Raw genomic sequence first — 255,878 nt, forward strand, 5'->3', positions numbered from 1 at the left:
TCTACAAATACTGTACAGGTGGAAGGAAGAATGGATTCAATTAAATACTAAGTTAAGCTGGAAGCTAATGACACATAGTTTGTGAAGGAATTGAAGCTTTAAAAAGGCTGGATATTTTAGCAACACAACAGTTTGAACCATGAATTGACCATGAAGCACATACGGGAAAGAACAATAAAATTTTGGAATGGACTTCACATTCCTGAGACATGAATATTACTGAAATCTGTGGGAGATCTCAAACACGCAGTGTGTGCACCGAGGCAGAAGCTACCTACCAGTTCAAAATCTTCAATGTCAATTCTAAAGCTAGTTGTTGTATCTGTTGTCACTAATTTGATTTTCTTTACAGTTAATCTTAGTCCCATTTTTCATTGTACTCCTTGACTTTCATTACTAGAGTTTGCCTATCATTTATTCATTTATTTATTTAATAAATTTGCATGGCTGCCCATCTCATATACATGACTCTGGACAGCTAACAATTAAAACAAAATAAAAACAAGATATAACAGCCAAACTTAAATACAACCATAGAAATAGTTGCCAAGAACATTAATAACATTCCATATTCAACCACAAAATGGGCTCATCGATACATCCAGGGCCTGAGGCTAGATGGCAGAACCAAGTTTTTAATGCCTTGCAAAAGGCCAGCAGGGTTAGGGCAAGTCTAATTTCAGGGAAATTATATTCTAGAGGGTGGGCGTCATGGCACAATAGGCTCTTTTCCTGGTCCCACCAGATGGCATTCTTTAGTGTCCAGGACCCAGAGCATGCCTCCCCTGCTAGATATAACAGGACGGGTAGATGCCACTGGAGAGAGACAGTCCTGTAAGTAACCTGGCCCCAAGCCATGAAGGGCTTTAATGGTAGCAATCAGCACCTTGAATTGGACCCAAAAGCATACCGGTAGCCAATGCAGCTCACAGAGCAGAGGTGTCACATGTGTCGAATGACCAGCATCCATAACTGCCTGCACTTCTGCACTTGGCACCAGCTGAAGCTTCTGAATATTCCTCAAGGGCAGCCCCATGTAGAGCATATTGCAGTAATCCAATCAGGGGGTGACTAAGGCATGAGTGATTGTGAGCAAGGCCTCCTGGTCCAGGAACAGTGCCTCTGGTGCACAACATGAAGCTGTACAAAGGCCCTCCTAGCCACACTGCCACCTGCTTTTTGAGTAGGAGCTGTGAGTACAGGAGGACCTCCAGATTGCACATGGGCTCTGTCCGGGGCAGTATAATCCCATCCAGAACAAGAGATGAAAGGTCCCCAGAACCAGGGGATCATAAAACCACTTGATCTTACTAGGATTGATTTGAAGCCTGTTGTTCCCCATCCAGTTCCCCCGCAACCTCCAGACACCGAGACAGGACCTCCACAGTATCACTTGGATGGCCCAGGGTAGAGATACATAACTGGATATCATCTGCATACTGATGGTAACCTTACCCAGCAGTTTCATGTAGACCTTAAACAGGAGAGGAGACAGCCTTGAGCCCTGTGGCACCCCATAAAGCACTGTGGTTCTCCTCCTTCCTCCAGGGCTGGTTCTCCTTCCCTATCAACACCAACTGGAACCAGCCCTGGAGGAAGGAGGAGAACCAGCACAACAGAGTGCTGCCAACCCCCAAAACTGGTCTAAAAGAATACCATGATTGTACTCTATGGTATTTGCTTTTTTACCCATCACAGTAGGGTCATCAGCACAGGTTATTGGTATTTATTCCTCTAATTTTAAAACCATGCTTGTCTTCTATTCCGACTTCCTTTAATATATATTAAATATATAGGTTGAATAAATAAGGAGAAAGTATACAGCCATGTCTCATTTCCTTGCTGACTTGGAGCCAGTCTAGATCATCATGTTCTATCTGGACTGTGGCTTCCTGTCCTGCATATACATTTTGCATGAGGACACTTGAGATATTTTGAGATTCTCATTTTCCTAAGGACATTCCACAAATTGACATGGTCAGCACATCTGAAAGCTTATCTATAATCAATGAAACTTAGTGATCTCTTTTTGGTATTCTTAGGCTTTCTCAATTATCCAGTGTGTATCAGTAATAATGTATCTTGTTCCTCAGGTACATTATTATACATTATACTTTTCTAAAATCAGCTTGAACACCTGTTATTTCCCTTTCCATGTAGGGGTATAATCTGCATTGGAAGATCCTAAGCATTATTTTGCTAGCATGTGAAATTAAGGATACTGTGCAATAATTTGTACAATTTGTTAAATTCCTTTTCTTTGATATTGATATGTAAGCCGGCCTCTTCCAATTTATTGGTCATTATGTCATCCAGATTTGTTGGCATAATTTGGTTGAATCTTTGCTGCTTGTTCTTCCGTTGCTTCCCATATTTCTGTAGACATTCCATTAATTCCTATAGTCTTCTGACTTGGTAATGACTGGAGTGATTATCAACTTTATCTTCTAGTAATAAGGTATCTTGGATGTTGATATCCCTATTGTAAAGAATTTCATTATTTTCCTTCCATCTCTGTTTGATCTTTGAATCAATTACTATCTGTCCACTGGCATTCTTTAGAATAGCATTTCAAGGTAGGAACCCCCATCTAAATTTCAGTATCTTTTGGAAAAGATATTGTCTTGTTTTTTAGTATCTGTTTCCATTTTCAGTGTCTTCACAGATGGTATGATAATCCTTGCATCTTCTAACAGCTCTCTGAAAGTCTTTTAAGTTTTGTCCTGAGATCTTTGTGTTTCTTGGCTTTGGCTTCTCTTTGTTTCTTAGCAATTTCCACCATCTATTGTGACATCCAGTTTGCTTTCTTCTATTTCTTGGTCTTTGGCAGTCTCTTTTCACATTAATCCTTAACAGGTTCTTTGATTTTGTTCCACAGCTCATCTGGTTCCTTATCATTGAGGTTCAGGACTTAATAGTGATTCCTGATGCTCTCTTTGAAACTGGTAGGTATATGCTCAAGATAATACAGGGAAACTGGTTGACTTTGTTCTTCTGATTTTGCTTGACTTGGACCTTGCCTGTGAGCAATTCATGATCTGTTCCACAATCAGCCCTTGGCCACATCTTTGCTGTTATAACTGAGCTGTTCCACATCCTTGTACCAATAATATAATTAATTTGATTTCTGTGTGCTGCATCTGGTGATGTCTATTTATATAGATGTCATTTTGGTTGTTTGAAGAATGTGTTAGCAATGAAAAAAAAATATTGGATTGGAAGAAAAGAGATAAGTTGATCTCCTGCTTAATTTTCATTCCCTAAGCCATAGAGTTCAACAGTATTTTCTTCATTATTTCAGCACTGGCCTTCCAGTCTCCAAGCACAAGCAGTACATCTTGTTTGCATGTTCTGTTGACTTCAGCTTGAGTTTGACCATAAAAGTAGTCCATTTATTCTTTCTCTGCATCAGTGATTGGGGCAAAAACCTGAATAACTGTCATATTAAAGGTTTGTTGGCAAAATTACTATTATTATCCTTATCTATATGCTACTAAACCTCTCATTATGTTCATCTGTTTGTCTGTTTATACCCTTAACTTAGCCTAAATGGTGCATTATACAGCAACAATTTTTCAATCAAGGTACCTAAAATCCACTAACATAAAGAATGCATAAAAAATCTGGAACCCATTATTCCTATGGAATTGAAATTTCCACAATGTTCACACCAGTTTTATTCACAAAGTTGTGGTCGTTGCAGCATCCATGCAGTCATGTGATCTTGATTTCCGACCCTCCCTACCAGCTTCTCACAAGCAAAGTCAATGGAGAAGCTGGCAGGAAGTCAGAAATCGCTCCCACTCCCACCACTTTTTTGCCCACCTGGGGTCATTCCGTTTATCTGTTTAGGTAGGTATTGACTTGTTATTGAAGTTCGTTTGCCACTACAATTATTTTCTATTTATGATATATACTCTTCTTAGATGATCATGGGACCGTCCCGCATTGGGGTAAAAATAATATGGTCAGCCTAAAATTTAATGTTCATTCTGGTCATATCAAACTGTACTACTTTTCTCTCAAAGGATGACCCAACAGGTCACAGGGTTGTCTAGTTATTATTATTTAGATTTAATCTGACCACCCACTCCAATGGACTCTGGGAAGCTTACAAGTCATTATTATTATAATTAAATATAATATAATATAATTAAAACAATTAAAAACAAACAAAATGAAACAAGACAGCCCAGACTAAAACTAAGCATTAAAACAAAGCATGACAGCTTCCCTGCACAAGCACATTAACCCCAGTCATTGATAGCATTGTACCTAAGTATAGCCTTTGTTATATCCTTCCTGATTATGAAATACTGTTCTTTTTGTGTGTTTTTTCTGTCCTGAGTAGTAAACAGGATTACCTTCTGACCGAGTCCAATTCCAATCCATATCAATTTGCTAATGCCCAAGATGTGAAGGTGTAGTTGATTCATTTCATATTTCACTGTATTGAGCTTTCCCTGTGTTCATGCTTCTTACATTCCATGTCCCCATGTAATTCTATCTTTGCAGCTTCAGATTTATTTTTCTGCATGGTAACATCAGCAACTAGACATCCAAAGGGCTTTAATCTAGCTGCATCAGAAATTCCATTAGTACCCTGAAAGATTTTCAGCTCTTCCTTTGGAGTATGCCACATGCTATGCAGTCTGAGGGGCCCATCATCTGGCCCTGTATTGACAATCACTTTATATTGTCTATCCATGTGATTTTCTTGATCCATTTGGTTTTCTTGATAAAATAGAGGAGTTTACCATAGCCTTCTCCTGTGCAGTATGAAATGATGCTTTTTGTCATTGTTACTTTAATAAGTGATCAGCCTCCAACACCTTCTTATATCATGTTGAGTGACATAGTTGCCTGCTTGCTTTCATTGGACAGATGGGATGACATTCACACATTTGGTGTCTCTTGGTGTATATTCACAGTGTGCTCCATTCATGCCTCCCAGGCACACACACACGGACACACACACACCACGCCACAAATGAAACATCCTAGTAGGACTTGGGAGAGATTCCCAACTATAAAATGTTAAACGTGAAAGCCTATTGAGCTTTTTAAAACAAGATGTATTGCCCTCTTAATGTTGCTAGAGGGCAGCACACTCTTTCAATAAATACAGTGATGTACAGGCTGCTTGCCAGATGTTGTGCAGGAGGCCAGTGCACTCCAAACCCACTGTTATGACACATCATGGAATGCTGAGACAATATGTCAGTTTGTAGGATCGTAACCTCAATGTAGCCTTCATAAATAATTGAAGTCAGAGAGATTGTTAAGTTATTCTAAGGGGGGCGCTAAAAAGTATAATGAGATATAATTGTCCACTGTATGCTACAGAAAAAGGAGAGGGAAAAAAAAACACTTTTTCCTAAAACTTTTCCTGGACATAATTTGGATCAATTTTGTATGAACCACAACTGCTCGACATAATTACATTTCACTGATGTCATTTGTTTGCAATTTTGGGTACATCACTAGCAGTAATAAATCCTGGGAGGCAATCATTTGGCTTCAAATAGCATTTATTAGGATTCAGTTGGGAAAATAGTTGCTTGCGTATATATAAATATTGTCCAATCAGTAAGTTAAAAGGGCTTTTGTATCTTTTTTTTTTTTTTACATTTTTCCAACCACCACAAGCTCATGGAAGTTGGGACCCTTAGCGGTGTTTTAATAGCTACTGAATTGCTTGAATTCAACAGGCATCCTTTACTACAGAAGCCTTCTTCGGAGCCCAAGCTGCACATCAACAATGGGGCCATTGACTCCCATAAAGGGTAGTGGGGTATGTAAGAATGCCTCCTGTGGATAATCTTTTAAAATTGTATTTCTTGTCTGAAAAAACGCAGAAAAATTGGGATTTCCCCCCCCTTCTCCTGTAGAGACAGGAGACAGTCTGTTGCTGCAGTATTCACAGCTGCAGACCTGCAAGAGCCCACTCAGCCGATGACTCATCGACTGCAACAGCTCATAACGTAGACCTTCATTTATCCGTCCTCATTTCTGATTACAGCAAGGCCAAATTTCAGGTTTTGTACTGAAAAATGTACCAATGCTTCCCTGGTAGTCTTCTGAAAGATGACCACTAGGCTACTTTCCCCCTCTGACAGCTTGTGTTGGTCAAAAGGCATTTTACAAAATGCCCCCGAAGGAAAAACAAAACCCCTTCTTTCTTGAAAGATACTGTACTGCAGCAAAGGTTTACTGGAGATTCCCCCACCCGTTCTCTCTTTATACCTTCAGAATCCTAACTTCCATTTTTCCTCAAACCAGGCCCAAATGAAATTTACATTACGATCACTTAATTTTTTTTTTAATCTCTTCACAATGAAACATGTGGATGGGGGACTTTAACTGCCCCCACATAGAGTAAATGAAGGTTGATAAACTAAAGCCAACGTTTAAAGGTTCTACTATTCAAAGAGATTGAATGTACGTCATAACAGAATTGATCTGTTTGTACTCTAGTATACCTATATAGAGTGCACACGTAATTGATACGTCATTTATTAGATGACTGGAACCTGCAGTCATCCACATCTGCTGAGCAACATCTGCCAGTAGCCCCAGGCTATGTGGCAAATAGTAAGAGATTCACTATTGAATTTGTACGTCAACAACACCTCTAAGGCCACAGATTCCTCATCCCTGCCTAATCCTTATCATTAGGGTTATTCCCTGCACTTTGCCTCCTTAGTTGTTTTCCATATGTCTGTAAATTCCTTGAGGCAACACGCATATGAATGTTCATACAAGAGGATACAGTTTTCAGAGGAAGGCCAATTATACCTTCTCTGCCTACCATTCCTGTAGTACTGCCTGACAGTCCCTGATATACTTGTAAGAAGTACCCAATGCATTTAGCCTTGCATCAGTTTTTTAAGCTGCTTAAGGCATAATAATGCAAAACATGTTTTTTTTTCCTCAGAAGTTATTCTATAGCTGTGCTTAGAATCCAGCCAGTTTTAAGCCGCCTTGTTAAGAATGTTGACATAACTTTCAGTATTTAATAGCTGCAGGACAAGCAAAAAACCCCCCACCAGACGTGATATTTTAGAGATGTAGTGATTGGGAGAACTGCAAACAATGTTGATTATCTACAAACAATGCAGTTATGAAGGTTATAGTATCAGTTTAGAAAAAGAGAGTTTTAAAAATGGGAATAGTTACCCATCTAATGAATGTTTTAAGGACAGCCAAAAAGTATTGTAAAGTGTCCTATTAATTTTTTTTTTAATTACATAAAACTTAATGGTGTTCTTCCATGTATGGTTTCTTCCAATATATTTTCTCCAAAATCTGATAAGCTATTGCCATTTTATTTTTATTTGTATGTTTTAATGGTACCCATATACTCCAACTTTCTTCCAGGAAATTAAGGCAATATACGTAGCCCTCTGAACAAAGCAGCGGCAATGCTATGAGGTAGTGTGGTGAGAGAGACAGTGGTTGGCCCAAAGTCTCCCAGTATACTTCCATGGCTGGGTCTTGCCATACCTTAGCCACTGTGCTACACAGACTATGTTATGCTATGAGGTAACTTCTTCCAATCTGCCGCCTTCTGTAGATTTTGGACTACAGTTTTCAAGCATCAGACACAACCTGTGCAGTGGTTTGAAGTACTGAACATTCCAGCCCAAAACATCTTCAAGGCATTGCAGAGAATAAGATTGGAAGGCTGGATTTATATGCTGTGTTATACCAGCATTCCCCAACCTAGCATTTCAGAATTCCCCACTAACATGGAGAATGCCATGGTAACCCATAATATGAGAGGGGAATATTGTTAATTGAGACAATGTATGGGTTAAAAACGCCAATGCTGAATAATTCAGTAATACTGATATTTCATCAAGAAAAGAAAACTGCATCTTTATGAGTATATACAGTACGTAGGTAAGATCAGAATTGCCTAGACTTGACTAGTTTCCAAATGTCTATTTAATAAATAATGTGGCTTCTCACACTGCCACAAAAGTATAAAAAAAGTAAAGATGCAACTGTAAAACAAAATTAAAAAACAGCAGGATATTGTCTAAAGTGCATCTTTATTCATGTTTTTCCTGAAAGACTTGGATGCATCAAAGTAAATAACTGCAACACTTGGAACAGCTATTTTGTTAGAACTATTTATCCTATTTCCAAAGCTGGTCAAACAAATACACTAATAACAAAAATATACTAAAGGACTCAATACTTTGGCCTGGATGCAAAGCCAACATATACTTTGTTTCTTATGTACAGTATCATGCCAACCCAGCCCTTTTGGCTTGTAAACCATGTTTAATGTCTTCTGCAAATTCAGTTATTACAACCATGGTTCACTAAACCAAGGTTTAACATGCCACATGAACCCCATCTTTGCGATGGTGCATGAAGGGGAAGTCTGGCTATTTTCGTTCCATATTTCCATACAAAATTCTATTAGCAGTAGAATTAGCAGTAGCTTCCCGCTACTATAATATATTCCAGTGTAACCTGCTGGATCATACTAGCTTAAAGCTGTTAGATCTGGGCTGCAAAAATCTGGATGACCCATTACATGACAGGAAAGAGATTCAGAAACCTCTAAGCCTTTGCTCCTATATTGTGGTCATCCAGATTTGTGCAATCCAGATCCAGGCTACAGTAGCTAAAAGACTTTACTTTTCACCTGCAAATCCTAAAGATGCTTTGGAATTCTTAATGAGGTGCCCAAAGGCATTAGGATGGAGAGAGGTCAACGAGTTGGAATTTCTTGTAGATAAATTGAACTGCAGTAAGGTTAGACATCAGCCAGTCTCAACAGAGACCCAAGATTGGCTTTGAGCATATTCCTTAATGAACTAAACTTACATCTTTGGAGTTATCACTGTCTGGGAAGGCATGGGTACCACTGGTGGGCAAGAATCAGTTTTTTCAGGTAAAGCTGGTATACCAGCCACTGTGCTATTAGTGTTATGCTGAACATTGAACTTGTTGCCCAATTCTCGTTCAGTTTAATAGGAAATTGATTCTTTCTTTTTCTACCAAACAAGAGGATCATTTTGGTGAATTCTCATGGGGCATGCAGAATTCTCGCACTATCATATTTGCAAGGCAACAGGAAGACCCTGTCTTTTATTATATGATTATCTACCAATAGCTTTTAGCTTCTTACACTTCAATTAAATTTAAGATCTAATGAAACTCCTTCCAGGGGGCTTTTTCATATTAGGAAATACCAATAGCCAGGCAAGTTCCAGAGTAATTCAGCAATGTATAACAGAAAAGAAAAAAAATACAAAATACTCTCCACACTTTCAACAAAAAATAAGATAAAAATGAACATTAAAAAATACTCTGAAGTGCTCTGAGAGTGAGACAGAAAAACAAAACCCTATTCTTTAACGAATAATAAATTATCTGTAAGCTCTAGTAACAACAGTCAGGGAACGCTGTGAGAAAAAAAGGGCCTAAGATTAAATATCAAGAAAACCAGACTAATTACAGCAACCAGCCTTCAAACTGACAAGACATAGAAGTGCCTTTTAGAATCAGCTAACAGCAGTAAAGGAACTGGAGGTCAAGAAATATGCCACTGACTAGCACTTGGTAGGTAAGTAGTGAAGGCCATAGAAAAGATATTCAGATGCTGTGGCATGTCTCTGCCCACAAAGATCAGAATCTACAGGCAATGGTTTTCCCTATGATACTTCTTCTATTTTGCTTTTCCAAAGTCCAATTTTCACATCCATAGAGTGTTATGGATGTGAAAGTAGGACTTCAAAGAAGCAAGATAGAAAAAATATGAATGCTTTTGAGCTTTGGTGTTGGAAAAGATCTTGAGAATGCCATGGTTGGCCAAAAAAGCAAACAAATGGATCATAGAACAAATCAACCCAGAGTTCTTACTCAAGACACAAATGACTAGGCTTATACTGTCATATTTTGAACACATAATGCAAAGACCCAGTTCACTTGAAAAGTCTATAATGTTGGGAAAAGGGGAAGGAAAAAGAAGAGGATGACCAGCAGCAAGCTGGCTGGACGTAATTACAATCCCAACGGCTGCACCATTGGAAGTCCTGAAGTTGAAAAAGGTTGAAAATGTCATCTTGGAGAAGGTCTATCTATTGGTAGCTAACATTCAAAACTGATTTGATGGCGCATAAACAATTCCATAATAGAAAATTTGTGGAAACCAGAATCCAGACTTTGGCATGGTATTTAGCCTTATCCAGAATAGTTAGAGACAGAGCCAGTTTGGTGTAGTGGTTAAGGCATCAGGCTAGAAACTGGGAGACTGTGAGCTCTAGTTCTGCCTTAGGCACAAAACAGCTGAGTGACCCTGGGCCAGTCCCTCTCTCTCAGCCCTAGGAAGGAGGCAATGGCAAACCACTTCTGAAATCTTGCCCAAAAAAACCTGCAGTCACCAGGAATCAACACTGACTTGAAGGGACAAAAAACAAATTAAAAAAATAGTAGGCCACATTTTGGTTACTTCCAAACTGTACTACTATAATGCACTTCTGTGTGCATTCAGAAATTTATATTGTTTCCAAATACAGGTGTTAAATGTTGGTGGAGAGAATGTTTGAACACATCACTTTTACCATTTGCACTGGTTAGTAGTGTGTTTCCTGACTCATTAACCTTTAAATATTGAAATTTGGGGGGACAGATTGCCTAAAAGCCATCATTCTCCAATATGGTCACCCTGGGAAATTTTGCTCATATGTTGGTTCTGGCAAGATTAGTTTGGCAGGCACTACACCTGGTCATCTTAGTGGTGGCCACAAAGTTTAGGAACTTGCCTTTATTAATCATATTTAGTCTGTATAATTTCAGACTTAAAATCATTTCAGGTGCCTTTTTCTAACAGATCTATTATACAACTGGAATTAGGCAGTTCAGAGGTGTTTCGCTTATTGATTGGAATGCTAAATTAGTATTTTTCATCCATACTGCTAAAGGGCCATCTCATAGAAATAAATGTCCATTTGAGGTATAAAAGAAATTTATTTCTATCAAGGACTTGTATGTTGGTCAACCGCTGGATTTATGTGTTAAAAAATGAGGACCCAGTCATTTTTCTTTTTAAATTCCTAAGCAATCCTTGAAAAAGATGTGCAACTTGAAACCTTCTCAAGTCTTTCATAGTCCGATTTGCATGTCTGCTGCCTCCTGCCACATTCGACTAGACTGTAACTAAATGCAGCCCCATGACTTGGACCCAAGCCAATCCACTTTCTCTCTCCTGACCCCCCTTCTGCTTTATTTACAATTTTGCCAAATGAAATATTCTTGCAAACAAGAAAACTGACACATTATTTCATGATTTAGAAAGTTTGTTTTGTTTTGTTTACACCTCTTTGGGGAGAATATTCTGGAAAGGCAGCCCATAAATACAGATCTATAAAGTACTTCCTGGGGGCGATATAAGTTAGAAATTCATATAGCTAAATCCAAAAGCCTAGGACATTGTTGGAAGACACATTGGTTGCATGCATTCTCCTTCACTAGTGTAGTACAGTACTACCTAATGCTTTTCAGAATTAGGCTAGCGTGCATGTAAGATGTTTTGGATTTCTGCCCCCATAATCCCATAACATTGGACATGTTGAACAAGAACATGGGAGTTGTAGTTGAATAAATATAAAGGGCACAGGTTTGCCTCCTGGTTTCCCATTTTTTTGGCTAAAATCAGGTACATTGTGCAGATCACAGTACTGTTGTTTTAATTCAATTAGTGACTTGTTTGCCACAGGGGTTAGCCCCAGACTCGCTTCGTCACCTGATGTAGGAATGCCACTAGATGGCACTTTGGTACAATTCAAGATCTAGTATGGATCCTGTCTTGGTCAATTAAATGGACTTCTAGCGCAGCTGTTGTTGAAGTGATATTGTTAATCTTCCCAAGAAAAAAGTTCTTGATATGCTTGCTTCCAAACTGTAAGCATTGGAGTCATGTTTCTCATGAGATTTCATAATGGTTTAAGTAAACAGATTTAACTACAGGAAAAGAAGGCACCAATCAGCAAGAGGACACCACTAGGGGTTGATTCATATATTGCAGCAGCTTCCATTTATGTTAGAGGCCACTGAAAATTACTTCCATGTGATCTGTGCAATAATTTAAAATTGCTTTCCATGTAATTCACCCTATTTGGTTTGTAGCCTCCATGCTTGTGCCAGAATTGTACAAAATATATGTGGAACTGGGCCATAAGGAAATCCACCCCCTGAATGACCACTGATAAACTGTGGGTGATCCAGTAGTAGGAACAGTTGCTTCATTTTTGTAGAGTCACCTGTTCAACTTCAGTTTACACTTAAAACACAACCTCTTCCCTAAAACCAGTCAGTGATTTCTAAGTAACTAATGAGTGCAGAATCTTTCCTGAACCTACTCAGATTGAAATTTACCACTATTTCAGTGAAATCAGAACTTCTCCATCTCACTGTCTAAAAATAAGAGATCAGAACTTCTCCACCCTCTGAAAATGGAGGCAGCTTCAGATGGTTTAGCGAAAAACAGGTCTTTGTTTTCTTCACCATGGCATTCTATGGCAAGTTTGTATGCATTTCATATGTGCAAGTATTCTTCAAAAGTTACAAAAAAGATGTGAAAAACAAAAAAGAGTCTTGTTACACATTCAGGAATAGATCCTGGTCCCCAAACTGGTACTCATGGGCACCACTATGCCAATGACATGTTTAGCATTGTCTGGCCCCTTGCCCTATCCAACTTTACTTATTTTTCATTTCATTAAAAACAACAAAACAGTGGGATGGTAGCAAGTTACAAAACATAGCATCAGCCCTAGGTCTAATCTTTATTTTCCAAAATGCCCCTGGTTCTACTTAGCCCTCAAAGGCATTTTTTAAAAAATAGCAATGGGAGTATCTGTACCCAGTATGTTGTGGTTTTACTCATCCATCTGGGAAAACAAAGCAACACAAAGATAAGATGCAATGATACAGAGCATTGGAGGAGGGGGGAGCAAGTTTACCTTTTAGTAAATTGATTTTTTATTGGCTAAACTCATTATAGCAGCCATCAGATGGGTCCACACAATACTCTAGGAAACTGTGTGAGGTTAACTACTCAAAAATGGATGGTTTGAAGGTTACAGGGAAAATCAGGATTTCTTCACGGATTACAAATGAGGAGGGCTTTACTCATAGTTCCACAACAAATTATTCTTATTTCTACCCTATGTTTTTAATATTCTGCCTCAATTCCTTCTCAAAGCAATATTCCATGCATCTGGTTAAATGGGCTATTATCCTAAATGTTTATGTCATAGTTCCCTAATTTTCTCAGGTCAATGGGCACATTCAGAATTTTGAAAAACTGTCATAGTTAACCCACAGTTTATTCAATTAACCCAATTTTCTGGGATTGCCAGATATACTGAACCATGAGCTAATAAACTAAAATGTGGTTGAGTAGCCTGTGGTTCATTATTTTGTGCAAACTCAGCCATTAGCTAATTAGGTAACTTTAGGACAATCACTGTGTTTCAGCCCAAACAATCTCACACCTATCTTGCTTTATGGAAGAACGATTATCTTGAGTTCCTAGAGGAAATGTGTGACATGCGTCTAATAAATATAATGAAATATGTTGATGTGCGTTATGAGTTGAAGATTATATTAGGCTTCATAATGGCTGTGATATGAAATTATATATTTTTGTTTCATGCTGGAAATGGCAACCCACTCCAGTATCCTTGCCAAGAAAACCCCATGGACAATGTCAAAAGGCTAAAAGATATGACACTGGAAGATGAGCCCCTCAGGTCGGAAGGTGTCCAATATGCTACTGGGGAAGAGTGGAGGGCAATTCCAATTAGCTCCAGAAAGAGTGAAGTGGCTGGGCCAAAGCCGAAAGGACGCTCAGCTGTGGATCTATCTGGAAGCGGAAGGAAGGTCTGATGCTGTAAAGAACAATATTGTATAGGTACCTGGAATGTAAGATCTATGAATCAAGGCAAGCTGGATGTGGTCAAACATGAGATGACAAGATTGAGCATCGACATCTTGGGAATCAGCGAATTAAAATGGACAGGAATGGGTGAATTTAATTCAGGTGACCATTATATCTACTACTGTGGGCAAGAAACCCTTAGAAGAAATGCAGTAGCCCTCATAGTCAATAAGACAGTGGGAAAGGCAGTAATGGGGTACAACCTCAAAAACGACAGCATGATCTCAGTGTGAATCCAAGGCAAACCATTTAACATCACAGTAACCAAGTCTGTGCCCCAACCACTGTTACCAAAGAAGCTGAACTTGACCAATTCTATGAAGACCTACAACACCTTCTAGAACTAGCACCAAATAAAGATGTCCTTTTCATCATAGGGGATTGGAATGCTAAAGTAGGAAGTCAAGAAATAATCAGAATAACAGGCAAGTTTGGCCTTGGAGTACAAAATGAAGCAGGGAAAAGGCTAATAGAGTTTTGTCAAGAGAACAAGCTGGTCATAGCAAACACTCTTTTCCAACAACACAAGAGATGACTCTACACATGGACATTACCAGATGGTCAATACTGAAACCAGATTGATTATGTACTTTGCAGCCAAAGATGGAGAAGCTCTATGCAATTAGTAAAAACAAGACCAGGAGCTGACTGTGGCTCAGATCATGAGCTTCTTATTGCAAAATTTAGGCTTAAACTGAAGAACATAGGGAAAACCGCTAGACCATTCAGGTATGACTTAAATCATATTCTTTGTGAGTACACAGTGAAGGTGATGAATAGATTTAGTGGATTAGATTTGGTAGACAGAGTGCCTGAACAATTATGGATGGAGGTTTGTAACATTGTACAGGAGGCAGCAACTAAAACCATCCCAAAGAAAAAGAAACGCAAGAAACCAAAGTGGATGTCTGATGAGGTTTTACAAATAACTGTGGAAAGAAGGAACTCGAAAAGCAAGGGTGAAAGGGAAAGATATAACTGAATGCAGATTTCCAGAGAATAGCAAGGAGAGATAAGAAGGCCTTCTTAAATCAACAATGCAAAGAAATCGAGGAAAACAATAGAATGGAGAAGACTAGAGATCTCTTCAAGAAAATTGGAGATATCAAAGGAACGTTTAGCGCAAAGATGGGCATGATAAAGGACAAAAAAGGCAGGGACCTAACAGAAGCAGAAGAGATTAAGAAGAGGTGACAAGAATACACAGAAGAACTATACAAGAAAGATCTTAATGTCCCTGATGTCCACACTGGTGTGGTCACTGACCTTGGGCCGGACATCCTAGACAGCAAAGTCAAGTGGGCCTTAGAAAGCATTACTAACAACAAAACTAGCAGAGATGACAGTATTCCAGCTGAGCTATTTAAAATACTAAAAGACGATGCTGTTAAAGTGCTGCACTCAATATGCCAGCAAGTTTGGAAAATGCAACAGTGGCCATGGGATTGGAAAAGGTCAGTTTACATTCCAATTCCAAAGAAGGGCAATGCCAAAGAATGCTCAAACTATCGCACAATTGCGCTCATTTCACATGCTAGCAAGGTCATGCTCAAAATCCTACAAGCTAGGCTTCATCAGTATGTGAACTGAGAACTACCAGATGTACAAGCTGGGTTTCGAAGAGGCAGAGGAACTAGAGATCAAATTGCCAACATTCGCTGGATCATGGAGAAAGCATGAGAGTTCCAGAAAAACATCTACTTCTGCTTCATTGACTATGCAAAAGCCTTTGATTGTGTGGATCACAACAAACTGTAGCAAATTCTTGAGATGGGGGTACCGGACCACCTTACCTGTCTCCTGAGAAATCTGTATGTGGGCCAAGAAGCAACAGTTAGAACCAGTCATGGAACAACCAATTGGTTCAAAATAGGGAAAGGAGTACGACAAGGCTATATATTGTCACCCTGCTTATTTAACGTATAAGCAGAGTACATCATGAGAAATGCCGGGCTGGAAGAATCACAAGCTGGAATTAAGATTGCAGGGAGACATATCAACAACCTCAGAGATGCAGATGATACCACCTTAATGGCAGAAAGTGAAGAAGAACTAAAGAGCCTCTTGATGAGGGTGAAAGAGGAGAGTGCAAAAGCTGGCTTGAAACTCAACGTTAAAAAAACTAAGATCATGGCATCTGGACCCATCAATTCCTGGCAAGTAGATGGGGTAGAAATGGAAGCTGTAACAGACTTTATTTATTTGGGCTCCAAGATCACCGCAGACAGAGAATACAACCATGAAATTAAAAGATGCTTGATCCTCGGGAGGAAAGCTATGGCAAACCTAGACATCATATTAAAAAGCAGAGACATCACCTTGCTGACAAAGATCCTCATAATCAAAGCTATGGTTTTTCCAGTGGCTATGTATGGCTGTGAGAGCTGGACCATAAAGAAGGCTGAGCGCCAAAAAATTGATGCCTTTGAACTGTGGTGCTGGAGAAGACTCTTAAGAGTCTCTTGGACTGCTAGGAGGTCAAACCAGTCAATCCTAAAGGAAATCAATCCTGACTGCTCATTGGAAGGATTGATACTGAAGCTCAAGCTCAGTTACTTTGGCCACCTAATGTGAAGAGAGGACTCTTTGGAAAAGACCCTGATGCTGGGAAAGATTGAAGGCAAAAGGAGAAGGGGACGGCAGAGGATGAGAGGTTAGATAGCATTACTGAAGCAATGAACATGAAATTGAGCTAACTCCAGGAGGTAGTGAAGGACAGGAAAGCCTGGCGCGATATGGTTCATGGGGTCACGAAGAGTCGGACACGAGTTAACAACTGAACAACAACAATCCAAATACTACTTCTAAGTACTAATACTTCCAAATATGTATAACTTCTGAATGTTTAGGCATATTTACTTGGAAGTTACACAGTTTGCAAATCTAATTTCAACAATAGTCACCAAAAGTTTTATGTATTACATTATCAAACTATCAAACTGAATACATGTAATTAAGGGTGTCGTTTTACCACCAAGTAAATCCTTTTGCCTCAACAAGTTGCAGTGCCTGGTTAATGTCATCTGGGGTCAGAAGGGAAGCAAGGTCAGGCCTGGGTAGTACTTGAATGGGAGACCTCCAGGGACTACCAGGATGTTAAGTTAGACTGAAGAAGAAAATAATGACAAAACCCTTCTCTACTGTTGCTAAGAAAACTGCATGGACTTGTCCATGAAGTCAGTAGGACTTTCTTTCCCCTAGATCCCTTCTGACATAACAGCTATCCTTATCTTCACACAGCATACTGAGATACAAACTTATTTTAGTCTAGCACATTGAGTGAACTCATCCTATATAGCTAGTTTGCTTCAGTGTATCATAAAAACCTAGGGTAAACAAACCATCCATTTGTATGATCACCCCAGGCAGGGCAGGGGCAGAAGTACAGGTAGTCCTTGAGTTACAGTGGTAATTGGGACCAGAATTTCTTTCCCTAAGTGATGCAGTCATAAAGCATGATGTCACGTGACTGCATCGCTTAGCGACAGCAATCCCAGCAATCCCCGTTGCCATCATTAACCAAATCCCACCAGTTGTTAGGCGAGGATCCACCCTGATCCAAGCCACTCCTAGTTGGTCCCTCCCAGCTCCAAGCCTTGGTAAGATAAAGGACTGCCTTGTCTTCAACCCCCCCATCCGCCTATCTCCTCCCTGTCTCTGCCCTTTTGGCCACCTTGCACTCCACTGCGTCTGCTGGCTTTGCCACTCTGCAATTTGCTAGCCCTGCTGGCCTTACCACCCTGTGCTCACTGGCCCTGCTGCCCTGCCAGGCCAGTGGGAGCACAGGGGGGCAGGGCTGGCAAGCTCAGCGGAGCACAGGCCAGTGGGGGCGGCTGGTGCTTTGTGCTGGGATGCTGGGGTGGCTGGATCAGGTGTGGGGCTTGAGGTGGCACTCAGTGATGGCGGCGCTGGGGCTGAAGTAGAGGTCTGAGGGCAGTGGTGGCCAGCTGAGACTGATGAAGTTCCTGGGCCTCTACTTCAGCCCCAGCACTGCTGCCACTACTGAGGAGAGAATGAACAGTCATAACTCAAGGATTACCTGTAATTGTATCCTAGTAGTGTTGGGCCAAAGGAAGTATGGCAGGGACACTGGATAGGCTGTTCCTGGGGAAAGGAGGCCTCTAATCTTGTGGGGATCTCAACTTCTGATTCATTTGCTCCATCCTGGGGATCAGGTAGCTGGAGTATTGATGTCCTTAGCCTCAAAGTACTGATGGTTAATGCTAAATCTGTCTGCTACAAGACTACCTTCAGCTATAACTTGGTTTGGATGAAGTAGCAGACCTGACATGTATTTCTGAAACCTGGATGGACAAGAGCAACAGTCACCTTATCAGAGATCTGCCCTGTCAGGTTTTGGGTCCTTCAGGATTGGAAAGAAGGAAATAGTTCTGATCATTAGATTCACCTTATGCTGTTCTTAAGACAGCAGGGTGTGAGTACCTGTTCATTAGGTTGGGCTATAGAGACCAACTTGGAATTCCATTGGTGTACCAATCACCCTGTTGCCCAGCAGGACCCCTTCTTGAGCTGCTAGGGCTTGTCTTCAGGCTGATGGTGGAGAACCCTCACCTTTTGATGTTGGGAGACTTCAACTTGCCTGCCCTGGAGGCTGGCTCCAGTAAGGCTTGAAAGGTCATATCCTCCATGGCAACCACTGGCTTGTTTTAAGTAATCTTGGGTTAGGTTGTCATCTGTCACCTCTCCTTGGACCCCTGTCTGTCCTGGCTGCTGCAGAGAGCAGGCAGAAAAGCAGCAGGTTAGATCTGGGAAATTACCAATACCTCCTTGTGGGAGGGGAAGTAACCAGTAGTCTTGAAGGAGGCTGTAGTATACCCACTTCTGAAGAGACCATCGCTGGATCTAGGGGTTTTGGATAACTATCGTTTGGCCTCCAACTTCCATATTTTAGGGAAGGTTGTCAAGACAATGGTGGCAGACAAACTTCACAGCACCCTAGAAGAAGTAGGTTATTTGGACCTTTTTCAGGCAAGGTTCAGACCCAGGTGTAGGACAGAGGAAGCATTAGTCACTCCCATGGATAGCCTGTGTTGAGATGTGGATTGGGGTAGTGCATCCCTCGTCATCCTTTTGGACCTCTCAGTGGCTTTTGATGCCATCAAACAGTACTTTACTGGACCATGTATGGGTTTGAGGAACGGAGGCACTGTTTGCAGTGGTTCTGCTCTTTCCTCTATGGGTGATTTTAGGCAATTGTGATGGGCTATGAAAGATTAGCCCAATGGATATGTGGGGTGCCACAGGGGTTGATCCTCTTTCCCTTGTTCTTTAACATCCATATGAAACTGCTGAGTAAGATCATCCAGCGGCTTGGGGTGCTGATAATATCCAACTTTAGCATAATGAAGATGCTACTGATGTTCTGTCAGTGCTTGGAGGTTGTAAAGGTCTAGATGGGAGAGAAGAGACTGAAGCTGAACCCAAGTAAGACAGAATTCATGTTTGTATATAGGGGTTCTCTGTCAATACCAGTGTTATTGCTGGATGGCCAAGCATTACTATAAAGGAACAGCTTTGCAATTAGGCTTATGGCTCCTATTGGAAAAGCAGTGGAGGCCAAGGCTGAAAGGACTTTGCCCAATTTTGGCTAGTGTGCCAGTTGCATCCTTCCTGGTGTAAGAAGACCTAGCTACAGTAACTCATGCTCTCATTACCTCCTGACTGGACTACCGCAGTGTGCTTTACATGGCCTCAAAGACTTCAGAAACTGCAACTAGTCCAGAATACAGTAGTTCGTCTATTTACTGGCTTCTGATATTGGGAGCACATAATACTGATTTTGTGGACCCTTCACTGGTTGCCAGTTGGTTCCCGGATATAGTTTAAGGTGCTAGTGTTGACCTAAAAACCCTCCATGATGTGGCACCTGGGCACTTGCAGGCCTGCCTGCTCCAGTCAGAATCAGCCCAGCCTACTAGAAGCAGTCACGTCTTATAGTCTCCCTCTTTCAGGAAGCCAGAGGGGCTAGGCTGAAAGGTGCTGCTTTTCTGAAGCAGCACCAATGCTCTTGAATAGTCTTACAGAGATCGGACTCTGTTGGCTTTTAGGAAACTACTGAAAATGGAATTTTCCAGAGGGCATTATGCCACCTTTTATTATTATTTACTTGTTTGTTTTCATTGGGGGTGTTCTGATGTCATTATTTGTTTAAACCATACTGTGGATGTTTTAACTGTTGTTACATTTTATGCACCCAGAGTTGTCAAAATGTGTCAGAGTATAAGTTTAATAAATAAAATTTATTTTGGTACATCACTGTTCAGTCAGCCAGAGTTAAGCAAGCCATACAAACTAAGTTTGTACATCAAGGAAAAATTCAACAGGTCCTATTTTTCCTAAAACCATGCTAGTGGAGCTCATTGAAAACGAGTATGCTAAAAGGTTTCACAGGCATTGTGCCTAATTCATTTGGCTTCCATATAATTTATTTTTGTTGTTCACTTAACAGAAACTTGTGCACATGGAAACATTGCCGCATTTGAGAAACTGTCAAAATATTTTCATGAGCAGCTTATTTCATTAAACCAAAGCAGCAGATTGACAGACTTGGAACGGATCATGAATCATGATGGTCTTTCCTCCATTCAACCGTGAGAATTATTTTTAAAAAAAAAAAACCAACAACAGACCATTTCCGCTTCCCTTTATACTCTGGAGTTGCTCCACAACTCCCACCCCCACTCCAGGAAAGCATCTGTAAAACCTGATCGGCATTCAAATACTCACCGCCCGACCGCCTGCATGTGCAATGCAAGGAACGGATGCTGGCGGTAACCCCCCCCCTTTACAAAAAACTACGTCTCCCGACACGCTCAGCCCATCGCTGCGAGGAGCGAGCCAGCTGTTGAGCATGGCGCCTGCGCTATGCTGCGGAACCAGCTTCATAGTACCACACCCCCGCGGAGGGAGGGAGAGAAGCCCGCCCATTTGAAACCTTCCCAGCGGAGGAGGGGTGAGAGGGTGGGCTTTTCCTTTTTGCTTTTACATGTAGACACCGAGAATGGAGTAACCGAGATACGCGAAGCTAGGGGGAAGAGTTTCGGACTGGAGGAGGCAGAGGGAGCAGGCAGGCAGGCAGGCAAGCCAGCGAGCGAGCAAGCGGTGGTTCTTTCTCAAGGAAGGACCTCGACGGAGGAAGCAAGAGAACGAAGCGCAAGAATGCACTAGGGCAGGGGTTGGTGCTGCGCTGCCGTAGTCAGACGCCAAGCGCGAGTGCCTCCTGAAGCTTCCCATCCTCCGCTGCAGCGTCCTGACTGAGCTTGTCAATGGAGCTGGAGAATATAGTTGCCAACACGGTTCTGCTCAAAGCCAGAGAAGGTAAGGTCGCGCGGCGCGAAGCATCTCTCTCTCTCTCTCTCTGCCGCATTTAGACCTGTGCGAAGCAATGCTGAGCGGCGGAGGCGGAAAGGTGATGGTGAAGATAAGAAGGCATCCTCCGTGCATGAGTGTGTTGTTTAACCTCCTCTGGAGCCCAGCACTGGTGAGAACGCGGGGCTTCCAGTCCTTGCTTGCGAGAAGCAGGACACACGTTCGCTAAGCCGGGCTCGGAGAAGTGGTTCCTTTCAAGCTACAGTACAGTTGAAACCCTAGCCAACTCTCGGTCTCTCCCTCTCCTCCCGTCTCCCTCTCCTCAAATGTGCAAGATTTCGCCATGTATTGTTCGGAAAGGTCAGCGGCGAATGCTCGCTTTCACGGTTAGCACGTCTGCAAATGCAAATAGTTCGGGCTGTCGATCCGGATCGACTCAATGGCACAAGGGGTGTGTGCCAAAAACGAGCTATTGGGCGCTCAGAGATGGAGGGGTATTTCATTTTTAAACCAATGTCATAAACACGTCACTGAACCTGGCGGAGAAGAAGAAGAAAGGGAGAGGGCGATTCAAAGGTAGTGAGGGCGGAAGGCAATTACCTTGCAAACTGCATATGAAAAACCTAGCCACCCCACCCATTCCCCCCCCCCCCCCGCAGCTGTACGATAAGGCACAGTTAAGGGACCGAGAGACCTGTTTTTGCATAAAATCTGGAACTGGTATGTGCGTATTTGCAAAATAGAGCATGCATGGAGGATATTTGGAGCAGGGAGGGGGGAGCTACGATCTTGCTGTCAGCCCTAAGTGATTCGTGCAATCATGGCCATTCCGAACTTCATCACTTTAACAAGCGATTCTTAATCTGTTTTACAACCCGTCGTCGCCTGGGTGGGGAAAAGGGTTTCTCTACTTCAATGACTGGATGCCTTCTGTTTCCTTTCTTTCTTTCTTTTTTGGGCTCTTCCTGAACCTCTCGGAGGAGGATGTGGACTCTGAAAGGTCGCTACCTTTGAAAAGCTGAGCTCCTGAGCGCGCAGCTTGCAGTATTTGGAGGGAGCTTTCATTCACTGCATTTGATGAATGAAAAATCCCCTGGCTGGAATCGTAAGCTCCTGTAACCTCTTGTGGCTGTGCTTAGATGTCTTAGGTTAGCAGATGCACGAGGGAGTGTTTCTTATCTGGGAAATGGGGGCGGGGGGGGGAGGGATGAGCAATTGCAGTCGCTTCCAGGAAAAGCCGTCCTTTGGAGGGATTTGTTTCCCGTTCTGCCGTATCCACGAAGTCCTTTAATCAAGTGGTGGGTGGGGTACTGAAAGTCAGTCTCCCCCTCTTTCACCTTCCCCTGGTGAAGTGCTTTTAAAAAGAACACATCACCTATAAAATTATCTATTTAAAAATACCCGCTAATGGTCTCTCGGTTAAAGACTCTGGTCTAAATTGCATAAGTGGATGGAAAAGGGTGCCTCAGGGAGTCTTTTAAGACTTACTGAAGAGCGTAGTTGGGTCTCCTCTAACTTCTTCGAGTAATTCTAGAAACCCTCTTCTGATGTCTGTGTGGTTGTTTCTCATAGGGACCCTACCCAATAATCAAAGTATTATCCAGTGAACACAATTGTTAGATAATAACACAGAAGATACTTTTGAAGTTAATTCTTTGATGCAAAAACAAAAAACAAAAGTCCATCAAATAAAGGGTGAGGTCATGTGCCAAGCATGAGAACAATTTGCTTTTGAAGAGACTTTGATAACTGTTTCCTGCGAGATCTTTATTTGCCATGCATCCTTACATACTGATTAGAGCTTTCAGTCCAGTGTTTCTATATGCCTGAACCAAAGATTAAAAATAAACGGATCTCCTTTCAGCCCTAGTGGATCACTAGAATTCAGGCCATAGTATTTCTAAGCAAGGAAATCTAGTTGCTGGCTGAATGCTAAGGGAGAAAAGTGATCACAGAACATCTGTGAGGAGCCACCTTGTGGTAGAACATTATTACACATGTTATGGCTTGAGAAAAACTTCCAAACCTTATTACCAGTATGCACTGTATAAGTGTGTGTGTCTGTGTAAAATAAAGATATGGCTATCATACCACCGAGATATTAATATTATTGTTTTCTTTGCATGAATGTCTTATTTAATTTGCAAGAGTACTTTAAGTGACTGGGTGATCCTCATATAGATACTTTATAGTTTTTTTATTTGCTGAGTGCTAGACCAGGATTTTTCAATTTTTTTCAGATCACAGAATCTGCTAATTAAAAAAAAAAATCCCAGAATCCCTGGCCAAGTAGTAAAGTTGTAGCAGTAGAAAAATGGGCTGCATTCAAGTGAATTTTTTTCTTTTTTCCCCTAGTCTCATGGAACCCTAGGATTCCATAGAACACAGTCTGAAAAACACTGTGCTAGACAATGTGTAAAGCTTATAAGCTATGGACTGTTGGTTACAGACTCATGGTTTATGTTACCTCTTATAATAGCTCAACTATGATTCCCCCAAGATATTTTCTTCCTATATATTATGGTTTCCTAAAACATGCAGTTTTGACAAACCTTATGCTTGAGACGTTCTTCACATGTTCTACCATGTGAGTACATTTCATGCTTTTCTTCCCAGAAGATATATAGGGCTGTGTAGAGAAAATGCATTGCTTGAATTGGCTCTTGTTGTTGGCTGTACTGATGATGGATTTAGACTATCCTGTGACTTGTCAGAGGCTTCAGAGATGACACATTTCTTTGATTCTCTTTTATATTAGCTTATTTACACAAGATTTCTGGATTCTAATGTTGGTGTTTTTGATACTGTATTTTTATGGATACGAGTTTTAGTGCAACCATTGCAAAGGAGGATTACTATGAGTGTATGGAGCAGAACTTGATATACATAGCGATGATGGAATCTCTGTTAAGTGGGTACAGTTCGTCTTGTTCTATTATTCCATTTGTACAAAACTATACTAATGACAAATGTTCATAGGTTTTCTGTACCAAGCTGTCTAGACACTCCATTCTTTCCACTTTCAGGAAAAAAGTCATGATCTGCTTCAGCCAGATCTTTTTAATCTGAATTAGCTCATTTTGACTGTTTTTATCAGATTTCATTTCATTTCATTATTTAGTTTTGATTGGTAGTTGTCTTGAGGGCCCTATGTACAGAAATGTGAGATGGAAATATATTGATAAACATTTCATTCCATAAAGAATAGATGCCAGATATCTGGGACTTCAATCTGAGGTGAGTTTCACTGTCAGCGAGTCTCTTACTGTTGGGGGAGGGGGATGGATTAGAACATTCCAACTGGGAATTCTTGGATCATAGTACAACATATCTGGAAGGCAGCAAGGAGAAAACCGGATTCAGTGGTTGCAAAACACTTCTATCTTTAAATTGTGGGTCTTTCAGTTCATAGCGATTCCTATGAGTTTCATAGCAATTCAAGATGTAGGGCAATACATATTTATCTTTGCCACAATGTTAAATTCTCTGTCAAAAACACTAAAATGGACAGTGAAGGTTTTTAAATTTTTGTTTAATGTAGATCTTCCTTGGACATTGCCTAAAATATCCAAAATTCCCAAAGGGTGTTTAGGGAGTAAATGGTCACCATAGCACCTATTGCACTGTGGTCGATTGATACTTTGGCTTGGTTTTTAGGGTTTTGTATGTTTCTGTGATGCAAACTATGGGTTTTTTTTAAGTCTCTCAGTATCTAAATATAATAATAAAATAACCAGTGGATCTCCAGATGTGTTAGAGCTGAGAGTCACAGTATATTTGGAGAGCACCAGGTTCAGGAAGGCAACGTAGAAAGATGCATTTAAGTTAATACTTTTAAAAAATCAGTTCATGGAATGGTACTGTAATTATGAACTCATTCTTACACAGATCTTTTTGGACACAGGAACAACATTTCAGTTTCCAGTTTTAACGTTTTCAAATTATAGCTAAACATTCAACATACTTTGGTACAAAGAAAACATTTCAAGCAAAATATATCCTACAAAAATATCAACAGCAGAGATATATATCAATGATTAAGTATATACATTGTGTGTAGAAAGTCCTAGGTTCACTTTGTGATGCTTCCAGGGAGAGCTGTGACATATTCCTGCCTGAAATTTTTGAGATTGGCTGTTAGTCAGTGTAGATAATACTGAGCAAGATCAACCAATTATGTGGACAAGTCTGTTGCTCATGTTTCTATAATGAACTTTTGAAAAATATGCATGAGTAAGCTAACTAATTTTGCAAACACACATCAACTCCAAGCCGTATTACAAACACTGCTATAAAAATAAAGTTTGTCTCTTGTCTTAATCATCTTATTTTTCAGCATCTTGGCTTCATTTATTGGAATTTAAAGCAAAATACTTTTATTATAAGCTTCAGCCATTGCATCTAAATATAGTTTGGAGTGCTATGTAGGCATACCATACCTGGGTAGCAAAAATCTGAGTTATCACTAAATAACAGCAAAAAGATACAGAAAAAACATTTTGCTCCCATCTAGTGGTTGTCTGGGTTTTTGCAACCCAAATAGGAACTGCCTAATGCTATGAAAATTAGCTTTCATAAAAGGTCAGCATATTTTCTCGGATAACCAAGAAAACAAATAATTGATAGAACAAATCCAGAGTTCTCATTTGATGGACAAATGCCCAGGCTCAAATGATCATACTTCAAACACAGTATGCAAATACCCAGCCATCAAGAAAAGTCTATAATGCTGGAAAAGGTAGAAAGAAAAAGAAGAAGAGGACAACCAGGGGCAAGGTGGATGGACTTGATTACAGCAGTGATGGGGCACTATTGAAAGACCTGAAGGGCCATATCATCCTGGAAAAGGTCTATCTCTGTGGTCACTAAGAATCAAAATTGACCTGATGACACATAATTGAAAAATCACTCAGCATATCCATGTGATATACTGCAAGCATGTAAAAGATCAGTTACAGGTGTTGAGAAGAATAAACCAAGTTATATCAAAATACTTTAGAAGGCCAGAGTTCTAAAATGCACTTGCCTAGACACTTAAGATAACAGTGTGTGTTGAGGCCATCGTGTTTGAGAAATGGGAGATGTAGTGCTGACATAGCTTTTAGACTGCATCTGAGAAATAGATTAGAAGATTAATGTAATAGAGGGAAATATTCATCTTTTCAGTCGTTGCTTCTGTCTTCCAACTTAAATACAGTATTATGAAAAGTGAGCTAATCACTGGAGAAAATACTTTGTAAATTTGAAGTAAATGAATCTATTTAACTAATCCCACCGTGAACTGGATTGAGCTTTATCCTATGATTTTTCTTTTTTGATAACTAATCTTTATCGATCTATCAGAATCATTTATCTATCGATCATTTACAAAATAGTGTTCAAACACAGTTACAGTAAAGAAACTGCACTGTGTCACTGTCCAAATTTCATTTTGGAAATCCTTCTACAACTGTTCCCAATTTTAAGTTGGTCATGCAGCCTAACACCCATTTGCATCCCACTGGTAGATCCCAGAACACCTCGAAACAGATTGGGGCCAAACTTTTGGAGATCTTGTTTTGGGTGAATTACAGGACAAAAGGGAGTTTTGGTCATATCTATTTCGGTGACATATCACTAGCCACACTCCTTACGGCCCCCGGGCAGGATGAAATGAAGTGTGGTCTCCAGGTTGAAAACTGGGATCTACTCCTGTGCTCGGTCAAAATATAGATTGTTTTGTTTTGGCTTAGCATGTTCTGTGAATCCAGCTATTGTGATTTGCCAACCAGAGACTATGATTTGATGCATATGGATCTAGTCCTTGTGCTTATTCTATTCATGTCTGTGCAGCCATCCAACTGTTAATTCTCCAGTAACTGGATCCAGAATTCCAAGGAGAAGTAGAGCCAATTACACAAAGAAGAAAAATAAAATATCAGTATGAATGAATTAACAGTGACTTGGTAAGCTTGTTTATGATCAACTTTTCTAGTAAAATATTTCAAAAACCTTGTATCTTGCCTATAGTTTTCAGAAGGATAGCCTCATAAGTCTTTGGCCATCATCTGAAGAAGCGGATTATAAGTCATGAAAGCATCTGCTGTACTGAATCTCTTAGTCTTCAGCGGCCCTCAACTGTCTTTATTCACTGCTACCATCCTCCTCCATAAGAAGTGAACACTAATTGGAGTGCTGCATATAATTATATGTGTGCCTCTATGCCCATTCTAAAAATCAGGGTTATTTGATCATCTGGTATGGAGGCACAAGGCTTGCAGTCCCAGGGCCGCATCACACCATCATCCATGGATATGGATTCCTGACATCTCCAACCAAGAGCTTTTAACAAAATATTTAATGGCTGGTGTGGGTCTTCCGGGCTGTGTGGCCGTGGTCTTGAAGTCTTGTTTCCTTCTTGTTTGTTGGGGCACAGAGAGAACTGCTCCTGTCTGTGCTCCTGCACTCTGAAGATGCCGGTCACAGGTGCTGGCGAAACGTTAGGAAACAAGACTTAAAGACCACGGCCACACAGCCCGGAAGACCCACACCAGCCATCGTATGCTGGCCGTGAAAGCCTTCGACAATACAAAATATTTAATGTTGCCAAAGAGAAAATAATAGAACACACAACGAAAGAATAATTATAGTACATTTTATTATAATTAAGTAGAATTGAAATTACATTTAGTTTTTGCCCTGGCTCTACCTGCTACTTTGCTTGCCTGCTTCTTAATGAACCAGTGTGGCCCTCATCCAGAAAGAAAAAAAATTGAACATTTGTGATCTCGTGCTGCTGTTTATCTGAAGAAAGGTTTCATCACTCCATCCTGGCCAAGATGTTACATCAGAGCAGGGTGCAGGGCTTTGTGCAATCTTTTTTAAAGTCAGTGCCTTTAGCATGTTCTTTACAGGATTGTGTGGTTTAAGCACAGAAGCTGCAGCCTCCCAAAGCTGTGTGTTCACTGAATGTTGGTTCTGCAGTTTTGCATGGCTGGAAAGGAAAGCCTGCCTTACACTGAAAAGGAAACTCTGCAAATATCCCACTTCAACCATATATCTTTGTGGAGCTGCTGACTTGGGCTTGAGGGGTTTATAAAGGAAGTAAAATCCCATGAAAACATTTACGGTAGTAGACAGACAATTTCTGGACATTATCTCTTTCTTAAATAGGGATTTGAATGCTATTACAGTATTTTCCAGAAGATATACGGTTAACATTTTACGATATTAGTCATACTGTATATCAGAGGCAACATGAAAAATCTAACATTACTAAAATTGCACACTGAGGATGCAATTAATGTTATATAACAAAATATCGTTTTTGCTGTTTATTTGATTCTCTTCCACTGCTGGTATTTTGCATGTTAAAAAATACAGAAGAAGTTTGGTAAATTGGGAAAGATTTGGGATTTTGCTGGGAAGAGGGAACATACAAGAGAGAAGAAATCCACATGCACCTTTTCCTATATTATAGAAAAGATGGGTCTGACTTGATCTTGACTCTGATCATTGATTGGCTAGTTTAATTCTTCTAAGAGTGAATGAATCTGGAATAGAAACCTTGAAAGAATTTGGCTGCCCAAATGTGCAATGATTGAATAATCTCTGGCTTCTACTTGTTACACTGTAGATTCTAATCTAACCTTTTTCAACCTAATGGAGTTCAGATACCTTGGACAGTTAGACCACTTACTGTATTGATGATGCAGATCATCAGAGTTGTAGTCCAACATAGTCATCTCCCTAATCAACTAGCACTTTGATTTATTAAGAAGTGCCTGTATCTCAAATTTCATCTCTTTATGAATTACATTTCTGTTTGGGTTTGGAACTTTTGTGGCACCAAGCCTTAACTTGATCACAGTTCATCGTAAAACAAGACTCATTTTTCACTGAGCATGTCCGCTGCTCAACACAGGAGCAAGGTACAAGATTGAATGAAAAGTAATGGTTCCAATCTTGTGAGGTACCAAGAGATGGCAGCACTGACGCTCTCAGAACTCTGACCTGTTCTTTAGCATCTGTTCTTTCACTTCAGTTGACAGGAATTTGCTGTGGAAAAAGGTGAAATGGAAGGCTACAGTGAGTACTCATCAATGCACTTTAAGCAACATGCTGAAGGAGTTCCTCCAATTGAAATTCACCATCAAATGCAGGTTGTTTTTGGTAATGACTGGGTTGACATGAGTACTGTGCATCACTGGGCCAAAACAGGAAAGATGGTGAACTGGGAAGAGTTGATATATGATCATGAATGAGTGGACAATGTATGACAGCAACTGACACATTTCACATGAGAAAGATTGATGACTAAGGACAATCTGTGGATCATTCAAAGGGAAATTGCTGTCAAGCTTGGCATTTCACAGGAACGTGTGTGTGACATTACTGATGTTCCTCAGTATTGGAAGGTTTGTGCAAGAAGGGTTTGTCACATGCTAATGGCAGAGATTAAAGCTTCAAGAATTGAAATTTGCCAGCAATTGTTGTCCTGCTATGAAATTAAAGATAATTTCTTCATACCATTGTGACAGCAGATGAAACGGGCTCATCATTTTAACTCAGAAATGAAGCATCAGTCCAAAACTTTACTTACAGGGGAGAAAAAAAATAGGCATTGCGAGGAAAACTTACGGTTATAGTTTTTTGGGATGCGAATGGTGCTATTCATATGGATTTTCTTGAACCTGGCACTACTGGCAACTCAGAGCACTATATTGCAACATTCAAAACTCTGATTAAGCAGAATTTGGAAGCACAAGAAGAAAATGGTGCTGCAACAGGACAACACTAGGCCTCATACTTCTCGAGCCACCCAAGAGGCAACTGCGAGTTAGATCTCACCATCTTACTTCAGCTGCCATACAGTCCTGACTTGGTGCCATGTGATTTCCAACTTTTCCCAAAATTGAAAAAAATGCCTTCATGAACATCTGCTTGACTCAGATGAAGGGGTAAAAAGGCTTTTCAGGACCTGGTTGAAGAGGCAAAGTGTGGAGTGACTTTGTGATGGCCTTAAGTTAGTTCATTGTTGGCAGAAGTGTGTAGCAAATGGTGGTGATTATGTGAAAAAATAAATACAGTTAACAGAAGAACTCATTTCAAGGATTGTTTTTGTGTTTCATTAATTAAAATATCCCTGTGTAAATTAAAGTTATGGAGGTGGAGACATTACTTGTCATGCAACTCTTGTACAATCTATGAATTGTGTGGGTTTACCACTTCATTCCAAGAAGGCTAAACAGGAATGGCAGCTGATTGAAAATATGTCTGCTCTTAACAGATGTGGTGGCAACCCTTTCTAAATTTGGTTTTATCTGTTTTGCACACAAACAGAACACAAGCAATTAGCCAACAAGCTTTGCAGCTGCAAAACACCCTCCCTCTATGTGTAAAAGTCTAGTGATGCATGAACAACTGGAACTAATTAAACTCATTCTTTTCATTACGGCGCAATCTTATGGAATGTGGCAAAAATGACAACTGCTTGAGCCAACACATATTCAAGTCTCATGGAATTTCTAGGGTTTATTTTTTGAAATACACTGAAGAATCTTTTTCCTATCCATGGTGAGTGTGGCTTACAAGGCTGTATCTCTACGATTCACTGCTCTAGCTCTTTCAGAAGGGTAAAGGAAAGCATTACAGCTTTTTGATCAAAAGCAGCCTGGTGTGATTACTCAGAGCTGGCGTCACTCCTGCCTGCTGCAGGGGTTATTCAGGTGTCAAACCAGATTTGCAACCTTTGGCCTGCTTCCTCTTTTTTAAAAGGCAAATAATTTGTACTCATGTCCTGCTTTTACAGTTGAGCCTTGCTATGCAACTGGCACCAGTCCAGAGTCTGGCTGGGAACACTGGAAGCTGCCTCAGACAATTTATCTATTAGCCTACTATAAATGTTTCCCTCTGATTAGCAGGAGCTCTCTGATAATTTTTGGATGATTTTCTCCTCACCTAGTATGGGTGCCTTAGGTAGGGGTCCCACTTAAGAGCTTCTGCATATAAAATGTGCTTCTTCATTTTGGATTTCTGTAAAGGCAGGTTTACTGACAGAATCTTACTTGGAAACCATCCATTTTAAATGTTGGAGAATGCTATGTTTGGTAGTTCTGTGATAAAATATGATTTATCTTGAGCTACCAAATCCAGAAATGGTAGTCTTGCTAGATCACCTGTGTTGAATTCCAGTTCTGGCTAGCATCTGTTTGGGCAGACTTCCTAAGTGTTCTGTATTAATAATGAGGTTTGATCTTTAACATAAAAAGAGAAGAATCATAATATACAGCAATAGATGAACTTATCTTTGGTCCAGATACTCTGCCCCAGATATGGAAACTAGTGGATCCAAGGGATTTACCTGACTCCCTTTTGGGCTACCCCCTCCAACCAAACACCAAATTTTTGTTTCCTGGCATTTGGAGCTGAGAAATAAAACAAAAAAACCATGCTTATCCATTGGGTGTTTATCCTGGAAAGATTTTTCGGCTGAACAAAACTATGCTATTTTCCCCAGTGTTGTGCCTCCCAATTTGTTAGGGTATAACACCCATCACCATTGCAATATAGATTCTGGATAACAGGGAGTTTGAAACCATTCAGAAGACACTACTCCTCAATTTCAGTTCCCGTACATTTGTATTTAATGTGTGTAGCAAAATCCTTGCTGCCCCCATCCTGCTATCATGTTGTATCATAATTTTCCAAACCAGTATTTCTGGAATTGCACCTCCAATTTTAGCAGCATAATTTAATAGTACAAGGAATCTTAGGAGAAGATTAATGATCTCACTTACTTTGATGTTGGCAACTTTTGGAATTAAGAATTCTATTACAGAACTCCAGGGGCTGCTTGTTCTTCAAAGTGTCATGTTCAGGGGGGGGAAATCAGCTGGGAAGAAAGAGTTGGGGTCACACATTGCTCTAACCACAATTTTTGAGGCAAGGTGGTTAAATAAGCTATAATTGAGTTTCCACATCACTGTAACCCATAAATTATGGTTCATAGACTAGAAGGACTGAGTTCCCACATTACATAAAGCCAATACCAAACAAGCCACATTATAGGTAATATATGAACTCAACACATTCTTGATCCTTGTTAGTCTGGACCCTTGTTTTTGAAACCAAAAACCATACCCAGGATATTTCAGCTCTTGTTCATCATTAGCCTCATAATTCTGTCCAGGTAGCATTAACTATCATACAGGATCTGTGTAAGAGCTTGATTTATCGTCCACATGAAAATACTGTTTGTAAGACTGACACAGTATTAATTCAGAATATATCAATGATTTATTATTGCTAACCGACCCTCGTGCCCCCAAAGGTACAATACTGTATACTGTGATCACTGAAGTTAATCTCATCTTGCCTTTTGTTTTTTTTTGAAACCTGCTTATTTTATAATTCAGGGGTGGTTTTGGTCTGTCCATTGTGGTATTCGTGTATTTTTTATGAGGTATTAAACAGTGAAACCATCTAAATAAAAGAAAAACAAAAAAGTATTTTACAGTTGGTATTCTGAAGGGTACAAGCAATGCCCTTCTCTTAAATAGGAAAATATGCTTTGCCAGTGTTATGTCTCATTTCATGAAGAGGGCAAATCCGTGGGGCCTTCAGCAGTTTTCCTATCTGATGTACTTTGAATGTTGGCTTGGCAGAACAGTCTTCCATTTATAATCCTCAAGGCTTTGGAGGAAGTGTTATGGAGAAGGTGTCCTTGCTGGAGGAAGTCTGCTCATCGTGACTTTCACCAAAGGGAAACTACGGTGAAGGTCTGAGATAAGGGACTCCCTGGGGACAGTCTTCTTCTCTCCTATTCACGTGTGTTGGACAGTGTCTGATATGTTGAAAAAAGCCATAGAACTATTTCACAGGCTAAAATTCATCAGAGACCAAATAATGCAAATAATGCTAACACTGTTCCAGCCTCCCACAATTAGTGATATGCAGTTCTGTATAAAATTTCCAAAATGAACATTTTTCCATGGAAAGTTTTTTGTTTTTTTTTTAAATTTCAGGTTACTGACCATCCTCTAAGGCTAACTTGCACAGGGTGATTTGCATTGGAAAATGTTCTGACGCAAATTATATAGGCTAATTTGCGTAGGGCAATTTTTAATTTTTTTTTCCTTGCATAAGAATTTTTCGCTGGAGAATTTTCCAGTTCAAAAATTTCTGAAACCCACATCATTGTGCAGTAAAGTGACAGGCTTGGCAGATCACTTCAACTCTGTTTAACTAAAATCCCAACACTAACTGCACATCTTTACTTCAGTGGAATGTCTTAAGGTAGCTTGCTTAAAAGACAACCTGTTCCTGGACCTGGCTACTTTTCTCTAGGGGTGCCCAGACATATTTTAATTGCAGCCAAGGCTGAACAGAGAGCTACTCAAGTTCCAGGGCTAAGCGTCTGTCCTGGAAATTGAATGCCTTTGGACAAGGGTAAAATGTCTTTTTACTACCATTTCATGCATCTTTGTTTAAGAGATAGGGTTACTAAGAGAGAGCTTGGCACAGTGCAGTATAATGGCAAGGGCAGAGTGGAAGCATTGGGGATATTTTATTGGCTATGCTTTAAGCATGTAACCTCTTTGCTGTTTTATCACTGCTAGCCACTCTGACCACTATAGGGATGGGGGGGAAGCTAAACACAATTCCACAAATAAATGCTAATGTGGTTGCACAGCATATATCTGTGCATTAAAGTAGCACAGTGCAAAGTGTTTTGTGCAAGATTGCAGTTGTCATGAAGCTGGGAACATGAATACGCTGTGCGAAGCTATGCTATGCTATAAAAAGTGACAGTCCTGTGAAGCTTTATTTTCATACTGGACTTAAGAGTGGTTATCTCAGCTTTAGTGGTTTCTAGCTATGGTCTGTTCTGTGCCTGTAACAGACAATCCCATAGAAATCAGCAGGCGAAAAAGTTCACAGAAAAGAGTGAAGCATATTCCTTTTTCAAGGCTACTGCTTCAAGTAAAGGCAGAGAAGGAGGAACAAATATAAAAATTCCCATCTGAAATGGAACTACCTGGTCTTGTTGCTACTTTTTCAGTAAGTGCACTGACCAAGTTTTTATCAAGTTTTCACCAAGTTTTATTTTATTAAGTTCAATGGCTGCTGTCCCATCTCACCTGAGGTTATGTAGCATCTTTGAGAGTCATGCTATTCTCAGCAGACAGGCTGAGACTGACAACACTAAATTCCTCTACATGGATGGGGCGTTTTTTATTCCATAAAGAAGACTTCACATATGCTCAGAGGAAGTATCAAGGCAGATGGCAAGCAGGAGCAATAAGTCTCATGGCACCTGCAAAGATAAGCAGATGCATTCTAGTGTAAATTATGAATGCAGTTATAAGATGAATCATGTGGCAGCGATATCTTTCAGAATCTTTCCATGTCTAGCCTCTATAGAACACACAGTTCCCTTTCAGAAATCCCATCAAAAATGTTAAATTCAAGCCTTCAAATAATATATTATTCCTTTTAGGAATGTACAACTTCTATTGGCTATGTAGGGCATTTGCACAATACTGTATATTGAGAGCCTTATTCAAAGTGGGTGGCCCTGGGAGTGCTAGGGGAATTCAAGGGTTCTGGGGAGGAAATGGGTGCCTTAAACCAGTGCAAGAATGTATTTGGCCCCTTAACCCCCCTCTCACCCCAAAATTCTGAAGGCTGCAGAACAGATTGTGGAACTCAAGGGATCCAGAAGGCCAGACTATGAGCTTCTTTGCAAGGAGCTGGATGATAACTGCATTGTGATTCTACACAGTGGATGAAGTTGATATCCTTGAAGATAATGTCCCCGGTGGGCTAGAAGGTCATATAGTACCTCTTAGGCATTATACAAGGTCTCATAATGGTGATCGTAGACACTGATCCACTTCAAGGGATTCTACAAATGAGTTTGGCAACAACAGACCTTAGGCAATAACCTGGCTAGCACCTCTGAGCTGCATATAGCAATTCACAGATCCTGCCGAAGACCTCCACGTGAACATACATGCACACGCACGCGCGCATGCACACACAAAGCCCTCCACAAGCATGCCTGATCTCAAGCATGCAACTAGCTAGAAGAGAGCTTGTGACTTCAAGACTCATTAATTCAGTTGCTCTGAAGACTAACCTAGACAGGTGGCTTCTGAATTGCAACTGGGGACATAATTCTCCCAACCACCACATCTAGGGCAACCTCCTAATAAAATAACTGGGATACAGATTTGTCACCCAAAGAGAAAGGGTTCAGAAATTTTAAAAATTTAGACAGTATTGATTTCAGGCTGGAACAGACTAGACTCTCACTAAGGTGCACCTAAATGGACAGAAGGTAACTCAGGAAGAAACAAAGACCTTTTAGAAAATAGCACACAATCCTGTCCCCAAGCTATGGGGCATGTTGACTAAGGAACTAGCAGCCAAAGAAGATCCACACCTAATGGTCTCAACCAAACCTGATGATTCCAGCATGCAGGGTCCCATCACTAAGAAACTGCTTTATTCTGTGTAAAAGGGGTGGATATGAATTGCAAGAAGCACCACGAGGAAGTGTATCTACCCACTTATGTTTTCATCTAGTTTATCCAAAAAGGCTCTAAGAGAAGAAATGACTACCCCAACCTGGACTTCCTCAAGTAAGGTTTAGAGAGGCCATTTTACCATTTTCTATTGCCTCTACATTTGAAGCACCACACAGACTAAATATGCACTTGGAGAAGAACAGTTGTAACTGTCATTTTGCCTCTAGCAACTGATTAGACCCAGTACTGCTAGATACTTTTTTTTTTATATTTCCAATATAACAAGGGGGAGAAGGAGGTAGTAGTAGTAGTAGTAGTTAATGCACTGAATTGGCACTTGGAAAGTGCCAAACTTGGCATAATAATACTCTTATATGATTGGATTATGACTCCCATAATATATTGCCATTGAACATATTGGCTAAAGTTGATTGAAGTTGACATCCCAGATTCTGAAGGGCAGCAAGTCATCTACCATGGTTAATCCTATTTTTTTCCATTCTCTATCCAATCAATATGCAGAAGGGGCTCTTGCCAGCTGTTGTTCCTGTCCATTCTTTACTTGCTTGTTTGCTCTGATTCACATCCACATCATGAACACCCTCCAGATGTGTGAACTCCAACTTTAGAAATTTGTCAACCAGCAGGGTCATTGCTAACAATTCTGGGACCTAAAGACCACACTTTGGGAAATGCCCAGATTATTAACAAGGGGCATACTATGGCATGAGTGGGAATGGGAGTAGTAGTACTAGTGGGGCTGGGAATAGTGGTGTGGCTGCCTGGACTAACTGGCATGGCTGGAAGAGGTCAGCTTACTCACAGTGAACTGGCTACTTTGGCAGGAGGAGGCTGTGGAGCAAGAGAGCAGCGTGGAACAAGTCCGAAAGGCACCCAACAGTGGCAGTGATGTGCAGAACAGAAGCAGCAGGTTATCCTAAGCTGCAGCTGTAACCCTGTAGTAAGTGCAGCTATAGCACCGAAAGCAGAGGCTGACGTTTTGGTCCATAGATGCAAGTACTGTTGCTGCTATGCCATTCTGGCACCTGCAGAATCCAAACAATGAGTCCAGTGTGTTGTGTATATCGAAACAGAGGTCATAAAGAAGACACAGCATGATAAGAGCTAATTAGCAAACTATGCTGTTTAGATCAAGACTAATCCCCCACTCAGTTACCAAAGGGCTTGTGTGGGCTCCCCCTGAGCCTCTTGTCAGCATGATCTTGGGCATGGAGATCCATTGGGATTCTTCAGTCAATGCACAGAAGTTACAGGCAGGCCCAGATAAATCTACTTCCCAATGCGAAAGCTGCGATGGAAACTAGGGACTAGTTCTGGCAGGATCAGTAGCATTTCAGTCCAGATTACCACTCTCCAGTCAATCTTGTAAAGCATTTTTAAAAGGTGGAGAGCATAGTACCATTTCAGGATCAAAGGTCCCATACTCCCAACCTTATGTCAGTTGCAACTTGCTCAGAAATGTGAAGTGAGCCAGAGGTAGTAAGCTGTCTGTGTAAATGTATTACGTCACCAATTGTGCTCTTGGTCACACTAATCTAAATTAATTTTCTTCGCTGTGGCTTTACTAAAGTACTACTCAGTATTGTGGAAAGAATAAAAACATCTCTTCTTTGTGTTAGCAGAGTTTCTGTACATATCACCTGTGCTCATCAAAAATACTGTCTCTAATTTCAAAGTATCTGGACAATGTATTCCAGACAAGGGTTCTTTTGATGGAGGAAGGGGAAAAATTGGGCCCCAGATTCAGATTCTTTTTAATACGATATGTTAGATGCAAAATTAATATCGCAGATGCTCTTGTTTTAATGGGGGCCCAAAAAAAGAAGATACTGTTGTGAGAGGTGATTTCCATGCAGAATCTTATTCCTTATCATCTGAAGGCTTGAAGGTTAGATACAGGAACAATTAATATGTCTGGCACTTGAAGTCTCCTGCTTGTTTCTTCTTTTAACAATTGCCATCAGCTTTCTTGCTTGCCTGCTTTTATCTTCTGTGCAAAAACTCTACTGTGTCCTGAAAGAAAGAAAAGTGTGCGATTTCAAGCTATCTTGCAGCTGCTGAATTTATAGATGCTACTCTTAGAGTGAGAGAGAAGAGGTTCTACGCTTGGCATAGAAAAGAAACCCACCATGTAAGACTGCCAGAAATCTTGGGTGTGGCTCCCAGAACCCTTCCAAAAGTGCCACTGGATTGTGTTTATTTTATATAACATTCTGTACCCCATGTTTCTAATTTAATATAATGTTATATGATTTAAGTACATTACTTAATTTATATTAATATTATTCAGGTTGTTGTGTTTTTTTAAGTTTACTCCACCTCTTTCTTGATCCTGGCCCCACTATCTCTTGGGCCATCAGTTAAAGCCAAGGGTAGCCTTGACCCCAAAAGTTGCCTCCAAGTTATAAGCAAAAATTAGTACATCAAGGTTGTGGAATATGGATTTTACCTACACAAACAACACAAAGAGGGCAAATTGCATGGTATGTTAAATGTATAATCTGCAGCAGCCCTTTGGATTTTTTAAAATAGAATTCAATCCTCTGCTCTATCTAGGAATCCAGAGTATCTTCACATATCCAGCAAAAAGGAGCTAACCACTTTCCTGGCCATTGGTTCTACAGTTGAATCGCTCTTCCCATTTGATAGTGTTTACTAATGTTCAATGAGAAGCTGCATTTAGAGAATTGATATCCATTATTCTATGTGTTGCACTGTTGAGCAGGGCTTGCTGTTCTTCTGTGTGACATACTTTCAGCAGTTTGAAAAGTGTAGCTTATTCCACCGCCACCCAGCCTTCTCTCCTAGGGCTAAACATGCCTAGTTTCCTCGATTTCCCTTTGCAAGACTTTTCCAGCTCCTGAACATCATCCTCACTGCCTTTCTTTACATTTTACACTTGTTGCTGGTTTTGTTGCCCAGCACAGGCCTGAGAAAAAAATTAAACTTTTGTCTTCCTATGTTTGGTTTCACTACCACCATTTTTTGGGAGCAAAGGAAATGCCCCATCATCTGGGTAGGGGTACAGTACTATTCTCAGTTTTAGCTGATGGAAGTTTCTTTAACCATTCTGTATAGGATGGCAATTTAAAAAAAAACTAAAAGTCTGTTTAAAATTTCTGGATCCAGATGTTGTGTGCTTATAAGGGAGTAAACACAAAAGCCAGAAGATCTACTGTATGGTGTACATTTTATGTATTCTGTAGTTTCTCCTTGAGATGAAAGATCTGTAACAATTGTGCCTTTATGTCTCATGTTCCCATACCTTCTGTTCCTCAACTGTGTATGTTACAGTCAGTATAAGCCTGGTAGAGTAACGTCAACAATATGGTGCATATCTGCAGATGTATTGACAGAATCTCTGTCCCATTTCCTGACCTAGTAAACACCTTTTTTGGTATATTCTGGGAATATGCAGGCTGTTCTTAAGCTAAGTTCAGGTCTGTTTCATGGCCAAAAGAAAAAAAGTTGTTTCATTTTGTGGCTAAAACACTTTGTGAGGAGCTGGTGAAGCCTGTACATTAGTATTTCATTTATCTGTGCAAGAGTGTCCTGCCAAAATTACTGGGTGACAAATCAATCAAGGCAAAATGAGCATCGAGGGGTTGCTGCGGCAGTTGTTTTAAAAACAACAACTTGTGAATCAAATGTGTGAAAGCACAGCCTTAGCAGTGAAAGAAATAAGTAGCATCCAGTTAATCTTAATCATTTGAAATGTGTATGTGGAATTATCAGGAGTAAAATGGTGAAAAACATTAAGTCATCCAAAGTTAACTCACTCTACTGCTTCTGCCCCTCACATTTGGATGAGGACAGCTTGTGCTGTAGCTAAATGCTCTTTTATTGCTTATTTGTCTCAAATAGAAAAGCTTTATAAGAAAAATATTCAGGCATTTATCCTTGACTTTTAGAGGATAATACTAATGTCAGGTGGTGCCTATAGCTGCTGCCTAATGCAATTTAGCTTAATATTATTTTAGGAGAAAAAAAAGCAGAATTGGGGGTAGGAGAAAAAAGTGAATGCAATAAAGCAAGAGGGCAAAATATAACTCAGCATTTGCATTGCTGCTAATAATTTAAAATCATTTTGAGATTCATTGAAGAGTAGGCAAACACATTTTTACATTTTACTTTTCATTCAAGAAACCCATTTCCACGAACAACAAAAAATTATAGGACAGAACCATTATAAAAGTGATTTCTTCCCACTCAGCCTCAGTGAGATTCCCATTCAGTGGAATTGTTAGTGTTTATGTTGCTCTGACAGAAAGATGAATAGTGAGAAATGAATATGCCAAAGAAGGCAAACTGAGTGGATGAAGAATTTTCTAGAGGTGTGAATATGCTGGCATATATAGGACAAAAATAATTTCTTACAGTTACTAAGAATTATATCTATAATTTTACTCCTCCTCCTTTGGGTTTGTTTAATTCTGGGTCCACAGATTGCCTTCTAAATTTTCCAATTAAACTCTGATATTTGTGGGCTTGATGGGTAACCACACCTTCAGCCCATATCCCACAGCAATAATTAATACTTTCTGGGGAGCTACCATTCAAGTTAACATTTTCCTGTTTTGTAAGGCTTTGATATTTTGTGTTTTATGTATCCTCTGTAATGAAAGTTTTTGTTCTGTGCAATTATGTAATAAACTATAATAACCATTGATATATTCAAACATCTCTGAATATTGTCATAATTTGCATATTAACTTTGTTTTTAGGTGTTTTGGAATGTAAGAGCTTTCCTTAATTGTAAGATTTGTTTTTCCTAAAATTGTTTTCTGAAGAGCTTGGAAATATTTCACTGTTTGCCTTATACAACTGTATGACTGGTTTTACTGGCATTTCAGTCCTCAATTCACCTTTAATTTTGTGCCAGATGAATAACACCAGTAAATAAACTGACCAGTTCATAATGTTCTTGTCCTACTTCAAAATTCAGCTCCACTGCCAGGCTGTGCAACTTATGGTCATATCTCATTTTTTTTATGTTTTAGTTTCTTACATTAACAGCTCCATCGTATGTGTACTTACTCAGAACGAAGTTGCACTGACTCCAGTTGGATCTTCTTCTAGTAAACACATTCAGGAAGGCAGATTTAACTTGAACACAAACTTTAGATTTATGCTTATTTGGGGGAAACAGTTCTCCCTTGATCATTACATCTTTGACATTCAAAAGAAGAAGAAAGCTGGTAAAACAGGAATTCTATTCCACTCCAGCAGTATTCTGATAAAACGAAAGTGGGAGATTTCTGTAGAAATGCATTCCAGCCATTGCTTTGATTTTTGTGTTTGAAAAGAAGTAACATTCAAAAATTATTCCTTGTGTTAAGTTCCTGGAGTAGTAGCATAAGGGAATGATCAATCAAATTACTTAATCTCTAAAGTATTTCACAACTTTTTCCTTGGAATTTAAAAATGAACCAAACATTAAGAACATTAAACTAAATCTACATGGCTTCATTACAGTATGGTGATTTATGTAGACAATCATGTATTACCCTGGCATTCAGTCTGAAGGCTGGTAAGTATATGGCTGAAATACATTGATTTGTTACAGGTTTATAAAGCAGCCTATTTTCAATTTCCTTCATGGCTTGCCTGAAAAAGCAGAACACCATGTTAGCAGAGCCACTGACATTCAAGACTTTTCTTGCATGTATCACCCTGAATCACAAATTCAGATATTAATCTTAGAACATTAAGGATTGATACTGTCTGGTAGGTTTCTGGACTTGGTCCCATGTTGCCTTAAATAAGTTCAGCTGATTTATCTTCATATCGAGCTCTTAAATATATGTTCTTTGGAAATAGTCACAGGATTGCATATTCATCTGAAAGGTAGATAGCCCTCCCCCCGAAATAAGATTTGTCCAGGAAAAATTTTTTATCTCTGTCTCCTTTATGGTGTTTTTTGCAAATCTGGGGTTGTCTTCCCATTTTAAGAATAAATTGTTTAGGGAAAAATTAGTCTTCCCTTCAGGTAAATAGTGTTATATTGAAATGGGAATGAACTAAAATGCTATTTGACTCAATGACATACTCTTTTTTTCCCCAAGACATGATTGAAATCCTCTTGTGTTTACAGGATCAGAAAAGATGCAAATCACTCAAGGTAGTTTAAATTGCACCTTCAGGAAATGCCGCCCGTCCCCACTTCCTGATGTCAGATCTGATATGGTGGCCAATCTAGAGAGCAGTGAATTTGATTTGCTTCAGCTTCCTGACTGTTGCATTATATGAATGAAGTAAAATGTCCCATCTTTTTTTCTTAGTTTAGTTGACTCAGTGACATGATTTACGAAATGCTTTCAAACTATGCAATGGATGCTTTGCCAACAGCGGATGCATTATCTTCTACGTGTGGAATGTATACAAATGGAGAGCCTCATTGATAGCCCATCACTAGCTCAGTTCCCATTTATCCTTGTTTTACATGTTTGTAAATTGGTTCTAACAGCTGTACTGATTTTCTTGCTGCTACCACAATATTTACGTATCTAACTCAGAAACAAGCGAGCAGTCATGTGTATTCCATGTAATGGAATTGTTTTCAGCAAATATTAATAGAAGACTTCTTCTGTCCACATACTGCAGATTCTGATGGTGTGTGAGATGAAGTACCAAGTATCTTCACAGAAAATACTAGCATGGGAGATGCAGTTCCCTGATGACTTGCTATAGCTTCTAGATTTCATACTACTGAGAAGGTCACTATAGAGGTTCTGTGGGTCCTGAGGCAGCAAACAAGTGTTTGTCTAACTCCTGGTTCCTACTGATCACAATACAGGCAGCAAATGAATCTTCTGAAAAGTCAAAGTTGTACAGTAAATAAATTTGAGCTGTTAAAATCCTTCATTTGTTGGAAGTCCTGATGAATGGGTATCTTTAAGAGAGGGAGTGTGATGAGGCAAAAATATATAGTTAAATAACTAAAAAAAGGTTTCCCTAGGCTTTGTGAAGTGGTTGATTGATTTATTACGTGCCATCAAATTGTTGCCTACTCTTATCAGTCAGATAGATAGATTTTCTCCATGACAATCTGTCCCTAACTTGGTCCTTCAGGTCTTCCAACAGTGCGTATCACCACTGTAACAGTCCATCCACCTTGCTGCTGGTTGTCGTCTTCTCTTTTCTTCCACCTTTCCTAGTATTAGAGTCTTCTCCAGAGAGGTAATTTTGGCATAATGTGTCCAAAGTAGGATACTTTAAGCCTGGTCATTTGTGTCTCAGGTTATAACTCTAGGTTGATTTGTTTGAAGATCCATTTCTTTGTTTTTGGTTGGTTTTTTTGGGGGGGGGCTGTCCATTGTATTTTCAGAGTCTTCAACACCAAAGTTCAAAAGCATCAATATTCTTTCTATCCTGCTTCTTCAAACTGTACATTGTAAATTTCCCTTCCCCTTAAGATCTGGCAGCCTCCATCCTCTTAGTCTTCCGTAAAGTGGTGAAAAGCCGGAGCCTGGGGATAAAGTTTGGAGCCCAGGGGTTAAAGAAATGAATGGGTATAATTGTGGATTGGGCATCTGGTTTTTCTTGATTTTTTTTTCTTTTTTGTATTGGTTTTATTGCTTGTGTTTTTAACATTGTTGATAGCTACCCATAGTTGTGTGCTACAAGATGGGAGGCCATATAAATCTTTTTAAATAAATAAATAAATTGTGAAATTGTGCAGAGTTTAAAACTTCATAGGCTTCAACCCTTCCCTGGAATCTAGAAAATCTTCTCATACATACTAACTCAGTTCTTGCATTGACTGTTTAGTTTTCCTCCCATCTTGCTGGCTAATGGACTTGCCAACACAACGTTCAAATGTAAAGTAGCACAAAAAGTTTATTTTGTCAACCAGATGGCTTTAGTCAATAAAAAGCAGTGAGGCACACTACCTTCAGCAAGACAAGTCAGATGTACTAGCTGATGTAATGGGTGCATGCACGATATATATTGCTTAGAATACCTGAGGAACCATGAAGCCCAACAATAAGTAACTAGCTATGAAACCTTGGGAGAATGATGTGATAAGATCCGTTTATTTCCATACTATGCCTTACAGAGAGCTTCCACTTTCATAGCAGGAGATGCAGGTTCATGTGTACTGGCCGTACCCCAATATTCTTATGGGTGCCAGCCTTGTCCTCTTTACTCTTAACCTTCCCCCGTGAACAGAAAGGTCTAAATGTGGCTTCTATATCCTTTCAAGCAGGCATGCAGAGGAGTTTAGAAATAGAGCTTACACAATGATGGTGGACAACTGCAGATGTACTGACTTCACCCGCAACCTGGGGAAATATACATTCTGTTCCCCCTTTGCACAATAAGCTACAGCTTGCTTTCCTCCACACTTTTGTTCTAGCAACTGTTTACAAAACCAGCCTTCCTCACCTTTTGTTCTCCTCCTCCTTGTCATAGGCAAGCTCACTATCCTTAATTCCCATCTCTAGCTTAATTCATGCCAACATTTGCCAGGGGTGAATCTGGGAATCTATTCTAAGTTGTGTCTGGGAGGGAAAAAAAAAAGCATAAGAAATAATACATTCCCTTATATACAGTAAGCTTTATATAAATCCCAAACCATAGTTGAGTCCAGCTTAAATTCAAAAAAGATTTGTGTCTGTTTTTAATATAATTTATAAAATATTCTTGTTGCAATGAAGTATTAATATACCACCTTAAGTATGCTGAATGTTAAGTATGACGTTAAATTTTCAAAATCCCATGTCCAGCAGAGAAACCTAAATTCTAATTATTTTGATTTTAAATAAAATTACTGTATGTGCCGTCACATTGGTGTTGACTCTTAGTGGCCACGTAGATAGGTTTTTCTCCAGGATTAAAGGAGAGCATGGGTATTAATGAATTTCTCCTGCCTCTTCGTTGGAATATAGTAGCTAAAACTAGATTCTAACCACAAACAGCACTTTTCCTGGTCACCCTGTGATGACTTGTGTATATTTCTTTATTACAGAGCAGGACTATAAAGTGGGGGTTCAAAGTAGCAAAAATTTGCTTGATAGCTATCAAAGATAGCTACTGCTCATCTTAGATGTATAGATGTGATTAAATTTAGGAACTTCTTTCTAATTAAACAGCAATATATTTAGTATTTATTTCTAACTTGCAGATTTGGTTTTAGTTATCTATGTATCTGTTTTACTGATCTGTGGCTGAAGTAAAAATGTCTTTTTAAGTCACAGTTTATGGTTTAAAGTGTATCACGTGGTTTATTCAAGAAACTATAAGTTTTGCATCTAGTCATAGTGTGAAATAAAAGTACTTCAATGTAGATATAATAAATACAGAATAGCTCTATTTTTTTCATAAACAATGCTTTACTTAAACAGCCCTTTATATGCTACCATTAAAATCTTACTTTATTGGCTTCCATCAGCTTGTCTACACATGAAAATAGAGACAATTCACTGAAGATTTATTATTTAAAATAACTAGCGCACTTGCAGAAAATGCCTTTTTGATAATTTGCATATTCATGAATAATATTTTCCAGTTTCCATATTCAGTTCATTGTCTGATTTCACCCCCTGGGGGGGTGGGGAGATATCTGATTCAAGGTAGTTTCTGATTGCAAAAGTAAACTATTTAAATTGGAATTATGATATTTACATTTTACTTGCTATTGCATTAATTTTAATCCATTTTAAAGCTGTGAGTAAAACAATCTGTAAAATGGAGTAAAAACAATACCAAAAGTGAAATGCAAATATCATAGCATATATACAGATTTCTGATGTTCTTAATGACATATTCAGATTAGGAATAATTACTGGATTTTGAAAGCATTAAATTAACCCAACACTGTCTTGCTTTCACTATACTGGAGGTTGTTTCACTTAAATATTAAAGCTCTGGAGAGTGTTTTATGAGCATTTGGACTCCAGTCTGATTAACATCACACTGAGGATATAACCTGGGCCACTACAATCAAAGTCTTGGCTAAATCATTGCACCATGAGAGTCATAGAGAATGGACGATTGCTGATGATGGAACAGACTAGAGAGGCAGAGCACAGAGAATGAAACTAATACAGAGAAAGTGACATTTATAGGCTTCTTCCTTATTCTTAAAAGCAGTAGACCTTTGGGCAAAGATCTGTTGTTAGGTTTGCACCCATTCACTCAGTGCTGCGACTGAAACTTGCCCCAAGCAAAGAAAATTAAAAAGGAGTTTGTATACCACTCAGCTTTGACCCAGGGAATATATATTGCTTACTCTTAATTTAATATTTTATTGTTAATATTTATTAGTAATGTTCAAACTGTGCACTGCTGGATGCTTGTGCAACATTAAAAAGAAAGCTTTAAGACAACTCTAAATACTACTGCATATATAATCATGATAATATAAAGATATTTTTACCTTTAATTAAACAGAACAGAAAAATGAAAAAAAACACAATATGCAGAAAGAAAGCAAAACAACACCAACAATATTATATTCACAAGGACTTGTTTATATATGCATATAAAATTTTACAGAACAGTTGGATAAAGGATAACCATATTTCATTATAATTATTCATATGTAACCTCTGTAAGCAACTCATCCATAAAGTCAAAAACAACTTCAGGACTTCAATACACTGAGTAATTGATAATATAAAGAGATAGTATGTTTGCTTTTTAACTATCCTATAATAGTAAATACTAAAACCCACTCAGTCAAGACAGTCAGACAAGTAAAAGATTGAAAACAGGATTTTTCTTCATGTGAGGGGGTATTATTGGACAGTGGAAAAATTAAAGGGAGTTAGAGGGGGAAATAGTTTAGACAATTACTACTATACAATTCAGAGAAACAAAAGGATAAATAGCATTTCAAGAAAAGGAGAGAATAACAAGACTAGCAGATCAAGAACAAAAAAGAGTCTTCCCAAATGAATGTGCCTGACCAAACGCTAGCTGGAGAGTGAGACATAAGTGATATAAGTTGTTTGTTTATAATGGTTATGTAACCTTTTTCTTGGAGGAACATCATTTAAAATTCAGGATCATCTTTCCTGAAATTTGGAAAGTTAGCAGATGATAATTATTTGAGTACATCTATTCAGATTTTAATTATTTTATTGTTTTCTGCTCTGAGTGCACTCTGAGGAGGAAGGCAGGATATCAATCAAATAAATCAATAAATTCATCCATTCTGCTGCATATGATAGGCATTGCACATTACAGAAAAATAGGGCCACATTTCTTGGTCCTTCATGCTAATAACAAGTTCAACTGAAAATGCCCCTGATATCTCCTTGCTGTGAAGATATATAAAGTTTGATTCTAGCTTTGATTCAGAAGTCTTGTAAAGAAATAAATAATAATAATAATAATAATAATAATAATAATAATAATAATGTCTTGTTCATTAAGGATCATTAATTGAATTGATTCTTTTAATGAGTTTTTTGCATCTCATATATGAAAACTCTGCCAGATGTAGTGCTCATTAAATTATGAAAAAGCATTTGATTTTCTGAAGCTTGTCAGCATTACAGAGCAGCTTTAGCTGTGCTGGTTGGGGGATGACAGAAGTTGTGGTTCAGCCCTCCTGAAGAGCACTGAGTTGGAATAAACCAGTCTTTGCCACCACAAGTTGTATTTAATTGAGAGTTGCAAGTAGGGCCAACTTTTTTGGAATGGAAGAAAATGTGCCCAATGATTACATATATAGGCTAAAAAAACCACATATCCATATTGTTTAAGCACCAGTGCTGATGGACAGGGTATAACTCAGAGGGATAAGCAATAAACCCTCATTTTTCATGGTCGGAATAATATTTAATATTGTTAAATCATACATGTAGAGCCAGCTACCAGCACTTGTCACGAGATGTTGTGAGGGTCTTGTTTAAAGCTGGGATTGAGTCCAATTGAATATAAATGATTTTTACGGTTTGCAACTGCAAAACGGACTGGTTACACACAGAAAAGATGCCCTAATTTTGGGGGGAAAGGGCTCCCTCTATCTGAGGTCTTAGAGGACCTCTTTCAGGAATAGCAAGGACGTATTAAGGATCGGTGGACAATTATTCTGACCCAAATAAGGCAGCTTCTTATATTTCTGTGAAAGCAGAGCTCCAGCCTTCTGGTTTGTTTACCTCCCCCCACCCCCTGCTCTCCCCCCCAATTTCCTCTGTCAATCTTCCAGTCCTGCCAAGATATTTTCACATTAGGAAGAGATCTTGTTTTACTGGTATGGCTGACTCTCCCTTTCATCAGTATAAAAGTGTGGTCTTATAATGGTCAGGTAAGCTTTCTGATTTATCGCAAGAATAAATATATGGCTACAACTCAGGCTGGTCTAAGACTGTAATAAAGCTTATGCTAACATGCCTACAACAAACCAATATCACTGTTAAAGAAAGCTTCATTGTTCCATTTTGAGAAAAGTTTCTAGTAACACTGGACATTGTGGCTAGAGTTAATGTATTTTAGACATCCAAAGATTTTTCTCTCCCTGTCTAAAAAACAGTGACTTTTTCATGGACAGAAGTTTCTGCTTTCACAATGAACACAGTGAAAGCGCTCAGTGAGAATTTAGTAATATGGTGTTCCGAAGAACTTCAGGGTTGGGTGAGGATGGGAGCTCACTCATAACAGTTTAAAGAATCAAGGCCAAAATTCTTGTGGTTTTGAGGAATGACAAGCTGGCAGACAAAATCGTGTAGCAAAACATCTGTTGTGGCCTGTAAAGGAAGATGTAAAAGCGTATAGCAATGGCTTTCGTGATGATGATGATGATGATGATAAACCATTTTTCCTCTAAGCAGCTGATTATGGTCTACATGGTTCTATTTTTACTCTTTTGTGCCCTCAGAGCAATTCTGTGAGGTAGCTCTAATTGGTACAAGTTCACGTGGTGAGCTTTATGCCTGAGTGAGATTCGAACTTGGGTCTCTCTGCTCCTAGTCTAACATCTAAGCAAGGAGTAGACAGCCTGGTGCCTTTCTGAGCATATGGATTTCAACTCTCATCAGGTACAGCCAGCAAAGAATTATTGGAGGTGTAGTCCAAAACACTATGCTGGCTTATTATGATAGCACAAAATTATATACTAAGCTGAGAGTGGGTGATTACAAAAATTACCACTAAAATGATATGAAATAATAGGCTCAATTGTATGTAACTGTCCAATTGCAGGTTTGATGTATTATTTTTGTTTACTTTTTTAGAACTCTATGCAAACATGACCTTGCAGAAGAAAGTTGCACACATATATTTATGAGCCTTTAAAAAAACAAAACTCCCATTGACCTATACAAATGATCCACATGTACACTATAATTACGTATGCACATTATAAATATATTACTATATTTGAACAATGCTTTCATTAAATAATGTTTCAGTTAAACCATATATGGATGGATTTGTCACACTAAGCCATTACTTTGGCTCACAAACCATAGGTGCACAACATGCTAACTACATGGTACCTCGCATTTTGATTGCTATAATGCTCCCTTTATGGGGCTGCCCTTGCATTTAGTATGGAAGCCAAAGCTGGTGCAGAATGGAGCACCAGGCAATGCTCATCTGATGCCGTTGCTGAAGCAACAGCACCAACCAATAATTAGCTTTGAGCTAAATTCAAGATTTTCCTTTGAAATACAAGGCTTAAACAACAAGGAACTGGGCTACCCAACATATTACCTTTATTGTTATAAAGGGTCAGTGGGTCAGTGCTGGGAAAGATCCTTGTCCCTGGGTCAAGAATCATATCATACTTTCTTGTGGCTCCTCATAGATGGAATTTCTCAGTGGTGGTGTCTCCACTCTTTCCTGAAATTCATGAGGTGATTATAATTACATCTGTAAAAGGCACCTATCTTCGCTCAGACTTTCCTTGTGGAAATGCTCTTTTGAATAGTTCAAAGAACCTTTTTTCTTTCATGTTTATTTTCCTTCTCCTTTTAAAATTGAAATTAATAATGATTTTTTGTCTGTTTATTTTACTATTTGCATTTTGCATTTCATTGTTTTTTCCCTTGTTCTGACATTGTTATAATCTTGATGCATTATATTGTTTCAGTACAATGATATTTATACAGTATTAATTGAAGCTATTAGCATACTATTGTGTAGATAATAGGAATATCGGACATAGAGAAAAAGGAAAGATATATTCTATCAATATTAATTACAATTTAGAATAACGATATTACAAACATAAAATTTGACTCTGTGTGTGTGTGTGTTTTATATGTTAGTAAAAGGAAAAAATATATAAGCACGTCATATTTAACAAAAATTAAAATACCAAAAAATAGTTTCAAAGAGGAAAAAAAGAAAAAGAACTATTGGCTTTCTAATTTCCCCTTTTTTGTACATCTGCTAATTTGCCGTATTGTAAACATTTAAGCCCCCTTAGAAACCAAGCTGTAAGTGATTATATATGCCATGTTATGTGATGTATTGTATGTATGAGAACTATTCTTGCTTAAATTTGGTTAGACTTACATTGTGTATATATACTGTTAGTTTTTCCATTGCTGCATATTCTCCAAGTTTAAGTTATCAATCAGATATTGTCGGAACTGTATCTTTCTTCCAGTATTGAACAAAAATTATTCTTGCTGCTATAAGCATGTATGTGATTAAATTATTATGTTTCTTATTGTTTTATTTTTTATGATTATGCCTAATAAGTTATGGTTTCATTTCAAATTTGAATTCCAAAATTTTATGCATTGTACTATGCTTTGGGGGTGTTTTTACGTGTCTACCACATGTGATAAAATATTCCTTCTGTTTTACAGCATTTCCAACATTTATTACTGTATGATTTGTCTTAGATATCATTGATGGAGTATTATACCATCTATAGAACATTTTTTACCAATTTTCCTTTAAGTTATAACTTGGTGTAAATTTTATGCCTTTAGTCCTGGGAATATTGTTGTATCTGTTTCTTTAAAGTTTTGCATCCATTTTGTCATACAATTTTTTTTTTTTGCTTCTTCTGTCCCTGTATCATGTCTAACTAAAAATGTATGTATACGCCCCAATAGGTGGGGTTGATTTTGTATGAGCATTTCAAATTCTGTCTTTTTTCTTAATACCCCTCCTTCCTTCTTGACATCTGATTTTACCCTTCCAGCCATTTGTAAGTATATCAACCATGATATCTTCCAGTATTCACTCAGTAGTTCTTGCTGTGTCTTTAATCTATTTATGGAGTCAGAATGAACCATGTCTGCATATGTAATTACATTTTTCTTGCTGTAATTGTCTCCAACATGAAAAGCATTTGAGGGGGAAGCTAAAGGTGAAATTGTTGGGCTTATTAATCCCTTTGGAATTCCTTGTTTTTATCAAACTTTGTCTAATGACGTGTCCTTTATCTATGAAGTCCATTAGCTAGGCTGGATCCTTCCAAAATTTCTATTCTACTATTTGGGGATTTTATCTACTCTGTTATTCATGCCAGGCAGTTTGGTTAATGATACAGTTTAACATTTGGAAGGGCAAGACCACCTCTCTCTTTGAAATCTTGTAGGATTTTTTGTTTTGATTCTGGGTGTTTTCCCACTCCATATGAATTTACTGACAGTTTGTTGCCATTCCTCTCTGAAATTCTGATTAGCACCATTTGGAATAGTTTATCTTGAGTAGTCCATTCATTTTGATGATTGCAATTTATTTTTACCAAGATTACTTTTAAGTTCCTCCACCTTTCTAGGTCTCTGACTTTACTATTTGCATTTTGCATTTAATTGTTGATTGTAAACAATTGGAGATTATAACCATGGAAAGCTGTATATAAATACATCAAATAATATGTATATATTGAAATGCCTTAGTGTGATGTGTGAAGTGAACCTGCCATGACAAACCCCCTTCTGTTTAAATTCCATATAATATGACAAGTTTGGATATTTTGCTGTCTGTTCTTACCCATGGCAGATTCAGAAGCTAGATTCCTTGATGAAATGTTCAGTAAAGGCAGAGAACTTCCCTGAAAATGAGCTGGCCCCTGTTGTCAAGCCCTCTCACTTACTCCTGGTCTATTTTTATGTACAAAGTACTCTGGCTATAGCCCATCTAAGAAGTCTCTGCTTTCTGGAAGGGTTTCTTGGATAATAAAGGATTCACTGGAACTGTGCAAAATCAGCTTAGCGATGGTGACTTTAAAAGATTGTAAAATTTGCTGTGTTGCTCCATTCCTAATACATTACCCTTTCAGTGCTGTTAAATGAAATAAAAACTTTTTTTAGATCACCTTTGTGTGAGCGTGTGTGTGTGTGTGCGCGTGCGTGCTCATAAAGCTATTCCTGAAGATTGAATCTGTCCTTGACTGTTTAAATATGGTAACTGTTTATGTTTATTGTTCAGTGTTTAATCCATGGCAAGAGATCTTATCACTGTTAATCCCTGTGGGTTCTGGAGGAATTTCTGGTTGATGAGGATTAGTGGTTTGTTCCTTTAACTGGCTGCAGACCTGCCTGCAGAAGCGTTTCAAGGGCAACTCAACCATATAAAAGGCCCCACCATTGACAAAAACCACAGACTCAAAGAAGAGCCTTGAGGGAACTTTGGCCAGTACTGCTTCTAATACCATTTTTTTAAGTTCACCTAGCTCAGATGTAATTGCACACAATTTCTGCAAAACAAATTATATTATTCCCTTTATCCTTTATAGAATTATTTTATTTTATCCCTTTCCCAATATTTCTCTTTCTCTAATATACACAGTTTTCATTTATGATTTTCCTCTGTGACTTCAGAGCAGAACAGTAAAAAAAAAAAATGTTGCCAGCCGTATATTTGGCAATTGTGTTCATAAACAGCCAATGTTCTCATGACAGTACCTGAGCATGGTCATGATGATATGGCTTAGCTCTTGCCAATTTATGGTTGTTTGAATACTTCAGTACACCTGAATAATACCACTTGTTTCTTTCGAATAACTCTGACTGGCCAGTTATCTAATCAGCTTGATTAAAGAGGAGGAGAACTTTTCAGATATAGTCAATATCTCATGTCTTGCCTTGCTTTGCCAGATTGGAGTCCATTTTTATATCGTATTCTACAAAATAATTCACAGAATATTTTGAGTTTAGAGTCTACTCAGAGTCAGCATTACTTACATAGCAGAAATTGCTTTTTTCCATAATGTTGAAATGTTCCTTGATCAAGATTCAGTTCTAATAGTGTTATGAGATCTATTGTCGTGGAGTATTTTTGAAGTTTGTTTAATACTGGATCTCATGGATAGAGTCCACTATCCATGAGAAGAAATGGATATCTTCTTAGAAAGCTAGCATTTCACCCATCTGTAATTGTTTTAATGATTTTAATTACTGAAATTGTTCACCACCCAGAGTCACTTGGATTGAGATGGGTGGCTATAAAAATTGTATGCATAAATAAATAAATAAATAAATTTGCCCAATTTTTTTAAGGAAAAAATATGATAGCCCAAGAGGGAGACTTCTTATATTCAAACATTCACAGACTTTGCTATATCATGCTTTGCTTAAACACAGCTTGTTAACCAATTCCAAATCATAAGCTATAAACTACATAATGGTGAACCTAGCCATAAACATCTCTAATATTATGAAAAAAAGCCATGTTCTATTGACTTCTCTCTTTAGTAAATAATTTCTCAAAGTTTCCAAAGTGAGATATCATACGATATTAGAATTCAGAATGACAAAGCTCTTCATATTGTAAGTAAGAGGTTCACTTTTGACAGTAGATCAAATTAAATGAGTACATACTCTATTAGTTATTATTATGCTTCTTACCATACCATACCTTTGGCTCTGCCAGGGGAAAAACAAAAAAAAAACCTCTGTTCTATCTCCAGCCAACTGATAACATGGAAAATATAAACCGGATAGATCAGACTCAGTAACATTATTCTGATGATGAGTGATTTAAAATAACAACAGTTAACCTTCAGTACCATGGTTTATCAGGTACATTAGGAAAGATGTCATATGTTTAAAAAGTTGTGGTTTGTCTGAATAAGCACCGTAGAATAAATGCAATTTGATAATGACAAGACGCAGTGCAGACGGAGAGGAGTCTACCCTCATGTTTGTTGATCTGTTTTTTTCTTCAGTGAATCAGGAGATAGCTAATTCATCTAACCTTCCAGAGGCTTGTCAATTCCTAGAGTAAATTCCCTACTTGGATCCGCGTGGCAGATCTTGCCTTTAATGTGCCAACCTCCCTACGTGTGCGGGGCTCTTATTGACGTCAGCAAGACTTACTGTCTTTCAAGGATAAGAAAAGTTTGGAGTCTAAATTGAGCTTGTCAGCAGAGTTTTATCCAATATTTTCAAAATGGTAAAGGATTTTTCCCCCCTTTAAAAGTAATTACGTGTTTGATTTTCTTGGTGGAACTCAAAACAATCGTATTGGAACTTACATCGTCTATATCTGGCTGCTTTTTGTGAAGGTCAAACATTCACTAAATGCGCTGATTAAAATATCATCCTCTACTTTTTTTTTTTTTTTTGATGTAGATGTAGCTAATTAGTTCTGGTGATCTTACCACATTTTCTTGTGAAGAAAATATTTTGTTTTATGATTGAAAACTGTGCAGAAACATTCTATTCATTCCAGCCTGCTGTGTGTTTTTTTTAAGAAGAGCACATCTGTCAGCATCAAAGTTCAATAGCTGCATTAGTGTGTTTGTGACCCTTGGCATTTAAATTGAAGCCCTAAAGGTCAAATTGTATTCAGATCAACCATCAGAGCTCTGAGAAGTTATTTTTAAACTATATTACATTTGCAACCCTTTAAATGAATGAGAGTATCTCTCAAACAGTCAATTGTTAAAATACAGTTGTATTTAATTGTACAACTATATTTAGTTATAATATAGATGTACAACTGTGTGGCATATGCCTTAGTTGTGGTTTTCTTCTTGGATTTGTAATTCCAGATGAACATAGATTATGAAAGTTAAAAATTCTCTGCTGGGTTTTTAGCATTCAGAATTTTTTATGATCCAAACCTATTTTTCTCCCAGTACTCCTTGATTTTTCCTGTATTGGCAGAGAGGACAGTTAGGGGAAAACTGGAACTGCTTCTCGTGCTCTGTGGGATGAAGGATGAATTACATATACATTCAGCTCTGAATTTCAGTCAGAGCCAAAACCTGTCAAACTTTTTGACATTTGGTGAATGTGCATATTGTTGATTTGAACAAAACATACTGCATGCTCAGTGTCTCTAAAAATGAGATGTGTAACCTTAATGCATGGGTGGGCAACTTTTGAGGGCTTGGGGCCCCAAGTCATCCTCTCAAACTTCTGGATAGTTGCAGGAGAATGTCTAAGGAAGCATGGTCAAAGGTGGAACAGCGTGGAAATGAGGAGACCTGTCAGAGCCAAATCATTATCATTCCTTTAATGAGACCTATTTGAACTCTATTTGGCTATTTTGCTGCTGCATTTCAGTAGTGTGATCTAGGGATGCTGGGACCATGGTGAGGACACATGCAGGCCATAGGCTAGGAGTAAGACCTTCCTTGTCTCCAAATCATTGCTGTTTCACTGAATTCAGTGACAGCGATCACAAACTAAAGTAAGAATGCTTTCTCAGGCCTAACGAAGTAAGGAAAGAGTGATGTATGAGTCTGTCATATTCATTTAATTTTTTTTTAAATCCCTACTATTGTTTACAGTTAGTAGGGGATATAAACAGACTGCCTCTCAACCTTGTTTACACTTTCTCTCCCCGCCCTTTTGAATATACGTTGGAGAATTGGCAGGGTTTTCAAACAGAAATCCTCCCACTGTTAGGCTGTTGTGACATCAGGGATTTCCATGTCAGAAAGAATCATCTGTGGCAAGCAAATGGGGACGTGGGAGAGGTAAATTTATTCCTTCAGATTTAAATTGGAAAATCTATGGTTCCTGAAGCTTTATTTTTGTATTATTCAATCATAATTAATGAAAAATTAGGATTTTTCTTCTAAATAACGAAAACAGAGTCTTCATCGTGATCTCTGTGATTCCTATATTTGAGGTAAGGGCCCGTGTAGAGCCTATTTAGAACCTTCTAGAGCTATTTCAATCACTGAAATCATTTGGACCCCACCAAATGATTCTATAAGCTCTGGAAGGCTCTAAACAGGCTTTGCACAAGCTTGTAACTCACATGTTGATGCCATCTTGAGCGTTCTTTTGGTTTCTTTTATTTTTTTTCTTGTTTTCATTAATCTTAAATATTCTAAAAAACTCTTCATGGGCACCTTCCATTGCAGGTGCCGGCACTGCACAAGGATCAGATGAACATCTTTATTGCTTTGATGAAGGTCAGGCAGTAGAGATTTTTTTCCAGGTATTTCCTAAACAGGTTCATCACAATCACTCTTCTTGTTTTCAAGCTGAACTCTGAATTATTGTTACCCACAGTTTTCCTTCAAGCCTCCTTCTATGTCCAAAAATTAACTACAGCCCTCTAATCTTCTCTGTTGTCAAATTATCAGCTTGGAAGGAATAACCCATTAAGGATTCAAAGCTTTCCAAGAGGCCTGCTATGCCTTGCTCAGATCCAACCCGGTTGAAAAAAGCAAAAAGAGAGTAAGGAACAGTTGCCGTCTCATTCTGACTCTAGAAGCCTTGAGTTCTTCTCTACAACAGCTTTCTACAATTCCACCACACCCAGACCCACTATTGATAAACCTCCAATTTGTACTGTCCAATCCTCACTGGTTCTTCTTTAGACACAGAATTCAGTATTGGAAAGAGAGGTTTTAGGCAGTTGCCCTTTGAGATCTACTCTTCCAAGCTGTCCTCTCATCCATTTGAATAACCAAAAGTGAGACCTTCCTCTTTAACCATATCAGAATCATTGAGTTCTCACTCAACTTCTGAAGGGTGTCGTACTCAATAGTCATTCTTCTAGGGCAGATCATTGTTTTGGAAGGCACTTTGGAAGGCCAGCCTATTTAATAATAGTTTGATACATTAACACAAAAGGTAGCACACAGTATGTTCCCCTTTCACCTTAAAGTATAGATTTGCATTGCTGCATTTATCAATCCAACTTTATCCTGGCAATCCATATGCCTTGAAGCAACAAATCCTCACTGACCAATTTAGACATACCAGAATGGCTGCTCACTAATATAAACTATACAATAACTTTATTGCGGTCAGCAACCGGCACAACTAATATAAACTGCATCCTCACCAAATCTTATTAAGGTTAACTCAGGGATGATTGTTTGCATCATGGAAAAACGGGCAGAGCATCATCTTTTTGCAGCAGGACACAATAGATTCTTAGTTTCTTAGTTACATTTTCTTTTTATTGGAATGCACCCCATGTTTCTGCCCTTTATCTGCTGACTAGAATCTTGGCAAAGATCAAAGGTTAACAGGATTTGACTAACTGCATACTTATTAAAAGTTGGTGGCCTCATCAGCCATCTAATTGCTGATCTGATCTTCACTCCATCAGGGACAAATCTTTCATCCAGATTGTTGTTGCTTCCAGATTGGATTCAATTTCTAGTCCTTGTGGGATGGATATAAAGCAGATTATATTGGTTGCTAAATGAAAATTCTTTGAGGACTTTGCCCAGAAATAGCAATTTAACTCTTTGCAATATCACGTCCACATTTTTTGTCCTTACTCCATATTTGAAACATTGAGGCTTGGCTGAATGAAGGGTTCAGGCCTTCTACTAGGAATTGAATCCACTTCTGATGAGTCCCAGTTGGATGGGTCTGGTCATGAGGTGTCTCTTGGTAGTCAGTGTAACTGATAACATCCATCAGAAGCCTTCCTCCAGAGAATTACAGTGATGCTTAAAAGTTTGTGAACCCTTCTCAGTATTTCTGCATAAATATGACCTAAAATGTGATCTGTTCTCCACCCAAGTCCCTGGTAGCTTTGGATCATTTTCTTCAATGAATAAATGAATTCACTCGTTTTACTCAATGAATAAATAAACAAATATAATGTTTTTGACTCATTTATTTAATTAGGTTCTCTTTATCTTGTTTTGGGACTTGTGTGGAGAACAGATAACGTGTTGGGTCATATTTATGCAGAAATATTGAAAATTCAAAAGGGTTCACAAACTTTTAAGCACCACTATACCTACTGGAGTTACTCCAGTTGGTTACATGGGTTCAACCCTTCCTCTTCATCCAGAACTATGGACTAGATCTTTATTCCAGAGAGCTGTAATCATTACAAGAGTTGTCCTGCCTTCAGTTATTATGACCAGACCCTCCTCCAGGCAAGTAGCTTGCTACTTGACAATGAAAAAGTGGTTATTTAACTGTAACTATAGTTCTTGAGTGATCTGTGAATTCACCCAATTAGCTGTCTTACATCAATTGGTTTAGATGAGTAACTGTTCTTTTGAATCTTCTCTGTTAGTCTTAAGAACTGAAGGTTGGAGCCACAACCAGTTGTGTGATAAGTTAGGGGAAAGGGAGGCAGCCTAATAGTTCTGTAAGAAGATACCAAAGAGCACAGTGCCCAACCCATGTGGGGGAATTCCCAAAGAACCATTTATAGAACAGCAATTACAGGGAAGTAACTAGTTTTGGGGGTTTTTATATTTGTTTTTTAAATTTAATTTTTAAATTTAAATTAAATTTTGCAAATTAAAATTCCTGCAGTTTGTACATTTTCCCAGAATTGTCTGACATGGCCAATTGTTTTGTAATTTGATGGAATTAAAACTGTGAAATGGAAACTATATTTTGAAATCTTGTAATGGTAGAATAATAGTAGAATAGTAAAACTCTACAACTTCCACAGGAAGGAGTCTTTTTTATTCCAGAGAACTCTTAGTAAACTTCTTATAGCACTACTTATAAATAGAAACTGGAGATTGATGCTGTTACACAAACTATTTAACCTTCATCATATTAAATACTGTATAGTTGTGCCAAAGGTGAAATATTTCTGTAAATCTTTCACTGGATTAATATATTTCTTAATGCATGAGAATGTGATGGTTTTGGATATATTTTATGAGATCACGATGCAGCTGTTATTCTTGCTTGCTATATTTACATTATCTTCTTTCTTCATGAAAAATGTTTAGAGAAGAAAATACTTTTGTCTTTTTGAAAGATTCTGATTTATTTCTACCTAGTGTAATTATTTTTGAGATCATGGGAAAGCTGTTTCTCAGCTCTTAAAGAATCAGAGTAAGCGGGTGAGTTATTGGGGTTCTGGAATTTGCTGTTTAAATCAAATTACTCTTTGTAAGTACTTAGCTATTGCAAGCTAAGTAGAACTCATTATTGCATTAGAAGAAGCTTGAAATAGAATCCATAAAAATATTAATAGATTAAAATACTTTAGTAATTGGTTATTTAGCTGTAACTGCAATTCTTCAAGTGGACATCTGTGAATTCATGGAACAAACCATGCTACCCTGCTTGGATTGAAATGATCTTATTGTTGACTTGATTATTTTAGTTAGTGCTAAAATAGTGTTCAGACACAGTGAATTGTACAGGACAGTATATTCTTAAATGTAGGCCAGATTCTGTCCCTTCTTTTATATTTCTTTTTGGACTCTGGGAAGACTCTGCAGGAGGCCAGTGTTTCAGAGGCTTGTGAAGTAAAGACCCCTATGTATAAATATGTAGCAATACTTCTGCATATATGGAATTTGAATCAGTCTTGAATATTACCAAGGCAATACAGGTAGTAGATACATTAGTTCCAATTTACCTTTGATCAGCAGTAAAAGTTAACTACATGGTTTTGGATCAAGTTATCATTTTCATTTTAAGTAATCTCACAGGATTAGTACAAGGACAACATAACATAATGCTTTATGCAGCATTTGTCTTGAGCTCATTACAAATATAATAGAATGAGCATATTTCAGCATTACATTTATTGCAAAAAAGAATTTTAAGATTGTTGTTCAGAATTTTGGCTCCAAAGGTTTAAAATAGTTTAAAATAAATTAATAAAGTTGATGCTAACTTCACCCTCTGTTCCTTTATTGTCTGGTTTAGGTTGTAAGACCTGAATTCTTTAGAACTCAAGCTTATGGAAATGCTCCTGCTTGGCTTCTCTGACAGCTGAAGTGGCTAAACAAACTATGGAAATGCCTTCCATGGTTTCCTTAGCATTATGTCTGAAAATAGGCTCTTATAAGCCAAAATCTAAAGCCAGATTTGTTCGTGACCAGTGCATGCAAATACAGCAGGCAATACCCTCTAGGGATGCAGTTCACAACTTGTACTAAGGCAGAATATAGTTTGTTTAGTTTGGCATAATGTATTACAGGAACCCAACTATTTGCTTTGTATTCCAAGATTTATGGCTTAATCCAGTGCATGAACCAAATGAATAGTTGAATGCTTGAGATATAACTCAATGGTAATGCATAACTCATAACTCAATGGTAAAGTATAGGTTTGGCATGCAGACAATATCTCCAGTTTAATCATGAGTATTCCCAGGAAAAAAATGATCCACTGATGGGGATGGAGAGACCTTTTCCCTCATGGAGATCCTAGAAAGCTGCTGCCAATCAGAGCCTGCATTACTGAGCTAGATGCTCTAAAGGTGTAACTTGGCATAGGGTAGTCAAATAAACCCATACTTAGTATGTTTCCTTTGGCTCACATTTGGAGCTCTCAGAATTTATTGGCACACGGAAGCACACTTTGGAGATTGCTGTACTAAATCATTGCATCCCCCAACTTGTTACAATTAGACCTTGGCCAAGAAGAAAGGATCAAGGCACATTTTTACCAATTTATTTAAAATATTCCTTCATCACCAAAGGTGAGTCTGTGGCAGCATGCATAATCTAGATAGTAGAGCTGCAAACATTAAACCAATGCATAAAAGCAGCAACTAAAAGGAAATCTAAAACCAGTTCAGAATATATATATTTAATTCTACTTAAAACATCTTCAGAATGTCTGGGCAAGCAGGAAGGTTAGAATTTGGCCAGGAGAAGGATACAAAATCAGCCAGTCTTTTCTCCAGGAAGGAGATCTGGAGTCTGGGTGCTCTGCAGAAATGCCATCTTTGTTGCAGTTGCAGAGCATACTCCTCTGATCAACTGTATTCCAAAAAGTGCTTCCTTTTTAGAAAGCAAAATAGGATTTTCATCATTTCAAGAGCTATAAGAAAATAACCAAGTTTTCTTGACAGGAAAATTTTACTATGTTTAAATGTCTAATGTTTTTAAATGACAAGAGATTAATGATAGGATTAATGTTTAAATTCCAAGGCAACTCTCCAAATATTCTTCAGGTCAGCTAGGAAGCAGAACTGTTATTTCAAGAGACTGGGTATGAATTATGTTTTATAGTTGTCCAAAAGTGAGAAATAACCACACATCTAAAGACTAAAGACACATCTAAAGCTGCTTTAAGGATTTTTAAAGCTCTTATGAGCACTTTTGGGAAACTTTGGAGAGTATCATCTGCCTCCAGACAGCAGCATCTTTTCCCATCAGTATCAACTTGATATGGTCATGATCTGCCTACTGCTGCTGTGTCCCAAGGAAGACATAGGCATTAGGATAAATTGAGAGAAAAGTGAGCTGTTCTCTTTCCAGAATGGACTGCTCTTGCTGAGGCCTCAGCGCTTCTCTTGGCACCCAAACCTTCACTTGCATTGTGGGGTTAGTCACAAAGCTGCCTTTGCCTTTACCGTTCTCAGTTACATAAAGTGTTTTCTGCTGATCTCTTTATAAAAGTACACAAGCAGATGTGGAAACTAACTATGTGAAAAGCTTTGAAATGTTAGTGCATCAAAGATAGGGTTCTTTGTCCCTTCCCCAAAGAAATATTTCACTGGGATGCAATTTAGCTTGTGAAAGAGTTCATTGGATTCATTTTCCGTGTTAGCGCAGCTAAGGCATAACTGTTCTGGGAGTTTCTGGAAGCAGACTGAAATTGTGACTTCATATAGCATGAAATATGGTGCTCTGTCTCTAGTGCATTCCCATAGCAAAAAGATGAGTCTTGCTGGATCAGTCAAGGGTCAGTTTAGTTGAGTCAGAGAGTATGCTTGCTGTCCTGGTGTCTGTGGGTACTATCTTGCCAATCCCTACAATAGCAGCCTTGCACTATTACGGCTGTACAAAGCATTTGTGAACTATGTTAGTATGAGCAAAACATCCCTCCTTGAAGCATTAAAGCAGCGGCACTCTCTGTAAGGCTCAGGTGGCTGCTTCAGAGGCTATTGTCCTTGAGCTGCATCTGCGTCTACCCACACAACAGTCAGGAAGAATGTGTGAAACAATCCGCTGAACCTTCCAGACGATGCAGCAGCTTTATCCCATCAAAGAAGTATCCTTGCTTTGTCCTCACACTCTTCTAAAGTACCCCTTTCAAATGCTTTGTACAGCCTTATTCCGTACACTCCAAAAAGCCCCTGAGCTGCATTCAGTTACAATCCTTCTTTCCTTCCCTGCAACGCGTGCTGTTTTTGGACTGGCTTCTTTAGAATGCCCAGGTTGAGGAAGATACACTTTCCAGAGAAAATGGCTAATTTGGAGGTACACTTTTATATTTTGATCTAGTGAGGCAAATCAGCCTGGCTTTTGATACCTGCACAATCTAAAGTGAAGGTTATACTACTGCAGATCTTCTAAATCCATCCACAGTGAGAAGAGGATCCAAACTATGTTAACTTCTGTCCTTGCTTCATCTGGATTTTCAACAGGTAAGGTGTACCAAAGGAAATTTGTACCAAATGGTCATTTGCTTATACAAGTTTGACATAGTTGTTCTGATTTGCAATTGTGGAAACTCTAAAGGTTATATTGCCATTTTTCTGCACTAGAGTCTCAGGCATACAGAGTCAAGCCTCTGAATACTTAATCTTTCTAGATTTTTTTAGCCTAAAAAAAGCCTATGTAGAACATCATCATAAATCAAATACCAAAAAACTGTGCTCTGTGTTCTGATGTAGCAATAGTAGTGGTAGTACTAATACATAAAATCCTCATAAAGAATTCAGAGTTGTAAATATGAGGAATGCAATATATTTAAGGAGAAATTGTGGGAATTAAATTAAATTACATTAAATTTAAAAATAATGGCTACCAAACAATTATATTCTCTACATGGTTCATGGAAAATAACATATTGAAATGTATTAAATATATTATCCCTGCAGCTTGCTTTTTGGCAAGTTTTTATTGGAAGAATACAGGTAGTCTAAAGACTTACAGCTTAGTGATCACAACTGGGACTGGCAACTCCATCACCAAGCGCTGTGGTTGCTAAACAGAAAATTATATGACCATGATGGACTTATGACATCACTTTCCATTCAGTCAGCAAGCAAGTCACCATGGTCATTAAGTGTGATATCACATGACCATGACTTGCAATTTTACTTCCGTGTTCTCCATTAACTCTGCTTTTTGAAGCCAGTTGGGAAGCATGCAAATGGTGATCATGTGACTGCAGGATGCTGCAATGGTTGTAAATGCAGGATTGGTTGCAAAACTGCTGTTCTTTTTTTTTTTTTTACCCCATCATAACTTCAAACAATCGCTAAACAGGATAGTTGGTAAGTGAGGACTACCTGTAAAAACAAAATAAAATAAAATAATACAATATTGTACAGTCCCGTGTTGGGACTCCAAAAGAGAAACTAAGTCAGCAAACCAACTTAGAGAGGAAATACAAGCTTATGTGGCTACTAAAAAAAGAAAGATCTGAGGAAATTCAAACAGGCCCTCTCATTAGAACTGTTAGGTCTTCCTAAACAATGGGATCCACTTCTGATTAAGTATAGGTAAGATCATGCTGTAACTCTGATTAATGTCTATGGTAATATCTATTATGACAGGGTAATTAAATATTTATAAGCATTGGCAAGGGAGGACACATGCATCATGGTGTCATGAAGCAAAAATTGCAACTTACACGCTTGCATCAGATGACAGGACTCAAGCATGTAAGGGAGGAATTTACATCAAGACTTACCTCAGTTTGCTGAGGATGCAACATAAATATTGTGAGAGAAAGATATTAACTGCTCTTGCCACATAAGTACTGTGAGAATGAATTAATGTATACATGCAGTACAGTGAGAAATGAATTGAACTAAACAGATGCTAAATGGATTTACACCACTTTATTTTTTCTATCTATATATGTTAATTTAACCAATTGGCTTGGGGGTTTTTGGGGGGGGGGGTAAATTGAATGATCTTTTGTGAAATTTTTCCAAGTCAATAGTAGCCAAACAGTGGTTCTGCTCATCTGACACACTGAGCCACTAAGTAGCCAAGCACATTTTAACCTCATGTGTTGTGTGAACCCAGGTCCTGTCAGTTTAATTTATTATGCTGTGAAAACCAGAACACTGAGTTCATTGAGGAAGTCATAGTTAAGTATCATACAATCACAGGTTGAGTAACTATGATGTCTGTTTCATCACTACCACATGGTTCAGTGAAATTCCTGGTCTTCTATAGAATTAACAGAAGCAACTTTAGATATTGCCACCAAAATAAACACATTGTACCTTATGCCACAGGAACTCAGGAGTCTTGTTCTTTCATCCAGGCCTGGAATTGACAACATTAGAGAAGCTCATAAGATGAAAACAGTTATGACTTTTAGGGGAATTACTTGAACAGGTACTGCTTTTCCTGCAGATGAAATAATTTAAAAATATAGTTAACTTCTCTCTCCCTTTCTCTCTCTCCCCCTCTCTCTCCATGTTTATATATGTTATGTTATTTCATGAAATCCCTCCTTCTGTAGCAGATTATTCTATAGTCATATTCCTTTTCCTTAGAATCCCAACAATTATTTTTCTCTCTCGTTTGACATTTTGTCCCTAGTAATTCTTAGTAACAAAAAAAGTTTGGTCAGAAGATAAGAGTATCACTGACTTCTGAACCTGTCTGCAAATGTTACTTTAAACTGGAGGGCACCTGAAAGTGCTCACATTTGACAGACAAGTGATAGAAATCCTGGCTTCCAATGTCAAAGATAGTGTATCTGTGTAATTACAAAGAGCACATCAAAGAAGTCTCCAGGTATGGTATTGTGGGGAATTAAACTAGTAGCTGGCAAGACCATTAGCCTATGTTAAAGCAAAATGTTTGGCTTCTGTTTCACATTAAAATAGGTGCAGAAGCCAAAGCATTTTGTTTTACCAATTTAATATTTCTGTTTTTGTACTCACTGAAAATATTTATAAACATACATACTTATACACACACCCTGTTCCCTATGCATAGTTGTACATTTGTGTATATGGACACAGCCTTACATGGCTATGTATCCTCTCATCATCACATGGGCTATCACTTTTTCAATCTGTAAAATTTTGTAAAATGGTCTCTAAAATCCTTTCTCAGCCTGATTTTTCCAATTAAAATACTTAACAAATCCTTAACGTATACTTTTTAAACCCAGTTATCAACCTCACAATGGTCATTGGCTAATAGAATCTATTTATCATAAAATTCCTGGCATTGATTGTTACAAGTCTTTTTAATGCTATTAGTAGACGTGTATCATCAATCTACAATTTACAATGAGTAAAATCAAGATAGAATTACAGAAATGGTAACATGACAGAATTATGTTCTGATAAAAGACTTGTTGTTTTTCAAGTAACTTGGGTTGCTTCAAGCTTCAGGAAATATCTCCAAAGAAAGACCCTCTCTGTATATAATGTGTATTTTTTTTTTTCCTGTTATGTACAGAACTGAGATCTTACCACTTTTCTTGTTAACAGCAATTTTTATATTGTTTAAACAATTGAAAACTGAATTTGGGGGTTTTCACAACAGTGCTTAGAACTTGTGGTATTTAAGAATAATTTGTATATTTATGGGACCCTTGTAATTAGAATGAAAATTTGACCTTAAAAAATTAATAATCCTTATTTCTAAGATCCAAACCACATTAGAAGAGGGAGGTGATAATTAATAGTACCAAAGTCACAAAGGGAACTAGGACAATTATCAGGGTCACTTTCCCAGCCCTCCGTTAACTTACCCCAGCTTAAGTCCTTGCCCAGAGTAATTAAGGCAGTACCTATACTAAATTCAAAAAAGGAGGAAACCTAGGTAACCAGATAACTTTGATTATGGAAGTTGTAGTTACCAGTATCTTGTCTAGAAATTCTAATGACATATTGACCCAGGGGGTGGGGGGGGGAGTTCAATCTTAAATAATGTGTTTAGATGCCACTAAAGAGTTAATCCAGTCTCAAAATAGCTTTCAGTTTCCATTAGCAATAATGGAATGTCTTTTGCCTTCATAGAATTAAGGGGTTAGGAGCCTATCCACTTTATTTTCCAACATACAGGCATTATTTTGTAAGTACATGGCATCATGGTTTGTGTGAACAACATTAGAAGAGAGGAAACAGCCATTAATCAATGTTATTCATTGGATAATTAAATCCATGACCTCTGACTTCACATCATTAACTGCTGGGCTCAGGGAAAGATTGCACCAGAACATCTGTTCATTGTCAATCTCCAAGCAGTTTTTATTTACAGAGGATTTTAGCCTTTATCTAGTGCCAGACAAATGCCTACCCTTGTAATGAAAACTACTATTATACTGCCGAGCTAATGCTGTCTTAACCTGAAGACCAGAGAAAAAAACAAACAAGGGCTATCTCTCTTTCTCTCTCTTTCTCTCTCTCTCACCCACTCTCAGTAATGTCTAGGTTGATGGGTTGGACAAAATTGAAGTTTGTTTACTCTTAGCATGCAATTTGTACTGATACTTTTATCTTCCAGATATTTTTAAAATTAGTGCTCTGAATTCATTATCTCATTATTATTCAGTATATAGACAAAAGAAAATATATACTCAAGAATAAGTTCTTTTCCTATTTGAATCCAAGGGAACGTGAATTTAGAACTGAACAGGGTTCCTGATCTCATGCAGTCTGTAATCACATTGAGCAGTGTATTCTCACTGTAAACCTTTCCTTGGCAATATAAGGGAGCATTTGTGGGGGGGAGGGGGGGAGGCATGGGTGGAATATGCATCTCTACCTTTGGTCTGCATTTGGGGTTTGGGTTTTTTAAAGTAGCATATATGATATGTAGCATTGCCTAAAAAATGGATTTAGTCTTTGCCTTGGCCACAAAGAACACCATCCATATGCTGTATGTTTCTGTTCTTCAACAATATCTAATCCAAAAGATAGCCTTCTGCTCCATGTTGACAACTAGCACTTCATACTGACAGCAGTGGTATGCAAAGGAAGTAATTTGGACCCCACCTTATTGTGGAGGCACCATAAAAATGAGAAAATATAGCATTCTGATTTACTTGATAATATCTGAAGTCTGTATGGCTGCTATGAGTCGACAACAGCTCGATGGCACATAATCAACATGATGCTTTAGAACATAAGTGAACTTTATTAGGCAATGTCATATAACAAATGCCTTTTTGCAAGTGATGCTGGGTATTTCCAACACTTGTACATCATTTTTTAAAAGCTCTTTGATTTATATATAGCATACATAGCATTCTGAAGACATCTAGTGAAAATGTTGGCTTTGAAAACATCTCGTAGTTTGTAAGAATGATCTGTGGTTTGGTAATTTATGTACAAGTAGATTTTGTAAGATATGTGCTTTGTTGCAGCAATCCTCTGAATGTGTGGTGATCTAAAAGTGGGTCAAGATACAGTATGTCAGAATACATTCTAGACCAATTTGATGTATCATTATCTGCTCCATTCCTCATCTTTGTACATTTCATATAAAGCTCCTCAGGAGGGCATCTGTGCATGTTCAGATGAATGTACAGTACTTAGAAACTTGCCTACAGTTGGGAATTCTGTTTGATGATGATTTCTGATTGCATGGTGGTTTATAAGACCCCTTCAGACTTCCACAGGAAATGTGCACAGATTGAAGAGCCATAGTTGGGGACACCACTAATGTATACATCCATGCATATATCTTTACTGCCATGTATTCTGCCTTTTTGCTCAGAGGACGCACATCCCCATTCTTAGCCATCACTTGTTCAGCCTAAAATTTGAAAATGGGCAAAATCAGATTCCTACCCTTTTGTTGTAGAGCCATGAGCCATCCCTCAACCTTTAAACTTAATTAGTCCAACAACAGTGAGATTTGTTCAGCTATTCAAATTTTTTGTAATAATTCTATTAAAGTTCACAAATATAAAGATAAAAGATTAATACAAACTAAGAAAAATATAAAACATGAAAAAAAGAGAAAGAAAAATACAAAGAGAAAAAGAAAAAAGAAAAAAAGGGAAAAAAATAAGAAAAAGAGATATATATGACTCCCCGCTCTCTTCAGACAAGTATAAAAAACTTCAATAACTTAACACCTTCTCTGGTGCTTAAATTAAAAAAAAAAAATCTCTTCTTCCCATATCTCATCTCTTATCAATAAACAAATTGTAAAAACTCATTGTTCAGTTCTATTCAGCAAAAGTCCATTAAGAGCTACCAGAAATTATATATATATATATATATATTAGCCTTAATCAAATAAATCCATTTTGTATTCCAACTTATCACTTACTCTGAAGAATAAAGCAAAAGAAATCTCTACCCATTTATAAACAAATAACAAATCTTAAAAACAAATCTTAAATCATCATTCAGTCCTGGTCAAAAATAAATAACATTAATAGCTACCAGAAATCACAACATCTATATTTTAACTCTGGTCAAATAAATACACTTTGTATTCCTTCCATTTACTTTTAAAAAGCTTGATCTTTAATCTCTTCAAATAATAATATCCCACAAATTGATTTCGCATCATTTTCTCTTTGTCTCCACTCAGGAACAGCTGCAGTAGTTTAACCCATGCCTTTTGTAAATCCAAGATAAGAATGCTATCCAAGTCACTCTTCTGATTTATTATTTGTATGTCCCCTTTAGTTATTAAACATCAGCCAGTTTCATTTGTAAATCCATTGTGGCATCTTTTTCCATATCAGTCTTATAGTCTGTCATTCTGTTTTTGAAAATCTGTTTTCAAATCCACATCATCTTTTTTCATATCAGTTTTGTAATCCATTTTCAAATCCACATTCAAGTCACCCTAGGTCTCTATTTTGTCCAGTAAAAACTATTCTTCTTCTATAGCCTCTGTTAGATCCATTTTTATAGTGCAAACAATCTTGAAAGCAATTTCTGAGTACATTGTTCCCAGACAGCCTTAATTTCTTCTATAGTCAGATAATATTGCTCCATTGTATTAATAGGACTATTTTCCTGTAATTGTAATCCTTAGTTCTCTGGTTCCCTCTAGTCAACCTTCAAAGTCCCTTCTTATGTTTATTTTCCAATCAGCAAAATTTTCCCACGGGAGGATTTCTTAGAGTAATTTTGAAATCTTCATATATACTTTTATAAAATTTGAAACAACCCACAGGAAATATTCTTTCAAGTCCATCTGGCCCCTTAACTTTCCAAAATCAACATTCTAGTCCCTCTTTTGCTGTTTTCCAAAAATTTTTTAAAAAAATTCTTTTTAGTCCTTAAATTTACATGAAACTTTTTTCATCCAGGATAGAAGGAAACTCTCCTGACGTAATGAAACTTGCCCTTTAGAAGTGTCTTAGCATCCAAAAATCAATTAAAAGCCATTTCTTAAGGTAATCAAGAGAGGAAGTGGGGGAACCCAATGTCCTTTTGAAGGTGCTGAACCGTGGTTTAGGCAGGATGATTTTTGCCTGGTGTCCAGAGCTGTCAAATTCACCAGGGATCACTATTCTACGATCTCTTCACAGGGAGCCTCTGTATGAAGCAAACTTATAGGTGATCTAGTGCTCTCTTTATCTGGAGAGGGGTTCCAAGGAGCCGATCCATTCACCGGCTCCTCCTTCCACCATGGCCATTGGCTGCGCTCTTGCAGAGCCGTCACCATTGCTTCCCCGGAAGTCCCAGATTTGTTCAGCTATGCAGAATATTCCCACTCAACCCCAAATATCCATCTCTACTTCATACGGTTCAAAATGAAGCAGTAGAAGTTGCTCATTAGATCCTCTTTATACTGTAAGCCAGTGTTGTTCTAACTTGGCCGCTTTAAAATGAGTGGACTTCAACTCCCAGAATTCCCCAGCCAGCCATGCTGGCTGGGGAATTCTGGGAGTTGAAGTCCACTCATCTTAAAGTGGCCAAGTTTGGACAACACTGCTCTAAGCTATTAATAATTAACAATGACTAAAACATGACACAAGGAGCTCTGTCCAAATGCTGAGCCTTTTATTGAAAAACATAGGGATTTCTCCTTGTAATGGCACAGATATACATATGGTTCAATCAGAAAACTCCCAGACAACTAAATAGCAAATCTGGGACATGTAGGTGATGATCTTTTCAGTTTTTGCTAGCAAGACCAGTAGTGGGGAGTCTCCTAGCATGAAAAGACAGGGAGACACAGTGAGGATCAAGGAGAGTCTTCATCTGAACACTTCTGCAGTCAGGCAAATCTCCTTTTAGTTTTTGGTTTGACCAATTTACCTTGTCTTACCTGTTTTGGTGCATTATGTCTTTCAAGGCCTCATGTTCTTGCATGCACGCACACGTACGTACACACACATATACTCCTGTCATCATGCCTAATTGCGTTTGAAGCAAGCAAGTGAGGATAGCTTCAAGATAGAAGCTTCAAACTGGAAAGGTCAGCCAGATTAAAGCAGTTGATTGGAAACCTCAATGTAAAGACGTCACAGGGAGAAGAGTGCTGCTATATTGCACTTGGATACAAGCAAATGAGTCATCAAGTGATGCTCTTCTGCTTGTAGGACATGGAATTTGAAGGGAGAAGCCATTGGCTGTATTGTACACCAATCATCGTTGTAACTAGGGAACGCTTCAGCCTTTTTTCTCTCTTAGAGCTTGGCAGAAATGCATTTTTAAAAAACACCATAGTTTTAGTAATGCTTGTGTGTATCTTTTCTGCGCAGAATATTTGTGTCTCATGATAACAATTCTTTGCTTCTGCTTCATTCATTTGCGCTATAATTACTTCACACTGTTTTTATTCTTCTGCATTTAATGCCTGTAATCACTATTTCAGATTCTCCTTGATGCTGTAAGTAATGGAATGTACAAATTGCCAAGCTCGATAAGATTGCTTGATGCTCTAGTGATTGATGTTTATCCAGTTCTGTGAATTTCCTAGGAATATTAGGAATTAGAACTATAACTCCCATCATCCCCTGCTAGTAATAGCTAATATATTTGGCAGACCCCAGGTTAGAGAAAGAAGGATGCCCAAGCATAATTTTTGAACCTGTAAGTAAGGCATTTCCTAAAATACCTTTTTAATATAATAGAATTTGAATAAGGTCAGGAGTCAAAGGAAAAAGACAGAGGTCGAAATAACATTATTTACTAAGAAAGTAGATATTTGTATGTGTTTTCAAGGAGTTTTAGTTCTTTATCATGTTTGAAAAAATCTGTTAATGTTGTTAAACTGTTAATGATATTATTCTGGTTCTATTCTAGATACATTTTTAGGTGTTGCGTTATGTTTTATAATGTTCCTGACATGTTACGAATTAAAATTTTCATTTATGAGCCACCCTGTGAGATTTGGCTACTGGGCTGTAGAGAAATTTAATGAAATAATAAAAGGCACGTGTGTGATGGTGTTTAATGGGGTGTGCCGCATTAAACAAATTAAGAAATGTAGGACAAGGCAGAATTATATCCTCTTCACATAAAAGCCTATAGACAATGAATGCAGAGACTTAGCTGAGAAAGAACAAAAAGATGTAATGTTGAAAAGAAAGATAATGTACAGGAGAAATAAGATTAAAGGTGAGAACATTCACTAGGTCAATTTTTAAAGAACCGATTCAGAACAAATCCAAACACGTCTTTGGACATAAGACCTAAAGGGGAATATAGTGCTAGCACCTTCCTTCATGCTAGATGGGGGCCTGGTAACTGTGGCCCACAATACTTTTGTCTAGCTGCATCTATACCAGGTACAATTAGACATTATATGATGAAAACTATTCAGCAACCCTCACGTGATGCATAATGTTGGAGCCAGACTTTTGGTTGGACACACGAGCTGCCAATTGGCAGTGCTATTCAAAGTATTCTTTATTACCTTTAATTCCTCAACAAAAAAAATGTCAACCTACTCCTCCCCTGTGAATCTACCTATCTTTGAAGGCAAGTGGAAGTGGCTTGCAGATAGGCACGTGTGGGTTTTCTCTCTAGTAGTGCCTCTTGGGTGAGAGATTCTGCTCCAAGTATTTAGGTGAGACTAGACAACCCGTGACCTGTTGGGTCATGATTCAGAGATATTTCCTTACCTAAACAGAGAAACAGAATGACCAAGGGCAAAAAAGCAGTGGGAGTGGGAGCAGCTTGCAGCTTGCCGCCAGCTTCCTCATTGACTTTGCTCATAGGAAGCTAGCAGGGAGCATCAGAAATCTTCCTTCCTTCCTTCCTTCCTCCCTCCCTCCCTCCCTCCCTCCCTCCCTCCCTCCCTCCCTCCCTCCCTCCCTCCCTCATATAATACAGGCTTGCACCATTTGCCCTCCCCTCACAACTTTCAGGAGAGCCGTGGTGAAGCCCCCTCCTCCTCCTTGGCTGACCCATGGAACTGCCTGCCACTTTGCTGGGGGGAGGTGGAACAAAGGGAGTCACAGACCATGAGGAAAACTGCACCCCCACTCCCCATTCTGGTTTGTCCCCAAGGGCCCCCTCCCTCAAGGGAGGAAGAGGATTCACCCATCCACCACCAGCAGCTCCCAGCCAGCCCTACCTCACCAGCAGGCATCCAAATCACTCCCTCATCCTTCCCTCAATGCCCACCGCTGTTAAGAAATTTCAGTTTTCTTCCTTGTTTAGAAAGCAGCTAATTGCCACTTGCTCATCAGGCCTTGCTGCCGGCCAATTGGGCATAGGGGACAAAGGGGAAAGATGTTGGGGATACACCCATGATGATCATGTGATCTGGGCTGACCATGGTGGCATAGCAGAACAGCAGTCCTGAAGTGGCCACAAATTTCCCAAATTGCAATCCCACAGGAGTAATGGGTCCTAGATTTTGGATGCATTCTGTAAATTAGCCCATCTGAGGTACCTTGGTTCAAAAATTGTTCCTCTATGATGCACTGTTTCGCTCAGTTGAAGGTTACAGACATGAAAATTTTTGCAGTATATAGATATTTGGTTGGTATTCCATCCACCCTAAAAGTCTTCTCTTTCCTTTAGCAATATTTTAACTTGGGTATTGCTTGAAGGGTAAACAACAAATTGTGGTCCAAACATTTTGTTCCTTTGAAAGCATAACCTACAGTGGACAGAGCAACTGCAGAAAGAATGTGAGTTTGTGTCATCTAAGTGGATGGAACCAGAAATTGCTCTTTCTCTCCTCTCCCCGCCCCCACCTTTTCTCCCCTCATGCTATGGAGGTTGGCCAGAGGGTGTTTTATTTTTTTTTAAAAAAAACATAGTGTATGGAATATACATATTCAACAAATATACTACAACTTTCATGTGCTTCTATCTCAAAAAGTAGGAAACCATACTGCTGCTTTTCCGCAACTGTGGTTTAAGTTGGGGGAAGGGGCTCCAGGGCCTCAGATTAAGCACCCAACCCTATTGGATGGCATCTTAGTCCTTTCCTTTCCTTTCCTTTCCTTTCCTTTCCTTTCCTTTCCTTTCCTTTCCTTTCCTTTCCTTTCCTTTCCTTTCCTTTCCTTTCCTTTCCTTTCCTCTCCTCTCCTCTCCTCTCCTCTCCTCTCCTCTCCTCTCCTCTCCTCTCTCCCTCCCTCCCTTCCTTCCTTCCTTCCTTCCTGTTTGCTATTTGCCATCATTTTATTTCTAATCTACTGAATTTAATTACATCGATCATTTTTATTTTGACACTGATTAATTATTCAGTTTTGTTAACTGTTTAGAGCATACTTATTGCATGGGGAGGGGGAACCAAACCTAATCCTGACAACCAGTAGCATCCCTTGCAACAAAACTGCATTCACTCATACAAGTGGATCTACTGTTGATGAAGTTGTGCAGCCAAAGCCCCAAGGAGATTCATGCTCGCCTTAGTTTGCATTGCGATGGAACATTTGTTAGTCTTTCTCCATCTTTCTGCATTGTGCTCCCGCCAGGCTCCACTTAGGCATCTGTTGTGGGCTGCACAGCAAAAAACAACAGAGCATTTTGGTATCTTAAAGACAAAAACTGTGGGAGTTCCAGGAGTGCTAATGTTTCCAGAGCAGGAACACTGATTGTGTCAATAATCAATTTACACTGAGCACCAAGTCAAAGGAGTGCAAAGCAAAGTTTCTGTTAAGGGAGAAGACAAATCACCAGATTTAAACTGCAGTGGGATTAAGAGGGGACTGTAGTCCTGCTGACAGATTCAACTGCTTCTTCTTAGAACAATAAAGATTTTTATCTAAACATCTTGTGTTGAGAATCTGGATAGCTTCTGCTGAATTCAAGCTGGGGAGCCTGACAAATATGTTAATTCTGGCATTTTAAAATTTAAGAATATATTGTGAGTATTCACACAAAATGGCTAACTTGCAGTCACTGGAATGGCTGCCATAGTGCTTGGTGCTAATCCCCAAAAGTCAATTTAGCAGAAGGGCACTCAGGTGAAGTTGTTCCACTCCCCCCTCCACTCCCTTCAATTCCCCCAAATGCTGTCTACTACCGTATCTTAACTTTGCTTTTGTTGGGGTCCTTGGCACTCTCTGAGCTTCGTTGTTTGATTGCAGACATTTCATTACCCGACTAGGTAACATCATCAGTGCTAGTGAGTGTGGAGTTTGCTGCCTGTTTATATGTAGCAGCTTGCCCTGCCAGTGTTGGTGGGGGTGTGATTTTCTCCTTGGTTAGTTCCTTGATTAGGGTATTGTTTTCTGCTTATCTGGGTGTTGGCTGCTTGAGAGGATGTGTTCTGGTATTTTTGTTTCCTTCTTAGCGTTTTTATAGTCACTTTTGAACGATGTTTAAATGTGCTTATCTCTATGTGTCCATCAATGGCTGATTTATCTGAATGCCAAGCTTCCAGGAATTTCCTAGCATTTTTAGATTTAGCTTGGTCTAGATGCTCACAGTTTCCCAGCTGAAACTATGGTTGAGTCTGTCCATGTGTTGTGAGACTAAGAAGTTTATCGTGTCTTCTGACTGAAAGTTGGTGTTCATAGATGCCCTCTGTAAGTTTTGCCTTTGTTTTCAAACATACATTAAATCCAACACTCAGCTGCTTCCAGTCACCAGTTTTATTTCCTGAGAATGCTTTTAAACTCTGTGTGGGATGCAAAGGATTCCTGTGGAGGAAGATGATGCTAGAGACTGGCATTGCAGAATGCCATTGCTTTGGGCACAAACGAGTTAGTGACAGGAATGTTAATCTCCATGGTCTGTATGCTGTCCCTAAGAACCCAAGGTGTTGGATGAAATTCAGAAATGATAGTGAAATGAAATAAGGTACAAAAAGGGTGTTACTGCTGCTTATCATTGCTCAGACTAATTGGCCATCTAAAACCAAGTTTTTGTAAGCATAGATAGGCAGAAACAGGTCTGTGGAGCAGGTTGACAGTTATGCAGCCCAGTCAGTACTTTGGTACCAATGTTGCATAAAGTGAGTTTGTCAGGGAAAAAGATTATTCATTGTTCAGTAGATAAGGCACAAGACTTTGGATGATGCTCCCAGTTTGACTGGCATATGGATACACACACACACACACATCACAGTCTTTCTGCATATGGCTGCTTCCTGTTATACAGATGGCTGTCTGTGCAGCAACTGGCCATTCTGCTTATTTTTGGAACAAGAGGAGGAAGTGTTTACAGTTGCCCAGTAACTGTTGCATATCTTTATAACCACAGTCCTAGAAACCCCCATCAGTTAGTTTATGATACTGAAAACAATGGGTATTGTAAAAATATGTACATGCATGAATGTACCAAACAACAGCTGGAGTGTGTGTTTGTGGAGGGAGGCAGGGTATAAGGAAAATGAGAATTGGCTATAATAACAAACTTAATAACAGAATCCGTTCTTCTCCTACAGGGGGTGGAGGAAAGCGCAAAGGTAAAAGCAAAAAATGGAAGGAAATCCTGAAGTTTCCTCACATTAGCCAGTGTGAAGATCTTCGAAGAACAATAGGTACAAACTTATTTGTTGGCTTTCTTTTTTTCAAATATTTGGTTTGAGCCTTTCTTATAAGAAAGTAAAACAGTTTTGCTTTTTAATATGGGAAACTTTACTAAATCAGGCCAAGACTGTGTCCTTCAAAATGAACTTTCAAACTTTTTAACTTCATTACTATAAGCGATCCAAAAATACTAGGTAATGTACTGTTGGGTATGTGCAAAATCTGTTTCTGGTTTGAAGGAGTAACTTCCAAAAATCTACTGCATCACTCCCAGAATGAATGGATTGTCATGGTCTGGAGGAGTTCCTGAAATAGTAGATTTTGTACATTCCTGCTAATCATATTTTCGTATATGCTGCTCTTTCAAAGAAAGCCGGTCATTAAAGACACTAGTGCGTGGCCTGGGCTAATATGGTTTGGACATGCTTGCTGTTCATATGCAAATAGTATGTGTTAGTGCAGATAAGTGGCTACATAAGAATGGTATACACAGAGGATCTGCTTTTTCTGGGATTTTAGACGAAACAGGACAGTCTTCTCTCTGAATTCTCAACGATTGGCTTTCTCAACGATTGGGTTTCTACTCCCATTTAGCACATATAACTGAAATTCTGGACTGTAGGATAATATCTATCTACGTTACTCTTTGGGAATGGATGTCACAGTGTTTAAGTGTTTGAACAGCAGGATCTCTAGCAACATCAAACTGCTTTTATCAATTTTAAAAAGCAGGTTTGTGCTTTTTGGTATATCTTACCAACCCCAGAGAGAAGTTTCAGTGGAAGGAAGGGAACTTGTAGTCAAGGGGGCCACTGTTAACTTCCACTCCCATTGCTGGGAGTCAGATGCCCTGCAGTTGTTGCCATGCAGAGTTAGGATGTAATGGAATTCTCTTGAATCTGGGAGAAAGAAAAATGTTTCCAAAATATGGCAGACAAGGACCAGATGGACATTCCAACCTTATCTCCTAAGTGAGTCATTATTCCATCCGTTAAGGAGTTTATGAAAAAGAGAATCAAATCACACCCAGAGACTCTGCCTTAATGTTCTCTCTAATACATGGGGACTAGACTTCAAGATTCTGTAACTCCTTTTTCTTTGCATTAAACCTGGTTACTGAGACTTATGTATGAATCTCATTTCTTGGTCATGCACTGCTGTTTGGAGCTTGACATGAAGAAAGACTAGAAAGAGGAAAAATGTTTCCCATTTTCATTGGTCTGGGAGTCAGCAAGCCCATGCTGTCCTCATTGGGACCCATTGCTTTCTCCTCTACCTCAAGCCTTTGGCCATGTAAAAGGTCTATCTGGAGATGTAGAGGAGTTGTTGCAGATATGTGCTGGCCATGATTCTCTATGTTTCCTGCCATGATCATGATTGATGATAGGAGTACAATTGGTAACAATATTTTAACTCTCTTAAGGATCCCCCCATCAGCATGAGAATACAAGAAGGTCTACCCTCGATCTATAAGCCCTAGTTGAAGGGGACCCGTAAGAATATGAGAAATGCTGGATTGTGGTTATGTGGATGTGGCTTGAGAAGGAGGGGATATGGGAAGGATAGAAACTCTTGGTGGGATGCTCCATACTGGGATTTTGGGGGAGAGCTTGGAAGGCCATCAGGAGAGGTCAAGAGAGTAAGGAGTCAATTTCTATTATGATAGGCAAAGAGAAATATAACAGAAGGCACTGGACTGACCATTCCAGGAGAAGCGGGATCAGCAATTTGGTGCCCTTCTTCCAACCCAGCTACCTTGTTTGTAGGTCCTGGATTTTAGATTGCTGGATGCCTTAGCCTCAGGCTGCTATTAGTGACTAAAGGTCTATTTGTAATAAGATCTTATTCCTCCACAGTTTTATTGGGGAGGAAATAAGTGGACTTAGACTCATATTGAGATCTGTTTGAACAAAGATGAAGGAGGTAGTCCTATCTCACTCCAAGGCTGAAATGGAGGTGGCAATGAACATATGCAAGGCTTTGTCAGTGTACCTCTCCAGCCTTGGACTCATAACTGCTGGAACATCTGAACCAGATGCAATCCTTGCCTCGAAGCAGATGGCCTGTGATCTGAAGTTGGAAGACATGATAGTTCTTTGGCAAATCACTTTATGGTCAGGATGGAGCTCATCAATACCATCAAGCGTCACAAGGATGGGGGACTAATTAGAATGGCCTACTGTTGTTGTTTTTTTAAATGACCTTAGTGTTTTTTCAGCAGGCAGTTGGGATTTTTTATAGTTGTTTGCTGGAAGTTCCTTGTTGATCTCTGGATCTGATTGCCCCTAAGTGGCTGCTCCATGATTTAGCAAAAATTTCCAGGAGATGAAGGATAGGCATAGAGTCATGGTAACAGAAGATGAGGAGTGAGTATGATCAAACATAGGTCCAAGTCTGTATTGTGGTGATAAGGGTGGCAATTTGTATTTTTTCACTCTTATTGTGTCACCTCAATGTAGTCCACAGATGCTGTTTTAGATGGCCTGCACCTTGTTGGAAAGGATGGGCCTTCCTTTCTCCTCAGACAACGATTGTATGTTGGGTTGGGTATTGAGGGTGCTTTTTTACAGTGATTCAACTCATTCTTGAGTAGGCAGTTCCACTCTGTAGCGATGGCGAATAATCTACACTTTGATCTTAGACCTGAGACCAAGAACCAATGTAATGAAGGATAGGAGTGGTATTTGGCCCTATCATGCAGGTTATCTCCTAGGTTCAGCTCTCTTTCCCACACGGTTCAACATCTATATGAAACTACTGGGAGAAGTCAACTGTAGCTTTGGGATACTGTATCATCAGTATGCTAATGGTATCTAGTTATAAATTTCACCTCAGGCCAAGTAGAAGATGCTATGGACATCCTCACCCAGTCTCTGGAAGCTGTATGTGGATTAAATGAGATAAAACAAACTGAAACTGAATCCCAGTGAGACAGAGTTACTGTTTGTCCAGAAACCAATTGCCTTATTGTGGTTCCCAGGACACTCTTAATGGGATCTTGCTTATGTGGAAGATGAGATCTGCAATTTGGGGATCCTCTTAGATTCATGGCTTTTGTTGGACCCACAGGTGGAGGAAGTGGCCAGGGAAAACTTTGCCCAGTTTCATCTGGTGCACCAATTGTGACTTAACTTAGATCAGGATGCTTTGATGATTGTAACTCATGTTTTGATCACTACCTGGCTAGATTACTGTGACATGTTTTATGTGAAACAGCCTTTGAAGATGACCCAAAGCTGCAGCTGATTCAGAATGCGGTGGCAAGACTCCTGGCAACCTGCCAATGCAGGATAACTTCTGCTTTTAAAATCATTGCTCTGGTTACCTTTTTGGTATAGCGTTATGATCAATTGCACACCACCTTGCCAGGTTCAAATTTCTGCCCACATGGTAAGAGCATATCGAGAAAGCATGCTGAGAGTCCCACCACCACCATTGGTGTTTATGAGGACATGGACAAGGCAGCAAGTCTTTTCTTTTGCGGCCCTCACACATGGGAGTCTCTACCTGCAGAGGTCCACACAGCCCGTTCCTCATGGTGTTTTGAAAAGCAGTCAAAATTGCCCCTGTTCCACCAAGCTTTTAACCCCACGTAATTGCTTAGGTGTCCATCTTGGAAGAAGTGTTTGGACTTCATATATTGTTTTGCATTGTTTTATATTTTTTACTGTGCTGAAACTCACCCAAAGTCTTTTGATTGTGACTATGAAACATGTAGGAATATAAATAAGCCTACAGATTGCCACACAACTGCAGCCCTCCCCTGCTTCATTTCTGATCACTGGTGAAAGAGTGGAGTTTATACAGGATCTAAATATTGGAACAGTTTTACTGTATAGTAATGGCTGGCATTACTCCAAATAGTTTATCAAGAAATATAATTGTTTATATAGTGATGCCCACAATGAGTTGGACTAAGATTTAGACATACCACTAAAACACATGAGATATGACTGAAGTTCCACTCATTTTTATGAGGGCGCTCTGCATGTTGTTAAGTCTGAATCCAAACCAAAGATTAGTCCAGAGGTATATTTAAAATAAGGTCAGAAAAATGACTGAAGCTCTTGTTACCTGTAATTGCTCTTCTGGATAGAATAAGAGTAAATTAGAGAGAATTAATTTTAGATTTGTGCACAATACTTACAGATACATATATACACAAAACACAGAAAAGCAGTAAGATAATAATAAGCAAAAGAAGTAAAAGACATGAGATGTGAAGAAAATTTAGCCATATCTAGTTTACAGCAACACCATTCACTCCATCTCTCCATCCCTTTCTATCCTTGCAAACTATCTTTCCTTCTACTCTTCTCATAAAGCACTTCATACCCTGGTTGTTGTTTTTTTTAATTCCTCACTGTCGTCCTTTTGAGGACCTCATCAGTTCCATCCAATCACAACATTCTTGGCTTTCCACCTTCTGTCACCCATTTACTCCTTATAATTTCTTTTGCAGTTTGCTTTCCATGCATTGTCTCCACATGATTAAACTACCTCAGGGTTAATCTTGATCAGGCCACTACTTTTGTCACTGAGAAAATAATTTCAATTAGCACTGTTATGATTAGTAATCATACATGTATAACCTAACTATTATTAATTGAAGTAAAGCAGTAAACAGGCTCCTGCTTTGATGCTTATAGTTATTTCCTGTGAAACGTTCAGGAAGAAGTATGGCCTGTATAAAAGAGGAGAATTTCTATCTGTTATTGAAAGACATCTTGGATTAGCGGAAATGAAGTTCTTGTGGTTGGCTTTTGAGCATGTGAACTCCATGAACATAGGAAATGCTAATTTCATGTCAATGAGATGATCACAGATAATTCCACAGTGTAAAAAAAGAAAACCCTTGTTGGTCTTCTTAAAAATATCCTTTATTTGGTTTGAATCACTAGCTAGTACCATTGACTAATAGTGGAAAGAAGTTAAAAGGGCTATGCATGTCTATGGTCTGCTTCTTTCATTGCATTTTCCCCCACCCCCACCCCACAAAAAGCACTTGTGACACCTTGAAGCAGTTTCGATGTATGCAAAGTCTTCTAATCCTTGACGGTGTGGGAAGCTCTGGTTGCTTGCTAATTATGGACCTACCTATTGTCCTCTAGAGTGGGAGCAGAACTTCTGCAGCTGTCCTGAGAGAGCTTTGTACCTCAGAATCTTTTCAGCCACATTCCAAAATTTTGTGTCTGCCATACTTTGTTTTGACTTGGTGATCTCACTCCAAAAGCAGCATTGCTGGCTTTGCTCACATCTTGGTGTTTTAATCTGGGAAAGAGTGGACAGATTTATAAGTTGCATTTCTCACTGAGAAAAGTCTATAGATCACTAGAGTTGGCAGCTGATTAATAACCACTAGTCAGAATTGTATAAAGCATTCACTTTGAAAGATGTTTCTGGGTGGAAGTGGGGCATAAGAAATTAAATAAATCTGTGCTTTTATCATAGGCAGAAGCAAAGCATAAATAATAATATAAATTTTTCTCTCTCAGCTTATCTTATAGCTTCCCATCCCCTCAGAAATAATCATCTTTTCCTTAGAAATCACCCTTGGAAGAAAATGTAGTTCACCATGTCTCCAGTCTTTGCAATTCTAGCAAAAGTTCACAGCACCTTCACAATATTTTTAAATACCTATGTTACCGAATAACAGTTTCCATATTACTTGAAGTAGTGTTTAGCTATCACTCAATGCTATTATTTAGCTATTCTTGGATCTCTTCCCTTAAAATCCTTGAGTCTCAAATATATTTTCTTTGAGTGCTGTCCTAGAGTTGGATGATATGAGATGTATTTTCTGCCTTTGGATGCCTCCAGCCTTGGATGCATCTACTTGACTGCAGTGGATGGAATCAAGAGGGTGGAAATGTACTTTTTTCCCCTTCATACCACCACAGAAAATATGCAGAAAACATACACAAGGGAACCTGAAACCGAAAAGAGGAGAATGCCTGAACTTGAGAGTTTCCAGGACTTTTAGGGGTCACAGGGGAAATGAGTCCAAATGATCTCAGTCCACATTCTTTTAATAAAATTTATTTCACAAAACTTAATCCATTGAGAACTATCTTGGCAGCAGCAAACTAGAGAAAAAGCAAACAAGTTGTTGCTTTTTCAAAAGGATAGGCAAATCTCCTACACTATACAGAATTAGATCATCTATGTTTGACATGTTTGTGCAATCAAAGCCCAGCACTACTACCAACTGAGTTTCTTACTTTGTTTCATTTGTGTTTGAAAGTCATAAATTTTCTGCAGTGAATTCCCAGGCACGTGGTATATAAATATAATTACGTCTGCTGAATTTGTTCCAAAATCTAATACAATCACAAGGTAGGAAACAGCCTTTTAAGATAGTGTTTTATTTATTTATTTGCTTGGTTGCTACTTTTATTTAGGTTGTAGGCTAGCATAAAACAAACAACATAACAATCATTCCAAAATAAAAGTAAGAAGATTAAAACATTGTATTAATAAAATGAAGCAGAAAATACATATTAGCATGGAATTACAAAATATAAAGTATAAAACCAGGAAAAAAATTCTACAAAATGGCAAGCTAAAGCCTGAATGCTACACATAGTTAAGCTAAATAACTATAGATAAATACATAAGAAATACTGAGAACTATAACATATTATAACAATTTAAAATTATCCTGACTTGTGAGCCTAATACTTTCAGTAGCCCTACTAGGATTTGATTGGGATAATTGCAAATATAATCCAACCAACTAGAAGAAATATAATGGCAAGATAAAACATAATGAAACTGGAGTGAAATGTCTTTATTTAAGGGAGAAGAATATTGAGTTAAGGTAATCTAGTCAGGGCTCTGCATCACCTTACTTGGAAGAACTGTTTGTGTTCAGTCATAGCCCAGATACAGAACTGGGCTACACAATATTTATTATTGTGTAGGATAGAGAGCTGGCATTGGGAGCTTTTGGGTCTGCCACAATCATACTGGGTAATACAAGCCAGTAACTTTATTTCATATTATATTTCAGATGAGAAGACTGTATGTTCACGTGCTGTGCTCAGACTGAGTACTTTTAGCAAATAATTAATTGAATTGTCTTTGAAACCATTCTGAAGAGAGATTTGTGGCTCTTATTTCACTCAGGAAATTTTGGAAGACCTGGTTGTTCTTCCAGGCCTTGGGGCAGGGTGATTGTGCCAGCCACTTTTTGTTTTGCTTCATTTTGTTTTGTTTTGTTTTGTTTTAATTTGATTTGAATTTGAATTTTGTTCTTCTGGCCTGTTGTATTCTTTTTATACGTTGGTGTTAATTGTAAGCCCCCAAAGTCATTTGGGGGTCAGGTGGCCTATTAAATAAATAAATAAAGGCCAACTTAAACATAGCAGAGGGGAAAAAAGAAAGGCATGGCCTCCATATGTGTCTCTCTGCTATTAATAGTAGCTTCTTCAGGAAAGATTTGCACCGGGGGATTTGTCAGCCCCACTAGGTAGACCAAGCAGAAAATAAATTCCACAGAAAGACTAGAACCACCCTAACCGAATCTTGATTGTGCTTTACCTCCCCTCCTCCTTATACCTGTGAATCAAGGGGAAGCCTGCCTGAGCTGCTTTTGAATATTTTGAATATTTTTTTAATTTTAAATTTTTGAATATTATCTTGCTTCCCAGGACTTAAATAATGTTTCAGCCCTCTTTGCTTAGGTGAAGGTTCTTGCCTATTTCTGTCAATATCACATCCCTTACTCTCTGCACTCTATAGGATCTATTTTGCTGTCTCTCCAGACTGTGTCCCTGTATCTCCTTTCTGCAGGGAGGTCCTATGACCCATGTGGTGGTCCTAATATTTATTTGGGGGAAATAAAAAGATAGCAGTGATTGGAAGGTTGCTTTTTCCCTTTGGGGCATCCTAGATTTATTGATGAAAATGTTATCCAATCTTAGAGAACTTGCTCGCTTGGGCTTAGAGATTATTTCATTGTGTGCAAGTATCCCTGTTCAGTTATGTGTTGAATCCTGGCCCCTGGCTTTCTTGTCTGGTAGCACCACAAGATCTTGAATCACTTAATAGTCACTGGGCTGCAGACACTTTCTTCCTTCTGTGCCAGCCTCAGTTTATTTCTGTCCATCTCCGGTTCTGCAGATGTTGAAATCATAACCTGGTAAGTAATAATGTAATAAAGTAACATAAATACATCATTATACAACTCAAGTGTTCTCTCTGGCACAGTACATTGGATGACATGTATCCAACTGCTTCTGTTAGTTGAAGTTAGAGCAGGAAAATACATTTATAAATGTTGTTATTTAGTTATTTATTTGCTGGGGCTTATCTAGCAAGACTCTAAGCAGTTAATATTCCCTTCTTATGGTGAACAACTTCAACAATTACTTATTCTCCCCCCCCCCCCGTACAAAAATATAACAAGTGATGGAAAACCGAACAGAAAGAAACCAAAATAACATGCACACACCACATCAGAGGAATACAAACAAAATGAAAGTGTCACACCACTCATGTGGGTTCACAGATCACCCTGGCCCAGGGCCTGCTGGAAGAGTCAGGTTTTTAAAGCTTTCCTAAAAGACAGGAGGGTCAGGGCTGTGCCATCCTTGGGGGGGACACTACCTTCTTGCCACTTGGAGATGTGCATACAAATCCTTTTACTTTCTATGCACCACATTGGAGGCCACAACTGTTGTCAAGCACAAAATCCCCACATGCACCCACACCCTACAAACCTTTCCCTTCACACAAATAATAACATAAGCAAAAAAGTCCAGTAGGTTGGTCGCCCAAAGGTGTGCTGCCTCCTGACCCTTAGGTATTTGACCTAGGGGGTCAAATGACCTCTTTGGCATTTTATTAGATTTCATGATACAGTCTTTGGCCTTTACTTGTTTTGGGGGGGCTCCAGGTCAAATCATAAAAAGGCTCAGAATTACCAAACAAAGAGAACCCCCCTCTCCTTCACCACCACCAAAGATTCCTATGCTTTTGCACACCCACCACCTCCACCCCCAGCAGAACTTCATCTAGGCTCTAGCCAGCCTTGAACAAGAGGCAGATGGATATGAGAAGCTTCATAAATTCCTTGGTGGAGCTCTTCCTGTTAGGAAGGTAGCTTAACAAGTCAATGAAATGTTTATCTGGACACCAGAATTAGACATCAAAACATGCCACAATGACTTTTATTCCTGTTTTATACATTTCAGCCCTATTATTACAATGGCTGGCTGGCTTTCTCTCTCTCTCTCTTTCTCTCTCTTTCTTTCTTTCTCTCTCTCTCTCTCTCGATTTTCTCATTTCTGGCTTTTTTTGCTCTTGTGTGTCATCATACCTTGGCCTAGAAAGGACCACACCTAGAGGAGAGTTCCTAATCCCATTCCTGTTAAAACCATCATGGTATTGAGGTTTTTCTATTTCATATAATTAGGGGGTTGGTTGCCAATTTAATTTGCCAGATGACTTCACAAATTTCTCTTTGAGGGACAAAACATCCTGTAAGTTCAAGTTTAAAAATCTAAAATAATTTATATTATATAATTCAATAATGCATTTACTAGTAGTTTTTTGGGTTTTTTTTACTGTGGGAAGAATTGCACACTATTTAAAATAGAAAACAGCATATTGTAAGATGTGTTATTTAAATCTAACCAATTTCTGGATGTGTACAATAGCTGGAAGTTATACATTCAAGCATTGATTACAAATACAGTTGGGATTCTACTAAGTACTATTATGGGACATTGAAAAGAAAACTTTGTGTCAAGGGCTTTGGGGGGGAAGCATTGTGGAATGCTTTCATTAAAAATGCATTTCTGAAAGAGACATATTTAGATAGAGATTATCAGCATGTTAACTGGCAAAGGGAGTTGGAAACAAGCTGCGCCTTAAGGTTATTCTTTGTTTTTGCACTTAAATACAGGATGCTTCCAGATGGAGAGCTTGTAGTGCTTCAGTCAAAAAACATTGTATAGCTATTCTGATTCTTTTCACAGTAAGGAAACAAATGGTATAAGCAATAGAAAAACATGAGAGAATGGGGAATACAATATGGCAATATCTGAATACTTTTTTGTTATTGTTAGATTTATATCCCACCTTTCCTTCAAGACTCAAAGCAGTGTACAAAACATTCCATCTTCCCATTTTCCCTCACCACAACAGCCATATGAGCCAGGTTGAGCTGAGAGAAAACAATTGGCCAAAAGTCATCCAGTGAACTTCCATGGCCAAGGGTAGACTGGAACCTGGGTCTCCCCAGTGCAAGTCCAACATCTTAACCGCTGTGCCACATTGGCTCTCATAAGATTCTGTGAATGAGATGTGGTGATTGACCAAGAAGCGCTTTGACTGAAAATAACTCTAGTTGAAGCACATAGAGTAATGAAATCTACATACAGTACAAATATAATAAATGCCCAAAGGGAACTTTTTCCCTCTTGGAAATGATTTTGGGGTATTTATTTGCTGGTGTTTTCAGCATATTGCCTACTAAACCCTTACACATTTTGTAAATATATCTCAGTACGTATCTCACTTCCCAGCAATGGTCCCAAACTAGTTTTATAAAACTGCAAACTGACTGAAAATAGACTGAAAATTAATTTCAGTGGGGGAAACCAAATCTTCCTAGGGATATTTAGGTGAGAAGGATAAGTGGGGGATTAGCCTTTTAGCATACAGAACTATCACATAGGCCTGACAATGCAGCATCCGCAGATTCCATAACACATGTGTAGAGAAGATAGCCTTGAAAAAGAATGCGGGAGTTGTTAGGACAATTGATGAATGACAATTCACTCCTGGGAAAGGAGGGAACATAAGAAAAAGAGTTTACTACCACCACCCCTCCCTGATTCTCTTTGGTATAAGGGGGAACATAAGGAAATTCTGGCAGGCTTTCAATATTCTTTTTATTATACCCTACAACAATAAAGTAGAATTCCTGTAATCCTCACAATGTCTGTTTCCTGATCTGGCCTATCTCAATGGGCTGACAACATGTGACCTGCCCCTTCTAGATTTTTCTACCAGAACTTGTCTCTTCAGCCTAACTCTAGGAATATTGAAAAGAAGGTGCCTTGGATCCTCTTACTTGAAACCCAGAAATGCTGGACTTAACTAAGTAAACATCTGGACTTGAGCCAAGTCTAAACCACTAGGTGTAATTGTGTAACTGTGCAATCATGCACAAGGGAAAGGTCTAAATGAGTCTTGTCCTTATTAAACCAATGAAGCCATTGGGAAAAGGCAAATATTAGGGAAAAGGGCAGAAATCACACACAAATGCCCAAATAAAATTAAGCCAGTCCTTTCCTAGGACTCAGATATTTTCCTATAATGGCTTGACATTGCCCTCCCCTTTCTGGGAGTCACACTCATATTCCATCACACCTTCTCATGTGTTCTTCAGCAGTTCTATTTTCTCTTCATTTTGCCCTGTGGATCATCTCCAGTATCCCAGAATGCTCTTATCTGTTCACCATTAGTTGATCTTGTCTGCCGTCTTCACTGCTTAGAAGGTCATTGACCCCTTGGCTTCAAATTGTGGTAGTCTGCCCTTCTGGGGTTTTTTTTATGCTTGTTTGTTTTTTACTGCTTTTTTACTATGCATCCACTTTATAAAGGTTGTCTTGAGCGGAGAGACTTCTTCTAGCTGGATAGCAAGAAACCTAGTTCTGAATGTTCAGGGTATGCTGCATATACATTCTTTAAAATCCCCAACAGCAGTGCTCTGTATGCAGATGGAGTGGTTGAACTTGAACTTATTTTGAAAACAAGAGGAGGAGTTACATCAGAGCTTTTCAACGTAGGCAAAAGTTAAGCTCTGAAGGAGCAAACCTGGCTGGTTTGGAAACATTAAAGGAACATTTTAAAAAACTATTTTTTCTTAGGAAGTATTCTCTTACAATATTGTGGTCACACCCTTTGACAAATATGAAGGGAACTTTATTGGAAGCATCTTTTTCAAAAGCTGTCATGTTCCCAATATATGTTTAAATCACTAATACCATGTGTAATGTAGAAGTCAGTTCGATCAACTTTAGAATTGAACCTTCTTGCAGCCTTGTGCTTTCTTATCCACAAATAAGCCTTACTGAACTCCAACTGATTCTCTTCTGAATAAGATACATATCAAATTATCTTGTCCCTATTGAAGTAAATTAGATATTAAAATAAATGTAGCATGCGGTACAGCTCAGCCAAATCTGATTCTGTAGGATTGGGAAGGCAGAGGGGGCTGGGGGATGAGCTGCTGTGGCTACCAGCATTTTACCCAGTGCTGTACCAAACAGGAGAACAAAAAGATGTATCACCAGTATCCTCATCATCCATCACAATTGATGAGGTCATTAGCTGCATGTGGAGTATTGATCTCTCTCCTATTCTGCAGTAGAGGGGTAGAGTGCTAGGAACTATGGCTAGTATAACAAAATCAGGTTGTTACAGGAAAGATGTCCTGTTTAAATGAAACTATGTGCTAAAAATACAAATATCTTCTGCATACTAAAAATTAACACATCCTCAGAAACACAGATGGACTAAATTTGAATGTTTTACCACAATATTTTGGACTTATACTTGTATTTTGTTCACTGTTTTGGATCAATTTTATTCAGAAGAGTATATGGAAAAACAGGTGAAAAAAATAACATATATGATCTTCTCACCTGCAGATTTATTTCCAGGAACCATTCACTTATGTCTTGCCTAGTTGACTCTGGCCATGATTGTAATCCACAAAAGTTTATGTGATAATTTGTAAGCTGCCACAAGGCTCTTGACTGTTTTATCAAGGAGTTTTGTTTGCTAGAATTTTTTGTATATTTTAGAAATAGGTTCTTTTAAAATGTTGGGGTTATACTTTATATCGGTAGCAATAGAATATTCAGTTTCACGTAAGGATTTTGAAATTACATGTGTCATTGCCTTCGTAACACAGAGTTCCTCCATTGTGGTTTTGCATTAGCAGAAAACATTTCCTTGACACAGAATAAGGCTTTAGTTATCAGTTTTCAGTTTCTGTGAAACCTCCATTCTGACTGCTGCCTGCTGCCATTTCCCTGAAAAATTACTCTGGAAAAGTGTGAAATCCACCAAAATCTCATGAGATATAGCACAAAAGGGGAGCAGTAGATGAGGGACATCATCAAAACCTTTCTGTAGGCAGAAGTGTTTTCAGTAAATGAAAGGTCACGGTTGAATACAAGCTAGTGAAAATAGCTGCTGTGTGTTCAGCGTGTAAGTTTAATGGATGTTCTGATTTATTTATTTATTTGTTTCTTTCTTTAAAAGATTTATATGGCTGCCATCTTAAACAACTCCGGGTGGCTCACAACAACAGTAAAACCAGGAACTATAAAACAACCATAAAACAATAAAACAGTAAAACGATCAAACAAAAACAAAAATCCTGTGCCGAAATCGTCCCCTTAGGATGCCCCGCAACATCCGGATCCAGGATTTAACTATCTTCCTTCTAAAATTGTTCTTGCTTGGAGACTGTTTTACTTAAAATAAATATGCTGAGAACAGCCAGCCACGTCAGAACAGAATAAACTAGTTTTTCAGAAATGGATAGGTGTTTTCATTCTGCTTAGATTACTCCTATCTGTCTGTCACATGTAAGAGGCTTCTGCAATGTCAATCAGCAATTCACGAAGATAAAAATACCCAATGAAAATACCCAATGAAAACATCCACAATCTAATTACAATAAAACACTGAATGAAAACGATATAATAAAAACAATCTATAAACCCAGCTGAGGTGGTATCAGCCCAAATGCCTTCCGGAAGAATTCCATTTTGAGCTGCTTCAGGAAAGCAGTCGCTGTGGGAGCCAGCCTGAAAGTCCACTCGGAGGCTACTCCAAAGGATCAGCGCTGCCTCTGAAAAACAGTGTCTCTGAATTTTAGCCCCGCTCAGCTCCCTAAAGGAAGGAACCATTAGCAACTTCTCCCAGGTAGATCGAATTGGCTGGGCTGATTCCAATGTGAGAATGTGGTTCTGCAGATCGCTTGGCACCAAGCCCTGGAGAGCTTTGTAGATCAGCACTAGCACTTTAAATTGCACCCGACCAGAAAAATGGGGTTGGAAAGCATAGCGCACCATTTTCTTTTTAAGGAGTATTTGGTATCTAGGAAAAAAAAGGAAAGACATATGGGTCAGTATGATCCCTTGAAAAGTAGAGCTGCGAAACTCAAAATATCTGAAATTGGTATAATGAATATCATCCTAAAGATTTTTTTCTTTCTTTTTTTTGCATTTGACATTTTGAACATGTGATTTAATCGTGGTCTGGCTGTTTGTAGAAAATGGAGAAGAAAATGTTCCTGGCTTTTTGGCAGAAGAGAAAGTGACAACCTTCCCAACACCCTCATTTCCTTTAGTTTAAGATCTGACTTACAGAGTTGTCATCATACTATCAGTGAGTTCATATGAGAATACCGTTGCACCAAGGAGCTGAAAATTCAGGAAAAAGGATGGTGAAAGCCAGCCACATTGTTTCTTTCTTATGGGGCATGTCCCAACTATGTCCAAGGAGAAAACTGTGACATAACTTTAATTTCCCCCCACAAGAAATATCACTCAGTGGTCTGTACCACATCTGGGGTTTCCCCTCTTACAATTGCAAGACAAATAAATTGTGGTCTGTTCAGTTTACTCTCTGTGGACTTTCTGGAGGAAGCCAAAACACTGGGGTTTTGTCTGGGTGCTTCTATGTAAGACTGTGCTGTGCTTTTCTTCATGTGTTAAACAAGTATTTTGGACAAATTTCTTCTTGAGAGTTTGAATGAGGTTTGCTTTCATATTTTCTCTTAAAGGATGCTATATACAATTATTCTTAAAATAATGAAGGCTGCCTATTTAATATGAATCTCTATTACCACTGTCGGTTTAAATACTTACAGTACGTCAGCCTGCCCCTGCCTTGGGCTGTCAGGTTGTTGGGACTACAATTCTCAGAAATCCTCAGCCAAGGTGGGCATTGACTCTGCTGGCTGACAATTCTTTAGCTATAGTTTAAACTCAGCTAGCGGGCACCAGGTTGGAAGAAGCTGAATTAAGTAATAAATGTTTGATTTAGATGCTGGATGTCTTTTTCTGCAGCAAATGGAAGGCAGAAAGATTTTTGTAAAAATGAAGCTGAATTGTTGGTCCACCTTGATCTAGTCTGTCAAAAGTTCTTTTACCCAGACCCATGTTTTCCCTATAATCTCATCTAGAGTCTTCTAAAAAATGAAAAATATCATTGACCTACTTCATGTGGTACGCTATTAATTGTCCATCTTTCCTAAACAGGCAATTTTCTTTCATTTCAGAATTTGCCTGGGATTTAAAACCTGGATTTTAATTTCTCAAATTTAACAACTGCACATACATTTTTAAAAACACGTGCAACTTAGGCAGGGTGGAGGGGAAATGTAACTCAATTAAAGTATTGGTGAAATCATTCTCATCTTTGTTAATATAGTTTTGGACTTCCAAGTACTAAAGGTAATCATGAAGAAAAAATAAAAAATAAAAAAGAAATGTTAGCATTTTGCAAAAGCAGCCCCTGAAACTTGGCACAATGGTTGAAACTAATACTTGAGAGACCAAAAATAGGTATAGGTTAATGTTTTATATTTTTAGTTTATTTTTAGCAAAGACATAATTAACTTGAATTGGTTGCACTTATAGTTTTAGGCAGGTCTTACACAAGATAAAGCATTACTTGCTTATCCCTTATACTTGGACTTTTTATTTGATTGTCATGGCCTTCTGAAAGTCTGTTGACCCAGCTTTTACCCAGGTATTAGGGTTAGGATGTCCTATATATGTGTATCTGTTTTGTTAATGTATGGTTTCTCATTTGTTTGGGTTTGTTTCTCTGTTTGATTCATTCTAACTTGTTAGGGGTTATTTTATACTGCTTTTTGCAAGTTAGTTGTTTGTCACACAAAATTAGGTATTTAATATGTCAGCCATGTAAATTTTCTAAATAAAATAATTCTTAATGAAATAACAATAGTATATTAGTATGAAGGACCAAGCTAAAAAAAATACATTTTACATATATTATAATAAGGAGACCACAGTGTTGTCGCAACCTATCCAAATCATGAAGATAATTATATGTTTCCATGTATTAAATAATCAATAATTTAATATAGATGTTGGTTATGGGCAAACAGATTAAAAATTAAGTGAACTTTTGATGGTTTTTCATAGTAGCAAAGTATAATGAAATACATGTTCTAAACCAGACACATTCAAGAGAAATAAGTCCATGGAAGAAAAATATGATCTTGTTGACTTGAAAGAGATTTCCACAGAGCACGATGCCCACTCCCCAACCCCTTCAAAGTAGTGTGTAGTGAACCTGCCAGTTGTCTTCACTGCTGCCACCCTTGGAATATTGAAAACATCCTGAGGAAAAAAAATGAGCCAATTCATGCTCTCCCTTCAGATGACCAAGAGCAATCTGTAAAGTCATCATTATCATGTCAGTGTCCTGCTGGCCCTGAGCAACAACAACAACAACAAAAACCTTTATCTGCATCCACACAAGAAAATAAATGAAGTACACTCTTCCTCCAATTCATATTTTGACTACATGTTGTATCTGCTTGTCTTTGAAATTGTCTAGCTTCCAAGCAATCAATCCTCCTGTATTAAACCCCCCTTTGATAGCTACAGAGGTGATTTATTTGGTCCAGATGCAATTGCTGCTTTTGAAGATCCACAGTGGTTAGAGGTTCTGTAGGAATTATCTGTGATTCCTAAATCAGTCACCTTTTACTATAGAAAGTTGAAGAAAATGGATAGGTTATTTACATGACCTGAGATAAAACAAGCTTCAATGTCCTGTTCTGGTGAAATCAATGGAGGCATTAAACAGTATGAAATTAGCTTTGTATGATCTTAAAAGAATGTTAATAGTGCAGTTTTTTCATATATCTTGGATATTTTGGAAAATGCTTAATAAAGGTTGGTTACAATCATTCTGCTGTTGGTGAGGTACCTCAGGAATTGGAATATTAACCCAAATGGTTTGGTCTTGACCTATTTTTGCATTTGCAATCGTTTAATATGTCTCCGGATCATTGATGTATGTTCTTATGTCCTTATTTTCCCAATATCTGGAATCTATCAAGATATCAAGAATTGTGACTTCTTAATGGAGGTTGGCTAAAATAATTATTATTCAACACTAAAAGGGTAAATCTCTATCTGATTTGCACGGTATTATTTTTCACTGTTTTAATTACGTTTTTTTTTTCAACAAAAGAGAAGAGAAGATCAGTGAGCAATATAAACAGAATTATTTTGTGATAACACAATTTTCAGACATCTTCCCCCATATTTTCTTTTTCACTTTTGGTTGCTTCCCTTATTAATTTTTCAGTTGAGTTTATCCTTTAATGCTGTTGGGTGCATTTGTCCTTTTTTTATTAGTTTGCATAATAAAATTAGTAAAAAAAAAAAGAATTAAGAGGTGTGAAGGAGGCACGATATGTAATCAATTTTGTAAAGTATGTTTTCATCAGTTTTCTTAACTGTGGATATAGGCTGTAGTGGTGACTAACGCATGGGGCAGGAGGCAATACGTTCTAACAAAATGCATATTTTCTGGACTGCATGAATTGAAGCTCTTTGAAAAGTACCTTTCCCATTGCCTTACTGTCCACTCTATTTCAAAACCCCTTCCCTCAAGCAACCTGATGCTCTGTGTGCCTACTCAACCCCTGCTGAAGATAAAACTGTTTAATTGAACCCCTGCTGAGTGAAGCCAGCATGGTCTTATGGACCTATTAGAGTAGATGAGGCCAGAAAGAGGGGTGAGGCAAGACTTCTGCAATGGGGGAATGACCGTCCACAACATCTGCGAGCTTCACAATTGCATAAAGATAGATAACTTTTTTACAATGTGGGTTCTACTGCAGCTGAGCCAGAAAATGCATTGTTTTAAGTTCCAAAACATTGTGGGATCATAATGATTGGAGCTACTCTGAGCTGCTGCAAGCCCCATTATAGAACTGCCCACACTATTCTTTATTTCTGCAAACTTTAACTTAAAGGGAAGGTTAGACTCCAGCTAGTTTCAGCCAGCCTGGCCAGTGTTCAAGTACGGAAGTTACAGTCTATCAACATTTGGAGATTCCCACCCTGTAGGGAGGGGATTTTATTTTAGGAAGGAGTAATAGCTCAACTGCAAAGCATGTAGCATGTATTCAGATGGTTCTAGTTCTTTCAGTTAAAACAGAGAAAACGAAGACAATATTACAAACTGATATTCTGTCAGACTGCACTATACTAGGTTAAATAGACCAAATTTTATTCTCTGTTAATTAAGCAGCTTCTTATACTTACGTATTCAATCATTTTATTAGAAAAGAAAGCCATGGTCTTTCTATACAATTTTCATTTTGCTCACCATTTACCTTTGTGGTAAATCTCAGATTAAATTTCTGTAATTTGTATGTTATTTTATTTATTTATTTATATGTCACATTTATATAGCCACCCATCTCACACAAAGCAGCGTGCAACAATTAAATAAAATAAGTGAATAAAACAAACATTATAAAAAGATATCAGAATAAAAACATTATCACAAATTTTAAAAAAGATTTTTAAACAATTTTAAAATATACAAACCTCACAGAGAGAGCAGAATATCAATTACAGTGGAGCCATCTAAGAATGTGTCTGGTTCCCAAAGACCCCCAGGCCTGATGATCCAACCAGGGTTTGAGGGACTTCCTAAATGACAGCAGGGAAGGGGCAAACCTAACTTTAGAGGGAGAATGTTCCGCAAGGAGGGAGCCACGGCAGAGAAGGCCTGCTTCCTGGTACCCACCAAATGCAAGTCCCTGGCCAATGGAACACATAGCATACCTTCCCTGCTGGATCTAATGGATTAGGGTTTAATACGAAGATCATTCAAGTTTATGCTCCAACCACTGATGCAAAAGAAGAGGAGGTTGAAGACTTCTATGATCAAGTTCAATTTGAAATCGACAGAATATGCAAACAAAATGTGCTGCTTGTGATTGATGACTGGAATGCCAAAGTTGGAAACAGAAAAGAGAAAAATGTAGTTGGATTGTATGGCCTAGGAAACCAAAATGGAGCAGGAGACCAACTTATCAATTTCTGCCACTCCAATGATTTTTTCATAGCTAACAATGGCTTCAAACAACCAAAACAACACCTCTATACATGGAAATCACCAGATAGAGTATATAGAAATCAAATTGACTATATTACTGTTAAAAGATGGTGGAGGAGCTCAATTATAGCATCAAAGACATGGTCAGGTGCTGACTATAGAACAGATCACAAACTGCTCATGTGCAAGTTCCAAGTTAAGCTGAAAAAGAAGAAGAAAGCCAGTCAGTTTCCACTATATGATCTTGAACACAGACCCACCATTTTCAGGAAGAACATCAGAAATCACGTTGAAGTCCTGAATCTCATTGATAGAGAACCAGAGGAATTATGGTATGAACTTAAAGAAGTCATTAAGGATGAATGTAAGAAGAAACTGCCAAAAATGAAGAAAAAGAAGAAAGCAAACTGGATGTCAGAACAAACAATGGAAATTACCAAGAAGAGAAGCCAGGGCCAACAAAAATCTCAGAAAGGAACTTAACAAAGAGTTTCAGAAAGCAGTTAGAAGAGACATGAAGCAGTATTACAACATATGTAAAGACATTAAAGATGGAAACAAACCTGGAAAAACAAGTAAAATCTTTCAAAAGATCTCTGAAATCAGAAGGAGGTTCCAACCTCAAATTGGTATGCTAAAGGACACCAATAGACAGACAGTAACCAATTCAAAGGAGAACAAAGAAAGATGGAAGGAGTATACTGAAACACTACACAGTAAAGATGTCAATATCCAAGGTACCTTAAAAGATATTCCTTACTTACAAGAACCTCTAGTACTAGAAGATGAAGTTTGATCAGCACTCCAGTCATTACCAAGTCGAAAAGCTATAGGAACTGATGGAATGCCAACTGAAAGCAACACAAGAAAAATCAGTCAAGGTTCTAACCAAGCTATGCCAGCAAATCTGGAAAATGACACAGTGGACAACAGATTGGAAAAGGTCAATCTACATTCCAATACCAAAAAAAGGAGACTTAACAGAGTGTGCAAACTATTGTGCAATATCCTTAATTTCACTTTCCAGCAATGCTTAGGATCATCCAACTCAGATTAGAGCCCTACATGGAAAAAGGGATGCCAGATGTTCAAGCTGGTTTTAGAAAAGGCCGAGGAACATGAGACATTATTGCCAATGCACACTGGATAATTGAAAAAGCCAAAGAATACCAAAAAGAAGTCAATATGTGCTTCATCAATTATAGAAAAGCCTTTGATTGTGTCAATCATGTCAAGTTGTGGAATGTGCTCAGAAAAATGGGAATTCCAAAACACCTTATTGTCCTCATGAGAAACTTATATACAGGTCAGGAAGGCATAGAACAGTCAGGAGATGGTGAAATAGACTGGCTCCAGATTGGCAAAGGAGTGTGACAAAGCTGCATACTTTCCCCTTATTTATTCAACCTATATGTGGAATATATATTAAGGGAAGTTGGATTGAAAGAAGATGAGTGTGGTTTTAAGACTGGAGGAAGGAACGTCAATAACCTGCACTATGTTGATGACACTACCTTGATAGCTGAAAATGCAAAGGATCTGCAAGCCCTAGTACTTAAAGTCAAAGAGCACAGTGAAAAAATGGGACTAAAATTAAATATAAAAACCAAATTAATGACAACAGGTAGACCAGCCAGCTGTAGAATTGACAATGAAGATATCAAGGTGGTAGATAGCTTCTGCCTTTTACGATCAACCACCAACAGTAAAGTAACAAGCAGTCAAGAAATATGCCGCAGACTAGCACTTGGTAGAACAGCCAGGAAGGCCTTGGAAAAGATATACAAATGCTGTGATGTGTCTCTACCTACAAAGATCAGAATTGTACAAGCCATGATATTCCCCATGACATTCTATGGAAGCGAAAGTTGGACTTTAAAGAAGCAGGATAGGAGGAGTATTGATGCTTCTGAACTTTGGTGTTGGAGAAGACTCCTGAGAATACCATGGACGGCCAAGAAAACAAACAGGTGGATCATTGAACAAATCAACCCAGAGTTATCACTTAAGGCACAAATGACCAGGCTCAAATTATACTTCAGACACATTATGTGAAGACCCAGCTCTCTAGAAAAGGCTCTAATTCTGGGATAAGTAGAAGGAAAGAGAAGAAGAGGATGACCAGCAGCAAGGTGGATGGTCTCAGTTACAGAGGTGATGAGTGAACCATTGGGAGACATGAAAGAACAGGTTAGGGATAAATTGTCTTGGACAAAATCTATGATTTCTTTGTTAGGAGTTGAAAACTACTTGATGGCACATAATCAGGGTGGGAGCCACACAGATCTCTGGTGGGAAATCATTCCAGAGAGCAGGGACTGCAACAAAGAAGGCGTGCCTCCTGGTCCTGCAAGACATTCTTTAATTGATGGGACCTACTTACCCAGGCAAATAGAGACAACTGGAGATAAGCAGTCCCTCAGGTAGCCAGACCCCTGCTATGAAGGGCTTTAAAAGTGATTGCGAACACTTTGAATTGTACCTGGAAGCTAACTGGCAAACAGTGCAGCACTCAAAGCAATGAGGTCACACCCACATAACGCAGTGCTTCCATTACTGCCCACACTGCCGCATTCTGGACCAGCTACAACTTCCAGATGATCTCCAAGGACAGCCCCCTGTAGAGTACATTACAGTAATCCAATTGTGAGGTGACTAGGGCATGAGTGACTGAAGGGACTCATGGTCCAGGAAAGGGTGCAACTGATGCATGAAACGTACCTGTGCAAAGGCCCTCTTGGCCACAACTTATGGACTCTCAGATTGTGCACAAGCCTCAATGGGGAAGTACAACCCCACTGAGAGTCAACAATGGAATGCCTTCAGATATGGAGGGTCTAAACAAATGAAGCCACTTGGTCTTGTCAGGATTGAGCTTGAGTGTGTTCCCCCCATCCAAACCTGCAGTCTCCAGGCACTAGGTCAGGGCTTGCATCACTCAGCTGGTCAAGGGTCGAGATATACAGCTGGATGTCATCGCAAATTGGTGATACCTAACCCCAAACTAGCAGATGACATCACTCAGCAGTTTCACATAGATGTTAAAGAAAAGAAAGTGTCAAATCCTGCACACACACACACACACACACCAATAGTGAGGTGTGGTGAGTGTGATCTCTCCACACCTATCAACATCAACTGAAATTGGCCAAAGAGAAAGGAGGAGAACCACAATAAAACAGTGCTTCCTAGCCCCAACTTGAAAGGCAGTCAAAAGGATATCATTGTCAATGGTACTGAAAGCCACTAAGAGATAAAGGAGCACAAGGATGGACACACCACCCCCATCCCAGCTCCACCACAGGTTATCAACAAGTGTGACCAATGCTGTCTCTGTACTGAGCCCTGGCCTGAAACCCGACTGAAATGGATAATCTGCTTCCTCCAGGGTCCACTAGAGCTGAACTCCAACCACCCTCTCCACTCCCTTCCCTAAAAAGGGAATGTTGCAGATTGGATGATAATTGTCCAGCAATGCCTTCTTGAGGAGAGGGTGCACCTCACCCCCCTCAAAAAAACTGACACTACAACATGGACCCAATTACAGGTCACCTCCTAATTGGCTTTAACCATCCAGAAGGGACCTGGATCTAACAAACTGGTGGCTGAGCTAACAGACTGAAAAACTCTGTCCACTTCCTCAGGAGTCACAGGGCCAAATTTGCTCCAGATAACTAAGGCTGTTCCCCATGAACCTGAATTGGACCTGTCCAGAGTCCAACTCTGAGCAAATCCATGATACTTTATGTGCCAAATAGCAAGAACATTCCTCATAACAGGTGCAAATGATTTTAAAGAGTACCTTGAAGTGTTGTCAGTTTTAGATGCCTATATTGTATATTTAAACTAGCATTCTGCTTGTTATTGTGAGTATAATCAGTTCAATCATGCTGCCTGCTTTGGCTTGGAAGAAAGTAAAGGATTCAAATGTAAAAGCAAAAATGAGATGACATTTTAAAATCAATAATATAGAGTTTAAAAAGCAGGATAAAGCAATCAGCAGGGCAGGCTAAAAAGCTCAAGGAAATAAAATGCATTTGACACCCAAAAGACAGTAAAGTGGGTACCTGGCAAATCTTTCTGGGAAGATCATGGTGCAAATTAGTGCCACCACTAAGTAGTTCCTCTTTCCAGCAGCTGTCCACCCCATGCAATATGAAGGGAGAGATTTTCAAGAGGCTTCATCATGAATATCTTAATGTATGGAGATAAGCTGCTTATGGAGCCAGGGTGTGGAGTATTCCATTAGTTATCCACATGCCACCTTTCCTGATCTTTCCACCACCCAACTGAATTTCTTTGGAAGTTAGGGATAGGTGATGTATAATAAAGCATTTGTTTAGGATCCTTTATTATAGAAAATTCTGAGTATTGTCAAAATCCAACATCCACATTTTCATTTAGATGTTTTCTCATTAATGGACAAAACTGCCCTGCTATTATTTCTCTAAAACTGTTATTTCCATTTTATTCCTCGATGGATGAGATTGTGTGTGTGTTTTTTGAGGGGGGAGGGGTTGTACAGTGAGCTGTTGGAAAATTGATAGCCTCACAAAGTTTGATGTGGTTCTTTTTATCACTAGCTACTTTGACTTTCCTCTCCCCAAATGCAGTATTTCTTTAATTACTTCTTTAAAGAGGTGTTTTTCATAACAACAATTTCAAAACCAACTATGTATCTGAGATGGAAAGACAACTCCTCTTATCCCATTCATTCTATCTTGCCCATTTCTAAACTTATATTGAATGCAAATACAGTATAACTACCCTTGATAGAAACAGAGTTCTAATTCCTTCTGCTTGCTGATCATGACCATCTGTGCATATTGGAGGCTCACAGGTTATTGTAACTGGTCTCTAAATGTACTCAAATGCTAAGTTCAACTAAAAGAGTGACTATTTTGAGAAAGATCAAAGTCGGAATTTTAATAAGCAATGTTTTCAGTGCAATCATTTTGGTTGCTGCTGGCAACAGCTGTACAATATAACGGCTGAGTAGTTTCTGCTTTTAGATTATTTTACATTATTGGTAATGTTGTTTATATCCTTGAATGAGCCCCTGAAACAGGAGACAATGAAGCATTGTTTGTCTTGAGAAGGCTCAGCAATTTCAGCACACTTAATCTTTTTCTTCCTTGAACTTTAGATAAGCAAAGAGAATTAAAAGGCAGTTGTCCAAGATGAAATGGCGTACTCAAGCAGACCAGCTTTCACCAAGATGAAGGACATAAAAATGGTGGGCAGGCATTGCTTAGTCTACCTTTTTCTAACACTTGGGAAATGGGATTAGTCAAAAGCAAAAGAAAGCCATAGAGATAGCAACATGTATTGGAAGAAATGTACTATTCCGTGCACACTGGCTTTTCTGGCTGCATATTCCTTTCTTCTTGATGACAGTATTAGATGCTGGACTGGGACAGTAGTTAGGCAACTGCCCAAAGCAATAGTTCCCAAATGCCAGTGAAACTTTCCATTGACTGGGGTTAGCTCAGTACTAGCTGGAACAATTCTCATTATGCCTCCACCTTTTTTTTTTCCTTCATGCTATCATAGCATGATGCTTGCTAGAATAATGTACAGTTGTTGTTGTTGTTCAGTTGTTAAGTCGTGTCCGACTCTTCATGACCCCATGAACCATATCACACCAGACCTTCCTGTCCTTAATACAAGCTCTGGCTTTACACCATACCTGAATCCAGTAACTCATGATTGGAAAGAAATATATTGAAGTTTATTATATTTCCTATTTTGTTGTTGCTGGAACTTTACAGGCATGGTCAATTACTCAGCCCTGAATTTTTGAAACAGTCTGTCCCAGAAGTTGTAATCTGCAAGGCCCTTACCTTTTAGAAAAATGGATGAGTATAAGAAGATCCAATTAGAACTATAGAAATGGCTAAAACTGATTCACTGCTTACTGATGTATAAGAATGATCATACCTATCTCTTACATCAAGAATCCCCAACCTCTTACTGCCTCTAAGTGCAAATTTTAAATTAAAATATGTACACATTGCACACTATCCTAAGAATCTTAGGATAGAGCACAGTACATAAGATATATAACATAAGACAATGAAGTGAAATACAGTAAATAATACCTGGAAATATTAGAGCAGCAATAACTGTGGCATAAGAACAGATAGTTCAAAGCTAAGTGGTAACGTTTAAGTTCTAAATGCAAGAGTAAAATAACCTTCAGTTTGTACTAAAAAGCACATTATGTTGATGCCAGCCTGGGTTTCCAGGTGAAGGGGATTCCAGAGCTGGAGTGCTGAGACAGAGTAGGCATTTTCCCTAAATCATGTGCAAAATCTCTCTGAGACCACCTGAAGGTTAGGAGGTGAACCCTGAAGGACAGTACATCTCCAGTAGGATGATATAATTGATGATATTAGAAGCTGTTGAGAGATCTAGAGGATCAAGAGTTGCACACTCCTCCCCCTTCCCAATATTTTCCCCAGAGCAGTCATCAGTTAAGTCAACCAAGTCTGAGTTTTGGTGCCAAACCCTGGCTGAAACTTGACTGAAATGGGTCTAGATAATCTGTGTCCTCCAAAAACTCATGAACCTGGTTGGACATATTATTCAAGTAAAGGGTGTATTTGCAACAGGACAGTAACTTCCAAATATCTCTGGGAGCATGGATATCTTTTTTAGGAGGGGCTACAGCACAATCTCTTTTAAAGCAGGCAGGAATTCCCTAAGCTCATTCTACCAATTCATTTCTCCAGGTTTACAGGTGAGGGACTGGACAGATCCAAGTGCTGTCTCCAGCATCATGTTCTATTTGGATATCTGCAACTTTCTCCCAAAGTACTTAGAAATTCATCACAGCAGGTGATAAAGTATTCTGGAGCTGTTATTCTTAGACACTTGCCCAGAAATATTTTACTACACAGAACAATTTTAATGGACAGTATTTTGAGCACATAGTGGAAGAGAAAGATAATGTTTCAATAGGTCCTAACTCTAGCAGAGAGGGGTCAGCCACAATAATCCAAATCTCATGAGACAGCAGGTAATAATGCTCCCCCACAACCCAATTGCCTTTCCTCCACCCAGTAGGAAAAATAAGTCCAAGTATCACCAGCTACATGTCTGTGCTGGTGATGAATTGAGAGAGCCCTATAGTTGTTATGATGGCCATGAAGTCCCAAGCCAACTTTGTCAAAGAGGCCTGACTGTAAATATTGGAAGTCTTCCAAGACTGCCAGTCTGAGGGTATCTAGCTTCAATTCAGAGGCAGCCCAGTCAACTTGGCTGGGGGACCACTGGGAAATACGGTGAGTGACACACAAACAATTCATTCTGTCTCTGGCTCGTTCCCAAATACATACAATCCATCACATGAGCAAATGGGTTTCCTACAAGGATGATGGACTCTATAAAGGACAGTGACTGCTCCACTTACTCTTGCAGTCTGAATTAGTGCTGATAGAACTGAGTGAAATCAAACCATCCATCCATACTTCAGTAATGCACACCAGATCAATTATCTAATTCACAGTCAAAATCATGGATGGTGGCTTTTTTATTATGGACCAACCTGGTACCATCACCAGACCAGAAAGCAAACTGGCCTGGCAAAATTGAATTTTAGATAGCTTTGCAGACATGACCACAAATTAGCTGCTGCAGAGGCATTGTTGGTCATAAAATGGCTGCCGAGGAAAAATATTTCCTGATCAAATCCTCTGTGTCTTATCTTTCACAGTCTTTCTCTTTCTGTTTCTCATATGTAGATTTATAACACAACCAGAGAAAAATCAGGAAAAAAGAACAGTCACCACAGTTGCGTACACAGAGAGAAACATATTCATGGAGAGAAAGTTACAAAGGGAGAAATATATACAGCCTTTCCCCCATATTGTGAGACAAACACTGCATTGTTTTGTTTTTTCCTTTCGGAAAAAGCCCAGTAAGGCAGAAGGATCTACATTGATCCACATTGACTTTAATAAGGAAAGGATACTCCATTTTATAGGTGATACAGCATTTTCCCCCTTCAGTGAAACTGAATTACACTGTAAATTTGCTTTGCCCCCTCCAAAAAAAGCAGGGAGAAATCTTAAACGCTATGAGGGACTTGTTCCCCTCCAGTCATTTTTCAGCAGCTCAGCTTACTTCCCAATTCAGCCCTTCACATGGAGGGGGAATAAAGTAGTGGGGAGTTGCAGGTCTTGGTGGGTGCTTCCAAGCAGGCTAATAAGCACGGTGGCCATAGTGTTGGCATTGCATTTGAGATACCTAGGCAGTCCCACGGCAGCACACTCATATGGATGGATGATTCTGGAAAGTCGTCTACTGGTATATGCCTGTGTAACCTGTGGGTATATACGCAGAGACAAATATATATAGTTGTATGCAAAAATGTAGACACCCATGGTCAAATTGTATATTACGATGAAAATTTTCAGATGTTCTTTCAATTAATAGTTTTGTAACTGCTCTTTGGCAAAAGTAACAACTTCCAAACATTTCCTCTAGCCTGTTGAGAATCTGTTCTTGCTTTGGGAATTTTCCTCCACTCTTGTTTGAGATGTTTCCATAGAGCTTCAGTCCTATTGAAGTCTGGGGATTGTAAAGGCCATTCCAAAAACTTTGTCTTGGTATGTCTCGGAACATTGTTTTGCTGAAATATTCAATATCTTTGCAGCTTCAGTTTCTTCACTGGCTATGGACATTCGCTTCTAGAATAATATTGATATTTAGTTGAATCCATTCTTTCAACCTGCTCAACATTTCCTGTTCCAGGGGCTGTCACAAAACCTCAAAGCATAACAGAGTCACCCCCATGGTTAATGGTTGGTGGGTTGTTCTTTTTTTTTTCCTCCAATCTTTTTTTACCCCAAAGTTGCCAAAGAGTTCCATTTTTGTTTCATATGTCCAAAACACTTTATTCGAAAACATTCCAGGCATATCAAGGAAGATTTTGCATACTTCAGACAATGACTTTCATGATGAGGTCAGAGAAAAGATTTGCATCTGACAACTCTCCCATAAGATCATTGTATAAACAGTGCCATATTGTGGACCTATAGATAACTATTCCAGAGTCAGTGAAACGTTTTTTCAAATCATTATCAATGATCTGTGAGTTCTACCTGAATTGGGATGGTTTTCACGGCCCCCAGAACTGAATGTTATTGAAGAACTGTGGGGATATCTCAAACACTCATGCAAAGAAGCCTACCAACATTTCTGAACTAGAAGAGGTCTGCAAGGAAGAATGTGAACAATTCCAAAAGTAAGAATAAAAAATCTTAGCTGACTGTAGGTAATGTTTGAAATTATGTTAATTATGCCAAAGGTGGTATTACAAAGCACTGATAGAAAGGATGTCCAAATTGTTGCACTTGCTATTTTCACCATTTTCTTATTTTTAATCTATAACCAACTGCACATAAATAATAAGTATATATTCAAAGTTGCAGAACATTGTTTAATTTTGTATCTAGTAGAGGTTGTGTCAATTTCACTGAATTCACCATTTGACCAGGAGTGCCTAAACTTTTATGTACAACTATATATACATAAATCAATCAGGAAACACTTCTTATTCAAGCCAAATTATATATGACACATTCAAGCAATTAATAATTACTAGTTATTAATTACTATTTATTTAAATAGTAGACACAGTTCAATTTTTGTCAGCACCACATTCTTTCCAGTGCAACCTGGATTGGAGCTATAATGGCAGGCACACAGAATTTTGACCCTCCTTATTCCTTTCTTCACATCTTGATCCAGTCCTGCTATTAAGAGGACACCATTGCTATACAGTGTAAATGGTTTATTTACAAAGAGCTGAATCCAGATGGAGGTAGTTATGATTCCCCACCAATTTCAGTAGGAACTAAAGTTCATTGGGATTTTATTGGGATCAAGTTCAACTAATTTAGTATAGATTCAACCTTTTTCTTTAGTCGGTAGTGGTGGTGCTACAGTATTTTGTTCTCACTCTTCCCTTTCATGCTTCTGACAATTGGCTGCTTCAGAGCTGTGTTCGTAACGTTCTTCTATTTCTTCTCTGAGAGCACCAAGAACTCTACAGTTCAACCTGAGCTATAGATATTATCTTTTTTTGGATAGTACAGTTAGTCTAGCATCTAATGCTTTATCTGCTTGTAAACATTTGGTATAAGTGGTGGCAATTCAAGACAAGGTGATTGCAAGAAAATGCCAGTGCTTTATATTTCTGATCCTGCACTGACAAGCTCTACCCAGAATACTTTGCAGCTTGATTTTGGGATGATGTGCTATCTGATTGTCACCTGCTATTTTGTGAAAATTTACACTCAGTTGTTTCTAACAAGACACTAATAAGACACACAATAATTAAAGCTGCACACGAAAGTGATTTATTACTTGTAATTAATCCAGAATGTAGTAGCCAGATCCATTTGGTGTAGTAGACCCAAGATATATAGCTGAATATACATTACTGGAGCAAAATTGATTACTAGACTGTTTTGGAAACCTGTGTTTTATTTTTATTCCCTTTGTAGTCTTGCTGTGGGATAATTACTTGTTTTCATACCGGTACCTTTTTATCAAATTGGTAACACATTGAGGAGGGCTGTTTTAATGATGGTCCCCAAATTATACAACTTATTGCTTCCTGAGGTTCAGTAGATGGGAACCATTGGCCATTTTAAGCCAGTTTTTAAAGAGATGTTTATTTAGACAATATTTTATGATGAATGTACTTAGTTGGTTTTATTGGCTTCTGTATTTGTTTTCAACTGATCAGGGTCCTCAGATAGATTTATTGGTATGTATTTGTTTTCCTCCTCCCTGAGAATATATATGGAAAGCTAAAAATAATAGAAATGTTAAATAATGAAATAATTGAATTGTTAAAGGGCTTAAAATAGCTTATTTTCTTCTTTGCTTTTGCTGAGCAGGTCTAGGAAAGAAATGCACTCATTCTTCTTCCTGTTGTGTTCCAAAATCTACAAAAAACTTCACATAAACATTCTGGTGCAACTATTTGTATGAACAAATTTGTGTACTGTAAGTGTATATGGAATTCTTCTTTCTAGTGGCATTAAAAAAGGAAACATTCCATCTTATGTTTGTAGAAAACCTTTTTTTTACGGGATTTTGCGGGAAACACTAAAGCATATTTCACTGTAAGATACAGAAATGATATTTGCAATACTTTCTTGGAAAATTTCCATCCTGAGTAAAATTCTGAAAGAAGGAGAAGATACAAAAGATACAAAAAGTTGGATATGCAAAACAAAGCTTGTCTAAATCCAAACAGTTACATTGTACAAGTAAAGATGGGAAATGATTTTCACTTGCTCTTAAGAGACACAGTTGACAAGCAAGAGAAATTAAATTGGCAAGACTTAAATAGCAATTGAAAAGAATTTTGTCGTCAGATCTTGATTGCATCTATATTTTAATTAATTAGACCAGAGTCATATGCATCAAAACTGTATTCACTCTAGGGACTTTTTTGAAGATTTGTCAGAGTTTCCATTATAAAATCCTGTATTATAACTCAGGCATAAAACCACGCTCTAGGCTGCAGCTGTACCATACCAGGTCTAGACAGTTTTGAATTATGCAAGTGAAAGAAAGGAAGAAAGAAAAGCCCTTTCTTTTTTTGTGGAGCTAACTGGAAGTGTTTGCAATTTAATATACAACCTCTGGCAAATAATTAACTCTACAAGTAGCTAATAGACTTCAGTATTATGAAAAAAAATTGAACATTGATGAGATGTATTTAAATGCAGATGTTCATGGAAGCTGCTTTTTGAATTTGCTTTCTGCACCAGTACAGTACTGGTGGTATGTCCCACAATGGCATAATTACTATCTATTCTGACCCAAAGCCGTTTCTTAAGCTTATGTAAAATAGAATGTCTTTTTCGGTGTGCCTCTCTCTTCCTCATGCCCACATAGTTTTATGCACATATACGCTTCTATCCCAAAGGGAATATTTTGCATCACACACCTACAGCATAAATTTACTGAAAAAAATGGACCCTGCAGATCCCCTGACTATAAGGAAGATGTACCATTTAATTGTAAGGTGAGATAATTTCAAATGCAGTTATGCTCTATGTAGAGATGATTAGTTTTCAGAGATGTGGAAGCCATATTTTAGAACTACAACTCCCTGTTCTTCTACACAGATACAATTAATCTTTAGCTGGTCTTCCACTTCTCCTTCTCCATGTTGTGCAGTCATGATCTTTCTTCATTTCACCATTATTCCACTTTTTCTTCCATAGAGATAAAACAAATTGAAATAGACTAGATTAGAAGCTACTTGAGGCTATAAGTTAGTTGATTCTATGAGTATAAGAGATGTGATGGCAATTATGAGATTGTAATGAAGGGATTTCCCCCCCCCCCTCCTCCTCCAAGACTGTTTGCCTCTCTTTAGTAGTGCTGGATCAGGGATATTTCCAGATACCATTAAACAGGATGTCAGTCCTATTGCTCCTCAGGAATGCCATAAAATATTCAGTGATTTTTCTCCTCGTTGGCCACTGACCAAGATGAAAGAAAGTGCTGAGGGCTTTTTTCTCCTTTGCTGCCTGAATCACATTTCTTATTAATATTTTGTAAAAGGTATCAAATTGTATAGGCCAATTTTCTGGGATTCAACCCAATACCAAAATGAACTAAATTATTCTCCCATGTTTTCTTGGGAGATTGGGAACACATACTTAACTTATGTAATTGACTGATGTAATTGACATGCCATTAAGTCAGTGTTGACTCTTAGCAAGCACACAGATAAACCTTCTCCAGGATGAACTATCCCTACTCTGGCCCTTTGGATCTCTCTGTGGTGTACCCATCATTTCTATAATCAAGTTCATCTATCTTGCTTCTGGTTGTCCTCTTTTCTTCCATCTTTGCCAGCATTATAGATTTTTCAAGAGAGCCAGAGCTTCATATCATGTGTCCAAAATATGATAATTTGAGGCTGATAATTTGTGCCTTGAGTGAGAACTCTGGAATGATTTATTCTGTGAACTATTTGTTGCTGTTTTTTACTATCCATGGTTTTCTTCTCCAACATCAAAGTTCATAGGCATCAATACTTTTTCAATCCTGCTTCTTCAAAATCCAACTTTCATTTCCAAAGCGTTTCACAAGGAAAACTATGTGCATGATTATGTAATAATGTTATCATCATTCTCACTATTTGTAATAATGAGATATTATTTTGGGGAATAGAAGAGGACAACTAGCAGCAAAGTGGATAGACTCAATTACAGTGGCTATGAGTGCACGATTGGAAGACCTGAAAGACCAGATTAGGGACAGATCGTCATGGAGAAATCTTTCTTTGTGATTGCTAGGATTCAGTAATAACTTGATGTCACATAATTGATCAATTGTAGGGAATTGATAACTTTGTCCTCTTTTTTTGTAGGGGTCTTTCTAACAGTGTATTATGAATAAGTCCTCACAATAACTGTGACCCAAGAGATTGTACAGCAAGATTTAGTTCATTGGCTGAATTGGCTTAGGACTAAAGGAAAATGGCATTTGCTTATTAGATTCAAACCAGATACTAAGACTGGATAAGTAAGGCAAACAATTCTCCTTGCAAGTGAGGAGAATTTAACCTCAACAGCAATCCTTCACTCCATATTGCTGAGACTTCTTTCAAAACCAGTTTGCATTATGACATAAAGACGTGTATTTCAAAGAAAATAAAAAGTGAAAATCTCACCAGGCGTGCTTGAGCCTTAACATTGCTAAAGTAGCTTTTTGGATTCTGGCTATGTTTATATGGTGGGGGTTCTGCAAGGAATAATGAGCGTTCAGCTTAAGTTTCTTTGTGAACTGAATACCAGGATGATCTTTTGTACTTAAACTTTATCAGTACAAAAAATTAACTCTTGCTGTCTACTTGCAATGATTAAGGTTCTAGCTATGCCTCTTAGCCTAAAATTTAATGGCAGCAGATACAATGTTTATTGGTTCAAACAAAACAGTAGATAAGTCCTTTTTAAAGAGTCCACAGAATAGTGTTTGATGGGAAACAGCTTTCATCCTTTTAAAGCTAGGTGGATTAGTGCATGTCCTTACTGTATTTATATAGAGGCAACTACATTTGGATTTTTAACTCAGCACCATAAAAAAAGCTATAAATTTGCTTGTGAAATTGAGAAATTGAAGCACAAATTGACCATGCTTGTGACAAGCCCTCCTTTCTGAGGCAGACAGGCTGCTCAGGACTGGGTGAATTTTGAATGAATGGATACAGCCAGTTGACAGCCAACCCAATTTATACTTTCAAAGGGTCTCAGGCATGATGCCACCTAGCTCTCAACTGTCTTTTTTCTAGAAACTGAAGAGCTTGGATGAAAGTGACAGAATAGGGAAGAGAAAACAGAAAGGAAGGATGGGTTGGCCAATGTTCAACATTTTACCAGGGAGGGAGAAGGTTGAATTGAAACTATGTACTGAGCTCTGCTTAAATAACAGTCTGATTGGATTTTCATCCATGCACCTTTCTTTTCCTCCTGCTCTGCAGTAGTAAAGAGGCACAGTTCATTTTCCCTTGTTTACTTCTTCCTATCTTAACAAATGATGTATTCCTGAAAACCTTAGGCTTACCCCAAGTCTGGTGATACATCACTCTTGGGTGTAGTGATACCATTTTTGCTACAAAAGACCCTGCACTCACACGGGACTCTCAGAGGGAATTCGGAATAATGTTTTGTGTTCCCAAAATAGAAAGAAATTGGAAAAATTATCTTTGGATCTGGATTGTTGTGATGTTGTCCAAGGAATTAGTTATTAGTTATGACAGACTAGTTACCTAAATATTTTAGACAAAGAGACTCTAAATAATTCCAGGCAGTTTGGGATATATTCTTCCATTAAATATAGAATCGCTTTTATCTTGGGTTTGTTACCAATTTGTACTCAAATTCACCTTAGCTGTATAGATGATAGAATCTCCAATTTTGGAGTAGAGTTAGAATGAGAAGAATGTGTAAAATGATACATAATAGCATAGGTCAAGTTGCATCTAAATCTGTCTACCCTAGTTTAATTTGGATCTATGCTTTTAATATAACCTTATTTTCTGTCCAAAGGGAACATGCGTGTGGTCTGTCCTTATTTGTATCATTTATTTATATTAAAGATTTCTTTCCTTTCAACTTGGCAGACTTAGGTTACCTGGATTCAGGAATAAGTATTCTTTCTGGGAAGGAGTAGGGAATTTTGAAAGATGGCATCCAATCAAGCATTTAAATAAATAAATATCCACCTTTATGTAACTTGCACCATAATACTGCAAACATAAAAATGATGAAAAGCTAGAGGAAAAATAAGCTATATAAAATAATATAAAACTTACTATATAGCTTGGACAGAGAATGACTGTTGCATGAGCAGAAGTAACATCCATTCGCCCTAGCAAGGATTCCCCACTTGTATCCATTTTAAACATTGCTTGGATAGATCACATAGCCTTCAGAAATGGCTTTTTTGGAATAGAAAGTATGTTGGGCTGCACTAATGAAAAACACAGATACACCTCATTGCACAATCAGAACAGTCCAAACATATGCTTTTGTTCTAAATAAAGATTCCCTAAAACAGGGTTCCTCAACCTCAGCAACTTTAAGATGGGGGGACTTCAACTCCCAGAATTCCACATGCTCGCTGGGGAATTCTGGGAGTTGAAGTCCACCCATCTTAAAGATGCTGAGGTTGAGGAACCCTGCCCTAAAAGATAAGTGCCTTTCGGTAGTTCTGCCCTCACGTTTCTCCAAAGCAGCAAGATTTAGAACTCCCACTAGTTCTTGTCTCCACAGCTGTTCAGCACTGAAAACACTATATCAGATTTCAGTTCTAACTCAATGTTTCCATTTCTTTGCAAAGTCATTCTTTGCATTTGTTAAATTAATGAATCAGAACTTTTTCAGGTTTCAGATTTCCTGAATTTGTATTTATTATCTCATTTTTAAGTAAAATTAAGTCTCATAAAATATTGACATTTTGGATATTATAAATTCTCTCTGAATAAACACACACATACACCCAATAGGTAAGGAAGTCAATAAGTAAAAGATATTTCCTATACATAGAACCTGATCTCCTGTCTCAAGTACCTTGTAGGTGAAGACCTTTTCAACTTTCCAACTGGTCCTTGAAAAAAGATGTGTGATAAAAATATAGTTCTTAGCATCAGGGGTATCTCTCACTCACATTTGAAATGTGAAGTGCCTTTGGAACAATTCTCTGCAGGCTTACTACATAAACATGTATTTTCCAGCAAATCAGTCATGGGCTTGATAGACCTCATCCCAGAACTATAGACCAATGTATTTCCTTTATTTTACCTTCATCTTAATCATGAGGGCCTTAGGAATCATTTGTGCCCCTTAAAGGACAACAAGAATTATGGATTTTTTAAAAAACTACCAGCAAGTTCAATCTGTTCCCATGCATTAATGTTGCCAAGGATTGGATGATTTAAAATGCCTGTTTTTGCATTTATCCCAGTTTATTTTTGGTATGTCTTTTTTTTTTAGGCTTGCTGTCAGCTGAAGCTACAGCTACCAGAAGCCCCTTTAAAATGCAGAAATTCAGTACTTTTTTTAAAAAGCTACAGTACTTTTAAAAAAAGGTGGTATAGACCCGAAGGGCTCTTGCTATCAAAATAGAAGAGCAATGCCCACTGGTGTATTCTGTCATTGCAGTCCAGATGCTGCAGCAGCAGATGTCAAGTTGTGCAAGTGTTACAGTGGTGTTTTGATGATACTCTGGTTTTTTCCCTGCATACAGATTTCCCAGGATATATGCTCTAAAACCTGTGGATCATTGTTGCTGTACTTTCTATACTCCAGCCTCAGCCCACAAAATACTTAAAACTGGCAGCACTATTTTAAATGCTAGTGCAGTTTCTATCATGAAAGCTGAATATGAAACAATGATACATTAAGTACCAATATCTGTATGCTCAGCCTATGCTCACTGAAATCACTGCAAGCTAATCATTTGCCAAACTTGGATCAATTGTAGGTGTCAAAACAAATGTGTCCATTTAATCTCATCCTAATGTTGAGTTTCCCTCCAGGAAAAAAAGCCAGAAAATGACTGAAAACAAGCATACAGTATGTATAATATCACAATAGTTAGAATAAATATGAGATGTTTCCTGGAGTCTGGAGAACAAGAATTCACACATCTCATCTTACTGCCCAACTACTTTGATATTGTGGACTGCATTCTTCTGTGCCCATTCTAGAGAACTTGCAAGCAGGATCAGCAGTGGTAACCTTGCTACCTGGAAATGTTCATGAGCTTTGGCATTGGATATCCCTCCTGTCCTGGCAGATTCCTATATACTGTATATCAGATGTATAGAATAATGCAAGCTATAGGACAATGAATAGGAATCCTGAAGGTGTTGATTAAAGACTCTTCCATTTGGCTATGACCATGGGTTGTTCCATAGGAAGAACAGAACCCCAAAAGAGCTCTGGTCCCAGTTGTATTTTCTTGAACAAAGAGAGCAAATTCCTATAGGAAAAAGTCCATAACTAAAGTCCTTAGTATATATTTCTTTATAATATTCTGGGAAGATGTTGGGAAAGCATAGTTACACTATGCAAGGTGATAGGAGAATACTGCATAGATGGATATGTTTCAGTGGGAAAGAGATTTAAATTCACAAGAACTTACCATTCTCTCAGAGAAATGAGTGCGTATCTGTGTGCGTTCGCATTTATTCCTCCCTTTAAAGAAAATAGGCCACGAGAGCCTGCTTGATCAAGCTGGTTCCACTGGTAGCAGGAGGTTTGCCCAGTGAGAAGTTCATAATACTTTCCTTCTAGATTTGTTGGATGGGAAGAACAGTTTTAAATATGTGTATGTCTGCATCGTGCATTGGAGGAATATTGGATAATTTTAAGTTGGTCATCCCTAGTTGTTAAGTCACAACTTAAGGTTAGAAGAATAGAAAACATGCAGAACCCCGTAAAGAGAACTATAGACATAAGTGGTGAAAGAAGGCTTACCCTAACGAAGCTATCATGGCTAACCACCAGTCTGAGAGCTCTTTGCAGCAGAGAAAGTGTAGTTTCCACATACCTATTACTTAAGTTGCTGTTCTGTAGCAGTAAGTGACAGTAAACAAAACCATGACCATAACATTTCTGGAATTCAATCAGTTAAACAAATCTTAATTCTGAACACAGACCAGCATAAGATTATAGAAATTATAGCCATTCCAGTAATAATAATCTAGTTTTTAAAATATAAGGCATCACTAGAGTTAGCATTACTAACCCAAAACTGTCACACATTATAAACTTCAATCTATATATTGATTGTAGTTAGCATTGTTAAGCTTGTAAAACTGTTTTGTAGGAAAAAAATATAACATGTAAAACAGAGTGAGGTAAAAATTAATAAAAGTGAAAGCTAAAGGCCTATGTGGCTAGAGGTAATAAACAATCCAAAATTATATAAGTTAGCATTACTAACACAAAACTATAAAACATTATAGTTCCAACCGTTTACCATATCACATGAAATTGTCAGGCAAGATTGCTACAGAAAATAAAACTGGATATCTATGTATAGTGTCTCTATATAGTATTATGCCACAGCTGACCACGCTATAGAAGGAAGCATTACATGGCATTACAACATATAAGATTAAAAGACATACTAAAACTAGAATTCATCCCTGTTTCATTCACTAATTCTTGTTCTTGATCAGTTCCTGGCAAATTCTATAGGCTGCAACACTGCAAGGAGTCACTTTATATGCTATTAAAACTTCATTGTCTGGTAATAACCTACAGAGTGACCTGGCTGAGGGGAGATGAAAACAATTTGAATATCCCTATAAAGTAAACAGTGAAAGAGGCCAACTTGCTTGCACACACAAGGCAGAAGCTAGTTTGATCTAGTGCTGGGCAGGAACCCAGGAATTGTGAATCCTCCTTTAGGAAGAAAAGATGGCAGAGTGACTTTGGGCCAGACACTCTTTCTCAGCTCAACCCACTTCACAGGGGGGTTGTTGTAGGAAAAAATAGGAAACAGGAGCATTACGTATCTATGTTGCCTACAGCTGACTAAACATAAAGGTGGGATGAAAATCAAATAAATAAAAAATAAGTGTTCCAAATATTGGGTGGTCTTATATCTCCTCTCCAATATCACTGAGGGGAAAGTATTACATTGTACTAATATGAAGGCCCTTCTGAACTTTGGAAGTCATAACTGTGTGAGGTACCCTGCTGGCACTACTACAAACCTCTAATGATCAGGAAATGAAAGACTGGGCACCCTTCATGTATCAGCCGACCACTCTGTATCCAGGATTTGTTACTTCAAGACGGTGCAAGCAGTTCCAGACACATTGTCCATTCTCCTCAAGTTGGAGGAAAAGCATTTTAATCAATGCAGGCTTTTATAGTGCTCTAGAATGGTGCTGGGGGTGCTGCCAAGCAACTTGTCTGCCTGCCACACAATGTCATTGGTGAAGGTAAGGAGTGGGCGGTTACTGCAATAAGAGAAATTTCCGTCTGGTGTTGAGAAAAGAAGGGGCAAGTCTGTTAGGGAAACACAGCCTGGGTTTAATACTTGATGATGAGCTGTTTGGGAATTTTCATATTTCTTTTTTTAGAAGCAATGAGTGTATTTTCAACAAGGGTAGCACAATTGCAAGGCCTCTAATGTTTCCTTCTGATTGTATAGGGGCAACAGTCAAACGCAGCTGTTTTTATTTTTGTGCCAAGCCAATTTTGCATTCTCTTCTCTTCTCATAGCTAGACAAGAAATGTATGATCATAGCAAAGGGAGTTGGTAAGAAATGGTGATTGTAGTTTCTTACCAATTCAATATTGAGGGAATTGAACGTACCCATTTCTGGCAACATGTGCATCATTAAAATGTGTTCAAAGCAAGCATTCTAGCAAATATAAATATGGCTTAATTAGTTCTATTCTACTGCAGCATCTCAGTAGCAGTGGAGCACAGTTGGTGGGATATCAGGTATTGCAGCATTAGGAGATGATGGGAAAGCATTTAGAAGGCATAATGCATTCCACTGTTGCAAATAGGTATAAAGGACTCTGATTTTTTCTGACTGTTGGAAATCCTCCTCCAACAGCTTTCCTGTCTTGCTTCTCAGATTTCAGCAGGCATTTTCCACACACTTTTAAACCTATCTTTGCAATTATAAGAGCCAGAAACATGCATTTTTCCTTTTCTTTAAAATAAAGGCAAAAAATAAAGTTAAGATTCTCGGAACGTGTTTAAATCCAGTACTAATTTCTCTGCAACCAGGCATGATCTCTGCAAATTGACATGATTTCTATGACTTATCTTTATGAGTTTTTAAGTTTGCAGCATTTGCGCCAGGTTTAATTTTTTAGGATTAAAAAATTAAGTCATACACCCAGCCTCTCCAAATTGAACAGCTTTAAAAAGCATTTCAGTGTTTCACTTTCCCTCCTCCTCTTCTTTACTTCCTCCAGAGAGAGATTATTACAGTTTATGTGACAAGCAACCAATAGGAAGACTTCTCTTTCGGCAATTCTGCGAGACTCGCCTGGAGCTGGAGTGCTGTATTAAGTTTCTTGATTCGGTGGTAAGTTGCTTCTTACGAATCCTTCAAGAGTTTATTGCATATTATGGGCCTCTCTGTGCAGGTACAAAGATGTCCTTCATTTTTTGTTCTTTCACAGTTTGTACCTCTTGCATTCCATTACTTTTGTAGTTCTACCATTAAACTTTCTCCTCTACCCTCAGGCTCTGTGTGTGTTTCTGTTTATATAGCTAAATAGATCAGGAGCTTTATATAAGAGAGTTTTCATGGGTTACTTGTATCTGAATATGTATCAGCAATGTGTATATTATATTTATTGATTTGATTTCTGTCAAAACCCTTAGTCCTCCATCCTCAATGTATGCTACATTAGAAATAGTTATATCAGGGATGGCTGCAGGTGTGGTAAAAAAATCAAAATGGCAGCCACAGTAGTGTGAGGCACATAAAAAAACGGCAGATGATGGCCATCATCTTACTTTTGACCATATCCTGTGGACACCCTTGAGTTATAGATAAGTATCCTGCCCTTAGATTGTTAGGATGTTAAAATTACACCTTATAAATTTAAAGTTGAACCTAAGAATATAGCATATATAGTGGAGAAAGCAAATCAAAATAATCCAGCAGAATTAAAAAGCAATCAAAAAGCAAATACCTTTTTGTAATGTGCCAATGGCTGGTCACTGAGTAATAATGTTTATGGCTAATTATGGCTAATACGTAGCTATATATTATTACCTCTGGGCAATGATTGAAGCTTTGGTCCTATGTGCACTCAGTCTTGGAGTAAGACCCACTACACACAATAGAATTTATTCAAGCAAATAAATGTAGGATTTGAAGAGTATAAACTGGAAGTCCTTTGTTGGTTAGCTATTCCATGAATTCACTTGGTGGCCTTAGGCAAGTCTCAATCTATTTAGCTGAGCCACTCTCTGTAAAGGTAAGTGCTTTGCACTTTGCTGGATTACTAAAATAATGTATGTGAAATATATTGAGCACTAACACTGTGGCACTATGAAGCATCACGGTAGAGAGATCAGACGGCAGCAAGAGGCCTCAGGCTGCTAAGAAGAGGGCCTTTGTTGCCACCACCACAAACAATGGCAAGGATATATTTTTTGCACAGAAAACAATCTTTACTGCAGTTAGGTAAAAAACATTTTGGCAGGTTCCCCCTTCCCCCCCATTTTTTTTTAATGAAATCCTGCTTTGGGAGGAATTGGAGAAGAAGACTATTGCGGAATGTTTCTACTTTGGCTGTTCAGTGATAGCTTGCATTTGTTTATAGAACTTCTGGGTATGGAGTGAAAGCCACATGAAACAGCCTTTTGAAGGCAGCTTATATAACGTTAGGATAGATCTAAACTTAAACCCTTGTTTGTTTGTTTGTTTTTAATCAACTGTAAGAAAAGACAGTAAGACAGGGTTACATCACATGTTATGGAAGTTCCCCAGCCAAAAGGGGTTGGACCTGAGGGAAAGTTCTGATGGAGCCTGCTACATTTTTCTGTTAAGACTACAAAATGTCTGAGCATACGTACTTTAAAAAGTTGCTGAGTTTGCTTCTTTATAGTTTCTAGGATTAAGTATCTCCTAGATGAAATTATTCATTTTCTCCAAATAGAACAACCAACTAAGATTTTTTTTTACAGTGATAAATAAATAGAAAATGTGGCAAGGGGAAACACAATGAGCCATAATTTTTAGGACCAGAATTGTGTTGAAGTAAGTCATAATGACATGTTGAGGACTGCTGTTCTGTCCTCTGTGTATAGAAATGCATAGAAGCTAAAGTACAAATATTTCCTCTTTAGATTAAAAATGTTTTGTATATCAGCAGGACTTCAGTCTCTTGCCATGTGCCATTCTCTCTTTGCAGTCGTCATGAATTGTGACAGTTGAGATAAGACTCCAGATTTTCTAAGCTTTTTTAAAATAGCTCTTTCATGAATGTGATTTTTAATCTTTGAAATAGGTTCCAAAGGGTGGTAATGAGGGGTAGGAGGGAGAAAGCATCATTAAGATGCTATAAACATTCTTGTCTATTGGTGCTTTGAAGAGGCAACATGACCTGCAGTCTGATAAAATCTAAATGGACAAGAAATGTTATGAAAGAACGCTGCAAACCTCTTTGTACAGACTTTATGGGTATTTAATTGCTTCATCCTTTTACATTTAACAGGAGTGGAAGGTTTGTAGTGATGTCTATTTTAACAGTCAGTGTGTTTCTTATCTGAAGCGTGCTTATCTGAAAATTTCTTTCATAGTGGCTGTTTAACAAGAGAAATTTAATTGTACTGCTGATTTTTAAAGCACTCTGAAATAATATTATGATAAGAATGGCTGGCTCATCGTAGGTACACTTTTGAGGTGATGCAAAAAAGAAAAAAGCCCACCTCATTTTCAATGGAATGAAATGCTCTTGGGAATACAGCAACAGTTTTACAAAGTTCTCATGATCTGAAGTGAAGGTGGTACGATATCCTAAGGACATTGTGCAGACCATCAACTGTTCAGGTAGTCATGAAATTAAAAGTTGTCTTTGGCAAAATTAGAAATTTAAGTTCTCCTGTACATTTTTCACATGAATGCAATTTTGGTAAAAATGAATGGGCTGATGGAAGAGGAACAATTTCATTTCAATATTGACTTATTTCTGGAAATGCTGTGGCTTTTAAAGAAGCTAAGTAAAGTATTTGAAGAAGGGGTATGCGCACTAGTACAAGCAAAGTGCCCCTCATCAAAGCACTTAGAGGAGGCAGCTTCAGAAGGCTTGTCCCAGCTGCTTTAAGGGCCTTCCCATGTGATCTGATGACAGAAACAGCTTCAGACATGAACACAAAGTATATGTTCTACCACTGAGTTAACTGTCTTTCCAATAAGTCTCTTTGTAAAAGTAGTGCCTAGATGTAGTTTACAAAGTTGGGAGAAAAAAATCTCTAAAACTCTTCTTTAACATTATAATTCCAGAGGTGTTTGGTCATTCCTAGATAGTAAGACCAGCAATGCCTGGAAGATGAAAAGTGTCTGCTGGGAGGATGGGCAAAGAATGGCGCATGCACACAGACATAATCACACAAACGCCACAATTTCCTTGAACACTTGAATCAGACATCCTGGTGCAAATACTTAACTGTGGCATTTGTGAGATTGCATCATTGCAAATATGTCATCATTTTGGCATCATGGTGGTTTGATTTGGATGCCATTATGTTGCCCTGAACATCTGAAGGGTACCAAGTTGAAGGATAGAGCTGTAGATCAATCTCTTGGAAGGAATACAGAAAGAGTAAGGTACATGTGGATACAGAGAGGGAGGGAGGCAAATATTTTAAAAATATTTTTCTCTGTATTTTCAATTCTTCATTTTCAGGATGTTTCCCTCTTAAACATTTCCTAGATTCAAATCAGCCATTGGTAAATTTCATAACAAATGTCACCACATTTCCTAAAAACCGAGAAATTGTTCTCATAGGTAAAGATGATTCAGCATGAATTCTACATGGCAAAGTTGTCAAATTTGCATTTAAGATGCATAGAAATAGTAAGTCAATTATTTGAATTATAATAACTTAAAGAACAATTTCAAGACTTCTGCTGTTCCTTTCTACATATACTTTTTAAATAAGACTTCAGCCAGCCTTTCAAATGAAGATGTCTTCAAATAGCGAACTGCTCTTTTTAAAATAGATCTGCAGCATCATTCATGGGTAGGGTATCTCTACCCACAAAGGTACTTGATTGCTAAAAATGTTTGTTTGCCATTTAAAACATCCCATTATCTAATATGATTTATTAAATTATGTCATCCTGCATTGGATGTATATAACAAGAACATTCTGGCTGAGCCAAAGTTCATTGTCTGACATAAATAGGAAGTAATTGGTTTGGCATTTATCTGGGAGACTCTAACCTTTGAGGATCCAACCTCCTGTTTTCACACATACCATGGGATTATAACCATGTTTAGATAGAAAATATCAAAGCCACATCATTTCAACTAAATTAAATATTAACATATGAATATATACACACATGAGTGTACACAGAGAGGATATTGTAACCTATAATTGCACTTTAAATATGGACCCTGCCTATTTAAAGGAGGGGTCCCATTTGGCTCCTCATTTCTAGCCGCCTTCTGTCTAGATAAGTTTGGTCTAAAAATTCAGCAGACATTTGACCTAAGACTGAAGAGTATTTTGTGACTACATCTCTGATCAGGTAGAGATTTTCATAGTGCAAGCCACCTGATCCTTCTTATATGGAGGTACCATGGATTAAAGTTCAAAATTTTCTGCATGTGAAAAGTGTATTTATTATTATTATAATCCTTCCTCATATACATCTCCATGCATGATGAGGAGCACAAGAAATACAGGGGTCTGCAAAAGGTTTTACTGCCACAGTGCAAACCTAACTGTTCCCTTTGCATGGGTGTAAATGGAGAGCACCAATGTTTGTGCTAGGTGGTTTACATTTAAAACCACAGAAAAAAGAGAAAGAGAATGAGTACATGAGTACATGAGTACATAAACAGAGCATGTGCATAAAACAGTGTTTCTCAAACTTGGCAACTTTAAGATGTGCGGACTTCAACTTCCAGAATTCCCCAGCCAGCATGTGGAATTCTGGGAGTTGAAGTCCACACTTTTTTTTAATTTAATTTTTATTAAAGACAATGTCTTCACAAAGTTAAAAGCTAAACACAAAGAAATAGAAAAAAAATAGAAAAAAGAAAATGATATAGAAGAAAAATAGGAAAGATAGAAAAATAAAAGGTGATAAACAATATAACAAATCAAGAAGAAAGAGAAAGAAAGAAGAGGAAATATGACTTCCAATCCTCTTTACAACACTGACAAACATAATTAATACTGTTTTGCCCCTCCAGAATTATATAACATAGCTGCTTTCTTCCCATATACAGCCCTTTTTAATCAATAAATCCAGAAATCACCAGTTCATTTTTATCTATTTTCACAAAAAGTCCCTAAAGGGTTTCCAGTCTTTTATAAAAGTGAAGTCCACACATCTTAAAGTTGCCAAGTTTGAGAAACACTGGCATAAAAACACTATTATAAATAGTTGGACTTGGTTAGACTCTGATCTTCTTGCAGCAGAATGTTTGCTTCACAAATGAGATGAGCTGCAACACATGAATTGTTCAGCAAAAGAAACCTGCTGATTGTCCTGCAGATTCTTAGAGTACAATCACCTGCATGCCAAATTGATATACAAAGCACAATTAATCGTTTTTCATCTTTTTTTTTTTTTCTAGGCAGAATATGAAGTACTTCCAGATGAAAAATTGGGAGAGAAAGGCAAAGAAATTGTGATGAAATACCTCATCCCAGGGGTAAGGAACACCTGAAAAGATAGTGTTGAAGAGATGTAACAGGAAAAGAGTGAAGCAAAATCTTGCTATTATGTCTAGTGAACATTTTCTCAATAGTGTTAACTCTGGAGCAAATGTTTTAAAAATTATGTGTGGGACTATCCTGGGATTATGTTGCATGGCTGAACATCTCTATCCCACCTGAAGCACCAGCAGATACTGTACAAGTAAGTCATTTTAGCCTGGCATTCTCTTTCAGGTGCTATCTTTGTATACACAGAGAATTTTGGGTAGATCATCAGTGCTCCATCTCTTTGCTTATAATTGTTCAGTGGGTATATTGCTCAAAAGTTCCACTATTGCTCTGTGATCTACAGTAGAGGTGTGCAAATCCTTGATGGAACTTTGGTTCCATAAAAGTCTGAGTGAAGAATCCCTTTGTAGTGGCTTGACTTTGCAGGCCTTTCTCATTGTCTCTAACAGTTGCCAAGTCAATGGAGGCTTCTGTATATGTGCAGCATCTGCAAAGTAGGTTCTTCTGGCTTTTACTGTGTGACAGAGCTAAGAAAAATGGGGAAGCTTCAAGTTGACATAAAGTGTTTCTTAAAAACAAATGTGGTCGATCTTCTTGTCAACAAACAGAATCATATCACTTCTGCTGTACAAAGCTCCTTGTTGAGGCAAATTGAAGTCACTTCTTCAGTTCAGACTTAAACAATAATACATGTTATTGAAGTTCAGATACTTCATAGTGATAAAATATTTATCTGATCACCGTAATGAGAAGCACCTGAAAGACCTTGGAATGCTCATAATGAATTTAATTTAGCTGCAATCCCATTATAGATATATTTTCACCTGCAAAACTGGACTGATTTCTCTGTCAGCAGTTCTCCCCACTTTCACAAAAGAAAATTTAACAATTCCTATAGAGTAAGTTTCAGTTTATTTCAGGCCTTTCTCTGTGAAACTAACTGCTGTCAATAAGTTAGCCATTTTGTCTAGGAATATGCAGTCTAATTAGTGCGGTGGGCTATTTTTCTGAACAATAATTATGCTATTGAGAAAATGGTGGACCTGCAATATAGCCTGCAGAATTGAATTTTTTTTCATCCCTTTTGATATTTTGGCCTAGTGGCACAACTGTCTGTTCTCCCTGTACTCTCTACTATTGCAGTCATGCACGCTGGGAGTGTTAGGTGTATTCACCATTCCCGTGAAAAGCAGGCAAGACATAACCATAACTCTATCCATGTAAACCCAGCCTTGAGACAGTGAAATGAGAAAGGAGTGGAATATTCAGTCTCCTCCTTGAAGAAGATGTTTTCTACTTTTTAAATGTCCAGATGATATTTCTACCACAAGCTTTATTTGAGCTCTCAGGGGAAAGGTAGTGTATTAATCCTTCCTATTAAAATGCAGCACTTCTGAATCATAGGCACAGATGATTTCTGGCAGTTACTTTTCCTCAGGACTGAGGCAATTGCTTCACTATCATCCTCCCTTTCAATTCAGAGGCTTCCTTTCATCTTGTATTAGGGGTCATTATACTTAAGCTGGTTCAAATACTTAAGAGGCATTTGAGCATTTGTCAATCTTGGCTTAGATCTTTGCTATCTGTAAGGAAGTATATGTGGGAATCTGTATCCATTAGGTGGCGATCTCAGCAGGACACAGAATCTCAGGGGGTAATTGTTGTTGTTGTTGTTTAGTCCTTAAGTCGTGTCCGACTCTTCGTGACCCCATGAACCATATTGCGCCAGGCCTTCCTGTCCTTCACTGCCTCCCTGAGTTTGCTCAGTTTCATGCTCATTGCTTCAGTGATGCTATCTAACCATCTCATCCTCTGCCGTCCTCTTCTCCTTTTGCCTTCAATCTTTCCCAGCATCAGGGTCTTCTCCAAAGAGATCTCTCTTCGCATTAGGTGACCAAAGTATCTGAGCTTGAGCTTCATTATCAGTCCTTCCAATGAACAATCAGGGTTAATCAGGGGGTAATTAGATGTTAGCAAATGGAGGGAGAGAATTTACTCTTATGTTTTCATTTGCTCATAGCCTCGGTGTCAGAGGCCATGGACCAAGGAAGCGCTAAGTCCTGAATACCTGAAATCCCTACGCTTTCAAGACCATGACTAGGTTTCATGAGCATTGCTTAGATTCCTTTTCAGTAGAAACATGCCTGGCCCAAGATACATGGTATCTTTTTTAAGAGCTCCATTTAAACTTTAAATGACATTGTATGCTTTGATAAAAGAAAAGGCAGATTTTTTCTTTGTTTTGCTTAGTCAACAATTTTCCTACCATAAATATTTTATGGATTTACTTTTTCTCTCAGGGAGCTCTTTGGAACATATTTTAACTTACATTGTCTGGTTAATGTCAAATGGATGATGATATGATGTCATTCTATATGTTGCTGCTACCCATTCATTATGAGGACCACAGAAGAGAACTGATCTCTTTTATAAACTAGATTGTATTTTATTTCAAGAACCTGAAAGCTAACAGAGGGCACAGACTAATTCATGGAGAAAGACCGTTAGACCCTATCTTTCTCTGGGAGCTTAAGATAGCACGCATTTAATATTACTGTTCCGTAGGACTGATTTCTTTTGAACTTCGAGAATAAGTGTTAGTGTGTTCAATAGCATGGTTGAGATAATAAAAGCTAATAAACATCATTCAGTGGAATGTATTTATTAATTCTATTTTAATACCAAGGAATTATGGCAAGAGTTGTACTACATATTTCTTACATAACACTAGATATATGAAGTTACTTACATGTAAAACAATTTCTAATGTTATTGTGCGAGAGCCCATGAAACCTTTGTTTCCTACAAATCCTAATGACTGTTAGAATTTCTAGAGTATTGTCTCCTTTCTCTATATAATGTAATCTGACATATACTGATAAGGAAAGTCAGCCTGGCCCAATATGTCATGAAAAGAGCAACTTCAGTTCCCAGCCTCAAGTCAGGCCTCAGAGACAAATTCCCCAACTGGGCAAAGAAAAAGTATTTTTTCCTTTTTTTGTATTTTGCAAAATATGTTGTTGTTCAGTCGTTAAGTCGTGTCCGACTCTTCGTGACCCCATGAACCATATCGTGCCAGGCCTTCCTGTCCTTCACTGCCTCCCTGAGTTTGCTCAGTTTCATGCTCATTGCTTCAGTGATGCTATCTAACCATCTCATCCTCTGCCGTCCTCTTCTCCTTTTGCCTTCAATCTTTCCCAGCATCAGGGTCTTTTCCAAAGACTCCTCTCTTCGCATTAGGTGACCAAAGTATCTGAGCTTGAGTTTCATTATCGATCCTTCCAATGAGCAATCAGGGTTGATTTCCTTTAAGATTGACTGGTTTGACCTCCTAGCAGTCCAGGGGACTCTTAAGAGTCTTCTCCAGCACCACAGTTCAAAGGCATCAATTCTTCGGCGCTCAGCCTTCTTTATGGTCCAGCTCTCACAGCCATACATTACTACTGGGAAAACCATAGCTTTGACTATGCGGATCTTTGTCGGCAAGGTGACATCTCTGCTTTTTAATATGCTATCTAGGTTTGCCATAGCTTTCCTCCCAAGGAGCAAGCGTCTTTTAATTTCATGGCTGCAGTCTCCGTCTGCGGTGATCTTGGAGCCCAAATAAATGAAGTCTGTTACTGCTTCCATTTCTACCCCTTCTATTTACCAGGAATTGATGGGTCCAGATGCCATGATCTTAGTTTTTTTAATGTTGAGTTTCAAGCCAGCTTTCGCACTCTCCTCCTTCACCCTCATCAAGAGGCCCTTTAGTTCTTCTTCACTTTCTGCCATTAGGGTGGTATCGTCTGCATATCTGAGGTTATTGATGATTCTCCCTGCAATCTTAATTCCGGCTTGTGATTCTTCCAACCTGGCATTTCTCATGATGTACTCTGCATATAGGTTAAATAACCAGGGTGACAGTATACAGCCTTGTCGTACTCCTTTCCCTATTTTGAACCAATCGGTTGTTCCGTGACTGGTTCTAACTGTTGCTTCTTGGCCCGCATACAGATTTCTCAGGAGACAGGTAAGATGGTCTGGTACCCCCATCTCTTTAAGAATTTGCCAGAGTTTGTTGTGATCCACACAATCGAAGGTTTTTGCATAGTCAATGAAGCAGAAGTAGATATTTTTCTGGAACTCTCGTGCTTTCTCCATGATCCAGCGAATGTTGGCAATTTGATCTCTAGTTCCTCTGCCTCTTCGAAACCCAGCTTGTACATCCGGTAGTTCTCGGTTCACGTACTGCTGAAGCCTAGCTTGTAGGATTTTGAGCATAACCTTGCTAGCATGTGAAATGAGTGCAATTGTGCGATAGTTTGAGCATTCTTTGGCATTGCCCTTCTTTGGAATTGGAACGTAAACTGACCTTTTCCAATCCCGTGGCCACTGTTGCGTTTTCCAAACTTGCTGGCATATTGAGTGCAGCACTTTAACAGCATCATCTTTTAGTATTTTAAATAACTCAGCTGGAATACTGTCATCTCCACTAGCTTTGTTGTTAACAATGCTTCCTAAGGCCCACTTGACTTCACTCTCTAGGATGTCTGGCTCAAGGTCAGTGACCACACCAGCATGGACATCAGGGACATTAAGATCTTTCTTGTATAGTTCTTCTGTGTATTCTTGCCACCTCTTCTTAATCTCTTCTGCTTCTGTTAGGTCCCTGCCTTTTTTGTCCTTTATCATGCCCATCTTTGCACTAAACGTTCCTTTGATATCTCCAATTTTCTTGAAGAGATCTCTAGTCTTCCCCATTCTACTGTTTTCCTCAATTTCTTTGCACTGTTCATTTAAGAAGGCCTTCTTATCTCTCCTTGCTATTCTCTGGAAATCTGCATTCAGTTGCTTATATCTTTCCCTTTCACCCTTGCTTTTCACATTCCTTCTTTCCACAGCTATTTGTAATGCCTCATCAGACAGCCATTTTGCTTTCTTGCATTTCTTTTTCTTGGGCTGGTTTTAGTTGCTGCCTCCTGTACAATGTTACAGACCTCCGTCCATAGTTCTTCAGGCACTCTGTCTACCAAATCTAACCCTCTAAATCTATTCATCACCTTCACTGTGTATTCACAAGGAATATGATCTAAGTCATATCTGAGTGGTCTAGTGGTTTTCCCTACATTCTTCAATTTAAGCCTAAATTTTGCAGTAAGAAGCTCATGATCTGAGCCACAGTCAGCTCCTGGTCTTGTTTTTGCTGTCTGTATAGAGCTTCTCCATCTTTGGCTGCAAAGTATGTAATCAATCTGGTTTCGGTATTGACCATCTGGTGATGTCCATGTGTAGAGTCGTCTCTTGTGTTGTTGGAAAAGAGTGTTTGCTATGACTAGCTTGTTCTCTTGACAGAATTCTATTAGCCTTTGCCCTGCTTCATTTTGTGCTCCAAGGCCAAACTTGCCTGTTATTCCGATTACTCCTTGACTTCCTACTTTAGCATTCCAATCCCCTATGATGAAAAGGACATCTTTTTTTGGTGCTAGTTCTAGAAGGTGTTGTAGGTCTTCATAGAAGCGGTCAACTTCAGCTTCTTCGGCATCAGTGGTTGGGGCATAGACTTGGATTACTGTGATGTTGAATGGTTTGCCTTGGATACGCACTGAGATCATTCTGTCGTTTTTGAGGTTGTACCCCATTACTGCCTTTCCCACTCTCTTATTCACTATGAGTGCAACTCCATTTCTTCTAAGGGTTTCTTGGTCACAGTAGTAGATATAATGGTCACCTGAATTAAATTCACCCATTCCTGTCCATTTCAATTCGCTGATTCCCAAGATGTCGACGTTCAGTCTTGTCATCTCATGTTTGACCACATCCAGCTTGCCTTGGTTCATAGATCTTACATTCCAGGTACCTATACAATATTGTTCTTTACAGCATCGGACCTTCTTTTCGCTTCCAGATACATCCACAGCTGAACGTCCTTTCGGCTTTGGCCCAGCCGCTTCACTCTTTCTGGAGCTACTTGGAAATGCCCTCCGCTCTTCCCCAGTAGCATATTGGACACCTTCTGACCTGAGGGGCTCATCTTCCAGCATCATATCTTTTAGCCTTCTAACATTGTCCATGGGGTTTTCTTGGCAAGGATACTGGAGTGGGTTGCCATTTCCTTCTCCAGTGGACCACATTTTGTCAGAACTCTCTGTCATGACCTGTCCGTCTTGGGTGGCCCTACACGGTATAGCTCATGGCTTCACTGAGTTACGCAAGCCCCTTCACCACGACAAGGCAGTGATCCATGAAGGAGTTGCAAAATATGCTAAGAGCCATATCTCACTCTTCTCTGTAATAGAGAAGCAATAATTCTGAACAACTCTCCTTAAATAAACCAAAGGGGATCTCCATTTATACTGTAAATATTTAAAAGAAAAGAAAAGAAAAAATTGTTGTTTTCAAAATTCATTGCAAAGATCTAGTTTAGATCTTCCACTCTCATATATTAGTAGCATCAGTGTAGTCATCTTAAGCAATAAGCCAGCTGTCTCATGTAGCAGTAGTAGTTTTGGAGAGAAAGTTTACTTCTCAATAAAAAATTCATATAACACTCAGTTGTCTCATGCATATTCAGACACATACACAAAACTGACACTCTGCATAAAGCATAGAAATAGTTTCTGCAGTAGAAAAACCGTATGACCCAAATATCACATCTTCTGGAAAATTGTATCCAAAAGCTTAGAGGAAGGAGGTGAGGGTTTCAGATATGTTTGAAAACTCATGTTAATATTAAACCCCAGTACTGAAAAAATACATAAATACATTCAACAAAATTATAAATAAATATATACATTCAAATCTCTCTTATTCCATGGACTTGATTGAATTGCTCTGCTGTTTAACTATTGCTATTTTTAAAAAAAGCTTCAAATGATCCTGATTCCAGTGACCTATTCATAAACTAGAAATACTGCCTGAACCAGTTTTCTCATAAGCACCATTCCCCACTGCGGTTGCTGAAGGCTATCAGCCTCTAAAGGAAAGCCATATTGCAAAGAATAAAATGCACAGAATTGTGGCACTTCAAGCAGGCAAAACCTTGATAACACAGCACCATGAACTCTGAGTGGCTATCCGGTGAAAACAGGGTATTGACAAGATGAGCAGTTCTCAGGAGAAGACTCTTAAAGTCAGTTAAGCCAGAATGAGCACCTTGGATGGAAAGCAAATATTGGTAGCCAAGAATTGTATTCTTATGTTTACCATGTTTAAAATAATTAAAGGAATCAGGATCTTCCATTAAACCCCAACCTTTTTTTTTTTTTTTTGGTAGTAATCTCAAAGGGCATGACAAAAATGAGGGAGACTAAGACATTTTCATACTTAGAAGCAATTGTTCAGATTTATTAACAACTTGTTCACCAGGAATTAAAAAAAAAAAAAAAGTGAGCTGCATTTTCCCAAGTTTATCAAATGCAGGGCCTAAATGATATTGTACTTGGATTCATGGGATAATTAATTTTAATCCAAAGCCATTATATTTATTCCATCTTGGAGAAATGCATGTGGAAACCTTTCTGTCAGAATGAAAATAAATGATCTGACCAGTATGAATGAAAAGAGGTCAAAAGACCAGGTTTAGCCATTTCAAGGCAGAATTGTCCTCATGGATGTTCCTATATAAAAGAAAATCCTTTCAGTTCAGAAACTGATTTTGTTCATAGGCAATCTGATGCTTTTGTACTTGAAATATATAGCATTACTTGTGCAAAGTTCAGTTTGATCGCTTTGATAATTCTCCACTACATTGCCTGATGATTGGAAAATCTATGGATAGAAACCTTTATGGCAATTGTTGGAAGTCAAGTTATTACATCCTCTGCCCACCACTGCCGCTCCCAAACAGGTGATATATACATTCAGATAAGTCTGTTTTCTGCATGATTTCTAGAGAGGCTATTCTTTGTGCAAGTGGCAGGTTTTTGGTTGTGTTTTTTCTTTTCATTTGGGTGGGGGATGTACAGTTATTTGGTTTTCTGTAGAGATTTTAAAGTAATTTTAGTTTAAAATATCTTGAAAAAGGACAGAAAATAAAATTCATACATTGAACTATTTAGAGATAAACATTTATCTGAAAGAGAATGCTTTTTGGAATTATCTTTGTTTCATAAAATCAAGAAAATACTGTACTGCATAGGAGCAAAGATTAATTTACCTGTTGATTTAGTAGATGAAAATATAACTTGCAATACACTTTGCTTGTATACAGGTTTAGGAGATGGGTGAAAGTATAAATTCATATTAGAATATGTCAAAAGCATCCTCACTTGTGTTGTTTCTGCTGATTATTTCAGCAAATGCTCTTTTGGTTTTGGATTTGGCTTCTATTGTGAAATGAAATCTTAACTGCAAAGGAATGCCTCTGTTAGTCACTCTTTAATTCTCTGTGTTGCCTTTGCAGATCACTTGTTTGTCAGGGCCAAACCCACTATCTCTATTCCTATCAAATCATAGCTCATTATCTTCTCTCCTGGCATAACTACTTGTGACCCTTTCTAAACTGTTTTACAACATTGATTAGAAACTGCAGTTAAGATGCTTTTTTTTCTTCCTACCATTTTTCCCACATGGGCAAGGTCTGCTTTTTTCCAGGTCAACCAAGTGTTAATCCGGTGGTTGCAACAGGAATTGACCAACTGGCTTGTCACCTGAGCCTGATGTTGGGGGCTGAGAAAGAGTGACTGGCCCAAAATCACCCAGCTGGCTTTCATGGACTAGAACTCACAGTCTCCTGGTTAACCCTAACCCATTCTATACAGAATCCTATACTAACTAAATAGAATGTCAATGTAGATTCTTACTGCCATCAAAGTTCTTTACAGATGTTGAAGAACAACTGCAGCAGTTTTATGATCTGAATTCCTGTTTGCTATCTTCTCTTGTGGAAAAAACATAACATTGGAAACATTTGGAGGTGAACAGGGCAAGGGTATCATCTTAATCTACCCAGAAGGAGGGGGAAGACTAACAAGCTGTTTATTCAACAAATTATCCCCTTTACTTTTGAAAACATTGGCAAAGTGATGAGAGAAGGAGCTCCTACTCTTAGAACGGAGAATATTGCTGAAGGTTATATGAATGCTTTTTTCTCTCTAGTATCGTAAAAAGATGGGAAAAAATTAATTTGTTAACTAGCACATTATCTTTCTCTGGTCTTCTAATGACTTTCACTGCCCAGAAATGTACAACTGGTATATCAGAAATAATACTGTAGTTATGATTGAGCAAAATGAGGGAATTGCAGCAATGCTGTACCATTGAAAAGGGTGAACCAAAGGCCTAGAGGTACTTACTGAATTCTGCAAGTCAGCTGGTAGTTTTAACAAACCAGGCACACAGTCCACATAGTTTTCAGATCTGTCCTTGCATCTTGGCAGTAGTTCATGCTGTATGAGTTAAGGAGGGCTTGCCATTTCAATTGCTGATCTTAATCATTGATGTGAATTAAGTGATGGCATACAAAAGAGGCAATTCTGGTTCACAGAAAATGGGTTAGCTCTAATTGGGCCTAAGTCCAAAACAAGGGCCTAAGTACCACTTATTAATTATATAGAAAAGTTTCTATAACAGTTGTAATAGTAAATATGTTCTTGATTTGAATGCAAGGTGATCCGTTCTCTTTTTGTTTCATGACATATGAGGTTCATGCTTAGTATTTGTAATTACACCAGTCAAAATCTAAAATATGTTATGGTATCCTATCCCATGCCTTACTAGTATGGTGAATGGTGCTTACATCTTTAAACATTCTTCTTTCCGTCTTTCAGCTGTTCAGAATGCATGCTAGATTAGGAGTTTCCCACTGCAGTTTGGGAGAGCCAAAGCCATTACAAAAGTTTGCTAGGAAAGTAGTTCTGAATGATAAAGGAACAACTCAAGATGTTATATAGTGATTACTTGTTTTTCCAAGGATTATTTTCCCCAAAATGCTTGCTTCTTCACACATAGACTCAGCAAAGTGGTCAAATATTGAACCATCTTATTTTTCATATAAAAGACTTATCAACAAAATAGTCCTATACCCTTAACTGAAACTCAGAATATTAAAAAAAAATAGATTCTTCTACAATTTCAAAACAATCCCACAGAATCTTTAGCAAGATTGAATTAGTCATACTGTATAGTTAAGACTTCAGTGCAGTCTGTGTGCGGCTAAGATTTTATATTTTTATATAGCTCCTTGGGCAGCTCTGTTTTTCCATAGTGACTGAGAGAAACTGCTATGAAAGGGAAAAATTCTCATCCATAGGGCCCCAGTAGTTTCATTTCTAATTCCTATCCAAACCCTTCAACCAAATGTGTGTATAACTCTTCTACCAGCAGAGTCCCCCAAGAATATCCAATATGACCCAAGACATTTCAAGTTATAAACAGATCTCACACATTTATTATCTTGATTCCACTTACATTAAACAAAAAGCATACAAATATAGAACCAGATTTATACATATACAAGAATAACTTCAAATTCCTCCCCCCACCTCCTAAGAAGCTTTCTTGGAGAATGTACTTTCTCTCTCTGTCACCCAACAGCCAGGCAGAACCTTTTTGAAACCGAGTGCACTTTAAAGTCCAAACATATTCACACAACAATCTTATTTGTCTTGCAAAAGTCTCATGGAACAGTCTCCTCTTTCCTCCTCTTTCCTCATTTCCTTTTGCACCTCACTGGCCCTGATTCAAATCCAAATGGACTGCTAATCAGTTCTTCTAGTCATGATCTGCTCACTTAGCAGTCAGCCACTGAGCACACCTTGTTCTCTTGGCCTCAATCCTCTCTTCAGCTGGTACTTTGGGTTGATTTCCTCTGTGAGTGGGACTTGTCCTCTGATCCACCTCCATTGACCCCAAATTGCAAGCAGGCCTGCATTCTCCCTTTGCCTCTTGCTTATGAGTAATCTTTCCAGCAATAACTGGAGGTCTCTTATCTCTTCTTTGTTTTCATAGGCAGCTTGACTCAGGAGACATCCTTCTCTCACTTGAAAGCTTTATCTTCCTTCTCTGTTACTCCTAAGTAACATTTATGTCCCACGTTAAAGCTCTGACTTTTTATTTACTCAAGTTGCTTTCCTAAGGGAATAACTTCTCTTTCTTTCTCTTAGCCATTTCATCTAGGCTTGTGCTCCCCTCTCTGGGTCAATCCTTGTTTGCATTAAACAGATTCCTTTATCTCATTCTGTGACATCTTTACCTATTTTCCCTTGTTTACCTATATATCCTCTTTCTTCTGTTCTGCCTCAGGCTAACTGCAAGCCCTAGTTATCCAGATTCCTAGCTCCCAAATTATTTCCTTGATTGTCATAGCAAATCTCTATCCGTTTGCACCATTCACTCATTTCCCCAACTTTACTGCCATCCTCTGGGGTATACCTATTAATGGCTACAGTAATATACATTGTACAAATAGCATAAAGAAATATGACAGTCTGATCTGTATGTTGTTGCTTTTATTGCTACTTCTTGTGCATATACAGTATGTAATCCAAAATGTGTGGGATACTTCTGTTGACTAGAGAGCTTTTCAGATAAATGCTTTATTACAGCCTACGCAAAGTGTTAACCTTTAGATGGACTGAACTGCAATTCCTATCACCCTCAGTAAGTATGGCACTTCCTCCCTTTCTAAACAATCCTGTTCAAATTTGCAGATTTCACATTATCTTTAACCAATGACCCATCCCTGTTAGCCAGTAGATCAGACTTATTGATTTATATCCGTGAGTGTACTTATGATCAATAACACATACTCTCATCCTTAAATACTTTGTTTCATCCTAGATTGTATCCTAACCTATAAGATTTAAAAAATGTTTTTAAAAAATCATATTAAAAAAAAAAGATAACTCTGAATTCTCTTAACAGTTGGTAAAATGTTATGAGGCCCTTGAGACCTCTTAAAAATAACATTTGGGATGGGGTGGATTCTCTTTTGGAAAGCCCAAGAAGAGGAAGTTTCTCTTCCTTAGAAGATGGCATTTTACGCTGTGAACATTATTGTGTCTTCTCTAGTCCTGTCAAGTTCTTCCATCATTCCAACTCTCTGTTCTTCCCTCTGTAGCACTGCTTTATCTAAAAGAAGTCTGAATTCGGTAGAAAACTTCCTGGCCTGGAAATCAGCAGCTGAAAAACTTACATTTTACTGCCACCCCCTGGGTTACTGATATGATATGATATATGATATGATATGATATGATATGATATGATATGATATGATATGATATGATATGATATGATGTATGATATGGCCTTAGGGCATTCAGCTGAATGAGTGAGGAGCTTCAAACTGAGCAGAGAATGGCAAGAACACTCTGCCCCTTTCCTTTTTTCTCCCTGACTTCCTCTTCTTCACATGATCTGGGACTCTACCCTATTGTAGTTCAATTAAACAAAAGTATCGCTCTCCTTCAGAATACCCAGTTGCATGCAGAAGTTGGAGAGAATATGGGGGTAGTACTGTACCCAGTTTGAACCCTTCCATATATTTAGCTGAATTCCCCAAGAGGGGAATAGCTGGACAGATGTTCAGAGAAAAGGGGAGAGAGAGAGAGATTGTGGGATGTCATACTCTGTGATTTTGTCCCTTATATCACCCCTGATTCCCACTGCTGTTTTATTTTTGGCAAAGATTGCACTAGCAGGGCTAATTCCTTGCGTTGGTTTACTATGAGCAGAATGTATAATTATTAAACATTTTTTCCCATCAGTGGGGCTTAGCTGCTCCAGAATTTAAAAAATGAAGAGACTGGCTTGATTAAGCTTCTATTTCTTTAGAATTGGTAGCTTTCTCACGGTCTTTTCCATCTCTGCTTTTAAGCCTTCACTCGACAGTTTATAAGCCAAATGCAAGTTTAACTTAACATTTTTTCTTTCTGCTTGTCTTTTGTATTAAATATCTGTTTTAAAAAATAGAGAAAAATAAACAATTTTGACTACTTCTCTTCTAATATATTATGGGCAACTGCATGGTATCATGTGGCATATTCCACATATCATTTTCTTAGGAAAATAAACAACAATATTTCAAAGATAGGATAGTATGGATAACTTTTTTTTTACAAAATAAGATTTGGTGGCATAGTACCACACATACAGTCTATTTATTAAATGTGATTTTGTCGGAGATCCATAGAATCTGGAATGCACAGTATTAAGTTATACATCTGAAGCGAGGTGAGCCTGTTCCAATCAGTACCAACATGTCTGTGTCTCTGAGCTCCTACCAAGAAAATGTGAGATTGACACATAAATGGTATGTTTAAATAGTATTTATCGGCCAAAAAAACTGATAAAAACTGATCAACATTGCTGGTAATTCATAACTTTCACAATGATTCAAACTCTGTCTGTTCCCCTTTTTTCTTTCTAAGTTTAAAAGTAAAACAATACCATTGTTCATCTAACGGGCTACATATTTACCCCTTCAAAACTAGAACACAGATGAGCCAAGCAGGCTGTAAAATCTTTTTTTTAAGCTCTACATTCTCAATATTTTGGAACATATGCCTAGAGGTACTACAAATGTCCTGGTTCTGCACACTTCTGTCCAGAAATTCGCACCAAACAAAAAGATTGAAGCAGTCTTTTAGGCTCCTCCGCTTTCATACGAGTAGGAATTGGGGAGGTTTTCTTCCTCTGCTTCAGTCTTAAATGTATATCGTTTCAGATATGGGAAGGCTGTTGAGCAAATGGTAAACAATGCCAACTATTATGGAAATGGTAGATGCTCCAGCTGAGTATTCCTTAAACTCAAAATTCAGAAGCAGTTGCTAAGTTATCAGACTGCTGAGTTCTGCCAGACCATTGTGGAAACTTCTAGATGATTTTTGATTATGTGCCATCAAGTCATTGTCAACTCTTAGTGACCACCTAGATTTTTGTCCATGACAATCTATCCCTAACCTGGTCCTTCAGCTCTTCCAACTGTGCACTCATCACTACTATAACTGAGTCCATCCTTCTTTACACAGCTGTTCCCTTCATTACTTTGTCCATAGTTTTATATCCATCAAACTATTTAAAGCAAATGAAACATCTTGAATTCTAGCTATTTCAAATTCTATTTCACTGCAATGAGGGATATGAATAAAGACCATTTTTCATGGAGACTGCATCTGTGATCCTTCATCTGTATGTGATACAAATGACCAAACCCTGAATAAAACTAAATGGGAATGGTTCAGTAGGACAGCTATGCCAAGCATTTGAAAAAGGTGCTTCACAATGCACAAAAGCATGAACAAAGCACTTAACTTCAATGTATGCAATCATTATTGCAACTGTGTCTTTCTAGTCAACCCAGGTGACCAGTCATTCATTCGTACATATGTACATATGTACATATGTACATATCTACATGCGCATATGCAGAGGGCAGCTTTTAAAGCAGCTGCAGGAGCCTTACAAAAGATCCCATTACTTTGTCCAGATGCTGATGGACAAAGCATCTGAAACAAGTTTCCATCCCTTCCACTCTCCCTCCCCTCCCATCCACAGATAAACATTGGTTTTAGACCTTTAGAAAACATTTAGGCCTGATGGTCCTTTTGCATCTGCAAATGACTAGGAGAGACATCTCTGCATAATGCTATCAGATTAGGCAAATGTAGCATGCTGGATGGAGCCTTCACAATACTTCACAAAAGTATTTTTGTGAAAAATACTTCCATCAGACTTTTGGCTCTGCTTAGGTGTTGTTATTTTTCCTTTTTTAGCATCTTCAAGTCAGTGTTGACTCCTGTTGATAAGTCCCTGCAGTTTTCTTGCCAAGTTTTCTTGCCATTGCCTTGTTCCTAGGGCTGAGAGACAGCAACTGGCCAAGGTCACCCAGCTGGCTTTGGCCTAAGGTGAGAATAGAACTCACAGTCTGCCACTTTCTAGCCTGGTGCCTTAACCACTAGACCAAACTGGTTCTCTGTTTGTAACATACTAAACCTATTTTGTTTGTCCTATGCTGGTTAATGTTTTCAATTGATTTAAGATATTGTTTCTGACCTTTAAGAATTTAAATGGTGCCTGGTTAGCTTAAGGGATACCTTCTCCTGTAAATTCCTCCCTACTACCAGTTTTATTCAGCAGCTGAAACTTTTTGGTAAGTATTGTTGTCAAAAGAGACATAGCAGACAACTTCTAAGAATGAAGCCTTTTTGCCAAGATGCTCTCAGAGTTAGTCAAGCTGTAGATCTTTATTTTATTAGATATCTGACATGAAACTATTAAAAATTGCTGTGTGTCTTGTGTTTAAACAGTGTTCTTCAATGATGGATACTTTGTTATTCAAGCCTGTTTATGCTTTATATTGTGGTTTATTTGTAATTTTGCTACTAAGCCCAATAACTGAAGTTCTCTCAGTGGATAACAGGATTATAAAACATTTAAAAACATAAAGCAATGAAAGTAGTAAAATGCAATCAGTGTTAACTTGTGTAATGCGTTTTAATGTAAGCTACTCTGACTTTAGGATGAAAAGTTCAGGATAGGAAGATTTTAAATCCATGTCTGTGCAGCTATTGTCTAGGTGGCAACTGCAGATGGGAAATGCTGTTCATGGCTTTGTACAAGCTCTGTTTTTGTTTCCTTCAGATACATCCCCTGTCTCTCCCCCCCCCCCCCACACACACACATCCCCACACATAACATCAAAAAGAGAAGCCGGACTAGTTAAAGAAAAAGGGACATATGAAGTTCTTTCTTCCCATGATCCATGCAATACACAGTGAAACTGGATACTTGTGCAGATTGCATCTGGTTCTAGTTAAGCCTTCACTTAACCCCTCCCCAGGGAGGCATCAGCTGCTGGGTCAGTGCAATTCGAAGCAGAGAAGTAGCAGCTCACAAGGAAAGCGTTAAGCCCATACCTTCTGTTATGGCTTCTTCACTCTCATTATGTTTAACTGAAGTGGCTTTTCTGGTACAGATCATAGTGTAGGGCTACATGTTGGTAATGTGTCATTCGGTCAGAAATCTGTGGATTTGGTATGGCCAGAGGGATTCAGTGGTTTTCTTGCTTGATGACTATGGGTCCCACACTTACATTTCCTGGGGAAAGTGGTTCCTTCTGTGGTTTTTGACAAGCATAACATTTCCTTGTGTCATGGAATGTTTGTTTTCCGAATCTTACATAGCTTAAAAGTAAATGGAATATAATTGCTGTGTTAAAAAGCTACTTGCTGAAAAGCACTTGACCTACTAGCCAAGTCTCTCCCTTTAAATTAAACTAGTATCAGTTAATTAGGCTAAAACTGGACTCTGTCCAAAGCATCACAGAGCATCACAGATTAAATATTCCAGCACAGCTGTTGTTTGTCCCAGTAGTCAGGGCTAAGGAGAAACAGACTGTGCCACCAAAAGCATGCAAAGCTCTCCTTGGAAAAACATCCCCCCTTTCCATGGCTAGAAGCAGTGAGTGTGAGTGATGCCACCTGAATGGCTCATGTTTAGGGAAGACCAACCTTTAGAGTTGGGGCATTTTAAGGCTTAGATGCTATAAGATCCTGCTCTCTTTAGAACCAGGCTTACCTCTGGGGAGGTAATATATTTTTCAGGGACTTGCTCTTTCCTTAATAGTCTTGCTTGGATAGCTCAGAGCTCACTGTAGGTCTATACAATACTCTTTGTTTTCCTCTTCCTCCTCTTCCTCTCTTAGCTTTCCCTTAAGTGAAGTACACTTAGACTGTTCCACTCCAACTGAACATTTCCATGGGACATTCTTCAGTTGAGAGACCTTAAGCCCTCTGCCAGACTAGATTGAAGAACTTACTAAAATATTGCTGTGAATAACAGCACCCATTTATGGACATTTATCAGTGGGTGTTATGAGTATGTCTACAGTCTGTTGCTTTATGGGAACCCCTTTTTTCTTTTATGCAAAAGTGAGAGATAAGCTCTGATTTGGCACATTATTTTGTGATATCAAGCTTACTTCCTCTAATAGTAAAACTTGTATAGAGTTTCTTCTAACGATTAACATATTAGGATGCTGTTCTATACTCATTTAAATTTCCTCTGAAGATTTTTATAAGTATAAGGGGAGAGCTGCTCCCACAGCAATCTAGAGGTGAGCAACTTTTTTATTATTCTTTTCTTGTGAGTAATATCTTAGCCACAGATAAGTGGGGCCTGAACAAAAAGTGAATAAGACTAGCTACTTGATCTCTTTTTGATATCTCAGTTTTTTTATGCTTTTCTCTTTCTAATATTAACTTCTTCCTTCCTTCCTTCCTTCCTGCATCATCACCAGATATGCAATTAACAGGAAAGGGTTAACTCCTTGTTAGAAGGCGAGGCTTAAAGCTTCTTCCTGTTCTGTGGAGGAAGCCACTATTTAAGAAGTAGTGGCTTTTTCTCCCAACTCCAGCCCAAGGGCTAAGGAGAGGGAGGGGAGAGATGATGATCCAAAGAAACAGCCAAAATCCTCCCTAGAAACCAACTTCCAGATAAGCAGGAAACAGCACCAGATAAACAATCAGGGAAGAAATAATACCCTAATCAAGGAGCCATCAAAGAAGAAACCATACCCAGCCAAGACTTGTAGGGCAAGCTACTATATATATAAATAACCAGCAAACTACACTCTCTCATGCGCTGATGATGTTACCTAGCTTGGTAATGAAATGTCTGTAGGAAAACAACCAACTTCAGAGAACACCAAGAACTGAACAGAATAAGCAGTGACCTCCAAGGAACAGAAGCCCTTCTGTTCCTTGGGGGTCACTGCTCTATTTCTAATGCTGAATTGAAAATGCCATTTCTGGTCTTTTCAGAAATAATTTAGGAATGGGCAGACCCAACCAGACCCTGAACATAGTCCTATCTGATAAACTGGTGGACTTACCTTTGCCAGAATATTATGAAGTTGCTTGCTTCCACATGGGTCAGTATTAGCCCTGATACAGCTATTCCTCCAAGAAAGTGAGAGAAGCACTCATGGATCCAATAAAATGCAGAAAAGAGTTCGGAAAAGCAGTGGCACAGGACATAACACAAAGCACTGGCAATGGACATGACAGTTGCAACTATTTCAGTGATGACCACTCAAGCATTGGCCATCTGGCTTTGTGAACAACTCTTAGAAGCCCTGCCAGAATCCAAAACCCTAAAATTAGGTATTGGCAAACTCACCAGAGATGCTGAATTCATGGACTCACTTATGATCTGCTTACAATTTGTAGCCAGATCTCTAGTTTTAGGAGACATTGCACACCAGAGATTAGTGCTTCCCCTGCTGATACCTGAATCATAATCAAGAGCCAACATTGCAGCAAAACCTTTTGGGGAGAAGAAGCTATTTGGGGAAGCCATTTATAGGGAACAAGGACAAAAGGAAATCCCTGCTTTCAGCCACTAAGGAAGGAGAAGAGCAGATACAAAAGAAGGGCACCATTATCCTTTGGTGCAGAGACATACACAGACCTTCATGCCAAGGCCAAGCAAGGAAATAAATGTTGGGGATCCCAGACCTGCCCTCATAGACTTGCATCCAGTAGACTAGGGCAGAGAAGACAGGACTCAGGAAAAATGGCCTCCATGTTTCTACCATCACTGGCCAGATGGGAAGATGACTGGAGAGATTCTGATCCACCTGGGAACACGCTCTCAAGGATAGATTGCTATTGGAAACAATCTGGTGGGGATCTATGTTAGAAGTTATGAAGAAGATAAGGACTTTCTACTGGATATACAGAAGAAGTTGCTTTGAAAATTAAAGTGGAAATACAAATGATAAATCAAGAGAACAACCTAGATATTGACTTTTTATTGGATTTACAAAAGAGGTTTGCTAAAGCCTCAAAGAAGCCTTTGGGATGAAAAAGAAAAATTGTAGGGATCAAATCCTGTGACAACATCTGAATGAGTTAATCAAGATTGTTAGAAGTAAAAGGAAGGAATATAAGTTGGTTTGTTTGACCAAGGTTAGAATAAGACATGTTTCTATAAAATTCTGGTAACCCTTTATAGACTTTTTGCTGAGGACTGAAAAGTTGATGATTTATGATTTGCATGTAGATAAGGGAATGAGCTATAGGAAGAAGAGATATTTAATTGTAACTTTATAGGGGGTGAAGAGTTATTAAGTGTATTTATATTTGTCATGAAGATTGGAAGTTACTTCTTTAGATATTTCTTTATCTTACTTTCTTCTTGTTTTTTTCCTTTTTCTTTCCTTGCACTTTTTATACTCTCTCTCTCTCTCTCTTTAGTTTATATTTGTTTTTACTATTGTAATCAAAATTTTATATACTGTATATGTGCGTGTGTGTATGTGCGTGTGTGTGTAAACACGCAATTAGAGTAACCATGTGGCCTCTTTACAGAGGATAGTTTTCTATTTAGAAATTTTAGGAGAGCTGCCTCCTATTTCTAAGGCTGTCCAGTGCAAATCCAGTTAATAGTAAATGATATTTCTATGCCAGGGGAATCCCTGCATCATTCCAGGGACAACTGTCAATTATAATAGAATAAAAACAGGAGCTCTGGTTGGTTACAGATACCTTGCAAAAGGTCAGAAGAAATTCAAAATCTTTGTTTGAGGTGTGGAATATATTATATGCTCTTATTAATTAATCATAATACAAGTTTTACAATACCAGAAATGCGTTCATTTTCTTTTTGTTGTTGTTGTCGTCTTTTTGTAGAAAGGTTACAATTGCAAAGCTGCTTTTGCATACTGCCTACTTCTGCCCAAACTTAATTGTCTGATTAAGGGGAAAATCTTCATTGTTTGGTTCTGCTTGTTTGCATTATTAATCTGCCAGTTCAATATGGTTGCATTCGCCTGACAGAGATGCTTAAGCTATGGCAATATATAATACCAGGGGACTTTCCGACTGGATTTGGCAGACCCATCTAAACTATTAAGATAGTTTGGATTAGCAGGCTTAGCAGTTCATTCCTGTGTTCTGTTGTATGATGACAGTGATGAAGAGGATCAAAATGTATTTTTCCAAAAGTGGCAGATCCCCATTACCCCAGTGCTTGTGCTTCACAATATTAGGAATTTGTAGCTAGGGAAAAGCATGCCAGAAGAAACATTTTTAAGGAGGAACTAAACATTATCACAGAATATGATATTGATGACAGGCAGCAAACAGTAGGACAATATACTAACCTGGAGAGAAAGTAGAATAAAGAGGAACATTATTTAAGGTAAAAATTCATATATTAAAGGGACAAGAATGACAATGGTTATTCACAATATGTCCAGAAGTGTCTTTTTTTTTAATTAAATAAAGTTTGGTAACAAAACTTTGGTCTAAAGGAGGGCTAATATTACTTATATGAATAGGATTTTTATTTTTCAAAGAGGCATTGGCTCCAGAGCCACTTTGCAATTTTCTCATTGGTCCCATCAAGGACCACTTGAATGACTCCTGTGTGCATATTTTCCCTTATAAGAAGGAAACATTCTAGGGGTTTGTTTTACAAAATAAAGAAGTGAATCTTGGAAAGGCTGCAAAGTCAAGTTAATTATAAAGGCATTGCCACCACATCTCCATGCTGGTGTCCTTCTTCCATAGTGAGAAGTCTTCAGTGGAGAAGAAAGTGGAGCTAACAGCAGTAGGAAATTTGGGTCCTAAGGGCAGCTGAAGAAAGGTTGACTTCCCCTCCAGACAAATAAAAGATTTGGAGTCCTGAAAGATGAGTAAAGCAGAGCTGGAACAATTTGACTGCATAGGTGTGATTGGCCAAATGTTTACCGCAACAGCCTGGCAAGTTGCCTTTGCCAAAATCCTAATTCAGCTTCACTTTGTTTTGCTCTGTGAATCTCTTTTTGTTAGGGTATTTATAGACTACGTTTCTTCTTTTTCTGCAACTATACCAGAAGAGGGTTAGTCATCTTTCCAAATCTAGGACAATGGGCAGGTTGCAGGGGCATTTTTCTGACTGTAATGGTCAAATTCTATATCAACGTGGTATTAGCTGGAGAGGTTGAAATTATCACAGCCTTAGAAAGCAGGGGATGAAAATTTAGCTCTTTCCTCCTTACAAAATATGTGTCCTTGGTGTTCATCCGTTGTGTAAAAATTTGGTAAATGCAGCAGCTGGTGCCTCATCAGTTATCTGGTTCCTTCTGTTGTTATGAAGGAATATTTGACACTCAAATCAAGCTCAAAGTAGCTTTAGAAGACAAATTCATAGAATGAATAGTTTGAGGGGGTCTTTTTTTTTTTTTTTTTTGGATACAGAGAATCTGGAAAGTTGTTTATATGCAAATGTCAACCATCCATATCTAAGACGTACTTCTTGTTCGAGCTGCCTGTATCAGATTGGAAAGAGTTACAGCTTGAACTTTTGTCCAGCAAATGAACCATTTTAAATTATCTGTTTTAAAGGCAAGTTTTACCCTAGAAGGTTTTCCAGGCTTGAAGTGTAACATATGTTGAGCAACATTTTGAATGAACTACATTAGTTAATTTGGTTGAATGAACATTTAAAAGCTGGCAACAATGGTGACAACAGTATGATTAAAGAACAAATTAAAGATTTTTTATTTAAAAATCACATTTTTCATGTTCATAATTTGAATCTGAATTCCATAAATTTGTGTTGCCGAATGAGAAAAATTAGGGTTAAGATAGGCAGGTATCTGGAGTGGTTTGAAAACATATACAATATAGGCTGGATCACACTAAGCCATAACCTTAGGGCTACCAGATGTGGGCTGCAAAATCTGGACAATCACTGTATGGTAGCCAAGAGCTAGGGTTTTCAGCACTTTTTTGCTGCCATTTAGTAGTCATCCAGATTTTTGCTGCCCAGATATGGTAGCCCAATGTAGATGGATTATGTTGTTGTTTTTTAGCTTGTTATGTGAATGTAACCCATGTTTTATGATTTAGTGTATTGTGTAAACTTAGTCAGTTTTTGTCAGTTGAATAAAATGAAGCATGATATGGCTTAGGGTATTTCAGGAACTCAGGAATTGTCTATTGCCAGGAAAATAAATGACTTGGAATGTGGAAGATGGGCTATTTAATCCACTTTCAGTAAATTATCATTGCATGATTAGATGCTAAAGCAGTTGTCACCTACTTGGTGGCATTGACCATCCTGACTGGAGATTTTAGGAGTTATGGTCTGTCATGGGCAGAGAGCACCAGGCTTGAAAAGATAGGCAATACTGCTGTCTTATATCACATTATCCCCTCTGCTTCCTAATATGTAGAAAAGACTTAGTTGTGGTTTTTTCCATGCAACAGTTTATTTCCATAACATGCCAGCCAAGCCAATAATGTAGGATAAGGAGTCATATCAATTCCACAAGGGTCTGTTTTTCTACATTTGATAGAAAGGGAGAATGATTGCCTCTTTATCATAAATCATAATGTATTCTTAGGATACATTATATTTGGTCCTCTGTAACATGTGGCCCAGGTCATGCTTCTACCACTTTTATTTGCTTCATTCTCAACATTATTTTTTTCCAGCTAGAAATGTAGGCTGCTTGAGATATGATTGCATGCCACATAGTATTTCTGTGCTGGGCATGCATGGTGCTTGGCTGCTTCTACCTAAAGTTCTTCCTCCATAATGGGATGGGTGTGTGCAGGGATAGAATGGTTGCATTGAAAATAATAATAGTTATAATATTACTTATCATTTAAGAAAGATCAGTGATATTTCTTCAATGAACAGCCTCTGTGACCCACTATACTTAACAGCAACAAGAAAAAGGCATTGAAGCAAGATTTGCAGAGTTGAATTTGCACATAAAAGAGCAATGCTTTGCAGGGCTCTGCATGTAATAATGTTGGTAGTAAATTAGGGACAAATAATTTGTTATCTACTATTGAACTATACTGTTTTAACTGATTAATCACATCTATGAATAACTATAATTCACAAGAGTTAATAATCTTGGTATCAAAATACTCACCGAAGTGTTTTGTCAATTTTGTTCCCCCAGGCTCAGAGTCAGAGAATCACAGAATCATAGAATCATAGAACTGGAACAGTCATTTAGGCCAACCCCCTGTTGAGTGCAGGGATCCATATGAAGCATCCCAAACAGATGGCTAGGTCTAGGCTCCACTTGAGGTCTGGAGGGAGAAAGGGGAAAGGAAGGAATGTTGATTTCAGGAAACTAATGGTCTTGTTTTCAATCTGCAATGAGATCTTCTATTAATTCACTAATCCAGTTCAGTTAATCAATTCATACTTTTCATGCTAAAAATAAGTGTGCAGGGATTTCAGATTTGTAATTTTCCTCCAGGAATTCAGACATGAAGACATTTGATCTTTGTGTATATGTAATATGAATGTTAATGTTACAGTTGTGCAGCATTTTGGACTCAGAGAAAAGGGTGCTTTGGACTCACATAACACTTGTTGGCAACTCCTCAGGACAGCTGCATTTTTTCCTGTGATTGCGTGGCTGCCCTCTACAGCTGTAAAGCAACCCTGGGAAAATAAATGTTTGGTTTAAGAGTTGTTGACTTTTTTCCCCTTCAAATCTAAAGCATTGCACATCCCTCATTAATATAAAAATTGTTGATAAAATCACCTCAAATTGTATTGCAATGTGTGCTATGTTGTATTAAATAAGTGGAAAGCGCCTTATGAAAGGTATCACTTAGCAAGTATAACAATCAGCAGACAATTCAAAATAAAGCTCTTAACTCTTAATGTATAAGAGCCTATGTGGCAGAAATATCAAGTCATCAACGATATAGAGAAATATTCATTAAAATTAGGTATCAAAAATTTCTACTTGCTTGAATTGGATGCCTCCTTTCAACTGTATATAATCCCTTATCCATGATGTCGCTATTTCTGGTTTGAATCTAGTAACCTTCCCAGATGACCTTACATGAACTGAACTCCTAAACTAAGAAATATTTGATCTGGTTACTTGGATTTCCAAGACTATAATCTAGATTAGGAAATTGAAATATAACACAGAAAACAAGAGCAAAACACTTCCATAAAATGGCCAAAGAAACTGCAGGTCAAGGGTGTCTTTATACCATTAAGCCTTCCTGAGTGATAAATAAATTCTTGAAACTTCTCAAAATGTGGCATAGCTTTGGGGCAGGTTTGTTTGTTTGTTTGTTTGTTGAAATCTTATTGGTGTTTGGGCCAAACCAGCCTTGTGTGTCCCTTTCCTCCTAGCTTCTTTGGTTTGAGACTGTACTGACTAGAGTTCAAGCTTAACTTGAACCAAGCTGTTTGTTGTTTTCATTTGAGATGTTCTGTTATGAAATCTTTTATAGGCAGGATCACTGGTACTAGAAAGTCAGAAAAATAATTGTGGACAATCATTTTTGCCTCCACATGATCTAAAACTGGACTTGTACTACCTACAGCCCTCTACAAAATTCTGGGAAAGGATTCAGCAATTTTATCTCTCTCTCTCCATCAACACACACAACACTTCAATGTCTGAACTGATGACAAACGACTTGAAATGTTGTGATGTTACTTAGACTATTGGACTAAATAACATTTCTTCCTGCAGAACTTGATTAAATTTGGCCAGCAGCAGAAAAACAAATACATATGGAAACCATTTCTCAAAAGCATCTATTTCTTAAATACTTGGAATAAGAAATGGAATATAATATTACTTGCCAGTGACAGAACTCATCCACTTGACTGTGCTCATATAGAATAAAGGAAATTCTGGTTTACAACCACAGAAACATTATTAGCAGGTGTTTTAAAGGGGGATATATATATAAATATTTTTGTCTGATTTCTTCATTTTTATTAGTTATCATATATGCAAATACACACACAACACTAGTTCCCTATTTCAAACTTTTAGACTTTCATCAAAATAAAAATGGTAATCTTGGTTAGTTTGAAGTTTATGGATAAGACATAGTTACATTACCTATCCTTGCCCAGGCTAAGGTAGGAGTCTCAGTGCAAATCCAACTTCAGGACAATATGTATAAGAAGAAGAAAAGAGTCAACAGGGAAAGATGATTTAAAATATGTTTGCTATCAGGCTGATTATGCCACTTCAGATAGCTGACTCGGTTTCAGTTTGTATGCATGGCCATGCTTGTAGTAGCTGGGATTGTGAATAATGCCATTTTTCCCCTAGTGCAGTCTGTATGGTCAACATGCTTGGAAAGCACTAGCTTTGGAAGGCTGGAATAATATATTTAAATATTTTAGGGGTAGTTGAATTAATTAAGCATGATTAAGAGTTGGATTTGATTTGATTTAATTGATTTGATTTTAATCTTCCTTTCCCTTCAGAATTATTTTCTCCTTTTCCTGACTGGTGTGTTTATAAAACTTTCTATGAAGCCAGGTGAATGAGCTTTCTACAATGCCATAAGAGAGTTTATTTCCATGCATAGAATCTACATCTTAATTTTATGAGATATCTAAATCAGAATTTTAATATAGATTGAATGTGTAAATGTGAATGAACTGAACATTGTACAATTTCATTTGATTTATACTGGGTTGAACATGGTCTTTGTTACTCATTTTTAGCTTAAGTTTATAGTGATTTGTTTAGTCATGATGGATATCATTTATATTTATAACTATTCATCATAATTAATGATATTTTAGAAAGCTAGAACTTTCATGACATTTTAAATTATCTGTATTATATTCTTTTCTCATTTTCATGCTTTCTTTTATATTTGTTTATATATTTTCTTTAAAGTGTTCAATAAAGGAAAAAAAGAAAAACCGTTTATTTCTATTTACACTGCCTAGTAAATGGCCAGCAGTATCATATAATGGGGTTACATCAGTCCAGGTGTTTCTTTTCTCTTTTTAGGTAGAGTGCTAGGATTATTAAAAAAAAGTTGACTCATGCTAATAAATAAAAGATAAATATCCACAGATTGACTGAGAAAGAAGAAAAGTCAGACATTACATCAAAAGTAGTTTTGAAAAATAAAGCTCAGCTGTTTGTTTCATGAACTCATAGTGGGAAAAGATTACGTGACTAGTTTCTGCCTTTTTTCTTAGAAAGTTGAATGGAAGTTCCTGTAATTGAAAGCATATTTAGGTTTGTAAAAACTGTAAATGAAGACACACACCCTTCCTAAAAATACCTAAAAAGCTGTTTTTTAATCAGCTAGAAAATAGGTAATTCCAGTACACTGCGAAACTGTCAGCATCTTAGACCAAGCTAAATCCAAAAATGTGAGGGAATTCCTGGAAGCTTGATATTCAGACAAGGCAGCCATCAACAGGCACATAGAGATAAGCAACATCTACACGCTATTCAAAAGAGACAATAAAAAGGAAAACAAAAGACCAGAACATCTCACCAGCAATCATCATCCAGATAAGCAGAGATTAACACCAAGATTATCACCAGACATACAATCAAGCAGTAAACAATACCCTAATCAAGGAACTACCAGAGGGAAAAAATAAAACAAAAACCCCACCCCCACCCCCACCAACACTGGCAGGGCAGAGAGACAAACCCCATTCCAAACAGAGAGCAAACCCCATTCCATTCTAGCACTGAAGATGTTACCTAGCCGGGTAACGAAACGTTTGCAAGAAAACAACCAAGCTCAGAGAACCCCAAGGACTCCACAATCCCTTCATGGTAGTCCCACTGCCTTCATGGAGAGCAAGACTCTGTTTCAGCAGACCTTTTCTTATGTTCATAAATATTCTCTCTCTCCCTTGGTATAGGGCTAACACTATTAATAATAAGTAGACTAGATTGTATTATAGTAGTGATAGTGTGAAACAAGGTCCAAAAAAATCATTGATTAAAATCTCATTTAGGTCAAAAGTTTACTAGTTAGTTTTAAACAACCATAGCTGTCATCTCAATATGATGTAATATAGCTGGTTATTACTGCTTGAGTAGGGCTTATGATAATTAGAAGATAGCTATATGAAACAACAAACTGTACATCAAATAATCAGAATTGATTATGCCTTCCAGTATACAGCCAACTCTGCAAAATGAGCAATAAATCATACCTTGATGGTTTGTAAAGCCAACTGTCTGCAGTATGTGTCAAAGATTGCAGGTGTGTCTCTGCAGAAGAGAATCTGACCAGCTGAAGAGGGCTTAAATATAAGACTGAAGGTATCTGTATTCATAAATGTGAATATACCTCCACAGTCTAGCTATTTATGGCAGTAAAATGAATGGATATCTTCATCTCCTTTCATCTCAGTATTAGCATGTACTTATAAATATGCACAAAGTTCATGTATAAATATGTGTCTTCTGAGAAAATACACACATAAAGACATAGCTAAATTTGTGTTGTTGAGCATAGTTTCTCACAAAGTACACATTTCTTACTTTGAAAGCATTTCTCCCTCTTTCTTGCCTCTCTTTCCTTCCCCCTTCTCCCCCATCATCCATTATCCTATATGATTCCTTTTCTGAGGATGAACTGTTCCAACCCATCAGTTAGTCCTGAGGTGCAATGCACATTAGTTCAGATAAGAATTAGTAAAGATTTTATTTCTCAAGCATTTCTAGCCATTAGCTGAAAAAACCATTTTAAAGAAAGTGATCATATTGTATAAAGCTCCAGGAATAGTCATTTCCACTAACATGCAACAAATTCCATTCTTCCTTTGAATAGCATATTCAGACAATTGATAATTGTCAGGTGAAGAAAGAAACTATTAAGAAACTAAGAGGAGATATAATGTTCAGAAGAACCCTACAGTTTCAGAAAAGTATCTTTTTTAAAAAAAAGTATCTATAAACAGCTCCCCCCATACATATCCGATTACAGATAGTCCCCAGTTTAAGAAAAGTTCCATTCCCAAGGTCTGTCCTTAAATTGAATTTGTATATAAGCTGGAACAGTATTATTGCATAATACTGTATAAGTAGTATTGTGTAATGAACTCAAACCATTGTGTATTTAACTCGAATCATTGTATATGTAACTCGAATTTTGCTACAATAGGCTCCGTTCTTAACTATGGGTCATCCCTCTTCTTAACCCGGGGATTACCTGTATACATTTTTCAGCAGTTGGAAAAGAAGCATAAATAGAATGACTTATTGGAGTAGGGCATAGCTGACCAAATGAATTCTTCAAAGAGAATACTCTAATAAGGAGTTGGAAAATGCACTCTGATCATTTGCTGTAGCTCTTATTTCTAACTATATTCACTGAAGCATAATTCGTAGAATCATAGAGTAGGAAGGCACCTTGGTGATATTCTATCCAACCCCCTGCCTAATCCAGGAATCCTCATACCATCCCAGACAAATGGTTGTCTAATCTTTTCATGAAAGCTTTTCATGGAGCACCCACCACTTCGGGAGGCAGGCTGTTCCATTGCTTAATGGGCCTCACAGTCAGGAAATTTCTCCTTATCTCAAGTTTGGATCTCTCACTGTAAAGCTTTAACCATGCTTTGTAGGATTTAGCCTCCAAGCCCTTTATCAACTTTGTTGCTTTTCTCTGCGCTCTTTCCACTTCCTCAGCATCCTTTTAGTACTGTGGCAACCAGAGCTGGCCACAGTAGTCCAGTTGCAGTATTGCCAGTGCAGAATAAAGTGATACTTTCCCTGTACCGTATTCATCTATTAATCGTGCTTCAACTAACAACATAATAAATTACCTGCATAAATTAATGCATAATATATTAATAGGGGAAAGCTCGATATGGATCGACAATAACTGAATAATTTTATTTGGTTTAATTTTTGGACTGCAGACTCCAGCAGATCACTGAAAGGCCTGGTGCAGACCTCAGTCTGAAAAAAAAATCTTTGCAAATAAGATCATTTTTTTCCAAGGGATTTTTCATGAGTTTCTATTAGATGCTAAGACATACTTCTGTAAAATAAAACTTACAATCATCAGCCACATTTTCTTGGAACTAAAACCTGAATGGAAGGAGTCAGAAAAGTTGATAGGAGCGACATTTTGTAATATCATCTGGGATGTATTTGAGCCTGTGGCTTTTGAGGAAGTGGATAGAGTCCTTTCTGAAGTGACTTTTGTTGGTTTTTTGCTCCATGGTTGGTTTAAGCTGCCAGAGAAGGGATAAATTGCTGGGTACCTCTTTCCAAGGCACTGGCACACTCTCTCATCAAAAGGCTATTCCTAGCACCAGTCATGCTGACAACTATTGCTCTATCTCCAACTTGCCTTTCTCAGGGAAGGTTGTTGAGAAGTGGTTGGATAGTAACTACAAAAGATTATGGAAGAAGCAGATTATCTGGATCCTTTTCAGTTAAGATTTCTGCCAGGGCATGGAATGAAAACTGCATTGGTGACTCTTGTAGGTGACTTATGGTAGAACTTGGATTGGAGAATGTGATCTGTTGGCCTGCCTTATCTCTCAGGGGACTCTGATACCATCAATAATAATATTGTTCTACATTCCAAGGGCTGGAAATAGGGGCACTGTGGTTCCACTCTTGAGTGGGCAATTCCAGTTGGTGATTGTAAAGTGTATCCCAGGGCTCAGCCATTTTGTTTAACATCTGCATGAAGCTGCAGGAAGAGATATCATCAATATACTGAAGATATACAGTTGTTTACCTAGGCCAAACAGGAAATGAGGTGGGAGTTCTTGAGACCTGGTGTCTGGAGGCTGTTAGGGTTAGGGTCAGGCTTAATTCCAAGCTGTTGATTCAAAAGCTGGCTAATTGCAGGACAATTCCAATTTTGGCTTTGGATGTGGTCATGCTTCTGTTGAAACAGCAGGCTCAAAATCTGGAGATACCCTTGGACTTACAGCTACTGCTTAAACTGTAGAAGCTGTGCCCAGGACTGCCTTTTCCCAACTTCACCTATAGCCTTTCTGGAATGGGAGACATTGGCAATGGTCATTTATGCCCTTGTCATCTCACAGGGGGACCAATGTAACCATATGGAAACTTCAATTAATACGACATGCAATAAGATCCAAAATAGTCACATAACATCTCTGTTGTGGGAATGCATTGGTTGCCAGATGTGGGTCAAGGTCCTGGCTATTACTTATAAACACTATATGGCTTGGGGCCTACAAGATCATCTTCCCAGGTAGAATCTGCCTGCCATTATGTGCTAGTAGAGAGGCATGCTAAGATTCCCCACCCACTGGGAGATATAACAGGACTGGCATTGGAGCAAGCACTCCCCTCTTTTGGAAGCCTTTGTTCCCTTGAAGGTTGGACCCATCCCTCACAACACTTCAAACCAAACTTAAATCCTGATTTTTTCTCACAGAGTTTTCAGGAACAGAAGAGATGCATGCTTAATTATGAGAATATTTTTTTTCTGGGTTGTGAGAAAAGGATGCTGGGTGGAATATGGTTATTGTATATTTCTGTTACTTGTTGATATGTTTGTGTATTTTTGGAATATTTTTATTACTAATGTATATTCTCCTATAACCTCAGTAGAATTGTTAGATTGAAGCAGCATAGAAGTCTCAATAATAAATAAATTTAAAGATAATTTTTGGTATATTTTCTTATCTGTTGGTGCCTAAACGTCCTTGATTATCAAGGAAATGCTTTCTCCTGCTACAAGGCTAATGTACTGATGATTCTCTCTGCTTTTTCATAGTCTCGAGTTTATGTAGCAGAAGTCAGTCAAGATCTTGTACAGCAGACAAAAGAAAAACTTGAAAACAGCCCCTGTAAAGAGCTGTTCTCACCCTGTGTGAAGTAAGTACACTCTGGCATTCAAAGATCATATTATTTTGTGGTTGAATTCCATAAGATTTTTTTACAAATAAGTTCTCAATAAAAATCTGATCATTATAATTTAACATTAGGGATATGCAAAACCTTCCATGCACAGACTGAAATAGCTAGTTTTGGATGATTCATGTCCAGACCAAAATGTATGTTTTGTCTGGACATCCACCTGAGATATGTATGCTCTGGGCAGGGATGTTCCAGGGTGGAAGATGACAGAGAAAAGGAAAGGCCAGTGGTGCACGGTGAAGGAGAGCAGGTGAGGGAGAAGAAGGTGAAGACTGGGAGAGGCTGGTGGGCCTGGTGGGATGCCGGGGTTGAATGCAGGCACAGCAGTCGAGCTGAAGGAAGGTGCTAAGTTGATTCCCTCCAGATTTTGTCTCAATTGAAACCATAACAACCAAGATGGTGGGGGTTTATGTTCCTCTGAATTGTGACCTAGTCAGAGTATTTTGACTGAACTTCCAAGTCACAATGCATTTCTTTTGTGCATGAAGCAAAAGACATTTTCTGTTTCGCTGTCACTCCTCTTCATCACCCATTTCATTTTTTAAAAAAAATTAGGTTGCAGAATCCACATGGACAAAAGAACATGCATATGTTTCAAAACACTCTTTGTCTAGGACACCTGAAATAGGAGGACTATTTTTGTTGTGTCATCCTTTTGTCCAAAAAAAGGGCTTATCAGTTTTGCAAAGTTAGGACTTTCTTTTTATTGTACTCTGAAGCTCCATGTACAAATATTTGCATCTAGAAACACTGGTCCTTTTATTTGCCAAGATATTTGCCAGGCCTCAACAGAAGAAAAATATCAAAAGAGAGAGATCATTAAAAGCGTGTTGTCTCCAGCAGGTGTTTTTGTTGTTCTTGGATGGTTTACAGAGGTACTTGTGAAATTTATCAGATTTCATTCAGTAATTATACTTTCATCTTTTAATTTTCCTGCTCTCGTTTTCCTCTTTGATTTAAAAGGACTTAATAATTATTCATGGCCTTAACAACAACCTGATATTGCCTGGACTGTATCTTATATGTTGTGACAGTGCATTACTATATTTAGCTGGATGGGCAACCATAAGAAAAAAATAGAACGGGATTAGATAAAAAAGAAATATAAAAGTTACTGGACAAAAAATAACACACTATCCCTAAGATACTAAATTTAAAACTAAGCATCCTGTCTGCAAAGGAACTGGGGCACTTATCTAGGCTCAGAGGCAAGCTTGTCAAGTATTTCTTTCTTTTTCATCTGAGATAGGTCTGTTCATGAGTACCTAAGCGGAGTACCTTTTCAAGAATACTCAGAAAGCATGTATTTTGGCAGATTTCTCCAATGGAAATGGCTAGAAAGGTAAGTGGCACCACAGGTGGGTGCAGTACAGCTTTCAAATACTGTGGAACATATGGAGCATGAAAAAGAATAGGAAGAGAATGTTTTAGTACAACCTTTCCCAATCTGCTGTCCTCCAGATCAAACTTCTTAATCCACATTCAGATAGCTCAGTAGCCAGGCTGAATGAAATTAAGAAACGTGAAGTCCAACATAATGGCCAAGGTGGCTGAGGTAGATAGATAATAGATAATATTTATTTCAGTCAGTGACCAGATAGAACAGTTATCAAACGGCTGAGGGATTGTGCAGCTAAAATTCAACATGAAGTGAAGGAAGGTTGCGCTAGTAATGAATTTATTTACAAATTATTCTGAATTCATCTTTTAGACAATCTGTTAGTTAAGAACATAAAAATTGGACTGTTGGATCAGTCTAAAGGTGATTGTCATCCAGAATTCTTGGCCAGTTAGATGTCAAGACGAAGCCCAAAACCAGGAACTGGCCATATTAGCCTGAATTTTCTTCAGTGCCAAGGTTTCCTAAGTTTGAATATTCCCACATCAGATATTTCAGCCTGGAGTTTGTCTCACCTTTTCTATTATCGGATGCTTTATTCTACCCCCTACTCCAGCCCAAATAAAAATATATGATCGGTTACGTTGCTGATGATATCATTGATATCTGTAGCTCATGTCAGTATATTAGCATATCACACCCTGGTGGATGAATTGTGATAGGAAACAAAGTAATGACAATTTAAATATTCTCCTATGGGTAATTATGAGCTTGTATGGTGCAAGACTAATGTAGTTTTTTAATTATGGGATTGTAAAGTATCAAGAATATATAACGTTTTCCTGTTTAAAAAAAAATGACTGTAGGAGCCGCCCCTTCTCCCCCATACATCCTACAACCAGATGAGAAAGGAGGACGGTTAGGTGTCATTGAAAAACAGTCATCTCCTACGCCAGGTCATCTTTAACCAGGAATTTATGGATTTGTGGGAAATGAAGGGCAATGGGGCTCTGAAATACTCAACCTGTGTTTCAACTTTAGAAAAACAAGCAACTAAATCATTAAAACAAGGAGAGAGAAGCAGCTTGAAAAAGTTAACATTTTGCAATGCTAGGGATGGGCGCTATGAGTTTGCTTGCCATGCCTTAGCAGTTTCTTTTAAACTGAACCTTAAAAAAAAATATTAAAACATCTCTTTTTCCCTATTCCAACTTTATCATTTCAGACAACCAGTGACGAAAAACACATTTAGGCAATACAGGGTATTAGGAAAAGGTGGTTTTGGAGAGGTGAGTAATTGTAAACTCTTCTTTTACAATGTACTTGTTAGGATAGCCAATTAACTTGTGTCAGAGAAATACGATCTATTGAAGCATGAGAGATTGCATGAATGTTTTAATGAATGCATGATTTCATTCTTGCTTTATGAGATTTCTTTAACTTGATTCATTGTGTGTGTGAGAAAGAAGTAGAAGAGGTAGAAGTTTTGTAACAAATTACTGATGTAATTTTTTAGATTCTGGATTTAACGGTTAGAGGTGGAGTCTCTACGCTTTGTGGCTGCACAGCACGGGTAGCCACATTTACCCTCCCAAGCTTCGGGTGGGATCCCCAAAACATTTACCAAATTTATCATAAAATATTATTAAATGCATAGAGACTGATCGTATTGTGGAGTCCTTGGGGTTCTCTGAGCTTGGTTGTCTTGTTGCAAACGTTTCATTACCCAGCTAGGCAACATCTTCAACGTTGAAGATGTTATCTAGGCGGATAACAAAACGTTTGCAAGAAGACAACCAAGCTCAGAGAACCCCAAGGACTCCACAGTAGAATCATGAGCTACACATATTCCCTTCTATTGGTACTGATATTATTATTATTATTATTATTATTATTATTATTATTATTATTATTATTATTCATAGTAGTATCCAACCTACTCTTTTGCCTTGGCTCTGCCCACTTTTGGAAATATAAATAAATGGCAAGTGACCCTCTCTGTGAACATCCCTGACTTACAGGGTTTCCCAACTTGAGTTGGTCATATTATTTCTTTTAATTCAAAATGTGGAAAGCCAGCCCTGTTGCATTTGGGAAGACTTCCCTTTGTCCTCCTACTGAATGTCTGTTTAGTTCAGTCCAAAGAATGTTGTTAAAATCAAAATAAAGTGGGGAAAAGATATTGATTTTGCTAGAATAATTGTTAACTTTTTCTATAAACTTTTTCCATAAACTTTTTCCCATTGGAAATTTCCTCTTTTCAGGTATGTGCATGCCAAGTACGAGCAACTGGGAAAATGTATGCATGCAAAAGATTAGAGAAAAAAAGAATAAAGAAGAGGAAAGGTGAATCCATGGCCCTAAATGAAAAGCAGATTCTAGAAAAAGTCAATAGTCAGTTTGTAGTAAGTATTGCCAAATTTGTAATGGGCATCAGCTCTCTATTAACAGATCCATCAGGGAATGGCATTTATAACAAAATGTATGCAGTACTTCCAGGCTGCATCATGATTTAGGTCAACTTTCTGATGCTGGCTCTGTATGAGTTCCTTGGTTATTACTTTTGCTATCACAGTGGATTTTTATGTCTCATTCACTGGAATTTGACAGCACCATGTGGTTCCAAAGTAATTGTTTATGGAAAAAAACAGTCCTGCAAAGAGCTCACTCTATGATGGAATGCATACTCCTACTGATTCTCTACAAGACCCCACCACGGTCCAAAACTCTAGAATCTGCCAAGCCTCTTTTATTAACTATAGCTGCTGCAGTAAGAATATGTAGTAATAAATAAGATAAGTAATGTCAAATCTGTAGATTTCCTAACTTTTTTCCCAAAGAACTAAATCTGCATTACTGTGTAGTATCATCTTAACGCATCTTATGAAAATATCTGCCTATATTCAAGCCCTGTGGTCTTTTTGTAAAAATAGCCAGAATTCTATCCCATTCCTTCTTCCTTTTAACTGTTTGTTGTTGTGTCTTTCCTAATAGAAAATGCTAGCTATGAGTGATCTCTGGGCATGAAGAATTTTCTTGAACTATAACTATTGTTTAACTCTCACAACTGTCATTCTAGGTCAATCTAGCCTATGCCTATGAAACAAAGGATGCACTTTGCTTAGTTCTAACCATAATGAATGGGGGAGACCTGAAATTCCATATCTATAATATGGGAAACCCAGGCTTTGAAGAAGAAAGAGCTTTGTTTTATGCTGCAGAGATTCTTTGTGGCTTAGAAGACCTGCACAGGGAAAACACAGTGTACAGGTAAATTTTTTTTCATGCTTTTGGAAACTCACATGCATTTGGCTGTTTTGTTTCTAGGGAAATTCTTATAGTTCTCATGTATTACTTCCTGTTTCTATTTGCAGGTATCTATATGTTTCTGAGGTTTAGTCCTTAGGGTCTCTATTGAAAACAATACAAATTTTAAATTCTAAAACTCAGAGATCACTAACATAGGGCATTGAGAGTGGCCTTATTTTCATTTTGAACTTTGGTATGAAGAGATAGAAACTTTGCAGCAACATTAAAGCAATGGGGAGGAAGGGAAGGAGGGAGGGAATCTGTTTTTCCATTTTTTGTCATCAGGAAGCAGAAATCTGGGAGGAAAAAGAATCAATACCTTCTTTTAGTACATTTACAACAAGAGAGCAAAAATGCAACATAGGTACCACATCCAAATTAATTGGGATTTAGAGGTAGGGTTTAAGTGGCAAAATAGATGCTTCAACCCTTAAAATTCCCTTCCCCCCAAAAGGTGTGGCCTTGAGCCAACAGATACTGCACACTTCATCTTTACAAATATAAATAAATCAATGGGTGCTGCTTCAAAAATAGATTCTAGATCAATCCTAAATCAAAAATTAACTGAAAGAAGTAAAGTCATGACAAAGAAGGATTTTCTTTGGTGAAAGTGTTTAATTTCTCTGGAGGAAGAATTGCATTCTTTTCCTTGCAATTGAGTAGTGAGTACAGGAATTATAATAATATATGGTTATGAAAATAGTCTTACAAAAAAAATGATAATCCTATGACACAGCTTTTAGAAATAATTGGATGGGGGAATAAAGATTGAATAAGAATATATGAAAAGGATTTTTTAACCATTTATATCGCAATTTAAAAAACAAAGGATTAGGAAATACTTTATTTGATGGGTTGTTTTCCCTAATGGCCAGGGAGCTCTGAAAGAAAAAATGGGGAAAATCAGTCCTCTCCCCCAGATATTTTTTTCCTGCACCTTCACATCTCTACTCACATGCTTAGGTAAAACCTGCACAGGATTTTGTTCAATCACTATGTTTGAGAGACATAGGGGACATTCATGTTAGGATGGGAGTCTCTTCAGTGCCTGGCTGAGAGATTGGCTAGGACCTATTACTTCTGACTTTAAGCTCCAGGATGTGCATGAAGCAGAAACTGTGTTTCATTTAGAACCTGAAACAAATATATTTTGGCTTAAACATCCAGAGAAACCATTCTGGAATATTGTGGTTGTTCCAGATTTTGTCCAAAAACAAATTCTAGAGGTGTCTTATGTGGTGAGTAGAGCAAAGATGATGTACCTCATCCTTCTCTCCCCTCCTCTGTCTCATGGCCTGTGCACTTGCCCACTTACCAGTTTTCCCAATTTTTTCTGTCCCTACCTTCCCTTAGCCACTGTCTTGAATTCAAGTGCATATCTGCCTCTTTGCCCCCCCCCCCCGGTCAAAGAGATGCTACAGCCCAGCCTTAGCCGCATAACCCCCCCCCTTCCTCCTCCTCCTCCTCTTTCTAAGCTAAACAGGCTTCATTGCCACATCTCTTCTTTTCTTGGGCATCCCTGCACTGCACTGTGCCAACCTGCATGTTTGAATCCAAGGTGGCTAAGGGGAGGTAGAGAAGAAGGATGCTGGAAAGATTAGGGGAGGGGTGGGTGAGACGTATTTGAATTCCTGGGTAGTGGTAGACCATCTGTCCATCCCCCAGTCTTTCCAGCACCTTCCTTTCCCCCTCTTCCGTAGTTGTCACACATCACCACTGGCTTTAAATGGAAGTCTCTCTGGCCTGCCTACTTTCTCCCTTCTAATCTTCCCAGTGCCTTTCTTTATCCCTAACTCTCTTTAGCAATGCTGCTGATGACCTTTTTTCCACTCTCCCCATCCCACAACACTTCTGCTTGGACCAGGCACATGTGGAGCAGATGCCATATCTGGCCAAACACATGTATTCTGGATCTATGCCCAGACAAAGCACATATGTTTTGGTCTTGACATGAACTACCCCAAAGTGACTGTTCCATACATGAAATGCCTGTCTCAGATATTATCAAGTGATGAGTAATTGCTCCTGATTCTTTATTTATGTAACACAGGAGGAGTTGTTATTCAGATCCTGCAAAATACCAGCACCATAGGGATTGTAATGGAAACAACCTTAACAGTTTCTGATAAAATCTGCACTTCTGCAAAATTCTGTCTATGCTTTATTCTTCAAAGTACTTTCCATTTCCATGTGATTTCTAATAGCTGAATATTTAGTCCTATGCTAAATACCATTTTGATTACAAGTTAAATGGTGTTTTTAAAGAGAAATAGAACCAAGAGGCATAGATTTGAAGCATCTGAAGGTCTGATAGCAATAAAACCTAAAGCCCTGCTTGAAATCACAAGATTTCAATCACAAAAATTAGTATTTTTTCCCCATGATTTTGCTTTTCCGTAAGGATAACTGACCATGAGAGCAGTTTATTTTCAAGAGAAAGTTCATGGCATTCATTAGCTCACCCAAAGATTTAATACAAAGACTGCTAAAAACCACGGTGCTATGTTGTTTTTTAAAACAATAATATTTTTGGTAATGCTGATTTATACATATTTATATCTGAGGTAACAGAATACTCCTAAGGTGATTTTACCACCTCACTTTTACCCAGGGAACAATTTACTTATATAAAATAATGCAAGTGAGTATGTTAAATAAGCCAGTGTACCTTCACAAATTATACTCCTATGAAAATTATGTGGATAAAGTTATGACACATGAATTGGCTAGAATACAATTCAAGTTGACCATCAAACAAATTTGCAATAAGAAGGGTCCAGAGACTCTCCCTCCCAGTATTTTAAATTGCTTTCATTAAATGATTTAAACACTGCCATTACTTAAAGGAAGCTTAATGATTTTTCCTCTATTAATCACTGAGGAACTTTTATTTGTTCAAAATATATCATGCGCACTATTTGTTATTATAAGTAAAGGCACATGAACTAAGAACATTTTGGTTCCCTTCCTTTTGTTAGTTTAAATTCCTATTGACCTCACAAGATAAACTTCACAAGATAAACCAATGCTAACAAGCCTACTTTTTAAACAAATAATACTGAGAAAATATGTGAAGGGAAGGAGGATGTAAAATGGATGGCTTTATTTTAAATACTACCGAATGCTTATTCTTGGTGTTTAACAAAAAGACACATGTTGGAGTGATTTGATAAAGGTTATTCTCAACGTACTTTTTCATCCTAATTTTAAACACTTCCTTAAAGAGCTAAATGTCTTCATTCCACTGCACTCTCTCACATTGGCTGTAGACAATTAACACTAGAGTCATCTCTACCATTAAGCAGAGTGAAGTGATCATTTCAAGCATTGGATTCTGAAGAGAGGAAGAACCATCTGCAGCCCCACCACACATGCAATACTGGCTGTGCTTTTTGAGTATCCGTCCATTCATAAGCCCTATTAAAACAGACTTAAAGCAGACCCTGTCCATATCTGTTCAGAATCTTGCAGAAGACACACCAGACATGTGCAGTCTTTTTTCACAGACGATTAACTTCTACCTGAATTCATTCATGATGGAGAGAGAAAGAGTAATCTGAAGATAGCTTCTTTCACAAGAACTGCACATTCTATCATCCTATATTTCTTAAATAAAAATAGCTAATGATTTTCATTGCAATTTCTCAGTTGCTGAGAAATTGAGGCGTGGTTTTCATATGGTCAAATCTAACTCTCTAGCTGCTGCTGCTGTCCACAATGACTAACTAGGAAACACATACAAAATACTCTGCATGATGCCCAGAGTCTTCATTAGTCACATCTAGCTGAAGTGAATGGCCTGAGATTGTGGTAGACTGTAATTTTCATCTTGCTGCAAAACCATGTTTTTAACTGACTTTTTAAATTATTTTACTGTGTAAACTGACACCCGACTACCTAAATAGTTGGAAAGAACATTCCGATGCTTGCAATTTCCATGTTATCAAAGCAGCTTCCACAGAAATAACTGCAGTCTTCCTCTTTTTTTAAAGGGATTTGAAGCCAGAAAATATCCTGTTAGATGATTATGGTAAGTCTGAGAGCTTTAGGTAAGACATTTCCTTCTACAGTAAAATGGCTTACATATAGTTGTGTATACACAGCCAAATCATTCTCTGCAGTGGATAAGAGGCTAAACAATAACCAACATTTATCTTTGGATATAGAAAAGAATGGAACTTTTCCCAACAAGAGAGAGACATTATGAAAAGAAGAGCTCTTGGGTTAATATTAACAATGTTAACATAGATTAATACAAAGGTTGTATTTTCTCTTATCCAATAATGAGGGTGACCAATTGTGTGTGTCCTTTCTCTGAAGATGGGCTTCATACTTCTTGGCCTCATGCCTATGACAAAACAACATTGCTACCTATGTAAACAATGGAAATCATGCCTTTGACCAATCAATATTATTACCAGTCTAAACAAAGAGAAATAGTACGTTCTGTGCTTCAAGAATGAAAGATGGGGTGCCTGACTGTTCTTTATTTCAAATGCTCCTTCAGAGCTAACTCCCACTCCAAACTCAATTACACTGAATGATTTGTTCTGTTTATATCTGTACAGATTAATCAATCAGCTCAGCAACTTTCTGGATTGAATAGAGTCAAGAATGGCAGAATATACAGCCTTTTCTTGACTTCCAGCTAGTTTGGAAACTCATAAATAGTATCACTCCATTAGCCCTTCATGCAAGCCAAAGTTCTCCTTGTTTCAGAAGTGATCTGATCTCAGTAGAAAAGCACAAGACTCCTGGTCCAATCCTGAGTTAAGGGACCTGTAAAACATGGATGGATGGATAACCCACAGATCTGAACTCTCCTTCCTTCTCCCACCATGGCCCCCACAGCCTCCTTTGACTGTGATTGCTGAAAATTGATGGTACAGTCTCCTCTCATTTTGAGACAGGTGTACAAGAATCTGATAATGTAAGCCTACACTAGCCTTAACATACTTTCAAAAACAAAAATCCTCCTCTCCCAAGTTTTCTTCCTTGAAAGCCAGGTGGAAAAATGGTAAAATCCCATCCCTGCCCATGTGTGTGACAGAGCCCCTTCAGGTTTGGATTTTGTACTTTCCATAGTAGCCAAATCATTAAATACGATCTGTAGCCATCAAAAGGTTGCCCATCCCTGCAGAAATAGGTAACATAAGAGGCATGGAAAATTACTGCTATTCCAAGTAAACAAAATAACCCAAATAGAAAACAATCTGATGTACTGTAAAATAACACTTGGCTGAAATATTTAATTGCTTGATTGTCATACTTCGCGGTGGACAGCAGTAATCTTAGGAGTGGGAAAGATGGAAATATATTGAAAATGCTTATTGTAACTTATGTAATGAATTGGTCAGTTGGTTTGCTCTATTGAGCAGTAATCTTAAATTACAGGAAAGCAAATCTTAGTGGAATATTAGGAAATATATCCTGAAGGTAAAAATAGTGTGACAGTCAAGGAGTGTGAGCAACCACAATTTAAAGATGCTTGAATTTCTTTCACTAAACAAGGAATTACATTTGATGGTATAAGTGATCCCTCCCAACTCCACCATTTTCCCACCCCTGATTTTAATTTTTTCTCTAATTGAAAGGAATAAAATAAAATAAAAGCCTTGATCCCACTTCCAATGCAGTTTTGCTCCTCAGCCAAGTTCCTGGGACAGAATGCCTCTGTATAGCATCTTTTCAAGCGGATTTTGAAGAAATTAAAAGCAGAAAAAGCATGGTTTTTTTAGTGTTTAGTACATAGTCAGGATTAACATTCTTGAAATTCTCCCTGCTATCCCAGACTATCTCATCTCCAAGCTTGTACTTTTATGTGAAAGCAGAAAGCACAGGGACATTTGGCCAGCCCTAATATCAAGCAGTTTTCTTGATCAATTTTTCAAATGGGTTTCTCCAAAGGGCTGGTATCATTTTCTTCCCCACAGTGTTTAGGTTTATTTTGACAGTGTATTTCATAGCAAAATGATTGTTTTCTACAGGTTTATGCCTATGCTAGAACTTTGTTTCCCACCCACTTTAGGCCACATCAGAATATCTGATTTGGGTCTAGCTGTTAAAATTCCTGAAGGTGACTCCATCCGTGGACGAGTAGGAACAGTTGGTTATATGGGTGAGTGATTTGAAATAGTCTGTTGTTTTCAGCTTTGAAGATTATTATTTCAAACTCTGTAATTGAAAAAATCCAAACTGTGTTCATGCATGATAAGCAGTCACAATTCAGCATGATTGAACAGATGGCTGAATCTCTGACATGTAGGATCACTTAACCAAGTCACAGTTACTTGTAATTCTCCCTCAAGTGCTTGGGTGCAAAGTCTGTGTCCCCCAAATTGTATAAATCGTTAAGGGATTATATAACATTCAGCATTGGTAAAAATTGAAAATATCTATTTAATAAGAACAGTGCATGAAATAAGGAATTGTGAGGATTGTCAGTAAGAAACACGGCATCCATGAGTGGCCTTTGGGAGAACAAGATGCTAACTTACCTAATGAACCATTTGAATAACATCCAGCATTTAGAGTTTCTGAACTATCACTGTCAGCACCCCATTATTTTAAAGTTTGTACCAGATACTATTATGGCTTGATTCCTGCATTCACGCCCCCCCCCAAAAAAGGCTATAGTTTTCAATATATACTTTGTACCAAATTCCATATCTGTATTACAGTTGACTGCAGGGGAATACATTTAATATAGGAATCGCTCTGCAAAATTTCAAGTAGTTTTTCATTCTTGATAGGTTTAATTAATTTCACTAAGCTGAATTAAGTGTGAAACAGTGCCCATAGATCTCCTGGCATATATTATTTATTTGTAAATCTTCGACAGACCTCATGCTTCAGAATACTTAAAAAGAAAAGAATGAAAATGAGATTATTTGCAAATCAATGACAGTAAGATTTCAACTTAAATCTGGAATGGGCATCTGAGATTGTTTCCTGGGTCTCATGCCACCTTGAGCACCACTTTTATGGAGTCCCCTCCCACCAACTGCCAAACACTAGAGGTGCAGTTTCTTGCCATTTTGAGTTGGAAACAAAATCATCATGATCGCACGGGGATTGCTGGCATGATTTAGGCAAACTAGAAAATTCACATCATTTCGATAATAACATCATGGCACATGTGGTATCACTGTGGCTTGTACCAGACTCCAGTATGTGGGAAAGCTAATTTCATATCATGTACAGTAATGTGACTTGTTTAATTATGTTAATAAAACTAATTAAATGTAGACGGTTGTTAGCGGTAAGCATATGCGATGCCCATATCCTTTAAAGATCCTTGAAAAGATCAATTTTATATTTTCTGAGGAGCCAAAATAAAGTACTTGGAATGATTCAAATGCTCCACCTGACTGATATCCTTGTGTATTGGATAGTATGGATCATCATAGGGTGAACAATGGTCTCCATTTCTATTTAAATCCTGGAAATACATATTTGAACTATCATGGAGAATAATTATTTCCAACTATATGGAATCAACCTACATAAATGGCTTGATTTTATTATTATTATTACCTGTGGAACAAGTTGCACTGAGCTCCCTCCTAGTAGCAACCATAAATTGATCCTTGGCCAGACTAAATAGAATCTCTTATTTCATTCTAGCCTTGACAGTCATGCTGATATCAATACAGAAGTGGGAAAATTTTCCATTGTCTCTTTCTTTTCTTTCTCCTAGCCCCAGAAGTCTTGAATAACCAGCGATACACACTTAGCCCTGATTACTGGGGATTAGGCTGCTTAATCTATGAAATGATTGCAGGACAGTCACCCTTTCGAGGAAGGAAAGAGAAGGTGAAGCGGGAAGAGGTAGACAGGAGAGTCTTGGAGACTGAAGAGGTGTATTCCCATAAATTCTCTGAAGAAGCAAAGTCTATCTGTAAAATGGTAAGGGGGTCACTTAGTGTGAAAATTAATTAGTAGACTGTATGGGATAATGAAGGAGAAGACTACTGTGGAGAAGTTTTTTCTAGCCCAGTGCTTATAGGTGTATTGGTCTTTAACTCCCATAGTCCTTGACCAGGATTTATAAAATCTGAAGTACACTGCATCTGGAGTGATACTGCTGAGGTACTAGGTCCTTTGTTGATCATGGTCCCAGGAAATGTTAAATTTTGCTACCCTCTGGACACAGCCCTGGTTTTCACAAGTTTCTTTTCCTGTGTTCATTCATTTATATAGTGAAAGCTGTTAATTACTTTTGTTTGCCTTTACGTGAGATTTATTCTCCCTTCAGGAAGACCTGTGCATTTTTAAATGTTGATTTCCCAGAGCTCTTCAGACTTGAAGCCAAGCATTTTTTCCACCATTACTTGGAAATGTCAGGACTTAGGACTTTTTACCTAAAAAAATATGTCTTCCACCATTAAACTAGGAGTCCTTAGAATGTGAGATCATGAGCAAATTTGAAGGAGGTCGTATTTGTTCCCACTTGGAGCAAGCTGCCTTCATTCCTTGGGATCTAGGTGCTGGGATTCTTCTTTGACAGACCTCACATTTATAGCAACAGTCCCAGCTCACTTCTGAGTACCACCCAAGGCTGGCTTGCTAGGTTTGTGGCATTTTTGACTAGTCTTACCAAGGATGGCTTTCAGTGGGTTTCTTTCTTGGGGCATTGTACCATAAAACATTGGTCAATTACTGTAATAAACTTGAACTAAACTGGGACATCATGCTGGGTTCTGGGGTGAACCTGCATGTTCTGAATGCAGCCCATGCTCTGCATCACTTCTACTTCTTGGAGAAGAAAACCTAATGTTGGAAGAGCGAGCTGAGTACTAGGGCCCAGCATGACATCCATTATAAAGAAGCTGAAAAAGAGATGCCCTTGGAAGAGGGGGAAGGTGGGACTTGGCAAAAGTGCCTTGATCCTGGACCGGTTGCCTTGGATCGTACTCAGGAGTAGGTTGAAGCTATTATAGGAACCATTGCTGAGAGCCACAAAGGCCATTGAAGGAGAACCCTGCTCCCAGGATCAAGTTCTGTCAGCTATCCAGCTTTGGATATACAAACCTGCTCAAACACACAGACTACAGTTTCACTCTTCATGGACAAGCCAACAGTTGGTTTGTCTAGGGAAAGCAGGATCCCTATCCAACAGCAGAAACCCTATCCAAGAGTGTTCTGACAGTTTTATCCATAGGGAAACACACACATTCATTTATCTTGAGGTCATAGTTAGCACCATGAAGTTTGAGAAGCCCTGCTCTATGTCTCTTCTCTGTAAAGATACAATTTGCCTTGTCCTTCTTTCAGCAGAAGTTGTGGAAATTAGAATCTACCATCTTTTCATGCCTCAAGCCAGTTGTGTAGTGTAGTCCAGTAGGCAGTTATTTTACATCCACATTTTTCTAGTTATGAAACCTCCTGTTGTGAATTGCTATGTAATAAGTCCAATATGACTCATTACTTGTTCTTAAGAGTTCAGTGTCACTGTATAATTTTTTTTTTTAATTAAGTATTGCTGAGAGGAGGGTAAATTTTTCTTTCAAAATTAGATTTCACCCTGGTCAACATTTAAATAAGTTACAATGCACAGGGATTCTCAGGAATCAGAGTAGTGATTAGAATGTTGGACTGGGCCTGGGGAAACCCAGGTGGGACTCCATAGTGAACTGCATAGCTCACAGGGTTGCTGCAGAGTAAAAATGCAAGGAGACTGTGATCTCCTTAGAAAGTAGGAATAAAAATGAAATAAATAAAAAGGGATCTCTCTACAGTGACCTCTCTCTCCAATAATTTTACCAATGAATGGCTTCTTTTTTAGAGTCATGAGTGTGTTGGGAAAAAAAACTGAATCAAAGGAGTTTCCTAGGCTTTTCTGATTCTTACTGCTATACAGTCCAGAAACATAAATTTCCTGTGCTGCCATTTTCAGAGTGGCGTTATGTTCCAGTAAAACACAGTTTAGCAACACCCTCCGAAATGACCATCACTTGAGACTGTGGATGCCTTCATGCCAATACTGACACATGCAGGAAAATCTTAGAGGTTTGTTCCATTTACCATGTGTCATCCACCCATGCCTACTTTTAAGTACTGAATGCATTCACAGTTGGATCCACACACAACCAGATCCAAGTTCTAGGGACAAGGCTCACTGTTGAAAAATCCCTGTGATCTGTTTCCTAAAGTCAGTAAACGGTGCTTGTAAATGATGCTTCAGTAATATGCTGTGCCGGGATACTGTAATTAGTGTTCCTTTTCCATTTAGATTTGTCCAACTCTGGGAACATTTTAGCTGGAGAATTTTCCAGAATCATTTGCCAAATCTTGGCTGGGGTATGAACACATCTACCTGCTTCTGTTCCTTCAAGCTGAAGAATGTATATAGAAATAATCTGGTTAAGCAGTTGGAGGAAACCAACTGTAGTTAACTTTCTATTACCTGTGTTGCTGAGGCCTAATTACATAAATTCATTATTTTAATGATTTCTAAATTGCAAGCTTATACAAATATTTCATGCTTACACTGCCCACATTGTTAACCTTTCTACTGCTGCCCTCTGATGGACAAAGGGTGAACATCCTCTGGAAAATCTTTAGATGGTCATTTTTATAATCAACTAAGTTAACAGTCTAACCACATATGTTTGCTCAGAAGAGAGTCTGTTTGAGTCCAATCACCTTTTCTTTAGCTTATTTTTGTTACTGAATGAAGCTTGACATTACTAGCATTTAATCATTGAGCTAGTTTAGATTCTAATATTCCTCCGTGAAATACCTTTAGCATTTTTTCCCCAAACTTAAGTTGTAAGAAAGAAGACTGAAATAAAAGCCAGCAAAAGAGGATGTATTTGGAATACTAATGTAATGGAAGGGGAATGCAGCTCCAGGAGTAATGATGACATTTGTTGAATGCTAGAGTAATTGATATTTCAGTTACTGCAGCTGATAGATGAGTGAGGTAATAATGAGATTTTCAAGTTCTACTATTCATGAGTATTGCATGTGACTTCCAACTTCACATTAGCCATTGCCTCTTTCTTTTGCAGAAAGGTTTATACTTCTAATTAAAAGCTAAAGGCTGCATTTCAGCCAGCTGGACATCTTCTCTCTAAGCTCACTATGATATACATATTGAAGGATGAAGCACCTTGGAGATCAATGGAACTTATTCCCAGCTAACAATTATTCATGGAGTTTAATCTTCTGATCTTAATAAACTGGATTCTGTGGTAGGGCAATGCCTACTTTGAAAACAATTAGGAAGAATTACTTTGGACCTCGCACAAGCATCATACCTCTCTACTATTCCTTAAAGCCACCCAATATTCTTGTTGAGCCAGAAAAAAAAAAAAGATGAAAAAAATCAATGACTTTTAAAAGCAGCAACCTCTTTTGTTCAGGACTGCACAGAACAATCCTGTTCAGGATTGCACAGAAGAAAGGAAAGTGACTCTTAAAAGCAGCAACATCTTTTGTTCAGGATTGCACAGAAGCATGCATAATATTAAGTGGCTTTAAGGAATACTGGAAAGTATTCTATTCAGATGAGGTCTGAAGCATTTCCATCAAAACATGCACAGCCATACTAGATAGTGCTACTCTTTAAAATCAGACAGTTTATATTGCTTTAATGAGCTCAGGAATTTTGTACTCTCCAGATCCAAGCCTCAAAGCTCTTGAAGACGCTGTCTCTTTGCTGCCATCTAGTGGACTTCAAGAGGTTTGCAGCCTGGATTTGGTAAAATCTAAATATACTGGCACTCAAAACTTCATGTGTGGTTATCGGTAAAGATATATGCCGTAAATATATCTTACCTAAGGAACTAAAATATTGGAAAACTTTAGGAATTCTTAACTCCTTCAAGAATTCATCAGGCATAATTCTATAAAACATGTGATTAAGTTCAATAAATTAATCTTGTTTCTGAGGCTGTGAAACTATTACCCGAGTACTGGATATGTGTTTAAATATGTAGCACATTCTACCAACAGTCTACAGATCAAATCAAATTGAGTAATGCATGGAAAACTCTGTGCTGGAATTTCTTGAAGGTCATTGCCAATATGAGATTGTTGTTGTTTAGTCGTTAAGTCGTGTCCGACTCTTCGTGACCCCATGAACCATATTGCGCCAGGCCTTCCTGTCCTTCACTGCCTCCCTGAGTTTGCTCAGTTTCATGCTCATTGCTTCAGTGATGCTATCTAACCATCTCATCCTCTGCCGTCCTCTTCTCCTTTTGCCTTCAATCTTTCCCAGCATCAGGGTCTTCTCCAAAGAGATCTCTCTTCGCATTAGGTGACCAAAGTACCTGAGCTTGAGCTTCATTATCGATCCTTCCAATGAGCAATCAGGATTGATTTCCTTTAAGATTGACTGGTTTGACCTCCTAGCAGTCCAGGGGACTCTCAAGAGTCTTCTCCAGCACCACAGTTCAAAGGCATCAATTCTTCGGCGCTCGGTCTTTTTTATGGTCCAGCTCTCACAGCCATACATTACTACTGGAAAAACCATAGCTTTGACTATGCGGATCTTTGTCGGCAAGGTGACATCTCTGCTTTTTAATATGCTATCTAGGCTTGCCATAGCTTTCCTCCCAAGGAGCAAGCGTCTTTTAATTTCATGGCTGCAGTCTCCGTCTGCGGTGATCTTGGAGCCCAAATAAATGAAGTCTGTTACTGCTTCCATTTCTACCCCTTCTATTTACCAGGAATTGATGGGTCCAGATGCCATGATCTTAGTTTTTTTAATGTTGAGTTTCAAGCCAGCTTTTGCACTCTCCTCTTTCACCCTCATCAAGAGGCTCTTTAGTTCTTCTTCACTTTCTGCCATTAGGGTGGTATCGTCCGCATATCTGAGGTTGTTGATGATTCTCCCTGCAATCTTAATTCCGGCTTGTGATTCTTCCAGCCTGGCATTTCTCATGATGTACTCTGCATATAGGTTAAATAAGCAGGGTGACAGTATACAGCCTTGTCGTACACCTTTCCCTATTTTGAACCAATTGGTTGTTCCATGACCGGTTCTAACTGTTGCTGCTTGTCCCGCATACAGATTTCTCAGGAGACAGGTAAGGTGGTCTGGTACTCCCATCTCTTTAAGAATTTGCCACAGTTTGTTGTGATCCACACAATCGAAGGCTTTTGCATAGTCAATGAAGCAGAAGTAGATATTTTTCTGGAACTCTCGTGCTTTCTCCATGATCCAGCGAATGTTGGCGATTTGATCTCTAGTTCCTCTGCCTCTTCGAAACCCAGCTTGTACATCCGGTAGTTCTTGGTTCATGTATTGCTGAAGCCTAGCTTGTAGGATTTTGAGCATAACCTTGCTAGCATGTGAAATGAGTGCAATTGTGCGATAGTTTGAGCATTCTTTGGCATTGCCCTTCTTTGGAATTGGAACATAAACTGACCTTTTCCAATCCCGTGGCCACTGTTGCGTTTTCCAAACTTGCTGGCATATTGAGTGCAGCACTTTAACACCATCATCTTTTAGTATTTTAAATAACTCAGCTGGAATACTGTCATCTCCACTAGCTTTGTTGTTAGCAATGCTTCCTAAGGCCCACTTGACTTCACTCTCTAGAATGTCTGGCTCAAGGTCAGTGACCACACCAGTATGTACATCGGGGACACTAAGAACTTTCTTGTATAGTTCTTCTGTGTATTCTTGCCACCTCTTCTTAATCTCTTCTGCTTCTGTTAGGTCCCTGCCTTTTTGTCCTTTATCATGCCCATCTTTGCACTAAACGTTCCTTTCATATCTCCAATTTTCTTGTAGAGATCTCTAGTCTTCCCCATTCTATTGTTTTCCTCAATTTCTTTGCATTGTTCATTTAAGAAGGCCTTCTTATCTCTCCTTGCTATTCTCTGGAAATCTGCATTCAGTTGCTTATATCTTTCCCTTTCACCCTTGCTTTTTGCATTCCTTCTTTCCACAGCTATTTGTAAAGCCTCATCAGACAGCCATTTTGCTTTCTTGCATTTCTTTTTCTTTGGGATGGTTTTAGTTGCTGCCTCCTGTACAATGTTATGGACCTCCGTCCATAGTTCTTCAGGCACTCTGTCTACCAAATCTAATCCTCTAAATCTATTCATCACCTTCACTGTGTACTCACAAGGAATATGATCTAAGTCATACCTAAGTGGTCTAGTGGTTTTCCCTACATTCTTCAATTTAAGCCTAAATTTTGCAGTAAGAAGCTCATGATCTGAGCCACAGTCAGCTCCTGGTCTTGTTTTTGCTGTCTGTATAGAGCTTCTCCATCTTTGGCTGCAAAGTATATAATCAATCTGGTTTCGGTATTGACCATCTGGTGATGTCCATGTGTAGAGTCGTCTCTTGTGTTGTTGGAAAAGAGTGTTTGCTATGACTAGCTTGTTCTCTTGACAGAACTCTATTAGCCTTTTCCCTGCTTCATTTTGTATTCCAAGGCCAAACTTGCCTGTTATTCCGATTACTCCTTGACTTCCTACTTTAGCATTCCAATCCCCTATGATGAAAAGGACATCTTTTTTTGGTGCTAGTTCTAGAAGATGTTGTAGGTCTTCATAGAAGCGGTCAACCTCAGCTTCTTCAGCATCAGTGGTTGGGGCATAGACTTGGATGACTGTGATATTGAATGGTTTGCCTTGGATACGCACTGAGATCATTCTGTCGTTTTTGAGGTTGTACCCCATTACTGCCTTTCCCACTCTCTTATTCACTATGAGTGCAACTCCATTTCTTCTAAGGGTTTCTTGCCCACAGTAGTAGATATAATGGTCACCCAAATTAAATTCACCCATTCCCGTCCATTTCAGTTCGCTGATTCCCAAGATGTCGATGTTCAGTCTTGTCATCTCATGTTTGACCACATCCAGCTTGCCTTGGTTCATAGATCTTACATTCCAGGTACCTATACAATATTGTTCTTTACAGCATCGGACCTTCTTTTCGCTTCCAGATACATCCACAGCTGAACGTCCTTTCGGCTTTGGCCCAGCCGCTTCACTCTTTCTGGAGCTACTTGGAATTGCCCTCCGCTCTTCCCCAGTAGCATATTGGACACCTTCCGACCTGAGGGGCTCATCTTCCGGCGTCATATCTTTTAGCCTTTTAACATTGTCCATGGGGTTTTCTTGGCAAGGATACTGGAGTGGGTTGCCATTTCCTTCTCCAGTGGACCACATTTTGTCAGAACTCTCTGTCATGACCTGTCCGTCTTGGGTGGCCCTGCACGGTATAGCTCATGGCTTCACTGAGTTACGCAAGCCCCTTCGCCACGACAAGGCAGTGATCCATGAAGGGGAATATGAGATTAGCCATACACAGATCAGATCATGAGAGCTAAATAAAATAAATAAGCCAAATAATTTGAGTTAAGATAGACAAGTGATATGAGATATTGTATCAACCACTAATATGATTAAAGATATTCAGGAAATATAAGTAAGAGTTGGACTTTTAAACATATACGTGAAAGTAAGAATTAATAGTTGCATTTTAGCTCCAGCCAATGAGGATAATGAAAGAACCTAGGATAGGGTTTGAGCAACTTCCTAAATTAAGAGATTCCAGAGAAAAATCACTCTGCTAGGAGACATGAATAGATAGTTGGGAATGAGATAAGAGTACAGAAAAAGTGACTGGGCCATTCAAAGGTCTGAGAATGCTAAAAGTTTGGTGAATTGCTTGCCTAAAAATATCTGTGTATTTCAAAAGTCTGGTTTAAGTTTATGTGCATTAATAGATGCACATGAAAAAGAAAAAGTGAAAAATTGGGGTTGGGGGTTGAAATTGAAGAGAGAGAATGCTAGAAAGACCATTTCAGAGATTTGTATGGGAATGATAGTAACATGTCAAAGAGTGGAATTGGAATAAATATGATTGTGTAACAAAAACTAAAATCTTCAGAAGATAATATTCTAAGATTAAAAAAAGAGTGGAATTGAAACACATATTATAAATGTTAGTGTCCAAGGACAAAATGCTGAAAAAGAAATCATAAAGTTTTAAAAACATAAAGCTTCAAGTGTTGATGATGTCATAGCAGAAATATGGGTGTGGTTGCTGATGAAGTGGCAGTGTGATTTGTTTAGTGTGTGTGTAAAAATTGCATCTGTGTCTGACAAGTGGAAGAACACCATTATTGTTCCCTTATACAAAGTGAAAGATAACAAGGGTAGATGCAAAAACAACAGGATAATAAGTTTGTTCATTTTATCTGGTGAGAGGTGCTTGTTACAAGTCTGATTAAAATGATACCAGAGGTGGCACTAAAGAAACTTTGAGGAGTACAGTGTATGGTGTCAAGACAGATTTTTACTTTTCTGAAGGTCACCAAGAAATGTAAGAATATGAGAAAGACAGTATGATAAAATGAACTGTGAATTATATTTGTGCAAATATAGAGTTGAGGGCTGCCAACTGTGATAAGAGCAGTATATGATGGAAGTAATAGATGAGAATTAGCAGAATGCTTTGTGAATGGTTCAACACTGAGCAGGAAATAAGGCAAGGATATTACCTTGGTTGTTTAATGTATTTCTAGACACATTATACATGATATATTTGTGGCAACGTTAGATATACAGTATGTTACAGCATGAGTGGATATTCAAGGCCAGACAATTGTGCCAGCCAAGAGTGTCTACAGGCGGGGGGGGGGGGGGGTCAAACTGAAGAAAGGTGCATCACAGCATTGTGATATAAACCCACATCTTTTCTACATGTGTTGCGACATTGCATACATGCCCCAAAAAGGCAGAGCTTTTTTGACATTGCAACACTGCTTTCAATACTTTAATTAAAAGGTTTTTTTAAAAAAATAATGTTATTGCAATTTTAAAGAGAAATGCAGAAAGAACGGTATGCCACCCAGAGTCGCTTTTTGTGTGATGGGCTGCCATATAAATTTGATTAATAAATAAATAAGAAACAAATTAGAAGAAAGCAGTAACATCAACACATTTACTAAGTATGAAATTGTAATAGGAAAACAGAACAGAGAAAAAATTGAAAATTAAACTAGTTAGTACAAAAAAACTAAAAATTAAGATACTAAAGTAAAATAAATCACCAAAATATATCATACTTAATCATGTAATAACAACATATCAAACTGCATGAAAATTGTCTATTCTTGTAAAATATTATGAAATTTATGCCAAAGGGAAATGTATTGTGTCATTTTTTTGATTAGTAGAAATAAACTGAATTAATTACACATTTCTTGAATCTAGTCTTTGAAATCCAGGGTCATAGTACTTTTCCAAAATCTCAAAATAATTACCTTGGCTATTCATTCTAAGGAAAGTAATATGATCCAGTGAATGCTGCTGTAGTTACAACATTGTTGCAGTTACAAGTAGTCCTTGCTTATCAGCCGTTTGTTTAACAATGGTCCAGAGTTACCAAGGCCTTGGAAAAAGTGCTTTACGACCTGTACTTGCACTTTCGACCATCACAAATGGCCACACCACCCCCCGCGGCCACATGATCCCGATTTGTGACCTTTTTTATGGTGATCGTTAAGCAAATCACTGTGGTCACTAAGCAAATCACATGGTTGTTAAAATAATCATGTGGTCATTAAGTGAATTCCAGCAAAAAACATCCATTGGGGAAGCTGGATTTGCTTAACAACGACGTGATTCGCTTAACAACCATGTGATTCACTTAACGACAGTGGTGATTCACTTAACGACTGTCTAAAAAGGCCATAAAATCAGCTCCAGTCATGTGACAATTTGCTTAACAACCAAATCGCTTAGCGACCTAAATTCTGGTCCCTATTGTGGTTGGATAGCGAGGATTACCTGTACAGCATTGAGCACTGCTGTTAAATCAGTCTTCCCCAATCTGGTACCCAGGGATGTTTTGGAAGTGCTTCTCTCAGAAATACTAGTCAGTATGGCCTTTTGGAATTGCAGTCCTGACGTATTTGGAAAGGTGCCAGATTAGAGAAGACTATCTGAATCATTTTCGAGGAAATTATTAAAGAGAGTAAACTATACTCCCATCACAGATCCCTTAACACTAACTATGATTGGGTCTGGAGAATGAACCTTTGTATAATTATTGTCTGTGTAATATCTAATCAGCAGTCAGGCTAATATGGACTCATCAAGAGTGGCCTCATTACAAGGTGACACACAAAGTGATTTGTTGCAGGTTGCTGATTCCAAAAGGAGCACTATTTTCACATTGTCACCAATTTCACTTGTATTTCTTTATATATTGTGTTATTTACTGGTTTTGTTTCAGAGGCAAAATGCCAAAGATAACAATGCCTAAATTCAAAATATGAGATCCCTCTTACTAGTTGCTGGGCTGTCACATATTTGGTTTTATTTTTATCAAATAGTAAAGTGCAAATGGCAAATGAATTTTTATAAGTACTACTCCTAGCTGTTAGGACTATACGGAAGGGAATGTTTCTGTTTCTCTACATAGAGAATGGTTCAACAAATATTTTCTGATAATTGTCTTGGCATCTTTCCAGCTACTGACCAAAGATGTGAAACAGAGGCTGGGTTGTCGGGAAGGAGGTGCAGCTGAAGTAAAGAGTCACCCATTTTTTAAGAGCATGAATTTCAAACGTCTGCAAGCAGGAATGCTGGAACCCCCTTTCGTCCCTGATGTAAGTGATGCGTAAAAGAGAATCATAGAACTGAAGTACAACTTGAAAACATATATGACATACTGCTTGAATCTGTTCTTTTACTTGTTGAAATCTATCTTCCTTGAGAAGCTATAGTTAAATGGTCATGCCTTGACCTTGGATGTCTATGTCTAATAATTCTGATCCATCACTGATTGAAAGCTTATTTCATCACAGTATTTCGGATGAAGCCCCTAGGTAGCCTTACCCAACTTGGTGCTCTTCAGATGTTTTTGACTCATCTATGGAGTATTTTCAAAAGTTATGTCAGTTGTTATCTTAGTACCTGTTAGCCATTAATACTGGGGTCTCTAATGTGCTGACACTTCAGTTGATGCTAGTCAAGCTTCATATCCCACTCTATTTTAAAGAAATAATTAAATATTGTTTTAATTTAAAACAAAATTACTGTGGAAGCTAGCATGGTGCAAAACAAAGCATCAGCTTCCAGAATTATCTTTATTTGCAACAATGTCCATAGATTTCACAGATATCCCAAAAACTATTTTTATTTTATATGGATGTTACAGCTCAGTGCTTCCTTTGGGAGTACATCCAACAGCCCATTAAAAAAAAGAAAAAAATGACCTGTGTTTTCATAGAGATGATATTGAAGAACAGCCTCATATGTTTGCCTTCTAATAAATGGGTTTTATTAGAAGGCAAACCTTCTAATAAACCTTCCCCCTACCATTTTCTTGAGTACCCTTGTAATCTATGAAAATGTAAAATGTTTCCACTGCCTTAAATTGGGGATCCCCCTCTGACAGACATTAATTCTACAGAAAATCTTGGTTTGGGCTTTTCATTGGTAGCATATGTGTGCTCACTAGATACAGAAGTCACCAATGCCATCTACAAGTGACACTGGTGAAAAGGCACTAGTATGTCATCCTGGTTCATCCCCAGTCCATCAATATATGGATGTTAGAATTAGTCTATGAATTAACTCTGATCTGGGAAGTTTAATTAAGGTAGTTTCATTTATATAGTATGTTCTAACAAAATTAATATTAAACTCTTTTAGCAAAGTATAGTTGTATTAATAAATATAAAATATTTTGCAAGGAATTAAAATCATTGTAACAACTACATATAATATTTATTCCTATCTTGAAAATCCCAGAAGTCTGTATACAAAAATGAAGTAACACAATGAGTATTAGCCAATGTTTATAAGTTGAAGAAAACTAATAGTGAAAGTTATTTCCCCATTCTTACCCCATTGTTTAAATGTCAATTATCCATAGTGGCCTCAAGAGACTTGCATATTTTCTAATTTCTTAGTCTTGTAATTGTAATTGTAATATAGTAATCCGTTTTACTACATTGAATCAGCTCTCTAGAGTTTCTTTGGAATCTGAGATAGAAAAAGTAACTTTGGATCCATCCCATTGGATTTGTTGATACAGCTATCATGGAAATACATCAGTATTAATACTGAGTAATCTTTTTATGTTAAAGAAAAAGATGAGTGGCTTATGAAATCTTAGAATTATTATTAGTGCTTTCTGTAACCAATATTGATTGAGAAAAAGATGAGTGGCTTATGAAATCTTAGAATTATTATTAGTGCTTTCAGTAACCAATATCGATTATAAAGTGTGAACAGGAAGAATTCAGAATTGGGCCATGCATGAAATAGAAAATATATTTTGTTTTGAAACAGAAGCAAACCATTGTGCTCTGGAAGTTCTACTGAACTATTTTGGATTGGTAACAGTTCAGCAGAAACAAATGCTGGAACTTCTTGGTTGTTCTAGGCTTTAGCCAAAGCAAAATCCAGAGGAACATCAGAGAGATTATGCGGGGGAGTAGACCAAAGCTGGGGCATATGCTCCCTCGCTCTCCCCTCTTCCTCTGCATGTCCAAAGGGCTAGCCTCTCCACTCTCCACTCCCATCTCCCCAGGGTGTTCCCTCTCTGCCTCTCTTCAGCTGCTGCTGCCACAAGTCCCAGCATGGCATCACTCATTCACCTATCCTGTCATCTCCCCAGCACTGCACCTCCCTTTCCTTTCTTTCCTAAAACACAGATGACCAATAGATGGCAGTAAGAGTTACAGTTTTCGTATCTCTTTGCTGCCCTCTGCTGGTTGTGTTTTGCAGCCCAGATCTCATAGCCCTATTTTTCTGACTGTTCCAAAAGAAAACACAGCATTTAAAAAAAAAAAAACGGTGGAGGAGCCTGTGATGTAGGAAAAAACTCTCAGCATTACAGCTCACTTTTGTAAAGGAAAAGCTTTTACATTTTTTTGTCTTTTGAAGAAACTGCAGCGAGAAAGGATAGAGGTTTATGAATGCTGTGGGAGGAGAGCAGGCAAGCTCAGAAGGGTCAAGTTAGTATTGGGAAAAGCAGTGCAAGCAGCCTGGAGAGTGTGGAGAAGCTTAGAAGGGTTGGACAGACTTTGAAAGATGGGGTGTGGGAAGGATGCAAGGGCACAAAGGGGCTCGATGAAAGTTAGGGACAGGAAGGCAGTGAGTAGATAAAAGAGCTGAGGAAGGTGAGAGGAAGAGCAGCAAGTGGGTGCAAGAGAGAGGAAAGGTGTGGGGGACATGGGGGCAAAGAGGCATTGCAGACTGCATTGGACAACCCACTCAGCTATATTTGGCCCACGGGCATGCCCATTTTGCACTCCTATTCTCCCAAAGCCTTACTTCCAAGGATTCTCAAATAGCACTTTGACTACATGTTCAGACTCTTCTTCTTTCTTTTCCTGCTGGGGCAGCCGAGAGCAGTGTACTGCAAAGATGTGTTGGACATTGAGCAATTTTCAACTGTCAAGGGAGTGAACCTGGACCAAACTGATGATGATTTCTATTCCAAGTTTTCTACAGGCTCTGTATCTATCCCATGGCAAAATGAGGTAACTATATATTTACCATGCTTCCCTAAAATCTTTACTATCGGCCTTTCAGAATTTCATAAATACCAAGTATATACTTGAAATATTCTAAATACCTTATTTCCTCGACTTGGATATACTCTACAGCAGTTTTAAATGAAAAAAATCCTGTTGTTTTAATGTTTAGCTATGCACTTTGAAAGGATGTACCCCCCCACACACACACACACTTGTGTTTTATTAAAGTGACAGAAAGTGATTCTTTCAAAATGTGTGGTTTATTTTTAAGTTCTGAAATTTCAGATATGGTCCTTTTGAAGACAGGACCACAGTTACTTGATAATAAAAAGCTAAGCACAGCTTTCTGTAATGAAGGACATGCATTGCTTTCATGCGCAAGAGTTAGTTGATTGGGGTTAGGACCAGCAAATATTTGGTTTAATTTTGCTCTGTCCAATATGTTGTGCAAGTCAGCTGCAGTCTCACCATTTCTGCTGCTCTCAGTAAAGAAACCTTCCAGACATGGTTTGTATCACATTGAGCAAGCTGAGGAAAATGGCAATTGGACTAGAATGCCAAGACAGTAGAAAAGAATGTCAGAGGTTTAGAATGAGAAAGTAGCAGAGATTTGTAGGCCATTCTAAATTGCCCTTAAAAATGACTCATTGGCCATATCAAGTGTCATTATAATCATTTGTTCATCAGATTTATATCTTGCCTGTTGTTCAGGACCTCAAGGAGCCCAAACTCACACAGGGCTGCCTTGTCCTGTTTTTCCCCGCAACAAGTAAGGTAGGTTGCACTGAGAGAGTGACTGGCCCAAAGTCACCCAGGAAGTTTTCATGACTTATAGTAGAGTCTCCCTGCTCCTAGTCCCACACTTAGCCACTACCCCACACTGCCTCATAAAGCTCTCCAACTATAGATCATTTTCAGGGAGCCAGTGGGTGTAGTGCATCTAGATCACTTCACCTGGTTGTTGTAGTTGTACAATTATGGAATTATATAGATCCAGAGTAAACCACATGGTGCTCTCCAGATGATTTCAGCTTCTTCCTACCAGCCCATCCCAGCACAGCCAAGGGAAAAAATTACTGGAGCCACAGTCAAAAATGTGTGGTGATCATCAACAGAGAGATCACAGTGGGACAAAGGGAGGCAATTAATGAAACATGTGATATGACATTGCAACACAAGTCCATGACTTATATGCTTATGTCTGACTTCAAGACACCAGCATGAAATACCAGGTTTGCACTATAACAATACATTCTATCACCTTTTTGTCATTGTGGTTAGCAGTGGATTTTTATCCTCATCAGGTTGTCTATTCCTGATATTTACAAAAGATGTAGGAACTCCTCAGTCTGGGCACATTGTATCTCCTGATTGTAAAATCCCTTTGGGAGTAGTGATTTCACATTTCACAAGCATGAGGAACACTTCTCCCTGTGAATCCAAAGATTTGCTGACAATGACCACTATATACTCTTTCTTTCTGTTGCTCTCCCTGGAGGCATTTGGAGAAAGACTTTCAAAATGACGTCTACAGGAAGGATTGCAACATTTTCTGGTTTTGATCACCTTATTATCTAATGGCAGTCTTGAAGATCCATGTTGTTGTTGTTAACTTCCTATAATTCAACCTTTCCAACCTAGTGCCCTTCAGATGTATTAGGCTACCACTCTTGGAATCTTGCTGCCTAGTAATACTGATAACCCTACACATCTGAAGAGCCCCAACCTGAGAAAATGGCTAGGAGGCATTCAGTCTACTGTAGAAGATGTATGTATGAAGAGGAATATTAACTCAGTTTCTGGCTATACTCCCCTGTGTAAAAACTGATGGCTATATTTTCTAGTTTAATGCCTATTTGATTGCTAATTATTTATGACAGAAAATAGATAAAGCGCATCCTGCCTATATATCTGTCTTTCACTTATGGGACTGTGTGTGGTAAAGTGATCAAAATGTTGACAATCAGGCTTGAATTTCTGCTCGACCATGAACTTTACTGGGTAACTTAAGACAAGTTGCTATCACCCTTGGATATCAGCCTAGAGAGTTATACCAAGAAGAATTTGGGAAAGGAATAGTATGTATGCTATTTATAGCTATTCAGGTGGGAAAAATTCAACATATTAATGAATAAATTGGGCACCACTTTATGGGAGGAGCTATTCGTTCAGGTGCAGGACCTGAATAAGCATGTGGACTTCCAGATAGTGCCAGAATTGTCCAATTCAACTTACTTTCTTTTTTAACCATGTTGTGAATAATTATGTGAAAAGAGAACACAATTTAGAGGTAACCAGCATAATATACAGTGCAGTTCTTGATGCTCTCTGAGCTTGGTTGTTTGCTTGCAGATGTTTCACTACCCAAGTAGATAACATCATCAGTGTGAGTGAGTGTGGGGTTTTCTCCCTGTTTATATACAGCAGCTTGCCTGCCAGTTTTGGGGGTGTGGTTTTCTCCTTGGTAGCTCCTTGATTAGGGTATTGTTTTCTGCTTGATTGTTTGCCTGCTGTTAATCCCTGCTTATCTGGGTGTTTGGCTGCTGGAGTGGATATGTTCTTGTCTTTTTGTTTCTTTGTTAGCTTTTTTATTGTCTCTTTTAAATGATGTATAAATATGGTTTATTTCTATGTGACTATTGATGGCTGATTTGCCTGAATGCCGAGCTTCCACAAATTCCCTAGCATTTTTGGATTTAGCTTGGTCTAGGATGCTCACAGTTTCTCAGTTGAAACTATGGCTGAGTCTGTCCATGTGCTGTGAGATTAAGGAATTTTCATCGTGTCTTCTGACTGCTAGTTAGTGTTCATGGATGTGCTCTGCTAATCTTCTGCCTGTCTATCCTACATAGTGGTTGTTACAGTCCTTACACTGTATGTTGTAGAGGACTCCTGATTTTTCTTCTTGGGCTACTGGGTCTTTTGGTTTACCTAAGGTGTTCTGGAAGGCTTTAGTTGGTTTGTGTGTTATGGTAATGCTGTGTGGTTATAAGAGACTATTGGTTGTTTCTGAGATGTTTTTGATGTATGGTAGCGTTATCTTTTTCATAGCTTGTGTTGATTGTGCTATAGTTGGGTTGAGTGGTCAGGCACTTTTTGATAAAGTTGCATGGGTATCCATTTTGTTGGAAGATATTGTATAGGTGGTCCATTTCCTTTTTCTGGTGTTCTGGGTTGCTGCAGTGCATTTGTACTCGTCTGGATAATGTTCTTGTGGGAGGTTGGGTTGTTACTTTGGTAATGGAGCACTTGGTTAGTATGGGTTGTTTTTTGATAGACTTTTGTTTCTAATTTGCTGTGGTTTCCTCTGCTGATGAGGATATCCAGGAAGGGTAGTGTGTTGTTGTTTTCTTCTTCCCTTGTGAATTTTATTCCTTTGAAGATGTTGTTGGTTGTTTCATGTGTCTTCTCTAGTTGTTCCTTTTTTATTATGATGAAGGTGTCATCTACATACCAGATCCATAATTTTGGTTGTATGTCTGGGAATGCTATAGTTTCTAGGTGCTGCATTACAGTGTCTGTCCTGAAAGTGGTAATCCCATGGGAGTTCCTCTGATTTGTTGGTATATTTGTCCATCAAATTGAAAGTAGGTAGTAAGGCAGAGCTTGATGAGGTCCAGGATTCTGTGTATTTCAATCTTAGTCTATTTGGCTAGGTTGGGTATATTGTGTAGTATTGTTGCCATGGATTCATTTGCTAGTTCTAGATCTATGGACATAAAGAGTGCTGTGACATTGGATGAAACCATAATTTCATCTTCGATTTTTAAGTCTTCGATTTTCTGGAGGCATTCAGAAAATGTAGCAGGGAGGTGATGGAATATTTGCTCCCCTCTATGACATGTCCAAGCTTTTTTGTAAGTCCTTTGGCTATGTTGTATGTTGGGGTCCTGTAATGATACAATTGGACGAAGAGGTATGTCGAGTCTGTGTATTTTTGGGCATCCATAGAAGTGTGGCAAGGCGGGTCCACTGCTTTTCATCCACCACTGTTCTTCGTTTGTGATTTGACCTTTCTTGGTTAAGTTTCTCTTGATCAGGTTGTCCACTTTCTGTATTGGGTTGGTGTTTACTAAGATGTAGGTTTCTTTGTTCTCCAGTAGTTCTTTGACTTTTTGTATGTATTGTGTTCATTCTGTGATAACCATGGTTCTGTCTGTAAGGAGGATGGTGATGGTTTGGTCCTTCTTTAGGTTTTTGAGGGCTGCTCTGTCCTCTGCTTTGAGTTGGTTCTGCTTGTGTGTTCTTCCGGTTTGTGGTATGATTGTCTGCCTTATGTTTTCTTGGATCTCTGTGGCAAGTCCTGTGGTTTAAAGCTGCTTCTAAGGCTGCAAGTAATTCTAACTGATTAGCATTACGTTATGTCGATGTCGATGTCCTCTTCTATTGGAACAGCATCATGTACATTAACCAAATTATTATGAGCACATAACTTTGTTCACCACAGCATCTTTGAGATGTTTTTTCTATAAGTAGTTAAATAATAAGATGTATGATAATCAATAGGAACTTGTATAATTGCCCTTTTCAGGAAATAGTTATGCTTTCAGGAGTTTTATTAGATTTAATACTACTTTCTGTTGTAATTCAGGATTCAACAGTAAACAGTTTCTCCTCATTTTCCATTGCATGGGAGCAATTTCTTCTGTAATATATTGATTTGTTGATATACAAGAGAAGCTAATAAATATAGCAAGACAACTAACCTATCTCTAGAACAATGACAATTCTTGATAGGCTTTCAGAGGGCTGTAATTAGCATCACAGCCGTAACATCTATTTTTCCTTAATTGTTTTTCTGTATAGAGGGTTTGTAAAGAAGAAATGGGTTTGAGTAAATCCACTAGAACATGCACCACTGCAGTTATGTAAATCTTTGTTGCCATCAGTTTGACACAAACATAGACATGTTTGTAAGGTTTTTCCTAAAACTACAGAAACCGTCATATATAACACATTGTGCAACCAGGCAGGGAATGACTAATAGATGCAATAGGAAAACATAATGTAAACTGAACAGCAATGTGTTGTGTCACACGGAGGAAAAAAGAGTACAGTTTTAGAAGGGGTGCCTCCACAGTACTGCTGTCTGAGTTACAGACTGAGAAATAATGAAAAGGACAGTTCTGGCAGGCTCCTGCTTTGGTCTCCTACAATGACCAGCCATTCTTTCTTAGTCTGAGAGAGTGTGCAGCCAGAGTGTGCAGACTGTGACTTTCTCATTGTAATAGGTTCTGATGCTACAGAGAGAAGGAGAAAAGCCATGGTTTTAAAGAAAGATGCTATCAGCTTCCAATGTACAGAATGTTTCCACTACATAATTATACCTCTCAGCAGATGGCCAAAGACCAAGCTTGCCATTGTTTAATAAGAACCTGTGATCTCTCATTTATCTAGCAAGTCACAACTTTTGCCATGCAGAACCAGTCTTAATTCATTAATTAAGGTCCTGTGTTTATCAACAATACTCTTATGCAACTGATGAAAAGGTCTGTAATGCATCAAAGCTTATGCACTCAAACCTTTATTAGGCTTTAAGGTGCCACAAGACTCAATATCATAAAAGAATTGGGGAATGATGCTTAGCAATAGAGCCTCAGGGAAAGGTAGGTAATCTAGAGGTAGGCCACCTGTGGCACTCCAAATGTTATGCTGAACAACTCTTAGGTGCAGGAAGTTGTAGCATCTGGAGTGTGGGTTGCCTACCTCTGTACTAGCCCTAACTTGACTTCGGATGCTCTTCCAATGAGCAGCCAGTCACTGTATCCTCCTTCTAGCTGGATTCAGCCTATTGAGTCTTTATGAACGAGGCATTCTGTGCAATAAGGCTGCATTTTTCTTGGGTTCCCTAGGCATTGCATTGTGGGGCCCAATAAATAATTTTTCCCTTTCATCTTGCTTAGATGATAGAAACAGAATGTTTTAAAGAACTAAACGTGTTTGGACCAAATGGTACTATCTCACCGGACCTTAACAAAAACTACCCTCCAGAGCCACCGAAGAAAGGATTGCTGCATCGAATATTTAAACGTCAGGTGAGAGTTTCTAAGCCTTTCTTAATGCAAATAGATTAATGGAATAAACATTCAATAGTCTTTATCAAGATTCCAAAAGGTCCACATGTTTTGATGGTATATAGCATCCACCACTGTAGGCCAGTGATGGATGAAAACAAGCTTTTGCCAGGCTGGTATCCTCAAATCATGCTGGATTGCAGCTACTCATAATCCCCAGGTAGTATGATGTGAATTACAGGAATTGTAATCCGGTGTATCTAGAACACACCACACAAGGTTCAAAGGAATTGTTACAGACTCATATTTGTTTTTCTGATGTATCAACTGGTACCTGAAATGAGCAGCTAAACTGAAAGAAAGCTGTTGAATTATAGTTCATCTGAACCCCAAGGACCTTTTCTCTAGAATCAGCATTGTCAACAATGCATTCATTGGCACCCTTGCACTGTTAATCCTCTTCTGTTTGGTGCTCTTTCCCCATTATTTTTCCCAGGTATCAAAAAAGGAATTAGCTGAGCCTTGTCCTTTCCTCCCATTGAAGATCTGTGGAAGAGGGAGGAGTGTATGCTATCATGTGTATACAATAGGCAGAATTTCTCCTATATCTGTTAGGAGAAATGTGCATAAACATGTTTAGCTGTTTAACTGTTCATGTCCCTTTGTTTGAACAGATACCGTCTTCATTTCTGAAATGTACTTTGGGGGTGGATAAGTCTACCCCAACCCAAGCTGTAAGAGCAGAGTTAGGCATTCCCCCCATACAAAGTCATTTGGTAACAAAAGTATTCAATTACTGGCTGAAGAGCCTATCTATGGACTCAGAAAGATTACCAAAGCTTTGTTTTGAAGAACAGTTGCACAATAAGCCTCCTCGTGCTTGGGCAGCCTGACTTACCAATACAATTTCCCAATATGGTTTTTCAACCCATTTCCCAGTACAATCAGACCTGAAGGCCAAAAAAAGTTTTAAACAAAGGGTTTTGGATGTGGCTGCCCAAGAGGATATAGCACACCTTAAACATCTCAAGTCCTTGAAGTGGCTGGTCCAACACAAATCAGTCTTCCAATTAAAAAAGTATCTAACAACTCCTTTACCCCAATATCTTAGAAGAGCTTTCACCAGAGCTCATTTCGACCAGTTAGACTCTATGGTAATATATGGGAGATTTCAAGGAGTCCCACATGAAGAAAGACACTGTATTTGTGGCGCCCCAGCTATTGAAGATACTGCACACATCCTGTTTGATTGTAAATTATATTCAGTAGAGAGGACTGACCATTTAGATTTATATTTAAAAAATAAAAAATACTGGAGCGGCCAGAAGAAACTTTCCTACTTTTTACAGGGCAAGAACCTCCGTATCACCAGTAAGACTGCACTCTTTATATCAAAGGCAGTTATAAAGAGGGCAGATTATTTAGAGAAGATTGGTGTTGACTCCAGGGGTGATGGTTTAATGAAGTTGTATTATAGTTTTAGTTATATTTATATTTTTATTAATTCTTACTTGTATGTTTATAATGGCATTTATTTTATCTTATTCCCTTTATACTTGATATGGTCAATAGACTAAATCAATAAAGTTGAACTGAACTGAACTGTTTAACTGTTCATGGGAACATTTGAGAAAATCTAAACTGATGAGGAAACAACAGATCAAATGTACAACTGGAAAACTAAAAGAAAATTTTTTTAAACATCCAATATAGAGATTTGTCCATGCCTAGATCTATATTTGGGAAAGTGAAGATGTACAGCAAAGAGGCAAAATTTGGAAAATAGTTTAGAGAAAAGTGAGGCACTTTTCATGGAATGAAAGCTTGGATGACACAAAGGGAAGCCAAAAATATTTGCAATAGGAAGTGTTATAGTTGTTTTGAGTGAGTGTTACTCAAGGCATTCTGTGTGCTGTTTGTTAAAATTACACTTCATCTCTCTTGGAATCTAGGGAAAAAGGAAACCACTAAAAAAAAAACAGTTTAATAAAATTCACTGATACTCATCCAGTCTTCCTTGACTTGATTTTGAGCACAGAAGCCAGCAGGTCTTCCACTGCTTTCAGAAGACACTCAGCCATGGACTGGGGCAAGTCTGTGGTGAAAGAGAGTTCAGAAACTAAAACAAACACCTTTTTGTCTTCAGGCCTCATGCCCTGATATATAATTACTGTTGATTAAGAAATGAAACTGATTACCTGAGGCTGGTGTAAGGAATCCCTTATACTTGGAAGGCGAAGGGGTTACCTGTTCATAAATGGTTATTGAGGTGGACATAGCTAATCATAAAACATTCAGGTACTAGAAGACACATTAGGAAGCTTGTCTAGCTAGGACAAGTAGGCAGACCTGCAAGCCAAGCACTGGTCTGCAGATGGCCACCATTTACAGGTTCTGTGAATGCCAATGAGGCTTACTGTACAGTATATGAGGTCTAGAGGTATTCTTGTAAATAAAGATGATGCAGCATGCCAGATTCTTTTTTATATATTTTTAACTAAAGGACCTTTAAAAAGAAAAAAAAATTGCAGGTACCTCAGGAGGTCCAGCTGACACAAACAGAAATCTTCCCAGGATCCAGTGGCCTAAGGAGAGTTGAGGATGAGAAACCCTTTTAAATGGAAATATAGTTAAAAGTGTGCAATATCCTTTTTGATATTAATCAAATGGACAGATGTATTCCAGAGTATCACAGGCAAATAGCTACAGTATATCTCCTGGGAATTGTAGGGAGATAAATCTAGAATGATCTGGAAAACTAACCTTTTCACATTATTCTTCCTTTTTTTAATTTTTCCAGCATCAGAACAATTCCAAGAGTTCTCCAAACTCAAAGGCCAGTTTAAATCATCACATAAATTCCAACCACGTCAGCTCAAACTCTACTGGAAGCAGTTAGTTTTTTCTGGCTTGTGAGAACCTGCATATCGCATCCTTCCACTGGTAGCATATCAAGCACCAAGGATGAGACGAGCACCCATCATTGAGCTAGAAGATCAACAGTTTCTAACTGAGGAAGATTTTTTCTCCCCTCTCTGTTCCTTCCAGGGGAGCTTCCCATTTTACAAAGATATTTACTCTCAGGTCTGTTTTTGGGGGTGGCACTTGAGGTCTTATGACTCAACATTGTCTCTGTAGGACACTGCAATAGAAATTGGAGGCTGACAACTTGCACGTATTTAAAATTGCATCCTAACTAGAACTGAATTTTGTCCTTATTATTTTTAAAGAAAAGGTTTTGTAAATTTCTCTATTGTCTCAGTTTACATTTTGTACATTTGTATTTAAATGAAAGTCGGACTTGGGGGATGTATATTTTCTGAGCAGCAGCTTGTAAAGCCATGTGTTTTAAGACTTTTTAGTGTTGTTTTTTTTTTAAAGAAAAACAAAGTGATCAATACTTCCAGTCTCAAAATGAGGGTTTTTTGTTTTTTTGGTTTTGGTTTTGTAAATATCGAAAATTGTACATATGTTCCTTTTTCCTATTGCTTCAGTTGATACTTTTTTTATAACTAACTTCATTTTTGTCTGTCTGTGTGTGTTTGTTTTTGGTTAACGGCAACACTGCAGACTAGTGTCTTCCCTTCCCTCTGTTTTGTTAAAAGCCTTGCATTTAATGCAAACTTAGACATACAAAGTTTGGTGTCTCTAGAGAGGCTAAAAAGCTATGTCTGAAGTTCAGGATGTCATGGGACCAGCATTGTTGCTATTTGCACTTTTTGTAGCTAGCCTTTTATGTTTGTTGCTGAAAAATCAAACTCTGTTTAAAATCTCGCATCACTTTTCCTTCTCTGGGCTGGAATATTGGTAGAAAAAGAGTGAGCACACAGTCATTTGCTCTCAATATGGGAAGTCCGACCTTGGCTGCTTCTTTCAAGCAAACAATAAGAGTCTATCCAGATTTCATTGTTTCTCAAGTTGGTTTCACCTTTAAGCGGGCTTGCACAGATCATGGAGAAATGGCTCTTGGATCTGCAGAAATGCCCATTCAATTCCTGAGTCTCCACTGCACTGATCTACAACCATCTATTTGCTAATGTATTCACTGCATCCCAGAACAAGAGTACAATTGGTGTGGTTGGTGTAGTCTGTATGCCAGCTGGTGCTTCCCAATACTCCTGCTCTCTTGGATGTAGCTTCTTTTGCTCTGGCTTCAGTTTATGATATGGCAAAAATGAAGGGAGTTCAAAATCAGGAAGCTGAGCTCTTAATGGGAGCTTCTGTACCTAATAGAATTTTTCAGCTGTCCAATCTTCATTGTTCTAAGAACTTCAGAGATACCTGTACCAGTATCCTTGCCAGTAATCTGGAAAAAGATGTAATAGTTAGAAGATCTTTAAACATCTTGGCTACTTTCTGGTTCATAAGGTGTGAATGAATTGCATGGATTCTCTTTCCCTGATTGAGGGAGTCAAACTTTGAACATTAAGTTATGAAGAAGGAAGAATGGTACAATTTCTTGTGGGGATGTAATTCATAAATAATCTGTTTTTTAATATTTTGCAGTGCATTTATGGAAAATTTAAGAGCTTTAAACTGCAGAAATGGAGATTACATAAACACCAGTGGAAGCTCACCATCTATACCCAGAATACTACAAACAGTTGTATCCCACATCAGTTTTAAAAGGTGGGATTTCAGATGGTTTAATGTCTCTTCGTTCTGTATTTTTGATTTCCAGGAAAATACAGTTTCAAATATTCAGTAATTTTGAGTATTTCAAATACTCAATAATTTTGAAAGAAATTTATCTCATATGGCATCTGAATCAATTTTGAATGTCTGTTTGTCCTTTTAAATTGGAAAGACATGGGTCCTTCCCCAGGAAACAGGCTGTGTTTAAACAAAGATTTATGAAATGTATTAACTGTGGATTGGAATATGCTTGTTTTCTGCAGGTAATAGTATTTCGAAGACGGGGGACCTGTTTCCAAGGTTTTGGTCTCATGACAAATTTTTAAAGGATAAACTTAGATGTTTCAAAAAATGAGTGGTTGATGTGAAACATGTTGAGTTCTTCCTCTCAGGTATTTTAACATGTAGCAAAGCCTCCTATATCTACATAAAGTATTTCCCATCAATGACAACAAGGACACCTGATCATATCACAAAGAGAAAGGTGGGAACTCAACACTAGGAAGCCATTTGCATTGGCAGCCTGTGACATTAGAAGCATTTAATACTTCTGCCATAATCATTCTTGTGGTCAAGCGTGATCAATAATCTAAACTATGAAGTCTCTGAAAGTCAGATGAAAAGAGAGAAAGATCTGACATATACTGCTGCCCATATCAAGGGCATAAATGCTTCTTTTTGACATCACCAGTTTATAAAAATTCAGCTGTTCAGCAGCACTGGATATCCAGCTTTCAAAAGGGTATGTAAATGTGTGCATCTCTTTGTATTCACACACGCACACGTGAATTCTCTAATATCTCATACACTCCGAATAAAATGATAGTGACCAAGTACAATGCCATACTTAAGTTTTGCATGTGTAACTTCATGAGTAATTCTTATTGGAACATCAGCCCCAACTTTCTCTGGTAGGCTGATATGTATGATTAACTAATGCAAGGGGTTGATGTCAGTTAAAATATGGGCTGTATTAATCTGAAATGAAGATCTAGGTAATTTACCTCTAAAAGAGGACAGTTGTCTTAGAATTGCTGGTTCTATAGTAAGGGATGTTTACAGAAATCTTTCTAAGTTCTTGAGGGCAGGTCATCTTTCTTTCAGATAATACAGTAAAAGCAATTTTAATTTTGAGTGATCCATGAAAAAGACAGACAATGACCACTCTCAGTAAGGAGTATTTACAGTGTCATCCACTGAAGGCAGGTATTTCATGCATTAACACTGCTATTTCTGCCCTCTCATATGCTTCTGTCAAAATACAGATCACATCATAGCCTCTTTTCTCTTCCAGCTCTACTTTCCTTCCACATTTCCTTTTCATTATGATAACGGTCTCCTATTTCCCTAGGGCAATTTCATTGGAATGGTGTTCCAGATAGTAATAGGCAAAAGCTCAACACATTTTTGGCAGTCTCAGCAAACAAGAGCAAAACTGAGTTAGGTGGTAGAAAGAAGATCGACCTTGGGGTTGGGGTGGGGGGGCTATTTAAGTCTTTTTTTAAAAAGGCATCCAGAAGCTGTGAATTTTCTTTCAGTGTTTTTCATCACTATTTGCAACTTTTTAACAATAATGACAGATACATTACAGCAATAAAAACACAACTTAGCTTTGTATAGAACATGTTTTTTATTCTTTTTTTAAATATATATATTAAATTCAAAATAGCTTGTGGGGTGCTATAAGACCCTTAAACTGGAACTCTTGTATTGTTTAAACATTTTCCCTTTATAAATGTTCAAGTATCTAGATTAAATTCTCACCTAATTTATAAGAATCATGGAACATATGCTACTTTTTCAGTTGGCTTATCTGTCTATGAATTAATTAAATTATTTTGCAATTATTTATTGTATCTCCCTTTGGTAGTCAAATTGTAGACAGTAACAAAAACATGAATTTCTGTGAGGCCAAGCTGTCATTTGGATTTTCATTTCACAAGTCTTATAAGGGTACAATAGCAACCTTTCTATAGTAACCAAGAGGATAAGCAGTAGGAAGTCTGACATCAGGTGACATTGTTAATATTAAGATCAGTAAGTACATGAAGAAAGGGATATAACATCCATTCATCTGCCTTTATTTATTCTGATTATTTAGGAATATAATTCCATGACCCCCTTGCCAAGAAATTCTAATATGCAGGTGCACCATTGTGAATGATCTTTCCTCACCTTCTCTATGTACAATTGACACTTGGATTGGCCACTGCGTAGGAAAATTGGATAATCTGTTTGAAGGGAAGGAATTCTACTTTTTATAAGATCAGAATATTTGTTTGATAGTTGAGCTCCATCTACTATTTACTACTAGCTGCTACTTGGCTTTTTTTAACTGGAGATGCTGGGAATGAACTTAGGATCTTCTGAGTGAAGCTTATGTGCTCTGCAAGAAAGTACCTTCCTCCTAATTCAATAGTGATAGGGAGCTTATGGTTGGGTTCTCCCTCCCCATTGGAATGCTCTTTTATGGTGAAGCACAGTGTCATATATTCAAAGAAAACAGAGGTCAAAAAGAGTCCCAGATTCCTTATATTTTACCAAATATGGGTGTGTGTTGTTGGAAGAGCAATATTTTTACACTCTTGGGTGCTTGGTGTGGGGTTCTCCTTCTCCTCTTTTGCACATGCAGAACCAGACACAGCTTGCAGCCTGATTTCACATGCAGCTTGACTTTGCCAGGATGGAACACCTGTATAAACATGTCAGAATTGAATCATTCAGATGTATCTAAAACAGGGTGGTACTCCATCTCTGGACATTGCAACAATTATTCTGCATGTCTGTGACACAGGTGCCATAAGTTGAGGATCAAAACAAAGCTAAGTCTGAGAAAGAAGTTTTTATTTCTGTTTGTGCCATAACTTGCCATGGATGCTTAAGAGATCCTTGTTTCGTTTTCGATTTTGTTTTTAATCTCTACAAGAGGCAGTGGATATTACTCCAGAGTTGCATTTCTGAGTAACTAATTATTTTCATGAACTCAGTTGTAGATGACTATAGCAGACTCTTGATTAAAATAGTGAGGTCTGTATTAGTAGTATATTTAACACTAAACTTTTAAAAAATTACATTTGCACACTACTTCATGGGTTCAGTTTTAAAAACATATTCAGAAGTAAATATTTTAAAGCACTTGTCATATTGTAGTCTGCAAAATAAACAAAATAAACTTTGCTTCTCACATTTTTTCATAATTTAATCAACAGATTATACATTTATAATAAGTGGAAACAAATGTTCTCAAATAGAAAAATTAGTGGCTGTTGGTATTGTAAAATAATAATAATAATTCTAGTATCCAAAGGATTTTTTTTTCATTTTGTTTTAATATTCAGGGAGGTTTTTTTTAATTGTTGAATGAAAACCATTTTTATTTTGAGGTTGTTACTGACAACTATGGCTTCTGTGTTTTCTGGCTGCTTGAATTCTTGTACATGTCTAATAATATTGCAGTGCTGCTGTATCTAGATCAAACCACTGTTTTGTTTTCCAGTTTTGTTTGGGATTTTTTAGGAAAAAGAAATAAATTCCTTTATTTAAGTATATGTCAAGTGTTTCTTCTTATTCATATTCCATAAAGGCCCTTTTATTAGTTACATAATTCAGCTGGATCCGCCTCTCAGTTAACCATGTGGCTGCTAAATTAATAAGCAAAATCCAGTTACATTATGTAACTGATTCCAATGGGAGAATCGGAAAATTGCTTAAAGTTAGGTATTTATTTATTTATTTATTTATTTATTTATTTTATACTCATATTTATGTACATCCCTTTCTGGAATAAATACAAAATGGAACACATTGCAAAAAACCCTAATCATGAGTGAGAGGATATGAATAGATGTTTTCATTATTCCCATCCATTCATCTTTCATGCTGTTTGGGGAGTGAATGAGAGGAAAGCTACTTTTGAAAGTGCTCCTGAGATCCACCATCTGGGGCAAGCTGGGGGCTTAGCTTTTTCTTCCCACATGACTTAGAATGAGATAACTTTCAAGCGGAAAAAAAGGGACTATCATGGATTGCTGAGAAAACAGGTTGCCTCTTTTTACTAATAGAGAAATTTAAGTACCCTAATAAGTGCAAACAATAAAACCAATGTACAATTCACATATAAAATGAGTATGATATGAACGATCAAAACAAACTAATTGTGAAAACTAGAATAAAGAACAAAAGAACAAAGACAAAAAAGATCTTTGTACAGAACGTTTAAAACTTACTGGTGAAATATAACACAGAAAAGTGATATGATCATGATTGTTCTTTGTACAGCACTGATTTTCCATTAACCTGAGTTGAATTGGATTCATGTTACTGTCTTAGATGCTCTTCATTGTATTCTCCATTACATTTTCTTGACTATTTTTCAGTTTCAGTGATGTCATAGAAAGAGGCTGGTTGAATTACAGTCCAGAACTCAGAGGAAACTCAAGAGGTGTGCATATGTAGTAAATGAGTCCTGAGTTTCAAAAATTATTCATCCACATCTTTAAAATTACAGTGTAAAATACACCATAAAAATTCAAACCCAAGTCTTTTACATATTTTGACCATTATTCATCCATATGTTAAAAATTAAGGTGAAAAAATATGAAGTAGAGAGTCCAAACCCAAATCAGTTACATACATCTTCAGAGGGATGAATACCTTGCTGTAAATCTGTGATTGAAAATTATTCTAAATTGATATTATCGGAGCAGATAGTATCACCTAGCTGAGTCTGGAAGACCTAAGGAAAGCCAAGCAGATTTAGATTTGCTTAGTACTTGGCTGGAACACTAGTGGGGAATTTCAGGTTACAGGCTAGCCTGGGAGAGTTTAAAACACATCCTGGAAGAAGACAGTGCCAAGGAAGCACCATGCACGTGTCCATGTAGTCACTGGAACTTCCACAGTTTTCAAGAAGGTTTCTATTGCTTTATTACTGGATCTAAATAGTTACAACAAACTATTGTTGTCATTTTATGTACCCATATTTGCTTTCTCTTTATTATAAGAAAGCTCTGCATGATGATAGTAACCTTTTTTGTACTATAAAAGCAGTAGTTGATTAAACTACAAAGAACAAGTTCAGGACAGGACATGGCTGCTTTAAATAACATTGGAATGTAATGACTCCTTGCCAGAATTCTCCTGGTATAAGAGTTCAGGGCAGTTGAGGTAAAATGACTGAGTGATGAGTGAATCTCTGCATGATGTAGTGTCTTAAAGGAAGCTAATTCCTAAAAAGTCTTCCCTGAATCTATAGGATTTTGCCAAATACTGTCCAGTCTCAAGTATCCCTTCTTGGGGTAAGATGCTTGAGTGGGTGGTATCAATGCAGCTGCAGACTGGGGTGAAGGGAAAACACCGCCCTTATTGTAAACCACAGCACTAGACTGTGAGTCCCTGCAGACTCAGTGCTTGCTAAGCAGAAAGGCTGTTCTGAAGACAGGGCAAGGTTAGGGTTGAGGTCAGAGAAATAACCTGCTGGGTAGTCCTTATCAGGCCTGTATATACAAACTCCCTGTGATGGAATGGTGTTATGAAGGCCACGCTCAGGGAGATAAGCGTTTCCTTAGCCCCCAGCAGGAGCGTGGGAAGTTTAAGAAGATGAGACTGGCCCCACCCTAAGGAATTCATGGTGTTGTGGCTTGCTGGCTTGGGAACTTAGGTGCAGTCTGGAGAGATTGATGTCAGGTTCAATCCAAAGAACTCCACAAGACAGTGCAAATACAGTTCTGTTGTATTTATTAGCTTCCACCTCAAGACAAATCTCTCCAGACTGCACCTAAGTTCACAAGCCACAACACCGTGAATTCCTTAGGGTGGTGCCAGTCTCATCTTCTTAAACTTCCCACGCTCCTGCTGGGGGCTAAGGAAACACTTATCTCCCTGAGCGTGGCCTTCATAACACCATTCCATCACACTCCCTCACCCTTCTGTGCTGCCTGGGACTCAGCTCATTGCCCAGGCAGAGAAGAGAGCTGGTTCCTCACACTGGAAAGGCTTACTCAGAAGGAAGTAAGGAAGGGACCAGAGACTACTCAAAAAAGGAGTTGCTTACATGCTCACAGCCAAGGCTGGAAGGCTTATTGAAACTGTTGGTGTGAGTGCAGGAAAGCAAGCCTCAAACTGCTGCTGTTAGATTCATTTACTTCCTTGGTTAGAAATTTAACCTGTTGCTTGGTGGAGCTAAAATAAGCTTCTCTTGCTCTTGTACTGATTTGGGTTTCCTGTTTGTTTAACACACTTATGCCATGAATAACCTGGATAAAAGCATTGTCTGAATCCAGATAGTCTGTTACTCAGGAGAAATTACTTCTCTTCACTCAGGCCTCAAGCTATATACTCCTCCCTGTTTGTATACAATATCCTTGTTTACCCATTCATGCCATTTGAGAGGCTGATCATTCTAAAACTGCAGTCTGCTGCCAAACTTTATGACAGCCTAACCAGACTTTAGCAGCCGACTTCTGTAGGGTCATAATTTCATAGGCTCTGAAGGTTTTTAAATTAGAAATTGCCTTTTCCTGTAACCATTAGCCCTTGAATATTATTAGAATAATTGGACCAGTTTTTCTCATCAGGTCAAAACAAGCCACATCTATATAGTTAGGTCCTCCCAGCAGATCATGGTTACGCACCACCTCATTTCCTGAATAAGTTTTCCACAAAATCTATTTAGTGTCAGAAGGTACTTTACACAGCTGAAGGGAAAGAAAGCAAGCAACAGCAGGTATCAGGTTAATTCCACGTATGGCAGATGGAATTATTCTTTCTTATAAAGCAATCAAGGTATTAATGATACTGCTCAGTTTGTCATATGATACAGAAGAATAATTAATTGCTCTACAAAATAGCAGCAGTTGACATGGTGGCTTTTATAAGTGGAAGCTTATTATAAACTAAATGGCTTCACTCACTACAAACATAGCACTTACTGTCAGTACAAAAAATACCTTTTAATGAACCCTGCAGATCCCAAACCTGTTATTATAATTGTGTTGCCTTTATCATAAAAACACATTTCCAATTCTTCACTTCCATCACTGGCTGAACTTGGGCCTTCTTGTATGAGGATACCAACATACTTCCATTCAATTGTTCGCTGTGCTTAATGAGATAGTGATGGTGCTACTAAAAAGCTGTCATTTGCACAGAGACCCAGAGAGTCGGGGAATAATGGGGTTCCATTTTAATCAGAGGGCTGGGCTTTGTTCCCAGTAGATTGAAATGAGAGTCTGCAATGAGTGCTCTTTCTGATCCCACCCACTCCACAGTTTTATACTGCTCCTTCTCAGAACAGAAAGGCAAAAAGCCCACATCTGATTCTACTGTAAAACTCTTTGTCCTGTTTAACGTGAAAGGTTACTATTAGTGCACTGACTGCAATCCCTTTATATTCAGATGAAAAGAAATGTAGATTGTGTTAAGATGTAGGCTCCCTTTTAACTTTGAAGGGTAGTAGGGGAAGAATCAGAAGTAGATTTTGAACAGGGAGTGAAAGCCTTGATCTTTACTGTAACAGTTGTACCACAGTGGGATACTAAGAGAAAGAAGTTATTTAGTGGGCCCGGCTTACCATCTAGGGGTTGGTTCATTTCACAAATATGGTTTCTATGATGTTACAATCTGATTTTAAATACCTTTAGTGACAAGTAAGATTGAATTCAGAAGGGCTTATTCCCAAGATAGCATAGTATTGTAATTCTTGTATTAGCTATTCCAGTCAAACATTTCAATAGCGCAACTACAACACCGTGATGTTCTATTTCCTTCCCTAAGGATAACATTAATGTGTGCCCAATGGTATCACACATTAGAATAACATGTTAAGGATGACTGGAAGAAGGCCATATTCACAGTCTCAGACTGGTGAATGAGAAATTCTGAGTGTTCTTATCAGAGAAAGCTGACTTATCCTGGAGTGCAGTGATAAAGGAAGACTGTGAAGGATTTGACATCATATACAGTGGTACCTCAGGTCACGAACGCTTCTGTTCACGAATAATTCAGTTCACAAACACCATTCACAAAATTTTGCTTCCGTTCATAAACTCCGCATCGGGTGACGAACAGGATCCGTGGCCATTTTCCCTGCTGTGACATGTGGTCGTGGCTTCCTGTAGGGAGGGGGACTCTCCCTCCAAGCAATAACTGCCTCCACCCACCATCCTGTCCTCCACGCCAGAAGTTGCCTCGAGCAAGGTCAGCGTTCTCTCTCTTCATACTGTACTGTACTGTACTTTGTTTCATATTTTTGTGGTTTAAAAAAAAAATACATATGGTTCAGAATGGATTAACCGTATTTACATTGAACCTTATGGGAAAATTTGATTCGGGTCGCGACCAATTTGGGTCACAATCAGAGTCGCGGAACAAATTAAGTTCGTGACCCGAGGTACCACTGTATGTTTTTATTCTGATTCCTTCCATAGAATTTACATGTTTATGAACTTTCTGCTGCACTTTTCTCTAAAGTTGTGTAAACATACGTATGACTTTAAAAAATGGGATAAGACACATAACTGCCAATTTTTAAAAAGTGAGTTATTTTGTATTGTAGCTATGTTGATCCGTTAAGTTAAATTCAGAGAACTATTCTCACTATTACTAAAGAAGACATCTTGCTGAAATGTTTGAATGCAGAGAATTATATATGCAGACAGTACAATAAATATATAAAACCACTTACTATACTAAATTGGTGGCAAAAAGTAAGTGAATGGGCTGATCTCTTAAAACCTAAGTAGGATCAACTCTGGGGAGTACTTGCATAGATCACCAAGACCTCCAGGATTGTAAACTGGACTGGAAAGTTGTAAAAATATCCTGGAAGAAGGAGGAGAAGGAGAAGGAGAAGGAGAAGGCAGGGGAAGAGGAAGGGAAGAGGAGGGGGAGGCACCTGAAAGCACATTTACAAAGACAACATATCAACCTACGGTCTTTATCAGATACATTTGATAAGTTGAACATTTTTGTTGACAGTGAGTGCTTATTGGTTTTGTATAGTTCAGTAACATTACAATATTGCCTGCTCCACTTGCATCATGCTATCAGAATCAGGCATACTATACAACAATCAAATACACTTCAGTCTTGAAGTACCAATACTCTTCTCACACAAAAGTGCTCTCTAGTTTGCACAATGGATCAGCAAAAGACTTATTTAGCAAGCCAACTCCTCCAAAATCTATGCCCAAGACCAGAAAACTCTGAAAGATAACTTCCAGACAACTATTCAATAATTCATCTAATCAACATCTTTTGAGCTGTGGTTTATTTTTTCTTCTGTAAATGAAACAAAAGGCATCTCTGGACTTTTAAAATCATAGAATTGAAGTGAATTCAAGGCCTTCAACAGAAAAGAGCTTCAGGATAGAACTGTCAGAAGTTCTACATCCCTTGGAAATGAATCTATGTCAGTTATGCCCAAAAGCAACAACAACAAAAGTGTAATGCATCAAAAGCCTGCAAAGTAATACCCCCAGTCTGGTACCTCCAGCCGTGTATTAGACTTCAATTCACAAAATTCCCAGCCAGCAAGTCCAGGGGATGCACCGTGATGAGCTTGGCTTGGCTTGGCTTGGCTTGGCTTGGCTTGGCTTGGCTTGGCTTGGCTTGGCTTGGCTTGGCTTGGCTTGGCTTGGCTTGGTTTCATTTGATGGCCCAATGCATCCAGAGGCCACCAGGTTGGGGAACATGGCTACAAAGTAAAAGAAACACATGTTTAAGCAGAAATGGGTGTAAAGGTAGGCAAATGTCAATCAGATAAACCATAGATTGATGGTTCATCAAGTAAGGAAATAAAAGAAAGCAAAACAAAATAAAGTCCATGGCCAATCGCCATGTAGTATATGATATGCCAAGGAAGTGGCATAGGTTCAGCCCAAGTATGATAATATGTTGACCATTTCAAGTTCTATAACTCCCATATAAATAGTCCCCTATAGCCACAGTTACAGATGGGAGCTCTATCACTGTAAGCTGTTTATCATATAAAACTGCTCAATCTATCACCATATCAATGTATATTCTGAGATAAAATGTGTGATAGTCCCAAGCACAGCCTGTGGAATTATTTTTATGCTTTGACAGATATAGGCCATGTACTTTAAATCAGAGCCAGCAGGCCGATTGAGAATTGTGGAAATTATAGTTCCATATACGTATCTGGAAGACTTCAGGTTGGGTGATGAAGACTGCTGGGCTGGAAATGCATGAACTGGAATTCAGATCTCAAGACATGACACTCACAAGATTATCTTAGCCAGTCCATGATTGAGATTCCATATTACACTGAAACAAATATGATTTGTTTGGTTTTGGCTTAACAAGTTAATGAACCCCATCATGAAAGAGAATAAATACTCAGTTTGTGTTAAGTAAAAATGTACTTTGTTTGGATGTGGTTTAATGTGTTGTACGTACCCATGATTTGCTAACCATGGTTTAGGGCATACCATATGGGTCAATCAACCAATGACACATTATTCAATAAACATTGTTTAAACAAATTATGGCTTAGCATGCTGTGTGAGCACAATCACAATAATTTAACTTGACTTATCTCACAGTCTTATGCAAAGATAAATTGAGAAAAGGCAAAATCTTATACTATACCCTGAACGACATAAAGAAAGAACAGAATAAATGTGAAATAACAGTTAAGCTACAACCAGTTCTCAGAAGATACACATTTGATTCCATGAATTGTCTTTTGTTTCCCTCAGTTATATCCCATGTCACTTCTCATAACACAGTATTTCCTCTAGTGTGGTACATATGTTTAAAGCCCAGTTTTGATTTTTTAAAATCATAATAAAAACAATCAGACCTACACGTAGGCTTTATTTTCATTCTGCTAGTCCCCCTTATCATGTGTCTATGCTTAAGAGAAAACACTGAACTTACCATCATCAAAGAAACATTCTCAAAGGAGGCCTGAAAACTCTTCAACTTGGTAGCCTGTACAATAGGTGGATTCTTCAATCAGGAACAAATCATTGTTCTAGGCATTTCTTTTTCAGAAAAGTGCTAAAATGCTGATATGAATCAATACATCAAGGTTTTCATCAGTAAAATAAAAAATAGTGCCATGCTGCTTTTCTGGGAAAGATGACTGTTTCATCATTAATGGACTCAAGAAGTTAGATACAAAAGTAGAAGGGATTTGAAAGTTATCTCATTCTCCTCCCTTTTCTAGAAAGAATCCTTCAAGCTTAATATTCAATAGGTCAGACAGTGCAATCCAGGCCAGATTGTGCATAATTAATCATGTTGTTATGAAAACATATCTGAAAGGATGATAGTTTCAGATACCTCTAGCAAGTAAACTATCCCATATGTTCTTTGCTAAGGCCAAACCACCAAATAAAATAGGATCGATAGCTGATTTTACGTCATAAAGATTTGTGGCAAGGTGGTCTAAGGAAGGCTGTGTATGATAAACCAAAAGATTAATTCTGAATTTCTCTCTTCCTCATTGCTTTTAAAACATTTAGTTTGTTTCTTAACAGCTTTTAAGTGGAGACAACTCTATTAAGTTCAGCAAAAACAAAAACAAAAAACACTTTGGAATTGGTCATTGCATTAGGCAGAATGAAGGGATTACTTCTAGTGGCTAATTTTTCCAATGCATATGCTAAAATGATATGATAAGCTTTTCTATTATTTATCTTTATTACACTTGCTATATCGCTGACTTCTAAGGTTTCATTGTACATCATGACTTGAGGAAGGCACCATCTACTCTTTTGTAAAAATGACCTGAAGTGGAGAAACTGCCAGTAGGGTAAAAAGGCTGGCAGACCAACCTTTAAAATTTAAAATAGCATTTTAGTCATGGAGTTCGTTGGGTGACCTTGGACCAATTATGCTTTCAGTCCTTACCTTATGGAGTTGTGGGGATAAAATAAGGGGAGCTCCTACAGAACGAATAGCTATAAATGCAATAAATAAGTTCCTTATTGCTCTAGTGTACATGCTAGATTTATTGATTCAGGGCTGGGTTCTGGAGTAAAGAATGCTTGAATTATAGTATTTTCTATCACAAAGCATGTGGGCCTTTTGACTAGCAATAAATTACATCTAGTCATATAGCTTCTGTATAGTAAAAGAGTGGGTGATGGTTCTGTTGGAAGAAAACCAAACTAGTAAGACAAAAATATGGAAATCAAGAAGTAGGCAGAATATGGCTGTCTCAGCTCAAACTGAAAGATAAGTGTCATCTGACTGGAGACATGATTAACTAGGTCTGCCTCTCCTGGCCTTACTCCTACTCTGAGGCTGAAAGCTGCCTAGCAACAGGGCTATGAAAGTGAGGAAATGGGGAGAATGGCATTGCTTTTCATCTCTGAGCCTGTCTGCGGCAGTTTTGTCTATAGAAAAAATATAGACCATGGGCGACCAAGCTTTCATACAATAGGATTAATTCTGGACGTGTAAAGAACAAATCTCTAGAAGTCTGTCTCTCTCCCCCCACCCCACCTTCCTTTCCAATAAAACAGTCAATTTAATTGGGATTAGAGCAGGGTTCCTCAACCTTGGCAACTTTAAGACAGATGGACTTCAACTCCCAGAATTCCCCAGGCTGGCTGGGGAATTCTGGGAGTTGAAGTCCACCCCATCTTAAAGTTGCCAAGGTTGAGGAACCCTGGATTAGAGGACTGAAGTAATGATCTCACCTTTCATTGTGGGATGAGATGGCTTCTTACAGAAGGGGCTGCTTTTAAAAGGAACTTCATGGTACACTTCTAGAATGAGATCCACCAGGGGCAGGATAGTATATTGGGATGTGGAACATGTCGAAGCAGATGATTATAATGTCATAATCAAGCCCCAATGCTGGAGAATATGTACTGTTAAACAACCAGCATCATGCATTAGTCTGCCATAGAGTGTCCTGGCAGTGGGAGGTTGAAATGCTCTGATGTTGCTTATACAGACAACCACCCAACCTGAAGCAGATTGTCACAAGCAACAGGAAACAATAGGACCATGATGCCAACATGGGAACCCAGCAATAAACCCAGATGTCTAATTTGCCCCCACATCTACCCCAACAGCACCATCACAGACCCCAAGAAGTACACAAAAAAGATTAGAGACGCCTTCACATGCACATCCTCTAATGCGATATATGTCATCATCTGCCAGCAATGCCCCTCTGGATTTTATGTAAGACAAATATGTGAAACTTTACACAAAAGAATTAATGGACAGTTTGACATCAGAACTCAGAACAAGAACAAAGCAATATCAGAGCATTTCAACCTCCCGGGATAATCCATTACAGATCTCAAAGTACCCATTTTGGAAAAAAGAAACTTTACCAGCACAAATGAGTGAAAGATTGCTGAAGTCACATACATCGAAAGATTCCAGGCTATCTCAGAAGATCTCAACAAACACATCTACATATGCATAACCAACCTGTCTTCCCCTCCCTCCCACTTCATCCTAATTTAAATCCCGCATTAGTTTGGCCACTCTGTGCATCTGATGAAGGGAGCTGGAGCTCACAAAAGTTAATGCCTTCTAATAAAATGTGTTAGTCAGAAAAAGTGCTACCAGACTCCTGATTTGTTGTCTACAATCATGGTATTCCTGGGAGTATCCATTCAAGTATTAACCAGGTTTGACCATGCTTAGCTTCTAAGCCCAAAAAGGTTTGCTGCTACATGAAGCTTTTACCAACTGTAGCTTGGCTATACCACCTAGCCCTATTGCTCCACAGGTAGTCCGCAACTTATGACCATTCGTTCAGCAACCATTCGTTCAGCGAAGTTACGTGGTGCTGAAAAAATGGACTTATGACTGGTCCCTGAAGCTACAGCTGATGCAGCGGGGGCCGTGGTCATGTGATCAAAATTCAGGCGCTTGGCAGCCCACCCATACTTAACAACTGCAGGGGCACTTCAACTCCCCCCACCCATCTATCTCACCCCTCATCTCTGCCTTTTTGGCCACCCTGCACCCTGCCTTGCGGGGTGGCAAGCAGCCCCAGAAGAACTGCGTGGCTCTGGGGCTGCTTGCCACGCTGCAGCCCAGGGGCTTCTTGTTATGCCATGGCTCTGGGGCTGCAAGAAGCCCCTAAGCCGCAGCACAGCACAAAGCCACAATTGCCCCTGGAAGCCTTAGCCGCCCCAGCTTGCACCACGATTTGTTTACCCAGCTGCCTTCTCTCCCAGTACCCTGCACCAACCTTTGTGCCCAGCCTTTACAGACCCAGCTTCTCCAGTGAACATTTCCTACACATGGCTCCCTGAGCCTTCAGAAAGCTGCACTCTCTTTGGAAAGCCTTTGACTGGTGCTCAACTAAGGACAAATGCAACTGAACACAGGTTAATGCTGCTATTATGGCCTACCTTGTGGCAGTAAGGGTGGCAAAGCGGCAGTACTTCTCTGTCCTTACAGTGACCGCAGATTGCTACCCAGCAGCTCAGTTTCGGGTGACACAAGCCCTCTTGGGTAAAGGGGTCCTGGGGAACCTTTTCCAGGGACATGTGGAGGAATTTGCTCAGGATCTGTCAGACAAAATCACTCGGATTCACTAGCAGTTGGATGCTGGCCTTGTTGCAGGTCCAGAGGAGGTGCCTAGGGTGGAGTCTTGGTTATCTGGGAATGGTTTGAACCTGTTGGACCTGAGGAAGTGGACAGGGCCCTTAAGACTGAGCTCAGCCACCTGCTTTCTAGATCCATGCCCCTCCTGGCTTGTGAAAGCAGCCCAGGGATGTTGTGTGAGTGGGTTATGGAGGTGGTGAATTCTTCTTTGAGTGAGAGGGTTGTTCCTTTACCTCTTAAGGAGGCATTGGTTCACCCCCTTCTCAAGAAGCCATCGCTGGACCCCCACATACTGGACAATTTTCATCCAATATCCAACCTCCCCTTTTGGGGGAAGGTAATTGAGAAAGTGGTTGAACAACAGCTTCAGAGGACCTTGGATGAAGTGGATTATCTGGATCCTTTTCAGTCATGATTCAGTCCTGGGTATGGAATGGAAATGGTATTGGTCACATTTTTGGATGATCTCTGGCATGGGCAGGATGGTGGTCCATCCTTGCCTTACTTGACCTCTCTGCAGCTATTGATATCATCAACCATGGTATCCTTTTAGTTCAACTCAGAGAAGTGGGGCTAGGCAGAAAAGTGTTGTACTGATTCACCTCCTCTCTCCAGGGTCGATTCCAGTCGGTGGTGATTGGGGAGGAGAGATTCTGCCCTTGGCCCCTACTGTGTGGGGTGCCGCAGGGGTTGGTGCTCTCTCCTGTCCTATTCATCTACATGAGACCACTGGGTGAGCTCATCTGTCACCATTGGGTGAGGTATTATCAGTATGCTGATGATATCCAATTGTATATCTCTGTTCCTGGTGAATTAAGTGATGCTGTGGACATTTTCTGGACATTTTCTGGTGTCTGGAAGCTGTGAGGCTTTGGTGGAGAACAACAGGCTTTAACTGAACCCTGGCAAGACTGAGCGGCTTCGGGTTTTGGGATCCTCTGATTCTAGGACTATGCCATCCTTTGTACTTGATGGGGTTGCACTGCCCCAAACAGAACCTGTGCAAAATCTGGGGGTCCTCCTGGGCTCACGACTCCTGCTTGATGAGCAGGTGGCAGTCATGGCTAGGAGGGCCTTTGCAACAATTTCATATTGTGTGCCAGTTGCACCCGTTCTTAGATCAAGAGGCTCTGCTCACAGTCACTCATGCTCTGAGGTCAAACCAGTCAATCTTAAAGGAAATCAACCCTGACTGCTCATTGGAAGGATCGATAATGAAGCTCAAGCTCAGATATTTTGGTCACCTAATGCGAAGAGAGATCTCTTTGGAGAAGACCCTGATGCTGGGAAAGATTGAAGGCAAAAGGAGAAGAGGACGGCAGAGGATGAGATGGTTAGATAGCATCACTGAAGCAATGAGCATGAAACTGAGCAAACTCAGGGAGATAGTGAAGGACATGAAGGCCTGGCATGATATGGTTCACGGGGTCATGAAGAGTCAAACACGACTTAACGACTGAACAACAACTACTACATGGGATTGCCCTTGAAGAGTATCCATTAACTTCAGCTGGTGCAAAATGCAGTGGTGTGAGTGTGAGTGGTGTGAGCAGTTATAGTTCTGGTAGAACCTCTGCTTCATGGGCTGCACTGTTACCAGTTTGTTTCCAGGTCCAATTCAAGGTGCTGGTGTTGACCTTTAAAGCCCTACATGGTACAGGATCAGGTTACCTGAGGGATTGCTGCTCCCCGATTACATCTGCCCGTCCCATCAGATCCAGCAGAAAGGGCATGGGTTCTGTCACTGAGGAAGCTACGTTTGGCAGGCCCTAGATGGTGGGCCTTTTCAGCTATGGCGCCCATGTTGTGGAATATTCTCCCCGCTCTCCATCACTTCTGATCTTCTATAGGTCCCTCAAGATCTGGTTGTGCCATCAGACCTGGGGATCCCGGGAGTCTGGCGAACTAGTGAGGTTGCTCCATTATTATTAATATCCCTTCACCTACTATTTCTTTGTTTTACCTTCATTTTCGATAGTTTTTAATGTTTTTTATAATAGTACTGATAATTGTTTTAGGTACTTATTGTTTTAGCTTTGTTGCACACCACCTAGAATAACTTGTTTTGTGAGATGGGTGGCTATATAAATTGGACAAATAAATAAATAATAGAGGCAGGATATGGATAAGAAATAGGGCAGCAAACTTTATGCCAGTATCATTTTCTGTTGACCCAAGGATAAGTGGGTAGCTCTTTAACTCAGCAATGGGGAAAGCTCCTTGCAATCAAATATGACAGAAAATATTAACACAAACATGCACACACATATTTATACATGTACATATAAAAATCTGTGCAGGTCCTCCTACACAAGCTGCCTTGATTGATTGCTATTTCCTTGCTAAGAATAATTGTTATGATAATTTGTGTAAATTACAGCAATTAATTTAAGATACTGAATTTCCAGAACTAACTTCTTTCTCCCAAGGAGCAGGTATGAATTTGTAAAGCCTTCATTTAAGAGGGGAAAATCTTCAGACCAAGATCATCCTATAATTCAAAATTTTGGAAAATAGCCTGATGTGCTCAGATTGAACTGAAAGAGATCCCATTCAACTGGGAACTAAATCCCCTGGTGAGGTTGAAAAATCCAAAATTTCTTTTCATGCCTACATAGAATAATAACACAAATCCATCCATCCATCCATCCATCCATCCATCCATCCATCCATCCATCCATCCATCCATCCACTTACCTACCTACCTACCTACCTACCTACCTACCTACCTACCTACCTACCTAACCAGACATGAAATATACACTGGATATGAAATATGCACAGGAATTCTCGCTATAGGTGCTGCAGTCTGTTATATTTTACTTTTTTAAGAAAGGCAAGCACCTATTACTTTATTGGATAGAGTGTTGGTGCAATTAGATAACATAAGGCCTGCCACTTTCAGACCCAGAAGAGCAGTTAACCAATGCTAGCATACTCATACTACTCACCCCTGATTTTGCAATTCCCCCTACCTTCCACAACCCTCCTTAATTTCAGTGAGATAAGAGACATTAGCGGATTGGGGACCAAGAGAAAAACAAACGCCTGACTTGCGTTAGGGGATGTACTTTCATGAAATGGTCACAGTGTGTCCTTCAGATAATGCTGAACTTCAGTTCTGAGCAGCCTCAGCCAGTGGGGCCAATAATAACATTTGCTGGCAGTTGTAGTACAGCAATATTTGGAGAACCATAGGTTGTCTACCTGTTGCCAAGACAAAGCTATCATTGGATACTACACAACATGGAGATCTTACAACCAAATCGGTCTAAATATAAATTCCTTGCATTTGAGTCTCACTATAGTGAAAGTAATTTACTTCCAGGAATTTCAAGAGTGCATCCTTCACTGGGTGGAGGGTGAAATTATGCCAATAAAAACCAGGTAGCTGGGCTTCAGAAAAAAATATATAAACATATAAATCTTGTTTTTATTTGGCTGCTAGTGTTTACACAGTGCAGCATATCCTGTTACTGATGTAGCATGAAGATAGGAACCCAGAATACTCCCTAAAACTAAATTAAAATAAACTGCAGATTTTACATTGTTAAAAAAAAGAAAAGAAAAATTGCAGTCAGTCCCCACATAACCTTTCTGCCCCACTTGTGCATTCCTGAGAATGATTCAGCAAACTGCAAACTGCCGGATACATTTGCCTTTTCTCACCCACCCAGCTCTGCTTACATACACACCACCCAACCCATCCTGTGCTGACCCTGGAGCAGATCTATACCAATTGCATGGAGGTGGAGTGCCACCTGGTGACTATATTTTGCTATAAACTACATATCCTTAAGAATTCAAATTTCTTTTAGATATTATGGTTGGTCACACAGTCAGGCAGATGTTTAGACTGAATGTTGCATTTTTGTCCACCTATCAAGCCCTTCCCAAGGGCCTGGGATAGGCAGATGTTGTTATTTATATATTATTATTGTTGGTCACACAGTCAGCCAGATGTTTGGACTGGATCTGGCATTTTTATCCACCTATCGAGTCCTTCCCAAGGACCTGGGATGGGCAGATGTTGTTTGATGGTGTTAAAGGTACTGTCACAGGATGTAAACTGTTCCAAGTGAAGCTGCCTTTTGCAATTGATGATGATGATGATGATGATGATTTTGTGATATGTGGCTTTATATAAAATAATTTACATGGGCAAGGTGTTAAAATACTGACTCTGTACAGGAAACTCAACTGGAAATTTTGCACAGCTCAGTTACAAAGTATGCACTTTATGTATAAAAGATCCTGTAATCTTCATGGAAGAGTCCATTGTTCTTAACCTGGCATCCTTCAGATGTGTTCAGTTATAATTCCCATTATTTCCAGTTATCGTCTCTCAAGTATTAAGTTATACCGAATTAAATGGTCTGAGCATGAAAAAACTTTTATTAGCTTCCCACCCCTAAATTAACTCTACTAAATTTCAACACAGAAAACTAGTATAATATGGGAACACAGACTAAGTTCAAGAAGGTTTTTTTAATGCAACAGGAACAATTATTTGCTTCTTTTCATACCTCAAACCCTTCTGAAATCTGTCTACTTAAGCCTCAATATGGCTGCGAAATTTAGGTTTGTGCAGGAAGTAACTCTTAATCATTTTTGCAATCCCTGTAAATCAGTGTTTTTCAAACTTGGCAACTTAAAGATGTGTGGACTTCAACTCCCAGAATTCCTCAGCCAGTCCACCCATTTTAAAGTTGCCAAGTTTGAAAAGCACCACTGCAAATCAAAGGATTGCACAGGCACCCCAAAATGTGGCTAAGGCCTTCTGACAAGTAAACATATCCCTACTGAAGTAAATTATTTTTCTTTTTCCAGGACTGGGCTTCTGTGTTGTAAAAATTGCTATAAGAGGTACTTTGCTGCAAAAGTGTTTTGTTTTTAACCTGGCATGATTTGTTGTGAAGTATCCAAATTCAGAACATGCTGAATGCAATATCTGCCACCATCTCTTTTTCCCTCCTCTTTTGCATGTAGACAGCAATGCAAAATCTTTTTAAATGCCCATAGTACCCCTGCTCAGTGCCCCTTTTCAGATATATAATTTTTTACACTAGAATACTACAAAAAGTTTATGATCCTGTACTAGTCCAGAAGATTTTCAAGAGTCATTCCAAAATCTGCTGGTCAATATATGGTAAGGGGGTAAGAATTGAGCTGCTATGGAAATGCAGTGAAATACGCCGATAGGAATGTCTATCTCCTCTGGATACTGAAGCATTGCCATTGCATACAAGCTTACAAAATGTTGTTCCAGAGTACTCTGACTTACAAGCTTTTGCTGAAATCATAGAACACCTACACTCAAATTTTACTTTAAAAGGATTTTTGAAATCAAGCATCAAAGCATCAAAGTTTGAAGAAACAGGTACCAAGTTTGGTAAATTGCATCACTGTTGCAAGACCTAGGTTCTGTTTTATCCTAGGTTCAGACCCAGAAAATTGTCCGGGGGGGCGGGGTGTTGAAGTTTGCAGCCTAATTGGCCCAGTTTCAAACTAGAATTTCCTTTCTGGTTTTCTTCATACTCTGGATGAACATAGGGAAATCATCTGATTTCTGGATGAAAGATCTGAGTGCCACATCTGAACCTAGGAACTATTTTTCTCCCAGACAAATCAGCAAAATTACCAAGGGAATTTTATCTTCCTTTTAGAGCTTGGCTTTATTTCTGTGTATGAGTCATCTTCAGTTATTATTTACTTGCTGCAGTTGTATAAGCAACCCATTGACATATATTTCCTGGAAGGCTCACAGAGCAATACTTTCTCTGTATACATTTTTTTTGGACTAACAACTGCATTTGGCTAGGGCCAAAGATTGCTAGTTTATTTGGGAAGTAAATTAGTGGATGAAGCACTTTCCTTTGAGGTAGTAGACTGAGCAAAGTGATGTTTTGCAACTATATGATTTGTACTTTTTAAAAATTTATAGTGTGTATACCCCACTGTCCAGTTTGAAAGTCTTCTAGAGCAATTTACATATTAAAACAAAGCTGTATCTGCAAATCAAGACAGAATGCTGAAGGAAAAAAGAATAGAGAATGGCAATGAAAATTAGCCTACTCAGTTGAATAAGAAACTGAGATCCAGATGCAAAAGCCAGCTTTGCTTACTCAAGTGTTTGGAATAGTTGTTTCCTCGGAGATGGAGTTTTCTACCTGTAAAATGAATATAAAACAATGACCTATCACCAGTTTGCCCTTGGAGGCTTCCCTGGGAATGCTGTGCTCTTTCCATAGAGGTGAATATAGACAAGTGTAATGTAAACGGAATGCATCAGCAGATCACTTTCTTACCAATGAATCTTTACAGCAGTGTTTCTCAACCTTAGCAACTTTAGATATGCGGGCTTCAACTCCTGGAATTGGGATAATTGAAACTGGGGAATTCTGGGAGTTGAAGTCCACATATCTAAAGTTGCTAAGATTGAGAAACACTACTTTACAGGCTACTTGCACTTAATGAACGATGTGAGCAACTCTTTCCCAGAAGTTGTGGCTTCAAAACAAGGTCTACCACTCTTATCTATATTTATCTAATAAATATTGTTATTTACAAGCTAATTTCATCCTACCTTAGAGGCTAACTACTTTTCTGAACTGGGAAGACCACTGGTAGTCAATTTACCAGACCTATCTATAACTACTGAAAATAATTCTGATTCTCTAGAGAGATGCAATTTGTTGTTCCTTTTAGAATACTCCGTAAACTTTGGTTGCCATCTTTTTATTGAGCCGCCTCTGCCTTTTTATTAGGAATGTTGTAATTTTATTATTGATGATATACCAACATTAAGTTTTTACATGTAGAAACTATTTATTGTAACTTCTTGACACACAGGGAATTTAGCAAATATAGCTTTCCCTACCATTTGCCTCTGTGTTAATAAAATCCAATATTGATTAAATTTCAGTGTAATAAGCTGCTGCCAAAGACATGTGAAGAGCAGAAGCAAATCTAAGTGTTTTCTTGTATTTAATGTCAGTTGGTGTATGTTACTTCCACCTTTACTTTCTGAGCTTCCCAAAATAATCCTAAACTGTGTCAATGCAAAGTGAAAATCAAATCATAAACTCAAAGTTCACAAATTAGTATCATGTTTCATCTGTTAATGCTGATGCTTTTTAAATTCTTTCCAGTCAGTAGAGGGTGCTGCTCAATTTGGCAAAGCATTCCTTTGTGTATTAATGTGTGTGCGCGTTATCAGGTATGCTTTAGGCTTCATCTGGCTATCTGCCTGGATTTTCTTAAAATTTATGTACTGTCTAATATGGTCATTTAAGTAATCATAATCCTCAGTCATTCTAACTCATCAATAGCATAATCAACTAAAATATCTGTTGATTAATTTGACGCAACACATCTTAACTGATGGCAATGCTACTGCATATTTATTTGTTAAAGTCAATATAATTCTGCAGCTTATTTAGACTTGAATAAGGAATTTAAAAAGATGTCTTGCAATTTGAATAAGAGATTATCACACTACTTTCAGCATACTAATTGTACTACTTTGACATGTTGATTATCAAAACATGTATACTTCGATATGCATTCATGTATATATCATAAATTATTTAATTGGCTAAAAGGCAATTAAATATTTAAACTGGTACATACCACTAGCATTGAAATATTCCAGTCAAAACTGTAAAGTTGGATTACACCAAATACCAGGTAATGCAGTTATTTATGTCCAAATGTTTCCAAGTACCTCTGCAAGTTTCCAGCAGGTCCTGAAGTCGATATACATAGTACCTCCTATTGTTTGTCAGCCACATGCAGTTTTGAGAGATATATTGCCTAGTTACAGGACTTTCATTAAGTGGGGGCACAAACAGCCCTTAGACCTGTCTACCCCAATCTGACATCCTCCAAATGTATGAAAATGTCTGGGTTGAAAATGTGGTGGGCATTAGATTTGAGAAACCATAGACACACCTATTCACTTTTAAGAAGTCATCTAAGTCATCTGAATGGTTCAGCTAGTAAGCCTTCCATTGATATACCTGCCTCTCTCCAAAGTTCTTGGAGCCAAATCTCTCAGTCTGCAGTTCCCAGCTGTCATACTATGTTAATTCATAGGGATCTGCACCTTCATATACTTATCTATTCCAAACTTCTGGAGCCAGGTATGTGCTGATTTGTAATTTTTTAAATAGGAGGAGCTCACCTAACTACAAGACAAAACAGACAATTCAATCAGTTTGCTTATGGGCAGATATCCAGTGTGACTGTGATGATTGTGGAGGGAGTATGATGAACATAGTTTAAAGCTAAATTGTATGAGCCCCAGATTAATTATATGATGCACTAGTATACTTCCTTTCCTTGTTTCCACCCAACATGGACATTTTTGTTCTCTGATCTTCATTAAGCTTTTTGAGTAACTGTATTGACTTCTCTGCCATCTTTTTTTTTCCTTATTAGAATTGTTTGAATGCTTTCAGTATTTCCATTTTAAAAACTTCCACCCATCTTGAATTTTTCTCTTAACCTTCTCTTGCCATGGAATCTTACTTGCAGTTTGTATTTATCAAAAGTTACAGATAAACATTTAACTATACTTAGCTTCCCTTAAAATCAAAAACTCAAGCATTGCATAATCACTTTCCCCAAAATTTCTGCTACTTCTTCCTCAACTAAGTCCTTCCCATTGATTAGTATCAGATCAAGATGGCCAATTCTCTTGGGCCATATTCAAACTTCTGAAACTTGTTCACAAGACACCAAGAATTTTCTGAAGAAAATACTTTTGTTTTTCCATTTATTTAATCCAGATGCTCTGCACATCTCTGCCAAATTCATTTGGATTTTTGAATGGGAGTGAATACTCCTTTTGCAAACTCCTTTTGTATTGCTTCTATTCCTTTTGAACAAACTGGAGTACAGCAATTGAAGGATACAATGATGGTGCTTGGACTCTCATAGATCATATGGGAAGTCATTTATTCACATTATTTTTTCCCTTTTCAGTTGTCTTCTGTGAATTGGAAGGATGGATGAGAAGACTACCTGAACGCTCCAGGCTCTTGAGCTTCCTTCTTACTTCTTCAAACTCTGTAGTGGTATGGCTGGCACTATATTATTTTTTACAACATAATTTGTCCCTACATTTACTAGTAAGAAGGGCTTTAAGTGGACTTAATAAATCTTGGAAATTGTTCTGTCACCTCCTTGCTCCTGAAATACAGCTTGCTTTCAAGCTGGTGGGTCTAGTCAGCACATATTTGTTTTCATTTCTCGTTATCAAGTACCATTTCTCATGTCTATGTCTTCTTGCAGGACACAGTTGCATTACTTATGTTCTAATGTCTTTCATAGTGTCGTTTATTCTTTCCTTGCCTCAGCAGTTCCAATGGTTTAAAATACCTTTTGTCTCTTGCTTCTGGTTATTATTCACATCCACTGGATTTGCTCCTTTATCTTCTTTACAGAAAATTAGTTCCACTGTTTCTGTTGTAGTGCATCCATTTCAGATGATAAAGGTTTATCTTCTCTTATTTGTTGAACTATGGCCATTTGATGTTCTTTTACTTCTTTAAAGACTACCATAAGTAGCACATGCTGCAAATATACGCCAGGTTGTTCTGAAGTGGAATGCAGACATATCACAAGCACATCTGGTCAGAACTGCAGAATCCTGGCTTTTCATCTTCATTTTTGTTTCCTAATGTAATGATCTGTGAGAATGTTCTTGAGAGACAGGAGGAGGAGGAGCCATAGACTAGGCAACAGTCAGATAAGAGGCAACTTAGTCTGCAGGTGGGAGTGTGGCGAATGTCTCAGTAGGAGCCCTCCTCAGTAGGAGCCCTCCTAGTTTCTTGGACTGTAAAGGCGAGGGGGGAGAGATGTACTTTCAGACTTGCAATATTCTTTTACTGTAACCTTACAATAAAGGTAGTGTTAGTAGTCATGGTCGGGGCTTCTTGTCTGGATTACATTGAAAGGCTGACGCTTAAGGAATAGTTAGTATAAAGACTTAAACATCCTCTTATTCCCTTCTTGGGGTCTCATGGTAGCCAACCATATACTGTTGACTTAAAAGGAAAATCTGTTAGGGATCCTTTCTTAAACTCCACAGGCAAATTCCTGTTAGTTCTCTGTCCATACACACCTTAAGTATTTTGCAGTTTCATTCATTACTTCTACCACCAACATCAATAGCTGTGAGGAAGCAACACAAAATTAATACTTATTGTCAGATAAGTACCAGTTTGTGATAAGATTATTAGCCACAGTTTTACTACTGGAGTCTTGAGTACCTCTTATTCTCCCATGGTGTTGGGACAAGGAGTAAGAAATCTTGCTGTCAAGAGATTCACCTAGGACACAGACATAAACCTCTCGATTTTAAGCTTGCATTCAGGAGCTTAAAGTGGAAGAGTCAAGGACACAGTTCAGAAAGGGAAGTTGGTTTTAAAACAGGTATCAAAGAAGCTCTGGTATAAAGATCAGCCACTGCAGGATTTAGCAATCAGGTCATATTTAATGGTTAGGGTAATACTGGCCTGATGGTAAATAGAACTTTCAAATATTTAAAAAGTTAAGCTAGTCAATAAAGAAGTCACACAAAGAAAATTTTTAAAAGTCTTTAAATTCTAAATCTCTTTCTCTCACCCTTACATGGTAACGGATTTCTTGCCATTCATTTATTAAGCCTTGGATGTAGAAGATACCTGCAGTCTTATATTGGTCCTATCTCATCTCAGGCTCTTGCTTCCAGCCTTGTTAGCCTTGGCCTCAGTACGTATGCAGGGCATTTTGCCTTTCCTTCTAGGAGAGTTCATACACCAGGCCATATCATACTAGCATTTGTTTCTGGCATAGAGTAAATGTGTGAATCCAGCTTTTATGGCTTAGCATGGTGTATAGATCCAATCATTTCAGCTTATTCAACTAAACATGATTAAAACAATGTTTTAATCGAGAGTTTAAGCTTGTTTATCATGAATAGTAAACCTAGCCTCAATTTGGTTCATGGAAAAAGGAAAAAATGGCATTTTTCCCATTTCCTAAATGTTCTTTGAAAACCCAGATCTTCTGCAAACATCATTATCTTTGTCAAATGTACATATTCTACAGGAGATTCCTGCTGCTCCCTTTATCCTTTAGTATAAGAGAAAGACAACTGGCAATAAAATCAACATAAGGCATAAAGGATATGTTTGTGGTGAAGGAATCATGGACATTTCTGAATGCACTGACAGGAAATTAATGCCTATTTCTACAAATGCTACTCTTGGATATAGAGTGATTTGTGGGAGCACCACATGAACCAGCAACTCATTGCTGGTTCAGCCACAATTCTTTGTATTAAGATGAAAATAGAATATAGCTGCTGTCTTTTATATATAGGCAGTTCTGACAATGTGACCCAAACATCTGTACCTCTTCCTAGTACAATGATTCCTAAACATCATTATATAATGATTGAGACTTCTAGAGATATTGCTAGGAAGAAAAATGGCTGGGTGCTATTTGCCCAAATAAACAACTTACAAATATTTAAAGAGTTAAACTGGACCATAAAGTAGCCCTCACAAAGAAGATAAAAAGAGTAACAAAAGAGAAAACGTTAGCCAGAATTACATTTCATATACAGAACTTGTAAATAAAGCATGCAAGCCAATTTGCTTTCCTTGTGTTTAACAGCATTGAAATTATTTTATGTGAAATGAATATTAAAACAAAATAATTGCACTAAAAAGTTTCTTTGCCTCAGCAATTCCAGCTTGAAAAAAGAGAATATAGTTATTTGATTGAGGTTTGCAATCATATTACTATCATTATTGTTCTTATACTTCAATTTTCTATATCTGACAAAATATTGAAAACTACACTTCAGCCCCAAGCATGAAGAAGGAATGTCCCAGACATAAACTAATACAAAACACTATCGTAACCTATTAACATCCACCATTTCATTGGCATTATCAATATTTGGAATATGATTCACAAAACATAGAACAGCAAAATTAAGCACAATTTCTCTCTAAATGCTTGAAAGTTCTTTCTTGCCATAAACTGCTATCTAACCTCATACTCAGCCCACATATTTTCATTAATTCCCTATTTCTCCCGGGGTCTTTCCATACTGATAATTCCTGCACAAAATTATTTCCAAGATGAAAAATGCCTCTCTATCATTATCTCAGCTGTGGGTTCTTGTGGGATTTGTCCATATTGTTTTACTCCTGAGAATTTTAAAGATATAGATATCTCTTCAAACAGAATATGCTGCAGTTGAAAATAGTTACCTTATTTTTAAATAGAAAAACATGCTACAAAATTGGTCCAGGAGGCACTTTTTTGATGACAAAAGCCCCAGCCAAATAGCTACCGGATCTTGATCTGATCCATCAATGGACTGGGTACCTAAAATAACATGATTAACTCATGTTCAACTCACACAGCTGTGAAAACATAAAAAGGATATTTCCAGAAAGTCTCTGTTAGACAAAACTCTACGAGGGTTTCAAAGTCTTTTATATTATCTCTATTTTCAAATTTGCTTTAATTTTAAAGCTACATTTATCACCCACCTTTACCACGATTTACAAAAAATATACTTTTAAAAATTAGAAGCAATTTGCAAGAACTTACAAATTCTTCAGTCTTTCAAGGGCTGTCATATAACTACCTTGATCACTGTACACGTAGTCCTCGACTTATGACCATTCGTTTAGTGACTGAAGCTATGATGGCGCTGAAAAAAGTGACTTAGGACCAGTCCTCACAACCATTGCAGCATCCCCACAGTCACGTGATCGAAATCCAGGCACTTGGCAACCGGCATGTATTTACATGATAACCATTTGCAACCTTCCCAGACAGCTTCTGACAAGCAAAATCAATGGGGAACTGTGTGATTCACTTAATGACTATGCAATTCACTTAACCATGTGATTCATTTAACGACCGCAGTGATTCACTTAACCACTGCAAAAAAGATGTAAAATCGGGTGCAGTCACGTTATGCCTTGCTTAACGGCTGCACCACTTAACATATGTTACGGTCCCTATTGTGGTCATAAGTCGAGGACTACCTGTATCTGGAAGCAACCACTGGCAAGAAACAGGTCACTGAAGCAACCAAAGGTAAGATTTCTCTAATAGGATTCTAGGATTCAAGCTTCTAAATGCATCTGTGTTAACCATAAAGATTATTCCTGAGAGCTGATTTGCTTTTCACTGTAGTCTCAGTAGGAACTATTGAACTATAGATTGTTGTTATTTGGATCATGTATTGTAAATTCTAGAAGCTCTTTTTGCTGCAGTCTGAGGATCAGGTGAATTTTCCTCCTCTTCTTCAGTTTCCTTCAATTTAAGAAACATATCTGATTTCAAGAAGCGGCTGTAGCTGTCATATTTCATGAGGTTGAAAATCTGAATGGAAAAGAAAAAAAAACAGTCTATTTGAAACCAAAGGCTAAAAACATTAAACAACAAGAAGAAAAGCTTTAGAAATGAGCTCCCAAATTAGTCAACAATAAATCTGTTAAAAAAATGCTAAAAAGAAAAAATATATATTCTGCTGCATAACAAACTTTCACCAGTTAGTGATCCTTTCAGACATGTGAAACTGATTTCCCAGAATTCACCAGCCACTATGATCACTACACAGAATTCTAGGAGTTGAAGTCCACATATCTTACAGAATCTAAAGATGAGGAAGATAATTATGGATTCTGCCTCTCAAATATTGCAAGTAAAATGATAGTTCAAGGATCTGTCAAAAGACTACATGAAAGACTATTTTTCTAACCATGTAAACCATCCAGTCTATATGCTGATTTATTGACAAACATTTGTTCTTCAAATTTCCTATCTCTCTCTTAGTAAGGATCTCATCAATTCTGTCTAACCACAACTTTTTTAGTCTTCCTTTTTCTCCCAACTCATCACATATTTTTCTGCAATATATTTGCTTTGCCATTTAATCCTCTTTCATTGTCTCTGTATGACCATACCAATTTAATCTACCCCTTTCATACTGGTTGCTCACTAACATTCATGCCTTTCAACCAGACTACATACTATTCCACAACCTTTATACCAGCAACTGTATGGCTTAAAATTTTCCAGCAATTTCCCCATCTTTAGCAAAGATTTTACTGAGGTTCATAAACTCACTTACTCATTTACCTACTCATTCTAATTTATATTTAAGTTGTAATCATTCACTCAAGAGCCAGTTTGGTGTAGTGGTTAAGGCATCAGGCTAGAAACCGGGAGGCCATGAGTTCTAGTCCTGCCTTAGGCACAAAGCCAACTGTGTGACCTTGGGCCAGTCATTTTCTCTCAGCCCTAAGAAGGAGGCAATGGCAAACCACTTCTGAAATCTTGCTCAGAAAACTGCAGAGACTTGTCCAGGTAGTCACCAGGAGTCAACACTTACCTGAAGGTGTGTGCGCGCACACACACACACACACACACACACACAAATCATTCATTCCATTTCCCCTATCAAACATATTTACCTTGGTTTTTAATACATTAATTTTTAGATTCATATTCCTTCTTGCAACACAGAATCTACGTAACATCCACTGCAAATTATTGAATTCTCAGCCAACAATATTGGCACAATGTACAAAAATACCTGCACATTCATACCCCCAACCAACACACTTCTAACATCACCACAAACAGTCCTTATTTCAGTTATCAGATCTGTTTTAAAATCCAAAATTAGTCTTTTGTATTGTTTGCTGTCATTAAGATGCCATCCAAATTTTTGCAGCCCAGATCTGGCAGCCCTAATCTTATACATTTATCCATAACTACATTAACAAACCAAGGGGCCATTACACATCCTTCCTGCTCAATCTAGAATCATTCTCTAAGCGTTCTGCTTATTCTCATGCATGCTTTCTTCCCATAATATACTACTTTTAACACAAAAAATCACGCAGAAAGCTTCCTCATTCAATCCTATTCACTTTCTCTACATCAATAATTACACTGTAAACTTTCACATTTGTCCGTGATCTGTTGAAGAGCAAAACATTGGTCTGTACATCTCCTGTCTGGCATAAAGCTGCACTGCACCACCCCAATTTCTTCAATCAAATTTCTGCCTAATGCCTTTCCAGGCTTACTTAACAAATTAACTGTCAGACTGTTCATGCATTCATTTGTTATCTTTTCCTTTATACAAGGGAATCTGTCTTCATCTACATTAAACAATTTGCATGGCCAGTCCATAAACAAACCATATTCTTATTTTAAACTTTCTTCAAGTCATCTACACCAGTATGGCCTTATCATTTTTCAACATTCTTGCATTTATTTCCTTCTTAATCATTTTCTCAGACAACAGAATATAAACATTTATAGCATTAATTTCAGTTCTACTCTTCAACATCATACTTATCAGCCACATACACATCTCTAAAATACTCCTTCCAGCATTTCCCTATTTCAGTTTCATCCCAAATAATGCCATTGCTTTTAGCCTTAATCCCATTCACTCTGCTGGAGGATCCTTATTTATTCCTTTTAACCCAATTCTAAAACCATTTTTTATTTTTGACAGAAATTACTCTCCATTTTCTGCCTCTTTTATCTTAACTGGCTAATTTTGACTACAGGTAGTCCTCACTTATCGACTGCATTAGGGACCGGCAACTCTGTCACTAAGCAGAGAAGTCATTAAGTATGATGACACATGATTGCACCAATTTATGATGTCAGTTCCTGCTGGGTCATTAAGCATGTCATGTGACCACAACTTGTCACAACTTTCTGCCAGCTTCCCCATTGATTTTGCTTGTCGGAAGCTGGCTGTGAAGGTTGCAAATGGCAATCACATGACTGAGGGGATGTTGCAACTGCCGCAACTTCAAGGACCAATTAATTGTAAGTCTTGTTTTTCAGCACCATCATAACTTTGAACGGTTGCTGAACAAGTAGTCAGTAAGTGAGGACTACCTGTATATTCTTTGCAACTATCTTTTTTCTACATATCATTATATTTTTCTCTTCCTAATTTTTGTAACAATCATTTATTTATTTATATTTCAAATTTAGATACCGCCCATCTCACAAAAAAGTGACTCTGGATGGTATCTAAATACTCTTTTCTTCATACACAGCCTTTTTCTGTTCATCATTGCACCAAGCATTCTTTCACATATTTCCCATTAGTGTTATTCCATACACTAAATAGTTTTAATTACATATATACTACATAAATTACTGATGCTTCAATATACTGAGTACTACATATAATGCCATAATCTCACCTGATTATGACACTGCTATTAATTCTTAAAGAAACTTCAGGCATAATAAGAGGCCAAGATAAAGATGGTTATCTTATGTCATATATTGCTGCTGAAAAAAGACAAAACAACATATTCCTAAACAGAATGAAATTATTTATAGACAATAGACAAGATAAGCCAAATGGAAATTTACTTTATTAGCACATAATCAGTAGATTTAATCCCATGGTAAACCCACTAACTTTGTTCTGCTTAGGATCTAATTGGTCTTGGATCATAGTCTTAGTACACTGTTACATCCTGGAGTGTCCACGCTATGCGCAACTGACAGCATTCATGCAACCCACATGAAAGTCAAAATCTGTCAGTGATGTACAAGGTGCACCAAAAGTCAGAACTCATAGACAATTTATTATATAAATTGCATCAAATGTTTGAATTAGTTGCCATTTTCTTCTAAACATTTCCTTACTTGTTTGATGTATGATCAAATGCATTGTACGATACATCATTAAATGTATCATTACATAATGATGCATTGTACAGTAACATTTTCTCTGAAAAAATATTAATTAATAAAACATACTGTGATTGGCCTATGGGGCCTGACTTTTGATACACCCTATACAAGCCCGGATGTGCTAAAAAATAGAAAAAATAATCCATCTGTTTGTTATTTGAATTTGTTGTGAACATGCACAGCTCTTTGTCAAAGCAACATTACTACATAGCTAGAAGTGCTGTCATTTTGACAGAGCCATGAACAGCTGATTTCTGCAGTCCCCATGGTCTCTTTACTATTCTCCTGGTTTTTGGAAAAAAAAAAGTTGGGCAGAGAATCTGCTCAACTCAGTCCTTCTCTACCATTATCCTTCCCTCTCTCCACGTCTATCTTGCTTGCTTCATCTCTTCAACAAAACAAGCAGGTAGGTAGGCTGCTTGACCTAAGCCTAGAAAGCATTACAAAGTGACCCACGGTACCAACTGCATATCATGTTGTTGTACATGACACAAACTTGTATATAATTCTCCAGTTTGAGAAAGTGGTTACTAGCTAAGATAATCAAATGCTACTTTTTGAGGCAGATAGGGCGGGTGCTGGCTGAAGTCCTCCTTCAGCATGAGACCAATTCAAAGCAAGAGTACACAACTGTAACCTCAAGCCAGCTGGCACAGTGTTTTGCATGATAGCATACTCCCAGGACTTTTGCCCACAGTTTAGCAATAATAGTCCTCATATAATTAGCTGAATATTTAGGATGCGCCCCCAACCACAGATTATATATGGATTTATAACCTTTCCTGTTACGCAAAAGGATTTTTTTCCATTTGATTAGAAGATCCTTTAAGAGACACAAAGTGCTTTGCTTATTTTTTTCTTTTTTAAAGTAAGTCACTATCATTTTTTTACCACAGCTACAAGAACTCAGAACTCAAAACAGCTTTTAAATTAGCACACATCTTTGTGTGTCAATTAAAATACCATGATTACTAGGTTAGAAACTTAGTGATGTCTGTTTTCAAATCATCAAGTTGTCCCCAAGCTTAATTTAGTTTAACTGAAGTCTTACATTTCTGGCTTACCATGCAGTGACTAGCAAATAAAGGTATAATGAGGAAACTAAACTATTATATTCAACCATATAACATTTTGCAGTTCAAGTCCTTTAGAAACATTCACCAGGACAACAAGCATATGTAGCAGACACCTATCGTTAATACAGCCCTGGTTTAGACATAAACTAATTTCTACTATAATTTGTTTGCTCTTTGATTACTGTAGTGTATGAATCCACCCATTTTAAGTAAGAATTGTATACAAAATAAGAAGCCACTATGGCTTGTTCAGTAAGCCATGGATAAAGAAACCATAGGTTAGAATTATTTCTGAGTGAAGCCGCTGCGGTATATTCAGCAGTCATATGTTGAAGTCTTTGGGAAATGCTGGCAGCAGTAAAAACTTATTTTTAAATACTCTTTTAACATAAAGAATTTACTACATAAAGAATATTAAACATCAGTAATTCAGGAGAATTTTCAGGCCATGAGCCCTCCTAACTGATTGACCTGACACCATCAGCAGGCTGTTTATTTATTTATTTGCAGATATACATTTAAAATCCACCACTAGGCATGTGTTCTTGTGATTTAGGGTGTGGATAGAATGCAAATTGGCCATTTTTAAAATATACAGCACATTAGTATTTCCTATTACTAAGACTGTTCTGCAAAAGGAAGCAGAATTCCTTCAAAAGAATATACGTGCTTACTAGGGGCCTGCTCAATTACCTGTTAAATTATCCAGGCTTGCTCCTCCTTTCCTTCTACATCAGTGTTATCCAAACTTGGCCACTTTAAGATGAGTGGACTTCAACTCCCAGAATTCCCCAGCCAGCCATGCTGGCTGGGGAATTCTGGGAGTTGAAGTCTACTCATCTTAAAGTGGCCAAGTTTGGACAACACTGTTCTACACTAAGATGTTGGCTGCATTGGAGAATTAATGATAAGGGGAAGGTGGCAGGACACAATGATATATATATGTGTGTGTGTGTGTGTGTGTGTGCGCGCATGTATGTATTGGACTATACCCAAATCTAAGCAAGAGGTAGAATAGATCTAGATTTGGAGAAAGAATGGGACAATGTGGAAGAAATGTGGTGATATTTTTGAGTCAGTGGAAACATTAACTTGTACACAGTGATAATATACATTAACTGAAGTATCATGTGGCAAAAACTAGGTGGGACTGAAGTAATTTATAAATATTCAGTAGTTTAAATGCATAAATAATTAGAAAGCAATGTCAGCCAGATTCTTCCAAATGAAAAGCATTAAAATTTTAAGAGAGGACAGCAACTTTAGAATATATCTTTGTCATGCTTGCCCAGAGATTTTTAAAAAACAATTACGTTCAGTGCATTATGTCATCAACTGTAGCATTTGAAATAAAGGAAAAATGTACTTTACAAAGTAAACATGCATTAATTTCAAATTATTTCTGAATTTTAATGTTAAGTTCATTGATAAGTCATAAATACATTCTTTCCTAAGCGTTTTCACTTGTCAAGTTCTTTTCTTGAATGTTAACTCTAACCCTAGACTTAGGTATCCTATTGGGAGAAAAACATTGTTTTTAGAGCCTCTTCTAAATCTATTGTTACTGTGAATCTGTCCTGCTACCAGCAGTCAGTTGTTCATCTTTCACAAGATAATTAAGGAAATTTCAGAATTTTACCTGATCTTGAAGTTTCTGAAACATCAGAGGGTGAGGTTTTTCCAGTATTGATTCATCCAAACGAGACTGCCCTTCTACATTGACTTGATAAGAAGCTTTATTTGACAAGAAATTTCTGTAAATTTCATTTGCCTTTGCTTGCATCTATGAAGAGAAGGACATATTTACTAAGCACACATGTCATTTCCCCTACATTGCAGATGAATAGGCTTGGATCTTAAGAACTTTTTGCACTAATTGAATATTATTCCATTTAAGCATGACTTCCGGTGGGGACAATGGCGGCTTAGTCATCTTTCTGCGAGAGGGGAGATGGCACCGCAGCTAGATTGATTGGCTGACCAAATTGCTCTGGATTAAGGAGGAAGTGAGGAAATCGTCCCGTATGGTCTACGGACAGCTGTTCCTTGAATGCTAATCATGGAGACAGCAGCTTCAGCAAACAGCTTTTGAATTGAGTGGCCAGGAGGTGGGGGCTCCATCTTTGTTCGAAGCTGCAGTGCAATCTTTTATGGACACTAGAGCCAACCGAACCTCATTTCTAAACACTGTGGATCGTAACTATTTTTGAATTTAAGAGAGACCTTCCTTTGCGACAGATAAGTAATTATCTTGGGGCTTATCCTTATTTTTGTGACTATATTTTAAAAAAGAAATAGAGCTTTAATTTGAATTTGATTAATTCTCAAAAAGCAGGAGGAAAATTGAAATTTAAAAGAGACTTAACAGTTACTTATTATGAAAAGGGAAGATTCATTTGTTAGAAGTTTATTTTTCTATGAAACTCCATATGCAATAACAAAGTTTGCCTTTTCCATGGGAAAGTTTCTTGTTTTGCTAGGTGGTGCATGTTAATTGGTTGAGTTCTTAAAACAGAAGAAGACTCTAATTTGTTCCTTATGTGTTTCCTCTGACATGTGCCTGAAGTTTTAGCTTGAAAGGCACGTGCCTGCAATTACAGCGTGAAAGGCACCAGAGGGCATGAACTGTCTGCTTACTTTCACTTATATAATACCTATGGTTGTTTGCTCTGGGGGAAAAAATAAGAAGAAAATAGTTAGAAGAGGTCCCTTGAAGCAGTCGTTAGAAGATAAAACGACTCCTTTATGCTCATTTCAATCAATGTTTGATGAATTAGGAGCTAAATTTAAGTCCTTTGAAAAAAAGCTAAAGCACAGATTGGATAAGATGGTTAATTTTGAAATGGAGGTGGAGACTGACTTGAAAGTGGATTTGGAGTTCAAAAAAAATGCAGGACTCTGAAGGTGGTATAAACAAAGATGCTGTGGATTTGAAAATGGATTTAAAAATGCCAAAGGACAAGAGTGATGTGGAAAAGGATGCCAGAGTAGATTTACAAGTGAAATTAATTGATGTTATAATGATTAAAGAGGACATACAAATAATGGAAAAGAAGAGTGACTCAGAAAGACTTTTTATCTTGGATTTGCAAAAGGATTGTGCTGAATCAGTGAGATTGTTCCTGGGAAAAGACAAAGAGAAACTACTGGGGCTGTTTTGGGAAGAAGATAAGGAGAAAATAATGGAGAATCAACCTGTGGGACATTATTTGAAAGGATTAAAGATCAAGCCTTTTAAAAGTAAATAGAAGGCTTACAAAGTGAACTTATTTGATTATGGTTAATATGTTGAGGTTGAGGTTTTTTGGTAGTTATTAATGGAAAAAAAACAGGACTGAATAATGAGGTTTTGAGGATCTGTGTATAAGGATTAAAGTTAAAAAATATTTGCTATTAAATTTAAGAGATTTTTGTTTTTATATATAACAGGAATAATGTTTTTATATGTATAAGGGTAGAAAGATATGACACTATGGAATTGTTGAGATGGCAAAATTGATGGCTTTGATTTAAAAAAAGATACTGTGTAATTTTAATGCAAATTGGAAACCTTTTTTTGAACTTTTTGCGGGAAACAGAAAAAATGAAATTATGTTGTATGGATTTGAAGATTAGAAATAATATGGGTTAATAGAAGTAATGGGAGTTAAACTGTAAACTGAGAGCAAGAGTTTGATGTATATTGTCAATCAATCAATCAGTTTATTACAGTCATAGACCAGTACAACTAAAAATCCACATAACATGTCTAATTAAAAATCTTAGATATAATAATATCAAGTAAAATCTATATCATAATTATAATTTGGCCGCCTAAATGTCATTTATACATAAAGTCAAATGGCCTATCCTATAGTGTAATTATTACTCCTTAAATTATGATATCCTACAATTATTGATCGTTAACTAAAATAAGGTGATGATAAAATGATAATATCTAAAATTGAAGTGTGTTGGTGATATTTCTGTCTGTTTTTTCATGGTCACCTACTTAGTCCACCCCTACCAAAATTGATTCCACTCAGCAAGGCCCCCAGACTCTCGAAGTAGTATGTTCAGCTCTCTTTGATGTATATTGTTACTTTTATTTGTTGCAAGGAGGGTTGGAAGTCAATTCTTTTTTTTTCTTTTGTTGATTCTCTTTTACTTTTCTGCACTTTTGATTTTTACTATCCTCTTTTTTTTCATATTCTTCATCTAATATTAGTTTATGTTAGTTTTTACTGTTTCTTATTAAAAATTTAATAAACTTATTACAAAAAAAAATATTCCATTTAAGCAAGAGGAGAATGGCCCATCTTCCTCCTGAAGTCCCCCTGCCCCACACACGTCCTGTTTCAGACAGTCTTTCCAATCCTAAAGAGAGGATGAACCTACAGAGGAAAGGTGGAGAAAAGAGAACTGCATTCTATGATCAGAACACTGTTCTATAAATAAGCCTAACTATAATCAGTCACATAATCAATTATTTACTGCAGTCATTTTTATATCCTACAACACTAATTATGGGCTGTGGTGGCTGGGGTTTATGAATTTTGTAAGACAAGTTCCATGTTTACTGTGATCTATCATGTATTCAGAAAAGTCATTTCAAACAGAGTCTTAACTGTTCTGCATAGCTGATTCCTTGACTAAAAAGGATTACAGTTAATTAATCAAATAGCTTTTGTTCTAACAGAGATTCATGGTAGGAAAAAAAAAACATGATGAATAGCTAGCCAAATTTTGCATCTATTGGAATCTGTATGACTCATAACCTTCCTTTGTAGAGTTAACAAAAGAATGATGCAACAGAAGTTAAATACGTACTATCATGGTGTAATTATAGAATCAGATTAACATTCATCTTTCTTCTTGATATATGCAGTTCCCAAATCAGCACTTTATCTACAGCTTGATCAACCAAACTGCTGTTTTTATAATATCTTCCTATTCTTATCGTACATCATCTTTCATGGGACCATGTTGTTATGCAAGTCACTGCATGCTAGTTTCTAGAAAACTAGTGTATACTTCAACAAGTATCACGTTGCTACTCACTGGTACCAAGACATTCAGATGTCATTCATTGAGGCCAGAGTTTCTCAACCTTGGCAACCTTAAAACGTGTGGACTTCAATTCCCAGCATGCTGGCTGGGGAATTCTGGGAACTGAAGTCCATATATCTTAAAGTTGCCAAGAGTGAGAAACCCTGCTCTAGGCAATATTTCCAAGGTAAAGCTATGACTTCTTAATTTTAAAAACAACTTACACTTGTTATTTGTTTACAGGATTATGTTCTGTAAAAACTGAATTGACAAAAACATGAAATCAATACTTTACATTTCAGTTTATGAAAACATTTCACAGGGAAATATGATGTAAAATTCAGTTTACCTATCCTCTTCTTAAATCAGACAGCAATGGCCAAGAAGAGAAGGAAGAAAATAATAAGAAATATTCTAGTAAATTATAGTATTAAAGGTATTTTAATATGTAATAAAAAAAAACCTATTGACAATTTAAACGTATAAAAGACATTTGAATCAGACAAACAAACATGATGAATCACCATAATATCAACCCTCACTAATACTCAATCAGTTTAATAATCTGGGATTTCTTGACCACTTCCATCTGATCAGTTTTGTGTGCTATAAATATGGTAGATGTAGACTGTACTGTTTTCTATGTACAGTGGTACCTCGGGATACGAACTTAATCCATTCCGTGACTCTGGGCGTATCCTGAGTTGGTCGTAACCCGACGCAAATTTCCCCATAGGGTTCAATGTAAATCCAGTTAATCCGTTTTGCCCTCCGAATTTGGTTGCACCCCGAAGCAAATTTTCCCATAAGGTTCAATGTAATTACCGTTAATCTGTTCTGGCGTCCGCGGACCATGCGTCAGGGGTGGGAAAATGGCCGGGTGCTGCGCGGTGGGAAAACGGCCGGGTGCCACACGGCGGGGCAGGAAAACGGCCGGGCGCCACGCAGCAGGGCGGGAAAATGGCCGCGGACCACGTGTCAGGGCGGAAAAATGACCGTACCCCGAGGCGGAGTTCGCACATCAAGGTAAATTTTTGCGGCCGGAGCTGGTCATAACCCGAAAAGTTCGTTAATAGAGGCGTTCATATCCCGAGGTACCACTGTATATTCATATCAAGTGAAGTTCATCTGGGCCCTATGTGTTCTGCTTGATTTTGGAGTCAATACCTGTTTTTTATCTTGTATCTTCTTAAACTCTTCACAAGCTTGCCAGAATAAAACATTTTCTTCACTAAATTCTCTCTTTAAAAAGTCCTGATAAGGGGAAAAAGTAGCTATTAAAATAAAGTATCATAACCTAGTATTCAGCCTTTATTACTTTCATCTAGAGTAGAAGGGCATACGAATAAAAATTTGACACTGTTAAATAAATGTATAACCTCTGACTCAGTGCTGGTTAACTTCTGGTTAGGATTTCTGCAATAGTAAAATAAATATTAAATTACTTTAATTGTGACTTTATATTTTGAGACATTTTGAGAAGTCCTGGCAGTCAATTATTAAAATAATTTAAGTTGTCCCAAATATTCTATTCTTTTCTTAAATATCGACTGACACTTTGGGTTTTTTAATTTGAAATCATAACTTTACTCCACATTTCTTTGAAATTTACATCTAACTTTCCATTTTGAACACCGCCCTTATGCAAGAAGAAATCTCATTTCTTTTTAAGAATTATCATCATCCTTTAATTTAACTAGTATTATATAATGGCTACCATAATTTCTTAGTATTAAGTAAATTAAATAAGGCCTTCAGATGCAGAACAAACAGGATTTTCTGACATCCTTGCAAATTTAATGCCAAGCTCTAAAATAGGTATGTACAAACTGAGTGTCTGCGGCAATATGCTGCTTCCCCTGAATATCTGGCTACAACTCAGAGCCTCTACAAAAGTTGCTACCAAACTGCAATTGTTCATATGGCATTAATGGAAAATGGATTCAAGAGGAACTATTTATATTCACAATTTAATTGATTATTTTTTTTTGTTCTGGATCAACTTCCTTTATTTAAAGTTTATTATTATTTATTAACTACATTTATAAGGCTGTCCAACTTATGCAATATGACTCTAAGCGGCATACAACAACAAAAAACAAACAATAAGCCCAAAAAATGCAAAACATTGAAATATACGTGATATAAATACAAAATATAAAAACGGTGACCAAGCACCATAACAAAACAACCAAAAGGGGACTGCACTCAACTGGCCTATAATGCCTGGGGGAAAAAACAGGTCTCAGCGTGTTTCCCAAAAGCAAGCAGAGTTGGGGCCTGTCATATACCAGATGAGAGATCATTCCAGAAAACAAGGGCAACCTCAAAAAAGACATGCATCCTCTGTCCCATAATATGACAAGATTTAAAACAAGGAAGCTGGACTGTACCATCCTTCTTCATCCTGACCTTGTCCACTTTAATGGAGTGCAACCCTCACTGCCACTCAAAGATCAAGTGCAGATTTTGCCCAAAATAGCTCTGTACCCATGTCTAAAAGCTTATAGTATACTTCATAGGTTTCAGTATCCACTTCAACTCAAGGACATCACTTTCTCTAGTAATCTTCATGCAACTTCGAGGAGAGGATTAGGATTAGGGGAGAAACCGAGTAATGGCTCTCAAGCAAAAGTTTCACACCCCTGTTTATATGAACTGGCACACTTATCTATCACCTCAACGATTATGAATTTGAACTTCAAACATCTTTCCCTAGAAGCAAGTGCCACTAATATAATCAGGATCCTCAGAATAAATTACTTGCATAATGTTGATTTTTGTAATGAAGAGATATAGCTTTAATTGGTTGGAAATTGTATTTAGGTCTGTGTGGTAAATAATACTTAAGATACCAACCCTAAAGTTCTTTACACCTTCAGGATCTTCCAGCAAACTTTCCAAAGACTGAGCCCATCTTGTGGTACCATTTAGGCTCTGATGGCTACTGCATGACTTGCTGTCACTGTCAGTTATTTCTGAAAAATAAAGTTAATTAAGTTTGTGTATTTCTTCTACTTAGAGCTGCGGAACTTTCCATCTGTCAAAAGGCTGTGAGACTGTTCAATTAATTTGTAGTTTTGAAGATGATGAGATCCAACAAACATATATTTCAGTGTCGTGTAATTTAATCTGCAATTAACTACAGATCTCAGGATTCAGGTTCAAAGGGTAGAAAAATGCAATATAGTATGAATATAGTCTTACCTGGTATAAGGCAACATCCTATATTTCTGTGGCTAATCATGTTTCCCTGTTTTGCATCACACACAGCAAAGCTATCAGCAACATTTTATAAGACATCAAAACCTTATTCAAATGAGTAGACATGCTTGTATGGTATATATGAAAGAATGTGACTTTATTAAATGTGACTAAGGCTATATACATCATCTTCTCCAAGCTGATAAACTAGACAGAACTTTTTCAAGGAGGTCCAAAAAGGCAATAGCGCTAGATGTTAAACATTTGTCTCGTAAGCAAGTTGGAATATTTCCTAAAGGAGGATTATGTAGCAGAACAATTACACAAATATATATCCATATACAGTCGTGTGAAAAAGAAAGTACACCCTCTTTGAGTTCTATGTTTTTACATATCAGGACATAATAAAAATCATCTGGTCCTTAGCAGTTCTCAAAAGCAAGTAAATACAACCTCAGATGAACAACAACACATGACATATTACACCATGTCATCATTTATTTTACAAAAAGAAAGCCAAAATGGAGAAGCCATGTGTGAAAAACTAAGTACACCTTATGATTCAATAGCTTGTAGAACCATCTTTAGCAGCAATAACTTGAAGTAATTGTTTTCTGTATGACTTCATCAGTCTCTCACATCATTGTGGAGGAATTTTGGCCCACTCTTCTTTATAACATTGTTTTAGTTCATTGACGTTTGCAGGCATTTGTTTATGCACAGCTCTTTTGAGGTCCTGCCACAGCATTTCAGTCAGGTTGAGGTCTGGATTTTGACTGGGCCATTGCAACACCTTGATTCTTTTCTTTTTCAGCCATTCTGTTGTAGATTTGCTGGTGTGCTTGGCATCATTGTCCTGTTGAATGACCCAATGTCGGCCAAGCTTTAGCTGTCAGACAGATGGACTCACATTTGACTCTAGAATACTTTGGTATACGTAGGAGTTCATGGTCAACTCAATGACTGCAAGGTGCCCAGGTCCTGTGGCTGCAAAACAAGCCCAAATCATCACCTCTCCACCACTGTGCTTGACGGTATGACATGTTTGTGCTGATATGCTGTGTCTGGTTTTCACCAAACATGGCACTGTGCATTATGGCCAAACACCTCCACTTTGGTCTCGTCTGTCCAAAGGACAGTGTTCCAGAAGTCTTGTCATTTGTTCAGATGCAACTTTGCGAACCTAAGCCATGCTGCCATGTACTTTTTAGAGAGAAGAGGCTTTCTCCTGGCAACCCTTCCAAACAAACCATACTGGTTCAGTCTTTTTCTAATTGTACTGTCATGAACTTGAACATTTAACATGCTAACTGAGGCCTGTAGAGTCTGAGATGTAACTCTTGGATTTTTTGCAATTTCTCTGAGTATTGCACAATCTGACTTTGGGGTGAATTTGCTGGGATGTCCACTCTTGGGAAGATTGGCAACTTTGGCTGGTGTGGGTCTTCCGGGCTGTGTGGCCGTGGTCTTGAAGTTTTGTTTCCTAACGTTTCGCCAGCACCTGTGACCGGCATCTTCAGAGTGCAGGAGCACAGACAGGAGCAGTTCTCTGTCTGGAGAGAACTGCTCCTGTCTGTGCTCTTGCACTCTGAAGATAACGGTCACAGGTGCTGGCAAAATGTTAGGAAACAAAACTTCAAGACCACGGCCACACAGCCCGGAAGACCCACACCAGCCATCGTATGCCAGCCGTGAAAGCCTTCGACAATACATTGGCAACTTTCTTGAATGTTTTCCATTTGTGAATAATCTTCCTCACTGTAGAATGATGGACTTTAAATTGTTTGGAAATGGCCTTATAACCCTTCCCAGATTCATGGGCAGCAACAATTGCTTCTCTAAGGTCATTGCTGATGTCTTTACTCTTTGGCATTGTGTTAATACACACCCCAATGCTCCAGAAGTTTTAGGAAACCAGCAAACTCCTAAAACTTTGGCTTTTATAGAGGTAGTCACACTTGCTGATGATCAATTGATCATGGGCATTTGATTAGCAGCACCTGGCTGCTCCTTAGCCTCTTCATACCTATGGAAGCAGTAAGGGTGTACTTAGTTTTTCACACATGGCTTCTCCATTTTGGCTTTCTTTTTGTAAAATAAATGATGACATGGTGTAATATGTCATGTGTTGTTGTTCATCTGAGGTTGTATTTACCTACTTTTGAGAACTGCTAAGGACCAGATGATTTTTATTATGTCCTGATACGTTAAACCATAGAACTCAAAGAGTGTGTACTTTCTTTTTCACACAACTGTATGTTTTAAATATTATGTCATTTATTTGGGAGGAAATGGAAAAAATGCTGGATTTTAAACACATTTTCACAATAAAATATGTATAAAGCTTCAAGCTATAATCTTTAGGGGAAAAACAGTCTGAGACATTCATTTCCTGGTTATCATTCAAAACCCTATAAATTGTTGCATTTTTGTTTTTATTTGAATTTTGTGTAAATTACTATTAAATTGGGTCAAATTATAATTACCTTTTATTTTACAAGACCGGCAACAATACAGTAGTATATTTTTTACAAATTCAACTTCCCAACATGACCTCCTCCTTCCCATTTTCCCGAATGTGTACACTTAACATTTTGAAATCACTGTTTATGCTCAGACTTCATTTGAGTCTTATGAATTACTTGTCTTTTTCAGAAATTCATTTCTGTAGCTATTCCTGTATTGCTCCAATCTTTAATACTGATTATGTGCCATCAAGTCAGTGCTGACTCTTAGTGACCACATAGAAAGATTTTTCTCCAAGTTATACACTGATACTTTTCTCTCTCTTATTGTTAGTAGCTTTGTTTTGACTAAAAGTCAATCAACTAATCAGAAGTAGCTCCCAAGAAAGGGAATTCCAGGGTTTGATGTCACTGTGAAGAAGTCCTTGCCCTGCCAACTCTATGGTCCCTCCCAATTCTGTGATTCTGTTAATACAGAACTGAAACATTCTTGTCAAAGATGACTGGCCACACTTGACATTTATAAGGCTTGGGCTACCACATCAGAGCTGAAAAAAATCTGGATAATCATTAAATGGAGCAAAGAGATACAAAAAGCTTTAACTCTTTAAAGCGTCAGTGCTTCTCCACCCTTATTGCATCCATGGATAGCTTTCTAGCAACCCCGTTTAAGGTGATCCGAGCCCTCCTGGCTAAGGGGGACTTGGAGGCTTACCTACAGGGCTGTGCAGAGGAATATGCAGGGCATCTGGAGGGTAAAATCACCCTCAGTTGGACACCAGCCTTATCACAGGCCCTTTAGAGGTGCCTGGGATACAGTCTTCTTTTGTTATCTGGGATGAGTTTGATCCTGTTGGGCCTAAGGAAGTGGACACAGTCCTCATGACTGTAAGCTCGGCCACCTGCCTGTCAGATCCATGCCCCTCCTGGTTGGCGAAAGCCTCCCAAGAGGTGACATGTGGATGGATTCTAGCAGTGGTTAATTGTTCCTTGAGAGAGTGTGTTGTCCCTTCACCTCTTAAGGAGGCAGTGGCTCGCCCCCATCTCAAGAAACCATTGCTAGACCCAGCCATTCAAGGTGCTGGTTATGACCTATAAAGCCCTGTATGTCATGGGACCAGATTATTTGCGGGACCGCTTTCCCCCAGTTACATCTACCCGTACCATCAGAACAGGCATGTTACAGGTCCCATCTACAAAAGAGCATAATCTGGTGGGACCCAGGAAGAAAGCCTTTTCTGCCATGTGGAATATCATCCCTTGGGACCTTAGACTGGCCCCAGTATATTTTTCCATATTCGTTTTTAACTTGTTTTTATTGGACTGTTGTTGTGAGTTGCCCAGAGTCGCTTAGATGAGATGGGAGGCCACACAAATCGAATAAATAATAAAAGTAATAGTAACAACAACTCTTTGATACCATTTAGTAGCCATCCAGATTTGGTAGTTCCACTAAAGCTGATATTCAGATAGCTAATTGGCTTCTGCAGGACAAGAAAAAATTATGGAGTCAAAAGTCACTGGAGTACAATCCAATTGAATTGTTCTTTCATGCATTTGTACATTAGACAAAAAGTGCAATTAATCTTCTGTCTAGTGAATGCCACGACTATCTGCTAGTAACTATACTCTTTCACTTCCTGCTGTCTCACCATTTCTTTTAAACCATGCCTGAAAAAATACTGAGGACTAATCATGTCTACTTTTTCCCAGTTCTTAAACTTAAAAATTATTTGTGATTCCCTTGAATTTTATTGTTTATTTAAAGGATAAGTCCACAACTTAAATTAAGATAGAAATAAATACAACAATCTATACTGATAAGCAGATACTCCCATCTCTTTTAAACTGAAAGGATCTGAGGGAGCGGGATTCAGATCTAGCCATAGTTCTGGAAATGCAAGCCTTGTAGTACTGTTTGTTTATTTAACAAAGTGGGCCTACTGAATAATGAGTACATGTTAGGTTTAATCTTTCTTTGACTAGCAGTAATTCTGATACAAATTCTTTCCCATGTTCTAATTGTACTTTATAAAAATAAACTTGTACTGATACTAATGATTACATTATAAGGGGGATACTATTAACAAGACTGTACTTGGTGTGAAGGACTAAACTTCTATCTACACTGCAGTCATGAAGAAAATAATCATCCCTTGATAACTTCTATTAAAATATGAAGTTGAAATTATACATTTAATGTCATCCAACGTGGATCCTATTTTCAGCAGCTTCTCTTTGGAATAATGACTACATGGATCAAAGAGTTTCATTAAGATTTGATTTTTTCCTTTGTTTTCCTATTGAAGAGTTACTGAATGCCAAGAACAGTGATATAATGAAATGGTTCATATCTTTATTTAGATTTAGTTTTTGATCTTCTGAGGGAACCATCCAGTGTCTTTGCTCAATATAGCTCAGAAAACTGTTTATTGTTTTTTTGGAAGCTGGCAATTAGTTAGGGGGAAAAAAAAACCTAGCAGCCATGACTACGGAAAAGAACATTTTACTGGATGTACATTAGCTTGTTTTCATTAAAATGACAAATGTTTGGTTTATATTTGGGCTTTAATAATTGTCAATATTAAGCATAATTATAGAGAAAAAGTTTTCCTATGCTAAAACATAAGATTAATAAATGTCTATCAAAAAGTTGCAATTGAACATCCGTGGGCTACAGGAAGAGAATTATCTAAATTTAGCGGTTTCACAGATTGATTTATGTGAGATTTCAAATGGAGAATGGGATGGTGATACAGAACAAGCACACAGTTCAGTATCAGGAATGGCAAGTCTATTATGCTTCCCCATGTGTTGGGTACAAATCAAGTAACAGGTAAAACAAGGATCTCTACATACACAGTCTCTGTGTCTTTACAGACAGTGATAATACCCAGTTGTTGTTTTTAAAAAAGAGGTAAGAATTTATGTGGTTTTATGGAAAATAATAAAAAAAAAAAACTGGAAAACTAAGCCAGTTTTAATGTCTTTCTTGTTAACTCTAAGTTGCTTTCAATAGTATGTGTGCATATTATATATTAAAGTTTTTTCTTAAATTTTGGGTGCTGCCAGAAATATCCACATAACTGGCAAAAATGAATACAAATGACTTTCATTATTGAGCTTGTCTAGTTTCGATTAATCAATTGGATTTTTCTGCTGCTTTAATCAGCCAGATTCTGAGTAGCTCACAATCAGACTTAAGTCAGAAGAGTTCATATAAAACAACAGTGCAATCCCAATGTATCCTTGTACAGTGAATTATGAAGCGTATTTCTAGATACATCTGAATCAGTAAGCATTTCTACTCCAAGTACTGTAAAAAAAAAAAGTTTAGAACCCTGTGTAAGAATCCCAGAGCTTTCAGCTCAGCTGAAACTATTTAAATATTTAAGGTACGCTCCGGTTGCTTCTCTGTCAGTTGAAAGGCACTGTGCCGTTATTCTGCCTATCTTTCCTCCCAGCCCCCCCCCCCGGCTTTGTGGTAAGAAATCAAAGAAGTAATGTAATAACATGGGAGGGTTCCAAATGGAAGATGTCATCCGAACTTCCTATCTAATCCTATGTTTAAGGCAGGATAATTATACAATAAAAACTTCATGTGGAAGCAGTTTTAGCGTATCTTCTCTCATTTTTTCCTCTGCGCCATCAATTAACAAGCAAACAAATATATAACCAGTTAATACTAGTGGCTGGACCCCTACTCAGATGAATTTGTCCCATTGCTTTCAGTGGAAATGACATATGGATCCTATTCAATTAGTATAAACAACTTTGTCCCTTTGCTTCCCTTGTCTAAATAGTGCATCTATTTTATTTAAGTTAGGAAACAGACTAGCTACAATCTTTATTACATCACTGCTAACATAACTTGCATATTATTTCATTCTCTATTCACAGCCATATCTGCAATTTGTAGAAAACTGATAAAATTGCACTAACGTTGCCACATATTTATCCACAACAAATTTTAATTTACAATCATAGGAATACATTTTATTGCTTGGAAACTGAAGCTTGGAAGTAACAATCGAAGATGAAAATAATTCATAGCTATAAAACAAAGAAACCTTACTTTCCATATAGCCAGGCTCACTTAAGAAGTTCCACACACATTCTTTTTTTTTTAGTAGTGATTGTTTCTAAAGTACATTTGTGTTTCTGTGGCTTGTTTTTAATGTCTGGATTTGCTCAAATTACAAATCCAAACATTCTCTTTGGAATATAAGGAAGGAAACTTAAAAGATGTTATGCATATGCAGAATAGATGGGAACATTTATCAGGCATGCAGATCATGTTTAACAAGAAATAAGCCAGGTTAAAATCACACCATTCTTTCACCAAGCAATATTGATGAACAATGATTCATCTTTAACACCTTTCAGACCCAGCTTTAGAATCCTTTGCTTTTTGTTTGCAGCCCAACTGTTAACACATGAACTACTGTATTGCCATGATTTAATTTGACCAAATTATATACTTTGTCAGAGTACTGAACATTTCTGGGTAAATTATATAATCTCAATTATTTCCAAAGAAGATATATTTTGTATCAAATATTGACATTTGAGAGCAGAAAACCCAATCTGGACATAAAAATTCTAGTAAGAGAAAAGATTCAGAAAACAGGAACAAGAATAATTAAGTATTTGAATTAAGGACAGGCTGCAGAATAAATCATCAAGACTAGAGAAAAGATTACAGAGAGAATATCCATCTTCCTATATTGGAAAAGTTTGCTGGAAATCTAAGAAAGAATGGATTTAAGAAGGTCATTTGCCCGGGAATGTCCTTTCTATATATTCTAATAGATGCTTGACACTTACACAAAAATGAGGAAACGTCCTGCATACTACAGACAGTGTAGTAATGGGCATTGATTCTTCAATGTGGAAGGTAAAAAGACTCACTCAAACTGAGTTTGATTCCTGGTGACAATATGGGGTCATATGTAATGTTTTGCAGCAATACAGAAGTAGCCTGACATGCTCTTCTTTTAGGAAGCTTTTATTTCCAGTCTAGCCTATAGCCCTGAGATTTCCTATTGCTCTCATCCAAGTCAGTGCAAATCAAGTTTAACCCGATTAGCTTCTTCAACTTCAGCCTCAAATGGAGATTAATAAGTCTGTATAGTTAACGCTGTACATAAGTTACTTTCCAAGCAACTACTTTACTTCTGGGCCAGTTTTTTTGTACAGTGCATCGCTTTCAAAAACAAAAGAATTATCAGACAGGGATCCTAGAACAGATTAATCCTGTTCTACAAGGTGAAAAAGAACATGATGCTGAAACCAAAGTATGAATCATTCTCACTATGTGAATGAAAAATACAATAATTTGTAAACAGAGGTGTAAACCAGGATGAGTTATTAGCAAATACTGAATCTAACTTTCAACATCCATTCATTCTTAAAGGTTCACTATTTCTAGCTATTCAAAACAAAACAATGTACTGAAGTTTTATGCACTTCAATGGAATCCTGATGACCCAATTTTGAGCAAGGCTGGGCTTTTCACTTTTTGATATGGACAAATTGTTCTCTGTGGAGGACAATGCTGTTCTGCACAGTATATGGGATGTGGACAATTATTCCATCATTCTTCTAGTAATCGCTCCATCTCTAAATAGTTTCATACTGCAAAACTGATTTCCATAAAAGATGAGCTCTAGGATTTGAACAAAAATCAAAATGAACTGAAGCTGGCTCAAGAGGGGTGTCTGTTCTCTGATCCATTACAGTATTTTCTATTACAGTTCTGATTCGTATTGCATATTCAGAGACATGTGAAATTAATAGGACCTTCCCCCGTCTGCAGGAGCAATCCAACCTGATTCACAAGGAAAAGAATGTAGTCTTGGTTTTATCTCGCATTTCTCACATGCTCCTTAATTCATTTAGATATCTCTAACCCAGCTGCAGGGCCAGACGGGACGGAGTTCTCAGCCCTGGAGTGCGTGTCTCTTTCCCTCTTCCTTTTTCTGCCTGGCTAATACTGCTCTGTCTGAAAATTCCACCCTGCCAAGCAGCGAGCCAGCCTCCTCTGCCTTCCTCTTTCGGCTGCACACTTCCCCTTGCGTTTTGACACTCGGGGAGCGAAATCTTGAGCGATAAATACAAGGCGGGATGAAAGGCTAATAATAATTATAATAGCAACAACCACCACCTTGGGAAGCAATCAGAGCAGCTTCTCTAGTCTGGTGTGTGGACCAGAAGAGCAAAGTTAATAGCCAAGCACAGCCGGTGAGCTAACCCCGGGCGGCGCTGAGTGTTAATCCACCGCCTTCCGGCACAGAAAAGCCAGAGTTTGCGAACTGCAAACCCACCCCGTCCGAACCCTGAGCGTGCAAACCAACTAGCAATCGCTGGGCTCAAGCGGCATTTCGCTTCTAAGCCATCACGCTCCGCCAGCGGGACCATCGCTCGCTGTCCGGAGCGTGACGGTAATTCCCCACCCGCACCAACGCCCCTACCTGACGGAGGCCGCTTTCTGCTGAGCCTGCTCACAGCTCTGGTGAACATCTCCGGCGGTGAGCCCCCAGCAAGGAGCCGGGGAAGGAGGCGTATCCCCGTCTGGAGCGCGCTCTCGGCAGGCGCCCGCCACCCGCCCGGCCGCTCTGGGAGGCGCCTCGTGCAGCCCGCGGAGCGCAATCGTCGGGGCGCGCGTCACGCCCGCTCTCATCTCCGCGGGAGAAGACACCCTCGGAGCAAGTCGCGGCGCGATGTCAGCCTCGCCCCGCCCTACATTTGGCGGGAAGGAGCGCTCTTCGGGCCCGGCTCGCTGGCGTTCCGGTCCGCGTTGCGCTTTAGAGGCGCCTCTTGCTGGAATGCTCGCTTGCTTGCGGTGGCGGTGCAGCACGTCGGCTGATGTCGTAGATCTCCACCACACAGATTGTATGAAAGCGTTAAACCTCTGCACGTAACTCTTTTTGAACTCGTGTTTTGCGAGCATCAAGGGCTCATGGGATAGCAATGAGCAGCTTCCACGGCAAATGGCATGTCGAAACGTTTTGCCAAAATAATACCTATTTCTTTTATTGTCTTACTCAGAAGTCTTCTCATTGCCTCCAAAGAAGCTTTACGGAACTGGAGGGCTTAGTTGCAAAATAAAATTAAATAAAAATGCATGTCATAAATTAAAATGGTTCCGAAGACAATTAAGAACGCACATTTAAGCATTCACAGATGCTAAGGTATTTCATTGCAGCAATGTTCTGCTAGCTAACTTAGATGGCTGCAGTTTATAAATGATATGCTTCGTACATAATTATCTGTGGTAAAACTAAAAGATACTGCATTCAGTAAGTAAGTACCATTGAAATAAATGTGATTACCTCCTACTTTTCTTGCAACTGATCAGAATTTAAGACAAATTAATGTTGGGGGCATGATTGTTAGCAATATGAGATAAAATATTCATACAAATTTGCTCCTTTTGAATCAAGCTAAAAAAAAGGAAACCAAGATGATGAGATTTTTTAAATTGTATTTTAAAAATAATACACTAGCTATCATAATATCCAAGTGTCCTTCCTTACTGAAGAGCTCTCTATAATAGCTAAAAAGAAAAGTCCCCAGAAATGAACAAATGTCAAGGGAAAAGTAAAAGGGTAAAATAATCTTAGAACATTGTATTTTTGATCTTGTAAATGCCACTCATTTACTTTCTGTACAACACACAAGCATGTACAGTTATTTGTTTTGCTTCATCCTACAGGTATGAAGGATGCAAGTAATGAATGAACAAAGTGTACGCTTGAGGAACAATTCTGGGTAACAGGCAGAAGAAGAGAATGGTGATGATTTCACTTGTCAGTGAGATTTTTAAAAATTGAAAGCTAGAGGACTAATTTAGTGATGTTGGAGTAGCAGTTTAAACAAGTGCTATGCCTACTTTTTGGTGATTTTCATAATATAATAGGTCTTATTCTAGCTGTACCAAATATTGCAACCTTTTAAACTGAATTGACAAGATATCGAAGTAATAGATAGCTTCTGCCTTTTAAGATCAACTGTCAACAGTACAGCAACAGTCAAGAAATATACCACAGACTAGCACTTGGTAGAGCAGCCATAAGGCCTTAGAAAAGATCTTCAAATGCCATGATGTGTTTATACCTACAAAGATCAGAATGATGCAAGCTATGGCATTACCCTATGACACTCTATAGAAGCAAAAGTTGGACTTTAAAGAAGCAGGATAGGACGAATATTGATGCCTTTGAACTTTGGCGTTGGAGAAGACTCCTGAGAATACCATGGACAGCCAAGAAAACAAACAAGTAGATCATTGAAGAAATCAACCCAGAGTTCTCACTTGAGGCACAAATGACCAGGCTCAAATTATCCTACTTCAGACACATTATGTGAAGACCCAGCTCTCTGGATAAGGCTCTAATGCTGGGAAAGGTGGAAGGAAAGAGAGGAAGAAGACGACCGGCAGCAAGGTGGGTGGATTCAGTTATGGTGCACCATTGGGAGGCTTGAAAGAACAGGTTAGGGATAGATTGTCATGAAGAAAATCTATGTAGTCACTAGAAGTCAAAAACAACTTGATGGCGTATAATCAATCAGTCCTGCTCAACTTCATGATTCAGTACTTCATGGAGCCTGAATAATCTGCTGTGTGAATTTTGTTTGTTGCATTGTAGGCAATTGTATATCTACTTTTCTTTTTGTATTTTCAAGGCCTTTCTTTGCTTTATTAATAGATTTTCTGTTTCTTTTTAAGAGTTTCCTTTTCTTTTGCTATTCTTTTGTGATTATTTATCCTCTATTTGGCCTCTATACATAGATTTTTGTTCTGTTCTGAGTCATGCGTATATCTCTGTCCATCTATACAGTAGAAAAAGGTAGAAGATTGAAGTCAGAGAAGCAAAGCTTGTAATAGGTGTTCTGTTCCAAACTATTCTGCTTTGTTCTTCCTACATCAGACTTACATACAATGTGGCCCTAGTATGCTTTCCACTCTGATTTGCACAAGCTTTTATTATTAGAAAAGGAAGGTAATCCATGCAACTCATGGCCATGCAGCCCTATTCATAAATATTAAGAAGTTAGTCACACTAAATTCAATAGACCTCTTCTGACCTTTGGTGACAGCCTGAGTCACCAAAATTTAACCTATGTTCATAAATATCCATTTGCCTGTCTATAAGTCTTATAAGTCTTATAAGTCTATAAGAAATACAATTCACACTGAAAGTTGTGATTTAGACAGAAAACTCTACAAATACTTGTTGCTTTACCTTTTTTTCTGTTAAGCTAATGTTAGAATGTGTGGGTATTAGACCTTACTTGTGGCTTTTCTTGCAACACTGAATCACGTTAGCCCAAAAAAAGGAACTAGTCAGTAAATCATTTGATCTATGCGTAACCTTACATTTCTGCATTCAAAATTGCTGCATAAATATATCATAATTAATTCTATGGTCAGCTGTTTAAGATTTTGGAAATAAAGTTTCTTCTTGAAATTCACATTATAATTTCAACATTAGACATTCATGTAAGCGTTCAAGATCTGTTATTTGGAGGACATATGCAGCAAACAGGGAGCAAAGAACATTATCATCTGTTATGTGTGCCTTGAAAATTGATGACATCAGCTGTCCCCTTGAGATATTATTATTGTATCCAAAATTTAAATTTACTGATTTTTATCACATTTGGAATATTCATATTTGAATATAGACGTTCTTTTTATTCACTTCATTTACACAGAGATGAAAATTCATCATAACATCCATTGGACACTGATACAAAATACACCCACATACATAACACACAGCAGTTCATTAATTCTAAGAAAACAAATAATGATACTTTTACTCCTCCATTTCATCCAAAACCCCAAATACTCCGTGGGTGGCAGATTTTTGGGTTCAGTTCTTTTTTACTTCTCTTTCTGTCTTCTTTCCGTTCTCCTTGACACTGCAGAGTTTGAGATTGCTGAGTTAAGCATTCCACCCTGGTTAATTTTGTGCCTTCGTTGTCCAAGAAGTATCTGAAAGCTAGAGATGATATTCCTTTCATAAAAAGCATTATTCAACCCAAGAAGAAATGTAAGGGGATGGAAACCCTGCAACTTTATTGGTACAGTACAGAAGAGAAAGGTGGACAAATAAAACCAATGAAAGCCTTTACTCAGAGGTTTAAACAGGAATAGTAATAAGGCTTAGATTGCCTCTCTAATTTTGGAAAATATATAGTGGTGTGGTCAGCTGTCACAATCCACAAATAATCATAGCCTTAAACCTTAAGGTAACACACATTTAGAAAAGTGCCTAGTTATCATTTTGGAGAGAATCCAGATTGCACTGTATGGTCAGTCAAATGTAGAAGACAATTTTCCTTTTGAAAAAAAAAAGGTATTAAGATTTAATTTAATTAGATTTTGTCTGCAGATGTTAACAATGCTTGCTTTCCACAGAAGTTGAAGACAGGTCAAAGGAGAAGTGTGAAGACTTGAATAACATGTGACCAAGGATAATTGTTCATACCCGGTTGTAGAAAGTCTCTTTGTTTAACAAAAGAGCTAAGAAGGAATTCTAATTGGACACTAGTAGGAAGACAACCAGTTTGATGTAGCAGAGGCACCAAGGAGACGGTGAGTTCTAGTTCCACCTTAGGCACAAAGTCAGCTGGGTGGCTTTGGGCTAGCCATTTTCTCTCAGCGCTGCCAAGAAGGCAATGGCAAGCCACTTCTGAAATCTTGCCAAGAAAACTGCAGGGACTTTGCAGGTAGTTGCCAGGAGTCAAGACTGACTTGAAGGCACCAAAAAAAAAAGAAAAGAAAAGGGAAAAAATTCTGGTGATAAGCCTTTAGCAGGTAGACTTTGAAGAAAGACCAAACTAATGGTTCTACCTTGCTGCAAAAAAATAGAGGAAGGGATAGAGGAATAGGAGGAGCTGGGACTTTATCATCTCAAATGAAATGTAAATCTTGCATTGACTTCTGGATCTTGTAGAAGGATAACCTCATTACTGATAAATAAAGTATTTCTAGTAGGCTTGATTCTCAATAACACAGTAAATATGATTTCTTTGGTTTGGACTTGATGTGTTATGGGAATTCAGCCATTGTGGGTTGTAAGACAGAGTTTATAGCTTCGCTAGGTTGGAGAAAATGCTAATAGTGGTTAATTGGATAAATCATTGCTAAACCATGTCCTAGCGTTTTGTGTGAACGCAGCTGTGGCTTACCAAAGTATAAATTCAGAACTGCACAAAATTGCCATGTTAATATACACATGCACGGACATACTGTTTTTCTCACTTACAACCCTAGCAACCAACCAAATGATAAGACATTTCTGAAGGGGTATACTTAAATCCATCCATCCATCTACCTTATCTATATAATTAGAAATTAATGTTGATTAATATGGTTTAATTACTGAAAATAATATAAAGGACGTTCAGACTAGTTTTGTGTCTATCATTCCAATAACAAAAAAACTTTTATGCAGCTGGGTTATTAGCATTTAAGAAGTCTTTCTGCTAAAAAAAGTTTTAATTTAGTGGGTGCTATTATTTATTACTCATATTTTTGAATGTTTTAATTGGATGAGATTTAATATTTTAATTTCAACTTCATTTTTTATCTGTACTATATTTTTTATTACCTTGTATAATACGTTTCTGGGCAGGGAAGATCCAAGCTTAATAAATTAATAAATTTCATAATCTGAACTTGTTTTTAACAAACAGCCATTATTTTTTCATATTACTGTTTTTTATAACCTGAACTCTTTCAGATTATAAATGATCACAATGAGAAATCCCATTGTCTTTAAAGGGACAACCTTAACACAAGGGTAAAGGCAGACATCAAAATGTAATTGAGCACAAAGAAGCAGTGAGAGATAAAATAACACCCTCAGGCTTTGTATTAATTTGTTTGTTTATCAAATTTATATGGTCACGCATATCTCACAAAGTGACTCTGGGGAGCATACAATAAAACCTACTATTAAAACCTACTACAAAACCAATCAAAAACAAAACAATAAACATGGATGAAAACAAGACCATGAAAGGGAAAATATTATATATAATACAGCCAACACGCATCTCTCTATTAGGGGATCCACAGGCTTGCTGAAAAAATCACATTTTGAGGGTTTTCTGGAAGGCCATGAGGGCTGGGGCTAACCTCGCCTTGGGAGGGATGATGTTCCAGAGGGCAGGTGCGACTGCAGAAAAGGCTCACCTCCTAGGTCCCATCAGGTGGAACTCTCTCATAGAGGAGACCTGCAGAATGCCTCTCCTGCTGGACTTGATGGGATGGGTAGATGTAATTGGGAAGAGGTGGTCCCTCAGATAACCTGGCCCCATGCCGTGTAGGACTTTAAAGGTCAAAAACAGCACCTTGAATTGGACCCGAAAGCAAACTGGTAACCAATGCAGCTCACGGAGCAGAGGTATAATGTGTCCATCTAGGGACATACATAACTGCCTGTACTGCTGCATTTTGCACCAGCTGAAACTTCCAGATACTCTTCAAGAGCAGCCCCATGTAGAGTGCATTAGAATAGCCCATGCAGGAGGTGACCAGGGCATGAGTAACTGTGAGCGGAGCCTCATGATCCAGGAACAGGTACAACTGGTGCACAGCATAACATTGTGCAAAGGCCCTCCTGGCCCTCTTCGAGCAGGAGTTCTGAGTTCAGAAGGATCCCCAGACTGTGGGCTGAGCTACTCCATCCAGTACCAAAAATGGTAACGTCCCAGATCTGGAAGGCCCTAAAACCCAAAGCCCCTCAGTCTTGCCAGGGTTCAGTTGAAGCCTGTTGTTCCCCATCCAGACCCCTACAGCCTCCAGGCACCAGGACAGGACATCCACAACATCACGTAATTCACAAGCTACGGAGAGATATAATTGAGTATCATCATACTGATGATACCTCACCCCATGGTGATGGATGATCTCTCCCAGCGGTTTCATGTAGATGTTAAACAGGAGTAGGGAGAGCACCAAACCCTGCAGCACCCCACATAGTAGGGGCCAAGGGCGGGATCTTTCACTCCCAATCAACACTGACTGGTATCGGCTCCTAAGGAAGGAAGAGAACCAGCACAATACTGTGCCGCCCACTTCCAATCCCTGGAGCCAGTTGAGAAGGATACCATGGTTAATGGCATTGAAAGCCACCAAGAGGTCAAGTACAGCCAGGATAGATGCACTACTGTCAGAACCTTCAGCAATCAAATTATTAATGTAGTAGTTGCTTACTTTGTTTCTGCCATTCTTTAGGAGGGGGGAGGGAGGAAGTGAAGTAGAAGGAATTGGTATGCTATCGGGCCAGGAAGGTGGACTGTTATCGGAGGTTAGGAAGTGCAAGGTCGCACCTCTGTGAGAACCACAATTGGCGCCTGGAAAGAGGGGGGTAAGAAGTAGAGGTAAAAGTAAAGTGGGAAAAGCACGGGCTTTAGTTTCAGCAATGCTTTGTTTAGAGTTGCATGTACGTTTGAATAAATGAAATCTTTTTTGAACCTAACTTGGGTTGCACGAGATTTTACTTCATTGGGATTTGAACATCGCAGACCTGACAACTACCCTGCTCTCACCAGAGATCATCCAAAAGCGTCGACCAATGCCATTTCCATCCTATGTTCAGGCCTGAATCCTGACTGAAAGCGGTCCAGATAATCCGTTTCATCCAGGGTCTGCTGAAGCTGCTGCACGACCACCTTCTCCACAACCTTCCCTAAAACAGGGAGGTTGGACACTGGACAAAAAGTGTCCACTATAGTGGGATTCACCAATGGCTTCTTCAGGAGAAGGTGAACCAATGCCTTCTTAAGAGGCAAAGGAACAACCCCCTCTCTCAAGGAGGAATTAACCATCATCAGAACCCAGCTACATGACCCTCCCAGGCAGTCTTAGCTAGCCAGAAGAGGCATGGATCTTAGGAACAGGTGGCCAAGCTTGCGGTCATAAGGACCCTGTCCATTTCCTCAGGCCTAAAAGGTTCAAACCATTCCCAGATAACAGGGCAAGACTATGCCCCAGGCATCTCCACCAGACCTGCACCAGAGCTAGTATCTAACTGGGAATGAATTTGAGCGATTTTGTCCGACAAATGAAAATTCTGTCACCTGGTCTTGCAGGTGAATCTCCAAGTTCCCCTTGCCCAGAAAGGCTTGGGTCACCCAAAACAAGGCTGCCAGATGGCAATTCATGGATGCAACAGGGGTGAAGTATTGTCGTATTGCCGCCCTTACCACCACAAGGTAGGCCTTAATAGTGGCTCTCATCCATGTTCGGTCAAGTTCATCCTTCATTGGCCTCCAGCGGCGCTCTATACATCTCTTCTCCCGTTTCATTTCCCTCAGCTCTTCCATAAACCACAGAGAGCAAAGTGATCCACAGGAAAGGAGAGGACACATGGGTGCAGTCCAATCAAAGGCCACAGCCGCCCTCTCATTCCAGGCGGCAATGAAGGCCTCAGTTGGACTGTGTAGCAGACCATCAGAAACCTTGCAGGTCCATCAGTCGCTGGGATGGACCAATCTATTAGGTTCTGCCACTCTGCAGCAGGGGGCAGCACCAGAGAATCTCATGGCTATCAGGGCATGATCTGACCATGACAAGGGAGTCACAGAGAGCTCCCCCAATTCCAGATCACTTTGCCACTGCTGCAAGAGGAAAACCCGATTAGGTATGTGACCATGTCCTGTGTTGGGTTCTGATCTGGGATAGGCCCATGGCTGTCATGGAGGCCATGAACTCCTGAGCCACATCAGACCCCACTCCCAAGGAATGCAGATTGAAATCCTATAGGACCATAATCCTGGGGGTTTCCAATGCTAATCCTGAGTAGGAGGGGAGTGGCTCAAGCAGGGAGGTTGCTACACAGCAGGGAGGTTGATACAATAGCAACAGTCCCAACTGATTTACATGCTCCAGTTAAGATGCATTCCTCCAGATCTTGAGTTGGTAGAAGAGTATGCCAGCTCTGCCCTGACTACCAAGCTCTATTCAACCTGAGTGAAGAGGCTGGTGACTGGTCCTTAGGGAGTTAATGTGGGACAAGTTAAGGAATGTGATTTTTCCTGCCTGCAGAAAAAATCCACCAACTGTTCTCCTTAATGTGGGCTGGGGCTGGGATTTGACCAAAGGATAGACTGATGCCTTTCACCAACTTTCAGAACTCAATCTGCAGGGTGAAATCCACAGCTGATCTTTGGGGTATTTGGGGACTTCCTGATAGTCCCCAACTCTACTAGATAGTCTCTCCCCACCCTGTGGCAGTCAGGCAGCCCCTCCCTCCTCAGTACTCCTTCTCACTTGAACTTGCAACTGCCATCTCCTATCAGTTGCTTTTATACAAGTCAGTGGTTTTTTGAAAGGATGTTAAAGTTTGCTTAAAAATACCCCCCAGACAGCTGACAGGCACTGGGTGAGACCATGTGGTGTCTCCTCTGATTTACCAATGGTTGCCATTGTGCAGCCATCAGTCACAAATGTCCATTTTTCAAAGGATAAAATAGTGAGATTGCTCTCCAGCATCCCCTCCAATTGCTCAGAGTATCCTCTATTTCTTCAATTTATCTTTAACTTTTTTCCTAGGAAAGTGGATATATTCCAGAGATTTAAATTTTTATCCTGTAAGAATGATTACAGTACATGTGACTTTGCAACATGGAGAGTCCCCTAAATTTTAGATGTTTTTTAAGCAATAAAATTAGAGAGGGCACGGAACTTGGAGGGAAAGAAATCTTGACGAACAACCACATTGCCTATCCTTTCAGACACATTATTTTCTTCCAAAATTCTTCAATCATTTCCTGTAAATCTTTCATTTAAAGTGATGAACACTTATTGTTGAATTATATCTGGAAGAACCCATCTTCTTCCAGTAGAATACACAGAAGCAAATCATTGAAAAAGTTAAACTGTAAATTGATTAAAAAGTCATGCAAGAAGAATGTGCTCCCACATTCATCTTAATCATGTCACAAGCATGACATGACTTGACATGACCTTTTTTCTGCTGTGTTCCCATAACTTTACCTTAATCTTATCCCCAGCCTATGACTGAAAGAGGCTTAAATTGTCCTTCATTGGACCACTCTTATTACTAGTAGTCTTTTCTCCCTTACTCTGAAAGCATGCAAGGGCAACCTAAGATATATAAAATTTGTTTGGCTTTGTCACCCATTACCTTGACAGGAAGTCAGATGACTGCTGCAATTGGGATCAGAGGCAACAGAGAAAGGTTAAAGATTGGCAAGGGGGCAACAAATTTCATGTGATAAAGTTTTCTGCTGATTCAAGATGGTGGATAGCACCCCTAGGTATATGGCATCCCTAGGCCACATTAATGATGCCACCTCCCACAGATGTGAAGATTTGCATCTTTAGAATGATTCAGAAGGAGGGGCAGCATTGGTGCCCCCAACCTTTGGTGCCCCAAGCCAGTGCCTACTTGGCCATAGCCTAAAGTCGGCTCTGGAAAGGACTATCATGCAGCATTGGGAAAAGGCCCATTTTCTTCAAAGAAGTACTAATACAGTAGTGTGACATACTATTTGGAAAATGAGGGATATTGAGAAAAAAAGTTTTTTGAAAATTTATTTATTGTACTCTTCCCAATTCACCAGCCCTGTTCAAATATTCCAAGCCCTCTATACATGAAGTGATGCAATAGGAAACATCCTCAGTCCTGTTGTTCCTGTCCAAGAATTTTAATAGGTGTTTTTTTTTACGGTGATATGAAAGCAACTTTTGAAAATGTTAGAATATCTTTAAAAAAAAAATAGACCACGTAGTCCTGTATGTCTGTACTCAGAAGTGTATCTCATAAAATTAAGTTAGATTTATTCATTGATGGATGATCCTAAAATTAAGAACTTTAATTGTAGAAAATTTAGGTATTATAATCAATGGAACTTTCTTGTACATTGTGCCATTTATAATTGCAGATCAATCTATGTAAAAGCCATGATAAATAAAATGTAATCTTTCTGTTAAATGGGTTACATGTTATAATTAAAAGGCATTTCCTGTGTTTGCATATAAAACACTGAATGTTATTTTTAAAATCTTGTACTAAACATACAAAGATTAGTCTTTTTTAAATCTGCATTTACTTCTCTGTCTTTTGGCTGGAGCTTAACTTAAAAGCATGTAATGAGTAAGTGTGAACATACAACATAAAGGAAACTATGAGAACATCACTGCAAAACATCTGTTAATAAAAGAATTTTGGTGGGAAACAAAGTATATGTCAGTAAGAACCAGCATAAAACAAACAACAGACAGAACCAACAGAACAGACAAACAGACTTTTATTTTTGGCCATATTTTAACAGTACAAAACTAGTAAGAGTCAAAATACTGAACAGCATAGTGATTGGAGATAACTTGCATGCGTGGAGATAATTTGCATTAAGTTGGAGTCCCCATGCTATGATATCTGAGTAATCCTTTCTGAAGCTTTCTTGCATATTTGAATGCGTCATACGTGGTAGCATTTATACTCTTCTCTGGCAGACCTTGAAGAATTGGGATGGCTTTTCCCCTTGAGAATGTTGAGCTACATAAATGAATCTGATGTATTGCTCCGTAACAAAGTGACTTGACTTGACTGTAACATTTCAATGTTCTAGAATATCGGAATAGTTAAACTATTGTATTACACTAGAACCTCAGACCCCAATTATAGAGCAATTAGGAGTAAAGATAAGCACACTACAGGGCCTCTGTGTTTACGATGTGGCAATAGCACCTAATCATCACACCTAAACAGTCTTTCTGGGGTACTTGGCCAGGCCTGGTCAGATGCTGTCAAGAGCCACTCTACATCCTAGTAGTGAAGATTAACTGATGCTTTACTGTAAGACATGTATGTACTGTAAGACAAAGTGTGATAGCTACTCTGGAGACAAAAAGAAAACGGCTGATTTAGTAATATATAATTCTTAATTGATCTATTTAATGCTAGAAAGGAAAAACAGAAAGATATTATTGTAGCCTTTTGTAGCTTCTTTGCTTGTTTAAACTTACATGTTGAATGTATATTTCTTTGGGGCAAGGAATGCAGTTCCATCCTTGGTAAAAATAATGTATGGAGCATTGCAAAGAAAGAGGTTTTGCCAATGATGGGTCATACCTACATGCACAGAACAAGTATCTGTTAAGAATAATGTTTATTTTACATTTAAAATATCCTTACCTGATAAAGATAAACCTTTCGCAACTGAATCGTTTATGTATAAGCTACAAATGTTATTTATATATTTAAAAGATAATATGCATATTTAACAGATACATTTTACTGATAATCCTGAAAACCTCACAATATGATGCAAGCGCAATGGAAACACCCCCACAGATACACAAATCAAATTTGTATTTAATTTTCCAGCTGCTCTGACATGCTTCAGTTTGCTGATACAGGCTTTGAGTCAAAATTCTTAAGAGGGGGCAGGAAGGATTCCTGTGGCCCACCTCTGCAAGAGGGCCAGGCCAACTGACTGAGTGCCAAACCAATTCAGCAAAGGGAAAAAATGGAGAAAGCTGGATTGTCTTGGCTCCACTTTTAGAACAGTTTCAAATCACACCAATCTCGCTTCTCAGTTTATCTGGACTCAAAGTTAAATATTTAAAAGTATTAATGAATAGGTTGAAACATCTATCCAAAAAGCTACAATAGTTTTCCCTGAGTCTCCAACTCTGGAGAGCCTCAATCCATAGCCACTCCATTTGCCAGAGTTGAGCCAAAGCCTTTTCTTCCCCACTCAGACCCACACAGCCTCCAGAGGTTGGGAATCGCTTGATGACCCAGGGTAGAGATGTACAATGGGGTATCATCAGCATACTATCAGTATCTAACCCTGTGTTGATGGGTTACCTCACCCAGTAGTTTCATGTAAATGTTAAATAGGAAAGGGGAGAGTGTAGAGATCCCCAAAAGCAGGTATCCAGGGCCAGACTTCTCTCCCCTCCCCCAATCAGTATAAATGAAACTAATCTGTAGAGCCTAGGAGATGACCTTGAAGCAAATATTCAGAAAATGTTACAGGTAGTCGTCATTTAGCAACCAGAATTGGAACAATTCAGACAATAGGTCAGTATTTATTTCAAAAAAAATTTAAGGGTTTTATTGACAATTACCTCATCCAAACCATTCCTATGTTGGGTGAAGTTTTCTCAGCATTCTATTCATTCGTTCATTCGTTCATTCATTCATTCATTCATTCATTCATTCATTCATTCATTCACTCATGATATTTATATGGCTGCTCATTTCACAAACAAGTGACTCAGGGTGGCATACAACAAAGCTTGAGGAATTAGCTATACCATTCAGTACCACTCATTCCACTCATGAGTTTTGCTCCACCAGATTTAGGCTTCTACTTCTTTCTATTTGTTCTCCATGCTCTATGTATTTGTACAGAGACACTGGAATCCTTGAGTTACATAACTTAATCCAAGTTCCATCCTGGGTATATGTGTTCATTATTGGGTGCCTCCACATTCTGCATAGCACACACCCCCTACCACCCCAGTTCAGTTCCCAGGACTTGGCGTTGCACTATTTTCCAGAATTTTCCATCTCTCACATGAAATAATTTAAATCCACTGATGTATTAATATGGCATATTCCAACCCTTTATTCAGGAATTCTTGTAAATAACTAATACCCATTTAGCAATACTTCTGTTTCTTAAAAAAAATTAATAAATCCTGTTCCAGCCACAGGAGCTTTAATTATAGCTCAGTATGAGCAAGTTGTCCACCTAATAATTAATGTTATAAAATGATATAAATTATTCAAAATTATAAATAAATAATAATTATTTTTCAGGTTCCTTTACTTTGGGAAGGGCCATATTGCAAAATAAGTTAGTTGCAAGATCCCTATACTGTACCAAGAGGGGGAAAAAACCTTTACACTTACCATGCACTGTCATCACCAGGAATCCTGCAGGGTTGGATGGGAGCTAGAGATAGATGTAGATAGGCAGGGAGATAGATAAACTAGCTAAATTGGTTGCCTGCCAAACTGGGCTTCATCGTATTCTCTTGCTAAATTATCTTTTATAAAGAACAAAGGTGATATTAATCATCAGATTCAACAGCACGTGGACAGTGACTTCCTTGTGCTTGGCTTGTTCTTCAAAGAACTTCATAGATAATCTACTTGGTAACATGCAGCTTGTGCTTCTAAGAGTGATTACTTAGAAATAAATCTTAAGGAATTCAGCTGGGCTTACTCCCATGTAAGTGCTTATAGATTTAAAAACAGCTGAACTGAAATATAAGCACTATGAACTCATGCTATATACACAGCATAATGGCTCTGGGTGGTGAAGATCCATCAGTGTTTTGTGTCTGTAAACTGAGAATAGCTTTGTATTCTAAATATTTTTTAAAGACTTTGGATTTTAAAATGGACTCTTTATATAGTACAGCATGCATCTTCCTGGAAAACTTCAGAAAAAAGAATGTGTCAGAACTGTAATGAATAGAAAGATGTTTTTATTCATCTGTAGCAAAACATGGTAAGAATTCATATCCAAAGCTGTTTTTTGTCAAAGACATTCACCGAACAAAGCAAAATCTTATAAAACCATTAGCAGTCTTTAAGTAAAAAAAGGAAATTTTAAGTTCTTTTTACATCTATGCACTTTTAATGCTTTCTACCATCTTGTAACTATAGTCTTAAAAAAAAAAGTCTTTCTCCATGGGAAGTTTGGTAAGTTCAGAATGCATGCTGGTTAAATCCAAAGTCCAAATCCATTGTTTTTAATTTAACCTATTAGGATTTGTTTTTAGTTTAATTGATTGGGATTTTTTTGTCTGTTTTTTAAAGCCACTTTGAATATTTCTGTTGGAGTGGAAACCACAAGTGAGAAATACTAAAATAGAAGGCCATATCCTATGCAACTCAGCTTGTTGAAAGTTGGATCTGGAGTCCTGCACTGTAGAAAAAAATAAAGACCAAGTTGCAAATGAGATAGGGTTGTAAGTGGACAGAATAAATGTTTTACTTGAAATAAGATTGTGTTACCACATGTGGTTTTAAGAATTGTAAATCAGCTTGTGGGATAAAATCTGGCAAGTTCACCACCAAAGCAAGTGAACCCATCATTATTATTTTTTCCAGTGGCAATGACTTAGAATTCAGTACAATATAATTTATGTGTTTTATATAACAAAAACATACATGATGTATAACATATGTCTGTTATGTTTAAATGATTAAGAATGAGAATTAGGGTTTGCTTTGTTTTGCTTTTAAAAAAACCTTGATACTTATTTCGAGCTTCCCAGAGAAGATGAAATTTAATTCCTCTTTCTTTGTAACAATGCTGACCTATTTTTCTCTTCTTTCCACCTTCCCTCAACCTCATGTAGATGCATAGGATTTTCTGTGGATATATAAGAAAAGCTATACTTGATTTCTTTTATTTACACAGCTGCACATCCTTCTTTCCTTCAAACCCCATTGTATGGATTACATTAACTTATCGGTATTACATTTAACACAGGAAGTGGTATTAAATTGATTACAGAAGAGAAGTATTAATATTATTAGAAAAAGCAAGAACTGTACATACTCCAATTGCTCAGCAAAGGTGATGGCTAGTAAATGAATTGTCTTATTTAAAGTTGTTTCACTGAAATTAATGGAATGTAGTAATTTAGTTGAGTTTGTCTCATTGAATTTAACAGATCATCTCTGAACATAACTAATTCTAAACCCAACCCATTGGATTTAGGACAGTTTTGGTGAGCTTTAGAAGGACTTAATATATCTAAGATCTTTATGATTTCATTAAAAAAATTCTGATATCCTTCAATTTTATGATTAAATGCATAAGATACTTGGTTTGAATCACTGACTTTTTTACAATTCAGTTATCATTATTGAATAATAAGGCCTTCAGAGAAAAAAAAATGTTACTATTTTTCCCTTGAAAACATCTAAAGGACAAAATCCTGCCAGTAGTTAATTAGCTACCGATTGAAAACATCTGCAGATAACAAAAGTTGCTATTAATTTGTTGACAGTCCACCTTCTCTTATTTCAGATCAAAGATAGAAACAATTTAACAACATTCAAAATACTTCAAATCTGAACCTTTCTGAGCCCAGAATTGCTTATTCCGACCTTATTGGAAGTGGTCTGACATTTTTCCAGACATTATGGGCATTGTCACAGGTTCAGGAGGGAGGCAGGACAATCAGTAGGAATATGTTTCATCCTCACAGGGTTTTATTTATAGATTAACAGGAACACAAGTCAACTTTTAGTTTCACTTAAACCTAGTAATGTCCTACTTTTATGCTTATTCTAGTACCTACCCCCCAGGTTTTTCCTATTGTCTTATTTACAGCCCTTAGTTAAGCTTCTTGTAGCTTTGTGTACTGAATTAAACTATTATGCAATTTACTAATATTCTTGGTGCTTCTTCTAGTGCTGCTTGAAATGGCTTCAGCTGCTCTAACTAGCTTTCACTTTCATTGTCAATTTTTATAATCTTTTAGCTTGCCAGCTCTTGAGCAATATTCCGTTTCTCTCCCTTGAAGAATCAATTTCAGGCTGGCTGAATTATTTGATAACAAGCTTCACCACCCCTTCTCTGTTATTTCAGTAGCTGTTGTTTTCTTTGTTGCAGGACTGCTTTAACTTTTCTTTAGCCTTCTTCCAGCTGCCTCTGCAAATCTTCTTCTCAGTCCCTCAGTGTCTCAGCTACTCCATCCCATGTTGTCTCCTTCCTGGATTCATGCTTCCTTCCTTCCTTCCAGTGAAACAATGAAACTTCAAGCTCATACATGCCAACTCCAGCAGCAACTCCAGCTCCAAAATGCCAACACCCCCTCTTCTCCTCCCATCCCTAAAAATCCAGACTTTCCACTTCTGTTGGAGCTCTTTTTATAAGTAACTGGCTAGTAGGCTGGGAGAGAAAGTAGAGAGTTTCCTGTCATTTCTACAACAATTATGAATCTCCCTAGCAGGAAAAAATATACACCTGCCAAAGCTCCAGTTTAATTTCTAGCCAAGAACACTAGCAAGGGAGGAGGGAAAGGGTTACTCTTTTCCAGCCACACCACACTATGGGTATACAAAGGAAGAGAAAGTTCACATATTCCAAATTCTTCTATGTGAGTGTCTTTCCACAGATGTCTTTCAAGTTCAAAGCTGTCCCTGAACTTGAAACTAGTGTTTGAAGCTGAAAACAGCTGTTTGAAGCTCAGAACATTTCCAGGATACTCAGAACAACTGTCTTGAACTCAGAACAAAGTGTTTTAAGCCAAAAATATTTCAAATTTGAAATGTTTTGCCCATTATTAAGAAACAATGCTCAAGGTAGGCTACGTGTTTTTGTGTTTTTCTGCAGTATCATATATAGGCACGTACAAAGTATAGCTAAGCAAATCTTCCTTAATTATTCTACACTGCAATATTTATGGAGAGAACAGTGATTAAAATTTTGGCAATAACCATCTTAATATAGGGATTTCATGGAATAGTCATAAGGATTCTATGCTCTACAAAGAAAGTACTGCTGCATCCAGAATTATCCATACCCAAAGAGACATACTGTAGATAGTTTTCAATTTTCTCAAATTTATCCTAACGACAATGTAAGAAATAGTGACTGTCTCAGAGTGACCCTGTAAGCTTCATTGCTGACCAAGGATTTGTATCTGGCTCTCAAAGCAAATCAAAAACTTACACAGTGCTCCAGATGCTGGAGGTTCCTTACGATTTGAAAACTGGAAATATAGTATGTAAAATGTGGGTTTCTCTTTAGCATGACAGTGAAGCTCCAGATATGACAGTTTAAGAAACTCTTTTAAACATTTGTACTATAAAAAGTTAAAGTCGGCTGGTGAACTATTCAAACTCTGAAGATGTATAAAAAGCATGCTATAAACATTTCCACAGAAACCAGGAATTAACTGCATCTAATGTAAACTGGGCTTCTATAATAATTTGCAACAGCCACTCTTACTATTTAAAATACTGTACACATGACAGTGAAAGATAATATGGAAAAATCTAATCCATATTCCAATCACTATTTGGATTAGTTTATAGAATGTTTACTGTCTTTTTCTGAGACAATTCAGCTACAAGGTATTTGTAACTGTTTCTATAGTTAACAATCTCTGCCGATATGCAGGCATGATGAGAATAGTCAGAGCAGGCTGAAAGTAAAACATATCTCCTTTTACTTCTGGAAGATTTAAAATCAGACTATCTTGACAATTTAACTGTTCATTGTTTTAATATCTTAATTTATTTTAGTTTAGCTACTTCCCATTTAAGATACAAGATGGTTTCATAGAAATATCTTGCATTGGAAGCTAGACCACTTAATTACAGTTCTGCTATTTTTATCCAGGTTGGCTTCCCATGGCATCTGGTGGGCTAGTGTGGGCATAACATGCTGAAGATGATACC

The 255,878-nt window shown here is 38.2% G+C and overlaps 2 protein-coding genes across 4 annotated transcripts; one reads left to right on the forward strand and one right to left on the reverse strand.

Annotated features, from left to right (window-relative positions):
• The first annotated feature begins 20,943 nt into the window (after positions 1-20,943).
• On the forward strand, positions 20,944-193,443 carry GRK5 (G protein-coupled receptor kinase 5). 3 transcript variants are annotated; one of them, XR_015794345.1, is made up of 17 exons: positions 20,945-21,301; positions 75,806-75,901; positions 115,535-115,647; positions 120,893-120,970; positions 151,445-151,545; positions 152,837-152,929; positions 154,152-154,215; positions 155,191-155,331; positions 156,006-156,196; positions 160,228-160,265; positions 162,264-162,353; positions 163,935-164,143; positions 174,688-174,825; positions 177,574-177,711; positions 183,612-183,743; positions 186,523-186,806; positions 188,229-193,442. XR_015794345.1 is itself a non-coding variant. In XM_088131854.1 (16 exons), the coding sequence occupies exons 1-16, from the start codon at positions 21,250-21,252 to the stop codon at positions 186,619-186,621; spliced, it is 1,773 nt and encodes a 590-aa protein (XP_087987980.1). In that variant the 5' UTR covers positions 20,945-21,249; the 3' UTR covers positions 186,622-193,442. The 3 variants fall into 3 exon arrangements, 2 of the variants coding, with proteins under 2 accessions (XP_087987981.1, XP_087987980.1); XM_088131854.1 differs by having other exon boundaries at positions 186,523-193,442; XM_088131855.1 differs by lacking the exon at positions 75,806-75,901 and having other exon boundaries at positions 20,944-21,301; positions 186,523-193,443.
• A 16,857-nt stretch (positions 193,444-210,300) lies between these two features.
• RGS10 (regulator of G protein signaling 10) lies at positions 210,301-238,344 on the reverse strand. The gene is made up of 5 exons (XM_088132152.1): positions 237,921-238,344; positions 228,638-228,756; positions 226,946-227,032; positions 222,390-222,533; positions 210,301-216,311 (listed from the first exon to the last, which is right to left on the reverse strand). Exons 1-5 carry the CDS (start codon positions 237,967-237,969, stop codon positions 216,165-216,167), a joined length of 546 nt encoding a protein of 181 aa, XP_087988278.1. The 5' UTR covers positions 237,970-238,344; the 3' UTR covers positions 210,301-216,164.
• Between the last annotated feature and the right edge of the window lie 17,534 nt (positions 238,345-255,878).

The sequence above is a fragment of the Python bivittatus genome, unplaced genomic scaffold, assembly GCF_059951505.1.
Source record: "Python bivittatus isolate LINGU-HERP-01145 unplaced genomic scaffold, Pbiv_v1 ctg000980_np1212, whole genome shotgun sequence".
Lineage (NCBI taxonomy): Eukaryota > Metazoa > Chordata > Lepidosauria > Squamata > Pythonidae > Python > Python bivittatus.

What these genes read in the sequence shown, in the direction of transcription:
- RGS10 (XM_088132152.1), bottom strand. Translation starts at nt 237,969, where the DNA reads ATGTTCACCAGAGCTGTGAGCAGGCTCAGCAGAAAGCGGCCTCCGTCA. An exon ending in AAGGTGTAAAGAACTTTAGG is followed by an intron (nt 227,033 to 228,637) that starts GTTGGTATCTTA and finishes TCCCCTTATCAG; the next exon opens with GACTTTTTAAAGAGAGAATT. An exon ending in AGATACAAGATAAAAAACAG is followed by an intron (nt 222,534 to 226,945) that starts GTATTGACTCCA and finishes TTCTCTTCATAG; the next exon opens with ATGCAAGCAAAGGCAAATGA.
- GRK5 (XM_088131854.1), top strand. Translation starts at nt 21,250, where the DNA reads ATGGAGCTGGAGAATATAGTTGCCAACACGGTTCTGCTCAAAGCCAGA. An exon ending in TTAAGTTTCTTGATTCGGTG is followed by an intron (nt 115,648 to 120,892) that starts GTAAGTTGCTTC and finishes TTTTTTTTCTAG; the next exon opens with GCAGAATATGAAGTACTTCC. An exon ending in AAGTCAATAGTCAGTTTGTA is followed by an intron (nt 155,332 to 156,005) that starts GTAAGTATTGCC and finishes CTGTCATTCTAG; the next exon opens with GTCAATCTAGCCTATGCCTA.